The sequence below is a fragment of the Hyla sarda genome, chromosome 2 (genome assembly GCF_029499605.1).
Source record: "Hyla sarda isolate aHylSar1 chromosome 2, aHylSar1.hap1, whole genome shotgun sequence".
In the NCBI taxonomy this organism is placed as follows: domain Eukaryota; kingdom Metazoa; phylum Chordata; class Amphibia; order Anura; family Hylidae; genus Hyla; species Hyla sarda.
Genome location: NC_079190.1, coordinates 348065776 through 348316949, shown reverse-complemented (window position 1 = coordinate 348316949; position 251174 = coordinate 348065776). Strand labels below are relative to the sequence as shown.

General features: G+C 43.0%; 2 protein-coding genes and 1 pseudogene across 4 annotated transcripts; 1 reads left to right on the top strand and 2 right to left on the bottom strand.

Moving 5' to 3' along the window:
• Positions 1 to 11031: 11031 nt before the first annotated feature.
• Positions 11032 to 81606, top strand: LOC130357471 (cryptochrome-1-like; annotated as a pseudogene).
• A 5935-nt stretch (positions 81607 to 87541) lies between these two features.
• LOC130356549 (leukocyte surface antigen CD53-like) lies at positions 87542 to 148019 on the bottom strand. Its single transcript, XM_056558238.1, has 8 exons — positions 147901 to 148019; positions 123548 to 123627; positions 112973 to 113161; positions 112100 to 112174; positions 104126 to 104221; positions 98733 to 98837; positions 89471 to 89554; positions 87542 to 88700 (listed from the first exon to the last, which is right to left on the bottom strand). The coding sequence occupies exons 2-8, from the start codon at positions 123605 to 123607 to the stop codon at positions 88629 to 88631; spliced, it is 681 nt and encodes a 226-aa protein (XP_056414213.1). The 5' UTR covers positions 123608 to 123627; positions 147901 to 148019; the 3' UTR covers positions 87542 to 88628.
• A 6776-nt stretch (positions 148020 to 154795) lies between these two features.
• LOC130356545 (ras-related protein Rab-44-like) lies at positions 154796 to 242622 on the bottom strand. 3 transcript variants are annotated; one of them, XM_056558231.1, is made up of 16 exons: positions 242508 to 242622; positions 225006 to 225230; positions 212583 to 212694; positions 209662 to 209833; positions 206713 to 206859; positions 201213 to 201303; positions 199440 to 199535; positions 198884 to 199059; positions 187672 to 187717; positions 185449 to 185540; positions 178636 to 179198; positions 173887 to 173968; positions 170732 to 170846; positions 168925 to 169026; positions 158942 to 159018; positions 154796 to 157228 (listed from the first exon to the last, which is right to left on the bottom strand). In XM_056558231.1, the coding sequence occupies exons 2-16, from the start codon at positions 225207 to 225209 to the stop codon at positions 157138 to 157140; spliced, it is 2166 nt and encodes a 721-aa protein (XP_056414206.1). In that variant the 5' UTR covers positions 225210 to 225230; positions 242508 to 242622; the 3' UTR covers positions 154796 to 157137. The 3 variants fall into 3 exon arrangements, with proteins under 3 accessions (XP_056414206.1, XP_056414208.1, XP_056414207.1); XM_056558233.1 differs by having other exon boundaries at positions 185449 to 185531; XM_056558232.1 differs by lacking the exon at positions 242508 to 242622 and adding an exon at positions 240250 to 240682.
• Between the last annotated feature and the right edge of the window lie 8552 nt (positions 242623 to 251174).

Sequence of the window (251174 nt, the reverse complement as noted above, 5' to 3'; positions counted from 1 at the left end):
GAGCAGCCTGCAGTGATAGGATGAGGAAACACAGCACAGCAGACTCAGGGAGAAAGTGAATGCATGATGAGTGTGGATGGGCTCAATGCTTGCCCAAGAAATGCTCCTTCCTGAGCAGTGAATGTCAGAATGAATGAGCAGAACAGAGGGATTCGTGAGCCAAATACAGGAGAGTGACACAAAAAAGATCCCTGTTCACCAATGTACAGCCGCAGCTCACCTTATGGACTGCCAAAGAGAGGTGGGCATGCTTGGGCCCTGCCTTCTCCACTTTAGTCTCAGGCAGTTATGGAGATGTGAATTATAACATCAAAGTCTTGTATTATGTCATCACCATTTCTTTATGAATATACTCCACATGGTAGTCATCACTTTGGTACCTCTACCTTGCTCTTCTAACTTCCATGCATCATGTAGCCCAGACAAGAAAGTGCTAAGACAATTCCTTTTAAATCCATACCTTGTTACTAGAGGTTCTGTAAATAATGCCTGATCTGCATTGCAGATAATAAATATTATAATGTAAATGATTACTAGTTTTGTCCAAGTGCAACACAATTCATATGAATATCTATGCACTCAGGGTATATATAAATATATAATGTAACAGTATTATAACTGCTTTACTATGTTGCCAATGCACATATCACTGTACAGAAAGAGACTTAGCCTATGTACATTTGTGTGTGTTTGAGATACGCAAGCATTTCCTCTGATGTGTAAAATATTATTATTATTATTTTTTTTTTTTTTTGTACACATAGATGAGAGATCCTGTCTACCAAAGTGAATCAGAATTACATAGGCCTTTTAACATTCCTTTTAAAGGGGTATTCCAGGAAAAACCTTTTTTTTTATATATATCAACTGGCTCCAGAAAGTTAAACAGATTTGTAAATTACTTCTATTAAAAAATCTTAATCCTTTCAGTACTTATGATCTTCTGAAGATAAGGTTGTTCTTTTCTGTCTAAGTGCTCTCTGATGACACGTGTCTCGGGAACCGCCCAGTTTAGAAGAGGTTTGCTATGGGGATTTTCTTCTAAACTGGGTGGTTCCTGAGACATGTGTCATCAGAGAGCACTTAGACAGAAAAGAACAACCTTAACTTCAGAAGCTCATAAGTACTTAAAGGATTAAGATTTTTTTAATAGAAGTAATTTACAAATCTGTTTAACTTTCTGGAGCCAGTTGATATATAAAAAAAAAAGGTTTTTCCTGGATAATCCCTTTATATGGAACATGTGAGTTCTAAGAGCTGCCGTCACCATTTGATAGCTCCTAGAGTTAAATAGCAAACTGTACCTTTCCTGGATCTGATGATGGTTACCCAAAATTGTCCAAGTGTCAAGAAGGTGGACTGAGCTGCTCAAGTGTCACAACCTGGCAGGCCTCCTTGCTCGCCTTCTCCTATCAATTCCTCCTTGACGTATGTAAAGTGCTCTACGTGAGTCAAGGAGGTGTGTTCACCTTTCACTACAAAGCCAGGAACATATCACAAATGGAGGACATGTATAAAAGGAAAGACTTAGGGGGGGATTTATCAAAACCTGTGTAGAGTAAGAGTGGTACAGTTGCCTAAAGCAACCAATCAGATGGCTTCTTTAATTTTTTACAGGCCTCTTTAAAAATGAAAGAAGCGAGCTGATTGGTTGCTATGGCCAACTGCACCACTCTTCCTCTATATAGGTTTTAATAAATCTTCCCCTTAGACTTTTCCTCTTTTTCATCCATTCATGACTTTGCTTTCCATAGTTGCAATTAAAAGCCTGAACATGTGACAGAATTTGTGTTCTGTCTTCATTTGAAGAAATTCTTCCTTAAATTATATTCCATATTATTTTTGGAAGTATGGGGCCACGTGCACGCAATGTATATTGTATGGACATAAAATTTATTGAAATGGGGGGGGGGGGAGATTTATCAAAACCTGTCCACAGGAAAAGTTGCTAAGGTGCCCATAGCAACCAATCAGATTGCTTCTTTCATTTTTCAGAGGCATTTTCAAAAATGAAAGATGCAATATGATTGGTTGCTATGGGCAACTCAGCAACTTTTCGTCTGAACAGGTTTTGATAAATCTCCCTCATGTTTTCTTTTTTGCTTGGTCTGCACTCTGCCCCTCCCCCTCAGCCCAGGACTATATAATTGGCAGGAAGATGCATTAGGGCCCTATTCCTCCTGGCAGCCACCCAGTCTCATACTGGAAGCACATGATGAGTGAGCTTTTTACATCTGTTCCCCCTGGTGCGGTGCTGTTTGACATCCATTGCTGCCACGGCGCTGTGTCTGTGGGGTGGCGTGTCCCAAGGACTGGTTTGAGTGGCATTGGGGCTGCTCTGCCAGTTGGGTCGTTCCCCCTGTGGACACTGTTGTGGTGGTGGTGGTCGCCACTCAGTGCTGCACCATTTTATGCTAGGGACCCACTACTTACAGGTGGCCGTGACGTGGCTAGTGGGCTTGCACTTCATGATCATAAAGTACACTAACGACCTGTTAGTTTAATAAATGTTGCTGAGAAGCATTAGATCAAAGTTCATGTTGTGGATGTGCGACCACGTCTGTTTTTTCTCAAGTTTAATTCTCTTTTTTTTAAACGATTGCAGCCAAAAAAAAACAGCTGCTTTTTTACTTGGTATTTTCAGTCTTTAAAATAAACTGCTATTTTTAATGCAAAAACTGAAAGCACAGTTGAAAGACTGATATGTTTTTCTTCAACCTCAAACATTGGACATTCTGCAGACAGCGGGTGCTGGCAGAACATGTCGGTGCTAGGACTGGTCAGAAGTGCACCATCTGCATAGGTGCCAATGCATTTCTGAGAAAGAATTGACATGTTAATTCTTGCTATGGAGGCTGGAATCAAGATTACCACAGTAGATGTTTTTACCTCTGTGCGAAGAGCAGCTGAATCCCATTGAAAACAATGGGACTCTGCTGTAATGGAATTTTTCTTCCAGATTCCGTTCAGAAATTCTGCCGTGTGAACACAAGTGTGAATATTGTTGCTATAGTGCAATTCTGTTTTATTTATTATTTTCTTTTTCGGTCTAGATAGGTTCAAAACTTAGTTTTTCTGAGATAGAGTTCCAAATCTGTACAGGATTATTATAATTTTTTTACATATAACATATCGTTTATTTGCGGCCAGCTCTAGAGGGCGCTAACTGCATGCTGTTATACATTGAGCTCACAAGACAGTATGCAATAAGCTACCATGGGCCCTTTAGTGACGGCTAGCATGCTATCTATTTGCTTAGGACTACATTGCGACTTTGGCCACAACATGTTATGGTGTGTTGTTTTCTTCACAGCTATAGAGAAGGAATCTAGTCACGTTGCGACACAAGTTCCTCTGACCAGAAATCCATCATGGACGTATTTGTTGTGACTATCAGATTGTGGCAGCTTACATTCCGCAAAGTGACCACATTTACTTTCACTGGTTATGATGCTGCATTATGCAGATAACACAACCATTTGCCATATAGTCCTAGCCTAAAACCTCTCTGTGCAGGGACCTAGAAATGACGAGAATTGGCGGAGGTTCACTTTAAGGTTAACACCTTTTTAAATGAGGCAAATTAATAGTGTCTGGGCTCTGGAGCTATTTTGAGTATAAAAGCTATATTATAAATGTTTATTGATTTATCTGACAACTGGTTCTGTAATTTAAACTCAATCTATGTTTTCTATATAGTGCTATACTAAATAAAATGGCATTTTTTGATGCTTTAAAATGTGGTATTTATGGATTCTGGGAACCTATGGTCCATTGTAGGAATACAGCGTCTGCAAAATCTTCTGCGCAGCGGGAAATACAGTACCTATTTTCCTATTAGCAGACACACAGGGCTACTCTGTAGCAGCTCTATGTTTGCAGCTAGGAGGGCCGGTTCTGCCTAAAGGCAAAATAGGTAGCCTCCTAGAGAGCCCTCTTGATGGGGGCGCTGCTCTGCACGCTGCAAGAAAGTTAGTGGCCAGTTAGTATTCGAAGCCCCCGCTCATCTGAAGCACCCGCCCAGCCAGTAAGGTGATTACATGAGGAGGAAGATTGTTAGAGTGTCACCCCAGTAATAAGGTGATTACATGAGGAGGTGATTTGTTACAGTGTGTCATCCCAGTAGTAAGGTGATTACATGAGGAGGAGGAGGATTGTTACAATGTGTCATCCCAGTAATGAGGTGATTACATGAGGAGGTGATTTGTTACAGTGTGTCATCCCAGTAGTAAGGTGATTACATGAGGAGGAGGATTGTTACAATGTGTCATCCCAGTAATGAGGTGATTACATGAGGAGGTGATTTGTTACAGTGTGTCATCCCAGTAGTAAGGAGATTACATGAGGAGGAGGTTTGTTACAGTGTGTCATCCCAGTAGTAAGGTGATTACATGAGGAGGAGGATTGTTACAATGTGTCATCCCAGTAATGAGGTGATTACATGAGGAGGTGATTTGTTACAATGTGTCATCCCAGTAGTAAGGTGATCACATGAGGAGGTTTGTTAGTGTGTCATCCCAGTAGTAAGGAGATTATATGAGGAGGAGGTTTGTTACAGTGTGTCACCCCAGTAGTAAGGTGGGGCATGTCAAAGGGCGGAGCCAAGGGACAGCAAAATTAGTTTTTGCCTAGGGTGGCAAAAATCCTTGCACCAACCCTGGCAGCGAGGTTTGGAGGCAGGGCCAGCGCATCAACATGACTGTGACATGCGGCCCCTGCCTCCAAGCCTTACCGCACACATAGGCCTGTCTACTCATAGGAAAATATGCAGCATGTATTAGGTGTATGCTGCTGCTGTACTATGGGATCAGGATATAAGGTAGATATACTCCTCCACTGAGGCAGTGTTCACACATTGCGTTTCTTGCATGTTTTTGAGGCAAAAAGTTGCTTTTACCGCAGTTGTGCAAATCACTGTAAAAATTTAATTTGGAAAAGTACAGCAGAAACTGCAAAATACAGTAAAAAAAAATAAATACAATTTTAAAAAACTGCACTTCAAATCATCACAAAAAAAACAAAAAAAAACCATTACAATTGTGATTATAGGTCAAAGTAGTTTTGCCTAATGACAATATTTCTAAAAAAAAAAGTCCTTTGAATAAATGTATCAAAACTGCACATGAACAGAACTGACCACCAACCCACTTGAGCCTAATGAGTTCACCAGGGGGAACTCAAGCAATGGCAACCTAATATGGTGACCAGTTGCAGTGATCAAACGCCACACCCAATCTGATTCATGGGAAATGTTGACAGCATAATCAGGTCCTTTTCAGTGATGGTTTTGCTTCCACTATGGAACCTAACCCATTCCTGTCATATCAGCAAAAAATGGTAAGCACAAGGCAGACACAACCTCAAAATGTTTCTCTAAAAATAGCCTATCCTGCACTACTAAGCCAGCATTTCCCAACCAGGGTACCTCTAGCTATTGCAAAACTACAACTCTCAGCATGCATGGACAGCCTTAGGCTGTCCATGCATGATGGGAGTTGTTGTTTTGCCACAGCTGGAGATACCCTGCCTGGGAACAACTGTTATAAGCAAATGTTTATCTAACGTTTGTGCTGTAGTAACATGTAACCAGCAGATGGGTCTGGAACTGACTTCAGTGATGTCTACTTTATTGCAGGATAATTTTATGGGCCAGTTTGTGGAGGACCCAACAAGAAGTGATGCCTTGTTGGATCTGATCATTTCCAACAACGCAGAGCTGGTTGGTAATGTAACTGTGAGGGAAAACCTTGGTAATAGCGACCACAATATAGTTACTTTTGACTTAAAATGTAGAAAACAAAGACAGACGGGGAAAGCAAAAACATATAACTTTAAAAAGGCAAACTTCCCTGGGTTGAGGGCTGCACTACAGGACATAGACTGGGGGTAGGTGTTCTCAAATGCTGATGCAGAAGGTAAATGGGACATCTTTAAATCAACTCTAAATAACTATACAGCTAAATATATACCAAAGGGGAACAAATATAAACGATTAAAACTAAATCCTACATGGCTGACACATGATGTTAAAAGAGCAATAAACAACAAAAAAATAGCCTTCAAAAAATTCAAATCTGATGGGTCAGCTATAACATTTAAACAGTACAAGGAGCTTAATAAAATCTGTAAAAATGTAATAAAAACAGCAAAAATTCAAAATGAGAGACAGGTGGCCGAAGAAAGCAAAACTAATCCTAAATATTTTTTTAGATATATAAATACAAAAAAACCAAGGACAGAGCATGTAGGACCCCTTAATAATGATAATGGGGAGGTTGTCACGGGCGATCAAGAGAAGGCGGAGCTACTGAATGGGTTCTTTAGTTCTGTATATACTATGGAAGAAGGAGCTGACATTGGACAGGTCAGTGCTGGTAACACATCATGTAATGTACTGAACTGGCTTAATGTAGAGATGGTACAAGGTAAGTTAAGTAAAGTAAATGTAAGCAAATCTCCAGGGCCGGATGGACTACACCCAAGAGTTCTTAGAGAGGTAAGTTCAGTAATATCTGTACCCTTGTTCATGATATTTAGAGATTCTCTGGTGTCTGGTATTGTGCCAAGGGACTGGCGCAAGGCTAATGTGGTACCAATCTTCAAGAAGGGCTCTAGGTCTTCGCCAGGCAATTATAGACCGGTAAGTCTAACGTGCATTGTGGGTAAATTGTTTGAAGGACTTATAAGGGATTACATACAGGAATACATAGGGGATAATAGTATTATAAGTGATAGCCAGCATGGGTTTACTAAGGATAGAAGTTGTCAAACCAATCTAATTTGCTTTTATGAAGAGGTGAGTAGAAGCCTTGACAGAGGAATGGCTGTGGATATAGTGTTTCTGGATTTTGCTAAAGCGTTTGATACTGTCCCTCACAGACATCTGACAGGTAAGTTAAGGTCCTTGGGCTTGGAAACTTTAGTTTGTAACTGGATTGAACACTGGCTCATGGATCGTACCCAGAGAGTGGTGGTCAATGATTCGTACTCTGATTGGTCCCCGGTAATTAGTGGTGTACCCCAAGGTTCTGTACTGGGCCCGCTGCTGTTTAATTTATTTATCAATGATATAGAGGATGGTATTAACAGCTCTATTTCTATCTTTGCAGATGACACCAAGCTTTGTAGCACGGTACAGTCTATAGAGGATGTGCATAAGTTACAAGATGACTTGGATAGACTAAGTGTCTGGGCATCCACTTGGCAAATGAGGTTCAATGTGGATAAATGTAAAGTTATGCATCTGGGTACTAATAACCTGCATGCATCGTATGTCTTAGGGGGGATTAGACTGTCAGAGTCACTGGTAGAGAAGGATCTGGGTGTACTTGTAGATCACAGACTACAGAATAGCATGCAATGTCAGGCTGCTGCTTCCAAAGCCGGCAGGATATTGTCATGTATAAAAAGAGGCATGGACTCGAGGGGCAGGGACATAATACTCCCCCTTTATAAAGCATTGGTACGGCCTCACCTGGAATATGCTGTTCAGTTTTGGTCGCCTGTTCATAAAAGGGACACTGCGGAGTTGGAAAGGGTGCAGAGACGCGCGACTAAACTAATATGGGGCATGGAACATCTTAGCTATGAGGAGCGATTAAAGGAGTTACAATTGTTTAGTCTTGAGAAGAGACGTTTAAGGGGGGATATGATAAACGTATATAAGTATATAAATGGCCCATACAAAAAATATGGAGAAAAACTGTTCCAGGTTAAACCCCCCCAAAGGACGAGGGGGCACTCCCTCCGTCTGGAGAAGAAAAGGTTTAGTCTAAAGGGGCGGCACGCCTTCTTTACCGTGAGGACTGTGAATTTATGGAACGGTCTACCTCAGGAACTGGTCACAGCAGGAACAATTAACAGCTTTAAAGCAGGGTTAGATACATTCCTGGAACAAAATAACATTAATGCTTATGCAGAATTATAAAACTACATCCCTTTCCCTTATCCCCTTACATCCTTCCCTTCAATCCCCTGGTTGGACTTGATGGACGTATGTCTTTTTTCAACCATACTAACTATGTACTAACTATGTACTATGTATGTACTATGTACTACTGACCTATTTTACACAGTCACAAGTAAAAACATCCTCGCACAGCACACTCTGTTCTACCAGCAGAAAGAATCTCCTTAAAAAAAATGTGTCTTGTTTGCCAGGTCTCAGTCCCTAATGCTTTATTTATAGTATATATGTACTTATCTTAATGCTATTTTTGTTGGAATAGAGTTCATAGGTTGTTCATAGGTTCGTCGCTGCGCCCGTGCGCAGCGACACACCTGACGTCACGGCGTAGCGGCGTCTATGCAGCGTACTAGGCCGGAGCCTGCCCGGAGTGGAGAAGATGACCGCCGGAGAAGAAGGACAGCCCGGACCGGTTCACTCTTCACCCGGAACGCCCCGGACACTACAGGAAGTAAGGATGGATGGCCCGGACCACCCCCATTACGGGTAAGTTTAATTTTTTTTATTGACTCGGAGGGTGGGTGAGGGGCCCGACCGGTATAGCGGTATGGGCAAAAATCCATACCGGTATACCGCCTAGCATCACGGTGGGGGGTGTGGTGCGGCGGCGGTCGCTGTGCGGTGGGGGCGGTGCGGGGGGCGGGGCATTATCGGCTTATCGGCAAGATAATTGCCGATACCGATAATGCCCAAAATCGTGATTATCGGCCGATAATATCGGCCATACTGATAATCGGTCGATCCCAAATATGAAGTATGCATAAGTACTATCTTCCAACACGTTGCCGCAATGGGATCCTTTTGATCTCCTGCTCTGCACTGTGGGGGGGGGGGAGTCATTGGTGGGACCAGACTGTCATTGATCGCAATGCTCCAGGCTGCATTAAACGTTTTATTTGTGTTTAAAAAAGTTGCCACTAGGTGTCTCCCTACTTGTCGAGAGCACATTTCCCCCTATCTCATGCACAGACTTTGGACTCCTAATGGCAGAAGTCCAAAATCAGGAAATGCAGTCTGGAGTGCTGAGGGGGGAGTGTGCAGCCTAGCCAATCATAGCTCATCTCACTCTGAACTGCTCTGGGCTGTGTGTAGCAGAGTGAGGGAGGAAGTTCTCCCCTGTATGACTTCAGGTGATGTCACACCTGCTGGATAGTGCCCCTTCCCACTCTGTGAATCTGAGGCAGAGGGGGTTTATCATGATGGGGCAGTGAACTCGGAGGATATTCTTTAACTCCATAGATGCATCTATGGGATTGACAAGATGAGAGGGCACCATGGCAACAGGAGGCCAGCTAGTACAGCTGCCTGTGAGGTCCACCCATAAGCTGGATCTTACAAGCTGAAGTTTAAAGGGTTACTCTGCCCCTAGACATCCTATAAGATGTCTAATTGCATGGGGAAGCAACCACGGCTGTCACTCCCCCTCCTACACGCATAATGACCATGGGCGCCCAAAGCCTAGCACAGCTGGCGTTCTATACATTCATGTTCAGAACCACAGGGTGCCGGGCCAAAGGTTGTGGGGGTTCCCAATGGCCATAAACACCCCCCGCGATCAGATATCTTACTCCCTATCCTTTGGATAGGGATAAAATGATTAGGGTCAGAGGACCCCTTTAAGGCTAGGTTTTTATACAGGTTTTTTTTTTTTTTTTTTTTAACTGCCACTGCAGTTTTTGAGCCAAAGTCAATATTGAATCCAGTAGGGAGGAGAAGTGTAAGTCCTTCCTTTATATTTCCCATTCCTTTTGAATACACATCTGGCTTTGGCTCAAAATCTGCAGTGGCAGTATTTAAAAAAAAAAAAAAAACCTGTGTGGAAACCGAGCCTAATACTCACATCTTTGCTGTGCTGCAGTACAGATGTACTGCAGCACAGTAAAACAGGTAAAAGTATAAAAATAAAAGGTTTTTAAATACATATATAAAGTCTAAAAAAATAAAATAAATGCCCCTTTCCCAATAAACCCTTGTATTGTCGCAAAAAACAAAAAAAATAAACTAAAAGCTCTACATAATAAATATTACCATGTTCCTAATGAATTGTACAATAAAACAATAGTGTACGGTGAACACGATAAAAAAAAAAAAAAAGGTGCAATAATCACTAATTTTGGTCCAAAACGTGGAATGAAAAAGATCAAAAGGTAGCATGTATCGCAGAATTGGTGCCAATAAAAATAAAAGCTCATCCTGCAAAAAAAAAAGCCCTCATATAATGGCATTGGACAAAAAGATAAAAGTAAAACGGGCAACACAATAGAGAGAAAAAGAGGATTTTGTTGTGAAAAAGAACATAAAAGACTATAGAAAATGATTTACCACTAATAGAAAGTACAATAGGTCACGAAAAAACAATGTCAGAGATGTTACCACTTAGAGACACATGCCAGATTTTAAAAATTGTACATTGGATAAAAACAGGCGGCGTCCTTAAGGAGTTAAAGGGTAACTCATCAAAAAAAAATTTGCTATTGCGCTCCTTATGGTAAATAAAACACATTTCTAATATACTTTGTTTAAAAAAAAATTATGTTTTCTATGTTTTATTTGTGTTTAAAAAAGCACAAGAGCACATTTCCCCCATCTCATACACACACTTTGGACTGAAGCCCAAACACAGGAAGTGCGCCTGGAGTGCTGAGGGGGTGTGTCCAGCCTCATCCAATCATAGCTCCTCTTACACTTAACTGTGATATGCTGTTGGTTGGACACCCCCCTCAGCACTCCAGGCTGCACTTCCTGTGTTTGGACTTCGGTCCAAAGTCTGTGTATCAGATGGGGGAAAATGTGTTCTTGAGCTTTTTTAAACACAAATAAAACATAGAAAACATCATTTTTTTAAAACAAAGTATATTAGAAATATTTTTTATTTACCATAAGGAGTGCAATAGCAAAAATTAATGAGAGTGCCCATTTAACAGTAAAGGTTAAGACTAATGAGAGGAACTTCCTTACTCCCAATACTCATCATAAAAAAATTATTTCTGACTTTACAAAAGCACCAAAAGAACAAAGAGCTCCTAGGGGACTAACTTACACTATTTAATTTATCTTATTGGAACATGGAACCTCTTGACACCTCAATCTCGCCCCAAAGGAAAAGACAGGAGAGAACTTCTTGGTCCCCACATTCCTTCGACTCGGATATGGAAGAACAACCTTTGGAAAGCGACCGCGACTTGCGGAGATATCTACAACTACCTACAAAGCATGACTTCTCAGGATTCTTAAAAGAAGTCAAGGACACCCTCAAATCTGAACTCTCCACTGTCCGACAAGATATAAAAGGGGTGGCTCAGAGAGTATACTCTGTGGAGGAAGAACATGGTAATACTCGACACTATATTTTGTCTCTACAATCCACAGTGTCTGCCCAGCACCAGAGTCTGTGTGAGTACCAACGTCATCTTGAAGATTTGGACAACAGAGGCAGACGCCACAACATCAGAGTTAGGGGTCTTCCAGAGGTGACACATGATGAAGATTTGAAATTAACCCTTGAGGCGATATTCAATATAATACTTAAAGCCCCGTCCTCAAACAAAATACAATTGGACAAAGCTCATCGTGCTTTAACCCCTTAAGGACCGAGCCCTTTTTCACCTTAAGGACCGGAGCGTTTTTTGCAATTCTGACCACTGTCACTTTAAACATTTATAACTCTGGAATGCTTTTAGTTATCATTCTGATTCCGAGATTGTTTTTTCGTGACATATTCTACTTTAACTTAGTGGTAAAATTTTATGGTAACTTGCATCCTTTCTTGGTGAAAAATCCCCAAATTTGATGAAAAAAATGAAAATTTTGCATTTTTCGAACTTTGAAGCTATCTGCTTGTAAGGAAAATGGATATTCAAAATAATTTTTTTTTGGGTTCACATATACAATATGTCTACTTTATGTTTGCATCATAAAATTTATGAGTTTTTACTTTTGGAAGACACCAGAGGGCTTCAAAGTTCAGCAGCAATTTTGAAATTTTTCACAAAATTTTCAAACTCGGGTTTGAAGTGGATTTGAAGGGTCTTCATATTAGAAATACCCCATAAATGACCCCATTATAAAAACTACACCCCCCAAAGTATTCAAAATGACATTCAGTAAGTGTATTAACCCTTTAGGTGTTTCACAGGAATAGAGGCAAAGTGAAGGAGAAAATTCAAAATCTTCATTTTTTACACTCGCATGTTCTTGTAGACCCAATTTTTGAATTTTTGCAAGGGGTAAAAAGGAGAAAATTTTTACTTGTATTTGAAACCCAATTTCTCTCGAGTAAGCACATACCTCATATGTCTATGTTAATTGTTCGGCGGGCGCAGTAGAGGGCTCAGAAGGGAAGGAGCGACAAATGGTTTTTGGGGGGCATGTCACCTTTAGGAAGCCCCTATGGTGCCAGGACAGCAAAAAAACACACATGGCATACCATTTTGGAAACTAGACCCCTCAGGGAACGTAACAAGGGGTAAAGTGAACCTTAATACCCCACAGGTGTTTCACGACTTTTGCATATGTAAAAAAAATAATTTTTTTTTTACATAAAACGCTGGGTTTCCCAAAAATTTTACATTTTTAAAAAGTGTAATAGCAGAAAATACCCCCCAAAATTTGAAGCCCAATTTCTCCCGATTCAGAAAACACCCCATATGGGGGTGAAAATTGCTCTGCTGGCGCACTACAGGTCTCAGAAGAGAAGGAGTCACATTTGGCTTTTTGAAAGCAAATTTTGCTATGGGGGCATGCCGCATTTAGGAAGCCCCTATGGTGCCAGGACAGCAAAAAAAAAAACACATGGCATACCATTTTGGAAACTAGACCCCTCGGGGAACGTAACAAGGGGTTAAGTGAACCTTTATACCCCACAGGTGTTTCATGACTTTTGTATATGTAAAAAATGTAAAATGCTTGTTTTCCCAAAAATTTAACATTTTTAAAAAGGGTAAAAGCAGAAAATATCCCCCAAAATTTGAAGCCCAATTTCTCCCGAGTACGGCGATACCCCATATGTGTCCCTAAACTGTTGCCTTGAAATACGACAGGGCTCCAAAGTGAGAGCGCCATGCGCATTTGAGGCCTAAATTAGGGATTGCATAGGGGTGGACATAGGGGAATTCTACGCCAGTGATTCCCAAACAGGGTGCCTCCAGCTGTTGTAAAACTCCCAGCATGCCTGGACAGTCAGTGGCTATCTGGCAATACTGGGAGTAGTTGTTTTGCAACAGCTGGAGGCTCCGTTCTGGAAACAGTGGCGTACCAGACGTTTTTCATTTTTATTGGGGAGGGGAGGGGGGCTGTGTATACGTATGTGTATATGTAGTGTTTTTTACTTTTTATTTTATTTTGTGGTAGTGTAGTGTAATGTTTTTAGGGTACAGTCGCACGGGCGGGGGGTTCACAGTAGTTTCTCGCTGGCAGTTTGAGCAGCGGCAGAAAATTTGCTGCAGCTCAAACTTGCAGCCGGATACTTACTGTAATCCTCCGCCCATGTGAGTGTACCCTGTACGTTCACATTGGGGGGGAAACATCCAGCTGTTGCAAAACTACAACTCCCAGCATGTACGGTCTATCAGTGCATGCTGGGAGTTGTAGTTTTGCAACAGCTGGAGACACACAGGTTGTGAAACACTGAGTTTGGTAACAAACTCAGTGTTTTGCAACCAGTGTGCCTTCAGCTGTTGCAAAAGCTACAACCCCCAGCATGTACGGACAGCGGAAGGGCATGCTGGGTCTTGTAGTTATGCAACAGCCGGAGGCATACTACATTGGCTGGGGATGCTGGGGATTGTAGTTATGCAACAGCTGGAGACACACTGGTTTACTACTTAACTCAGTGTGCCTTCAGCTGTTGCAAAACTACAACTCTCAGCAGTCACCGACAGCCAACGGGCATGCTGGGAGTTGTAGTTATGCAACCACCAGATGCACCACTACAACTCCCAGCATGCACTTTAGCTGATTGTGCAAGCTGGGACTTGTAGTTATACAACAGCTGAAGGTACACTTTTCCATAGAAAGAATGTGCCTCCAGCTGTTGCAAAACTACAAGTCCCAGCATGCCCATAAGGGCATGCTGGGAGTTGTGGTGGTCTGCCTCCTGCTGTTGCATAACTACAGCTCCCAGCATGCCCTTGTTGCATGCTGGGAGCTGTTGCTAAGCAACAGCAGGAGGCTGTCACTCACCTCCAATGATCCACACTGCAGGACTGTCCCTCGCCGCCGCCGTCACTCCTGGGGCCCCGATCCCAACAGGGACGCCGGGGATCGGGGTCCCCAGCACCCAGGGTCGTCTTCCCGCACCCGCTCACGTCCTCCGGAAGAGGGGCGGAGCGGGTTGCGGGAGTGACACCCGCAGCAGGCGCCCTGATTGGTCGGCCGGTAATCCGGCCGACGAATCAGGGCGATCGTGAGGTGGCACCAGTGCCACCTCACTCCTGCAGGCTCTGGCTGTTCGGGGCCGTCTCTGACGGCCCCGATCAGCCAGTAATTCCGGGTAATCGGGTCACTGGAGACCCGATTGACCCGGAATCCGCCGCAGATCGCCGGACTGAATTGTCCAGCGATCTGCGGCAATCGCCAACATGGGGGGACATAATGACCCCCCTGGGCGATATGCCGGGATGCCTGCTGAACGATTTCAGCAGTCATCCGGCCCCGGCTCCCCTCCGGCTAGCGGTGGGGGCCGGAAATGCTCAGGGCGTATCCATACGCCCTCGGTCCTTAAGGACTTGGAAACGGGGGCGTATGGATACGCCCTATGTCCTTAAGGGGTTAAAACCAAAAGGCTCCACATCAAGAGACATCATATTTTGCATAACCAACTACATGACAAAAGAGGAGATAATTAGGAAAGCTCGAAATTTAACCCCTTTGGGACGGAGACCATTATGACCCTAAGGACGGGAGCATTTTTTGCAAATCGGACCTCTGTCACTTTATGCATTAATAACTTAGGGATGCTTTTACTTATAAATTTGATTCCGAGGCAGTGTTTTCATGACATATTCTACTTTATGTTAGTGGTAAATTTTCGTCGATATTTGCATAATTTCTTGGTGAAAAATTTTAAAATTTCAGGAAAAATTTGAAAATGTAGCATTTTTCTAACTTTGAAGCTCTCTGCTTGTAAGAAAAGGGGGCATGTCAAATAAATTATATATTGATTCACATATACAATATGTCTACTTTATGTTCATGCATCATAAAGTTGACATGGTTTTACTTTTTGAAGACATCAGAGGGCTTCAAAGTATAGCAGCAATTTTCCAATTTTTAAATTTTTTTCATCTTTACAAGGGGTAAAAGGTACAAAGGCCTCCCAAAACTTGGAATTCATTTTCTCTCAAGTAAGGAAATACCTCATATGTGGATGTAAAGTGCTTTGTGGGTGCACTAGAGGGCTCAGAAGGGAAGGAGTGACACTGGGCTTTTGGAAAATGAATTTTGCTGAAATGGCTTTTTGGGGGCATGTCACATTTAGGAAGCCCCCATGATGCCAGAACAGTAAAATTAAAAAAAACACAAGGCACACTATTTTGGAAACTACACGCCTCAAGGAACGTAATAAGGGGTAAATTGAGTCTTTATACCCCACAGGTGATTGACGAACATTCGCTAAAGTAGGACGTGAAAATAAAAAATTTGATTTTTAACACTAAAATGCTGGTGTTACCCCAAACTTTTCATTTTCACAAGGGGTTCATTTTCACAAGTTTGACCCCCAAATTCTGTAACCCCGTTTCTCTCGAGTAAGGAAATACCTCATATGTGGATGTAAAGTGCTCTGTGGATGCAATAGAGGGCTCAGAAGAGAAGGAGCAACATTGGGCTTTTGGAAAGCGAATTTTGCTGAAATGGTTGTTGGGGGGCATGTCGCATTTAGGAAGCCCTCATGATGCCAGAACAGATAAAAAAAAACACATGGCATACTATTTTGGAAACTACACCCCTCAAGGGGCCTTAACACCCCACAAGTGATTGACGAACTTTCGAAATATTTTTTTTCAATAAAATGCTGGTGTTACCCCAAATTTTTCAATTTTCACAAGCCCCCAAAAATTTGTAACCCCATCTCTTCTTAGTATGGAAATACCTCATATGTGGATATAAAGTGCTCAGCAATGCTCAGAAGAGAAGGAGCGTCATTGGTGAGAGAATTTGGTTGGAATAGAAGTCAGGGGCCATGTGCGTTTACAAAGCCACCGTGGTTCCAGAACTGTGGACCCCCCACATGTGACCCTTTTTGGAAACTACACCCCTCAAGTAATGTATTAAGGGGTGCAATGAGCATTTACACCCCACTGCCGTTTGACAGATGTTTGAAACAGTGGGCTGTGCAATTGAAAAATTAAATTTTCATTTTTTCGGACGACTGTTCAAAAAGTCTGTCAGTGGGGTGTAAATGCTCACTGCACCCCTTGTTACATTACTTGAGGGTTATAGTTTCCAAAATGGGGTCAGATGTGGGGGGGGGTCCACTGTTCTGGCACCACACACATGGCCTTCAATTCCAGCCTAATTCTCTCTCCAAAAGCCCAATGGCGCTCCTTCTCTTCTGAGAATTGTAGTGCACCCTCAGAGCACTTAACATCCACATATGGAGTATTTCCTTACTAGAAGAAATGGGGTTACAAATTTTGGGGGGCTTTTTTCCTATTACCCCTTGTGAAAATGAAAAATTTGGGGTAGCACCAACATTTTAGGAAAAACTTTTTTTTTATTTTCACGTCCAACTTTAACGAAAATTGTTCAAAGACCTGTGGGGTGTTAAGGCTCACTATACCCCTTGTTATGTTCCTTGAGGGGTGTAGTTTCCAAAATAGGGTCACATATGGGTGTTTTTTTTTTTGCGTTTGTCAGAACTGCTGTAATGATCAGCCACCCCTGTACAAATCATCAATTTAGGCCTCAAATGTACATAGTGCACTCTCACTCCTGAGCCTTGTGCGTCCGCAGAGCATTTTACGTCCACATATGGGATATTTCCATACTCGGAAGAAGTTGTGTTACAAATTTTAGGGGTCTTTTTCTCCTTTTACCTCTTGTGAAAGTAAAAAGTATGGGGCAACACCAGCATGTTGTCAAGCCGAGCGCTCCGGGTCCTGTTGCTTCCCCGGAGCGCTCGCGGCGTGCTTCTGTCTGCAGCGCTCCGGTCGGCACCGCGAGCGCTGCTTCCATGTTCCTCTCGGATCGTGCCCCGTGTCTCTCACCCACCACGTCCTCCTTCACTGCCCTCCCGGCGCGCGCAGCCCCGCCCTCTAGGGCGCACGTGCACCGGCTTTATGAAATTTAAAGAGCCAGTGCACCACTAATTGTTGCCTGGCCCAATCAGTTCTAAACATAGAAAAACCCACCACCCCTTCCTGTCCTTGCCGAATCTTTTTGCCCTAGTGCCCTGAGAAAGCGTTTTGTGTATCCCAAGCCTGTGTATCCAGACCCTTGCCGTTGCCCCTGACTACGAACCATTGCTGCCTGCCCAGATCTTCTGCTACGTCCGACCTTGCTCTTGCCTTGTCCTTGTGTACCGCGCCTGTCTCAGCTGTCAGTGAGGTTGAGTCGCTATCGGGTGGAACGACCTGGGGGATACCTGTCGCTGCAAGTCCATCACGCTTTGCGGCGGGCTCTGGTGAAAACCTGTAACCCCTTAGATTCCGTTCCCCTGGTACGGCCCACACCATCACCTCACTGACACAGAGGATCCACCACCAGTGTCCTCTCTGCATACCAGTCCGGATCCTGACACATGTTAGTGTAAAAATGTTTATTTTTTTTTACACTAACATGCTGGTGTAGCCCCTAACTTTTCTTTTTCATAAGGGGTAAAAGGAGAAAAAGCCCCCAAAATTTGTATCGCACTTTCTCCCGTGTATGGAAATACCCCATATGTTGCCCTAAACTGTTTTCTTGAAATACAACAGGGCTCCGAAGTGAGAGAGCGTCATGCGACTTGAGGACTAAATTAGAAATTTGCAATAGGGGCGGACCCGGATACAAGGATGGCGCTTGTCTCCACCAAAACCCTACGGAAGTGTTTCCCAAAAAGGGTGCCTCCAGCTGTTGCAAAACTCCCAGCCTGCCAGGACAGTCAATGGCTGTCCGGCAATACTGAGAGTTGTTGTGTTGCAATAGCTGGAGGCTACGTTTAGGAAACACTGGCGTATGAGAAGTTTTCAATTTTTATTTGGGGGGACGTGTAAGGGTATATGTATATGTAGTGTTTTACTTTTTACTTTACTTTTGTGTTGGTGTAGTGTAGTAAGTTTTCCACTGGGAGTTTGAGCTGCGGCCGAAAATTTTCCGCTGCTCAAACTTGTAGAAGGAAACTCACTGTAAACCATTGCCCGTGTGAATGTACCCTGTACCCTTCACATGGGGGGGGGGGGGGGGCTAACCTTCAACTCTTGCAAAACTACAACTCCCAGAATGCACTGACAGACTGGGAGTTGTAGATGCTGGGAGTTGCAGTTTTACAGCAGCTGTAGGCACACTGGTGGGGAACCACTGAGTAAGGAAACAGACTCTAGCTCAGTGATTCCAACCCGTGTGCCTCCAACTGTTGCAAAACTATAACTCCCAGCATGTACAGTCTGTCAGTGCATTCTGGGAGTTGTAGTTTTGCAACAGCTGGAGGCACACTGGTTAGGAAACACTGAGATAGAGTCTGTTTCCTAACTCAGTGATTCCAACCCATCACTGAGTTAGGAAACTGACTCTAGCTCAGTATTTCCCAACCAGTGTTCCTCCAGCTGTTGCAAAACTCCCAGCATGCACTGACAGCCAAAAGGCATGTTAGGAGTTGTAGTTATGCAACAACTGGGGAAGAATAGTTTGGAGACCGCTAAGTAGTGGTCTCCAAACTGTAGCCCTCCCGATGTTGCAAAACTACAACTCCAAGCATGCCCAGACTGTACTGGCCTGCTGGGAGTTGTAGTTTGGCAACATCTGAAGGGCCAGATGTTGCAGCACTACAACGCCCAGTATGCTTGACTGTCTGGGCATGCTGGGAATTGTAGTTTTGCATCATCTGGAGGTCTACAGTTTGGAAACCACTGTATAGTGGTCTCCATACTGTGCCCCTCCAGATGTTGCAAAATTACAACTCCCAGCATGCCAAGACTGTCCAGGCATGCTGGGAGTTGTAGCTCTGCAACATCTGAAGGGCCAGATGTTACAGAACTTCAACTCCTAGCATGCCTGGACTGTCTTGGCATGGTGAGAATTGTAATTTTGCAACATTGCACAGTGGTCTCCAATCTGTGGCCCTCCAGATGTTGCAAAACTACAACTCCCAGCATGCCTAGACAGTCAAAGCCTGTCTGGGCATGCTGGGAATTTTAGTTTTGTAACTTCTATCAGGCCACAGTGAAGATCACTCACCAAAGAAGATCTTCACTTTCACCCGCAGTCTCCTCCTCCCCCGCCACCGCAGCTCTTTATGTGCCTGCCGCTGCTCCTTACCTGCCTGCTGCTGCTACCCCCCACCCCCCTGCCGGGTATGACCCCCGTGCCACTTTACAGCAAACCCCGCCCCCCTCCTGCCATTGGTCAGTCAGTCCTGACTAACCAATGGCAGGGGATAGCAGGAGGTGGCATCCTGTCACCTCGCTCCTATCCTTTAGAATGATCGGGGCTGTCTCTGACAGCTCCGATCATCGCTATTTTGTGAGCTGTCGGGTCATCAGAGACCCGATCAGCCCGGAATCGCCACAAATCGCCGATCTGAATTGATTGGCGATTTGCGGCGATTTCCGACATGGGGGGGGTCTCAGGACCCCACTAGGCAATGTCACGGTATGCCTGCTGATAGATATCAGCAGTCATCCCAGTTCGATCACCACCCGGCGAGCGGTGGTGATCGGAAATGTGGAGGGCGTACAGGTACGCCCTCCGTCCTTAAGTACAGGAATGCAAGGGCGTATCCATACGTCCTCCGTCCCCAACAGGTTAATATCAATTGATTTTGATGGCGTTACCATTCAGCTACTACCAGATCTCTCATGGGTGATGCTCCAAAAGCGAAGACTTTTAAGACCATTGCTCCAAACCCTAAGAGATAGAGACATTGTTTACAGATGGGGATATCCATTCAGCTTGACGGCCATGCCTAATGGCAGATCTGCAACTATGAAGACGGCGCAAGACCTTCACCCTTTCTGTGTTACTTTGGATATACCGGTTCCAGAATTACCTAATTGGGAACTGATACTACCACCGCCATCTCCACCTCCTGTGTGGACAAAAGTCAGCGCCCAGAAGAAACATTGACCTCAAGACTGTACCCCATCTTGAGAAGACACGGTCACCTGAGCTGTTTCTTTCCTAAGTTACTTGCATCACTTCTTATCGTTGTTAACTCTAAGTTAAAGGGGTTCTCCACAATAAGGTGATTTTAGTATGTACCTGGCAGACAGTAATGGACATGCTTAGGAAGGATCTGCGCTTGTCTTGGGGCTGAATGGCTGTGTTGTGAGATTACCATAACACTGTGGCTAGCTTTTTGTGAACTGGTATTTCCTGTTTCAGTTTTCTTTTTTTGACTACAAATCCCAGAATTCCATTTTCCTCCCTCTCAGACATTAGCCACCCCACTCATTGAAACATAAATGAGCTGCATCCATTCAAAAGACCTGTGGTTCTCAATCAGGGTGCCTACAGCTGTTGCATTAGTTGCAGATTGATCTCTCTCCCACCAAGTGATCCCTCCACCCATTGAAGCAGACAGGGTCCCTGTCATCAGCTGACTAGTGAGTCAGGTCTCGGCCGCATTGCAACCTGGGAAAAATCTGAGACAACAGTAATTTTGTATGCTGTTAAAAATAAATATTGGGGTGAAAATCACATAAGAATTGTGAGAAAACTGTCACACACAGGTACAGACACTGTGTCATGGAGGTTTGTAGAGAGTTAACCATGTTTCCCAAGATGAGGAATATTCTTCCCCTTTGCCTCTCTGACCCGCTAAATCCAGTTCATGAGTGTAGTGAATTAATAAAATATTTATTAGTTCTCTAACGTGAGGAGAATCTTTGGACTTCCATTTGGATGCTAATATGACACAGTGAAATGCTGTTCAACAGATAGCTACAATTTAACTACAAACAGCATAGATGATGAAAGCCCCACATCCCTATAGGGAGAAGATGAAGTCCGACTACTCGGACGCACCCACAAGAATGAGATCTACAGAGTGATTAAACCTAAAGAACAGTGCTAGTTCCACACAAGTCCTTTATTTTATGTTTACTTGTTTTGATTACTATGTCTCCATCGTTACTCTAGTCCTACCTTGGACTAAATAGTTCCTTGTTGTTCTACATAACTTACTATTGAAGGGTTGATCGTCGCATACGCTTAATCTTGCAATAATATCCTTGTAATATGCATGTATATTATATTATGTGATGGATCCCCCATGTAAGAGATGTCATGACTGTTTAACGCTATGTTATAAATGTCTTTTATGTTTATGTTTTGAAAACCCAATAAAAAGATTGTAAAACACAGGTACAGACACTATATTATGAACTACACTAACTTTACAGCCCCTGTAGCATAGTCAAATAAAAAAATTATTGGAATACCCCTTTAAATACCAGATGAGTCTTTACCTTAGGACAGGATAATTTACTTTAATTCCACACAATTATCTAACTTTAAAGTTGTAGGGCTGACAATAATCATAAGCTTTATAATAGAACAGCATACTAGTGTTCATACCTAGACCTACCTAGCTGCTCTATACTCAGTCATGATGTATGTTCGTTTTTTTCTTTTTTCTTTCTATTATGAGTCTAGGTTATTTCAGAAATTTTTGAGAGCGAAGAGAGTTGGCTCCGCATACCTAGTTCATCTTTAGGGCCTTAGTCTTTTCTCCGGGCCTTCCGCCTTCTGTTCCCCATAGTTTAGGAATTATCTTCTTCCCTCAAGCTTTAAAAGCTTCAGGTGTTAGTAGTAGCCTGAGATTCCTCACATACAAGGGTTGTATCCCTTTTGTTATTAGGTTATAATATCTTTGTTATTAATATTGCTTTTTTGCATATGGTCTTTTTATTTAATTTTTTTCTTTATCTAACTCTTTATGTTTTTTTTTTTCCTTCTCCTGCACGGTCCGGTCTCCTCATCCTGTCAACTCATGTTACTGATGTACTGACGATAAGAAACTGATGCTCCACTACCTCATCTCATCTTCCCTTTAGGTTCCCTCTGTGATCAATTCATATCTAAATAACTGGTTCGGTAGGATCTCACACATTATCTTTTCTGCCCCTTCTCAGGTTTTGTCATGGCACGTTTAATGTCACTTAATGTTAAGGGGCTAAATACAGATGTGAAGAGACGCCTCCTCTTAAAAGAGTTGAGGACAAAAAAATTTGCATAGTACTTGTACAGGAAACTCATCATGATGAGTCCTGCTCATTTAAATTTGGCCTCAGACACTACCCTGAAATTTTTACGGCCACCCTGAATAAGAAGAGAGGAGGAGTGGCCATACTGATATCACATACATGCCCTTTACAAGTATTCTCCACTTATTCAGACCATAATGGCAGATTTGTCTTAATTTCAGGCAAGTTATCCAATATTCCCATTACAATTTGTAACTTATATGCCCCAAACACTTCACAGATTTACTTTTTAAATAGGGTTTTTATGAAACTTAACTCTATGCTTCCTACCATGTTAATTATAGGCAGTGACTTCAATGTCCCCTTTTCAATTCTGTTGAATAGACATTCTGTTTTGCACCCTACCCCTTTTCTTTCAGCCATAAGACTCTCTACAGCCTTACGCAAACTAATAAGGAAGTTCCACTTCTTTGACTTTTGGAGAATTTGTAAGCCGAAAAATAGAGAATTTACATTCCTCTCCCATCCTCACTCTACTCAAACGAGAATTGATACGTTCATTGATAACATTCCCGCACTTAGGATGTCTGACAAGACGACGATCCCCCCCAGTAACATGGCCAGATCACGCTCCTGTCAGTCTGGAATTGAGAACAACATCCACTCAGCAGAAACTAGGTCACTGGAGGCTCAATGAGTCTTTAATTAAAAAGGAAATACACAGGGAAGTCCTAGCGAACCAAACTGTAAGACACATCCAGTTAAGGGAATATCTAGGTTCATGTGGTGTTCCCCAGATAGCGCATTCGGATTTAAAGGAGATGTCCGGTGCGGACTATTCCTATTCCATTCTGCCCGGGCTGCAAAAAAAGAGAAAACAAACTTTCACTTACCTTCCTATGTTCCTCCGGAGCTCCAAAACAGCTGATCAGTCGGCGGGGCTGTCTGCTTCCTACTTCCTTTAGCCCGGGACATCACACGGCGCTTCAGCCTATGTCCCGCTTTGGCCGGTGACAGGCTGAAGTGCCGTGTGACATCCCGGGCTAAGGGAAGTAGGAATAGACAGCCCAGCTGACCGATCAGCTGTTGCAGAGCTCCGGGGTATGTAGGAAGGTAAGTGAAAGTTTGTTTTCTCTTTTTATGCAGCCCGGGCAGGATGGAATAGGAATAGTCTGCACCGGACATCTCCTTTAAGAATGCTGAATCAGAGAATCACCAGAGAGGAATTACCCAATGGTAAATAACCTGGCCCTGATGGCCTCCCGTATTCATATTATAAAGTATACTTTGAGATTTTAGCTCCCCATCTTCTGACTCTCTTTAATTCCTTTCTTGACAATTCCCCTATCCCCCCTACCATGTTAGACTCTTATATTATTGTTATACCCAAGCAGAGGAAAGACCCCTCAGATTGTGCAAATTACCGCCCTATCTCACTCCTCAATTCGGATCTGAAGATATTTACCAAACTTTTAGCCAATAGATTAAGTAACGTTATACCCTCGTTAGTAAACAAAGACCAAGTAGGCTTTACTATTCATAGACAAGCCGGGGACCAGGCCCTCCATAGACCTTATAGATATCCTGAACAAATCCAAATGCAAAGGACTTCTGCTGAGTCTAGATGCTGAAAAAGCATTTGATTGCCTAAGCTGGCCATTCATGATGTCTACTCTTGGTGCGTATGGTATATCCAGCTCCTTTCTATCAGCTATACAACAATTATACACCTTGCCCTCTGCTCAAATTAAACTTCCCCATGCTGTCCCCCCAAAACTTCACATTCGCAATGGAACCTGCTAGGGATGTCCCTTGTCCCCCTTATTGTTCGTATTAAGCATAGAACCACTCACAGCTCTCATTCATAACTGCCCAGATATAACGGGGGATCACTGTAAAAAATAAAGAATACAAAATATCGCTCTTTGCTGACAACATACCCATAACATTCTCTAAACCTTTAACTTCCCTCCCTCCCTTTCATTCAATTTTAAAAACTTATATCCACATGTCAGGATATAAAATAAATAACAGCAAGACTGAAGCTTTACCTATCAACATGTCTGATTCAAAAAATTCTCATCTTGAAGCAAATTACTCATATAGGTGGCAGTAGTCCTTGCTTACATACCTAAGAATCCGTCTTACCCCGAAATTTTCCTCACTTTATAAAAGAAATTACCGCAGTTTTTTGTAGAAATTAGAGATGAGCGAAGTTGCAGTAATTCGATTCGGCACGAATCTCGCGGCTCAGCAGTTGCTGACTTTAACCTGCATAAATTAGTTCAGCTTACTGGTGCTCCGGTGGTCTCCTAGGACTGTATCCACCTTTTCCAGCCCACCGGAGCACCTGAAAGCTGAACTAATTTATGCAGGATAAGTCATCAACTGCCGAGACGTGAAGTTTGTGACAAATCGAATTGCTGTAACTTTGCTCATCTCTAGTAGAAATAAATTCTTTGTTGGGAAAATGGTCGACTCTCCCTCTATCTCTAATAGGAAGGATTACAGCGATCAAGATGTCGATCCTCCCCAAATTTCTATATTTACTGGAAACTTGGGGGGGGGGGGGGGGCACTTAGATGATTTCAATCCTCTTTACTTAGATTTGTGTGGAAGGGGGGGGGGGGGGGGGAGAGACATAGATTAGCGCTTTCCACCCTTACAGCAAAGTAGGAGCACGGGGGATTGGCTATGCCAAACATATTCAAATATTCCAAGTGGTCTATCTGAGGAGAATTCCTTCGTGGACACCTTTCCTGGCATATGACAAATCAACAGAAATTTTAAGGATATGGTTGGCTCCCATGCATCTATGCTCTCTTCTGTGGTCCTTGTCCTCTTCCTCTATGTCAAGGAACCTACTTGGCTCCATGAGATTGACCCTTCACATTTGGGCAAAGGCAACTGCAAACTACCCCTTAAAATCTTTTTCTCAGCTTACTCCCCTCCTATTTATTCCTTCTATACCTGATAGTGATGACCCAGAGGTGATTTCTCCTTGGATCGTTGCCAACATTTTCCACCTAGCTGATTATAATAGATCCTTTTAAGGGCCTAATCCTGCCCTCCCAAACCTTAAAAGAGAGATTCCAGCTTCCTAGACAAACTAGTCATTTCTATCACTCCATTATTGACAATTTAGCAATCCCGACCCCAGTCACCCCCTTTTAGCCAACCCACCTCATTTGAACATCTCTGTAAAAATGAAGTGTCTACAAAAGGTCTGATCTCTAACATTTATAATATCTTAATTTCTCCACCTGACCTCTCCAGCCTTAGGCACCCTTACATGTCCAAATGGGAATCATATTTGGGCAGCCCTATGTCTGCGGCTCCTTATGTGTCTCTCATAAGGAGAGCCAATATAAGATATTCCACTGGTATCACACTCCTGAGGTTCTTAGTCGCTTTTACCCACAGTTGTCCTCCAAGTGCTGGAAATGTAATCTTGATTTAGGCTCCCTACCACACATTTTTTGGGACTGTTCCTTGTTCCATCATTTTTGGTTAGAGGTACAGTCTATGATATGTGAGATCCTTAGTATACCGGTTATGCTGCACCCATTGACATACCTCCTTAAAGGAGTAGTCCGGCGCGCACTTTTTTCATTTTATCCCGTCCGGGCTGCAAAATAAAAGAAAACACACTTTTTCTTACCTGCCAAGGAGCCCCCGGAGCTCCAGTACAGGTGTTCCGTCCCGGGGCTGTATTCTTCTTACTTCCTGTTAGCCCGGCACGTCACATGGAGCTTCAGCCTATCACCGGCCGCAGTGATGTCCCGCCTCGGCCAGTGATAGGCTGAAGCTCCGTGTGACGTGCCGGGCTAACAGGAAGTAAGAAGAATACAGCCCAGGGACCAAACACCTGTACCGGAGTGTACCGGAGCTCTGGGGGCTCGTTGGCAGGTAAGAGAAAGTGTGTTTTCTTTTATTTTGCAGCCCGGACAGGATAAAATGAAAAAAGTGCGCGCCGGACTACTCCTTTAATCTCCCTCCTCCCGGTCTCCATAAACAAAGACTAAACTTTTCCAAAATATTTTAACAGCGACTAAATGTCTAATTTCTCAAAATTGGAAGAAAAAGAGAGCCCAACAGTTCAGAACTTGATAAATAGAATCATGGATGTTCGGAGGATGAAGCATTTCTCGGCTATGGCTGATAACCTCCTACCCCAATTCCAGAATATTTGGAAGGACTGGGACGATTATGTGGAGAAACGATTACATTCCTAGGGAACGTAATAACACCTGAGGGACTGCGCAGGACCATCTTTTTTCCTGACTCTTATTTTATTTTATCTTTTTTCTTCTCTTTTCTAACTCTGTGGTTTCTAATCTATTTTTTTTCTCTTTTGTTTGCACCATTTGGTGTAAGTATTAATGGAGAAATTGTTGGACCAAAAACATTGTTCTTATCCTCCTTTATACTGAAATGTGAGAGGGATCTCCTCCAAGCTGGTAATTATCTCTTATCACGCTGGATAACTTTGTTTATTTCTTAGATAAAGTCATCAGAAGGTAATCTGAACTATATTGTTTATTTTGAGACAGATCTCTTGTCATTTCATCCATATTCTGTTTATAATACTGACCTCTTACTTAGATATTATGACATTGATGTAAATGTAATGATGATGTTTTTTGGCAACTCCAATTGAGATCTTTTCTTTTACTTATTTTTTTCTTTCTATATGTTATTTGTATGTTACTGGAAAACTGGAAAATGTTACAAATACAGTGACCCCCCGACCTATGATGGCCCCGGCATACGATAATTTCAACATTTGATGGCCTCTCAGAGGCCATCGCATGTTCAAGGCAGCATCCACATACGATGCTTTTGTATGTCGGGGCCATCGCATAAACGGCTATCCGGCAGTGCAGACTGCTTCAGCTGCCGCTGGATAGCCGTTAACGGTGCCCCGTGTGCTCTGGTGATGGTCTCCTACCTGTCCTCGGGGCTCCGGAGCTTCCTCTTCGGGATCCCCTCCATCACCGGCACTCTCTATCGTCCCATAGGAGCGGCGTGTGTAGTGACGTGATGACGGCGATGTGAGAGCGACGATCCCGGGTAGCAGAGATGTTCCGGAGTGGCGGGGACACCACAGGGAAGTGGCGACAGTGATGGAGTGCAACATCCAGGGCAGCGGTGACCAGAGGTCATGGGTACAGAGCGGCGGGGACAGGTGAGTACAACTTTCTATTCTTAACATTGCACGGATCCCTCAACATAAGATGGTTTCAACAAACGATGGTTCATTTGGAATGGATTACCATTGTATGTTGAGGGACCACTGTAAGCAGTTATAAAAAAAAAGACCAATGAGAGGACTTGCATAGTATGAACCTAGCCTTGGGCTATGTTTCCTTACTGGGGGGAATGTATCATTAGTGGTAGTGCAGTTTTCTTGTCTATGTTAGGTATAAAGTGGTTTAATCGCACCAACATTTTACGTCGTTTACATGGTAAAGCTGTGAGTACGTTAGTAAAAAAGTGTTGTAGTAAGTGTTGTTGTAGAACAAATTTCCAGCTGTGACTTGCAGTGGTAGCATATTTAAGAACTGCACCATTTATTTATTGATAAATTTCCCCCAAGGGCAGAATTTCCTTAGTGTGAACCAGGCCTTAGTCTGCATCTACTAGCTTTCCTTTTTACTTAAAAATTATCTAACTTAGTTTCTCAAAAATAATGTAATAGTATTCATGAGAAATTAAGCAATGCCAGTTATACTGTATTATTGAATTTACCGCCACATCTTGCACTCATGGGGTGTGATGCAAAGGGCAGATGGAATTACACTAAGGGCAGATGGTATTAACCCCTTGTATTCGTGATGCCAGGGTGTGGTTTATCCTCAATACCACCCAAAGGTATACCCCTGGATCCTGGGCTAGGCACGGGGGCAATAATGACTCCAAGTTACGGACAACGGTAGCTTTACTGCATTTAGTTTACATTGAAATCTGCAGCATAAAATCTTGCACATCAAATATGCACAGGATACGGTAGGTATGTTCACACATGCATATGTGACCTATTGACTTCAATGGGTAGCAAAATCTGCCGCAAAATATGCTTATGTGTGAACATACCCTAAAGGGGTTTGCTGATTTTAATTGTTAGGCTAGGTTCAGTCTACGGAAATTCCGCTTGCTAAAATGTATTGAGGTGTCCCGGTACCGTATCCTATCCGGTACCTTTTATTGTGGGTCCCCATAGCCAGAGTCCCTACGACGTTGGGGTCCCAATTGTCTAGTTCACCCCTAGTCACCTCTCATCCAGTTGGTAATTGTCCAGTAACCACTTACGATTTGAATGTATAAGATTGTATAAATGTAAATAAATAGTTAACTACCTGCCCATAGCGTAGCAGGACCTACGGGTCACGTGGTCAGGTGAACTCTATGGTATTTCTGCTTGACGACCTTTGGAGGTTCCTGTGACGTAGTCTGCTGCTGAGATCAGTGAGTATAGGCCTGAACCTTGCAGCGATGGCCGATAACTTCTAATTTCTGAGTGTATCAATCCCCACGCACTCTGCAGGATCACCAGACCTTATCTATCCCCTAAATCCGGACGGATCTGCAATAACTACCCTAAATTCAGAGACTTTTAATATCATTCAAGGTCCGCAACAATTGTCAGTCATTGAGATATATGGAGACTGTTTGCCTGAGACTGTCATTGTTCATTGGATGTACTGCAAGCACTTAAGTAAAGTTTGTTCAAGTTCAAGTACTTTGTGGACCTTCAGTCATTTTATTACATGCACCTATCGTTTCTGGGAAGGGCGGCGATAGGCCGAAGATTTACCTCAGCATAGTAGCCCTCAGCCTGGAGTCACGAACTATAGGGTTAACATTAACCCCTTATCTACTACAACATCCCAACTACCCTACACCCCCCGAGGCTTACCACAAAGCCTTTTTGGTGTTGCACGAACAGGATACGGGTGTGCGCCTACTGCAGTCGCCATTAGTGAAAGTGTACTCCCCCCCAGAAAAAGAACTTTATTCATGTGCTGTAAACTGTGTTGCTGTGTACGAGAGCGGTGCTTGTGGTGCACCAAACAAAGGGGCGAAGAGAAAAGAAAGGAGGGAGGCGAAAATTCTGTTACAACTAAAATGTGTAAACTGCGCAATGAGTTCATGCTGCGATCCTCTGGTCCGGTCGGCATAGGCGGAGCCGAACTGCTGCCGGAAAAGTGCGCAAAGAAAGCTCGCGCTGTGCCATGCCCCGCCCCTGGGTGTGGCCACCAAGTTGCCGTGTCGCAGCCAAAAGGGAACTCAGAGATATAGGAGTCATTTCTGGAGGGACCGGAAGTCGGGGCTGCACCGACAGTGTCCTTCCTGCCCAGCGCCGTTTTGAAGAAGCCCACTATAAAAGACACCACACAGAGCATCCTCTTCAGTCTGCACGGAGAGCCGGAGAGTACAGACATGGCGGAGAGCAGCGTTCCACGTGGTGAAGTTGGCAAAATGGCGCCGGAAACACGGAAAGTTGTGGCAGTCGCAGCCCAACTTTTTCAAGAGCTTGCTGACCGTCTGCAATGGTTGTCATTAGACGAAGAGGGGGCCTGCAATCTTCCCCCACTGCCTGATGATGACGACGATTGGCCAGAAACACCTCCAGCGGAAAGCGCAGGGACACCTGGAGGTGCATCACTGGTGAGATTGTCCCCTCACCACAGAACCTGGGGCTCGTGGGCCGAGATCCCGTCGGAGGAGTCTGCTGTGAGTACCCCGCCAGAGGCGGCCTATTCTTCCTCCTCCAGCCCTGAGGTCATTCCTCGATCAAGCTTGGCAAGTGCACGACCGTACTCACCAAAATTACCGCAATGGGTGTTCGGAGATGAGCCGGAGCTGATCGAGTACATGCACAGAGTACTTCAACCTTTACCTGGGAAGCCACTCCCACCAATCCCAACTGCAGAAAGGGAAAGGGCCCGTCAAGGAGCCGAGCTGGCCGAATTAATGGAAAAGCTAAATGCCCCATACAAAGAACTCTATGTTCCCAAGCACGTGCATTTGCCTTATGAAGAAAGAGTGCGGTATCAGGAAAATACCAAAGAAATGGAGGTATTGTACATCCGTAAGTGGGATCACCCCCGAGAAGGGGAGGAGCCATTAGAAAGAAGAAGAGCAACTGTGGCCAAGTTCGACAAGGTCAGAGGTTATGGGACACTCCTTGACTGCCACACTGGGCAGACCATCCTCGTAAACCGGCGAGCAGTGCAAAGGCCATATCTCCATAAGAAGTTCTACAGTTTGGAGGTGGGTGAAATTGTTTAAGTACACCCCCGTCCAGAGCCTTCGTGGAGAATGGGCTGCCGCGGTCACCAGACCAACAGCCCCAACACAGCTTCCTTTCAAATATTTCCCGTCAAGGGATTGGGAGTCCGATCCCTTCAACTTGAGGCTGACAAGGTCTGCTCCTAAAGCCTCCACCAGCGCACCCAAGGAGGAGGAGCTTCAACAGTCAAGTTCATCATCTTCTATGTACAGCAAAGAGTCAAGTTTATCATTTTCTATGTACAGCAAAGAGTCAAGTTCATCATCTTGTATGTACAGCAAAGAGTTAAGTTCTTCATCTTCTTCATACCGTCGAGAGTCAAGTTCTGCACAGGGTGAAGAAAGTAGGCCAAAGTTGCGGCCACCCAAGTCAGTACCTAGACCCTCTCGGAGCAAGGAGAGTTTTTCTAACCCTGGGGTACCAACATATGTACCTAGGCCCTCTCGGAGCCATGAGAGTTTGCCTGTTCCTGAGGTACCAACGAAAGGGTCATGGGCCGCTCATAATTTGGAGATGGTACTCAAGCCCTCTTGCCCCACTTTGATCCCGGCTAGTAAGCCTATAAACCCTTCTCAGGCTGCCATCCACAACTCCATCCTCACCAATGTGGTGTGGCAAAGCTATGTCAATTCTGCACCTGCCCCTGATGTTGGCAGATATAGAGGAACCAACAGAGGCACTACAAGAGTAAAGAAGAACATCTTCTAAAGAGACTCTAAAGTAATGTCATATTGTTTTCTTGTCTCACCATTTTTTGTTTTACAGCAACCAAGTTCAAGAATAGTGCCTAGCAGGACTGTGCTAAGTTGTTCCAGTTCAAAGTTCAGCAATGTAACCACTAAGCTTGTGCCTGACTATTAAGTCAAGAGACTCCTAGCCTGTAGGAGATTCATTAACCTCTTCAGGACATAGGGCGTATGGATACGCCCTGCATCCCGAGTCCTTAAGGACCGAGGGCGTATCCATACGCCCATGGGAATTCCGGCTCCCACCGCTAGCCGGTTGGGGACCGGAGCCGGATGCCATATCGCCCAGGGGGGTCATTATGCCCCCCCATGTCGGCGATCGCCGCAGATCGCTGGACAATTCAGTCCAGCGATCTGCGGCGATTCCGGGTCAATCGGGTCTCCAGTGACCTGATGACCCGGAATTACTGGCTGTTCGGGGCCGTCTCTTATGGCCCCGAACAGCCAGAGCCTGCAGGGGTGAGGTGGCACTGGTGCCACCTCACGATCGCCCTGATTCGTCGGCCGGATTACCGGCCGACCAATCAGGGCACCTGCTGCGGGTGTCACTCCCGCTCCGCCCCTCTTCTGGAGGACGTGAGCGGGTGCGAGACGTGCACCCCGGGTGCTGGGGACCCCGATCCCCGGCGTTAATGTTGGGATCGGGGCCCCAGGAGCAGCGGTGGCGGGACTGACCTGCAGCGTCTGGATCGTTGGAGGTGAGTGACAGCCTCCTGCTGTTGCTTAGCAACAGCTCCCAGAATGCAAAAAGGGCATGCTGGGAGTTGTAGTTATGCAACAGCAGGAGGCAGACCACCACAACTCCCAGCATTCCCTTATGGGCATGCTGGGACTTATGGTTTTGCAACAGCTGGAGGCACATTCTTTCTATGGAAAAGTGTACCTTCAGCTGTTGTATAACTACAACTCCCAGCTTGCACAAACAGCTAAAGTGCATGCTGGGAGTTGTAGTGGTGCATCTGCTGGTTGCATAACTACAACTCCCAGCATGCCCGTTGGCTGTCGGTGACTGCTGAGAGTTGTAGTTTTGCAACAGCTGAAGGCACACTGGTTGTGAAACTCAGAGTTTTTTTTTACCTAACTCAGTGTTTCACGACCGGTGTGCCTCCAGCTGTTGCAAACTACAACTCTCAGCAGTCACCGTACACCATGCACCGTACATGCTGGGAGTTGTAGTTTTGCAACAGCTGGAGGCACACTGGTTGTGAAACACTGAGTTAGGTCACAAACTCAGTGATACATAACCAGTGTGCCTACAGTTGTTGCAAAACTGCAACTCTCAGCAGTCACCGACAGCCAACGGGCATGCTGGGAGTTGTAGTTATGCAACAGCTGGATGTCCCCCCCAATGTGAACGTACAGGGTACACTCACATGGGCGGAGGATTACAGTAAGTATCTGGCTGCAAATTTGAGCTGCCGCAAACTTTCTGCTGCAGCTCAAATTGCCAGCGAGAAACTACTGTGAACCCTTGCCCGTGCGACTGTACCCTAAAAACACTACACTAACACAAAAAATAAAATAAAAAGTAAAAAACACTACGTATACACATACCCCTATACAACCCCCCTCCCCTCCCCAATAAAAATGAAAAACGTCTGGTACGCCACTGTTTCCAGAACGGAGCCTCCCGCTGTTGCAAAACAACTCCCAGTATTGTCGGACAGCCGTTGACTGTCCAGGCATGCTGGGAGTTTTGCAACAGCTGGAGGCACCCTGTTTGGGAATCACTGGCGTAGAATACCCCTATGTCCACCCCTATGCAAGTCCCTAATTTAGGCCTCAAATGCGCATGGCGCTCTCACTTTGGAGCCCTGTCGTATTTCAAGGCAACAGTTAAGGGTCACATATGGGGTATCGCCGTACTCGGGAGAAATTGTGTTATAAATTTTGGGGGGTATTTTCTGCTTTTACCCTTTTTAAAAATGTAACATTTTTGGGAAACCAAGCATTTTAGGTAAAAAAAAAAAAATTTTTTTACATATGCAAAAGTCGTGAAACACCTGTGGGGTATAAAGGTTCACTTAACCCCTTGTTATGTTCCCCGAGGGGTCTAGTTTCCAAAATGGTATGCCATGTGGGTTTTTTTTTGCTGTCCTGGCACCATAGGGGCTTCCTAAATGCGGCATGCCCCCAGAGCAAAATTTGCTTTCAAAAAGCCAAATGTGACTCCTTCTCTTCTGAGACCTGTAGTGCGCCAGCAGAGCACTTTTCACCCTCATATGGGGTGTTTTCTGAATCAGGAGAAATTGGGCTTAAAATTTTTAGGGGTATTTTCTGCTATTACCCTTTTTAAAAATAAAAATTATTTGGGAAAACAAGCATTTTAGGTAAAAATTTTTTTTTTTTTTTACATTTGCAAAAGTCGTGAAACACCTGTGGGGTATTAAGGTTCACTTTATCCCATGTTACATTCCCCGAGGGGTCTAGTTTCCAAAATGGTATGCCATGTGTTTTTTTTTTGCTGTTCTGGCACCATAGGGGCTTCCTAAAGGTAACATGCCCCCCAAAAACCATTTCAGAAAAACGTACTCTCCAAAATCCCCTTGTCGCTCCTTCACTTCTGAGCCCTCTACTGCGCCCGCCGAACACTTTACATAGACATATGAGGTATGTGCTTACTCGAGAGAAATTGGGCTACAAATACAAGTAAAAATGTTGTCCTTTTACCCCTTGTAAAAATTCAAAAATTGGGTCTACAAGAACATGTAAGTGTAAAAAATGAAGATTGTGAATTTTCTCCTTCACTTTGCTGCTATTCGTGTGAAACACCTAAAGGGTTAAAACGCTGACTGAATGTCATTTTGAATACTTTGGGGGGTGTAGTTTTTATAATGGGGTCATTTATGGGGTATTTCTAATATGAAGACCCTTCAAATCCACTTTAAACCTGAACTGGTCCCTGAAAAATACTGAGTTTGAAAATTTTGTGAAAAATCGGAAAATTGCTGCTGACCGTTGAAGCCCTCTGGTGTCTTCCAAAAGTAAAAACACGTCAATTTTATGATGCAAACATAAAGTAGACATATTGTATATGTGAACAAAAAAAATGTATTCGTAATATCCATTTTCCTTACAAGCAGAGAGCTTCAAAGTTAGAAAAATGCAAAATTTTCTAATTTTTCATCAAATTTACGGATTTTTCACCAAGAAAGGATGCAAGTATCGACAAAAATTTACCACTATCTTAAAGTAGAATATGTCACGAAAAAACTATCTCGGAATCAGAATGATAACTAAAAGCATTCCAGAGTTATTAATGTTTAAAGTGACAGTGGTCAGATGTGCAAAAAACGCTCCGGTCCTTAAGGCCAAAATGGGCTCCGTCCTGAAGGGGTTAAGGACTGTACCAGGCTGATTTGTGGTAAGGCCGAGTTTACCTTTCCCTTCCTATGAACTCTTAGTGTAGGTGGACTGCTGATCCTTACACGTCAATTTGTATATTTGCCTTGGACTCTTAGTGTAGGTGGACTGCTGATCCTTACACGTCTGCTTTATGTATATACCAGCAGCTTCATAAGAACTCTTATGCTAAATGTTACACTTATCGGGTGAATGCACCTGAAACATGTTGGAGTATTGATAAATGTATAGTAAATAAGTATATGGTTCTGTACACAGGAAGGTATTCTCGTGTCTGTGTACATAAGTAGTAAGTAAAGGTTGTACATAGGAAAATAGTCTAATGTCTATGTACATAAAAAGTAAGTTAGAGCTGTACACAGAAAATATCGACGTCCTGCACGTGTACACTCAACACTAAAAATATATATAATTCTTGTACATACAAATGAATAAAATGCTAAAGGTGTTTAGTAGGTAGCTCAACAGGGGACACCTCGGCTCCTCCAAGGGTAGTATTATTGCTGTCGCCCATCGCTAGCACCTGTCTCAACAAAAATAATAGGGAGGATTCCCCTTAAAATAGTACTTGCCCACATAGTACTCTAGATTACTAACTTAAATGTACTACCTCAAGTTTCTCTAGTACATACACCAAAATAAATATCTCACTTAAGAAAACACTTAGGAATTGTAGCATATTGATACCCAATTCCTGCCACTGTTAGGTACACTTCTTCTTCTCCTTCATTGCATGTGTGAGATGCTCTGCCTGGCCAGTAGGTGCTCTTGCTAATACAGAATTAAACACGTAATTCTAAGAATAACCTAGTTAGGTTGTTTTTGAAAGTGCTCTAGGGATAAGTAGCATGTAGCCGATAGACCCTAGCAGCCACCCTTACTGTGACCTAGCTTCCGGCTAGCCAGTATAACCTTATGTTATATATAGGAGAAGCCAGAAGAAGCTCAGTGAACGAGCGATACAATTTTTGCACACCCGCATACCCTGCATCCCTCCGATAACCCCCTGTACTGCTCTGCCGTGGATACATGAGCACTTCATGAAAATAAAGAAGAATTTTTTACTGCACCTGGGTGAGTCGTCCGTCTATTCTCTTTCTCTTTGATGAATAACCTTATGTGTACTTACAGGTAACTTATTGTTGGCAAAGAAATAAAATGTGTGAGATAATAAGTGTCTAAGTCAGCTTGAAACTAAAGGTAAATAGAGCTGTACTAATGTCTAGATAGTCTCATGTATAGAAAGTTATACTAATGTTCAGTTTAGCCTCATGGAATGTGTATAGAGCTAATAGGATGTCTTAGGAGCTAGCAACTACATGTCAGATAGCTGCCTAATTGTCTAGTAAGCTTTGAAATGTATAGTAAGTTTGATAAAGTTGTCTAGGAAGCTAGAAACTAAGGGATATATAGCTTCTTCAAATGTCTAGATAGCATTCTTGTCTAGATAGCACCAATGCCTAGATAGATTCTAATTGTCTAGTCCAGATACTAGTAAGAGTATCAAAAGAATGTAAATGTGTTCAATGTTTTCTTAGGATGTATAGTGAATTTATAGACCATCCTGTCCTTGTCCTAGTCCCTCTGTCTTAGGGGACAAACGTTGAGGTCGACTTATCTTAAGTAAGGGGGTTTGTGGTGTCCCGGTACCGTATCCTATCCGGTACCTTTTATTGTGGGTCCCCATAGTCAGAGTCCCTAGGATGTCGGGGTCCCAATTGTCTAGTTCACCCCTAGTCACCTCTCATCCAGTTGGTAATTGTCCAGTAACCACTTAGGATTTGGATGTATAAGATTGTATAAATATAAATAAATAGTTAATTACCTGCCCATAGCGTAGCAGGACCTACGGGTCACTTGGTCAGGTGAACTCTATGGTATTTCTGCTTGAGGACCTTTGGAGGTCCGTGTGACGTAGTCAATCCGATCACACTGTGTAACTGTGAATGACAGATGTTCGGACCAATCAGATTAGCCCCGCCCCCTGCCCATATAAGGGAGCGGCGGCCATGATCTCTCTCTTGTTCCTGTGCAAGCAAGCAAGAAGCATCTGCGCTGCTGAGATCAGTGAGTCTAGGCCTGAACCTTGCGGCGACGGCCGATAACTTCTAATTTCTGAGTGTATCAATCCCCACGCACTCTGCAGGATCACCGGACCTTATCTATCCCCTAAATCCGGACGGATCTGCAATAACTACCCTAAATTCAGAGACTTTTAATATCATTCAAGGTCCGCAACAATTGTCAGTCATTGAGAAATAGAGAGACTGTTTGCCTGAGACTGTCATTGTTCATAGGATGTACTGCAAGCACTTGAGTAAAGTTTGTTCAAGTTCAAGTACCTTGTGGATCTTCAGTCATTTTATTACATGCACCTATCGTTTCTGGGAAGGGCGGCAATAGGCCGGAGAATTACCTCAGCATACAAGCCCTCAGCCTGGCGTCACGAACTATAGGGTTAACATTAACCCCTTATCTACTACAACATTCCAACTACCCTAAACCCCCCAAGGCTTACCACAGTATAGTGTAGTGAATGGGTTTCTGTTCACCAATTCACACTTTGGAATTTTTGAAGCGGAATTTTGGAACAGAAAATCTGCTTGGAAATTTCTGCCTGAAGAATGGCGTTGCTCTTTCTTCAGGCAGAAATACTCGCGGAACACATTGCAGTCTATTGGAGACTGCAGTGTCCATGCAGTCCTAGCACCTACTGATTCAGTCAGCGCTGGCCGCACTCGGAATCTCTTGGCGGAAATTTTCTGCCCGGAGGTTCAGTAGTCTGAACCTAGCCTTACTGTTTAAAAAAAAGAAGAAAAATGAGGCATCACCCATACTTTCATTGACAAGCTCCATAGACTTAAAATATAGCCTGTATCCTGCAATAAGATGCAATAAGCATTGAGTTAGGGAGTAAAGTGTGCCGTTGCATGTTTCTCATAGCTTTATCTAGCCATAGTACCCCCAACTGAGCAACACGTTGCCCTTATTGAAAAAAGAGACCCTACAGCAAAAAACATAGTAATAGGCCCAGAAAGAATACAATACAATGTAGTACAGCATCACCAATCGAAAGTAAGACTTTGACTTTCTATTAACAGAACAGAAAATGTCAGGGCATCTTCCTAATAAACTCTCACCCAGATCATGTCTGCAAGGTTTTTTTCCCCCTTTAATTGCCACAAAACTTTAAATTAGAAAAAAATAGTAGGGATGGAAAATAATAAAATAGTGTATAGGTAGATAGGCAGGGATGTAGGTAATGATCCAGGTAGGTAGCTGCTAGCTATGTAGGTAGACATGTAGCCAGGAAGCTGGGTAGCTATGTTGCCAGGAAGGTAGGTAGGTAGATAAATAGGTAGCCAGGTAAGCATGAAGCTCTGGGCCCTCCAGCAGTGTGGACTTTACTTTGGTGGCCTGCAACATCAATTCCCCTCCAGGGGGTGTGCCCCCGGGTTCACTATTGTGCCACTGGGCCTGCTGTATTTTATTTTCTTACACCACTAGCCCAACTTTAATGTGTTTTTATATCTGTCCACATCATTCTCTACATTCATTTAGCTCAGATTAATCAATCTGCCTGACACCCAAACACAGCTTTAGTATCCTAACAAGCTCTGATAAAGTGAAAGCTGAGCTGTTATTGGTTGTTATGGGCAAAACCAGATAGTTTTTGTGTCAGGCTGATTGATAACTCTTAACCATTGTGTTCCTTAAAGAGTAGCTTCCAAGATCTATATATATTTTTTGTGTCCCTACCTATTGCCCATCTTTCCCTGACCCCCTCCCTGCCTTTAAAAAATGTTTTAATAGCTTTAAAATGCCTTTTTCTCATCTGGTTGCCTGCTCACATTACCCCGAGCTGACTTCCCCAGCAGGCGCAACATCACTGAAGCCTGCTGGGGGCCAACATCCGCCCTCTCCTCATCTATGCACTACACTGTACAGCCGCCTGTACATGCCAGGGGGCGGGGCCAGCGAGCAAGGCCAGGGAGCCAATGCGTGCAACCATGGCGTTCACACCGCTTGCTCCCGCCTGTCTGATTGACAGACAGGGAGCGAGCGCTGGCTGACTGAATTTGAACTGATGCCCAGCCTGGATCAGTCCGAATTCAGTGGTGACATCATCCGCAATGCAGCCGACACTAGGAGGGAGACCCCTAGTGGCCAGATTTAAAAAAAAAAAAAAAAAAACACTTATAAACACATTTTTCACTAATAAAATATATTGGTAATATGTTTAAAATCATGTATAGAAGAACATATAAAATAATAGTTTGGTGACAGTGCCCATTTAAAGGAGTAATGTGGCCACTATTAAGAATGAGTAGCAGATTGCAGGGGGGCCCAACCGCCGGGGCCCCTGCGACCTCCTGAACTGGGCCGGGCCCTGCTCAGTCAGTAGTGCATGTTGTCTACCTCTAGACGGCAAGCGCCCCATTCATTTCAATGGAGTGCTTGCTGTCTAGAGGTAGAAAAACACACGCTCCAGCGGTTGCCGCCCCCCCCCCCCCCCCCCCCCCCGCGATCAGCTACTTATCCCCTATACTGTAGATAGAGGGTAAGTTAATTTTGGCCACAGTACTCCTTTTAGGGTCTATTCACACGTACAGTATCCTTCGCAGATTTGTAACTGCAGATTAGATTAGTCATTTAGTTTACATTGAAATCTGCAGCAGGAAATCCTGCACATCACAGGATACTGTACGTTTGAATAAACCATTATTGTGCCAGGTGATGTCACCTATACATTTCCTTTCTGGGAACATCAGTCTGACTAGTTCTCGTCTTTCTAGTCTACATAACTCCAGGCTTCAATGATATCTGTAAGAGCATGCCTACAGAAAAGCTGCTGGGATTTAAAGAAGTAATGAGTAAGTTCAAGAGCAGACATGCTATAGTGAAAAGTATTTTGAAGTACTACTGATAAGACTACTTATTTAAATGTACATTTTATTAAAAAAAAAAAAAAACTACATTTTACAAAAAAAAAAATAAATTAAAATAGCCATCACTAGGGGTCATCTGTCTTTATGCAGACTACTCTGTATTTTGCAGCATACTGGATACCGGCCATAAAGTGTTTTGGTATCCAGTATAGGAGATCACCATTGTACCACTACAGCCTTCAATTGTTCCTAAACTACAACTCCCATTATGGGAGCTGTAGTTTTGCAACAGCTGGGGGTACATTCTTCATAAAACTCTGTTTTAGAGCTGTGTATTCTCCAGCTGTGTGCTATTCTCCAGTGTATTCTCCACTAACACAGTGCTTTACAAACACTGCAGCTCCAGCTTTTGCAAAACTACAACTCCCAGCAAGCTTGAACAGCCAAAGTTTTCTCTGATTCCTGAATAACAAAGAAGCTGATCAGACATTCAGGAGTCTGTGAAAGCTGAATGACACACAAAGTGACAGCTATGTTGATTAGCATCCAGCTTTACTAGGAGCAGATAGAAAATATATGTGTGGTATGGGGTGTGAGATGCAAGGCAGATGGAATTACCCTAGGGGCAGATGGCATTAACCCCTTGTATTCGTGACCCAGGGCGTAGTTTATCCTCAATACCACCCGAAGGTGTACCGCTGTATACCGTTCCCCCCTCAAGGCAAGAAGACAAAGCAAGTGAGCAAGATATAAATGTTATTTGTTAGGGATATATAGGTACAAGACACAATAAAATGATCAGGATTAGGTACTGAGTAATATGTCACTTTTTTTTCTGCTTGCCAATATGACAGGTACGCTTTAAAGAAAAACTATAGTGGTATATAACTAAACCGCTGGGGCCCCCCGTGATCTCCTGTATGGGGCACCAGCAGTGTGCACGAAGGGGGCATGTCCATCCCTAGCATGACGGCCCACGCGCCCCCCCTCCCATATACCATAGAGATAGATGGAGGGGACGTGTCAGCCGTCACATCATGCGGAGGTGAAACGCTCCGCTCATGCAGACTGCCGGGGCCCGTACCGGTGACCGTGGGGAGTCCCAGCAGTGAACCCCCCCCCCCCCACGATCTATAACATATCCCCTATCCTTCAGATAGGGGATACGTTATATGCCACTACAGTTTTCCTTTAAACTCGAGGCCTCCATTAGCCCTGTGTAATACCTTTTTATTGACGTACTGTTGAGGCATCCTTTTTGCACAGCAGTTTCCAACCAGGGAGCCTCTAGCTGATGCAAAACTACAACGAAGGCTGTCTGGGCATGCTGTGAGTTGTAGTCTTGCAACAGCTAAAGGCACCCTGGTTGGGAAAAAACATCCAAACCAGTAGCCTGGGAGCCACATTTGGCTCTCAGGGATACAGATGTGGAGGAAGGGAATCCTGGCAGGGAGTGTGTATATAGTACCCACACTGCATTAAGCATAATAAAGTTACATTGGATCATGTGCACTCACCCATGATGGTAAAACGACTTGTATGTCACCGGACCCCTACAGTACTGTTTCACTCCTTCCTCAGGGGACTTCAGGAAGGAGCGAAACAGTACTGTAGGGGTCCGGTGACATACAGGCGTTTTACCACCATGGGTGAGTGCAGATGATCCAATGTAACTTTAGTGTGGGTACTATACACACACACACTGCAATCTGGCTTAAGGTCAGTGTTTTGGTAAATGGACACCTTTCCTTTACAATACAAAGTATAAGCCAACAACCAGTGTAGTTTATTAACAATTATTAACAACAGAATCCGTGAGTATGCCCCAGGGATAATATTTAGTATTCACAGACAATACACATAAGTCATAATAGACATGCATAAGAGGAATTGTAAATGTATGCATGAATAGGTACAATATATGTCCAAAGATATATATTGTTACCTATTTATGCATTACATTTACAATTTCTCTTATGCATGTCTTGGCAACTAAAAAGTCATAACGGTTTCTGCTTTTATGCCAAACTGTCAATGTTCAAACCTATATGTTTATATCGTTATCCATGTGTATATAAATGTAACTATTTAACCCATAGAGTACCTGCAATGTTAACATACAGCACTGCTGTCTGGTCCTTGATACATTCACATCACAATGTGTTTACTGTCTATAAAGCGAGTGAGAGTGGACAAGCAGGGTTTAGTGCAGAAAAAGCAGGACGTGCACTGAGGCTCTATAACATGTTCCTGTCTCATACATCAGGATGATTGACAAGCCAGGAGTCTGCACAGATCCCTGCTTGTCCTACCCTCACTTCCTGTTTTTGGACTTCTCATAGAGACACACAAACAATAGCTGCAGGGACAGCATTTTTTTTTACCCAAAAATCTACACAGTTTGTAACCAATGTAAATTACAAATATACATATAATGATATTATCTACATTATATAAAAAGTTTTTGTTGATGACAGGTACACTTTAAAGGGGGTATTCCGGCCTTAGACATCTATCCCCTATCCAAAGGATAGGGGATAAGATGTCTGATCGCGGGGGGTGCCGCCGATGGGACCCCCCTCGATCTCTGTGCAGCTCCCAGCATTCTGAGAATGAGATGTGATGCCACACCCCCTTGTGACGTCACGCAATGACCACTTCATTCATGTCTATGGGAGAGGGCGTGACGGCCGTCATGCCCCCTCTCATAGACATGAATGGAGGGGGTGTAGCATGACGTCACGAGGGGGCAAGGAGTGGTGTGTCGAGGGGACATGGTGTCTCCATCTCAGGAGCAGCGCCCGCCACAGAATGCTGATGATGGCATCTATATGGAAATGACAGTTGCCTGTGGATCCAGTTTACTTATCGGACCCCCGCAGCACGATGTGGGGGTCTGATGGGTTAAAATGGCATCCAGAGGTCTCATTCTTTCTTATCCATTTCACAGGCTCACTGTATTTTTTTTATACAGTCCGCTAAGGCGGACATGCGCTGATAGTGCTGAACAATACTATGTTATTACATTGCGTCTAAAACCATGCACATGTCCGCTAAAGCAAGTGATTGGCTACAGCATCCTGTGCCTACTGAATATAGAAGTCCTCACAACACTTCATTCTATGCTGGTCTAATTTTATACCAAGGCTTGAAAATTCTTTGTAGAATTTGTAAATTTTCATCTGTATAGGTGCATTTGATATGATTTGTCCTTTTTGTATATGTTTAGACTTTTTTTCAGCCTTACTGCAGCCACAAACATTGGCTTAAATGTCATATTTTATTTTAGAATTATAGCGCTAAATGGTGCTAAATAGCGCTAAATTTCTTCATATCTTGGCAAACCTTGGTGGGAATGTGTCAATGTGTCAATTATTTCATTTATATATTTAAAAAAAAAAAATAATGTATTACACACATTATTATTATATTACATATTTTACATTATACATAGGCACGCACGCAAGCACGATGGTAAGATCTTGCCACACGGTTGCCTCTTCTTTCCATGTAGCTAGTTTGTGCTATCACATTGCCATTTTGTATCCACATGAATCATCTATTTGTCCTTTTCCTAGGAAATGCGTAACTCCAGCTGACTCTTATTACTGCAGAACACAGAGCACATTTTCCAGAAGCCCTTGGCATACCTAGGAGTACAGTGAGTACTTGGGTAAGTGGCGAGTCACATGGTCTAAGAAGGCTCGAGCAACATCTAAAAAAACAGGTCATTTTTTTATTGTCTAGAAACAGTTCAGCAATATATTGTACAAACTACTTCCAAAATAGATTACATTTAATATAGCTCCTAATTAAAAGAAGATTAGGGGTTGCTTAAAGGGTGCCATTTTGAGAGGACCGTTACAGCCTCTTAGCTTTTGCAGGCCCTGGAAAGTCCTTGTTGGTGCGCCCAAAGATTTTGTGTTACAGCTTAAGTTCTTATGTTATTTTTAGTCCTATTATTCGATTCAGTTTTTAACTGATATTTAATGAAGGAACTTGGATCTCAAAGGCTTCTCCTGTCTAGACTTTTACCACAGTATGGTCCTGATTTGCTATTGTGAACCCTGCATTGTGCAACACAAATTCTGTCTGCATCAAAATAGACAGACAACCCCAAAAAGGGAGTGTGGATACCTGTAAAAAGCGCATGGTCACTCAGGAAAAGGGTTCCCACAATGCGACCTATTTACTATTGATTTCTGTGAAAAATTCTGTCACTGTTTCATTGGAATTTCCCACCAAGAAAAAGATGACCTGTGTGTCCTCATACTGAATACACGTCTGAAACAACATTGCACACTAATAAAAACCTAACACTCATAGAAAACAAGAGTTAATGCGTATAGTAGCGGATTACTTACATCACTTCTTATATCCTGTTTGCAGAGAATAGCTGCTCAAATGTGGTTTAAAGGGTGCATTCACATACACAGGATCTGCTGTGGATTTCAAGTTGTAAAATCAGCAATTGTGAATTTACCGTTGCAGATCTGCGGTTGTGGCCCCGTGTGTGTGTGTGTGTGTGTGTGCATTCACCATAAATAGGGAATTATCACCAGAAGGCCAATGACAGTTTTCCTAGTTCATTCATAATACTCTGATCACTTTGTAGCTAGTAGCCATCAGTCTGTCACTATTTTCCAACACTTTCGATCATTTAAGGGTGATTATCAGCTAAATGGGCCCACCTCGTGTAATAGAAGCCCTAACTGCCCTCTATCTTCCCTGCTCATGTTAAATAAGATTCAGGTGCAGCTGGGGAAAATGTCTGTCCAGCGAATGATGGTTGAGTTGACAGGTGTCTTAAAGGTATGGCCAGTAAAAGGCAAATATCCACAATTTCACACCTAGGGGTTTTCTTGTATTGCTTATAGTCATTTAGTGTTGCCCGCGAATATTCGCAATGCTAATTTTATTCGCGAATATCGCATATTTGCGAATTTGTGAATATTCGCGAATATAGCACTATATATTCGCAATTACGAATATTCGTTTTTTTTTTCACAGTACACATCACAGTGATCATCCCTCTCTGCTTCCAGCTTGTGTGGTGTAAAGAAGGCTCTAATACTACTGTGTGAGACTGGCGTGCAAATTTTCACATATGTAAATTTTTGAATATTACAAATTGCGAATTTAGCGAATATATGACGAATATTCATCCATATATTCGGAAAATATCGCGAATTTGAATATGGCCTATGCCCTCAACACTTTATGACTGATAGATAGCTCAAAATCCCCTGCACAGAACTAAAGGGAAACTGTCACTACAAAAATGCTATAGAAGAGCAGGAGTGGAGTAGATTTATACAAGTTTTTTTTAATACTTTTTATTCATTAACATACGGTACTTGCTCATTCTGGGTATAAATGGGTACTTCAGTTATGAAAAAAATATCCCCTTCCACAGGATAGTCTGATCGCGAGGGGTCAGACTGCTGGGACCCCTTTGATCTCCAGAACAGGGCCCATCTCTTATCGCTGAGCACTTAAGTCTCCAACTTCCGAGACAAACTGGACATGGCAGTGACGGGCCACTCATCCAACCACTTGCTGTGCCAAAACATGTCCTATCTGTACCCATTCGGTGACCAGATGTGAATAAACAACTCTTTCTTACATATTTCTTTTTTGTGAGTGCTGGGATCTTCTGTATACTGCATTTTTGGCTTTTACGCTACCACGTACACCACCATTGTGCTGATGCTTCTTCCATAACAACTCAACCAATCACTGGCTGAGGTGGGGCTCTGCTGTAATCAGTGATTGAATGAGTGTCCCATCATTGCCTAGACCCGTTTGTCTCAGAAGGTGACTCCTTTAAAGGGATACTCCACCCCTAGAAATCTTATCCACTATGCAAAGAATAGGGGATAAGGTGTCTGATTGCTGGGTTCCCACCGCTGGGAACCCCTGCGATCTCGGCTGTGGTACCCCAGACATCCGGTGCACAGAGCGAACTTTGCTCCGTACCGGATGACTGGTGATGTGGGGTGGAGGCTCATGAAGTCACGGTCAAGCCCCCGCTTTTAATGTCATGGCCATGCCCCCTCCTATAGACTTGCATTAAGGGGGCATGGCCGTGATATCACGAGCCTCCGGCGCTAAAACGAATGCCAGGTGCAGCAGGGAGATCGCAGGGGTCCCCAGTGGAAGGACCCCCGCGATCAGACATCTTATCCCCTATCTTTTGGATGTCTAGGGGCGGAGTAGGGGGACAGTTTCTCTTGATGACTTACAGCTTTCCTTTATTTGTATACATAACAGAGGTAACTGTTAATCACCTACTGGACTCCTAAACCCAGAAAATGCAGGGTTTTAAATGAATAAATATGAGTTATACAGAAAAATTTCTCACAATACTGTAATGATATAGAAGAGGAATGGTTGGTACTCCACACACTCTCTGATGCTGGCAGATCAGAACCTGATTGTGTGGTAACGGGGTGTGATGAGGGCAGATGTTGTTACATTAGTGGCAGATGGCATTAACCCCTTGTATTTGTGACACCAGGGTGTGGTTTATCCTCAATACCACCCTAAGGTATACCGCTAGATCCTGGGCTAGGCACGGGGGGCAATAAAGACTCAGACGCCAAGTTACGGATAACAGTAGCTTTACTGAGGGTAGACAGATGGTAAAGTCTATACAGTTCAGCCAGGGCCCACGGAGGTGACCAGTGACTCAGAGACCTTAAGGGCTTGCTAGGACTTGTAGTAGGACAATGTAATGCAGGCCACGCTGACTTGACAGACGACAGGGACTGACTTGACTTGACTGAACACTGACAAAGCTATGACTGTAGCTTACTTGCGTTTGATGGTGCCGGCAAGACTTGACTTTGAGGCCTCCAACACTCTGGACACACACACACTAGGCACTACTGACATGGACTTATCTCCAAATAGAGCGCATGCTCCATCCAGGGCTTATATGGGGGAGACTAGCACGGAACCCATCGGTCACTCTTGGGGTCACCTGGTCACTGATACCTCCTGGGTAACAATCACAAGGCATATCACATGGTATAACTCTTAATTAGACCAGCAAGACATTTTATAATACATTACAATGCAGAAGATATGTACAGGGGGGAAACACGTACAAGGGAGCCCAGGGGACACTGAAGGAAGGCTGCCGGACAGGGCAGCAAGGGTACGGGGTAACACCTCCTGTACTGGGCCACCACAATTGTTTAACCTTGACAAGAGCAACCACCACTAGAAGATATTTGCGATATACTGTGTACACATTATACAGTACATAACTTTATTGGAAACCAGCAAGCTTCTGGGCTCCCCCTAGGGTGGCTGCAGGTAGTCAGGTGCTTATCATCTAAGTCATCTGTGTTAGAATAACAAAGCACAATCTGCTATAACATCCGGTTATATGTATCTTGTGCAGACAACCATTATATGCGACAAGAACGCCACCACAAGGTATTTAGCAGTGCATTTGCCCAATCAAATTGTAATATTAGTACGGCGGCTGTATAGATTCATATAAATATAATATACCTATGCCTAATAAAAAGGAAATAACTGAATGCCGAGCTTCATACAGTATACAGCAACTGATACTGAACAGAATGTTGTTATATGAAGCACATTACAGATTCTTCTTATACTGCAGGCAAAAATCATTCTCCTCCACCTGTATCTCTACAAGGACAACGGCTTTGGAGGGACTTCTTCTATTCTGTTGCCTCTTCCACTCCAAATTTCACAAAAATGGTGGGAAATCCCATATGTCTTCAGATGGACTGGCACAAAGGTGACGAAAAGTTCCACAGGTGAAGAACAGTAGGTTAGGTTGCTTTGTACATACTGTGCTACAAGCCTGAACATCAGGAAGGGAATTACATTTTTTTTTTACTTTTAAATGTATTTCTAGAACTAGTATTATCATGTATCATTTAAATGCATTTACTTATGGCCTTAAAACACAAAACCTTTTATAAAGGGGTCATAATGGAGTATTTTTGTATAAGGGAAAAATGCAGAATATAGTCTGTTACACAGGGGGCAGTATTTTTTTCTCCATTCATTTTGATTATTGATTATTTTTGAGCATGAATTCCTATGTAAACATTTGCTATCCATGGCTTAGAAATGTTTTGAATTCAACAATATCTCAGATCTGCCCAGTGTTTGAGGTGGGTGATGGTTCTATAAAGTACAGGCTATTTATTGAATAATAAGAATAACAACAGAAAGACAAACAAACATTAAATTGTAATATTTTGGATAAAATTTGCTTTGCATTTAGGCTCAAACTGGGTTTCCATGGATTGATGCAATAATGACGCAAATGCGGGAAGAAGGTTGGGTCCATCACTTGGCCAGACATGCTGTAGCATGCTTTCTAACCCATGGAGACCTCTGGATCAGCTGGGAAGAAGGAATGAAGGTATGATGAGAAATAGAAGTTATAATGTAAAGTATGACATGGGTTCATGTGTACTATTAAAGTCTATGAGAAGACCTTCAAAAAATATTTGTTTACATTGCTTTATTTTCAATACATCCATCAAAGTTTTCTTTATTAGGCTTGGTTCACTCACACATCATTTTAGTTAATTTTTTTACACCGTAAAACAGCGCAATAGTGGCCATTTTTCAGCTCCAAAAATGTTTTATTTTTTTTTATATATATATTGAATTAAAAAACAGCTGGTAATTTCAATTTGGTAAAATTGTACAGTCATAAAATGAAGGTACTTTCTATACAAGGGTAAGGATTTACTGTAAAGAGTGCACACCACAGGATCAATATTCATATAAGTAACATATTTATTTTATTAAATATCATATAAAGATGCGAAAAAGACAGAAAGGGCTAAAATCAGTTAAAAGGCTCTTAATCGAGCAACCTCTACAACATGGGAGAGGGGCCATGAACCCCCTTCTCACCAAAGTCCCGTCCCTCTGTAATGCAGTACAATGGCTCAAGCAGTGGTGCTAACTAATAAGATAATACACATGCAGCATCAAACTATGTCACCGAATAAATAATCCTAACATCAAATGAAAAAGGAATACACGATGTACAAAGAGAAGATATATAAATGCATATCACCAGTGCACAGCAACCACAGAGCAAAGGAGCCGAAATGATAGAAAGCGGGACGGGACCCCTAAAGCCCCACGCGTTCCGTCACCGTTTGTGACTTCCTCAGGGGTGTTGTAGTCCACCTGCCCTTGGGGTCTTTTATATCAGCATAATATGTTGGATAATACCTGTCAGGTGAGGCCATCGAGGGTCAGTCACGCTGTGTGTAGTGGAGCCGGCGTGAACTTCCGCCTCCGCCACCCACTTCCGCTATGCGTGCGTCACGAGAAGTGCGGATCATGTGACCACCAAGTGGTCACATGATCTCTTCTCCTTGATATTTGCTGTCATGCGCAGTAGTGCCGTATCCGGGAATAAGTGCGTCCCACGTGACCGGAAGGTCACGTGAAGCGTCATGTGATCACATGTTGTTAAAAACTTTGTTGTGCCTGAGTGCATGCGCACCCCTTATGTCAGGACACCAGGTGAGTACATAGCAATGTATTTGACACATATTGAACTCAATAATAGAACGGTAATGTACATGCAAATTGATGGTAGATGAATAAGACCGTCACATGATAGACATTATATATAGAAAAATATATATATAAATAATTGGGAATAAACAATATACATATATATATGGATAATATGTGAAGAATAATACGTATGTAATGAATAAAAAATGGTAAATAATAAATAATTAGTACACAATAAATGTATATGTATACATGAAATTATATGAAGAAGAAGGGCAGAATTTTTTTTATATATATTAGAAGATAGGAAACAAATAATGTATATATAGTTTATTATGAATAATGAATGTATGAATAAAAAAGTGAATAGGCATATAACCCATGTGTGATCATTAGTTTGAATAAGTGCAAAGGTATCAAAATAATTCATACCAAAGACTATACACATGTGTGTGTGTGTGTAAAGAAACCCCACACACACACATGTGTATTAGTATATGTGCAAGGTGAAAAAGTAAATAGAAAATATAAAATATAATAAAATTAATAATAAAATGAGTGCAAATAAATTATCAATGTGATTACTGTCTAATCCCAATCATGATAAAGATCAATAACAAACATGAGAAGGTCTTCGTCCAATATCATATCCCACCATGCATGCAGTATCAAAATTTGGATATATATATCTCTCTTTACGATAAAGTGAAGTCACCATTGATGTATCATACCTGGTGTCTTGTGCGGGTAAAGGATGGCCCATTATCCCCTTAATTTCAACAGCCTGTGTAACCCTCAAGGGCCTCCTGACCAGGTCACTGTCAAATCAACCAATATTAAGATACTACATAAAGCATTACTGTTCAAAATTTAATGGTTATCCAGACTGGGCAAGTGGCATCCTCTTCTTATTGAATAGATACAGTCCAAGGTCTCCATAATGGAGTCCACATCCATAGATGTTCTTATGGTGTGTGTAGGGGGATGGCTACAAAAAAGTCCATCAATCCCAAGATTGTCCAAATTAAATAGGTTAGTGTCTTCCACATACCAAAGAGGTTGTAAAAGACTCCATCCAGTGTCATGGCCAGAGAGTTTTTCATCCTAGGGGGGACTAACAGCAGTCAGTGGGGCCCAAATCCAGGCTGAAGGATCCATTATCCATAAGCGTCAAGCTATTACAAGTATATCCAAATATTCTCATATGTTCTCCTTTTTATCATCTTCCTAGACTCCACATCACACCCGACATTTGAGACTCAGCAAATCTTCGCGCAACACGAGGTAAGTACAATAACTCAGGATCAGCATAATCTGGAGAGGTATTGCAAAAACATTAGTATGATACACCTAATCTGTCCGACAAGATGCCCCCATATCTAAACAAGCCCACCCAGTGTGAGTGAATGTGTGTGTATATGTGTGTGACTGTGCCCCCTGTGCGTGAAGTGCCTGTGCCCCCTATGTGTGATGAAATAACTATTGTGTTGATTGAGGTGTGCTGGCTGAACAAAAAGATGGAATCAATATGTGATAGTGAAATAGATATGAGTGTGTGTGTGAGGTGGAGCCCAAGCATGGCCCAGGGACCACTGTCCTCCCTAACCTCCATGAATGGTGTAGTCCCAGTGAATTGATATCATCCCCCCCCCCCACCCCCCCCAACACCCCCCCCCCACAAAAGTCAACACAAACCCCCCCTCCCCACATGACAAACCTCCCCAAACCTACCCGCTGCACTGCAAACCCATACTTGCCTGTTTAGAATGAGTGACATATAAACTGGATATTGCTTCAAGTCATCCCTACTGTAAAGTGCCTGAATGATCGTCGGCCTGTAACATAAAAATGAACAATCTCTCCGTTGGATTTGTGCGTGAGTGTGCGTGAAAACGCACACCCACACCCATACCGCATAATTGGATGTGTGAACACACACATACAACAGATTAGCCACAGTAATTACAACTCCTCACTCACCCAAGAAGCCAGTAAACAGTAGGTCCTCATTCATGCCCCAGGGAGACACTGTTCCCAATTCGAAAATCCATTTGGATTCTACTTGTAGCAGTCTTTGGGTAATGGGTCCTCCTCTCATATTTGTCGTAACTCTTTCCAGGCCGATAACCTGTAAGCCATATGGACGTCCTCCATGATGTTCTAAAAAATGGCTTGCCACGGTTGTCAGGGTTTTAAATCTGTCTTTATCTCGACGAGCCAATGCTATGGTGGATAGATGCTTCTGTATTCTTTTTCTAAGCTGTTGTCCTGTTTGCCCCACATATAGTTTACCACAAGGGCAAATGATGGTATATATAACCTGTGATGTTTTACAGTTGATGTAATTTTTAAGATGGTAACTTTTTCCATTTCGTGGATTGGTGAATTCCTGCTTGGGTGTCATAAACTGACAGGCAGTACAGTCTCCACACGGATATGATCCATGATGTTTGAAGCCCCGGCCTAAAGTTCTTGTGGGTCTCTGAAAGTGGCTCCTTGTTAATAAGTCCCTCAAGTTTGGCGCTCTTCTTGAGACCAACATTGGTCTCTCAGGTACCACATTTTTTAGAACATCATGGAGGACGTCCATATGGCTTACAGGTTATCGGCCTGGAAAGAGTTACGACAAATATGAGAGGAGGACCCATTACCCAAAGACTGCTACAAGTAGAATCCAAATGGATTTTCGAATTGGGAACAGTGTCTCCCTGGGGCATGAATGAGGACCTACTGTTTACTGGCTTCTTGGGTGAGTGAGGAGTTGTAATTACTGTGGCTAATCTGTTGTATGTGTGTGTTCACACATCCAATTATGCGGTATGGGTGTGGGTGTGCGTTTTCACGCACACTCACGCACAAATCCAACGGAGAGATTGTTCATTTTTATGTTACAGGCCGACGATCATTCAGGCACTTTACAGTAGGGATGACTTGAAGCAATATCCAGTTTATATGTCACTCATTCTAAACAGGCAAGTATGGGTTTGCAGTGCAGCGGGTAGGTTTGGGGAGGTTTGTCATGTGGGGAGGGGGGGTTTGTGTTGACTTTTGTGGGGGGGGTGTTGGGGGGGGTGGGGGGGGGGGATGATATCAATTCACTGGGACTACACCATTCATGGAGGTTAGGGAGGACAGTGGTCCCTGGGCCATGCTTGGGCTCCACCTCACACACACACTCATATCTATTTCACTATCACATATTGATTCCATCTTTTTGTTCAGCCAGCACACCTCAATCAACACAATAGTTATTTCATCACACATAGGGGGCACAGGCACTTCACGCACAGGGGGCACAGTCACACACATATACACACACATTCACTCACACTGGGTGGGCTTGTTTAGATATGGGGGCATCTTGTCGGACAGATTAGGTGTATCATACTAATGTTTTTGCAATACCTCTCCAGATTATGCTGATCCTGAGTTATTGTACTTACCTCGTGTTGCTCGAAGATTTGCTGAGTCTCAAATGTCGGGTGTGATGTGGAGTCTAGGAAGATGATAAAAAGGAGAACATATGAGAATATTTGGATATACTTGTAATAGCTTGACGCTTATGGATAATGGATCCTTCAGCCTGGATTTGGGCCCCACTGACTGCTGTTAGTCCCCCCAGGATGAAAAACTCTCTGGCCATGACACTGGATGGAGTCTTTTACAACCTCTTTGGTATGTGGAAGACACTAACCTATTTAATTTGGACAATCTTGGGATTGATGGACTTTTTTGTAGCCATCCCCCTACACACACCATAAGAACATCTATGGATGTGGACTCCATTATGGAGACCTTGGACTGTATCTATTCAATAAGAAGAGGATGCCACTTGCCCAGTCTGGATAACCATTAAATTTTGAACAGTAATGCTTTATGTAGTATCTTAATATTGGTTGATTTGACAGTGACCTGGTCAGGAGGCCCTTGAGGGTTACACAGGCTGTTGAAATTAAGGGGATAATGGGCCATCCTTTACCCGCACAAGACACCAGGTATGATACATCAATGGTGACTTCACTTTATCGTAAAGAGAGATATATATATCCAAATTTTGATACTGCATGCATGGTGGGATATGATATTGGACGAAGACCTTCTCATGTTTGTTATTGATCTTTATCATGATTGGGATTAGACAGTAATCACATTGATAATTTATTTGCACTCATTTTATTATTAATTTTATTATATTTTATATTTTCTATTTACTTTTTCACCTTGCACATATACTAATACACATGTGTGTGTGTGGGGTTTCTTTACACACACACACACATGTGTATAGTCTTTGGTATGAATTATTTTGATACCTTTGCACTTATTCAAACTAATGATCACACATGGGTTATATGCCTATTCACTTTTTTATTCATACATTCATTATTCATAATAAACTATATATACATTATTTGTTTCCTATCTTCTAATATATATAAAAAAAATTCTGCCCTTCTTCTTCATATAATTTCATGTATACATATACATTTATTGTGTACTAATTATTTATTATTTACCATTTTTTATTCATTACATACGTATTATTCTTCACATATTATCCATATATATATGTATATTGTTTATTCCCAATTATTTATATATATATTTTTCTATATATAATGTCTATCATGTGACGGTCTTATTCATCTACCATCAATTTGCATGTACATTACCGTTCTATTATTGAGTTCAATATGTGTCAAATACATTGCTATGTACTCACCTGGTGTCCTGACATAAGGGGTGCGCATGCGCTCAGGCACAACAAAGTTTTTAACAACATGTGATCACATGACGCTTCACGTGACCTTCCGGTCACGTGGGACGCACTTATTCCCGGATACGGCACTACTGCGCATGACAGCAAATATCAAGGAGAAGAGATCATGTGACCACTTGGTGGTCACATGATCCGCACTTCTCGTGACGCACGCATAGTGGAAGTGGGTGGCGGAGGCGGAAGTTCACGCCGGCTCCACTACACACAGCGTGACTGACCCTCGATGGCCTCACCTGACAGGTATTATCCAACATATTATGCTGGTATAAAAGACCCCAAGGGCAGGTGGACTACAACACCCCTGAGGAAGTCACAAACGGTGACGGAACGCGTGGGGCTTTAGGGGTCCCGTCCCGCTTTCTATCATTTCGGCTCCTTTGCTCTGTGGTTGCTGTGCACTGGTGATATGCATTTATATATCTTCTCTTTGTACATCGTGTATTCCTTTTTCATTTGATGTTAGGATTATTTATTCGGTGACATAGTTTGATGCTGCATGTGTATTATCTTATTAGTTAGCACCACTGCTTGAGCCATTGTACTGCATTACAGAGGGACGGGACTTTGGTGAGAAGGGGGTTCATGGCCCCTCTCCCATGTTGTAGAGGTTGCTCGATTAAGAGCCTTTTAACTGATTTTAGCCCTTTCTGTCTTTTTCGCATCTTTATATGATATTTAATAAAATAAATATGTTACTTATATGAATATTGATCCTGTGGTGTGCACTCTTTACAGTAAATCCTTACCCTTGTATAGAAAGTTCCTTGCTTACTGAGTAGTAGCACCCACTGTATGATTTGGTGAGCCCCCCTATTTTTGCACTAATAAAATGAAGGTAAACTTGTTAAAAACAAACAAAAAACTTCGGAAATTTTTATCGGTCGGGTCTGAGTGTTCAGACCCCTACTAATCATCATAATAAGACGGGAGAAGTGCATACTTAAAGGGGTTATCCAGGAATAGAAAAATAGAGCAAATTTCTTTTCTTTTTTTTTTTTTAAGCGCTCCCCGTCGGTCACCAGGTTGGGTGTGAGTTTGCAGCTCAGTTCCATTAAACTGTATGGAGCCAAGTTGTAATACCACAGACAACCTGGGAACAGATGTGAAGCTGTTTTTGAAAGCAATTAGCTCTGTTTTTCTATTCCTGGATAACCTCTTTAACGTATTTTCTCCCTACTCTGTGTCTATGAGACCTGGATGTCCCCATGCTTGGCAAGCCCATCCAGGTCACGTGACGCAGAGTCAGGAATGAGTGCGCTAAGTACAGACTTCTCCTTACTTGTTTTCCTAATCTGTTAGGGTCTGAACACTCCCATTGTTTTTTTTTTTTAAGGGTCTCCATGGAATGTCAATAGTATTTCTAAATGACCGATACTTTTTCAACCTAAAATAACTTGTTTGCAATATAGCACTTCCTGTACAGTTCTAAAATGAACCAAATGCAGAAACAAGCTGACCTCTTTTGCACTTTTTTTGTTAAGCCTGGAACAATGGGCCAATAAACAGCATCTGCACACAGCCTTATGCAATTATGTGTGGCAAAATTTGGAAAAGAAAGTAGCAAGGGGAGTTCAAATACTGATTTATCTATCGGGGCAATGTCCCATTTGGTTTCAACTGTTAGATGCAGATTACAGCATTAATGCAGGGAATTTGACTTGGCTTTCAGCAAACGCCTTTTTTCATCATTATACACGTATATTTTGTCTAGTCCGCTTTGGAAAACGAACTGACCCAGATGGTAATTTTATAAGGTAAGTGTGATCTGTAGCTAAATGGCACTGTACATCTATTACTAAATCTACAAATATCTTGAAAATAAAACTCCTCAACCACCCCTACTTTTAATATGGTTCCTTAAAGGTGTACTCCACTGCCCCAACGTTTGGAACATTTTGTTTTGAACGCTGGGTGCGGGCTGTGGAGGTCGTGACTTCACAGCCATGCCAATTGTGATGTTACATCACGCTCCCCTCAATACAAATCTATGGGAGGGGGCATGGTGACTGCCACCCTCCCTCCCATTAACTTGCATTGAGGGGACGGGGCATTACATCACAAGGAGAGTGTCCGTGATGTCACTACCCCCGCACCCAGCGATCAGAACAGAATTTACCAAACATTGAGGCAATGGAGTACCCCTTTTAAAGCAATAATTTAGCATTGGCAAGTTTATCACCTTTTCCAGATTATTGCATTTAGAAAAATTCCTCCCCAATACCTTCAATCCAGAGATTTAGGAAAGTTCAATCTACATAATGCATTGCTAGGATTGTGGTGCAGGGGGCAGCCTACTTAGCAATGACAGTGTATAATCAACATATATGTATGCTAAACATTTATTCTTACTTTCATGGTTATAAAATACAAATACCCTCACTGAACTTGAAACATTGTTCCAAACGTGTATTTCAGTGCTATGTATCAACTTCTGTAGGTGATGGACATCCTGTTAAGAAAAATTTGTCCCCGCCGGCGGTCAAATAGCTTGGACCGTCCCACCGCGATAAGGTGGCCTCATTGGGACGGACCCTACACTGTGAATATGCCTCTGTGTGAACAGTTCAGTAAGCATGGCAGGGTCTGGAACATCCAAGGCACCTTATATACACACCTGATAGAGGTGGGTGGGGTGCAAGGCCAACATGGAGGTAGCCACTCCCCCGTATGTGCAATACAGACAAAGAATAAGTCAGCCAGCACTTTAGTTGATACCAAACTATTATATGGACCTGGCCTACATGTGCACGCTACTAGGCTAGATATACAGCAACAGAAGAATGCAGCAGCACACTGCCAGCACAAAGATATAGATGAAACATGAATATGCAGTTAAAACATGGAGAGCTATACAGCTATGGTGTAATAGATGCAAATGTGAAACTATGAAATAGTGAGGCACTTAGCTCGCAAATTTGTCCCCACCGGCGGTCAAATAGCTTGGACCATCCCACCGCGATAAGGTGACCTCATTGGGACGGACCCTACACTGTGAATATGCCTCTGTGTGAACAGTTCAGTAAGCATGGCAGGGTCTGGAACATCCAAGACACCTTATATACACACCTGATAGAGGTGGGTGGGGTGCAAGGCCAACATGGAGGAAGCCACTCCCCCGTATGTGCAATACAGACAAAGAATAAGTCAGCCAGCACTTTAGTTGATACCAAACTATTATATGGACCTGGCCTACAGGTGCACGCTACTAGGCTAGATATACAGCAACAGAAGAATGCAGCAGCACACTGCCAGCACAAAGATATAGATGAAACATGAATATGCAGTTAAAACATGGAGAGCTAAGTGCCTCACTATTTCATAGTTTCACATTTGCATCTATTACACCATAGCTGTATAGCTCTCCATGTTTTAACTGCATATTCATGTTTCATCTATATCTTTGTGCTGGCAGTGTGCTGCTGCATTCTTCTGTTGCTGTATATCTAGCCTAGTAGCGTGCACCTGTAGGCCAGGTCCATATAATAGTTTGGAATCAACTAAAGTGCTGGCTGACTTATTCTTTGTCTATATATATATCAGGAGAATACAGCAGCACACTGCTGGCACAAAGATGCAGATAAAACATGAAATGCTATACAGCTATAGTGCAAAAAATGAAAAAGTGAGGTACTTGGCTCACAATTTGGCCAAATAGTTTGTAACATCCCACCACGGTAAGGTGACCTCATTGGGACGGACCCTACACTGTGAATATGCCTCTGTGTAATCAGTTTAACAGGCATTGCAAGGTCTGAGACATCGAGCACCTTATACACACCTAATAGAGGTGGGTGGGGTGCAGGAGCCAACATGGAGGTAGCCACTCCCCCATATGTATAACACAAACAAGGACTACTGATACCAAAACTACTGCATGGACCTGGCATACAGGTGTGCGCTGCTAGGCTGAATATACATAAACAGGAGAATACAGCAGCACACTGCTAGCACAAAGATACAGATAAAACATGAAATGCTAGGTGACAATGAGCACCCTGGGATGCCTGTTGTGGTTGGTGTTCCTCCTCCTCTTCAAAACCACGTTCCTCCTCTGACTCCTCTTCCTCGCAATCCTCTTCCAGCGTTGCCGCAGGTCCAGCAAGCGATGCTGGGAAGGCTGTTTCTGGTGGTGATGGTGACCCCAACTCTTCCTCTTCACGCTCATCTACTGCCTGATCCAGCACTCTTCGCAGGGAACACTCCAGGAGGAAAACAAATGGTATGATTTCGCTGATGGTGCCTTTGGTGCGACTGACTAGGTTTGTCACCTCCTCAAAAGGACGCATGAGCCTACAGGCATTGCGCATGAGCATCCAGCAACGTAGCAAAAAAAATTCCCAGCTCCGCAGATGATGTCCTAGCACCCCGGTCATACAAATATTCGTTAACGGCTTTTTCTTGTTGGAGCAGGCGGTTGAACATTAGGAGTGTTGAATTCCAACGTGTTGGGCTGTCGCAAATCAAGCGCCTCACTGGCATGATGGACAGAGGTGTCAGCAGAGAGTACCAGAAAAATTAGGCATGTACACATGGCTGAAAAATTTGGTATTGTTGCAGCACCAGCCAGAAAAATTTCTGTTTGTTTCCCAGCCAGAAAGTGCCCTAAAACATTGCGGCTTGAACCATAGTTGGTGGCGGATAAGTCATGCAAGTCATCCTTGGTCGCCACCTTACCCAGACGGAATGTGATTGGTCAGATTCGTCAAAAAAGAGTTGTCGCCGATGCCTCTTGGAATTCTCCAAAGAGGAAATGCACGTTTCATCCCTGATTGGTCACCGCCCGGACCTGCCCAGCAGCGATTGGCCGAATTCTTCAAAAAAGATTTGCCGCTGATACCTCTAGGAATCCCCCAAAGAGGAATTATACGTCTTTAACCTGATTGGTCGCCACCCGGACCTGCCCAGCAGCGATTGGCTGAAAGATTTGAAAGACTTGCAACCTGAACTCATATGTCCCCTCTCTGATTGGCTCACTCGACATCCCGAACAGCCAATCAGAGTTAAGCCTACCATTCCCATGCCCATGTTTGGATGACACCGACTCACCGACTTTTTCCTATGACAGCGTAACTGTACACAGCCATGTACGGCACGTTCCTGATTGGTCTCCCCCATACCATCCAGCAGTGAGCGACCAATCAGCTTCAAGAGGCCCGTCTTCATTCAAAATCCAACCCTGCACAGCGTCACCAGGTTTACCCAATGTGCAGTGTAGGTCATATACCTGCCCTGACCATGCTTTGCAGACCAGGTATCAGTGGTCAGATGGACCCTTGCCCCAACACTGTGTGCCAGACATGCGATTACTACCGTTTGGGGATTGCCTTTTGTAAATAAAAAATAAAATAAATAAAATAAAAACTGATTTTATTTCACAGCCAAAAAAAGGATTTTTTTTTTCAAATTTACACTACGGTCACACCACATATGATTTGCACTAGTGTGACAATGAGCCCTAAGGGCCAAAATACTCCCAAGTGTGAAGTGAAGTGACTGATTTTATTTCACAGCCAAAAAAGGTATTTTTTTTCTAATTTACAAAACTGTCAACCCACATATGATTTGCACTAGTGTGACAATGAGCCCAGCAGGCCCAAAAACTCCCAACTGTGACATGAACTGACTGGTTTTATTTCACAGCCAAAAAAGGTATATTTTTATTTATTTGCACAAGTTTCACACCAAATGTGATTTGCAATAGGGTGACACAATTAGCCCTGCTGGCAAAAAAAACTTACATCTGTGATGTGAACTGACTGGTTTTATTTCCCAGGCAAAAAAGGTATTTTTTATTTTATTTGATCAACTGTCACATCAAATGTGATTTGCACTAGGGTTACACAATTAGCCCTGCAGGCAAAAAAAAACTCACAACTGTGACTTGAACTGACTGGTTTTATTTCACAGCCAAAAAAGTTTTTATTTTTTATTTGAACAACTGTCACACCAAATGTGACTTGCACTAGGGTGACATAATTAGCCCTGCAGGCAAAAAAACTCACAACTGTGACGTGAACTGACTGGTTTTATTTCACAGCCAAAAAAGGTATTTTTTTTTAACAACTTGACACCAAATGTGATTTGCACTAGGGTGACACAATTAGCCTTGCAGACAAAAAAACTCACAACTGTGACGTGAACTGACTGGTTTTATTTTACAGCCAAAAAAGTATTTTTTTTTGAACAACTGTAAAAAAGGTTGCAGTGGAGATCCCCTTTTAAGCATAGGTCCCCAACCAGGGTGCCTCCAGCAGTTGCAAGACACACGTACTGAACTTATAGCTCTTTTAATACTGTAGTTAGTTGCTTGAAGGAAATTAAGTTTTACACCGGAGTACCCCTTTTAACCAGCGGTTCCCTCAAAACCAGGGTTCCTCCAGCTGTTGCAAGACACACGGACTGAACTTATAGACCTTTTAATACTGTAGTTAGTTGCTTGAAGGAACTTAAGTTTTATACTGGAGTACCCCTTTTAACCAGTGGTCCCCTCCCAACCAGGGTGCCTCCAGCTGTTGCAAGACACACGGACTGAACTTATAGACCTTTTAATACTGTAGTTAGTTGCTTGAAGGAAGTTAAGTTTTACACTGGAGTGCACCTTTTAACCAGCGGTTCCCTCCCAACCAGGGTGCCTCCAGCTGTTGCAAGACACACGGACTCATATTTGAGCCCTAAAAAGGGCTTTTTTTTGGGTGCTGTCCTTAAAGCAGATGTTAGACTAGTGCTTTAGGAGTAAAGTGGACCCTGAATACACCACCTAGCAGCAACCTAGCTATCGCTTTCCCTATTACAGCAGGAGCAGCTTCTCTGTCCCTCCACTTTCTAAGCCTGCAGCATGCCGAATGAAGATAAAACGGTGTGCGTGCAGGAGGTAGGAGGGTCTAGAAGGGAGGGACTGCTGCTGATTGGCTGTAATGTGTCTGCTGACTCTGACTTACAGGGTCAAAATTTACCGCAATGTTAAAGTATAGGGGGCGGATCGAACTTCACATATGTTTGATCCGGCGAACAATTCGCGACATCTCTAGTGATATATCTTTGTTTTGTAATTTTAAACTAAATATGATCACAGTTTGAGTATGGCTACAGACTGTAGATATGTTGCAGCAGAATTCCGCAGCATCTGTATTTAAATCCGCATTTGGGGATGAATATGCTATTATTGTAAAGTAAAAAAAATGCTGCAGTATGTATTTAAAGTTTGCAGCTGCAAATTTTGCACCAGATTTGCCGCAAAATCTGCAACACCTACAGCAGATCCAACACACCTGTCACGATTCGGCTGGCAGGAGGTGGATCCTCTGTGCCAGAGAGGGATTGGCGTGGACCGTGCTAGTGGACCGGTTCTAAGTTACTACTGGTATTCACCAGAGCCCGCCGCAAAGCGGGATGGTCTTGCAGCGGCGGTAGTAACCAGGTCGTATCCACTAGCAACGGCTCAACCTCTCTGACTGCTGAAGATAGGCGCGGTACAAGGGAGTAGACAAGAGCAAGGTCGGACGTAGCAGAAGGTCGGGGCAGGCAGCAAGGATCGTAGTCAGGGGCAACGGCAGGAGGTCTGGAACACAGGCTAGGAACACACTAGGAAACGCTTTCACTGGCACAATGGCAACAAGATCCGGCGAGGGAGTGCAGGGGAAGTGAGGTATACATAGGGAGTGCACAGGTGAACACACTAATTAGACCAACTGCGCCAATCAGTGGCGCAGTGGCCCTTTAAATCGCAGAGACCCGGCGCGCGCGCGCCCTAGGGAGCGGGGCCGCGCGCGCCGGGACAGGACCGACGGAGAGCGAGTCAGGTACGGGAGCCGGGGTGCGCATCGCGAGCGGGCGCCACCCGCATCGCGAATCGCATCCCGGCTGGGGGCGGTATCGCAGCGCACCCGGTCAGTAGATCTGACCGGGGCGCTGCAGTAGCGAGGATGTTGCGAGCGCTCCGGGGAGGAGCGGGGACCCGGAGCGCTCGGCGTAACAGTACCCCCCCCTTGGGTCTCCCCCTCTTCTTGGAGCCTGAGAACCTGAGGACCAGACTTTTGTCTAGGATGTTGTCCTCAGGTTCCCAGGATCTCTCTTCAGGACCACAGCCCTCCCAATCAACCCAAAAATTTTTTTTCCCTCTGACCGTCTTGGAGGCCAGTATCTCCTTCACGGAGAAGATGTCAGAAGAACCGGAAACAGGAGTGGGAGAAACAAGTTTGGGAGAGAAACGGTTGATGATGAGTGGTTTAAGGAGAGAGACATGAAAGGCATTGGGAATACGAAGAGAAGGAGGAAGAAGAAGTTTGTAAGAGACAGGATTAATTTGGCACAAGATTTTGAAAGGACCCAGATAGCGTGGTCCCAGTTTGTAACTGGGGACACGGAAGCAGACATATTTAGCGGAGAGCCATACCTTGTCTCCGGGAGCAAAAATGGGGGAAGCTCTTCTTTTCTTATCGGCAAACTTTTTCATGCGAGATGAAGCCTGTAAAAGAGAATTTTGGGTCTCTTTCCATATGGTGGAAAGATCACGAGTCACTTCATCCACAGCGGGCAAACCAGAGGGCAAGGGAGTAGGGAGGGGGGGAAGAGGGTGACGGCCGTACACCACGAAAAATGGGGATTTAGCAGAAGATTCAGAGACTCTGAAGTTGTACGAGAATTCGGCCCATGGTAGAAGATCTGCCCAGTCATCCTGGCGGGAGGAAACAAAATGCCGTAAATAGTCACCCAGGACCTGGTTAATTCTTTCTACTTGCCCATTGGATTGAGGATGATAAGCAGAAGAGAAGTTTAATTTAATCTTGAGTTGTTTACAGAGAGCCCTCCAGAATTTTGACACGAATTGGACGCCTCTATCCGAGACGATCTGCGTGGGCAAACCGTGAAGACGAAAAATGTGTACAAAAAATTGTTTTGCCAACTGAGGCGCTGAAGGAAGACCAGGAAGAGGAATAAAATGTGCCATCTTGGAAAATCGATCAACGACCACCCAAACAACAGTGTTGCCACGGGATGGGGGTAAGTCTGTAATAAAGTCCATACCAATCAGAGACCAAGGCTGTTCGGGGACAGGCAGAGGATGAAGGAGACCAGCAGGCTTCTGGCGAGGAGTCTTATCCCGGGCACAGACAGTACAGGCCCGCACAAAATCAACAACATCCGTCTCCAGAGTCGGCCACCAATAGAAACGAGAGATGAGTTGCAAGGACTTTTTGATGCCCGCATGGCCTGCGAGGTGGGAGGAGTGACCCCATTTGAGAATCCCGAGACGTTGGCGTGGAGAAACGAAGGTCTTCCCTGGAGGAGTTTGCCTGATGGAGACTGGAGAAGTGGAGATCAGACAGTCAGGAGGAATGATGTGTTGCGGAGAGACCTCTACTTCCGAGGCATCCGAGGAACGAGAGAGGGCATCGGCCCTAATGTTCTTGTCGGCAGGGCGAAAATGAATTTCAAAGTTAAAACGGGCAAAGAACAACGACCACCTGGCCTGGCGAGGATTCAGCCATTGGGCAGACTGGAGATAGGAGAGACTCTTGTGATCGGTGTAAATGATAACTGGAAATTTTGATCCCTCCAGCAGATGCCTCCATTCCTCAAGTGCCAATTTAATGGCCAGTAGTTCTCGATCCCCGATGGAGTAGTTCCTCTCCACCGGAGAGAAGGTCCTAGAAAAAAAACCACAAGTAACAGCATGCCCGGAAGAATTTTTTTGTAGAAGGACCGCTCCAGCTCCCACTGAGGAGGCATCAACCTCCAATAGGAAGGGTTTAGATGGGTCAGGTCTGGAGAGCACGGGAGCAGAAGAAAAGGCAGACTTGAGCCGTTTAAATGCGTCTTCCGCTTGGGGAGACCAGGACTTAGGATTGGCATTCTTCTTGGTTAAAGCCACGATAGGAGCCACAATAGTGGAAAAATGTGGAATAAATTGTCTGTAATAATTGGCGAACCCCAAAAAACGTTGGATAGCACGGAGTCCGTAGGGGCGTGGCCAATCTAAGACGGCAGAGAGTTTATCTGGGTCCATTTGTAGTCCCTGGCCAGAGACCAAGTATCCTAGGAAAGGAAGAGATTGACATTCAAACAGACATTTCTCCATTTTGGCATAAAGTGTCTCGAAGTCTCTGAAGAACCATGCGGACATGCTGGCGATGTTCTTCTAAGTTGGCAGAAAAAATCAGAATATCGTCCAGATACACAACAACACAGGAATATAAGAGATCACGAAAAATTTCATTAACAAAGTCTTGGAAGACGGCAGGGGCGTTGCACAGGCCAAAGGGCATGACTAGATAATCAAAGTGTCCATCTCTGGTGTTAAATGCAGTTTTCCATTCGTCCCCCTCCCTGATGCGGATGAGATTATAAGCACCTCTTAAGTCCAGTTTGGTAAAGATGTGGGCACCTTGAAGGCGATCAAAGAGTTCTGAGATAAGAGGTAGGGGGTAGCGGTTCTTTACCGTGATTTTATTAAGTCCGCGGTAATCAATGCAAGGACGTAGGGAGCCATCTTTTTTGGACACAAAGAAAAATCCAGCTCCGGCAGGAGAGGAGGATTTGCGGATAAACCCCTTTTTTAAATTTTCCTGGATGTATTCAGACATAGCAAGAGTCTCTGGGGCGGACAGAGGATAAATTCTGCCCCGGGGTGGAGTAGTGCCCGGGAGGAGGTCAATAGGACAGTCATAAGGCCTGTGAGGAGGTAAAGTCTCAGCTTGTTTTTTGCAAAATACGTCAGCATAGTCCATATAAGCCTTAGGGAGACCGGTTACAGGGGAACCCACAGGGTCACGGCAGGGAGTACTGGGAACCTGTTTAAGACAGTCCTTGAAACAAGAAGTACCCCAGCTCTTGATCTCTCCTGTGGACCAATCAAGGGTTGGGGAATGGCGTTGAAGCCACGGTAGTCCAAGGAGAATTTCGGAAGTGCAATTGGAGAGGACCAAAAACTCAATTTTTTCGTGATGAGGTCCGATGCACATTAGGAGGGGCTCCGTGCGGTAACGCACGGTACAGTCCAATCTTTCATTGTTAACACAATTGATGTAGAGGGGTCTGGCGAGACTGGTCACCGGGATGTTGAACCTGTTGATGAGAGAGGCCAAAATAAAATTTCCTGCAGATCCGGAATCCAAGAAGGCCATAGTAGAGAAGGAGAAGGTAGAGGCAGATATCCGCACAGGCACAGTAAGGCGTGGAGAAGCAGAGTTGACATCAAGAACTGTCTCACCTTTGTGCGGAGTCAGCGTACGTCTTTCCAGGCGGGGAGGACGGATAGGACAATCCTTCAGGAAGTGTTCGGTACCGGCACAGTACAGGCAAAGATTCTCCATGCGGCGTCGTGTCCTCTCTTGAGGTGTCAAGCGAGACCGGTCAACTTGCATAGCCTCCACGGCGGGAGGCACAGGAACGGATTGCAGAGGACCAGAGGAGAGAGGAGCCGGGGAGAAAAAACGCCTCGTGCGAACAAAGTCCATATCCTGGCGGAGCTCCTGACGCCTTTCGGAAAAACGCATGTCAATGCGAGTGGCTAGATGAATGAGTTCATGCAGGTTAGCAGGAATTTCTCGTGCGGCCAGAACATCTTTAATGTTGCTGGATAGGCCTTTTTTAAAGGTCGCGCAGAGGGCCTCATTATTCCAGGATAATTCGGAAGCAAGAGTACGGAATTGGATGGCGTACTCGCCAACGGAAGAATTACCCTGGACCAGGTTCAGCAGGGCAGTCTCAGCAGAAGAGGCTCGGGCAGGTTCCTCAAAGACACTTCGAATTTCCGAGAAGAAGGAGTGTACAGAGGCAGTGACGGGGTCATTGCGGTCCCAGAGCGGTGTGGCCCATGACAGAGCTTTCCCAGACAGAAGGCTGACTACGAAAGCCACCTTAGACCTTTCAGTAGGAAACTGGTCCGACATCATCTCCAAGTGCAGGGAACATTGCGAAAGAAAGCCACGGCAAAACTTAGAGTCCCCATCAAATTTATCCGGCAAGGATAGTCGTAGGCCGGAAGCGGCCACTCGCTGCGGAGGAGGTGCAGGAGCTGGCGGAGGAGATGATTGCTGAAGCTGTGGTAGTAGCTGCTGTAGCATCACGGTCAGTTGAGACAGCTGGTGGCCTTGTTGCGCTATTTGTTGCGACTGCTGGGCGACCACCGTGGTGAGGTCGGCGACAACTGGCAGTGGAACTTCAGCGGGATCCATGGCCGGATCTACTGTCACGATTCGGCTGGCAGGAGGTGGATCCTCTGTGCCAGAGAGGGATTGGCGTGGACCGTGCTAGTGGACCAGTTCTAAGTTACTACTGGTATTCACCAGAGCCCGCCGCAAAGCGGGATGGTCTTGCAGCGGCGGTAGTAACCAGGTCGTATCCACTAGCAACGGCTCAACCTCTCTGACTGCTGAAGATAGGCGCGGTACAAGGGAGTAGACAAGAGCAAGGTTGGACGTAGCAGAAGGTCGGGGCAGGCAGCAAGGATCGTAGTCAGGGGCAACGGCAGGAGGTCTGGAACACAGGCTAGGAACACACTAGGAAACGCTTTCACTGGCACAATGGCAACAAGATCCGGCGAGGGAGTGCAGGGGAAGTGAGGTATACATAGGGAGTGCACAGGTGAACACACTAATTAGACCAACTGCGCCAATCAGTGGCGCAGTGGCCCTTTAAATCGCAGAGACCCGGCGCGCGCGCGCCCTAGGGAGCGGGGCCGCGCGCGCCGGGACAGGACCGACGGAGAGCGAGTCAGGTACGGGAGCCGGGGTGCGCATCGCGAGCGGGCGCCACCCGCATCGCGAATCGCATCCCGGCTGGGGGCGGTATCGCAGCGCACCCGGTCAGTAGATCTGACCGGGGCGCTGCAGTAGCGAGGATGTTGCGAGCGCTCCGGGGAGGAGCGGGGACCCGGAGCGCTCGGCGTAACAACACCAATTGACAGTGTGGATTTGAAATCTACACTTAACCCCTTAAGGACGCAGCCATTTTTTGCAAATCTGACCACTAGAGATGAGCGAATTGAAGCTGACGTACCCAAATTCTTTACGAATTTCAGGAAATATTCGATTCGCAACGAATGCGAATATTGCCACGATTCTATCATGCGAATTGCTTCATTAAACTCCATTTTACAGCGTTCAAGGCTCCAGGGCATATAAAATGGAGGTTCCACATGTCAGTACATGGAGCAAGGAACGCTGGGAAGGCAGGAAGGCAAGGCGGGAAGGGAAGTAGGCGGAAGTAGGCGGGATGACCCTGAATCACATACAGGATGCAGCCTATCAGCAGCCAGTCACTCCTGTGATGTCACAGCCCTATATAATTGGCAGCCATATTGCGGCCAGCCACTTCATTCATTACACTGCAGAGAGATAGGATGGACAGCCTGTGTGTGTGTGTTACAGCAGAGAAAACCGCATTCCAGAAGCGTTTAACATCCTCCTAGTCACATCAGCGTCGCAGTCGCGGCAAGAGGCCTGAGCTCCCGTTATCAGCTAGGGGTTGTGTCTCGACCAGCAACCCATCTGCCGTCGTCGATTGGTTAACACGGTCATCCACTTCATCATAAGTGACATCTGACACCCCCAGTCAACAGTTGGTGGGTTCCTCAGACACAACCCTCAGTTGGCATGGCCCGGGAGCAGTCCCTGTCCTCCCATTTCCTCTGTCCTATACCTCTCTCCTTCAGAAGTATCTTATGCTGTGGGTTCAGCTCTACTATTCACTGAGGACGATCTAATAGAGGAAAGTCAGCAGCTTCTTCCCAGCCAAGAAGTGGAGGAGACATCCGCTGCTTCCTCCGCTAGGCGGGCAAGTAGTGATGAGGAGAGTGACGTGGGAGGCGGTGTTGCCAGGGTTCAGGGTCCTGAAGCAGACTCTGTTGAGGAACCTGAGGAGGACATCTGTGACGTGCAGACACTTGTTGATGAAGATGAAGCCGATCGCAATTGGGAGCCGGGTGCAGAAGGGGCTTCATCATCATCAGGAGAAGAGAGTTGCAGGTTGCCCGTGAGGCAGCAGCTGAGCCATCAAGGCGGTACCATAATTGGCAGTCAGTGTAGTGGCAGAAGTGGAAATTCTGGAGACAAACGTGCCCGGGGGAGAACACCTGCATTGCGGCAGCCTACCTTCCCGGAAAGGGTTCCTGGACACGGCGGCAGTAGCAGTCAATTAGCACGGACTGTTGGTGGGAAACTACTCGGCGGCATGGCAGTTTTTCATCAAGCATCCGGAGGAGATTCACATAGCCATATGCAAGATATGTCGGCAGAAGGGGAAGCGTGGCCAGGATCCCAATGTTGGCAACACGGCCCTGCGTCAACATATGCTTCGCCACCATAAAGCGGCCTGGGAGAACCGTGGTTCAGATGTAGTGGTCCAGCCTGCTGCATCACCCAGTGGCACGCCGCTCCCTCTTTCAGCCAGCCAAGGCTCCACCACCTCAGCCGAAGGGAGCTGTGTGTCATACCCTCCTTCTATCACTCAAGATGCTCCTGCTCCTCCCACTTTTAGTCTGCCAATCCACCAACAATCCATCCACGAAGCCATGTCCAAGAGACAACAGTATGCGCCCACTCATCCAATGGAGCAGAAGCTGAATGTGCTCCCGTCTAAGTTGTTCAAGTGGTGGACTCTGCACCTTCAGAGAATTGATGGCTTGTGCCGAGCCGAGGTGGAGATTGCCAAGCCATAATTTCCAGCCCTGCACTATTTTGTGGAAGAGAAGATGGTTCAGTCCTTGAGCCTGTCGGTGTGTACCAAAGTGCACGGCAGTGCCGACGTCTGGAGCTGTAACTACGATCAGGGACAATACATGTCCTTTATGGCCCACTGGGTAAATGTGGTTGCTGCACAGCCACAACCCCAACTTGGATAGGTTACGCCGCTTCCTCCTTCACGCTCTCAGCACATTGGTCCTGTGACAGTGTGCGACTCCGCCCCCTCATCCTCCACCGTGTCCTCAGCCTCCACTGCCCAGAGAAGTCTGAGGCCCTTCAGCATACCATGTGTGCAGGGCACGGCGGTGTCACGCTGTTCTTCACATGGTTTGCCTTGGCAAAAAGAGTCACACAGGGGAGGAACTGCTAAAAATCATTCGTAAAGAAATCGGTGCATGGCCGTCAACAGGAAGAACATCTTGGACGTGCACACATGATAAATCTTGTTGTCAAGCAGTTCCTGTTAGGGTGCAAGACATCCTAACAATGGGAAGGAAACTTTGCATGCACTTCAGCCACTCGTACATTGCAAAGCACACCCTCCTTGAGCTGCAGCGTCAGAATGGTATCCCCCAACATAGTCTGTTTTGTGACATTGCCACACATTGGAATTCCACCCTCCATATGTTGGACCAACTGTACGAACAGAGAAAAGCCATCACCGATTTCTTGATGATCCAAGCGGATAGGGGTACTCTCCTGTGTAACGTCAATGTGAACCAGTGGCAGCTCATACGTGACACCTGCAGTTTGCTCAGGCTCTTTGAGGAAGACACAATGGGCGACATTTATCAAGGGGTTTAGTCATGTTTTCTTTACTATAATTGTCGCAAAATTGTCGCAACTGCGTGTGTTTTCATGCGACAATTTGCGTGAAGAAGAAGAAAAGCAAGAAAATTCAAACTTGCTTACGTATTAAATTTTTCAAAATGGATTTGGTTTAGTCAGGTATTTATTAACTGCGACAGCTGCGCAATAAAATGTCGCAACGGCCGTAAAAATTGACTATATTTACTCCAGCATGGAGCAGGAAAAGATACTGCCGCCCGTGCTCCGACATACTTTCTCCACCGCTACCCTCACTTCGCTACAGGGACACTGCAGTAATTTACATCCCACCCCTCTCACCTGCCAGCGCCACACAACTCCCATCTGTCTGCTAACTGTTGCAAGACTACAAGTCCCAGCATGCCCTTACAGTGAGGACACGCTTGGAGTTGTAGTCTTGTAGCAGCGGGAGCAGAGCGGCGCGGGCGGGAGACAAGGGGGGGGGATGTATATCAGTGTCCCCATCATTATTAAGTGAGGGTAGCGGGGAGGCAGTATCAGGAGCCCGGGCGGCTGCACTGTACTGTCAGCCCGGGCTCCTTATAACATATACTGGCGCCACAGACTTCAAAATCCCCTGCTGTCATTTCACATTTCCCGCTGGGTCCTGTGATTGGCCAGGACCAGCAGCCAATCACAGGACCCGACCGGAACATTGACATAACATTAGGGGATATAGGAGTCTGTCAGGGGGGTCCATCAGCACCCCCCCAACCCCCCCCTTCCCCCACGGCTTTCACCTCCGCTGTGCATGTCTGTAACACATACCCCCCGGCCTTCACCTGCACTGTGCCCGGTCTCTGTGCCCGGCCTCTGCCCCCACCAGCCCTCCCCCCCACCCAACGGCCTTCACCCAAATCCCCCCCCCCCCCCCCCGGTTCGCCGGCCTCCGCTCCCACGTCTTTGGACGTCCCCCCGTCCTCCGGAGAGAAGGAGCGCTGCGCTGGATGAGAGTGAGTGGGAGTGAGTGTGTGTGTCTGTCTCTCTGTCTGTCTCTATCTCTGCCTGTGTGTCTCTGTCTGTGTGTGACTGTGTGTGTGTGACTATGTATGTGTGACTGTGTGTGACTCTATGTGTGTGTGACTCTGTGTTTATGTGACTGTGTGTGACTGTTTGTGTGACTGTGTGTGACTCTGTGTGCGTGTGTCTGTGAGTGTGTTGTGTGTCTCTCTGACTGTGTGTGTGTGTGTGTCTCTGTGTGTGTCTCTCTTTGCAGGACTACAACTCCCAGCATGCCCTTACTGTAAGGACATGCTCGGAGTTGTAGTTGTGCAGTGCAGGCGAATGACAAGCTTGTCCCCTGCCCCCAGCTGCAGGACTACAACTCCCAGCATGTCCTTACTGTAAGGGAATGCTGGGAGTTGTAGTCCTGCAGCTGGGGGCAGGGGACAAGCTTGTCACTTGCCCACACATCTCCTGCACCACACAACTCTAACTCCCAGCATTTCCTTACTGTAAGGGCATGCTGGGAGTTGTAGTCGTGCGGGGCGGGAGATGTGCGAGCAGGTGATAATAAATATACTACTTTTTGTATTTTTTTTTCTCTTCTCATTTCAGATCCGTGTATCCTGTGGACTCTTTCGGATTCAGTGGACTCCTTCGATGACCAGCGTTTTTCTTTGTTTGATTTTAATAAAATGGTTAACGAGGGCTTGTGGGGGAGTGTTTTTTGTAATAAATTTTTTTTTAAACCTGTTGTGTTTTTTCCTTACTTTACTTGACAGGATTAGTAGTGGAAGCTGTCTTATAGAGGAAGTCCATTACTAAGCCAGGCTTAGCGTTAGCCACAAAAACAGCTAGCGCTAACCCCCCAATTATTACCCCGGTACCCAACGCCACAGGGGTGCCGGGAAGAGTAACAATGGTCCTCGTCCACCCTGATAACGTCAGGCTGTTGCTGTTTGGTTGGCATTTGGTTGGCATAGGGGACCCTATGCGTTTTTTTAAAATAAATAATTAAATATTAAAAAAAACGCATAAGGTCCCCCCTATTTTTATTCTCAGCCAAATACCAACCAAACAGTAACAGCCTGACGTTACCAGGGTGGGCGAGGACCATTGTTACTTACCAAATCTTCACTGCTGCCTCTGTCTCAGCCACTGCCGCCTGCATTTTGCTGCTGCCGATCCTTCTCGCCACCGGTCCCCTGCTGTCTGCCGCCGTAACCGCCGCCGCCATCTTTGCCCCACTCTGCCCAGACTTACAGAGTGGGCAGTGCGGGGATCTCAACTTTTGTTCCAAATGCTGAGCAGCGGAGTACCCCTTTAAGGTCAGTGCTCACTGCATCCCATGATAGATTTGTGGTGTCTGTATTAGGCTGGGTTCACCCCACGTTTTGTTAACTACGGTTCCCGTATACGGCTGGGAGAAGGGGAGCGGGGCTTAATTGCGGCGCCCGCACTCAGCCGTATTCGGGAACCGTATTTAATGCATGTCTATGAGCCGACCGGAGTGAACCGCAGCCTCCGGTCGGCTTCGTTTTCGGCCGTATGCGGTTTCCCGACCGCAGGCAAAAACGTGGTCGACCTGTTAGGTTGAGTCCCTCAGTGACCTGGGGGCTCCCCTGCAGGGACTCCTTGTGTTATCTTGCTAGTTTATTAAATGTGGTGTATGTTACCTTAAGACCATAGATAGGATTCTAATGTAGAGATAGTATATAGGACCTTTGTGAGGACTCCAAGGACCTTTGTGAGTAAGCTGATCACATGTTATGTTATACTGTTATATGATTTGTTGCAATATGTAATCCCAGAGACCACCAGGTTTAACCTATGACCCACAGCTTGACCAATGGGCTATAGCCCAGCCCCCTCACTATATAAGGGGAAGCCATCTTAATTCACTCTCTTCCCTCAGACTCTTCTGAGAGATAACATCTAAGGGGGAGATTTATCAAAACCTGTGCAAAGAAAAAGTTGTCTAGCTGCCCATAGCAACCAATCAGATGGTTTCTTTCATTTTGCAGAGGCCTTGTTAAAAATGAAAGAAGCAATCTGATTGGTTGCTATGGGCAACTGGCAACTTTTCTTCTGCACAGGTTTTGATAAATCTCCCCCTAAGTCTTTGCTGAAGCAGCTACCAGAGAATCTCAGGACATTGATCAGCATCTGGAGTTCCGCAAGGCTACAACTCTTCAGTAAGTCTACAAGTCTATGTCCGCTGTCACTGAAGTTAGTCAAGTCCTGCACATAATACCAGTCATGTCTAAACTACAAGTCAAAGTCAAGTTTATTACAAGTATTCGTCCATCAAGCTGCGGGGTCCTCTGGGTACTGGTCACCTCTCTGGGAATTCTGGCTTTAGCTGCTAAGATAATTACACCTGTATTCTATTCAGTAAAGCCTTTGTTTTCCCATAACTGGTTGTGGACTCTTTATTCACAGACAGTCAGGGCATGCTGGGAGTTGTAGTTCTGCAAAATCTGGTGGGCTACAGTTTGGACACCACTACTTAGCGGTCTCCCAACTGTTCTCCTCAAGTTGTTGCAAAACTACAACTCCCAGCATTGCCCTTTGGCTGTCTGGGCATGCAGGTAGTTGTAGTTTTGCAACAACTGGAGGCACACTGGTTGAGAAACATTGTCTCCTAACTCAGTGTTTCCCAACCCGTGTGCCTCCAGCTGTTGCAAAACTTCAACTCCAAGCATGCCTAGACTGCCCAGGCATGCTGGGAGTTGTAGTTTGGCAACATCTGAAGGGCCAGATGTTACAGAACTACAACTCCCAGCATTTATGGACTGTCTGGGCATGCTGAGAGTTGTAGTTTTACAACATCTGGAAGAGTACAGATTGGAGACCACTGCACAGATGTTGCAAAACTACAACTCCCAGCATGCCCAGACAGTCAAAGGCTGTCTGGACATGCTGGGAGTTGTAGTTTTGAAACTTCTAGAAGCAGCAGTGAATATCACTTTATGGCGATCTTCACTGCTGCTTCCACTTCCCTGTCGCCGCTGCCTTCTAGACTTGCCTGCCGCCGCCGCCTCCATGTGTGCCTGCCGCCGGTCTCCGGTCCTTACTGCCGCGCCGTCCCCGCCAGTCCCTCTGCAGGTATGTGCTGCGGTCCCCCTGCAGCTCCCGGGATCCTGTTCCCCTGCTCTGCCCAACTTCTAGGGCGGGAAGAGCAGGGGGATCTGAATTTTAACCCCCCCAGTCAGCGATCACTGTGATTGGTCCACAGGGACCAATCACAGTGATCGCTGACCAGGACCATTTACAGATGGTCCTGGGGGGGCTTGCAGAAGTTGTCCCCCGCTGGTAACAACAAAGTTGTCTACCGCATCGCCGTTTTAACTGCATGACATATATAAATCTCATGATGCGCAAACTACCTGCACATCATGACATTTATAAATGGGAACGGGCTAATTACACGATTTAGGTGGCCGCGAGGCCCCATTTAGCGCGAGGCCTAACTCGCCTAATTAGAGAGCCGCCTCTGCTAGAGGCCACTCTGGTACACTCTAATCTGCACTACTCCTTCCTCATCATGTGATGACCCTCCCTGTGGGAGCTCCAGGCTCGGCTCTTTACAGTGAGTAGCTATCTTGCAGGGGCTCTTTGCATCAGCGCTACTGCCTCTCTCTGCAAGCTTAGTGCTGAGCTGGGAAATCACAGAAGCAGGATATGAGGGGGATGTTCAGGGACGGTGGGACAGGCCCCCAAAAACGGGAATGTCCCGCCAGATCCGGGACGGTTGGGAGCTGTGCTCAGATTGAATAAATGTGCTTGTTTGTATTTTTACAAAACTGACAATTTGGTATCCCTTCAAAGGCACTTTATTTAAATTTTCTTCAAAATGCGAAAAATTACTGCTAAACACGTCACATGCAAAAAATTGAGCTATATTCTCATCATCAGTGTTGCCTCAGTGTGAACGTGAATCCTTATTGTTACGCCGAGCGCTCCGGGTCCCCGCTCCTCCCCGCAGCGCTCAAAACGTTCTCCTGTTCGCAGCGCCCCGGTCAGACCCGCTGACCGGGTGCGCTGCAATAATGTCCCTAGCAGAGATGCGATTCGCAATGCAGGACGCGCCCGCTCGCGGTGCGCATCCCGACCCGCTCACCAGACTCGCTCCCCGTCTGTGCTGTCCCAGCGCGCGCTGCACTTCCTCGCCGGATCTTGTTGCCATTGTGCCAGTGAAAGCGTTCCTTGTGTATCCCTAGCCAGTGTTCCAGACCTTTTGCCGTTGCCCCTGACTACGATCCTTGCTGCCTGCCCTGACCTTCTGCTATGTCCGACCTTGCTCTTGTCTAATCCCTTGTACCGCGCCTATCTCAGCAGTCAGAGAGGTTGAGCCGTTGCCGGTGAATACGACCTGGTTGCTACCGCCGCTGCAAGACCATCCCGCTTTGCGGCGGGCTCTGGTGAAAACCAGTAGCAACTTAGAACCGGTCCACCGACACGGTCCACGCCAATCCCTCTCTGACACAGAGGATCCACCTCCAGCCTGCCGAATCCTGACACTTATAATCCACAGCCTGCACTTTTCCCATAATTTATGCTTGTACCATTATTAACTGTTTTCAATAAGGCAGAACTGTGAATGCAGCTCTGGGCTAAAATATAAAGAGAAATTCAGCAATATTGGAGAGTTGGCAGAGCATGAATTTTCTAAGGAATTCATTAAAGGGATTGTTTAAACTTTATCAAGTGATGGTGTAAAACTTGAAGATGCCATTACTTCGTGATCAGTTGGGATCCAACCTCTGGATTTCTACTGATTCTTAGATGTAAGGTGCTGCATCAACAAAATATGAATATGTTACTTCCGGTTCCGGTGCCATGCTGTGAGGATGCACGGACACTCAACCTCGCCTATATATTGGCCCACATACCTACTGAACTTACCTGTTTTTTGGGCTTCTGAGCTCCTCCAGACACTGAGGTGGTGTATGGAGTTGTATCTGCTGAGAACGGGCCGCAAATCAGCGTGGAAAGGCAAAAAGAATACTACACTAGGCCGCAGCGGAAAAGCAAATATGGCGGCTTCTCCCACCTCCGACAGGGCATTTTCCCCTCCACCCTCCGAACCTGATCGTGACGGGGAGGATGGGGCTCCGGACATGTCGGGCATAGATTATACCCGTTTAGCTGACGAGGTTGCAAAGCGCATAGCCCCTAAAGTACCGGAAACGCTGGAAGCTACTGTGCATTCCCCCATGTGAGATCTGCACCAGACTGTGACGCAGCATGATGCCATACTGACTACAATGGAGGATCGTTTTGAGGAGGTGGAAGCTACATCTGATTCAGCCCTGACTCCGATTTCTGTGGTGAAAAATGAATGCAGGCGCCTAAGAGAGAAGGTGGAAGACCTCAAGAACGAAGGAACAATCTCCGGGAGGTTGGATTGCCTGAGTTGGTCCCGGGTAAGATACTTTTCTGCTTCTGTGAATCAATTTTGCCTGAACTGTTGAGACTGAGACACTTATGCAAGGTAGAACAGGCTCAACGTATTGAACCGGATTTACGGTAGGCACCTGATGCCCCTGACCCACCTGGACTTGCTCACTGGGGTAGACCCAGACAGGTCATAGTGAAATATTTGGACTTCACCAATAAGGTGGCTATCTTAAGAGCTTTCCGGAGATGCCAGGAAGATCTTATTTACGAGCGGGCGAGACTACTCTTGTTTGGGGACTTTTCAGCAGATATTGCGAAAAAACGAAAACTATTTGCCCCGATCGGCACATCCCTGCATAGACAAGGGGTCCGCTTTGCACTTATGTTTACAGCAATCTTGAAAGTCTTCTCTAATAATAGCACTGCATCTACTTACCGCACGCCTGAGCAGGCAGAGGAAGGCCTAAGTGATCTACTACATTACTGCCCTGCTTTGCATAAACCACCTGAATCCCGACCATCTAGCTACATTACCTGCACTGCATAGCGCTCCAGCAAGGGAACAGACCCCTCCGATCACGTCTGATGATCCATGGTTCATAGCCCCCGAGGGATCAACGTAGACGTCGCTCTTCATTACCGGACCAATGACCTTCCTACTAGCACTTAGAGGGACGCTTATCCTTGTGTGGACATTTTCTGCAGTGCTAGCGTTCTCCAGAAGTAGTAAAGTTTATTTTGGAGGGTGCTTTCTTCTATATGCCTTTACCCTTTATTTCTCTTCTACTAGAGACATGACAGCCAGTTACATGCTTATGACACATATGACCTCCATAAAGCAGTGCCGATTTCATATATGTTTTTGTTTTATGGGGTTATGTTTAGCGACCTCTGCTGCAATGGTATCTCCATATTTCTTATTGTTTCAATTGTACGATATCTTCATGTCTTACTGTTTTATTTGTAAGCTTACTACTGTTCATACTTATCTCTTAGTTTCTACATATCCCATGATGTGCTCGAGCTGCGGTTGTAGGTTTCTGGATGCTTTTAATAGTACTAATCAGCTTGCGGCATACCTTCTGGCTCTTTGTATATTTTCTGTATAAAGCCTTCTTTGAAACCTCCCACTTTCTCATCTCATTATGAAAAAGTTGAGGTTGCTCTTGGATGTGGCCTAATGGTTTGTTATGCATACTACCCCACAGCATTGAATAATGGAAGTTCGTAGGGCGATGAGTTGCCTCGATGGTGTTGTTTACATGAGGAACTTGCTCTGCTGTTCTTTTTTCTTGGGTGCTTTTCCATGTGGGTGGGGGAGGGGCGTTGGGTAATATTTTTTCCTATTGTATGGCTCGCATGGTACCTCCTTTCACAATCTCTAGTCAAAACTTGTATGCAGATTATTTCCTGAAATATTAAGGGATCTGTGCCCACAGAGACGCTGGCGTGCAGATCAAGCATGCCTGCCCGGACACCGGACTGGGACACTCTGCCACTGCAGAGTTATACTCATAATGTCAAGACTATTATCTCATCTCCCATGCCATAAATTCCTGTAGTGATCGTTCCACTACCTGATCACTCCAGCTTACTATAGGCATAAAGAGGAGGTGATATGTTATTTGCCTTGATCAATTTTGTGAATAACCCTTGGGTGGGAAATATGTAAGATGTCTTTTGGGACCAGACAAATATAGAAGTCCTATTTAATTGATATTTGTTCAATACACAGGCTAAGGGTGCACATTTCTATGCACCTCTGTGATTGTATAGTACCCTGATGAAGTGTGAGGGGCACATATCTTACTGCCCCACACACAGAAACGCGTTGGGACAGGGACAGCTACATCCTATGTATTGATATACCATTTTGGTCTGCTGCTGGATGCAGCAGGTTCTCTGTGATGATCAGTTGGCTTGTTTAGAAAATTTGGGTCCTATAAGTAAACTGCGAATTTTACTATTACTTTTGCATGTGTGTGTATGTGTGTGTGTGTGTGTGTATATATATATATATATATATATATATATATATATATTTAGTGATCTTTTAATTAGTATATATTAAAAGCTAAGTTTTAACTGGCACCCCAGTTCTCTTGTTTGAACAATATTTATTTGCTGATTTGATTTGCGAGGGGCTTGTTCTAGAACCTTGCTGGTATATAGCATTACAATATATATATACTCTTTGTAAGACCTCATCTTCACAATACTAATGTGATTTTATCTATCGATGCCGCAAAAACATTTTGATAATATCTCATGGGATTGGCTGTGGAGGGTTCTACATTGAATGCGCTTTGCGGGCCCTTTCTTGCAATATTTGCGTTCCCTGTACTCCACGCCCCTTGCCAGGATACATACCCCGGGGTTCCTATCAGATTACTTTTCCCCACAAAAAGGCACATGTCAAGGGTGCCCGTTGTCGCCCTTACTTTTTAACTTAGCCATTGAGCCCCTTTCTCGTTTTCCTATCTACATCCGCAGACGTTCGTGGGATCTCGGAGGGGGGTACGGTGGTGTCTCATGCATTATTTGCTGAAGACCTTCTCATCTTTTTAGGAAACCCGACTAATGACCTTTCCAAGGTCTTTGATTACTTACGGGATTTTGGGTTAGCCTCAGGTTTTTGGGTTAAGGTGGATAAAAGCATACTATTGGACCTCTCTCCTCCAGAGTGTGCCTTATTTGCTGCTGATCTTTTATGGCCTGTGGCAGTGACTAGACACTCCCTGAAATATTTGGGCATATGGATAGGTCGCACCACCCATTCCCTTTACACTCTTATTTTCCCCCTTGTTCCAGAAAATACATCAAGAACTTAAACGTTGGGTGTCTCTGCCTTTGCCTCTATTGGCTAGATGTCACCTAATAAAGATGCTTAGCTTTTTCTAAATTGTTGTATCCACTACAGACAATTCCTGTTTTACTGAAGCAGTCGCATATTGCCAGTCTCACGTCTACCTTTATTAAATTCATCTGGGCTAATAAGCGTCCATGTGTAGCCCTGAAAAAACTGATGTTGCCTAAAGAAAAGGGTGGAGTGGGATTTCCCCATATACGCCACTATAATCTAGCGTGTTTATACAGGCACAGTGTGGGTTGGCTACGCAGGGGAAACTGTTACTCTAACTATGACCTGGAAGCCAGTTGGACCTTGCCTGCTCTCCTTCATACTTTTATTTGGCGCCTTACCATGTGAACTTAAAGGCAGTCTCCTCCTTAGAGACACGGTAGCGGCGTGGAAGTCGTGCAGACTGGCAATGCAACTCCCTGTTCTTCTTAGTAAATATATGCCCTTATTGTCCCACCCAGAGTTTCCACAGGGTCGTGAGAATTTATTATATGATAGTTGGAAGCGGGCAGGTATACTCAACGTAGGTTGCTTATTCCATAATATTGCACCGAGATATCTTACCTTTGCGGACATGTGCAGGAAATTTTCTCCAGGGCCTGGTCATTTTCTCTCCTACTCGCAAGTGATGGGGGTTTCTTAAACCTCGTCTTAATGATTTGATGAGGGAGTGTGCTAGAACATCATTTAAAACTTTTGTGTTTTCTGATGTCGCTTGTCATTCCTTATCTTATCTGTATCGTCATGTTCAGAGGCGAGGAGATGACCTGGTGGCTTCTTCCTAATTTACCTACAGGATTTAGATGTAGAAAGAAAACCCGGTTCCACGGCGTGATCCACAGAGTCAATCATATGATGATGATAGGTAAATTATATATATTTATTCAGCCAGGGTGCAACGCGTTTCGGGGGAAGGGGATCCCCTTCATCAGGCAAGTGGGCAATATAATGCCCACTTACCTGATGAAGGGTATCCCATGCCCCAAAACGCGTTGCACACTGGCTTAAAAAATATATATAATTTACCTATTATCATATGATTGACTCTGTGGATCGCGCTGTGGAACCGGGTTTTCTTTCTACATCTACATCCTGCTATTAATTGGCCTGCTTGCTGCTGGATCCGATACCGGGAGGCTGCACCACTATCTGTATGCGCTTGTGTAGTTGTGTCATTTACACAACCGTGCCAGGTGAGAGGACTACTGAAATAATTGTGTATCCGGCATCCACCTACATTCACGTTGTTCAGAACATACTGTCCTATGAGGAGTTCTGCTTTTTGTTTTATAGATATATGTAATTTACATACTGGGAAGGTAAATTGGGGACTTCTGAACTCACAATGCCTATACTGACTGGTTGGGCTAAGGATAGAATAGCAGTTATCAATGAGACTTGGAGGTAAACACAATACAAGATTCTTCACCAAGCCACATTTGGTTTTACATTTCCACGCACTCCAGATCATCCTGACCGTATAGATTATTCCAATTGTGGGACTTATAAAACCGACCTGCTACATGGATTATTGACATGTCCACAAACAGAGGTTTTGGAGAGAACTTTTGACTTTGCTCCATGACAAGTTGGGTTTTTCCTTGCCTTACACATTGACCCGGATGGGATGGCTGTCACATTATTGCTACATACCTTTCTCTTGGTAGCTAAATGATGTTTATTATCCCATTGGTTAGTCCCTTCCATGCCCACATTATCTAAAGTTCTCCAACACATGAAGAAGTACCTGTTATATGATTTAACTGAACTGCGTCACTCAAAGGAGCATTCTGCGAAGGGATTTTTTAAGAAACGGAAGTCCTTTTTGGTCTCTTGCCTGAGTGATGATGAAATAGTTCAGGTGGTGACTCCATTTTGAGATTATGTTTAAAAAAAATGAATATGTTGGGTTGATTTATCATTTATGCTAGCATAGCTGTACATTTTTTTTTTCTCATAAAATGTTTTTTTTTAAGGTCAAGATTATCCTCTCCCCATGGTTGATCACAAAGTTGTCAGTGAACACAATTTGCAACTATTGAGACTTGCTCGGGAACAGCAGCATAAAACGGCACAGCTCACCCAAGGTAAAATCTCTTCTAGTGATCATACAATTATGGTTTAAAGGGAACATGTCAGCAAAAAAACTGCTTTATCTTTGCTGCTGCCAATGTAACCCTGATCTCCTGGAATTAATGGGAAAGGCTTCCTACCCATATTGTCACATTAATTGGTGTAATTTAGTAGTGGGTGTGAATGCACTTTAGTGAAGCAATTGTGATCTTAAAATGGGCCCTAAACTAAGTCTTTGTTTTTAATTGTGTGGGAAGACATGCATGCATGCCGCAGCTTCATTCAATGTCTATTGAAATGCTGGAGATAGCAGCGATGTACTCCCATAGACAAGGAATGGATTGGCAGCATGCATGCTCGACTCACCACTCCTTTCAAAACAAAGGCTTGGGACTCCTGTTCTTAAGATCACGAGGGGCCCAACAGTCAGACCTCCTGCGATCTCATACTCTTTCCGATAGGGGATAAGTGTTTTAACTCGGAATACCCTTTTTACAAAATAGGGGATAGGTCTTCCTATGCAATAAACATAGTAGGATATACAAGTGTTATATGCAGCCTTTGCGGGCTATATAAAGTTCCCATCTTCCTTCAGGTTTCCGAATAAGCAATAGGCTCATTATTTTATTTAAAAAAAAGAAATTACCCTAAAATTTTATAAATTATGTTATTGGTTTTAGATGTTGCTGATGATCCTATGGAAATGGACATCAAGAACTGTTTCAGAAAGGACAATGAGCCAAATATTTCAGAAAACACAAGTAAAAAGCACAGATGCCTTGAAGATATGACTGTAGAGCAAGTTAATTCCCTTAATCCTTGCAAACTGAAAGTCTGTTGAATGCTTGCCGAGTAGCATGAGCTGGATTTGTACAATTTACCTGGATTGTATCCCAAAAAGCAGTTTTACACAAATTTCTCTTATTATAAATTTTATTTTCTTAGATCTTGAGTTACGTGATATTCTATAGTCCATCCTTATGCATAGCTGCATTCAAATTTATGGTACTTACCGGTTAGTGCTCAAATTGCGGCATGTGCAGTAGGAGAGTAACAGAGCATGCAGGCTGAGGGAGATTTATGAATATTGATGAGCTGGGCGGAGTAAAGAAGAAACAGGCATGTCAGCATGCTCTTGGAGGCTGGAGAATGCCACCCATGCACCAAGCCTGGTCATTTACATAAATGAAATAAGAAGGATGACTGTGAATAAAGCCATGGATCAGCTTGTGGTAAGTGCACTACCAGTCTGTACTAACAGGTTAGTGCGGGTGACACTGATGACATATTTCCTTTAACTGCCCAAGGTTCTCCCTTTAAACATGCTATCCTGCAGTTTACCATGCAATGAATAGTTTGACATAACAAAAATACATCTGCTACAATGCTCAGTACTAGAGCTGGTATGTGTGTCTATGGGTGCCATATGAATGGGTTGGTTGGCAGTAGAATTTTAAATGCAGCTCTGGATGTTACTCTAGAAAATGGCGTACTGTAACTGAAGATTAGCAAAACATAAGTCAGAGTTACTCAACATTATGTTTAGACCTTTCATCTTGTTAGTTTGTACACTTGCGAATTCGAACCTCTATAGTCTACTATTGTGAATAAGAAAAATCAATACTTTAATATACGGCAATAAACTATCTATGCCTGCATGGATACATCGGGCACAATAGAAAAGACAATTACCGTATTTTTCGCCATATAAGACGCACTTTTTCTTCCCCAAAACTGGAGGGGAAAAGTTGGTGCGTCTTATACGGCGAATATACACCAATCGCGGTGATGCCCTGTATTAACCCTTCAGACGCGGCGATCAAAGCTGACCGCCGTGTCTGAAGCGAAAGTGACACTAACCCGGCTGCTCAGTCGGGCTGTTCGGGACCGATGTTTCACCGCGGCATCCCGAACAGCTTACAGGACACCGGGAGGGACCTTACCTGCCTCCTCGGTGTCTGCTCCGTTCCTGAATCCCCTGCATGGCGGCGCTCTCCTACGACGTCATCGCGCACGCCGTCCGGTCATCCAATAGGAGCGACGTGATGTCGGCGACGTAATGATGGTGACGGAGAGCGTGGATCCCGGGGAAGAAGATGTCCGGAGCGTCGGGGACACCCCGGGGACGTGGCAACAGTGATGGAGCGACATCCAGAGCAGCGGTGGTGGGTCCGGAGCGGCGGGGACACGTGAGTACTACCTCCTATCCAGTGGTCTTCAACCTGCGGATCTCCAGATGTTGCAAAACTACAACTCCCAGCATGCCCGGACAGCCAACGGCTGTCCGGGCATGCTGGGAGTTGTAGTTTTGCAACATCTGGAGGTCCGCAGGTTGAAGATCACTGTTGGGTTCAGAATCTTTTTTTCTAGATTTTGCACCTTTAAAATTGGGTGTGTCTTATATGCCAGTGCGTCCTATAGGGCGAAAAATACGGTATATTTTCTCTGTTATAAGAACTATATTACACATTTGGTGCATGTGATTGCTCCATTTTTCCTCACCTACCTCCATTCTTATGAAGTGCCTACTGTAGTCTGCTCTGTACGCCATGTATTGACCCCTTGAAATTCTTTGGGATCATTACATTTATTTAAAATTACTTAGGGGTTGATTGATGAAAACATGCGCAGAGGAAGAGTAATGCAGTGGCCCATAGAAACCTATCAGATTGCTTCTTAAATTTATCAGAGGCCATTTTAAAATTGAAAGTAGTAATCTCTTTGCTATAGGCAATTGCTCTACTTTTCCTATACACAGGCTTTACCACCCCTAAAGTATATATTACAAGGGTACTATGCATTCTCAATTGATGCATTGGACTCTCACGATCAGTTCTTCAGGCATATGACACATTTAGCAGATCTGGACTGTCCATAGCATTGTATGTTAAATATGGTTATAAGTTACAATGATCTTGAAAAGACCATTGTATGTTGAAAACATTGTAACCTGATTCCATTTTAAATTGAGGGACCATTGTACAGTCATATAATAGATTTTATAAATGAATAATAATAATACCCAATACCTACTTTAGCTAAATTGTCCTGTATCTAATGGTCCTTGTAAGCTGACAACCTGAATGTAGTTTGCTTGATTTGTTAGTGAAAATGTTATGGATATCAAGGTTCATACAAAACTATTGTAGAGGCAAACTACCTAATTTTTATGCCCCATGCTCTAAATATAAACAAATTTGCGTCATTCTTCTTCAAAGAGGACCAGAGGCAGCCATAGGACATTCATATGTTTTACAGCATTTTCCTTTCTCATTTTGTTTGAATGTTATGTACATTAAAAATAGATGGAACCAGATAAGAGTACTGCTTTGATGTTGTATATCTTAATGTAAAATGTCAACTGTTTTTGTAAGATGTTGCTTAAGTAGTAAAATAAATAAAAAAAATCTATAATAGCCGATGTCTATACCATATATACTCGAGTATAAGCCGACCCAAATGTAAGCCGAGGCCCCTAATTTCACCCCAAAAACCCAGGAAAAGTTATTGACTCGACTATAAGTCTAGGGTGGGAAATACATCCTCCCCCTGTCATCATCCAGACCCCTGTCATTAACACCCCCGTCATCATCCCCCTGTCATCATCCCCCCTTCATCATCACCGCCTGTCATCATTACACTGCCATCATCACCCTGTCGTCATCCCCCATTCATCATCACCCCCTTCATCATCACCGCCTGTCATCATCACCACCTGTCATCATCACCCCCCGCCCCTTTCATCATCACTGCCTGTCACTCCCTTCATCAGTGGTCTTTAACCTGCGGACCTCCAGATGTTGCAAAACTACAACTCCCAGCATGCCCAGACAGCCATCGGCTGTCCCGGCATGTTGGGAGTTGTAGTTTTGAAACATCTGGAGATCCGCAGGTTGAAGACCACTGCGGCCTTCATCATCATCCAGACCCCCCCTTTAGTTTTCTACTCACCTCCCCTTGGTGGGAAGGAAGGGTAAGCTGGTCCGGGCCATCTATGCTGCAGGGACCGTCCGGTGGGGAGGGTTAGTGGTTCCAGGCTGTCCATCTTCACCGGGAGGCCCTCTTCTCCGCTCCGGGCCCGGCCCCGGACTAGTGATGTTGCCTTGACGACGACAAACAAGGACGTCCGTCCTTGCGCATGAATGTCCCTGTGCGTCGTCGTCAAGGCAACGTCACTAGTCCGGGGCTGGGCCCGGAGCAGAGAAGAGGGCTTCCCAGTGAAGATGGACAGCCCGGAACAACTAGCCCTCCCCACCGGACAGTCCCTGCAGCATAGATCGCCCGGACCAGCTCACCCTTCCTTCCCACCGAGGGGAGGTGAGTAGAAAACTAAAACAGGGGTCTGGATGACGACAAATTGACAGGCGGAGAGTTCACTCGAGTATAAGCCGAGGGTGGCCTCTTCAGCATGAAAAATCGTGCTGAAAAACTCGGCTTATACTCGAGTATATACGGTATTTATCATTATTACACCGAACAGAGTTATAAGAAATTATAAGAGATTACCAACTTTATACTTTACAGTTTGTTGGTCACAAAAGGTATTTGCCTGGAGTACAGCTTTTAAGAAATTTTCCAAATAATCTTCATTATGAGCCTGTTAATAGTTTTATGTCTAAAACTCTAACACTGACCTGTTGAGTCTACATGGAAACTAACTACAGACCCCTAAGATTTTACGACTATTTGCGATCTCACTTTACTTTTTAAGGGAACATTGAACAATAACAAAACATTGGTTCCATTGGTTTACTTAGCCATTAAAGTTATGTTCTATACTGTACATACACAAATATATTTCACGCATTACATTAAGTTATACACAGATTCTTAATTTTACTGTGAGTAAATAGACTTGCCTTGATTGAATTAACACTTTCTTATTACAGTATTGATCTCCAAGAATTAAACTGTTAAATATATTTGATGCAATTTTGGAAAAAAAATACACAAGTATGCAAAGTTCAATAAATATTTAGCCAGTAAAACATAGGATATAATATAAAAAAGGCAATACAATATAAAATAAAGCAGTACACAATAACTACAAACAATGTACACTGCAATATTACCTGCAGACACACAGGTTCTGTTTTCACTACTACTACTATTAGCGATGGCTCGTTTTTATCTTTTTACACTTTTTTTTTAAACACAATAATGGTGTAATTTTAACCTGTCAAGGACACAGGGCATACAGGTATGCCCTTGCGTCCCGATCCTTAAGGACGCAGGACATACCTGTACGCCCTGGTCCCGTGTTACCAGTGTTTAAAGCTGAGTTCAAAAGCTGAGGTCCTGACTGCTATCAGCAGCCAGGACCCAGGGTTAATGCCAGGCATCACCGATCGGGATGATGCCCGGCATTAACCCTTTAGACGCCACAATCAAAGTTGATCACGGCATCTAAAATGAAAGTGAAACCATCCCGGCAGCTCAGCTGAGCTGATTGGGACCATTGCTATGAAATTGCGATGTCCCGATCAGCTGAGAGGATGGCAAGAGGGCCCTTACCTGCCTTCTTGCCCTCCGATGCTCTGCTGCTCCCAGCCAGCCATGAAGAGTACCAATAACAGTGATTGATGCTATGCTATGGCATAGCATTGATCAGTATATGCAATCAAAAGACTGCTTGGTATAGCTCCCTATGGGGGCTAAAATAAAAAGTTAAAAGTGTAAAAAAAAGAAAAAAAAGTATATAAATTCAAATAAGCCCCTCCCCTAATAAAAGTTTGAATTACCCCATTTGCCTTTTTAAAAAAAAAATTTAATGTAATAAAAAATAAAAATAATCACATGTGGTACGTCCGCGTGCGTAAATGTCTGCATTATTAAAATATATGGTTAGCTAAACCGCACGGTTGATGGGTACACGTAAAAAAAATAACAAAATCCAAAATTGTGCATTTTTGCAAATGCGGAAAAATAAAAATGTTATAGTGGTCAGAAGATGACAATTTTAAACATACTAATTTTGGAGCATGTAGTTATAATTTTAGTAAAATACAATCTACATAAATTGGGTATCCTTGTAACTGTATGGACCTAAAGAATAAAGATAAGGTGTCATTTTTACTGAAAAGTGCACTAGATTAAAAAAATTAACAAAATGGCTGTTTTTTTAATTGCACCCCCACAAATCATTTTTCTTTTTTTTGAAAATAAGTGATGATCTATCAGTACAATTAGTGTACAATTGTACAATTGGTCTGTATTTGTCTGTAGGTGCAAAATTGAAGGGGAAGAGGAAAAAACGAAAGTGCAAAAACGCAAATTGGCTGAGTACTTAAAGGGGTACTCCGCCCCTAGACATCTTATCCCCTATCCAAAAGATAGGGGATAAGATGTCAGATTGCCGGGGGCCGCTGCTGGGGACCCCGGGGATCGCTGCTGCAGTACCCCGCTATCATTACTGCGCAGAGCGAGATCGCTCTGCACGTAAAGACGGGCAATACAGGGTCCGGAGTATCGTTACATCACGGCTCCGCCCCTCGTGATGTCACGGCCCGCCCCCGTCAATACAAGTCTATGGGAGGGGGCGTGGTGGTCATCACGCCCCCTGCCATAGACTTGCATTAAGGGGCTGGGCCGTGATGTCATGAGGGGCGGAGCCATGACGTCACGCTGCTCTGGCCCCTGTATAGCCCGTCATTACGCACAGAGCAAACTCGCTCTGTGCAGTAATGATAGCGGGGTGCCGCAGCGGGGATAAGATGCCAGGGTCGGAGTACCCCTTTAAGGTGAAAATGGTCTGAGTCCTTATGGGGTTTAACATCAAAATAAAAAAAAGGGAAATTGATAAAAAGCTGATAGACTTAAAGGAGTAATCCAGTATAACAAAGCGTATCCCCTATCTGCAGGATTGCGAGGGGTCTGACTGCTTAGACACCCCCCCCCCCCCCCCCCCCGTGATCTCCCGACTTACTGACAACACATCCCCTCCATTTGTTTCTTTGGGAGAGCTGGAGATACCCGAACGATGTATCTTTGGCTTTCCGTTAGAGATACATGGAGGGGGTGTGGCAGCCACAACTTCCAGCTGTCGGACCCCCATGGAACTGACACTTATCCCCTACCCTGTGGATAGTTTAGTTATACTAAATAACCTCTTTAAAGGGGTACTCTGGTTTAAATTAACTGGTGCCAGAAAGTTAAACAGACTTGTAAATTACTTCTATTAAAAAATCTTAATACTTCCAGTACTTATCAGCTGCTGTATGCTCCAGAGGAAGTTAAGTAGTTCTTTTCAGTCTGACCTCAGTGCTCTCTGCTGACACCTCTGTCCATGTCAGGAACATTTTTAAAATGGATCCATCAAAACTTGTTCACAACTGAAACCATGACACTAGTTTGAACAGATCCTGATTGATGCATGACTTACCAGGCACAACACAGAGATAATAGAGGATTACTAAAGCAGTACAACCCTGCACATTATGTACAGCAATTACTTTCATCTATCCATGTCATTGTCCTAACGGAAACCTGTCACAGGCTTTTGCTACCTAAGCTGCCACCATGTTGTTTACTGGATGGCAATAGTGTTCTAAAGATGTCCTTGGACAATCTGACTGGTGGTGCATAATGTAGAAGGTTGATTTACAGTACACACAGCGTATAAGGGACTGGACTGTGTATACCTCCAGAATTCGTTCTAAGCAGCATTGGGCCGATTATTTTAAGAATACTAGTACTGTCCAGTTCACTGACATGATTTAGAGGCCTAAAAACTTGTGACAAGGTTACCTTTTAACCAATTTGTTAAGAAATACTACAACATACGCTGCAGTTAAAGTGGGCTTGGTGTTGACTGAAAATGTCTATATGGAAAGCTGTGATCACAAATGTGTAAAAAGTGTAGGTTTACAGAGTAAGACAGTGATCTGATGATCATCTAGAGCTTGTTCTTTCCTTTTCTATTTATTAAATGAACCACTGCTTCTGGAAATGTGACAGTATAATGTAAATGCGAAAGACAATCCTAGGACCTGCAAAGCAAAAGAGACATGTTTAAATGATCTTCCATGCAATCTGCATCTGTAATATATTTGTAAATCACTTTACTATGAATGACCTCTTACCCCAGAAAAAAGCCATAAAGTCTTTAAAACTAGGGGTGTCTCTCTTCCCTTCAAACTACTGTCCACTGCCAGTTAGTAAAATATTGTCTCTAGTAGAGATTAGAAGGGAACACAGGAAGTAAGGGTGGCATCCCCTCTACTATGTCCATACAAGCTGATCCTGTTTGCTTCCTCCAAAGAATTTACACTCTGTCTAAAAGTTAAAATCCAAATTTCATTTTTTCTCTTGCCCCCTATAAAGTTATGGGAAGCCATTCATTATGTTTCTACAGTCTACAAAGGGTCGCCTCCTGAATGTAATCTCCATCTCTCTTTAAAAGACCGGCAAGTGGAGAGCAGCAGACACCAGTTGACCTTGGAACAGCAGGTTGCGTAAAGATATTTTTTTCTTTTTTTTACTTTCACAGCCCATCCTGGCCACTATTAAAATGTAATAAAATTACCAGACAACCCCCTTCAAGAAGAGGAATTTATCAAACTGGTGCAAAAAGTCACAATGCTTTGGCCAATTTTTACCAAATCCTACACTAAATCCATTGATAAATTCCCCATAGAGTTTTGTGTTAGCTGCACATGGTTTTTTATTTGTTTAAACTGATTTGGTTACAAAGAAGAGAAGAAAAGTTACTTTCACTATGTGACTCTTGCACATGCTGCTGATATTAAACATGACTTACCTCTATTATAGAAACGCAGATGGTAGCTATTCCAACATAAAGGAAATTGTTTTCAAACCAGGACCTGAAAACTGCAGCACATCCCTATAGAAGAAATGTAGAATATTTATCAGTTTACAAGATGAATGCAAGTACAGAAAACATTTTATTATTTAGAGCTTTTTATTTACTGTAGACCCTGTTGTTCCACCATTATCTCACCAAAACTATGTTCTCTTGTTCAATAAATTAACATTTTAACATTTTGGTAAATAAAGTTATAAGAATAACTGGAAATTCAGCCAATGCAATCTCCCCCCCCCCCCCCCACCACCACTATATTAAACAGGTTGTAGTCAAGAAGGTATAGTGGGTGTGAGAAAGGGTGGCTAAATTCCCATCTACAGTTTTCACAGGATGTAATAATATTTCCTTTATGTATATAGCACCAACATATTTTGAAATGCTCGTAATCATTCTGATCAGCCATTATTGCGGATCAAGATCTAAATTCATCTAGCAGTAGGTTTTTGGTTGTTTTATTTATTTTAAGAATGTGAGAGAAAACTTATATGAGAAGGACATTCAAACTCCTTGCAGATATTGTGAGATTTAAACCCAGGAGCTTTGTGCTGCAAAGTTGGGCTAATGAAGACAACATAGCAGACATTTTCACATCAGAAGCAAAGGGAAAGCATAGAAGACCACAGAAATTTAGTAACATGACTATTTATAAATGTTTATATATTAAAAAAGTCAATTTTGCTAAAAAAAATAATAGCCACCACTAGGGGTCATCTATCTTTATGCAGACAGACTACTCTGTATTTTGCAGCATACTGAATTCCAGCCGTAAAGTGTGTTGGTATCCAGTATAGGAGATCACCATTGCACCACTACAGCGTTCAGCTGTTCCTAAACTACAACTCCCATGATGAGAGTTGTAGTTTTGCAACAGCTGGGGGTACACTCTTTGTAAAACTCTGTTTTAGAGCTGTGTATTCTCCAGCTGTGTGCCTCCAGCTCTTGCAAAACTACAGACAAAGAATGTGTGGGCATGCTGGGAATTGTAGTTTTGCAACAGCTAAAGGCAACACTGCTCTAACACAGTGCTTTACAAACATTACAGTTCCAGCTGTTGCAAAACTACAACTCCCAGCATGCTTGAACAGCCAAATATTTCTCTGACTCCTGAATGACAAAGAAGCTGATCAGACATTCAGGAGTCTGTGAAAGCTGAATGACACACATAGTGACAGCTATCTTGATTAGCCTCCAGCTTTACTAGGAACAGATAGATAGATGGAAATTGTATGCATAAAAACTACTGTGCAGTGATTTGCAGACTGCCAGGCTGCTCCTAGACTCAGAGCATATAATTCCTCCACAGTGAGGCAGAGAGATGGACACACCCCCTCCACAAGGCAAGAACACAAAGCATGTGAGCAAGATATAAATGCTATTTGTTAGGGATATATAGGTTCTAGACACATAAAAATTATATGTACATGACCAGGATTAGGTACGAAGTATCAATTTTTTTGGCACTATGACAGGTACTCTTTAATGGTGGAAGCCAAACCCTGTACAACATCATGCAGAGAAGGGAGGAGGCATGCATGCTGTACTTAGTACTGCCTCTTTGGCACTTGAGTTTTGAGCATGATGTAGAGCAGACAGGGCTCCTTTTTAGAATAACAAATGTGTGAAAAGCCAGAGATGGCAACCCACCTAGTGTTTTATCAAAACATGTATTGAGGATAGCGCATGTGAAAAAAAACAGTTTGGGGTGCTCGACCAGTGAAGCAAATATAAGCTCCACAAAAGTTGCAATAATGAAGGAAAAAAATTGATGGCACCCACCAGGTCCCGTATAAAAACTTTATGTGGCTTTATTAAATTTCCATGCTAAAACTGCATCAGGCACAGGATAAGAATAACAGAATAAGCTCTGGAGAGTTATGCTACTATTCACTTGTATGGGTCCGCGGGCAGTCAGTATTAGTAGCAGATTAGCAGATTTAAGTCAACGGTAGCGGAAAGGGATGAGCGAATCGAATCTGACGCATGCAAATGCCACGATTCTATTGCGCGAATCTCTTCATTAAACTCCATTTAATGTGTTACAGTCTCCAGGGCATCTAAAATGGCAGATCCACATGCGAGGACATGGGGCAAGGATTCCTGGGAAAGCGGGAACAAGGGTCGGCGGGATGACCCTGAATCACATGCAGCATGCAGCCTATCAGCAGCCATTCAACCCTATATAATCGGCAGCCATATTGCGGCCAGTCACTTCAGACTTGCACTGCAGAGAGATAGATAGGGACAGACAGCGCTGTGTGTTGCACAGAAAAGCTTTTCTCCAGCAGCGATTCACCACCTAGTCAAGTCAGTGTTCTGTTGCACAGAGAGAGGGACAGAGAGCTGTGTGTGTTTCACAGAAAAGCATTCTTACTGCAGTGATTCACCTCCCAGTCACTGTCTAAAGCATTCTATTACGGAAGGGGACAGAGAGCAGTGTGTTGCACAGTGTGTAGCATGGAACATTCAGCTCAAGCACAAATCCTGCCTAGAAGCACTGATAGGGAAGGGAGTGAGATTGAGAATGCGATTTTGGGTGTAGTACTCAGCGACTGTGTACTGCAGCACTGGTGTGTACTGCTGGTGTTGTGCACAAATACTTTTTTAAGGATACTGTAGCGCATTTTTCTCCCTCCATAAGGGCATACCACATACTTATATCTAAGTGGTGTACAACGTTGTTCTTGTTAAAGTCTCAAGGGCCTTCATAATGTAAAAGCCCAGGTAAAAGTACTCACCAGCTGGTGTTGTACACAAATACGTTTTTTTAAGCATACTGTAGTGAATTGTACTCCCCTCATAAGTGCATACCACATACTTATTTCTAAATTGTGTACTATTTTGTTCCTGTTAAAGTCTCAAGGGCCTAGATAATGTGAAAGGCCAGGCAAAAGTACTCACTGGCTGGTGTGGTACACAAATACTTTTTTGAGCGTACTGTAGTGCATTTTTCTCCCCTCATAAGTGCATACCATATACATACATCTAAGTGGTGTACTATTTTGTACCTGTTAAAGTCTCAAGGGCCTTGATACTGTGAAAGGCAAGGTAAAAGTACTCACCGGCTGGTGTTGTACACAAATACTTTTTTAAGCGTACTGTAGCGCATTTTTCTCCCCTCATAAGTGAATACCACATACGTACATCTAAGTGGTGTACTATTTTGTTACTGTTAGTCTCAAGGGCCTAGATAATGTGAAAGGCCAGGCAAAAGTACTTACCGGCTGGTTTGGTACACAAATACTTTTCAAGTGTAGTGGAGTTTATTGTACTCCCCTCATAGAAGCACTAAGTATGTTAGGCAGAAAAGTGCCAGGACGTACATAGAGTAGTGGCAGAGGACTAAATTCATCAGGCAGAGGTTGCAGCAGACTAGGGGCGAGTGGCAGCAGGAGTTGCAGTGAGAGGCCTGAGCTCCCGGTATCAGCTACCAGTTGTGTCTCAACCAGCAACCCATCTGCCGCCATCGATTGGTTAACACTGTCCTCCACTTCATCACAAGGTACGTCTGACACCCCCAGTCAACAGTCGGTGGGTTCCCGAGACAAAACCCTCAGTTGGCATGGCCTGGGAGCAGTCCCTGTCCTCCCATTGCCTCTGTCCTATACTGTTCCCTCCCACACAGAATTATGCTGTAGGTTCAGCTCCACTATTTAGTGAGGACGATCTAGAGGACAGTCAGCAGCTACTGCCCATCCAAGAATTGGAGGAGACATCCGCCGATTCCTACGCTAGGCAGGCAGTGTAGTAGTGATGAGGAGAGTGGCGTGGGAGGTGGTGTTGTGAGTATTCAGGCTCCTGAAGCAGACACTGTTGAGGAACCTGAGGCAGGGCCAGACTGGGTGTGAAACCAGCCCAGGAAAAAATTACATACCAGCCCCATAGTGTTGCGTCATTATACCAACACGTCATCATTTTCTTGTTCATAAAAGGTAAAATCATGCTTTTTAAAGCATATTTAAAACGTGCCTTATTTATAGATAAGACATATATAAAGAGCAAAAATAGTAGTTTCCCCACATTAGGTGCAGTATAGTTCCCCACATTAGGTGCAGTACAGTTCCCCCACATTAGGTGCAGTATAGTCCCCCACATTAGGTGCAGTATAGTTCCCCCACATTAGGTGCAGTATAGTTCCCCAACATTAGGTTGGCAGTATAGTTCCCCCACATTAGGTACAGAATAGTCCCTCACATTAGGTGCAGTATAGTCCCCCACATTAGGTGCAGTATGTTTCCCTACATTAGGTGCAGTATAGTTGATCACATTAGGTGCAGTATAGTTCCCCCACATTAGGTGCAGTAGAGTTCCCCCACATTAGGTGCAGTAGAGTTCCCCCAAATTAGGTGAAGTAGAGTTCTCCACATTAGGTGCAGTATAGTCCCCCACATTAGGTGCAGTATAGTCCTCCACATTAGGTGCAGTATAGTTCCCCACATTAGGTGCAGAATAGTTCCCCACATTAGGTGCACTATAGTTCCCCCAAATTAGGTGCAGTATAGTTCCCCACATTAGGTGCAGTATAGTCCCCCACATTAGGTGCAGTATAGCTCCTCCACATTAGGTGCAGTATAGCTCCTCCACATTAGGTGCAGTATAGCTCCCCCACATTAGGTGCAGTATAGCTCACCCACATTAGGTGCAGTAGAGTTCTCCACATTAGGTGCAGTATATAGTCCCCTCCATTAGGTGCAGTATATAGTCCCCTCCATTAGGTGCAGTATAGTTCCCCCCATTAGGTGCAGTATATACTCCCCCACATTATGTGCAGCATAGCTCCCCCACATTAGGTGCAGTATAGCTCTCCCACATTAGGTGCAGTACAGTTCCCCCACAGACATACAGCCTTCAGCCATATACAGTGTATGGCTGGAGGCTGTATGCCTGTGTACTGCCCCACTTCAGTGTTCCGACCACCGATCCAGGGTCACAATCTACTGCTATGACCCATAGGCCATAGCAGTAGATCGTGACCCCGAAGTGGTGGTCGGAATACTGAAGATGACGTGCCGCTGATCACTTACCTACCATGCGCGCGCGTCCTCCTCACCGCTCCGCTCTGTTACTATGGGTGCACGCACAGGACGTCAGTGACGTCCCTGCGTGTGTCACCTCCCAGCAGCCCCTGCGTTTTTAAAGTTAACGCGGGACTGGCGGCCGCAGAGAGGTAACCGGGGCATCCTTGTGTCCCGATTTTTCGGGACACAGGGATGTCCCTAATGTGACGTGGGCCCCCTGCGGGCATGGGGCCCGTCTCAGGCAGCCCCAGGGCTGCAGCCCACCAGGAAATATCCCAGGATCCCGGTAGGTCAGTCCGTGCCTGACACAACTCGATGGTAATGATGAAGCCGATCGCACTTGGAGCCGGGTCCAGAAGGGACTTCATCATCGTCAGGAGAAGAGGGTTGCAGGTTGCCCATGAGGCAGCAGCTGAGCCAGCAAGGTGATAGCATGGTTGGCAGTCAGCATGGTGGCAGAAGTGGAAGGCCTAGAGCCAAATGTGCCCGGGATAGACCACCTGCTTCGCAGCAGCCTACCTTCCCGGGAGGTAGTGAATCAGGGGTTCCTGGAGTCGGCGGCACTAGCAGTCAATCAGTGCGGACTGTTGGTGGGAAAATCAGCTACTCGGTGGGGTGTCAGTTTTTCATCAAGCATCCGGAGGAGGTTAACCTGGCAACATGCAAGATGTGTCGGCAGAAGGTGAAGCGTGGCCAGGGTCCTAATGTTGGCACCACGGCCCTGAGTCTACATATGCAGCATCACCATAAAGTGGCCTGGGAGAACCATGGCTCCGATGTGGTGGTCAAGCCTGCTGCATCACCCAGTGGCATGCCGCTCCCTGTTTCAGCCAGCAGAGGCTCCACCATCAGCCAAAGGGAGTTGTGTGTCATACCTATCTTATGTCGCTCCACATGCTCCTGCTCCTCCTACTTCAAGTCAATCATTCCACCAGCAATCCATCAGCGAAGCCATGTCCAAGAAACAACAGTATGCACCCACTCATCCAACGGTGAAGAACCTCCTGTTCAAGTTGCTGGTGCTGCAGTCCCTCCCTTTCCAAGTGGTGGACTCTGCACCTTTCAGAGAACTGGTAGCTTGTGCCGAGCCGAGGTGGAGAGTCCCAAGTCGTCATTTCTATGCGAAGAAGCCAGTACCAGCTCTGCACAATTTTGTGGAACAGAAGGTGGGCCAGTCCTTGAGCCTGTCGGTGTGTACCAAAGTGCACGTCAGCGCCGATGTGTAGAGCTGTAACTATGGTCAGGGACAATACATGTCCTTTACAGCCCACTGGGTGAATGTGGTTCCTGCACAGCCACAACAACAGCAACTTGGACAGGTCACACCACTTCTGCCTATACGCTCTCAGGCCGTTGGTCTTGTGACAGTGTGCGACTCCGCCTCCTCATCCTCCACTGTGTCCTCATCCTCTACTGCGCAAACAAGTATCCGTGCCCCTCCAGCATACCATGTGTGCAGGGCACGGTGGTGTCACACTGTTCTTCACATCGTTTGCCTTGGCGAATGGAGTCACACAGGGGAGGAACTGCTAAAAGTCATTCATCAAGAAATCGAATCATGGCTTACTCCACAAAACTAGAAATGGGAATTATGGTGACCGGCAACGGGAAGAACATCTTGTCTGCGCTGCGACAATGAAGCCTGAGGCACACATGTTCAATCTCCCATGTTCCTCTCCCAGGTCTGACTCGGGGGCCCTCTGCACTCTCCTTCCACTGTCATGGCTGCTGGGGAGGGGTGGGGTGGCAGGAGCAGTACCAGCTCCATCAGCAGCAGCCTGAGTCTACAGTCACTACTGAGTAGCTTTCTTCACCCGCATAGTGAAGCAACTCATCAGCAGCAGGTAGACCTGGAGCAGGACCTGAACCAGCAAGTGGCGGTATACCTTGACATGACCATGCCAACACACTTGAAGATCCGCTGGACTTCTGGGCAGCCAAACTTGATTTGTGGCTGCAACTAGCAGAGTTTGCCCTGGAAAAGCTGTCCTGCCCGGCCAGTAGTGTGCCATCAGAGTGGGTATTTAGTGCGGCGGGGGCCATAATCACCCCAAGGAGAACTCGTCTGTCCACGAAAAATGTGGAGACACTGACTTTTGTGAAGATGAATCAGGCATGGATCAGCCAGGATTTCAACCCACCAATGCCTGATGCATCAGAGTAGAATGACCATGGTGCCACACCAACACTTCACAAATATGGATAGTGCAAAACATGTTTAAGGTGCTGCTCCCCAGTTACAGACATTCCTTGCCATCAGACCACAAGTAAGTATTGAGGATGTGCATTAGCTAAAACTTAACTTCTCTTAAGATAAAAAATACGCACTCAAATTTTTTTCAAATCAAACAAAAGGAAAGGTGTGCAAAAAACACCAAGAGCCACCTACACCAACAAGTATTGATGTAATGCAGACACTTTTGAAAGGTGGAAGGGAACAACGTATGGTCCATTGTAACCGGAGGGGGTAATAACTTCCCCTGTAAGGCCCTACTCCCGCATTATTAATTCCTTTCTTTGCAAGTGTTATTCGCCCTAAAAAGGGCAGCCCCACACAGGAAACTCTCCCTCCCCCCCCCCCCCCCCCCCTACAAACACTGCCATTTCCCAGGGTTTTTAGGTGGAAATAGGGAGAGGTTCCTGTGTGGGGACACCCTTTTTAGTGTGAGTAACACTTGCCAAAAAGGGAATTAATAGGGCAACAATGGACAATTTGTTGTTCCCTTCCACCTTTTCGAGGAAAGTGTTACTCATCTTGACAAGGGCGGCCCCACACACGAACCAATCCCTATTTCCTCCTAAAAACCCTGGGAAATGGCAGTGTTTGTAGGTGGAAATAGGGAGAGGTTCCTGTGTGGGGACACCCTTTTTAGTGTGAGTAACACTTGCCGAGAAGGGAATTAATAATGCGAGAGTAGGGCCTTACAGGGGAAGTGTTTATCCCCACCGGTTGCAATGGACTATACATTGTTCCCTTCCACCTTTTAGAGATCTTTGCATCACATCAATACTTAGTGGAGTAGGTGGAACATGGTGATTTTTGCACACCTTTCCTTTTGGTTTGATTTAAAAAAATATTTGGGGGCCAGATATTTTATCCTAAGCATATTATTAAAAGTTAAGTTTTACGTAATACATATCCTAGATACTTACTTGTGCACACTAACACTTTTACAAAAGAGACCGTTTTCTTCTGCCTACCTGCCTCATCTACTATTCTGAACCTGCCACCCTCCTGCTGCCACACATCTGATGCCAATTTCTCCTTTTTTCACCCACATTCGTCACCGGGTGCTGGTATTGCCACCCACCGCACCACTCTGTCACTGGGTCACATTCAAGACTCCTGATGCTGCTGCTGCCACCTCCAGGCTGTCTTATTTTGCCACCATATGTTCTCCTCATGCTTATGCCAGCTCCAAGCTGTCTCATACTGCCACCATGTTCTCCTCATGCTGCCACCACCTCCAAGCTGTGTCATTCAGCCACTATATGCTGCCGCTAACTCCAGGCTGTGTCATTCAGCCACTATATGTTCTCCTCATGCTGCCACCACCTTTACGCTGTGTCATTCAGCCACTATATGTTCTCTTCATGCTGCCGCCACCTCCAGGCTGTGTCATTCAGCCACTATATGTTCTCCTCATGCTGCTGCCACCTCCACGCTGTGTCATTCAGCCACTATATGTTCTCTTCATGCTGCTACCACCTCCAGGTGGTGTATTATTTCACTAACCCACCACACACCTTATGCATGTTACAGCAAGGCAAAGTGTTCTACACCCCCATTGAGGCTCTCTGTAGGCCAGAAATAGCCATTTTTCTACGTAAATACATTCGTACCAAATTCTTTCAGAAAATTCAGGGAATCGGCCAAATCATATTTTTTTTTTTAATTCGCTCATCTTTAATAGCGGAACTCGCAGCGGATTTCCTGCAGTGAGAAACCTGCTGTTAGTTACCAACATGTGAACATACCCTAAAGGAGCAAATAGGGACTGAGGATTTGGGTTAAAAGTGAACTTACAACAGAGGGACACTAGGGATATATGCACAGACATTTATTGTTAGTCTTAGATGTTTTTTTTACCATATCTAATTTTTTTGATCTTTTTAGCTAATCTTTTTTCTTAAGAATGTGCACCAAATATCTGTGCCTTGTATTAATGTATATTTCTTACCTTACTGAATGCATTTTGTTTTGTGCAATTCTTGTGTTCACTGCAACATGAATCAGGAATTGTATTGTTCCAATCTGATGAACCATTGATTCCACAGCATTTGAACTAGGAAATAGAATGGAGATGTAAAAGTTATTTTAGACTTCATCTACATTAATATTTCAACACAACTATAAACCGTATTGGTGTTATACTATAATGGTATATATGATATAAGACTATGATACAGATCGGTATATGACATTATTGTTAAAATGTTTATCTTGTTAGTTAGCCAACATTATATCTCTCCGTTTTGCATTGCCTTTTGGAGAAAATCCATTAACATGGTGTAGACACAAACAGATTTTGTCATGCTATTTGGTACCAATATAATCAGATGTTAAGATTTGAAAGATATATGAAAGATAAAACATGGCAAAGCGTCCATATTGAATCAAAATGATACATTTTCCCCAAGTCTGGAAGTTTGAGAAAACACATAAGACAGAGTGGAATGTGTGAAGTAATCAAAGTGGATTAGACAAGACAATACCCATGATGTTTGACAAGTCTCCAATGAAAGTCCTGGAGAGTGAAACTCATTGGGGGAGATTTATCAATTAGCCTGGAACCCTAGTTGTCTGTTTTTTTTTCCGTGGCAACTAATCACAGCTTAACTTTTACTTTACAAGAGCTTGTTAAGATATAGGAGGGTGAACTGTGATTGGTTGTTGTGGGAGAAACCAGTCAATTGGGGTTCCGGGCTGATTGATAAATCCCCCCCCCCCATTGTCTGTCATTTTTTTACTCCAATGGGGGGTCTGCTCTGTACACCTGGATGCAGGTGTGTGTGTATGTGTGTGTGTGTTTAACAATGTGTTGTATTTTCATTCTATTTGTCTGTATCTCTGGCCATCTATTTGAGATGCCTGAGAAGTATCAATGGCATTGTCTTGTCCTGGATTATGTGTATACAGGGGATAAGGTGGCCACAATAATCCTTTGCACCTATAACACAATTATAGTCAATTAATGTTTAGCTGTGATGTCATGTAACTAGAACATGATTTCCATACACACACACCCCAGTCATCATTGGATGACATGATATTTGTTTGGGTGGACCCTTAAGAGATGAAACAGGTTAAAACATGGATGAGTGAGACATAGGGCATGCTCATCACAGGAAAAAACACAGATCCTCATCACAGAAGTTCTTAGAGGCTACCTGAAGGGGCGGAGCCATGAAGAGCAAGGGAGAGAGCTTTTATCCCATAATAATTTCTATCTGATGACAGGTTATGACTACAGGTGTTTCCATGGACCCCAGGCAGCCATCTTTCTTTTATCCAGAAGTACTATGCATACACTCGGTAAGATACACAGGTTTCTTATATAATTAAATTACTTCATTTGTAATGTGGATGGAGTTATATTATGTAGAGGGGCAGACCTGGCTTATATATAATCTCAATTATGAGATGGTAATAGTAGTTTATAAGCCAAACCCCCTTCTACTGCAGATGAATGGGGCATGTCTTATGGGGATCAATACAATCATATTGCATATTAGCATAGTCTAATGGGATCTTCCTCTGCTCCACCACATGATATAATAATTCCTACGAGGAAACTTAATTTAAGTCTTCCTAATTAGTAGTGTCCTATAAATTAAAACATTTAGTACCGTATTTTACCAGAGATAGTTGTGGTTAGAACTGGACAGGGTTTACTCCCATTTTATATATGTAAAATGCCCATTTGATATCATTTGTGTTACGCCTAGCGCTCCGGGTCCCCGCTCCTCCCCGGAGCGCTCACGGCGTCTTTCTCCCTGCAGCTCCCCGGTCAGTCCCGCTGACCGAGAGCGCTGCTCTGTCATGGCCGTTGGGGATGCGATTCGCACAGCGGGACGCGCCCGCTCGCGAATCGCATCCCAGGTCACTTACCCGTTCCCGTCCCCTGCTGTCATGTGCTGGCGCGCGCGGCTCCGCTCTCTAGGGCGCGCGCGCGCCAGCTCCCTGAGACTTAAAGGGCCAGTGCACCAATGATTGGTGCCTGGTCCAATTAGCTTAATTGGCTCCCACCTGGTCCTTGACTATCTAACCTCCTCCCATGCACTTCCTTGCCGGATCTTGTTGCCCTTGTGCCTAGTGAAAGCGTTTTGTGTGTTTAAAACCCTGTGTACCAGAACTTCTGCTATCTCCCCTGACTACGAACCTTGCCGCCTGCCCCCGACCTTCTGCTACGTCCGACTTTGCTTCTGCCTACTCCCTTGTACCTCGCCTATCTTCAGCAGCCAGAGAGGTGAGCCGTTGCTAGTGGATACGACCTGGTCACTACCGCCGCAGCAAGACCATCCCGCTTTGCGGCGGGCTCTGGTGAAAACCAGTAGTGTCTTAGAACCGGTCCACTAGCACGGTCCTCGCCATCCCTCTCTGGCACAGAGGATCCACCTCCTGCCAGCCGGCATCGTGACAGTCCTCCTGCCAGCCGGCATCGTGACAGTAGATCCGGCCATGGATCCCGCTGAAGTTCCTCTGCCAGTTGTCGCTGACCTCCCTACGCTGGTCGCCCAGCAAGCTCGTCAGATCGCCCAGCAGTCGCAACAGATAGCGCAACAAGATCACCAGCTGTCGTACTTGACCACCATGACACAGCAACTCCAGTCACAACTACAGCAAGTACAGTCGCAGCTACAGCAGCAACAACCATCTCCTCCGCCAGCTCCAGCACCCCTTCCGCGGCGAGTGGCCGCTCCTAGCCTCCGCCTGTCCTTGCCGGACAAATTTAATGGGGACTCTAAGTTTTGCCGTGGCTTTCTTTCGCAATGTTCCTTGCACTTGGAGATGATGTCGGATCAGTTTCCTACTGAAAGGTCTAAGGTGGCTTTCGTAGTCAGCCTTCTGTCTGGAAAAGCCCTGTCATGGGCCACACCGCTCTGGGACCGCGATGACCCCGTCACTGCCTCTGTACACTCCTTCTTCTCGGAAATTCGAAGTGTCTTTGAGGAACCTGCCCGAGCCTCTTCTGCTGAGACTGCCCTGCTGAACCTGGTCCAGGGTAATTCCTCCGTTGGCGAGTACGCCATACAATTCCGTACTCTTGCTTCTGAACTATCCTGGAATAATGAGGCTCTCTGCGCGACCTTTAAAAAAGGCCTATCCAGCAACATTAAAGATGTTCTGGCCGCACGAGAGACTCCTGCTAACCTGCATGAACTCATTCATCTAGCCACTCGCATTGACATGCGTTTTTCTGAGAGGCATCAAGAGCTCCGCCAGGAAAAAGACTTAGATCTCTGGACACCTCTCCCACAGTCTCCACTGCAATCTGCGCCTAGGCCTCCCGCCGAGGAGGCCATGCAAGTGGATCGGTCTCGCCTGACCCTGGAAGAGAGGAATCGCCGTAAGGAAGAGAATCTTTGTCTGTACTGTGCCAGTACTGAACATTTTTTGGTGGATTGCCCAATCCGTCCTCCACGTCTGGGAAACGCACGCTCGCACCCAGCTCTCGTGGGTGTGGCGTCTCTTGATGCCAAGTCGGCTTCTCCACGTCTCACGGTACCTGTTCGGATTTCCACTTCAGCCAGCTCTCCCCTCTCAGCCGTGGCCTGCCTGGACTCTGGAGCTTCTGGGAATTTTATTCGGGAGTCCTTTGTGAATAAATTCCGCATTCCGGTGACCCGTCTTGTCAAGCCACTCCTCATTTCCGCGGTCAACGGAGCCAGGTTGGATTGCACCGTGCGTTACCGCACGGAGCCCCTCCTAATGTGCATCGGACCTCATCACGAGGAGATTGTATTTTTTGTCCTTCCTAATTGCACTTCTGAAGTTCTCCTTGGACTACCCTGGCTTCAACACCATTCCCCAACCCTGGATTGGTCCACTGGGGAGATCAAGAGTTGGGGTCCCTCTTGTTCCAAGGACTGCCTTCAACCGGTTCCCAGTACTCCCTGCCGTGACCCTGTGGTTCCTCCTGTATCCGGTCCCCCTAAGGTCATTAAGGACTCTGCCTGCCACAGGAAATGCCCCTCCCCCCCTCCCAGTTCCATCAGGCAAGCTTCTGTGTCCCCTCATGGCCCTCGTCCTGGTGTCACACTGCCCCGTGCCAGGTCTCGCCCTCTGCCCTCTCTCCCCATTCCTACTCCTGCGGTTCTGCCTGCCGTTGAGGAATCCCTCCATCCTTTCCCGGTGTCCTCATCCCAGGGGAGGCAGTTACCCGATAAAGAGAAGGGGAGACCTAAGGGGGGGGGGTACTGTTACGCCTAGCGCTCCGGGTCCCCGCTCCTCCCCGGAGCGCTCACGGCGTCTTTCTCCCTGCAGCTCCCCGGTCAGTCCCGCTGACCGGGAGCGCTGCTCTGTCATGGCCGTTGGGGATGCGATTCGCACAGCGGGACGCGCCCGCTCGCGAATCGCATCCCAGGTCACTTACCCGTTCCCGTCCCCTGCTGTCATGTGCTGGCGCGCGCGGCTCCGCTCTCTAGGGCGCGTGCGCGCCAGCTCCCTGAGACTTAAAGGGCCAGTGCACCAATGATTGGTGCCTGGTCCAATTAGCTTAATTGGCTCCCACCTGGTCCCTGACTATATCTAACCTCCTCCCATGCACTTCCTTGCCGGATCTTGTTGCCCTTGTGCCTAGTGAAAGCGTTTTGTGTGTTTAAAACCCTGTGTACCAGAACTTCTGCTATCTCCCCTGACTACGAACCTTGCCGCCTGCCCCCGACCTTCTGCTACGTCCGACTTTGCTTCTGCCTACTCCCTTGTACCTCGCCTATCTTCAGCAGCCAGAGAGGTGAGCCGTTGCTAGTGGATACGACCTGGTCACTACCGCCGCAGCAAGACCATCCCGCTTTGCGGGCTCTGGTGAAAACCAGTAGTGTCTTAGAACCGGTCCACTAGCACGGTCCTCGCCATCCCTCTCTGGCACAGAGGATCCACCTCCTGCCAGCCGGCATCGTGACAATTTGATATAATGATTTCTATAGAAAGTAATAAAAATTATGTCTGAACTAACCTACTTCTGTGACTAAGCTTAATATTATTAAATAACATACTAATATATCAGTGGTTTATATCTGACATTACGTCATTGATATTCTTTATATCATTTCATTTATATTATGGTCTGTTTTATTACTCTTTAATGTTAATCAATTGTAACCAATAAATGTACATATCATTTTTATAATAACTGCGTTATTATTTTATTATATGGCAAAAGTTACTTCTACCACTACTTCAAAGAACTCATATCGGGCCCAGATATGGTGAATTGCATTGTTTGTATATTTTTGCCAATTCATAACGGTCATAATATTTCTCATATTTTTGTTGACCAAAATTAATCATTCATAATTCATAAATCAGTTACTACCCCGACAATTTTACCTATGAATAATGCATACTCACAGTCTCTTGTATATTATACCACACAGATGCATTTTCTCTTCTTTGTTTTTGATTTTCAAAACTTTTTCTTAGCTGTTCTGTTACATACGGATCTATCTGGAATAGATAACATGGAAAATGGAAACATTCAGAGTATCAAGTGGAAATGAAAATTCTAGAAAATTGTTATTTACATATACCCTAATCTTTTTCTGTTAAAGTAAAAAGTTAAACACACTATCAGTTGTTTTTCTTTGGGGGTTGTCTGTTAACCCTCGTGGCCATGTTGCTTTTTAATAAATTTTAGCATTAATGAACTGGCAGAAACTAGCAAATAAAAAATAAATAAAAAAATATGCCAAAATATGAATTTGCAAATGAATATGAAAGTACATTAAGCACATTATACTGAACAGAGATGAGAATCGGGTCACACGAGGGATGAGGCGTTTTGGCACTTAAAGGGGTTGTTACGCCGAGCGCTCCGGGTCCCCGTTCCTCCCCGGAGCGCTCGCCTCATCCTCGCTGCTACAGCGCCCCGGTCAGATCCACTGACCGGGTGCGCTGCGGTACCGCCTCCAGCCGGGATGCGATTCGCGATGCGGGTGGCGCCCGCTCGCGATGCGCACCCCGGCTCCCGTACCTGACTCGCTCTCCGTCGGTCCTGTCCCGGCGCGCGCGGCCCCGCTCCCTAGGGCGCGCGCGCGCCGGGTCTCTGCGATTTAAAGGGCCACTGCGCCACTGATTGGCGCAGTGGTTCTAATTAGTGTGTTCACCTGTGCACTCCTTATATATACCTCACTTCCCCTGCACTCCCTCGCCGGATCTTGTTGCCCTTGTGCCTTGTGAAAGCGTTCCCTTGTATGTTCCTAGCCTGTGTTCCAGACCTCCTGCCGTTGCCCCTGACTACGATCCTTGCTGCCTGCCCCGACCTTCTGCTACGTCCGACCTTGCTTCTGTCTTCTCCCTTGTACCGCGCCTATCTTCAGCAGTCAGAGAGGTTGAGCCGTTGCTAGTGGATACGACCTGGTCACTACCGCCGCAGCAAGACCATCCCGCTTTGCGGCGGGCTCTGGTGAAAACCAGTAGTGACTTAGAACCGGTCCACTAGCACGGTCCACGCCAATCCCTCTCTGGCACAGAGGATCCACCTCCTGCCAGCCGGCATCGTGACAGTAGATCCGGCCATGGATTCCGCTGAGGTGCCGCTGTCAAGTCTTGCCGAGATTTCCACGATGATCACCCAACGAAATCACCAGCTGGCATACTTGACCACCGTGACACAGCAACTGAAGTCACAGTTACAGCAGCTGCTGTCACTGACACAGCAGCTGCAACTGCAACAACCATCTCCTCCGCCGGCTCCTGCAACTCCTCCGCAGCGTCCGGCCGCTCCTAACCCCTGCTTGTCCCTGCCGGACAAATTTGATGGGGACTCTAGACTCTGCCGTGGTCTCCTTTCTGGAAAGGCCTTGTCTTGGGCCACACCGCTCTGGGACCGCAATGATCCTGCCACAGCCACAGTCCAGTCCTTCTTCGCTGAGGTCCGTGGTGTCTTCGAGGAGCCTGCCCGAGCTTCTTCTGCCGAGACTGCCCTGCTGAACCTGGCCCAGGGTGTTTCTTCCGTTGGCGAGTACGCCATTCAGTTCCGTGCTCTTGCTTCCGAGTTGTCCTGGAATAGTGAGGCCCTCTGCGCGACCTTTAAAAAAGGCCTATCCAGCAACATTAAAGATGTTCTGGCCGCACGAGAAACTCCTGCTAACCTACATGAACTCATTCATCTTGCCACTCGCATTGACATGCGTTCTTCCGGATGGCGTCTGGAGCTCCGCCTGGATATGGACTTTGTTCGCACGAGGCGTTTTTTCCCCCCGGCTCCTCTCTCCTCTGGTCCTCTGCAATCCGTTCCTGTGCCTCCCGCCGTGGAGGCTATGCAGGTTGACCGGTCTCGCTTGACACCTCAAGAGAGGACACAACGCCGCATGGAGAATCTTTGCCTGTACTATGCCGGTACCGAACACTTCCTGAAGGATTGTCCTATCCGTCCTCCCCACCTGGAAAGACGTACGCTGACTCCGCACAAAGGTGACACAGTTCTTGATGTCAACTCTGCTTCTCCACGCCTTACTGTGCCTGTGCGGATATCTGCCTCTACCTTCTCCTTCTCTACTATGGCCTTCTTGGATTCCGGATCTGCAGGAAATTTTTTTTTGGCCTCTCTTATCAACAGGTTCAACGTCCCTGTGACCAGTCTCGCCAGACCCCTCTACATCAATTGTGTTAACAATGAAAGATTGGACTGTGCCGTGCGTTACCGCACGGAACCCCTCCTAATGTGCATCGGACCTCTTCACGAAAAAATTGAGTTTTTGGTCCTCAGGTTCTTTGGCCCCAAGAAGAGGGGGAGACCCAAGGGGGGGGGTACTGTTACGCCGAGCGCTCCGGGTCCCCGTTCCTCCCCGGAGCGCTCGCCTCATCCTCGCTGCTACAGCGCCCCGGTCAGATCCACTGACCGGGTGCGCTGCGGTACCGCCTCCAGCCGGGATGCGATTCGCGATGCGGGTGGCGCCCGCTCGCGATGCGCACCCCGGCTCCCGTACCTGACTCGCTCTCCGTCGGTCCTGTCCCGGCGCGCGCGGCCCCGCTCCCTAGGGCGCGTGCGCGCCGGGTCTCTGCGATTTAAAGGGCCACTGCGCCGCTGATTGGCGCAGTGGTTCTAATTAGTGTGTTCACGTGTGCACTCCTTATATATACATCACTTCCCCTGCACTCCCTCGCCGGATCTTGTTGCCCTTGTGCCTTGTGAAAGCGTTCCCTTGTATGTTCCTAGCCTGTGTTCCAGACCTCCTGCCGTTGCCCCTGACTACGATCCTTGCTGCCTGCCCCGACCTTCTGCTACGTCCGACCTTGCTTCTGTCTTCTCCCTTGTACCGCGCCTATCTTCAGCAGTCAGAGAGGTTGAGCCGTTGCTAGTGGATACGACCTGGTCACTACCGCCGCAGCAAGACCATCCCGCTTTGCGGCGGGCTCTGGTGAAAACCAGTAGTGACTTAGAACCGGTCCACTAGCACGGTCCACGCCAATCCCTCTCTGGCACAGAGGATCCACCTCCTGCCAGCCGGCATCGTGACAGGGGTATTCCAGGAATTTTTTTTATTTGACTATGCTACAGAGGCTGTAAAGATAGTGTAATTCATAATATAGTGTCTGTACCTGTGTGTGACAGTTTTCTCACAATTCTTCTGTGATTTTCACCCCAATATTTATTTTTAACAGCATACAAATTACTTTTGTCTCAGATTTTTCCCAGGTTGCAATGCGGCCGAGATCTGACTGATGACAGGGAGCCTGTCTGCTTCAATGGGTGGAGCGATCGCTTGGTGGGAGAGAGATCAATCTGCAACTAATGCAACAGCTGTAGGCACCCTGATTGAAAACCACAGGTCTTTTGAATGGATGCAGCTCATTTATGTTTCAATGGGTGGGGTGGCTGATGTGTGGGAGGGAGAAAAATGGAACTACGGGATTTGTAGGCAAAAAAGAAAATTCAAACAGAAAATAGCAGTTCAGAAAAAGCTAGCCACAGTGTTATGGTAATCTCACAACATAGTTATTTATCCCCAAGACAAGCACAGATCCTTCCTAGTCATGTGCATTACTGTCTGGCAGGTATGTTCTAAAATCACCTTATGGTGGATAACCCCTTTAAATGAATAGAGGAAGTACTAGGAACACTGAGATGATGTCAGGGGAGCCCAGCATACCTTGCAGCTATCAGCAAGATCACATGATCCATGGCTGTCCAACCATTGCTTGCATTATGTGACATACAGCTGCCAGGCCAATCAGGAAAAAGCATAAGGGTAGGCCAAGGAGGCTAAGCTATATGCACTGTATTGTGGCCATTTTGAAGAGAGAAAGTCGAGAGAGAAAAGACAGCACACAGGAACTATTTATCCCAGAAAGCCTTTTTTCCAATAAAAATTGAGTAGTGGGCTGACCTCAGACAGTGAAGTCCTGTCACCTCCCTGCATTACTGTGTCCAGTATGTGCACTTCAGATCCCAATAGTGTCACTGCAGAACAAGCCCATAAAAGCTAACACATTCCAATGCAAGGCAAGCTGAGAAAAGTAGTGGGCTAACCTGTATTTTAACATAAATATGCATTAAAAGCGATTTATGGTGAATGTAGAATACTCATTGTAGGCCAAGTTATATGTATTTTCTGGGTTTAATTAAACATACCGTATTTCTACCTGGGTTTTACATTAAGACACATTGAAAGAATGTATAGTTAATATGGAATATTAAGCCAAGTTGCCTCTATTTTCTAAGTTTAAGAGTGAAGTGTAGATTTCTTTGTGGGTTTTAATTCCCTTGAAGTACACTACTCAAAAAAATAAAAATAAAATAAAGGGAACACTAAGATAACACATCCTAGATCTGTATGAATGAACTAATCGTATGAAATACTTTCATCTTTACATAGTTGAATGTGCTGACAACAAAATCACACAAAAATTATCAATGGAAATCAAATTTATCAATCCATGGAGGTCTGGATATGGAGTCACACTCAAAATCAAAGTGGAAAACCACACTACAGGCTGATCCAATTTTGATGTAATGTCCTTAAAATCCAAAGAAATCTTATTAAACTGTGCATTTCACTTTGTTTTGGAATGCTTTGCCTTGCAATACTAATTAGCGTTAACAGTGAGATAGAGAAAGGGGGGTTGTTTAAACAAGCCTGCAAAATTGTGACAGGCAAATTCTCCCTGCGCTCTGCCTTCTAATCTTAGATTTAACACTACCACTAGAGTGAAAGCATTCAAAAGTAACCAAACCATCAGCCAAGAAGCATAGGAACTGAGAAGTGGTCTGTGGTCATCACCTGCATAACCACTCCTTTATTGGGGTGTTGTTACGCCTAGCGCTCCGGGTCCCTGCTCCTCCCCGGAGCGCTCACGGCGTCTCTCTCCCTGCAGCGCCCCGGTCGGTCCCGCTGATCGGGAGCGCTGCACTGACATGGCCGTCGGGGATGCGATTCGCACAGCGGGACTCGCCCGCTCGCGAATTGCATCCCAGGTCACTTACCCGTCCCGGGCCCCTCCTGTCATGTGCTGGCACGCGCGGCTCCGCTCTCTAGGGCGCGCGCGCGCCAGCTCTCTGAGACTTAAAGGGCCAGTGCACCAATGATTGGTGCCTGGCCCAATTAGCTTAATTGGCTTCCACCTGCTCCCTGGCTATATCTGATCACTTCCCCTGCACTCCCTTGCCGGATCTTGTTGCCTTGTGCCAGTGAAAGCGTTTAGTGTTGTCCAAAGCCTGTGTTACCTGAACTCCTGCTATCCATCTTGACTACGAACCTTGCCGCCTGCCTAGTCCTTCTGTCCCACGCCTTCTCAGCAGTCAGCGAGGTTGAGCCGTTGCTAGTGGATACGACCTGGTTGCTACTGCCGCAGCAAGACCATCCCGCTTTGCGGCGGGCTCTGGTGAACACCAGTAGCCTCTTAGAACCGGTCCACCAGCACGGTCCACGCCAATCCCTCGCTGACACAGAGGATTCACTACCTGTAAGCCGAATCGTGACAGGTGTCTTGCTAATTGCCTATAATTTCCACCTGTTGTCTGTTACATTTGCAACACAGCATGTGAAATAGATTGTCAATCAGTGTTGCTTCCTGAGTGGACAGTGTGATTTCACAGAAGTGTGATTGACTTGGAGTTACATTGTGTTGTTTAAGTGTTCCCTTAATTTTTTTGAGCAGTGTATTTTTCCACAGTATTTACTAAGGTTTCCCTACATTTTACACTTTTCTCTACCTTTTTCTTTTTTTTTTTTTACAACTGCTCTGAGATTTGGAGTTTTCCAGAGCTCAAATCCACTACATTTTCTGTGGAAACCTTAGTAAATATGTTGGGATTTTTTGAAAATGTCAGGGACACGCCCCCTTTTCCCAGCGGCCATGCCCCTTTTTCGGGTTTTCTGAATAAAATGAAGAGTTGGTCGGGTTTTGACATTTTTTGGCGCAATTTCTGGCACAAATTCTGGTACAGACACAATTTTTGGCTCAAAGCACCAAATTCTGGCACACAACCCAACAAAACATGTCGGGTTTACATTAGTAAATCAAAGCCATAGTGTTTCTATCTGTGTTTACCATAAATATGTACTGACAGTGAATGCGGAAAGCTGTACACTTACTACTACAATTTCAACTAGTCCACCACACCTGCTGAACACTTACGAATAAAAATTCCATCAGTCCATCACTGCCTGCTGTCCGCTAGCTACTACAACTTAAACCAGTCCACTGCTGTCCTGTCCTCTGGCTACTACAACTCTCAGCAGTCCACTGGCTACTACAAGTCCCGCCAGTCCACCATTGCCTGCAGTCCAATAGTTACTACAACTCCCATCAGTCCACCACTGCCTGTTGTTCAGTGGCTACTACAGCTCCCATTAGTCCACCACTGGCTGCTGTCCTGTCTGCTGGCTACTACAACTCCCACCAGTCCATCATTACCTACTGTTTGCTGGCTACTACAACTCCCACCAGCCCACGACTACCTGCTGCCTTGCACTCTGACTTCTACAAGTTCAACCAGTCCACCACTGCCTGCTGTCCTCTGGCTGAAACTACCACCAGTCCACCATCACCCTTACTGCTGCTACTACCAGCCAGGTCTACACATATACAACCCATGATCCACAAAAAAGGGATCATACAAAAGCTATTTCTTCTTCCCAGAAGAATTTTTTAAACACTTGGAAAAATCCATTGCCTTTTCACTTGCCAGATCCAAAACCTGTTGCTACTCCCAGAAAGGGAGAATTTTTTAAACGCTTAGAAAAATCCATTGTGTCTTCCAATACCTCCATTTACATTTTAACAGTGGTAGGCAACTGCCAACAAAAAGGGATACATTGTGTACCTTTATTGTAGTGTTAAATAGCAAATAAAATACATTAGTGCAGTTCACTTTTAAACAAGCTGTTAGTTACCATATGTCGCCACAACCTTGACTTCATTAACTTAAAATCACTTTATAACTACTTGAATACATTTCTAGCAGTATCATACAGAACTTTTTAGAGCTCTTAACCAGTGTTACACATGTGTCTTGAGACTTATTTCATTCCTGATTTAAACTTTTTCAAAAAATTTGGCAAGCCCGCTGAGCAGAACTTTTACAAATTTTGCTTAACTCTATTGTACATATAACTCCCATTAGTACAGCTGACATGGGATCCACATGGGACCTAACTCATGTTGTCCTGCTCATCAGCTCTATGGGCATTGTAAACTTGCTTAAGGCACTGCCCCAAATAGATATGGGAATGGGCCTACCTTCCTAGAAAAAAAATGCAAAGGAAGAGGTGAACAAGCATGGTCTTTCAATTTGGAATTCCATTCATTTTACAATGTTCTATTGTATCTAAAATGGTCCAAAAAATGTATTTGCTATTTAGTGTGGTTATCTAAGTGTTATTGGTCACAAGGTTAAAAATCGTGCAGAGATTAGTAAATAGACCCTCAGTAAACTAACAATTTTCAGATAAACAGTAGGTTTACAATTCAATAATTACACTAAACATCATATCCAAATGGCGGACACAGTGGTGGCTAAGTGAAATTATACCCTTAAGGTTATGTTCACACGGTGGAATATTTGTGGAATGTCGGGCCACAAAACAGGGATGGACATTTCGCCAATAGCATGTTCTGTCCGTGCTAGAACCGATTGGAAATGCGCCATCTCCATAAATGGCAACGCATTTCTGAGCAGATTCCTGCTAAAGAATTGACATGTTTATGTTGTGGAAATTACGCTGTGTGCACAGTGCAGCAGAATCCCATTGGAACCTGAATTTTTTACCCTGGATTCCACTTAAAAAGTCTGCCATATGAATAAAGCCTTGGAAGACACGATAATCACACAATAGTACAGATTGGCAGTTGTATATCCCATGGGATTATAAAACTTACCTCTTTTTCATAGACAAAGAGGACAATTGCCAGCACAACTTCTATTAACAGAATCAGCAGAAGCAAAATGAAGAACTAAGATACAGAAACAAAAACATATTCTTCATGAATAAACTGAAAAGCAGAAAGGAAACCTCCAGTAGAAATATTTGATGATATTTGTTGATGCAAGAAATCGGCGGAGCAGGGGGAAATGCGCTGTGTATTAACTAGGAGCAGACAAAGAGCTCTCCCCACTACCGCCCTGTGTCTGCAATAAAGTTCGAGAGCCGGCCGCGTGCGCTGGCATAACTGTGACGCATGGCCGGCTCCCGAACCTTATTGCCGACACAGGGCTGTAGCCGGGAAACCACTGTGTCTGCTCCTATCGCATACACAGAGTATTTCCTACTGCTCTGCTGATGTTCTTGTAGCCTCAAATCCTCTGCGTATCCGTCCAGTCTGACCCTACTGTTACCAAGATTCTTAACTTCTTCTGTATATCTGAATCTCCATCTCCAACAGCAGTGAAAACACAGCAGGGATGTTATTATGAGACTGCGTTACCCAGCAGTGAAGCTTCACACCTTCGTGACAAATAGTGGTCAATGGTTATACCTCTAGCCATGAAGCCAAGCATTTAACTTGCTTTACCTACTGTGCCTGGCTGTACTAGCGACAAACTAAGTGGATTTGTGCTATTTTAGTCTTAAAGAACACTATGGCAGACACCTACCATACTCCGCAGTGTAAATTGTCTGTTTTTAAATATAGAGTTCAGAAGTTATAAAAAAAACAAAAAAAACATTAGGCATTGTTATAAATATTTATGTAATTCCATGACCAAATCATAATAATAACAATAATAATAATAATAATAATACCAGTACTTACACTAAGAAGTAAGCATTTGTTTTCTTTAATTGCTCCCATACATCCCAGAAAGCCAAACACCATTATAATGCAGCCAAACAAAATGAAGACATTTCCAATTGTTACAGAGGGACTGTCAGGAAACAGAGAGCCATAAACTTTATGAACAACAAAGTAGATTCCGATGGCTATTATGGCACATCCTGCAGTCTACAAAAATAATTGAACAGTATTAGAAAATATTCTGACAAGTTATATTACATACCAACATTCCTGAAAAATAAAATTATAAACTATACAACAATACTATTGTTATTGAAAGATACAAGACCATCATTATAAGAAATGTAAAAGTCCATAGCATAAAATCCCCCAATTGATATTATAAACATAGTCACCAGTTGTAGCTCCTATTCAAAGTACCGTATATTTATAGTATCACAAAGGGATCTACAAATGGCTTATAGCACTTTTACACCTAAATACCTACACTGAGAATTATGCAGGCAAATATTTTCTACAAACTCTATGTCTGTTGAAAGAGATACTACTATATGTTGTCCATGTGTTGAATGTCTAGTTACTTAGACTGGGGTTATAATTCATTTATGCTCTAAAGAGATTTTCTGATCTGTCTTTTCCAGCTCAAAGCAGAGCAGAGCCCCCACTCTCTTGGTGCTTCCAGCAGGAAGGGCTCTTACTAAGTGATTGACACTTCAGACATACTGGTTGTGTGCAAACTACTAGCACTTTGCATGACTCACTGACAGTACAGTATAACTTGCACACAAGCATAAGAGCTGGTGTCTGAAGTGTCAATGATGATGTTTACATAAAGATAAGGATCCTGTAAACAAGAGGCAGAGAAAAGCAACTATGTGATAAAATGGTTGCAAGTAAAAAAAAAAACTCTAAAATAAACATGTAATGTTTATTAATAATAGGAACAAATGTACAAAATATACTGTACATATATGCCAAACATGAATGGGTAAAAACTCCTCAAACTCCTCTGCACAGTGCCAATTTAGTCCAGTGATTTGGTATCAGGCTTATCAGTGCTGTGCAGGGCGATAAAAAAAAGATGGTCATAACCGTGAGAACAGAACACAAATTTATTAAGATGAAAATACACACTATCTATGCAAGTTTTATCTATACACTAGCTGAGTGCCCAGCATTGCCCTGTTTTTCCTTCCTAATTCTTGTTGGGGAGGAAAATTAACAAAGGAGGAAGCTTTTGACTTCATATCCCATCCTCCTATATTGTTGTCATATCCCAACCCCATATCACGTCCCCATATCCCGTCCTCATATCTAAACCTCATATCCTGTCCTCATATCCGGACCTCTTATCCCAACCTCTTATCCCAACCTCCTATCCCGACCTCATATCCCGTCCTCATATCCCGTCCTCCTATCCTGTCCTCCAATCCCGTCCTCCTATCTCGACCTCATATCCCATCCTCATAGCCCGACCTCATCGCCCGACCCCATATCCCATCCCCATATCTTGACCTCCTATCCCATCCTCCAATCCTATCCTCCTATCCTGTCCTCCTATACTGTCCTCCTATCTCAACCTCCTATCCTTACCTCATATCCCGTCCCCATATCCCGTCCCAATATCCAGTCCCCATATCTCGACCTCATATCCCGTACTCATATCCCGTCCTCAATTCCCATCCTCATATCCCGTCATCATATCCTGTTCCTTATGTCCCATACTGATATCCTGTCCTCAGGTGGGGCTGATTTGTGATAAAGATATTGTAAGCTGAAAATAGAAGGGGATGTGGCTTTGTGGGAGAGGGCATGATTTGCAAGCCAGATCAATGCACAAAATGGATAGAGAATAAAAGGGGTTGGGCTTAAACAGTGGACGTGGCTTTGTGAGATGGGGTGTGGCTTGCAATCCGGATTTACACATTCACCAGGAGATGCAGAGCGGAGCTTGTGGAGTAAGGTACTGGGAGTCCCATATACTTGCAAGGGACTTGAAATAAAAACCCATCTTTTATAAAAGGGTATAGGTAAGGGTTAATTTAACTATCATATATTTTTATTTGACATATAAGTAATATGTGTACCAGGTATTATTGAAATATTTCCAGCCGTACGGAAGTTATGTGGGAACCTACATTTCCCATAGATTTGCATGGAACTTTAAACGAAAACCCTGACCTTCACAAATGGGAGTAGTTAAGGGTTAAATTAACTATCCTATATTTTAAGTGGACATATAAGTAACATGTGACCAAGTATTATCGAAATATCTAAAGCCATTGCAGTAACATATATTTCCCATAGACTTGTATGGGATTTTAAACAAAAACCTGATGCTGGAACATACACATACACACATATACACACATACTCACACACACATATTGGGGGAGATTTATTATTAGGTGTCTATTGTAGACACAAGTCTACCCCTTAACACTGCTTGTCTAATTTACACTCTTGCTCAAGATTTATTAAAGTTGTGCACTCCTTTGATTCATTTTGTGCAAATATAGAAACGCCCCTCCACCTCGCTATACTGTGCACTCCTTCTCTACATCACACTTCACAGAGCTGCACTTCACAGAGCTGTGGCATGTTCCCGCGGTAGGGTATGCTCACAAGCGCGGATTTAAAGCATATTTTATGCTGCAAATCCGCTGGTGAAGGCCTGCTCTATGCTGGCTTTACAAGTGCCTGCTCGTACTAGCAGACACACTGCGATGTGCGAGTCGCAGTATACCCACATATCGCGGGAGCTCTCTGCCTAGCTCAGAGCAGGGAGAGTGGCTGCGATGTGCGAGTAAGCCGCGCACATCACTGCACTGTGTCTGCTCGTAGTGGCGTATTGCTGCTAGCAGCAGGCACATATAAAGCCAGCATACAGCGGGGCCTTCACCAGCGGATCCGCAGCTAAATAGGCTGCGAAAATCTGTGCGTGTGAACGTACCCGTACACTGCTCACATAGCTAGAAGTGCCAGAGCAGCAGTGTGCACAATAGTAAAATCATACATCTTTATAAAGTACACAGAGGGGGAGATTCTCAAAGAATTTTGCACCCCATAGCAGTAGGTCGTGACCCCTGACTGGAGGAACAGTGGACGGAGCACTGTGAGGCAGTACACAGACACACAGCCTCCAGTCATACACTGTATATGGCTGAAGGCTGCATGTCTGTGGGGGAACTATACTGCACCTAATGGGGGGTAACATACTGCCAACCTAATGTGGGGGAACTACAACCTAATGTGGGGGAACTATACTGCCTACCTAATGTGGGGGAACTACAACCTAATGTGGGAGAACTATACTGCCAACCTAATGTAGGGGAACTATACTGCCAACCTAATGAGGTGGAACTACAACCTAATGTGGGGAAACTATATTGCCTACCTACTGTGGGGGAACATACTGCCTACCTAATGTGGGGGAACATACTGCCTACCTAATGTGGGGGAACTACATCCTAATGTGGGGGAACTGTACTGCCAACCAAATGTGGGGGAACTACAACCTCATGTGGGGGAACATACTGCCTACCTATGTTGTTTTTTCCAAACTTATACCTCAGTATTCTGATTTAATTGCTGTGCTGGCACTTTGAGGGAAAAAAAGTTTAGCCAGAATTACGGTTTGGGCACTCGGGCTCAAAAAGGTTCGCCATCACTGGCGTAGGGAATCTGTGCTGTATATTGTGCTGATATGCTATGTAAGGTGAATGTATTATTTAGTTTATAAGTGATTGACGTTTGATTGCTTATAAAGGTATTTTCAATCAAAAATTGGAAGAAGGCAAAAAATGAAATGCTCTGGCCAATGGCTTACTGGGAAAATAATAGAAGCTGCTTGTGCCTTATCTTATGTCAAGTTATTACTCTGTCTCTTGAAACATCACGATTTCATCATACTCAGGATGCTAGCTGTTTGGGTGCGGCTATTTGTAGATTCATTAGTGATGTTGTAATTGTGTCACTTCAATTTAGTACTGTGTTTATATTCCTATTGCATTTTGTGTTTATGATACCATATGATATTCCTTGTTTTTAAAGGGTAGGGTAATTTCTTATTAATTGTGGAAATGTGCTTATTTTAATATTTTTCAATAATTGATTGTTTTGTTGAATTGTTTATTTTCTGAGTTAGCATTTTTTTTAATGAACTGGTGCCAGAAAGTTAAACAGATTTGTAAATTACGTAATTAAAAAGAGGCACCCGGCACTGCCCGGCTCAAGCAACAGTTCAATGCACGCTGACACCTTCCCACAGGTCCCGTGATAACTATTCAGCATACAGGTGGTGCTCACCGCACAGGCAAAAGACAGTTCACTTATAACTTCAGGATGAGAAAGAATGTCACAGGGCACCCACCAATGCTGCAAAATGTGTCCTTTCTTTTACGGTTCCATACATCAGTGCGGAGACGCTCATACAGGTGTGCTTCTACAAACTACGGTCCGTTTTTCAACAGGTTTGTACGTCACTGATCTTAGAGCTGCGTCTTAAATAGTACCTGCCTCCGTTGTCATGGAAACTCCACAACAACAACCAGACAGGTAAGTGATTTAAAACCATTCTAAAAACAAATATAGAACTATGGGAGTTACAAAAGTGCATTTAACTCTGTCTTATCATTAAGACCTATACAGCCCATTGCGTCTAGGCGCAAAAACCACCTAATTTCTTTCTTTAGCAGAATATCATCTTTGTTATACCCGTCGCGAGCACATTCCACCCTTTCAATGCCCGTAAATTTAAAAGGTTCAGATTCGCCTTTATGCGCTTCCATTATATGTTCAATGAAACGCAGGTCTCCTCGTCCGGTTTTCAAGGATCGAGTGTGTTCGCGTATTCGGTGAAACAAAGGTCTCTTTGTTTTACCAATGTAAAACCTTTTACATTTACAAACATGAGATGACCTGCACGTAATCAGTTGTTTAATCTGAATATCATAATAACGTTAATATTTTAGCCTTGGAATTAAGCTGGCAGAAGGAACAGGATCCACAAGGATAATTGCCTGTGGGTCTCTGTTCAGACAGCCAGTCTTTATTTTTATTTTTCTTGTTGATTTCTTTTCGTCTTTTTAAAATATCTCCAATTGTTTTATTCTTTTTGTATGTTACTAATGGTCTTTCTGATGTAAACTTAGCTAAATCCTCATCACTCTGCAATACATTCCAATTATTATATCATTCTTAATTGTGTCATTTAAGGGTGAATTTTCAAAGGCAAAAACAAATCTATTATGACCTTTCCTCTTGCTTTCTGATTTCTTTCCTTTTAATAACCTTTCCCTTGGAATTTTTGTCGCTTTTTCTCTGGCTTTTTTTTAAATTAATTCTCTGGGATATCCCCTGTCTGTAAATCGTTTTTCTAATTCATTTGCTTGAGCATTGACTATTTCTTGATTATTATTTCCTCTTCTTAATCTTAAAAATTGGCTGTATGGTATACTGCGTTTTACGTGAGCTGGGTGGGAGGAGCCAAAGTGCAATAATGCATTTCTTGCAATCGTCTTTCTGAACCCAGATTTGACAATCATGTCATTAGTAACGTCTATCTGTACTTCTAGAAATTCAAGATGTTTGTCGCCATATTGGGACGTAAAACACATGTTCATATCGTTTGTTTCATTTAAGAAACTCACAAAACTGTTAAATTCACTTTGCTTTCCGTCCCATATGACGAACAAATCGTCAACAAATCGTAAATACAATTTAATTTTGTTGACAAAGGGATTTTGAGTTGAAAAAATGCATTTCCTTTCCAGTATGGCGAGGAATATATTGGCATAGACACATGAGGTCGGAGACCCTATAGCTGTTCCAAGTGTCTGCCTATACCATTCCTCGCCATACTGGAAGGCATTGTTAGTCAAAATAAACAGAATTGCATCAGAAACAAAATTTACAAACTCTTTTGATTTATTGGTGTAAGACAGGAATAGACGGCCTCATGGGGGATGCGGGTATAGAGGCTCTCCACGTCTATGGCTGCAAGACTGTAAGTGGATTGCCACTCAAAATCGTTGAGAATTTTAATTAAGTCTCCAGTATCTTTAAGATAAGATGGTATACTAGTTAATAATGGGGATATCAGCATTAAGGTTGCACCTGTGAGGCCATGCACCTATATCAGCCAACTTAGGTGGGGCTTGTAGCCTCTCTCCCTCCTCCCATTGTATGTGTGCTCAGTCACGCTGGAGATAACTGGGAGCAGGCTGCATGTCGGCCTAGTGCTGCTGTAATTGCCCACTGGCCCCTGGTTTTTGCTTTTCACGCACAGGTAGGTTAGCGTTAGGTCCCATGCCATTTGAGAAACCTTGGCGTTGGTGTGCGGGCTCTGGTGTGTCCTTCATATAAGGATACACTGGCGAATGTCTCAATTTTAACATCAGTGTTGAGGGATAGCCAATGTCATTGTATACATCTACCACAGTAGTGCACCTACATTTCTGTATTGTATTATTCTAATTGTTACACATCCACACCGTTTATCTGGTGTAGGATTCTATTGTGGCACTTGTAGTCCACTGCAGGCATCCTCCATTGTATGCATTTTTATGCTGGGGATCGCCCCTAGCAACGGACTACAAGGGCAAGATCTGCTCCCCCAGTATAAATGCCCAACTGCATTTGGGGTTGAGCACCTCCAGCCATTTGAGACCACGTTTTTTGTTGTTTAATCAATGTAACTGGACGAAAATTGTGTCGGAGAGCCAACCCCCGAGACGATAAATCGTCAAGGGGGCTGGCACTCCGACTTGTGGATCTTAGGCAGTATATATCAGGAGGGTTTTCTAGGTTTCTTTGGGAGCAGATGTTCCGCGGTGTTATCTGATATTACTCCTCTAGCAACATATTTACACAAAAAGGATCTTAACTTTTCTATTATTTTATTAGTGGGGTCTGCTTGTAACTTTTCATAGACCATTATGTTGCCTAGTTGGTTCAAGGCTTCATTATCGTGGTCCTTCTTTGGCCAGAGCACAATTGCGCCCCCTTTATCGGCCTTAGTGATGATGATGTCTTGTCTCTCTTTCAATTTATCCAGTGCCTTTCTCTCTGCCACTGAGAGGTTATCCATGGGTGCTGGATAAATAAATGCTTTTACTTCTTTTAATACAGCCTTGCTAAATAGGTCCAAGACACTACCCGGAGCTATTGGGGGGTTAAATGTAGAAGGATTTCCACCCATAAATACATCCCTACCCTCTCCTGCATCTGGATTTACACATATTTCTGCAAGATCACATAATTCAAGAAGACTTCTCACTTCATCATCATCAAATTCCTCAGGGACACTGAAGCCTATTGGGCTAAAACACAAGCTGTCTCACCATCCCTCCTGTTTTCACTGCTTACACCATCATTTTTATTTGTATTTTTAGCAAAATATTTCTTCAAATTTAATTTACGTAACCCCTTCCACCAATCTTCCTGGAACTTAGTAAAGTCAAACTTCTCAGCTACACCGAAATTTAACCCCTTATTCTGAAGTGAGATCATGTCTCTGTCCAGTACCAAGTCTGTCAGATTGACCACAATGTTGTTTTCTATCGTTTCCAAGTTACGCTCTTCCTCTTTGGTCTTCTCTTTCCTATTGCTCCTTTTTCTCCCTCTTCCCCTTCTGATTCTTTTCCTAAAGGGATACTTGATGTTCCAGCTTTATTATCCTCATCGATCTCCGATTCGTTTGATCCACTTGTGTCTGACTCTGTGCTCCGTACTCTTTGATTTTTTATTATAATATTTTTTGGTTTGTTACGATTAGTGGATTTATTAGCTTGCTTCCTGTTGTATATTCTCTCCTCCTTCTTTCCCCAAGAAAATACTTGACACAATTCAAAATCTTTTCGATCTCTTACAAACTTGTCTCTTTTTACAGCTTTTATAGATTCTTGCAAGGTGACTATTTTCTTTTCCACTTTCTGAAGAAATTTATTACATTGCATTTCACTTGCTCTGGTCTTCAATTCATGTTTTGCTTTACACAATTCACTTGTCACCATTTCATACTCTTTAATGTTTCTTTCCAAAACCAATTTCCGTATATTTAATGCATGTTGAATGTGTAATTCATCCCAATCACAAACAAACTGTACATCTTCTATGAACTGAGAAGGTGCCTTGTATATACGTATGCCTCGAGGCACACGATTTACATCCATATATGTTTTGAGCGAATTCACCGTCCAGAAGAGACGCGTCTCCTTATCTGCCAAGGTGTTGATTTTGAATTCAAGGGCTTTATTGTTTATGAGTTGTAGCTCATCCCTTTGTTCTATAGACGATAGAAACACTCCTGCGTCTACACGTCCCTCACTGATGGCTTTGTCAGGTGTGTATGACTGCGTGTCCATTTCCATATTCAATGCCGACTCCTTAGGCGTGCTCAGTGTTAAGTATAAAGTTCACACAACGTAATCAAAAAGAGGCACCTGGCACTGCCCGGCTCAAGCAACAGTTCAATGCACGCTGACACCTTCTCACAGGTCCCGTGATAACTATTCAGCATACAGGTGGTGCTCACCGCACAGGTAAAAGACAGTTCACTTATAACTTCAGGATGAGAAAGAATGTCACAGGGCACTCACCAATGCTGCAAAATGTGTCCTTTATTTCACGGTTCCATACATCAGTGCGCTTCTACAAACTACGGTCCGTTTCTCGCGATAGTTCGCGCTTCAACAGGTTTGTACGTCACTGATCTTAGAGCCGCGTCTTAAATAGTACCTGCCTCCGCTGTCATGGAAACTCCACAACAACAACTAGACAGGTAAGTGATTTAAAACCATTCTAAAAACGATTTACAGACAGGGGATATCCCAGAGAATTAATAAAAAAAAGCCAGAGAAAAAGCGACTAAAATTCCAAGGGAAAAGTTATTAAAAGGAAAGAAATCAGAAAGCAAGAGGAAAGGTCATAATAGATTTGTTTTTGCCTTTGAAAATTCACCCTTAAATGACACAATTAAGAATGCCATCTATAATAATTGGAATGTATTGCAGAGTGATGAGGATTTAGTTAAGTTTACATCAGAAAGACCATTAGTAACATACAAAAGAATAAAACAATTGGAGATATTTTAAAAAGACGAAAATAAATCAACAAGAAAAATAAAAATAAAGACTGGCTGTCTGAACAGAGACCCACAGGCAATTATCCTTGTGGATCCTGTTTCTTCTGCCAGCTTAATTCCAAGGCTAAAATATTAACGTTAAATGGTTATGATATTCAGATTAAACAACTGATTACGTGCAGGTCATCTCATATCGTATATGCGCTTACTTGTATATGTAAAAAGTTTTACATTGGTAAAACAAAGAGACCTTTGTTTCACCGAATACGCGAACACACTCGATCCTTGAAAACCGGACGAGGAGACCTGCGTTTCACTGAACAAATAATGGAAGCGCATAAAGGCGAATCTGAACCTTTTAAATTTACTTGCATTGAAAGGGTGGAATGTGCTCGCGACGGGTATAACAAAGATGATATTCTGCTAAAGAAAGAAACTAGGTGGTTTTTGCGCCTAGACGCAATGGGCTGTATAGGTCTTAATGATAAGACAGAGTTAAATGCACTTTTGTAACTCCCATAGTTCTATATTTGTTTTTAGAATGGTTTTAAATCACTTACCTGTCTGGTTGTTGTTGTGGAGTTTCCATGACAGCGGAGGCAGGTACTATTTAAGACGCGGCTCTAAGATCAGTGATGTACAAACCTGTTGAAGCGCAAACTATCGCGAGAAACGGACCGTAGTTTGTAGAAACACACCTGTATGAGCATCTCCGCACTAATGTATGGAACCGTGAAATAAAGGACACATTTGGCAGCTTTGGTGAGTGTCCTGTGACATTCTTTCTCATCCTGAAGTTATAAGATTTGTAAATTACTTCTATATAAAAATCTTTATCCTTCCAGTACTTATCAGCTGCTGTATGCTCCAGATGAAGTGGAGTTGCTCTTTTCAGTCTGACTGCAGTGCTCTCGGCTGACACCTCTGTCCATGTCCGGAGCAGGATAGGTTTGCTATGGGGATTTGCTACTGCTCTGGACAGTTCCTGACACAGACAGAGTTGTCAGCAGAGAGCACTGTGGTCATACAGAAAAGAACAATTCAATTTTCTCTGTAGTATACAGCAGCTGATAAATACTGGAATAAATAAGATTTTTTAATAGAATTAATTTAAAATCTGTTTAACTTTCTGCAGCCAGTTGATATGAAAAACGATAATGTACCCTAATAGTAGCAAAATATATTTTAATGTTATCTCTTAATAGGTATATACTAAAAATATAATAGGAAGTATGTTTTTGCAGGCTCTTCAGACTCAGTATTTGCCATATAATTTTGTCTTCAGTTTGTATCCTAAATCCCTTACCTCTATGTAAAAAAAAACAGCTGAGCTCTTTACAATAAAATATTAGATTAACCAGTGTATTCCAAAGCCTTCATTGCCATACCTGGAATAATAGTGACCCATTAAAAGCAAATATCCTTCAATTGTAACAAATTTATTCCTGGCATAATTCATATGTAAACCATATGTAAATGTATTGTAGTATTTAGTGTTTTAAACTTACCCAGAACAATAAATTGAAGGCAAACAGCATATACTTCAGAATTTGAATATATTTACTCATGTTGTCTGATGTTTACAATTCTGGAAAACAAAAATTACATGGCAGATTGAATTTAAAAATAATACTGTAAACCTGGTGTGGTTAAAATACATTATGAACTGCAGTGTTCAGTTGGTACATTAGCATATCACCTATAGATATGGAATTACCAGATGTTAAATATCCTGTATGGCATAACTATAAATTGGCAAACAGTGATCATCAATCTTTTTATTCACTATAGGGATCATCTATACCAGGGGTACTCAACTTGTGGACCGTGGTCCCGATCTGGATCGCGGCCGCCAGTCATCCGGACCACCCGCTGGATCTCCCCTTTTTCATTTGTAGCGTTGTCTTTAGGACACCAATACAAATAAATAGCCAGGGCCCAGAGCAAGGGAACGCTGTGCCTCTGCCCGGCCCCACTTCTCCTGTGATGCAGGCAGCGTGTTTAGTGCTGCCTGCATCATCTGCTCTGGCCAGGCCTGACAAGAAGAGGCCAGAGCAGCGGAGCAGTGCGGGACCTGGGATGGGGAGCCTAAGTTCTCAGGTAATAATTTGTGTTCCCCCATCTGTGACTCTCCAGTTGTTGTAGAACTGTAGCTCCAATCATGACCTTCTGTCTGTGCAGGATGGGAGTTGTAGTTTGCAACAGCTGGAGAGTAACATGGGGGCACAGTGGCATCTTTAATTCTGTGGGCACAGTGGCATTCATAATTCTGTGGGCACAGTGGCATCCTAAATTATGTTGGCACAGTGGCATCCTAAATTCTGTGGGCTCAGAGGCATCATTCATTCTGTGGGCACAGTGTCATCATTATTTCTGTGGAGCACAGTGGCATCATTAAATCTGTGGGCACAGTGGCATCATTAAATCTGTGGGCACAGTGGCATCATTAAATCTGTGGGCACAGTGGCATCATTAATTTTGTGGGGCACAGTGGCATCATTAATTCTGTTGCACAGTCATATCATTCATTGTGCGGGCACAGTGGCATCATTCCTTGCGCGGGCACAGTGGCATCATTCCTTGTGCGGGCACAGTGGAATCATTCATTGTGCGGGCACAGTGGTGTCATTCATTCTGTGGGCACAGTGGCGTCATTTATTGTTTTAAAGGGGTACTCCTATGCAAAACTTTTTTTTTTTTAAATCAACTGGTGCCAGAAAGTTAAACAGATTTGTAAATTACTTCTATTAAAAATTTTAATCCTTCCAGTACTTATCAGCTGATGTATGATCCACAGTAAGTTATTTTGTTTTTTAATTTCCTTTCTGTCTGACCACAGTGATCTCTGCTGACACCTCAGTCCATATCAGGAACTGTCCAGAGCAGGAGAGGTTTACTATGGAGATTTGCTCCTACTCTGGACATTTCCTAAAATGGACAGAGGTGTCAGCACTGTGGTCAGACAGAAAGAAAATTCAAAAAAGAGAATGACTTCCTGTGGAGCATATAACAGCTGATAAGTACTAGAAGCATTCAGATTTTTAAATTGAAATACTTTGCAAATCTGTTTAACTTTCTTGCATCAGTTGATTTAGAATTTTTTTTTCCAGTGGAGTACCCCTTTAACCCCTTATGGACTCAGGGTTTTTCCGTTTTTGCACTTTCGTTTTTTCTTCCTTACCTTTAAAAAATCATAACCCTTTCAATTTTCCACCTAAAAATCCATATTATGGCTTATTTTTTGCGTCGCCAATTCTACTTTGCAGTGACATTAGTCATTTTACCCAAAAATGCACGGCGAAACGGAAAAAAAAATCATTGTGCGACAAAATCGAAAAAAAAACGCCATTTTGTAACTTTTGGGGGCTTCCGTTTCTACGCAGTGCATATTTCGGTAAAAATTACACCTTATCATTATTCTGTAGGTCCATACGGTTAAAATGATACCCTACTTATATAGGTTTGATTTTGTCGCACTTCTGGAAAAAATCATAACTACATGCAGGAAAATTTATACGTTTAAAAATGTCATCTTCTGACCCCTATAACTTTTTTATTTTTCCACGTACGGGGCAGTATGAGGACTAATTTTTTGCGCCGTGATCTGAAGTTTTTATTGGTATGATTTTTGTTTTGATCTGACTTTTTGATCACTTTTTATTCATTTTTTAATGTTATAAAAAGTTACCAAAATACGCTTTTTTGGACTTTGGAATTGACCGTACGGCTTAATTAATGATATATTTTTATAGTTCGGACATTTACGCACGCGGCGATACCACATATGTTTATTTTTATTTTTTTTTACACTGTTTTATTTTTCTTATGGGAAAAGGGGGGTGATTCAAACTTTTATTAGGGAAGGGGTTAAATGACCTTTATTAACACTTTTTTTTTACTTTTTTTTTGCAGTGTTATAGGTCCCATAGGGACCTATAACACTGCACACACTGATCTCTCATCCTGATCACAGGCGTGTATTAACACGCCTGTGATCAGCATTATCGACGCTTGACTGCTCCTGCCTGGATCTCAGGCACGGAGCAGTCATTCGTCGATCGGACACCGAGGAGGCAGGTAAGAGCCCTCCCGGTGTCCGATCAGCTGTTCGGGACGCCGCGATTTCACCGCGGCGGTCCCGAACAGCCCGACTGAGCAGCCGGGATACTTTCAGTTTCACTTTAGAAGCGGCGGTCAGCTTTGACCGCCGCTTCTAAAGGGTTAATACCGCACATCGCCGCGATCGGCGATGTGTGGTATTAGCCGCGAGTCCCGGCCGTTGATTAGCGCCGGGACCCACGCGATATGATGCGGGATCGCGGCGCGATCCCGCTTCATATCGCGGGAGCCGGCGCAGGACGTAAATATACGTCCTGCGTCGTTAAGGGATTAAGGGACAGAGAGGTACAATTAGTCATTACAGGGCACAGTGTTTAGCCAAAACGTATTTGGGGGCATAGCGTGTGGCAGTAATATTGCAGGTGAATAGTGTGTGGCAGTAATTTACCAGGGGCATAGTATGTGGCAGTAATATACCAGGGGCCAGTGTGTGGCAGTATTATATTCAGGGGGTGCAGTGTGTGGCAGAATTATTTTCAGGGGCACAGTGGGTGGCAGTATTATATTCAGGGGTAAAGTGTGTTGCAGTAATATACCAGGAGCTCAGTGTGTGGCAGTATTATATTCAGGGGGTGCAGTGTGTGGCAAAATAATATTCAGGGGGCACAGTGTGGCAGCATTATATTCAGGGGTTACAGAGTGTGGCAGTAATATACCAGGGGCCCAGTGTGTGGCATTATTATATTCAGAGGGCACAGTGTGCAGCAGTATTATATTCAGGGGTACAGTGTGTAGCAGTATTATATTCAGGGGGTACAGTGAGTGACAGTAATATACCAGGGGCCCAGTGTGTGGCATTATTATATTCAGAGGGTACAGTGTGCAACAGTATTATTTTCAGAGGGTACAGTGTGCGGCAGTATTATATTCAGAGGTACAGTGTGCGGCAGTATTCAGGTCATACATCCTCCACGCTTCAGTCGCTTGTTTGCTATTTCCTTTATGTCACTGAGGCCGCTAGGTGTGAACCAGGCCTTAGCGTTCAGCTCGGACCTTTACTGGATGGCAGACCTTAATAAGTGGAGCCTCACTAAAATTAGTTGAGTACCCCTGATCTATACAATTGTGTTTTAGATTTGCTTTCTAATTGGTAATTGATAAAGAATGAATTCAAAGCCTGATAATGCTCCCGAGCTATCCCTGCCCAAATAGCTGAATTTTATCAAAATATATTAGTCTAAGGTATAGTCATCTGTACAGTAATCTAGCCATAAGTTCCATTCCATCAAAGGGCCAAATACATCATAGTTACACCGTTTGTACAGCAGAAAAAAGTGAGGGGAGGAGATGGATGAAGGGAAGGGATATAGATGGGTGAAGGAATGGGGTATTAGCGGATGAATGGGAGGTGATGTGATTCTTTATTTTTGCATATGCATTCATTTTATTTTGCTCTAGGAATGTATCTATCTGTTTCGAAGCCCTCAATTGTTTGTGCTGTGACCGGTTTCTGAGGTAGACTTCCATAAATTCACAGTTCTTATGGTAAAGAAGGCTTTTCGCCCTGGAGACTAAACATTTTTTTTTCTCCAAACTGAGGGAGTTCCCCTTTGAGGGGGTTTTACCTGAAATTTTTTTTACCTTATATATTTTGTATGGGCAATTCATATGCTTAAAGGGGTGCTTAAAGGGGTACTCCCACCCTAGACATCTTATCCCCTATCCAAAGGATAGGGGATAAGATGTCTGATCGCGGGAGTCCCGCCGCTGGGGACCCCCGCATTATTGCATGCGGCACCCACCTCTTTTTACACCGGAACCGCTGGAGGCTCTGAGTCGCGACTCCGGACGGAAGTCCGTGACGTCAGGACTCCATCCCCGTGCAATAATGCGGGGGTCCCCAGCGGCGGGACCCCCGCGATCAGACATCTTATCCCCTATTCTTTGGATAGGGGATAAGATGTCTAGGGTGGGTGTACCCCTTTAAGTAAGTTGATCATATTCCCCCTTAAACGTTTCTTCTAAAGACTAATCACATTTATTTCTAAGTTTATTTGAAATCAATGAGACTCTGCTCTGCGGAATTCTGCATGGAAATTCCATTGTGTGAACAAAGCCTAAAAGGTCTTTAGGCTGTTTAGAAATCTTAAAATATGAAAACAATATTCAACCATGAAAATAGATTTCTCAAGATCTCCACATCACATGCTGGCTCATCTTGGGAGTAGCTAAGCAAATTAGAAGTCTTGGGATTGAACAAAAGAGAGCCTTCTGTGAAATCTTTCTTGGAGAGCAGTGTTTCTTAACCAGGGTGTCTCCAGCTGTTGCAAAATTACCAGCATGCTGCGAATTGCAACACTGGGTCAGACTAACAAAGCTGCTCTCTTACGGAAATAGCACCACTCTTTTGCTCAGTTTGTGTGTAGTATTGGAGCTTTGTTCTCTTGAAGCATAATTTTTATTATTATTAGAAAAATCCCTATTTTCATTAGCTCACAGTGTCTCTCTTGTGGTGGTGGGAGGTGATTGGTGTGTCTGCTCATACAGCCTGGTCCATGAGTCATCTCTTATTCATGACTCATGGACAAGCCTGATGCTGCTGTAGGACTGGTTAGTTTCCCAGTAGGTATAGAGACCCCTAGTGGTGGGATTTTCAGGAGCCATTTTCTTTATTTAATAATAAATAAATAAAATTTACCCCATAGGGACCACAGGTTTTTTCATTTGTGCACTTTCGTATTTTCCACCTCTCCTTCTAAAAATCATAATACTTTCAATTTTCCACCCACAGACAGGGGCATAGCTATAGAGATAGCAGAGATAGCAGTCGCACTGGGCCCTGGTGCCTAAGGGGGCCCCAAAGCACATCTTCCCAATATGACACCAGCATTATAATTTGCATATGAGGCGCTGTTGCAGATTTTGCATCGTGGCCCAGAAGCTACAAGCTACGCCTCTGCCTACAGACCCATATGAGGGCTGTTGTTTTGTGCCACCAATTTTACTTTGTAATTACATCAATCATTTCACCACAAAATCTATGGTGAAACAGAAAAAAACTGCTATTTTGTTACTTTTGGAGGCTTCTGTGTCATTGGTAAAAATGACACATTATCTTTAATTCTGTAGGTCCATACGATTAAAATGAGACCAAGCTTTGATGGGTTTAATTTTGTTTTACTTTTAAAAATGTATTATTTTTGCAAAAATGTGCATGTTTAAAAATGTCCTCTTCTGACCCTATAACTTTTTTCCATATACGGAAAGTTTTTATCAGTACCTATCAGACGTATATGAGGGACAGTGTCAAACGCTTTAGCAAAAGCCCAAAACACTATATCCACAGCCATTCCTCTGTCAAGGCTTCTACTCACTTCTTCATAAAAGCAAATTAGATTGGTTTGACAACTTCTATCCTTAGTAAACCCATGCTGGCTATCACTTTTAATACTATTATCCCCTAAGTATTCCTGTATGTAGTCCCTTATCAGTCCTTCAAACTATTCTCCCACAATGCATGTTAAGCTTACTGGTCTATAATTACCTGGTGAAGACCTAGACCCCTTTTTTGAAGATTGGCACCACATTGGCCTTGCACCAGTCCCACGGCACAAAACCAGACACAAGAGAATCTTTAAATATCATGAACAAGGGTATATATATTACTGAACTTAGTTCTCTAAGAACTCTTGGGTGTAATCTATCTGATCCTGAAGATTTGCTTACATTTGCTTACTTTACTTAACCTCTTCAGGACATAGGGCGTATGGATACGCCCTGCATCCCGAGTCCTTAAGGACCGAGGGCGTATCCATACGCCCGTGGGAATTCCGGCCCCCACCGCTAGCCGGTTGGGGACCGGAGCCGGATGCCTGCTGAAATCGTTCAGCAGGCATCCCGGCATATCACCCAGGGGGGTCATTATGCCCCCCCATGTCGGCGATCGCCGCAGATCGCTAGACAATTCAGTCCAGCGATCTGCGGCGATTCCGGGTCAATCGGGTCTCCAGTGACCCGATGACCCGGAATTACTGGCTGTTCGGGGCCATCTCTGACGGCCCCGAACAGCCAGAGCCTGCAGGGGTGAGGTGGCACTGGTGCCACCTCACGATCACCCTGATTCGTCGGCCGGATTACCGGCCGACCAATCAGGGCGCCTGCTGCGGGTGTCACTCCCGCACCCGCTCCGCCCCTCTTCTGGAGGACGTGAGCGGGTGCGGGACGTGCACCCCGGGTGCTGGGGACCCCGATCCCCGGCGCCCCTGTTGGGATCGGGGCCCCAGGAGCAGCTGCGGCGGCGAGGGACAGTCCTGCAGCGTCTGGATCGTTGGAGGTGAGTGACAGCCTCCTGCTGTTGCTTAGCAACAGCTCCCAGCATGCAAAAAGGGCATGCTGGGAGCTGTAGTTATGCAACAGCAGGAGGCAGACCACCACAACTCCCAGCATTCCCTTATGGGCATGCTGGGACTTATGGTTTTGCAACAGCTGGAGGCACATTCTTTCTATGGAAAAGTGTACCTTCAGCTGTTGTATAACTACAACTCCCAGCTTGCACAAACAGCTAAAGTGCATGCTGGGAGTTGTAGTGGTGCATCTGCTGGTTGCATAACTACAACTCCCAGCATGCCCATTGGCTGTCGGTGACTGCTGAGAGTTGTAGTTTTGCAACAGCTGAAGGCACACTGGTTGTGAAACTCTTTTTTTTTTTTACCTAACTCAGTGTTTCACGACCGGTGTGCCTCCAGCTGTTGCAAACTACAACTCTCAGCAGTCACCGTACACCATGCACCGTACATGCTGGGAGTTGTAGTTTTGCAACAGCTGGAGGCACACTGGTTGTGAAACACTGAGTTAGGTCACAAACTCAGTGATACATAACCAGTGTGCCTACAGTTGTTGCAAAACTGCAACTCTCAGCAGTCACCGACAGCCAACGGGCATGCTGGGAGTTGTAGTTATGCAACAGCTGGATGTCCCCCCCCCCCAATGTGAACGTACAGGGTACACTCACATGGGCGGAGGATTACAGTAAGTATCTGGCTGCAAATTTGAGCTGCCGCAAACTTTCTGCTGCAGCTCAAATTGCCAGCGAGAAACTACTGTGAACCCCCGCCCGTGCGACTGTACCCTAAAAACACTACACTACACTAACAAAAAATAAAATAAAAAGTAAAAAACACTGCATATACACATACCCCTATACAACCCCCCTCCCCTCCCCAATAAAAATGAAAAACGTCTGGTACGCCACTGTTTCCAGAACGGAGCCTCCAGCTGTTGCAAAACAACTCCCAGTATTGTCGGACAGCCGTTGACTGTCCAGGCATGCTGGGAGTTTTGCAACAGCTGGAGGCACCCTGTTTGGGAATCACTGGCGTAGAATACCCCTATGTCCACCCCTATGCAAGTCCCTAATTTAGGCCTCAAATGCGCATGGCGCTCTCACTTTGGAGCCCTGTCGTATTTCAAGGCAACAGTTTAGGGACACATATGGGGTATCGCCGTACTCGGGAGAAATTGTGTTACAAATTTTGGGGGGTATTTCCTGCTTTTACCCTTTTTAAAAATGTAAAATTTTTGGGAAAACAAGCATTTTAGGTAAAAAAAAAATTTTTTTTTTACATATGCAAAAGTCGGGAAACACCTGTGGGGTATAAAGGTTCACTTAACCCCTTGTTACGTTCCTCGAGGGGTCTAGTTTCCAAAATGGTATGCCATGTGGGTTTTTTTTTTGCTGTCCTGGCACCATAGGGGCTTCCTAAATGCGGCATACCCCCAGAGAAAAATTTGCGTTCAAAAAGCCAAATGTGACTCCTTCTCTTCCGAGACCTGTAGTGTTTTCTGAATCGGGAGTAATTGGGCTTCAAATTTTTAGGGGTATCTTCTGCTATTACCCTTTTTAAAAATATAATTTTTTTGGGAAAACAAGCATTTTAGGTAAATTTTTTTTTTTTTTTTTTACATTTGCAAAAGTCGTGAAACACCTGTGGGGTATTAAGGTTCACTTTATCCCATGTTACATTCCCCGAGGGGTCTAGTTTCCAAAATGGTATGCCATGTGTTTTTTTTTTGCTGTTCTGGCACCATAAGGGCTTCCTAAAGGTAACATGCCCCCCAAAAACCATTTCAGAAAAACGTACTCTCCAAAATCCCCTTGTCGCTCCTTCCCTTCTGAGCCCTCTACTGCGCCCGCCGAACACTTTACATAGACATATGAGGTATGTCCTTACTCGAGAGAAATTGGGCTACAAATACAAGTAAAAATTTTGTCCTTTTACCCCTTGTAAAAATTCAAAAATTGGGTCTACAAGATCATGTGAGTGTAAAAAATGAAGATTGTGAATTTTCTCCTTCACTTTGCTGCTATTCGTGTGAAACACCTAAAGGGTTAAAACGCTGACTGAATGTCATTTTGAATACTTTGGGGGTGTAGTTTTTATAATGGGGTCATTTATGGGGTATTTCTAATATGAAGACCCTTCAAATCCACTTCAAACCTGAACTGGTCCCTGAAAAATACTGAGTTTGAAAATTTTGTGAAAAATCTGAAAATTGCTGCTGACCGTTGAAGCCCTCTGGTGTCTTCCAAAAGTAAAAACACGTCAATTTTATGATGCAAACATAAAGTAGACATATTGTATATGTGAACCAAAAAAAAATGTATTCGTAATATCCATTTTCCTTACAAGCAGAGAGCTTCAAAGTTAGAAAAATGCTAAATTTTTAAATTTTTCATCAAATTTACGGATTTTTCACCAAGAAAGGATGCAAGTATCGACAAAAATTTACCACTATGTTAAAGTAGAATATGTCATGAAAAAACAATCTCGGAATCAGAATGATAACTAAAAGCATTCCAGAGTTATTAATGTTTAAAGTGACAGTGGTCAGATGTGCAAAAAACGCTCCGGTCCTTAAGGCCAAAATGGGCTCCGTCCTGAAGGGGTTAATTAACCTTGGACCATATCTACATTAAGCCAGTTCAGTACATTACATGATGTGTTAGCAGCACTGGCCCGGCCTGCATCAGCTCCTCCCTCTTCCTTCATATATATAGAACTAAAGAACCCATTCAGTAGCTCTGCCTTCTCATGATCACCAGTGACCACCTCCCCGTTATCATTATTAAGGGGTCCTACATGCTCTGTCATTATAATTTTTTTTTGCACTTATATATCTAAAAAAATATTTGGGATTTGTTTTGCTTTCTTTGGCCACCTGTATCTCATTGTGAATTTTTCCTGTATTTATTACACTTTTACAGATTTTAGTAAGTTCTTTGTAATGCTTAAATGTTATAGCTGACCCATCAGATTTGTATTTTTTAAATGCTATTTTGTATTGTTTATTGCTCTTTTAACATCAGTTGTCAGCCTTGTAGGATTACGTTTTAATCGTTCATACTTGTTCCCCATAGGGATAAATTTAGCTGTATAGTTTTTCAGAGTTGAAAATTTCCCATTTATTATTTGTATCAGTATTTGAGAACACCTCCTCCCAGTCTATGTCCTGAAGTGCAGCTCGTAACCCAAGGAAATTTGCCTTTTTAAAGCTATTAAAGCTATATGTTTTTGCCCTCCCAGTCAAGAGTAACTATATTGTGGTCGCCATTACCAAGGTTTTCACGCACAGTTACATTACCAACCAGCTCTGCGTTGTTGGAAATGATCAGATCCAACAAGGCATCACTTCTTGTTGGGTCCTCCACAAACTGTCCCATAAAATTATCCTGCAATAAATTTAGGAATTGTCCAACTTCGTTGTTTTAGCCAAACCCCGACCCCAATCTATATCTGGATAGTTAAAATCTCCCATTATTACCACTGTACCTGCCCGGGCGGCCCTCTCTATTTCTATCTCCTCGGTGGTGTTGGGGGGTTTATAGATTACACTAAAAATTATCTCCAGTATCAAGGCCTCAAGATAGAGAATGCATTTTTCTCTAGTGTCTGAAGTTAGGCTGCGCTGACTCCACCTCCCCCGTAAGTGTACGTCAGTGAGGCAGCACCAGCATTGCGTTTCCCTTCTGGCCGTCAAATAGCTCATTGCTATCACTGTAAGATCGCAGAATGTACAGGCTGCCTAAGAGTGACAGGAGTGTGGATAGAAGAACCACAGTACTATTACCCCCAGCAGACTGTATAGGAGAAGAAACAAATGACATTGTATGTTGGCGGGTGTCTATAAAGGGTCGGCACACTTATTCTTCCACATTTATTAGAATGAATCCAATAGGAAGCTGATATGTTCTAGTCCTTTTTTAATTGTTTCCCAGGCTATACTTCTATATTATTATTTATTTACGCTATCAAAATGTTTATGAAGATCTGAACATGAAACTGAAAGGAATATACATCCAAAACCACTAGTGCTAAAAATACGTGTGTAGAAACACGTTCTATCAGGAAATACATAAACAAGTGCATTGCTACTTTTTACAGATATTTTGTCTTCCCACCGTAGGCAGTAATGTTATGTATTTTATATGATTTGTATGAAAATGATCAAAATGAAATATATCATCACAATCACAGCGAAATACTTCAGTCTATAGGTGACAAGTTAGTTCACAAGTAGCAGTTTTATTGCAGAAGTTTCTTAAAACTGTTCCATACATGTTTTCTAAAAATTCATGCAAATACTACCGAAACAACCCCATTCAGCTGTATGGCACAGCTTTTCAGTTGCAGAAATCTTCAATGCGTAAACATACCCTTACAGGTGGCTACAAGTACAACATGAGGCAGCGGTCTCCAAACTGTTGACCTTCAGATGTTGTAAAACAGTAACTTCCAGTCCCCCCCCCCTCCCCCCTCAATCCCATTTAGTTCTTGAAAGAATGTTTGCTTAAACCCTTGTGTTTTTAATTATGTAAATAATATAAAACTTAAACGTTTCTAAATTGCTACCCCTAACTGATCATAGTCTATACTGTCGAGCCTTCACCGCAGCCCTTCCCAAACCTCCAAGTAGTTAATACAAAGCATACTTCCATTCCTGATCCTCAAACACATAATAGTACACCTCCCAACCATCTGAGAGCCTGCAAGACAGCCCTGAATTTGGGTCACTGTCCAAGAATGCCAACTACATGTCCTGATATTATACAGTAATAGGCGTCTGCAGTTCCACAATTTGTCCAGCAATGGGTATAAACTGTATATAATGCAATACATACTGACCCAGTCTCCTGCTGGGCTTTAAGCTGTACTACAGTGACCTGTTGTGCACACACTCTTGCCGAATGTGGGGAGAACATGTCAAAAGTTTTTATCGGTTGATAATTTTGATCTGTATATACTATGCTCACTCTGCTTGCAGACCTCATAAAGGCTGGGGTGTTTTTTCCAGAAACATGACAAACTTGCTCATTTCCTCCCTTGTATCCCTTCCTTGTATTGTTTGTCAGTGTGGATGGTAATACTCATCTTCTGAAAAGATAGCAAACTGTCTGCATCTTAAGGTGTAAAAGTTTGAGGCACAGCAGAGAGATAACCACACACCCTCTCCTCAGAAAAATGGTCCAAAATATCTAGTTGCCAGGACCAAAAAGACTTGGTTACCATAGATAATTTGCAAAATTACAGAAAAAGAGACTCTTAGTGGCCTTTTTTTAAATTTATTTTTTAACCATTTTTTCAACGCTTTAGCAATCAAAATTTAATAAACTATATTAGAAAAATGCTTTCTATTTAAGGAAGTATTTAATGAAGATAAAGAAGTTGTTTCTAACTACAGTAACACTTTAACCCCTTAACGACGCAGGACGTAAATGTACGTCCTGGTGCGGTGGTACTTAATGCACAAGGACGTACATTTACGTCCTAAGCATAACCGCGGGCATCGGAGCGATGCCCGTGTCATGCGCGGCTGATCCCGGCTGCTGATCGCAGCCAGGGACCCGCCGGCAATGGCCGATGCCCGCGATCTCGCGGGCGTCCGCCATTAACCCCTCAGGTGCCGGGATCAATACAGATCCCGGCATCTGCGGCAGTGCGCGATTTGAATGAATGATCGGATCGCCCGCAGCGCTGCTGCGGGGATCCGATCATTCATAACGCCGCACGGAGGTCCCCTCTCCTTCCTCCGTGCGGCTCCCGGCGTCTCCTGCTCTGGTCTGTGATCGAGCAGACCAGAGCAGAAGATGACCGAAAACACTGATCTGTTCTATGTCCTATACATAGAACAGATCAGTATTAGCAATCATGGTATTGCTATGAATAGTCCCCTATGGGGACTATTCAAGTGTAAAAAAAAATGTTAAAAAATGTAAAAGTAAAAGTAAAAAAAAAATGAAAAATCCCCTCCCCCAATAAAAAAGTAAAACGTCCGTTTTTTCCTATTTTACCCCCAAAAAGCGTAAATTTTTTTTTATAGACATATTTGGTATCGCCGCGTGCGTAAATGTCCGAACTATTAAAATAAAATGTTAATGATCCTGTACGGTTAATGGCGTGAACGAAAAAAAAAAAAAAGTCAAAAATTCCTACTTTTTTAATACATTTTATTTAAAAAAAATTATAAAAAATGAATTAAAAGTTTTTTATATGCAAATGTGGTATCAAAAAAAATTACAGATCATGGCGCAAAAAATGAGCCCCCATACCGCTACTTATACGGAAAAATAAAAAAGTTATAGGTCATCAAAATAAAGGGATTATAAACGTACTAATTTGGTTAAAAAGTTTGTGATTTTTTTTAAGCGCAACAATAATATAAAAGTATGTAATAATGGGTATCATTTTAATCGTATTGACCCTCAGAATAAAGAACACGCATCATTTTTACCATAAATTGTACGACGTGAAAACGAAACCTTCCAAAATTAGCAAAATTGCGTTTTTCGTTTTAATTTCCCCACAAAAATAGTGTTTTTTGGTTGTGCCATACATTTTATGATATAATGAGTGATGTCATTACAAAGGACAACTGGTCGCGCAAAAAACAAGCCCTCATACTAGTCTGTGGATGAAAATATAAAAGAGTTATGATTTTTAGAAGGCGAGGAGGAAAAAATGAAAACGTAAAAATTAAATTGTCTGAGTCCTTAAGGCCAAAATGGGCTGAGTCCTTAAGGGGTTAAATATGACAGTCAATACTTACTAAATATCTTTATCAATTTTATCTTTAACAATTTTTTTATCTTTACGAATTTAACAAATAATATTCCCATACAGTGCCATAAAGTAGTCTCATACCAGCACTACACAGGCATTCTGCAGGGTATAATTAAACTGTGAACCATATATAGTATCATTATTATAAATTCAGAAACTCAAAGGTGATGTCTTCTCCGATTGTATGTCTTTCTTTTCCCTTTTCTTCTATATCTAGAACTGACCACCATGACAATTTTCCTCACCACCATTTAACTCCACAGTGCTTGCTTCCCCTACAGTATTTGTGCCTCCCTTTGTGTCCCACACACAATAATAGTGTCTCTAGGTAATACATATGGTGCATTTCTGCTAGGGGTAACAAATTTATGTAGCTTAGTTCCAGCTGTGTGTCTGTGTATGTGGGTATGCATGGGGGGGGGGGGGGGGGGGGGGCTACAAAAAATCCTTACCGTGAGTCAAGAAATACCTAGCTCTGTGCAATCTTTTCACTGCCCTAGGAAGTTGTGTAACTATAGAAAAAAAAACTTTGCTAAGAGTTTATACACAGGAGAAACAGACTGTTAAAGGGGTATTCCAGGCCAAAACTTTTTTTCATATATCAACTGGCTCCGGAAAGTTAAACAGATTTGTAAATTACTTCTATTAAAAAATCTTAATCCTTCCAATAGTTATTAGCTTCTGAAGTTTTCTGTCTAACTGCTCAATGATGATGTCACGTCCCGGGAGAATATCCCCATAGGAACTGCACAGCTCCCGGGACGTGAGTCATCAGAGAGCAGTTAGACAGAAAAAAACAACTCAACTTCAGAAGCTAAGAACTATTGGAAGGATTAAGATTTTTTATTAGAAGTAATTTACAAATCTGTTTAACTTTCCGGAGCCAGTTGATATATAAAAAAAAAAGTTTGGGCCTGGAATACCCCTTTAAGCTTTGTGTGGAACAGAAATAGAAATTAGACTGTAAGTGTATTACATTGGTTGTATATTGGACTATTTTTTCTAGATTCTTAATTGCTTTTATTAAAGGAATTCGCTGGTATTAAAGGGGTATTCCAGCGATAAAAAAAAAAACAGGCCTTTTTTCTTTCAAAGAAAGCGCTCTCCTTGTCTCCACTTTGGGTGTGGTATTTCAACTGAGCTGCAGAACCACACCCAAACTGGAGACAAACAGGGAGAGGTCTTTGAAAGAAAAAAGGCCTGTTTTTTTATTCCTGGAATAGCCCTTTAAGATTTTTTATGTGGCCAGGCTAGGATATAAACATATAAAAATAAACAAATAAATACATAAAGCTGTATTTACCCTCCACACCCCCACCCACTGCCATTCTAAGGGTGCACCGTTCTTGCTGCTCACCACTTCCTGCTCCTCTCGACACACAGGAAATGTCTTCTCTGCTAGGTACTGACTGCAGCATTGACTTACTAGGCATTTGCTTGTTTAAAGGCAGGGAATAGGAATATGTGGGCAGTTGAAATGTGTGTGTGACTGGCTTTGTAGGTGTACTAGCTGGCAATAGCACTGCACAAGCTTTATGGGTTTAAAACCCCAAGTTTGGCTTATTTAATCCAAAATATACAATGGCAGACATGTTGTGATGGCATTTCTCAGCATATAAGACATGCAAGAAAGCAAAACACAAATATCTTTCCATCTGAGTTCTAACTAAACACCTATGCATAAGAGCAACTTATACGGAATCCAGATGGTCGCATTTCCTCATTTACAATCTGTTATTGAAAGTGATACATTGACAAGCAGAAGCAATCCAATAATAGAGTTGGGTAATTATATCTCCAGATAAAAATAGTGATTGGGGACTCCAGCACCTTGTATTCAATAGGTTTCTTTTAAACAGGGCCCCTACAAGGTATTTAGGTGTCCTATGCAGATAGAAAAACTGATGCCCCTCCAACCGATGTGCTGATACTGTCATTGTCTGAAGATTCTACCAGTGAAAACCTGCTGGCAAAATCTGCTGTACTGTAAATCAGTCCCATTTAAATTTACCCTAAACCTGTGTGAAAAAGAGCAGATGTTTTGGAACTCTAAATGCAGAGGTGACAATCTCTGCAATGACAATATATTGAAATATTTGGCTGATTTGCATGGCTCTTCAACAGACACATTGAGGGGGGGGGATTAATCATACATTTACACCTGCTTTTAAGCATAAAAAAGTAGGAAATTTTCATGCAATCCCAAATTTGGCCAAAAACGTGCAATGTTTGGGGGGTCTCTATGCTGCCCATGTCAACTTTGTGAGTGGGTGGGGGCTAATAAAAATGAGACAGGGCACTGATAGGATTTACAAAAAATTACATCAGTACACAGGCATGGGTTTTTGCTGAAATGTATGTTAGCTCTAAGCTGGTGCACAGGGTAACCAAAGATGATCCCAGATTTATTCAGAGGTGGGAGTTTACTTAAAATCCGTGTGTAAAACACGATTGTGGAGGGTGTGTAGCATGGGACAGAGACGAAATAACATATCTTTTTTTTTTACTAAAAAAGTGGGTTTTTGTAAAAATTACTTGCTCTTGTAGGAGGGGCCATTAAACATTGAGGGGCAAGATACTCCATGCCCCCTCTTGTAGTCTTAAAGAATCACTCCAGATATTTTTTTTTCCTCTATAAAGCACACTCACCATCATTAGTCCTACCATGCCATCTGTTTTATTCCAGCACCGCTACATTCATGTTTTTTATTACTGTAATTGAGTCATGTGATTACCAGAATGGCCCACAGAAAATCACAGGGAGATAAATAAAAAATTTGTAAACAAAAACATTTTTTTTTTCCAGCAGCCCAATCACAGCTAAGATTTCATATCTTAACAAGTGCTGGTAAAAAGAAAGCTAAGCTGTGAATGGTTGTTATGGAAAAGACCAGACAGTTTTCTTCATTATTTCCCCACAGTGTTCAATGTGTCATAGAAAGTAGTTTGTCCTGGGTCAGCTGACTTCATGTGAACTACAGGATGGCATCATCACCGTTCATATCTCTTCTAGCAGCTAACAGAACCCCCTCCCTACCCCTCCCCACCAAACCTCTAGCTGTAAACTGTTGCTGCTATTGCTATCTCTATAGGATCAGGATATATAGTATTTATACACCACCCCTCCTTAGGGTGTGTGCATTGTTACAGCATTTCTGCTTACTATTTTACCACAATTGTGCAAATTACGATAAAACATAATTTTTACAGTGATTTAGAAAAATTGCTTAAAAAACTGTAAAAATTTGCAAAAAATTCAGCAAAAGCAAATCTTCATCAAACACCTCAGTTGTCATTATAGGTCGAATCACTTTCGCCTCATTGCAATATTTTCCTGAAAACATACCTTTTTCAATAAATAAATAAATAACTAAATGAAGAAAAAAATGCATGGAAACTGAACATCATGTGAACTGGCCCCAACTCACGTGGTGAACTCCAGCATCAGCAGCTTAATTACCGTATTTATCAGCGTATATCATGCATTTTTTAGGCTAAAATTTTTAGCCTAAAGTCTATCTTCGTGTTATACGCCGATAAGCCACTGCAGTTCAATTATTTAAAGCGGCCGTCGCTGTCCAATTCTCTGCCCCTGCCTATCCTGGGTTCCAGAGACTGCCGCCGCCACTGCCCCATTGCCTCCCCCATCCCTGGTTTTATAATTACCTGTTCCCGGGGTCTGGTCCGCGCTGCTTCTGGCTCCGGCGTCTCCTGCGTCGTTGCTATGCGCTGCGCAATGACGAGTGACGTCTTCAACGTGACGTCACCGTCAGTGGCCCGGCGCACAGTGACAGCTAAGGACGCCTCCGGAGCCAGAATAAACGTGGACCCGACCCAGGGAAAAGGTAATTATAAAACCAGGGATGGGGAAGGCAATGGGGCAGCGGTGGCGGCAGTCTCTGGATAGCCAGGGGGAGAGAAGCGGCGGCAGCAGGACTCTAGACCCCAGGAAGGGCAGATGGAGAGAAGCGGGCAGCAATGGCCTCTCTCCCCCTGCCTTTCCTGGGGGCTTCTCCGGGGTCAGAAACAGTCTATCAGGGTATACACATGCACACACACGCACCCTCATTTTACCAAGGATATTTGGGTAAAAAACTTTTTTTACCCAAATATCCTTGGAAAAATTAGGGTGCGTGTTATAGGCCAGTGCGTGGTATACCCCGATAAGTACGGTAGATAAACTGCAAGAATAAGATTCTACCTCCTCTGCAAAGCCAGGGGCTTCATGGAAATCATTTTTGGAATGAAATAGGGATCAATATTGCTTAAATGCATATCTTCCACATCAGCTAAAACAGGTAAGCACAAGGCAAACACAAGAAGTTCTATGGCCCACATTTATCATTGTAGGTGTAAGTGAAGCATTTTTTTACACCCTTTTTTTGTGTGCTGATAATGTGTAGGAGCATTAAATGTATTAAATAGTCGCAGAGCATTTGATACATTTTGTGCAGGTCACATTTTCTGAAATTTCTCTCTTCACATACACCAAAAAGCTATGCCAGGTCTGGGATGGTGTAGTTTTAGACACTTTTCAGTGGCTTTGCACCTTTTTTGCGCCTTTTTACAAAAAGGCGCAGTTCATAAATTTCAGTCCACGGCATACGCTGAATTGAAAAGCGTGTACTGCTAGTCCAAAACATCTGGAATGACTAAAATATTCTACCAACAAAAGGCGCAAAATAACACACAGTGCGCCAAAAAAGCGCCTTTGCATGGAGAAAAAAAGGTGTAAACTCATTGATAAATGTCGGCCAATATGTTTTCAAAATAGCCTATGCTGCACTATATAAGCAAAAATAAAAAATCCCAGAGTGCCTATTTAAAATAACAACAAAGCATTATTTTACTGTAAGGGCACACCTCTTGTATAAGACATTGCAAAGCTATTGCAAACAAAAGAATTACAGCAGCACACTGCCAGCGCTAAGATATATGTGTAATATAACACCTTTTTCATTGCAATGCAGCTATAGAGAAAAATAGAGGTTCTTAGCTTACCATTTGGCCAAATAGTGTGTACCATCCCACCACGATAAGGTGACCTCAGTTGGGACGGATCCTACACTATAGATAAGCCTCTCCTAGGCTAGCACTAAGCCTACAATTTCTGGGCATGTAAAATCCAGCTACTTAAAAACACCGAGTGGAATGGGTGGAGGTCATGAACCAAGATGAAGTCAGCCACTCCCTCCACATATATATAACATAAAAAGCAAAAATGGACAGCACATCCTACATAACTGTGCAGGTTTTGATTTTTATATTGCAAAGCTATTGAACATTTCTCTAACAAAGTATTTCTCTTTATCAAATATAAGTATATTTAAAATATTTTTACTGTAAATCCCAAAATTGCAACATTTATGAAAAATGCTTTTAGTTATTTGCCTAGAAAAATCCCTACTCGTGTTCTCTATCTTGTTTGAAAGAAACTACTGTTATACAGTTCCTTTTTTATTATTAACATTTGCTTTGGTAAGATGTATAAGGAATTAAGATAAAGGAAGTCAGACAATTCCCATTTAAGACTGCATGCCTAGTGTATTGCAATGCAAAATGCATTTTTCAGTGTCTTTTTAGTTTGTCTGCATGCACTGACCCCAATATATAGTGTAAGGAATTAACATTTTCATTCCAGAAGTCTATTCTTTTGTGTAAGAGCTTGGTAATGTGCTACATGTCTAAATACTTCCTCCTCTTAGGGCTAAGGTCTATTCAGCTGAGCTCCACCCCAATCCCCAGGGACAGAGCACATGTTAGAGTCAGTTTGGAGCTCTCTCACCTTCATAACTTGGACATTTATCAGTTTGCCCAGCTTGCCCGTGAGTCAACACGTCCCATGAGAGAAAGAGAACCAGTCTAAATCTCAGAAGAACTACAAGTCTCATAATATCTAAATCTATATGTTCCAATTACTTCTGGACTTTGACATTGACAAATGTAAAGAGGTAAACATATGTTGTTTTTCATAAAACCTGGCTTTTGAGGTATTGTTCCTAGGGCCTTGAGTTTGAATTACAGTGTATTTGAAATAGTGGTTTTGTGGGATTCTACAACATAGCAGAGGGTTGCATCACTCCTGCCATGTGATACTACAACCCTTATAACTCACTTTCATCTACATTTACAACCCTACTTCTGGTGTCACAAACTTGACATTTGCACAACATAACCGTAAAAGCCAGCTATCCATCCTGCCAAACCACAAATTATAAAAGGTCACACTAATATTTGAATATTATACACAATATGTATTTGAAAAGAAAGTAGCAGGCATGGCCACCCTAACATAAGACAATATGGTACCTTCTGTTAGTGTCCCCCCCCCCCCCTTATATACATACAGTGTTGTACATTAGCCAAATGACACTTCCATTCACATGTTTAAATGGCCATGCCTAACAATGCCACCACCACCATACTGTGCAAAACTAATAGCCTGTACGCTGCCTTAGTAGCAAAACTACCATAAACTATGTAAATAGTACCAAACAGTCCCTTAGTGTTTCACTTGGCCTCATGGAAGCCAGTCTCTCACCATCCGATAGTATCCTTTATCTTTTGGGCTGGCACATTTACAGCCCACAATGACCTAAGGTTTAGGACTCTCTCTCCCTTTGTTCAACCATTTCTCTTCTTGCAGCAAGCAAGAAGCCTCAGGTGCATTGGGGGGGGGGGGGGGGGGGGGGTTGAAAAAAAATAAGGTGGTGGTTGGAGCATAAAGAAAAAAAATAATTAATAGCCATTTGTGCACATTTCATTTGTTGTTTACCAAAGTATAATGATATCTGTATTTTTCTGACACACTTTTTAAAAGGAAACATCTTGCTAAAAAAGACCCTGTGTCTTATAGTCTGCACTGAAGGTGCTCCAGAAATGCAGGCACATTGATTACTTCCCTAACAAATGGGAAAAGCACTAACACAGCCCTTTACCTGATTACTGAGAGAACTGTGCAGCCATTTACGGCTGTCCAGTTTTCTCCCTCCTACTGCCCAGAACCGATCTATGTGATGTCCAGTAAACTATTCATCCCTCTGAAGTGAAAGGACCTACATAGCTGCAGGATCTTTCATGATGTCAGAAGCGGGTGCTGCAGAGCTATGTATGTGTTTAGGTGATCTGTGTGCATGTGTATCTGAGCTGTGTATGTGTAACCAAGCTTTGTGTGTGTATATATATATATATATATATATATATATATATATATATATACCGTATTTTTCGCTGTATAAGGAACTGGGGGGGAAAAAGTCGGTGCGTCTTATACGGCGAATACACCCCTATCGGGTCGGTTCCTGCGGCCATCAACGTCCGGGACCCGCAGCTAATACAGGACATCAGTGATCGCGGTGATGCCCTGTATTAACCCTTCAGACGCGGCGATCAAAGCTGACCGCCGCGTCTGAAGGGAAAGTGACACTAACCTGGCTGTTCAGTCGAGCTGTTCGGGACCGCCGCGATTTCACCGTGGCGGTCCCGAACAGCCCGACTAAATAGCCGGGTTAGTGCTTACAGGACACCGGGACGGACCTTACCTGCCTCCTCGGTGTCTTCTCCGTTCAGGGATCCCCTGTATGGCTGGCGCTCTTCTTCCTCGTCATCACGTCGTCGCGTACGTGCGTCGGCGTGCGTAAAGATGTGATGGCGGCGACGGAGAGCGAGGATACCCGGCCGGCAGCAGAGACATTCCGGAGCGACGGGGACACGGTGACAGCGATGGAGCGACATCCAGGGAAGCGGTGATGGGTCCGGAGCGGCGGGGACACGTGAGTATTACCTCCTATGCAGTGGTCTTCAATCTGCGGACCTCCAGATGTTGCAAAACTACAGCTCCCAGCATGCCCGGACAGCCAACGGCTGTCCGGGCATGCTGGGAGCTGTAGTTTTGCAACATCTGGAGGTCCGCAGGTTGAAGACCACTATTGGGTTCAAAATCTTAATTTTTTTAAATTTTGCACCTAAAAATTGGGTGCGTCTTATACACAGGTGCGTCCTATAGGGCGAAAAATACGGTATATATGTATATATATATATATATATATATATATATATAATGTGTGAGTAGCAGTGCTGTATATGTATAATGTGTGTGCTGCAGAGCTGTGTATGGAAAGGGCATATAATAGCTAATCACAGTGATTAAAGGAGTAGTCCAGTGGTGATTCAGTGGTTTACAACTTATCCCCTATCTTAAGGATAGGGGATAAGTTACAGATCGCGGGGGGTCCTCAATACAACTCTATGGCAGAGCAGAAGCGCTGCCTTCGGCAATCTCCGGCTCTGCCATTGAGATGTATTGAGGGGGCGTGTCGGCCGCCGCCTCGTGCGGGGGTCGACACCCGCTATCTCGGCGGAGAGCCGGGGCCCCCTACAGAGAGATCGCAGGGGGCCCCAGAGGTCGGACCCCCGCGATCTCAAACTTATCCCCTATCCTTAGGATAGGGGATAAGTTTTTCACCACTGGACTACCCCTTTAAAGAATGCTGTCAACAAAAATAGAGACAAACATAAATAATATTATACCAACAAAAGCCAGCAATAATGGTACTCAGCCCGAGGTAGGAGCTGGCAGGTGTATGTCTGCATGGCAGGTGGACTTCTATGTGGATTCCTCCTTTTTATACCATCTTCTTTATGATTTCAGTATGTATCATTGTGCATGTTGGTCTACTGGATATACCTCATGAGGTCTCTACATTATTTTCTTTGTACTTTTGTTCATTATTGCTATACTGTCTTCATTTCCCCTGCATTCCATGTCTTGATATCCATCTTGTCTCCTCCATATCTTCTATGGTTGTGACTCTAGTGCTGTATATTTGATATGTTTCCGTTTTTATATGTATGTCTTTTTGCATATTTGTTAATAAACTGATCAATTTTACACAGTCTGGTTCTATTTTGTTGGAGTTTACAAACATAAATAAACTGATAGCCGTTCACCAGGTTTATTCTTTATAATCATTAAGATCATTTTTAATATTATTCATGATGATTATTTGAATATTGTACTTCATTATCCCAATTCCCTGTGCGTAATGCAAATGGTATTATGCTTGATTAAAACAAATAATAATCATTTTAAAATTTCAAGGTTCAAGCTGTCTAACGACAATTTCTTTCTTCATTATGTTGTAGGATGTAGGTAGAAATATAGATACAAAACACTAATATTTTACTGCATCTTTCTGTTTAAATCTTTGAAAAGGTAGATTTCCAGGGGGCATGCTAAGTAGGTAAAATAAGTTAGGAAACCTCTCTAACCCACCCATTGTCGATTCACACCTACAATGATAAATGCCGGCCATATGCTTTATTTTCCTGGAGCACGTCTCTGATATAAGTGCAGAAGACAATGTTCCTTTTAATAAGTTTGTGTTTTCTCATATTAACACCTTATCTAATATTATAATTTTTTAAATAATAAATTAAACCCATTTAAAAACATCTTTTTTGTGTTACTTTAAAATTTTAATTTATCCAATGTAAGTTTCGCACGTACTGTTTTTACACCATAGAAGGTTTCCTTCAATAGTTTTTTATTGAATTTTACCATAATAGAAAAACATAAACATGTATAAAGGACAGAACCAGCTGTCAACTTATTATTTTACGAACAAACACAGCGAACAGTCGTTTACTGATTACAGGTAGACTTGATTGTCGATTCAATCGTACATATAAGATAGGCAGTTTTTAACCTAAACCTTCTATGGTGTATTTTCTTTTTCTTTTATAAGGATAAAAGAAAAAGAAAATACACTATAGACGGTTTAATCTGAATTTGGACAGCTCTGCATAGGTGTGTAGGTCTTGGCTTGTAAACATGTTTATTACTGTGTGGGGCCCACCACTGAAGGGTGCATCTATTGCACACAATATTACCATCCAGAAACACCTAGAAGCCACAATTCCTTTATTCCTACAAAATCTCTGTGAAAAAAAATATGTATGCCTGAGATACAGTGTGACATGGTAAAGAATTAATACGAAAAAACAAGCAGCTTTATTATGCTTGTGATACAGTATGAAGACATACCAGGCTACGGGAGCAATATAACCGCACACAGTTACTATACAGAGAGTTTCACAAGCAGTTAGGTTTTCATCTCATGATGTTCAGGTTTTTTTATATGAAACCATTATATTTTGTGTTCTCTGTTTAACGTTCACCATTACAATTAATATACACACTTGTGAAAGTGTTCTTGAAACCATTCGACAGCTCAGTGCTGCACTACGGCTGCCTTTTACTAGATGTCTTTTACAGTAGTGTTTCTGATAGTTCATAAGACAAGTGCCCCCTACACAAACACATTTCATCCATTATTTCCACAGACTGTGCTGTATATGAAAATCCAAGCATGAGCGCCGATCAATTTTCCCCTAGAGGCATAACAAGTACCCTGCAGGGGGTATATACTACAGGGTAAGAACCTAGGTTCTACATCATATGTAAATCAGTCTTTTTTTTATCTTTTAATGGACCCTGCATACACACATATCTGTAGTACAGACAGCATGTGCTACACCACATGAAGTGTCACATGTATATCTCTTCTAAAGCAAGGCAACTGTTAACATATTTTAATTACATTTTCTGGGATAGAAGCAGATACTTTTGTCCTTACCCCAACCTAAACTGCAATAAATCGGGTACATTCTGATGGTCAACTTACCTTTTATGCTTCAGGAAAGAGTTAAGTTCAGAGCGTAGTTGCTTCCTTTACTGCTACAAGATTTTGTCTTTGCAATAACCGAAAAAAAAATTTGCTGAAAGCTTTAAGGGTAACTTAGGAGGAAGTGGAACAGAGTAACTGCAATAGTCACATACACCACTGTATAAGCTGAAGGAAACATATGTAACACTTTGTGAAGCCCTAAACATTCAGAAACCACCCAAAAAGTATATTCAGTAAGAAACATAACTCTTTTTTTTTTTTTTTTTTGATCCACAGAGTCATCTGAGAGCTTGTTTTTTTGTGTGCAACCAATGTTAATTTGCAATGACACCTTGGCTAAAATTTTGGGGGTAGATTGGAAAAACTGCAATTTTGCAACATTTGGAGGTTTTTTTTTTTACACAGTGCACTTCATAGTAAAACGGAAGAGTTATCTTTATTCTGTGGGTCAATACAATTAAAACAATATCCGTATTTACATAGCTTTTCTATTATTGTACTGTTTCTTCTGACTTTTTTTTTTAACAAACTATGTTCAAATTGCTGTATTCTGACCCCCCTTTAACTTATACAGGGCTGTATGACGGTCAATAGTTATTATCGGTACCATTTTTGTTTTTATGGGACTTTTTTTAATCACTTTTTATTATCACTTTAAAGGGTTAATGGCAGACATCAGAGAGCTATGGGAAGGTGATGTAGTAATTGTAGGAGATTGTAGAGGATCCATAGTTAAGTAGGGTTTTCCATAAGAGAGATGCATCATGTTGCCTACAGAAGTACTGTATACCCTTGAAAATATTAGGTTGGGTAAAATCAGGGTTAAAAGACCACATCATACCAGCATATTAGGACTTTATATTCTGGTTCCACACTAGTGCTGTTTGGCCATAATTCACAATCCAAGTTGCTTCACAAGTCGCCCAGTCCCACTTTCTGGGCAAGTTTGTCTCCCACTTATTAATATTGCCGTTACTAAGACCAGAATAGAGGATGTTGGTCCATTTGACAGATGCATTCAAAAGGGGTAGATGGCTTTGATGGAACACAATTCAGAAAGAAGTTGGACATCCAGTTTTTCAGTTGTAGATAGTGAAACTATTTAGACTGGGGGGCTTTATATTCATCTTATATACCAGGTGCTGAAAAAAGTTGATGGATTTTAATGGTCATTCAATTGCCACCAAGGAAAGAAAGGTTATCCTGTCCTAAAGACTATTACTACCAAAAGATTTTAGTGAGAACTGAAAGTTTTTCCTTGTGTAGTCTAGCATGACAGTAATGTGTTAAATTTCTGACTGCAAAATGTTACAATAATACAACAATACTACCATTATTATATCACAAGTTAATGGGGAAGTGGAATGCTAGAACTGGAGTCTGTTGAAAGCTTTAGGAATTGCATTGGATATTTACATTGAGTCTCACAGTGTCCATCCGAGCTATAAGTCAAAGGAGGTTTTCAAAATATACATTCAATGTATACTAATAATAGATGCCACATAGGGGCATCTGTGATACATAGGTTCACACGTTAAGCCTTATAGTCTGGACATTTTTACGAGTGGCGATCCAATTATATGTATTACATGTACGACGCATAGTACAGTCAGGCTATGAAGCAAGCATATGAGCTATACCCAAGTATGTGACAATACCTTACCCCCCTTCCCATACAGTTAAATTGAGTGACTCACAAATGATGTTTGATTGACTATAAAACCAGCCCTGCCAATGAAGTGTTGCAATCTGGCAGAGACATCCCTGTGAAACCCTTGCTGTGTGTGGGTGAGCATTATCCTGCTGAAAAATTCCAGTTAAATGCCCTGCCATGGGAGGCAACAAATGTGTGCACATATCGCTAGTATTCCTCATATCACCACTTGGGGGAGCTGACTGTCATCTGGCTCCGTAGATCATCAAACCTGCAGTTGGGGCAATGTGAAACTTCACAGCAAGGGCAGGATTAAAGCGCTTACCACAAACTCTCCATACTTGAACCCAACCATTATTGGATCCTAAACAGAACCTTGATTTGTCACTAAAGACAATATGGTTCCAGTCCATAGCAGTCCTTGTTTCTTGTTCATGACACCACTGCGAACAAAACAATGGGGGAGATTTATCAAACTTTGTGAAGAAGAACAGTAGGACAGTTGCCCACAGGAGCCAGTCAGATTGCTTCTTTCATTTTTAAAAAGGCCCCTGAAAAATGACAGCCTGATCTGAATGGTTGCTATGGCAAACTCCTCCACAATTCATTTGTACAATGCTTGATAAATCTCCTCCAAGCTTGTCTTTGAGGTATTCCAGAGAGGCATATCTAGTAGTGTTGAGCGGCATAGGCCATATTCGAATTCGCGAATATTCGCGAATATATGGACGAATATTCGTCATATATTCGCGAATATTCGCATATTCGTTATATTCTCGTTTTATTTTCGCATATGCGAAAATACGCGTATGCGAAAATTAACATATGAAAAAATTCGCATGTGCGAAAATTAGCATATGTTAATTTTCGTATATGCGAATTTTCGCACGCCAGTCTCACACAGTAGTATTACAGCCTTCTTAACACCACACAAGCTGGAAGCAGAGGGGGATGATCACTGTGATGTGTACTGTGAAGAAAAAAAAACAAAAAAAAAAACGAATATTCGTAATTACGAATATATAGCGCTATATTCGCGAAATTCGCGAATTCGCGAATATGCGATATTCGCGAATAATATTCGAATTGCGAATATTCGCGAGCAACACTAATATCTAGCAGTCAACAATCTCTCACCAAGAGGTGCTCTACCAAAAAGTAACCTGTGGGAACCTTGTTAGGGCACTTTTACAGCCTCGTGTGTATAATCCGTAATCATTTTACATATCTGCCTACTGAGTTTTGCCGCAATCTCAAATTTCTGTCACAGTGCATATTTTTTGCCAGTGAGAGAATTTTATATTCTCAGTCTCAGGGTTCTAGAACTGCCTCTCAGCTCTATAGGCCAATGTGTTGTCTGACAGAACAGTAAGGAGAAGGTTTGAAGTACCAGAAATGATAAATGATTCATGGTCTGTTCGTTTTCCTCACTACAATACCATATATAGAATCCACATCTGTCTTTAGACATTTAGCAAATGTCACACAGCAGTGACTAACACGCCCCACCCAAACTATGCCCCTGCAATGCTTATAATAAAACATGAAGGTGTTAAAGTTGTTATCCCAAGAATCTTCAATACCAAAAGTTCTTAAAGACTATAAATAGCTGTTGTTTTTTACTCTTTCTTTTTGGCTTTATAAAATAGCAAAGGTAGTCAAATTTAAACACGTCAGGTTCATTTATATACCCTTGTTCAGAATTGTTTATATACCATTGTACAGAATACTTAATATACCATTGTACAGAATTGTTTATATACCATTGTGCAGAATTGTTCATATACCATTGCACAGAATTGTTCATATACAATACAATACTCATTGTACAGAATTGAGTGACAGTACAAGTAACTGCCCAGAGGCGGCTCTACCATTAGGTGAGTTAGGCAGCTTCCTAAGGCCTCGCATTAGCACGGGCCTCACGGCCACCTAACTCACCCCCTTAAGAATGTAAAATGAGTGGCAATTCGTACAATATACACATCGCATAGCTCCGCAGCTCTTACCGTGCAAGCTGGTCTTGATGATGTCATCTCATCGTGCACAGCCTGCACCAGAAGTCCTGCACCGGAAAAGACTCGGAAGAAGAATGGGAGGCAGCTGAGCTTGAGACTGGGTGCTGCTGAGCAGAGGGACAATAAGAGTCTATTCACACGGCAGAATTTCCACTTTTCCACCCCAATTCCACTTCCGCTTGTGAGGATTTTGTGCTGAATTGGTGCTGAATTGGTGCAGAATCCAAGAAGAAATTCTGCAGAAGTGTGAATGGGAGTGTGGACTTCCATAGAAGTGTATTGGGCTTTCATTTGAGGAGGAATTCCGCACGGACTACATTGCCGTCCCCATAGATGGCAATGGATTTCTGAGCAGATCTTCCAAAAGATCCACCCAGAAATGCATTGCAGTCTATGGGGGCAACAATGCAGTCTGCTTGGTCCTAGCGCTGCCGGCTCGATCTCCAGCAGAAATTCTGCCCAGAAATTCTGCAGTGTGAACCAGGCCTAACAGCCGGAGAATACAAATATAGGAAATTAGAAGACAGGGGGAATATTAAGGCTGGGTTCACACTGCAGAATTTCTGGGCAGAATTTCTGCTGGAGATCGAGCCGACCGGCGCTAGGACCGAGCAGACTACATTGCTGCCCCCATAGACTGCAATGCATTTCTGGGTGGATCTTTTGGGAGATCTGCTCAGAAATGCATTGCCATCTATGGGGATGGCAATGTAGTCCACGCGGTCCTAGTGTCCCAACTCGATCTCCGGCAGAAATTCTGCCCAGAAATTCCACAGTGTGAACCTAGCCTAAAGGGAGCAGGACCTCTATTTAAGGGGAAAGGAGAAGTCTGTAAGGGGGAAAAGGAGGGGTCTGTAAGTGCGTAGAGGAAGATAAGTATTTTAGGAGGGGGGTAGGAGGAGAAGATTGCTCTATATAAGGGGTTACAGGAGGACAGGAAAAGGGCTTTATATAAGGGGGGACAGGAGGAGAGGAAGAGTGCTGTATATAAGAGGTTACAGAAGGAGAAGAGGGTTTTATATAAGGGGGTACAGGAGGAGAGGAAGAGGACTCTATAAAAGGGTGTACAGGAGGAGTGGAAGATGGCTCTATAAAAGGGGGTACAGGAGGAGAAGAAGTCTCTATATTAGGGGATGCAGGAGGAGAGGAAGATGGCTCTAAATAAGGGGGTACAGGAGAAGAGGGCTGTATATAAGGGAGTACAGGAGGAGAGGAAGAGGACCTTATATAAGGGGTACAGGAGGAGAAGAGGGCTCTATATAAGGTGGTAGAAGAGGAGAGGAAGAGGGCTGTATATAGGGGGCACAGGAGGAGGAGAGGAGGGCTTTATATAAGGGGTACAGGAGGAGAAGAGGGCTCTATATAAGAAGTTACAGGAGGAGAGAAAGAGGGCTCCATATAAGGGGGTACAGGAGAGGAGGGGTATGTAGGAGGGGACAGGAGGAGAAGTTGGGTCTTTAGGGGGGAACAGGAGGAGTGGAGGGGTCTATAAGTGTGTACAGAAGGGGAGGAGGGTGTCTATAAGGGAGGGCAGCATAGCCTTATGGAACACCCCTGTTTGTCCCTTTGAGGTCCCTTTAGGTCCTGTTTCTGCTGCTTCCATTCTGCACCTCGCAGCATCCAGCAGGCCAGACACAGTGGTGAGTACTCATGTAACACATCCACACTTCCTCTCAGTTGTCTGTAATTAGTAAGGGAGATTTATGTAGATTTTATAGATTGAGGTTTTTCCTTTTTTTGCTGAAGGTGCAAAAGTCCACTAAAGAGGTTTTTTTTTTTTTGTGCAAAAAGGGTTTAAAAACAATGCAGAACTGTAAATCTGGTGCCGCTGTAGTGACCCTCTCGGTTACTTGGCACCAATGATACCTGTACCCAGGCAGCTGCCCAGTATTGTACACCATACTGTCCCTAATACAATACTGTGCTGCAAACCAACACTGCGTAATGACATCTCATCAGTGAAGGCCTCATGTTTAAGTTTTGCCTAAGGCCTCAAAAAGTCTAGAGCCGCCTATGTAACTGCCTATAACAGGCTGGGTTCACACAAAGTATATTTTGGTCAGTATTTTAGCTAAAACAAGGAGTGGATCAAAAAGAAAAGAGTAAAATGTGCAAATCTTTCCAATATCTTCATAAGTCCCATAGTCCCAAATTTGCTTCTGCTGTATTTCTTTGGGGAAAAGGATAACTACCTTTAAGGTGCAAACTAGGCTGAATTCACATGGAATGATTTGGCTTAGTATTTTGTATCAGTATTTGTAAGCCAAAACCAGTTGTGAGTTTAAAACACAGGAAAGGTACAAATCTTTCCATTAAGTTTTTTTCTGAAAGTTCCACTTCTGATTTTGACTTACAAAATATTAAGCCAAATACTGTCGAGTGAAACCAACCTAAGGGGTTAAAGGTGTTTACATAATAGAGTATTCACATTATGGTTTCATTTTCCATTCTTGTCATTTTCTTGAAAATTGAAGTCACCTTTCCTAAAAATTATATATTTTTGACAGCATTTTTCAAAAATGTTCACAGATAAAAGCTCTTTTTGCTGCAGAGCTACAGACACTATTGGATAGCCGTTAGGGTAGAAAAACATACTGTACATTTTCTGGAGCTGATGGTGGTTGCCAAACTTATCAAATAAAATCATCTTTTTATTTCTTAGCGAAATGTAATAAGAGAAATACCAAGCAGCTTAATTGCCACAGTCTGTCATGCCTCCTTACTTGATTGATGTAGAGAGCCCTGTACATAAGTCAAGGAAAGGCCTGGAGGTGAGGGTGAGCGAGGAGGTGTGCCAAGCTGTGGCACTTGAGCAGATTGACTCCGCCTCCCTGACACTTGGCTAAGAAATAAAGGAGATTTTGAAAACCACCATCAGCTCCAGGAAAGGTATAGTTTGCTTTTTATGCCCTAACAGCTATTAGATAGTATCGGAAGCTTTTGGCAGGACATACAGCTAACAGATTCCCTTTAAAGTGGCTCTTGCAGAAATCCAACATGCCCGATCCTTCCATTGTCCGACATCGGCCATCAGCAGATAGTTGCAAGGTCACCACTTATCTAATAATACGGCCAGCTTTAGGTGGCAGCCTTCCTTCTCTACTGGGGGCATCTTTTTGGCAGATACAAAGTACAAAATATAAAAATATCAAAACTATAACAAGAATGAAAAATTCGCACATAGTTATTAATTAATTATTACAATGTATTTATCACTTATTCCACAAAAAACTTTCAATTTTTATACAGAACAATGCAAATATCAAAACAATGCGCTTTAGCTAAATACTGATCCTCAGCAGTAGCTTTGTCTTACAGAACAGCTAAAAGTAGCAGTTATCTTGGTATTTATTTTCACAAAATTTTGCCCATATGACATAACATTGCTGCATTACCATCTTGTTGTTTTCAATGTTTACAATCTGGCTAATAAATTAAGGACCAGGCCATTTTGCCTTCCCACAGTCAGACACCTAGAATCTTTTATTGTTTTGTTGATGTAGCTTTGTGAGATATTGGGGCATATTTATCAAAGGATTTAGACAGTTTTTTTCATGTCTAATTTTGTCGCACAGAAAGTCGCAGTCTAAATATGTGCGACTTTTTTTGCGACTTTTGCTTTAGAGGATTTCTAGAACATGATGCATTCCAGTCTATTTTAGACAGAAAAATGCATTGGTGCTGAATTTATCAAAAGCGACTTTTCAGCGACAAGTTGCATCGGCTGAAAGTACGCCGAAATGTCAGACCATACTGGAGCAGGATTAAATACAGTCTAAAGCAAAGATCCTGAAGTCTGTGCACAGAATTTATCAAGAGCCGTACGCCTTTTGATAAATTAGGCGCACAATAGACCGGCCTAACGCTCTGTAATTTGGTCCATATTGATGCAGGACATAGACAGCTTTGATAAATCTCCCCCATTGTTTTTGTTAGATTCATTATTCATATTGTAAGGATTATATTGGAGTACAGAAAGTTTGTTCAGTTATTTTATTTTTAATAGTATCCAGGCTGGGCTGCAAAAGTAAAAAAAAAAAAAAGCCACAGTATTTATCTGCTGTGATCCCTCCACTACTGCTTTTCCAATAGTGCCTGGTCGCTGCTTACTACTTATCAGTGATGTCATGAAACAAGAAAATGCTTTATCAGTGATTGGCTAAGCATGTACTTCCTAGTCTCGAAAGGAGACCAGAAAGTAGTGAGCAGAATGATAGGGATGGGGTATTTCAGCACATGAGTACTGCATTGTTTTTGTCCTATTTTTTATTTTATTTTTTTGCCCTGCCTGAACATTTTTAAAAACAAAAACCCCCATAATATTTCAATTATATACATTTTTTTTATAATGAAAGAATGCAGACAAAATACTGTTCTGTTTTTTCTTTTCATATTGCTCATCATTTACTTATGTAGGGAAGGTTGTTATTGTTCCCAGGAGCAATAAGAACCTAGGTATTTGATTTATTACTTTTGCCAGTATAAATGTTTTATATCTTTTTTTTACGTAATGTTGACTGTAGCTTTTCTTTTTCAAAATCTGTTTATTTTATTTATATTTTAACACATTACTGACATCTTTGAGGGCATGCCTTAGGTTCTTCCCTTTACATGTAAAGCTAAACAGCCAAAGAGGCATTACATCAGGAAGGGGGAAAGGGAGCTCCTTTCCTTTATTGATGTTTTTTAGTTGTGCATCACAACTACCCTCCTGCTATCAGGGTGGTTGTGATCTCATGGGCATAACTGCTGTGCCTAGGAAACGGTCCTGATGTAACTGTACATCATGGAGCCTCTCAATAAGGCAAACCGTGATGTCAGCTGACCTCAAGGACCATCGCTAAAGAGTTAATACTGTATAGATTTGAAAAATGTTTGTCAACTTTTACATTTTGATACTAAAATTATAAACTCAGTATACTTCCTTAGGCCAAATTCACACATGATAGATTTGTTACAGATTTTTTTCCCCTGCACATTCTGCATTGCAGTCTGCAGCAAGGTACAGTACAATGGTTATAAAAACTTGATTTATATCAAGTGTTTTGTAGTCTGTATCTTTTATTGCTTTAAGTTTTTTTTTTTACATTCAATTGATTATAACTGTAATCTGTAATTGAAAACCAGTTTAGGAACACAGCTCTACATAAAAATGTAGCATTTTTGCATAATAAAATATAAACAGAGGAAAAACAGTAGCTGAGCCCTGTTTCCAAATCTCATACCTGAGCATAATATGTATTCACAGCTCTTAAATGAAATTTGAAGACAGGGCTTGGCATTAAAAGCTGAGCCCTAACTGTCAATCAAACAGGGACAAGAATGGGAGGAAGAGTGAGGAGTTGTCCCAGCTCCGGCACCCTAGCGGTGTCATATAAGCACATATAAATACATGAAAGGTGCCATGTGTCTTGCCCTTATGGCTATGTAACAGTATCAATAGTTTGGAATGTAATTTGCAGCTGACCGGTTCATTTACTCTTCATTGTATAAAACAACAGCTGATACTTATTTCTTTTAAAAAAAAAACTGCAATCCTTAATACAGGCAAGGCGTGGAAATCTATGTGCAGCAACTTGTTTTCTTCTGACTTGTAGATCTGTTTAACGTTACCACATTATTTTTCATATTGTCCTCATGCTCCTTTAGAGACCTGGAGAAAAAATGACATTTGAATTAACAATTTCAGAAATCTAAAACTCTTGTCCTGCCTGAAATGGCTTTTGTGTCCAGGTAGGTAGATACAGAGGTGAGGGGTTTCATTTCAGAAACAACTGAACATACTTACTCGGCTGTTTGTATAACTCCCTTAGAACAGAATAGTAAGAGCTGTACACATGTGCTGCCGACTCTCCCTTTATCCTCTAAATGCAGTAGCTGGTAACCAAATCACAGGGTGGTGCAGAGCTTGGGGGCAGGGCTTGGTCCCAACTCTAGTGTGTATCCTAGAAGTGGGACCAGCCATAGCAGTCTTAAAGGGGTCCAATCTTTTATGGTGTCCCTATCTGGTTCCACTATCTTACAGTTACAGCAGCACAGTCCTCTTTATCCCCTCCCTGCAGCTCTATAATCTGTGAATGTTAAAAAAGGAAGTTAGAGCCATGACATCCATGGACCATGTATATGCAGCATTAACCCTTCCACTGTCCTTCACAAAAGAATACACTATTTTATCACCATAGTCAACAATAGATACTGAAATGAAACCCCTCACTGCCCCACACCACAAGGTATACTGGCATTAACCATTTCACTGCCCTAGACCTCAGGGATCCTTACATTTAAATCCTTCAACTCCCTTTACCATAAAATACACACAATTAACCCTTTCACTGCTGTAGACCACCAGAAAAAAACAAAGAACTGTGCTCATGCCCTTCCACCCATTCAAGTAAATGCTAAGGGGTCCCATCTTTTCTAGATATGCTTTGAGTATGACCCATACCCATCAGACATTTGGCCATATCCTGTAGATATGCCATGAATGTCTGAGAAGGGAATACTGCTGTTATGAAAATGGATGTAACTATTAACTATATCATGTTACATATTAGGATTGCTGAATCGTTTATCAGATGGCATATCACCAACCTGTATTTATCTAGAAACATTGCAAAGGTTAAATAACTCCATAAAAACTACAGCATTCTGAACTGTTCTATCATCAACACTCCTAACCAATTCATCACTGTGGGACCCAAGTATTATATGATAGTTTTGGATTATTATGATGAACTCTGCCCCACAGAAACACATCTAGAGAAAGGAGAGAAGGCGGGATCAGCAGATCTTGTATGTGGGGGAAGGGGAGGATGTTCCCAAGCCGCTTACCAAAGATGGTTGTGCGCCCACACACAACACGGTCTAGAGTGATATGAATGGTAAGATTCACTGCAGCCCTCCTCAGTAGAGAATGGAACGGGAGTAGGATGACCGTAGAGTGAGGAGTTAGTCCGGCGCAGAGAGGAACCATCAGGCCAGATTAAAATCAGAGGATTTATTGGATGCAACGCGTTTCGCTGCGCATGCGCAGCTTCATCTGGTATCACCTGCCTGATGAAGCTGACGGTTCCTCTCTGCGCCGGACTAACTCCTCACTCTACGGTCATCCTACTCCCGTTACACAGAAACACATTGGAACAAGTAAGTATTGGTTTGTTAATCCACTGGTCGGTGTATTGTTGTTGTGTTCTATGCATGTTGCCTACTCATTGATGATAACAAACTGATCCACTATGACTGTTTCTATTAAATACTTCTCAAAGTTGAGGGTTTGCTACAAGGGCATAATGTCTAGGCAATCTACCTGGCTATGCCCACCTACATTCTCCAGAAGTATAACAATTACTGCAAAAAATGTAATTACCTGACTATCAGTATCAGTGATTCGGTGATGTTTAGTCCTGATGCTGCACTGCATTCTGTAAATAGTAGTTTATACTCCTAGAAGAAAGGGACATTTTTTAAAGAACATTGAAACATTCAGTGAGTATACACATTAGAAGTAACAATTAGTTCTCTTTAACATAGAGCTGTAAGGAAAAAATACAAAAAGTTAGGCAAAAACATTTCCATACCCATATTTTCGTAATCACAAAGCTTTTCTAGCTTTCTAGCTCTTGGGCAGCTTTCCACAGCATTTAGTGCCTGCTGTTTAATCTGCCACTGCTTTCTTTAACCCCTTTATGCTAAATCACATACATGTACATGATCTGCAGGGGTAATTTTTTTGCACAATCACATGCATATACATGTAAACAATTCAGCTCATGCAAGAGAAGTGCCTGCATAATTTGGCTGGGTTTTCACTTGGCACTTTTTTTTTTTAAACTGCCACTGCAATGTCACAACCTCTGTCCCTGCCTTATGGGGTACCCAGCTCCTTAATAGGGTGGCCCTAACTACAGTGTCGGTCCCTACACTACTAAAGTACTGAGTGTAACAAAGCATAAGTAATAAACAACCACAGTACAGAAGTCAGGAAAATGTCAGAGAACAAAAGGGCTAACTAGCAACAGCACAGCAAAAAGACAGACAATGAATGCACATACAAATGTAAAATGGGCGTCAAAATAGACCAAGTCGGCACTGGTAAGAGCGTCACACAGTACAGATAAGGTAAGCAGAAGAGTAGTCGCAGAACAAGCCAAAGTCAGAATACACACGATTAAAGCAGAGCACAAGTCAGGGGCTGGTGTATACATTGAACTTTAGAATCGGAGCTTGGAGCCACTGTAATTTTTGAACCAAAGCCAGAAGTGGATCCCACAGAAATGAGAAGTATAAGTGCTTCTTTTATATTTTGAATTCCTTTTAAATACACTTCTGACTCCGGCCTAAAAACTGCAGTGGCAGTTTTCCAAAAAACTCCCAAGTGGAAAGCTAGCCTTACTACTGCTCCTTTGGTCCTGAATCTGAAAAACTCTGTGGTGGTGCGGGGGGGGGGGGGGGGGGGAGGCCTGAGGGGAAGACAGGACACAGAATTTTCAGATTTTAACATCTAAAAAACTGACTCCTGACATGATAAAGGGGGGGGGGGGGGAGAGACCTGAGGGGAAGACAGAACACATTGAATTTTTAGATTTTAACAGTTTTTTGTTTTTTTTAGAAAATAGAGAGGGATAAATGACACAGTGTTGTTTATCATGCTTTAAAGGAACAGGATTTTTCTTAAAGCAACAACCAGCCAGACAGACTTGAGACTATTTGCGCACTTTATGTGTACTGTATACGGTATTAATACAGTACGGTATTTTGATCCCCAGACAAGATGAGTGCAAAGAGACAGAGCTATTCTGTTGAGTACAAGAAAGGAATCGTGGAGGACTCCCACGGCAAGAATCTGACCACTTTCTGCAAAGAAATGGTCTGAAAATGGCGAGCAGAGTACGGTAACCTCAGTTTAAAGGTGGACCAGGGAAATGCCAAGAAGCACAAGTGTGGATCAGGTCACCAGCCATTATATCTTGAGCTGGAAGATGTCATCTGTGAATGGATTGCTGACAAGAGAGCAAAGGCTTTGGTTGTGCACAGGGCTGATATTCAAGCATTTGCCCTTGAAATGGCACCACAATTCGACATATCCCCAGAAGATTTCAAAGCATCACACCACTGGCTGGATGGCTTCCTTAAGCGATATGAACTGTCTCTAAGAAGATCGACAACACTGTTCAAGCTGGAAGAAAATTAAGTTGTTAAATGTGCACTTGCATTCAAGTTCTTTATTGATGGCATAGACTTTTCTAAATACCAACTCTCCAACATGATTGCGATGGATGAAACTGCAGTGTATATGGGCCAAGGATCTCAAACGACAGTTGATCAGAGGGGAGCCTCCTCAATCTACGTTCCCTCCACTGGTTATGAAAGCGCACGTGTTACTTGTGTTTTGGCACTTCGTCTGGATGGAACAAAAGCCACACCTCTAATTATAGCAAAGGGCAAGAAAGATAAGATTGAACGCGTTTCCGGCATTTATGTTCTTGAAACAGAAAAAGCCTGGTGCACACATTCAGTTATAAGAAAGTGGATTGATTTAATGCTGCCACTTGTTCTGAGAGGTGGCCAAAGAGGTCTGCTAGTCAGGGATTCAGCCAGCACTCACCGTGCAAAAGACATGAAGAACTTCCTTGCAGAGAGAAGAATAGATCAAGTAATGATTCCCGCAGGAATTACTGCTTATCTCCAAACTCTTGATATTGCAATAAACAAACATTTCAAGGACCATTTGCGCATGGAAATCAATGAATACACTGAAAATAGATTGGTCAGAAATCAATGTAGAAACTTTGTGAAGCCTAAACTGCTAGAGGTCGTGATATGGGTGAAGAATTCATGGGATAAAATCACTGACAGCTGTGTTGCCAAAGCACTACGAGCAGGCTACATGGACAAGAAGTACTCGTTTAAGGAGAGCTTTATTGCTTTACATGAGAGATTAGGCCCAATGGTTCAAAAGGAAATGGAGATGCAAGAAATTCAGGCTGGCAATCAGGGTTTGGAGAGTTATGATGATATTCCAGAAGAAGATGACATGATTGTAATTGAATAAATGTTGTTTACGGTAGGGAGAGCTACTGTACCATATATTGCTGTAAATGAGAGATTAGGACCAATGGTTCAAAGGAAAAGGAAGATGACTCTACCGGTATTTGAAGAAATGTTGTTTAAATGTTGTTTAAGTGTTGTTCAATGTACATACCGTAATAAATAAGCCCTACCCTGAAAATAAGCCCTAGTGTGTTTTTTGTGACTAAAATTAATATAAAACCCGGTCTTATTTTCGGAGAAACACGGTAGTATCTTTGCAATCACAAATACCCAAGATAGCTTGTTACTGAAAACGCTGATTCTGTGCATACAGCTCTACAGCATGCACAAGCCTTTTTATGAACTTAACATGTTAAGGACCCAGGGCGTACCTGTAGGTCCTGGGTCCGCTCCCATTCTACAACGCGGGGCCACGGCGTGTCCCCGCTTCATAGTGGGTGGGGCCCGGCCGGGACCCATGGCTAATAGCGTGCGGCATTGATCGTTGTGCCGCACGCTATTAACCCTTTAGACGCGGCGTTCAAAGTTGAACGCCACGACTAAAGTGAAAGTGAAACCATGATGGTTAGCTCAGGGAGCTGTTCGGTATCGCCGCGGCGAAATTGCAGCATCCCGAACAGCTTACAAGACAGCTGGAGGATCCCTACCTGCCTCCTCGCTGTCCGATCGTCGAATGACTGCTCAGTGCCTGAGAACCAGGCATGAGCAGTCAAGCGGCAGAATCATCGATCAGTGGTTTCTTCTGAGAAACCACTGATCAATGTAAAAGATCAGTGTGTGCAGTGTTATAGGTCCCTATGGGAGCTATAACACTGCAAAAAAAAAGTGAATAAAGATCATTTAACCTCTCACCTAATAAAAGTTTGAATCACTGCCCTTTGCCCATTTAAATAAAAAAACTGTGTAAATAAAAATAAAAATAAACATATGTGGCATTGCCACGTGCGGAAATGTCCGAATTATAAAAATATATTGTTAATTAAACCGCACGGTCAATGGCGTACGCGCAAAAAAATTCCAAAGTCCAAAATAGTGTATTTTTGGTCACTTTTTATATCATGAAAAAATTTATAAAAAAGCGATCAATAAGTCCTATCAATACAAAAATGGCACCGCTATAAACTTCAGATCTCGGCGCAAAAAATGAGCCCTCATACCATACACAATAAAATCAGAAGATGACAATTTTAAACATATACATTTTCCTGCATGTAGTTATGATTTTTTCCACAAGTACGACAAAATCAAACCTACATAAGTAGGGTATCATTTTAATCGTATGGACCTACAGAATAAAGAGAAGGTGAAAAATGTACTGTGTAGAAACGGAAGCCCCCAAAATTTACAAAATGGCTTTTTTTTTCCAAATTTGTCTCACATTGAATTTTATTCCTTTTCGCCATAGATTTTTGGGTAAAATGACTGACGTCATTACAAAGTAGAATTGGTGGCACAAAAAATAAGCCATCATATGGATATTTAGCTGCAAAATTGAAAGAGTTATTATTTTTTAAAGGTAAGGAGGGAAAAATGAAAATGCAAAAACGGAAAAACCCCGGGTCCTTAAGGGGTTAAAGGGGTACTTCGGTGGAAAACAACTGGTGCCAGAAAGTTAAACAGTTTTGTAAATGACTTCTGTTAACAAATCTTAACCCTTCCAGTATTTATCAGTTACTTAATGCTCCAGAAGTGGTATTGTTATTTTCTGCCTTACCACAGTGCTCTCTGCTGACACTTCTGTCCATGTAAGGAACTGTGCAGAGCAAGATAGGTTTACTATAGGGATTTCTCCTACTCTGGACAGTTCCTGACATGGACAGAGGTGTCAGCGGGGAGCACTGTGGTCAGACGAGAAATAACAACTCAACTTCCTGTGGAGCACACAGTGGCTGATAAGTACGGGAAGTATTAATATTTTTTAATTGAAGTAAGTTACAAATTTGTTTAACTTTCTGGAATCAATTGATTTGAATAAAATGTTTTCCACCAGAGAAACCCCTTAAGCTCTGGACATTAAAGCCCAAAGCACCCTGATTGTGACAAGGTAAATACAAAATTATTACAAAATATGGCATTATTCTCTGCACATTTGTGCTGCAATATTTTTTTACAAGAATACCTAATGCAAAATTACACCATGGTTTGGCTGATGCAAGAAATATGCACTCTATATATATATATAAAACTCAACGTGTGTGTATGTGTGTTTGTATGTATGTATGTGTGTAGGTATGGTCCGCAAAAACGTCAAAACGGCTAAAGATATTAACATGAAACTTGGCACACACGTTACTTATATGTCAACAACAAACATAGGATAGGTGATTTAACCCTTACTCACCCCCATTTTCCAGGGGCAGGGCTTATGTTTAAAGTCCCATACAACTCTATAGGAAATATATGTTACTGCATAACTTCCAAACGGCTGGAGATATATTTTGATAATACTTGGTCACATGTTACTTGTATGTCCACTTAAAATATAGGATAGTTAATTTAACCCTTAACCACCCCCATTTGTGAGTGTCGGGGTTTTTGTTTAAAGTCCCATGAAAATCAATGGGAAATGTATGTTCTCACATAACTTCTGTAAGGCTGGAATTATTTCAATACCTGGTGCACATATTACGGGTCGGGATAGGAGGTCGAGTTAGGAGTTCAGGATTTGAGGACGGGATTTGAGAATGGGATGGGAGGTCGGGATATGAGAACGGGATAGGAGGATGGGATAGGAGGTCGGGAGAGGAGGTCGAGATAGGAGGACGGGATAGGAGGATGGGAATGGAGGTTGGGGTAGGAGGTCGGGATAGGAGGTCGAGATAGGAGGACAGGATAGGAGGTCGGGATAGGAGGTCGGGATAGGAGGTCGGGATATAAGGTCGAGATAGGAGGTCGAGATAGGAGGTCGAGATAGGAGGTCGGGATATGAGGTCGGGATATGAGGACAGGATAGGAGGTTGAGATAGGAGGACGGGATAAGAGGTCGGGATAGGAAGTCGGGATAGGAGGAGGGGATAGGAGGATGGGATAGGAGGTCGAGTTAGGAGGTCAGGATATGAGGACAGGATAGGAGGACAGGATAGAAGGACAGGATAGGAGGACGGGATAGGAGGTCGGGATAGGAGGGTGGGATAGGAGGTCGAGTTAGGAGGTCAGGATATGAGGGGGAGATAGGAGGACGGGATAGGAGGTCGGGATAGGAGGTAGAGATAGGAGGAGGGGATAGGAGGATGGGATAGGAGGTCGAGTTAGGAGGTCAGGATATGAGGACAGGATAGGAGGACGGGATAGGAGGTCGGGATAGGAGGTAGAGATAGGAGGTCAGGATAGGAGGACAGGATAGGAGGTTGAGATAGGAGGTCGGGGTAGGAGGACAGGATATGGGGTTGGGATATGACAACAATATATGGGGATTGGATATGAAGTCAAAAGCTTCCTCCTCTGTTGATTTTCCTCCCCAACAAGGATGAAGAAGGAAAAACCGGGCAACACCGGGTACTCAGCTAGTATATTATGCAATGAGAAGGAAATGCAACCTAAGGAAGAGGAGGTACAAGCAAGATTTATTATCAAAATACTTTAGTACAGAGGTTGTTTATAAATGTGTGGTAGACCACCGGTGTATGGCGGGACCACGGGGTGTAGCGGTGAAGGTGGTGGGGCCAGATGGTATTAACCCCTGGAGCAAGATGTTGTTAACCCCTAGTGTTTGTGACACCAGGATGTGGTTGTATGGTCTAGGGCACCACCGACAACCGACCCAAAATGGCATATATTAAATGAGAGTCTAAATCAGGGTTTTGAAGCAACTGGAACTTTACTGAATAAGGCAGTATAACAGTTCTTACAGAAGACAGTATAACAGTTCTACCCAGAAGTGACCGGGACTGTTACGCCGAGCGCTCCGGGTCCCCGCTCCTCCCCGGAGCGCTCGCTACACTCTCGCTATTGCAGCGCACCGGTCAGATCCACTGACCCGGTGCGCTGCGATCCTGCCTCCAGCCGGGATGCGATTCGCGATGCGGGTGGCGCCCGCTCGCGATGCGCACCCCGGCTCCCGTACCTGACTCGCTCTCCGTCGGTCCTGTCCTGGCGCGCGCGGCCCCGCTCCCTAGGGCGCGCGCGCGCCGGGTCTCTGCGATTTAAAGGGCCACTGCGCCGCTGATTGGCGCAGTGGTTCTAATTAGTGTGTTCACCTGTGCACTCCCTATGTATACCTCACTTCCCCTGCACTCCCTCGCCGGATCTTGTTGCCATTGTGCCAGTGAAAGCGTTTCCTTGTGTGTTCCTAGCCTGTGTTCCAGACCTCCTGCCGTTGCCCCTGACTACGATCCTTGCTGCCTGCCCCGACCTTCTGCTACGTCCGACCTTGCTTCTGTCTACTCCCTTGTACCGCGCCTATCTTCAGCAGTCAGAGAGGTTGAGCCGTTGCTAGTGGATACGACCTGGTCACTACCGCCGCAGCAAGACCATCCCGCTTTGCGGCGGGCTCTGGTGAACTAGTGAACCAGTAGTGACTTAGAACCGGTCCACTAGCACGGTCCACGCCAATCCCTCTCTGGCACAGAGGATCCACCTTCTGCCAGCCGGCATCGTGACAGGGACACAGGGAACCTCTCAGGCTTGGCTGGGCTTGTAGTAGTAATAATGATGATGCAGGCCACTGTGCTACTGTTATGACTTTGGTAGGGACAGTAGAGACTTGACTTGTAGACATAGAAGACTTACAGATTAGATGTGGCTGCAGACTTGTAGGCTTTGGCCTAGCTGGACTGGACTGAACTTGTACAGGATTTATGCTTGCTTCACTATCCAGGAACTAAGAGAGCTAGTGTGGAGACTACAGCCCCTTATATATCAGGGGCTGGACTAAAGCCCATTGGTAGCTGGTTGCCTGCGGTAACCTGTTCCACTGGAACTCTGGGTATCAGGTGATCACATATCACATGATTATATCACATGACCTTAGGAAGGTCCTATACAGTGTAAACATCCTAATAACCTTTGTACATCGTTTATATTCACTGTACAATACTTATAATAGATGTACATGAGTAATATACAATAATAATGACCTGGGGGGATCATGCAGGATAGCCCTGTGGACTTGAGGGACTTTACCTGAGGGGACTTTAGGAACTGTACAGAACCATGTTCTGTACCGGGACACAACAAATGTAATACATTATTTTAAGCTTTATTAAAATAATATAAAAAAAATAGTTAAAGATTTTTGTAAAACAAATTTACATATAAACACTGAGTATATTCTTTAGTAGAATACTAAATGGAGAATAGTAATTTATAATATATACAGTGGGGCAAAAAAGTATTTAGTCAGCCACCAATTGTGCAAGTTCTCCCACTTTAAAAGATGAGACAGGCCTGTCATTTTCATCATGGGTATACCTCAACTTTGACAGACATAATGAGAAAAAAAATCCATAAAATCACATTGTCTGATTTTTTAAGAATTTATTTGCAAATTATGGTGGAAAATAAGTATTTGGTCACCTACAAACAAGCAAGATTTCTGGCTCTCACAGATCTGTAACTTCTTCTTTAAAGGGGTTCTCCGGTGCTTAGACATCTTATCCCCTATCCAAAGGACCACAGGGCCGATGGCGTGTGAGGTCACGCCTCTGCCCCCGTGTGACGTCACGCTCCGCCCCTCAATGCAAGCCTATGGGAGGGGGCGTGACATCTATCACGCCCCCTCCCATAGACTTGCATTGAGGGGCGGAGCGTGATGTCACACAGGGGCGGAGGCGTGACGTCACATGCCGCCGGCCCTGTGGTCGTCGGTAATCAGACCCGGAGCGAACACGCTCCGGGGACTGATTACAAACGGGGTGCCGCGTGCAAGATCCCGGGGGTCCCCAGCGTCGGGACTCCTGTGATCAGGCATCTTATCCCCTATCCTTTGGATAGGTGATAAGATGTCTAAGCACCGGAGAACCCCTTTAAGAGTTTCCTCTGTCCTCCACTTGTTACCTGTATTAATGGCACCTGTTTGAACTTGTTATCAGTATAAAAGACACCTGTCCACAACCTCAAACAGTTACACTCCAAACTCCACTATGGCCAAGAACAAAGAGCTGTCGAAGGACACCAGAAACAAAATTGTAGACTGTACCAGGCTGGGAACAATGAATTTGCAATAGGCAAGCAGTTTGGTGTGAAGAAATCAACTGTGGGAGCAATTATTAGAAAATGGAAGACATACAAGACCACTGATAATCTCCCTTGATCTGGGGCTCCACGCAAGATCTCACTCCATGGTGTCACAATGATCACAAGAACGGTGAGCAAAAATCCCAGAACCCCCCGGGGGACCTAGTGAATGACTTGCAGAGAGCTGGGACCAAAGTAACAAAAGCTGCCATCAGTAACACACTAAGCCGCCAGGGACTCAAATCATGCAGTGCCAGACGTATCCCCCTGCTTTAGCCAGTACATGTCCGGGCCCATCTGAAGTTTGCCAGGGAGCATTTGGATGATCCAGAAGAGGATTGGGAGAATGTAAGATGGTCAGATGAAACCAAAGTAGAACTTTTTGGTAAAAACTCAACTCGTCATGTTTGGAGGAGAAAGAATGCTGAGTTGCATCCAAGGAACACCATACCTTCTGTGAAGCATGGGGTGGAAACATCATGCTTTGGGGATGTTTTTCTGCAAAGGGACCAGGACGAATGATCCGTGTAAAGAAAAGAATGAATGGGGCCATGTATCGTGAGATTTTGAGTGAAAACCTCCTTCCATCAGCTAGGTCACTGAAGATGAATCGTGGCTGGGTCTTTCAGCATGACAATGTTCTCAAACACACTGCCCTGGCAACGAAGGAGTGGCTTCATAAGAAGCATTTCAAGGTCCTGAAGTGGCCTGGCTAGTCTCCAGATCTCAACCCCATAGAAAACCTTTGGAGGGAGTTGAAAGTCCGTGTTGCCCACCGACAGCCCCAAAACATCACTGCTCTAGAGGAGATCTGCATGGAGGAAGGGGCCAAAATACCAGCAACAGTGTGTGAAAACCTTGTGAAGACTTACAGAAAATGTTTGACCTCAACAAAGGGTATATAACAAAGTATTGAGATGAACTTTTATTATTTCCACCATAATTTGCAAATACATTCTTTAAAAATCAGACAATTAGATTTTATAGATTTTTTTTTCTCATTATGTTTCTCATAGTTGAGGTATACCTATGATGAAAATTACAGGCCTCTCGCATCTTTTTAAGTGGGAGAACTTGCACAATTGGTGGCTGACTAAATACTTTTTTGTCCTAATATATCCATACCTGAGCCAACTTCTGTCCTTCATGGAATGTCACCTGTCTTTTAGCATCGCAGTCTATTTTATTGCCGAGAAGAAGAAGAATGACTTCATCCATTACTTTTTCCTATGAATGAAGAATGTAGGACAATGTCACTAGCCATAATGGTTTTAGTCACACGATTGATCAAATAGCCTTACTTGCTATGTTCCACAAGCGCCCTCCCAAGTTAACATATTCACAGCAAGTTATTTACTGCTCTGCTAGCCATGAGCTTTGGATAGTTGTCAGACAAATGTTCATTCAACTAACAGATTTTCCTCCAAACTCCACTACAAACATACACATTTGCTCAGGCAAGCGGGTATATTTTTTTTGTTGATAAACTGGTTAGCAGCTGATCTTTTTTAAGGCCGTATTTACATGATTTGTGCCTTTGAAACACATACATAGGTAAAATGTCAAAATTACTAGGCTGACATGTCCGTGCTTGGACATGCACAGGTCCCATCCATTTCAGTGTAGTCAGCTAGTGACTATGTTCAGGTCCTTTCCTGAGTGTATAAAAGCTTTGGCGTGGACTGAGAAATGTGGCCTGCAGCAATTTTCAGTCCAAGACAAAACTTGGATACGCTGGGAAAATTACCCGAATGTAGTCACTAGTTGACTACACTCGGGCCATTAAAATGAATAGGGCCCGTGCCTGTCCGAGCACAAACACACATTAGCATGTCACTTTGACATTTTCCCAACATATTCGTGTCTTGGAGGCACAAATTGTGTCCTTATTCTGGGGGGGGGGGGGGGTAGTTTGAAGCCCCAATGTATATTAAATAATTTGCCAGTCCTGCCAAAATTAGCACAAGGTTTCTAAATTATGAAATGATTGGCAAACAGATTGCTTTTTTATTTAAAAAAAAAAAGGCCTCTGAAATATGAAAGTAGCACGCTCATTGGTTGCTATGGGCATCTTCTCCACCTTTCTTTTGCACAGATTTTGATAAATCTCCCCCATTGTTCTTGGTTTTGATCAGAGTTATGTTTAACATACAACATTTGGTTCTTTTACCAGATAAAACAACCAGATAAACCAGGCAGGATATAAATATACAAACAGGGCAGGATATAGCTTACTAACATACAGTTCAGAAACTGGAATTAAGAAAAACAGCAATAAGTATACAGCAAAAATCAGGAGATGTGGGAGAGGAACAGATGAACTGAAAGTCAAACACTAAACAGATCAGGAAACATAGAACACTGTTCACACAGAACACAGAACAAAGAACACACTAAACTCCCCACTCCAAACATGGAGGGACATAAATACCAAAGCCAAATAGACTCCTAATCAGCGTGCCTAGAAGGAAACAGATATATAATACACGGAACACTAGACTGAGAAACCGATGATTCTGAACAGACTTCAGAGACTAAATACTGAGCACGGGTACAAGCACAAGACTCAAAGTGTGAACACCGACTAAGATATAATAATAATAGTAATACCAAAAGCCGACAGATGTACTAAGATCAAGCAGACTAAAATCTATATCATAAACAGGAATCAAACATGGTTAAAACAAAGATAATAAACAAATGGACATAGCAAAGGTGAATTATAAAAGTCATAGTCAGAGTAGAACTAATCAACAGACCCCAAAAACCAGCAGAGCTCAGTTTAAAACCACACCCAAGCTGTCATAGACTGAGAGCATTAACTCTTCCAACCCAAGGAAGAATAGCACAGAAAACTGTCCAGACACAAACCCAGTGTCTGAACAGACACCAAAACAGAAAAATACAAAAACGGACATTACAATAACCTTACCCGAATGCAGTTTAGCCAGTGGTGCACAGCAGTAAAAGTTTCCCTAGAAGTTACATCATACATGATCACCATACCATCTGCCTTTCTGAAAAACTGCTCTGTGATGCTGTAAAACCTGTCAGAAATGTAAATAATAGTTTTAAATATATCAAGTCTGATCATTTCCTATATAAATTTGAGAATTTATAACATAAAAAGTCATATAAAATATATTCAGTTTTAAGCAGTAGAAAAGAAGAAGCAATGAGGGACACTTCTGATTGGCTGAGTAGTTGATGAGCACTAGAGAACAGATAAGTGTCGGAGTGGTAAAAGGTAACATTTTCTTTTTTTTTTTTTTAAATACATACATCTAATAATATTTAAGCTGCAAAAAAAAAACTCAAAATGGCTGTAATCTGGCATAGCAGAAGAGTCAATAAGGCCATGTTCACATGTCGGAATCTCCGTGCCGGATTCTGCATTGGAATTCAGCACAGAGATTCTGCTGCAGCAGACTCCCGTTGAATTTACTGGGATTCTGCTGAACTGTGCACGTGGTAGAATTTCTGTGGCAGATGTTTCCTGCACAGAAATCCAAATTTCTGTGTCCACAGAAAAAATAAACACATTCATTCTTTCTGCGGACTCCGCACAAAATGCTTAACCATCTACATTCCGACGGTTTGCGGAATGTGCGGACATTCCGTAGTGTGAACATAGCCTAAAAGTACATTCCTCGAGTAAAATTTTACCAGATGTGCCATCACAGTGAATGGTATTTTATAAAATATTGTTCTTTAAATGCATTTTTTTAATCCACCTTGACAGTCGTAGTTTAGACAAAACATGTGCATGTATAAAATGCAAATTTTTTCCCACCAAAAGCTAAAAAAAAGTAATAAATGTGTTAATTTGTTTTACTCTGCTTAACAACATAGTTCACATTTATAACTTTGTCTAAACTAATTTGTACCAAAAGAGACCAGAAAACAGGTACAACCGTAAAGATAAATTTGTCAATACTTGTAAATACTTTGTAAATACTGTGATTATGGTTTTTTACAATATACAATACAGTATTAAGATTTCAACACTAGAGGGCAACAAACAAGATAAGGAAGCCATCTGGAGGGTGAACTGGATATTGTAGCTGCAATACTGAAGAATACAGGTGTATGTCAAAACAAATTCCCTACAGAGTACAAAGATACAGGAAAGGTGTAAATATAATGAAAAACACCAACATTAATAAAGAAACAAAAAAGTATTGAATACTACAGAAACATTGGAAATGTGTATAGAAAGATCACAAACTATATACTGTGAATAGTATGACATAGCTGAGCTGTAGGAAAGTGTAGTAAAAAAATACATGTCATAGAGATACAGGGTACAAGAAAAATACAAGAGAAACAATTACAGTGCATATAACAAAGCGGGAAATAATAAAATAACAAAATGATAAAAATAGGCATATATAGCAAAGGATTATAGTTATCATAAAATGTTTTAGTGAAGTGTAAAAAAAGAAGTATATTGTAAAATACATTTAAAAAATAGTAATGAAATAAAAAAATTACTACAAATACTACATAGAAACCTGTGTAGATTATAAGCATTATAAGATAACATCACTAGGTGGCTCAACAGCAGGTAGACTGGACATTCTAGCCGCAGGAAATGGCAAAAAAAATCATAATAAATTAAACTATTTTGGGTATGAAAGAAAAAACATACCATAAAAATCATAGAGATGTCGGCTTTATATATATATATATATATATATATATATATATATATATATATATAAGAAAAAAGAAAGATAGCCGGCACAACAGCCTAATACACGGGTGCACACTGCCATGGCATCAGAGTATACAAAAAAAGAGGATTGCAGCAGCACACATTGGTCAAAACGTGGTGGATGGGGGACACTTTTTGATCAAAAAGTGCGCTAAGAGCCTCAATTTTTTTGACCAATGTGTGCTGCTGCAATCCTCTTTTTTTGTATACTATATATATATATATATATATATATATATATATATATATGTAAACATCAGCACAAACAAGGAAAATGCTGAGAAATAGTAAATGAGTGTAGTTAGGGGTGAATATTTTATATAATATAAACCACCAGAAAGAATAAAACAAACATAATAAGACCTCATGATACAGATAGATAATATGGTGCCCATTATTTTATACCCCTGTATCGCCCGTCATTATGCACAGAGCGAACTCGCTCTGTGCAGTAATGACAGCGGGGTGCTGCAGCGGCAATCCCGGGGCTCCCCAGCAGCGGGACCATGGCGATCTGACATCTTATCCCCTATCCTTTGGATAGGGGATAAGATGTCTAGGGGCGGAGTACCCCTTTAAGAATAGCTGTATGCTTAGGTACTGTCTCAAGGCCATTTTTTTTCTCAGCTGGGATTACTTTGGGGTTTCAGTCAGTGGGAGAAAATATGCAAAATAGAGCCATGACTGTGTACTGCAATCTGTGAGCCTGTCTCCATCCAACAGAGGATACTCACTGTCCCTGAAAGGTAAATCAAGGCTTATCCCTCATGGCAACAGTTCAGTGCTGCATGCAATGTCTTCCCTGTTGTGCTGCTGCTGTTTCTTTCCATTTTGCTCACATAGTACCTTGCAAAACCAGTGCATCAGTATGCACTTCTCCTTTTGCTGTCTATTGTACTTCCAGCCTGTTCAGTCCAGTGCACTTTCACCAGTCATCGCATAGGAGAATGTGCTGTGCTATGATTGGCCAGACAAATAAAAAGGAAGTAACTAAGTGTGTGTATAATTGTCATGTAGTCCAGCTCTGGTATGTCCTCCTCAAATGTAGAGAATAAGATATAGCAATACACCATGGAAAGGACTCTTGTGGTCTCAATAACAGCAGTAAGAGCACCTAAATCACCTTGTCACTCAGGTTTTAATATATATATATATATATATATATATATATATATATATATATATGAAAGGTATTCATTAAGTAATTGTAGTCCATCAGCACCATTTCTATCTGTTGTAAAATTTAATCAGCGTGACATGAGACAGAAAATGCCTTACTTATCAAAAGTGGCTACAACAGCCAATGAGAGCTTGGCATTCATTTCTTAATAAATTCTGATGAAACAATCCTCTGGAAAATGTTTCCTTACCTCTCCTGTCCTGCAGTGTCCCACAGCTGTAAAGCATAATGTCTGTTGTCCACAATAAAGCTTTTTATACGATAATCTATTCCTACAATATAAGAACATTATATGAGAAATATTATAATACCTCAGTTCCATACATCTGAATGTGTTTATTTCTGCACATCCACTTTCATTACTGCACATATAGTACATAGTTTTCTGCCAACCCCTTTCAGATGTAGTCATAGAAATATCTACAAATCTTTATTATTAGGCTGGAACCTTTTGCTGTACACTTTCGATACAACTTGTTAACCAAAACACATTAATAACAAGTAAAAAAATTTTTATTTGAGCAAGACTACTCATACAAATAATATGATTACACAGCCATTGACAGTGTATATCTTATAAGAGCAAACTTCCACTATAGTGTGTGTGGTCATTCATACATACTCTGTATGTAGATTCTATCATCACTCTATGGCCATTATCGCAGGTTTACGAATGTGATGTAAGTTGATCTAAAAATATACAGTCGTTTTTATGAACTGTAGTATGAACTACACTTGTGAGTGCTGCATCACAGCTTCCTTACATATCGGAAAATCCCAGAACACAAAGCGTCATTTCCTTTTCGTCAAAGAGGAAGTAGGGGTTTTGTTTTTACGCGGTACACAGTGTTCTCTACGCTGTCTTTTTAACTGGAACCCAAGTTGGTGACTGACATCTGCTGTGGGTGTGTGAATGTGGGATCTTAGATTAGGACAGTAGACTGTCCCGTTACTGAGTTGCATTAAAGTACAATATACAACCAGTAGTTACTCACAAATACTCCTTTAAATGTGGTTTCTACCCTAATATTGCAGATATTTTTTTTTGATAAGTTTCATTTTAACACCATGTTGTTTTAAAGTCCAAAATTTATCGAATGTCTTTATAGAGGTCAGAAATTAGCTTTGGATTTTGATATTTATGTTGAATAATAGGAATGGAAGCTCTCAGAAAATTGAAGCTCTGTGCACTGTTAGGAAAATGTACAATGTAAACTTAATTTTGGACCTATTAAAAAACAAGAAAAATAAAATAATATTTAAAAGGGCATTGTCACTTTAACCTCTTAAATTTTTCAAATCTGCACTTTATGCATTAAAAGAAAACTGTCAGCTTTCTCCCCCCACATTAACCAGCCATACTGACTGGTGGTGCAGGGGACGCTGATCAGTTTGATGCTTACCGTGCCCGGATCTGCCGCACCGTTCGGCCGTAACCTTCTATTTTCGGTATATGCTAATGAGGTGCTAACTGGAACCTGCCAGGCTAACTGGCACTCTGATGTCAGTGCCGCCTGCCGCAGTGCCACCCAGCTCATCCATATTCCTCCCCTCTCTCTTCTTACAGAGCGGGGGGAGAGGGGAGGAATATGGATGAGCCGGGTGGTGCTGCGGCAGGCGGCACTGACGTCAGAGTGCCAGATAGCCCGGCAGGTGCCAGTTAGCACCTCATTAGCATATACCGAAAATAGAATATTATGGCCAAATGGCGCGGCGGATCCAGGCACGGTAAGCATCAAACTGATCAGCGTCCCCTGCACCACCAGTCAGTACCGCTGGTTAGTGCGGTGGGAAGAAAGCTGACAGTTTTCCTTTAATAACTCTGGGATGCTTTTACTTATCATTATGATTCTGAGATAGTTTTTTTCATGACATATTCCACTTTAAATGGGCATTGTAAGATATAAAAACTTTTTATATGTTGTAATACACTTCTTTAAAAAATGTTCACATTTTATTAAAGAAAACTGCCTCTGAAAAGCCCACCATTTGGGGTCCCCATACCTCCTAGGACACTGATGAGTCCTACAGTGTTTTTTTTTTGTGGGATCTGACAGGTACACTTTAACCTGTTAAGGACCCTTGACATAACGTTACATCACGTCACCCTGGGTCTTAAGGACCCATGACGTACAGTTACGTCATGGGCAGTTCCGGTCCCCGCCGTGCACCGGGCGGGGATCGGACCGGGATGCCTGCTGGAATCATTCAGCAGGCATCCCGGCACATCGCCGAGGGAGGTCATGAGCCCCCCCCCCCCCCCATGTGGGCGATCGCAGAAAATCGCATGTCAATTCAGACATGCGATTTTCTGCTATTCCGGGCTGATCGGGTCTCTGGTGACCCGATCACCAGGAAAATAGGGATGACCTGAGCTGTCAGTTACAGCCCTGATCATCCTGAGGGATAGGAGCGAGGTCACAGTGCTGTAATCTCCTCCTATCCCTGCCATTAGTCAGAAATGAATTCTGACCAATGGCAGGGCAGGATAGTGGGTTGCCATGGAAACCCCCGTTCTGCCCACCCATGGATGTCGGGCAGAATGGGGGGAGAAGATGGAGGCCGGTGCCTGGAAAGAAGATGCGTGGGGACCGAAGATCATTGGAGACATCAGCGGAGATCAGCGGCGCAGGTAGGGAAGCGACGGTGGGGGAGGGGAAGGAAAGTTGCAGTAAAGCGATCTTTACTGTGGCAACCACTAGGAAGGCCGAACTGCAACTCCCAGCATGCCCAGACAGCCAAAGGCGGTCTGGGCATGCTGGGAGTTTTAGTTTTGCAACATCTGGAGGGTCACAGTTTGGGGACCACTGTTACAGTGGTGCCCAAACTGTAGCCCTCCAGATGTTGCCAAACTACAACTCTCAGCATGCCTAGACTGCCCAGGCATGCTGGGAGTTGTAGTTCTGTAACATCTGTCCCTTCAGATTTAGCAATTTTCATGAAATTTTTGAAAATTGCGGCTCTACTTTGAAGCCCTCAAATTTTTTCAAAAAGTAAAGATGTGTCCATTTTATGATGCCAACATAAAGTAGACATATTGTATTTGTGAATAAAAATAAAAATTTATTTGGAATATCCATTTTCTTTACAAGCAGAGAGCTTCAAAGTTAAAAAAAATGCTAAATTTTCAACATTTTCATGAAATTTGGGGATTTTTCAACAAAAAAGAATGCAAGTAACGACGAAAATTTACCACCAAAATAAAGTAGAATATGTCACAAAAAAACGATCTCAGAATCAGAATATTCGGTAAAAGCATTTTAGAGATATTAATTCTTAAAGTGACAGTGGTCAGATGTGCAAAAAATGGCCGGGTCCTACAGTAAAAATTGGCTGGGTCCTTAAGGGGTTAAGATAGCGGTAGATTTTTCTCGATATTTGCATAATTTCTTTGTGAAAATTCCAAAATTTCATGACAAAAGGACAAATTTTTCTAAATTTGAAATGCTCTGCTTGTAGGGATACGGTCATGCCAAATAGATTTTGAATTTTTCATAAGAATTTGAAAATCTGAATTTTTCAGGGACCAGTTCAGTTTGACGTAGATTTCAGGGGCTTTCATGTTAGAAATCCCTCATGAATTACCCCATTATAAAAAACTTCACCCCTCAAACTATTCAGCAGGGTATTCAGAAAATGTGTTAACCCTTTAGGTGTTTCACAGGAATAGCAGCAAAGCGGAGATGAAAAATGTTTTACACTGACATGTTGTTGTAGCCCCTAATTTTTAAGGGGTAAAATTAGAAAAAAAAAACTTAAAATTTTTAACCCTATTTCTCCACAATACAGAAAAAACCCATATGTGGACATAAAGTGCCATGCAGTCACATAAAAGAGCTAAGAAGGGAAGGAGCAACATTTGGCTTTGGAGGGAATTGGTCTGGAAACGTTTTTGGGGGCTATGTCACATTTATAATGCCCCTATGGTGCCAGGACAGTGGAAACCCCCCTGATATGACACCATTTTCACAGACCACTGTTCCAAAAATCTGTCAGACACCTGTGGGGTGTAAATGCTTACTGCATCCCTTGTTAGATTTCTTGAGGGGTGTAGTTTCCAAAATAGTGTCACATGTTTATTTTTTTGTGTTTATGTCATAACCGCTGCAACTATAAGCCATTCTAATGCAAATCGCCAATTTAGGCCTGAAATGTACATAGTGCTTTCTCACTCCTGAGCCATGTTATGTACCTGCCAGAGCACTTTATGCTACATATAGGGTATTTCTGTACTCGGTGGAAATTGTGTTACAAATTTTGGGGGTCTTTTTCTCCTTTTACCTCTTGTGAAAATGAAAAGTATGGGGCAACACCAGCATGTTAGTGAGAGAGCGTCATGTGCATTTGAGGCCTAAATTATGAAAGTGCATAGGAGCGGACTCTGATACAAGCATGGTGTTTGCCCCCTCCACAAGAAATTCCCTATGGCAGTGTTTCCCAAACAGGATGCCTTCAGCTGTTGCAAAATTATAACTCCCAGCATGCCTAGACAGTCAATGGGTGTCCGGGCATGCTGGGAGTTTTTATTTTGCAACAGCTAGAGGCTTCGTTAAGGAAACACTGCCATACAAGCCGTTTAAAAATTTGTTATGGGGAGCTCCAGATCTGCAGTCACTATTCTGCAGAGCTGCAGTCACTATTCTGCTCTTATATCATGTCTTATACTTTAGTTACCTCTAGATCTGCTCTTACATCGTTTCTTATACTCTAGTCACCTTTAGAGCTGCAGTCAATACTTTGCAATTCTGGGACCCCATAGGCATCCATAGGGTGTGTTCACACGTGTGTATTTTTTTTGTAGATCTGCTAAAGCAAATCTGCAGCACTCTGCGCTGCCCGCTCTTGGAACCTCTGCCAGGAATATTTCCGAACAGAGATTCTATAGTTTAAATGCACCCTTATTGTACCCTGTAGGGAAACAACAACCTTTCCTTCTTACCTACTGTAGCAGAGGTCTCCCTGTTGTAGGAACCTTCATGTACTTGACGTAGAAAAGAAGTTTTTCCAACATGTGAGTTTCCGACAAACATTATTTTATAAACATGTTCTGGGTCTGCTTGGAATCCATCAAGATGATTTGGTAGGTTTGACTTTTGTTCTGCAGAGAAATTTTCCCTTTTGATTATTTCCTGAAGATCAGAATATTGGTCAATGTTTTTACTTTCAAAATCAATGTTTTTTTGGATCATTCTTGTCTCTGAAGCTATATCTATCTTCTTTATGTCTTGGTAGGTTGTTTTGTTTATTTGCAAAGAAATCTCTGGATGTTCTTTTTTAGTGTAATCATCAAAAGCAAGTGGATCTGGTCTAGAGAGATAAATATGAACAGAGTCTTCGGCTTCTCTACCGACGTCTGTGGTTGGCTTTTCTTCCATTATACCTTCTTGAAGTAGTTTGGAGTGTTTAAGCAAACACTCTTGTATTGGGTCTTCTTCTATTGAAATGACTCTTGATCTTGAACTTTTAAAGTCATTATCAGACGTTACTGTATTTAGTTTCTCACTAAAATGGAATAGTCAGTAAACAGTATGAGGTCACAACACTATTAGCAATAATATATTCATTCTATGTAATGTCTACTATTAATTTGATTACATTAGACAAATAATGACATTTCTGTTATGTCCCTGTGAGCCCTGGGAATCAATAGGGTAGTCCTTGGCACACAAGGCTAAATGTTATTTATTTATCTCTTTAAATAGTTGTAAATTATAAATTGATATTTTAGCTAAAATGATATATATTTTTTAAATGAATTTAAATATTCTTCTACTTGAATCAAGGTTTATAACATAACATTATTGAAATTCGGAGCCTGGTACTTTCTCAGGAACTTCTGATATCTTAAAAATGCCACGAAGCGAACACAGCAAGGCCTGTATGGACAGACACTCAATGAAGCCATGGTAACTCCATGTACTGCTGTATAGTGTCTCCACAAGGCACATCATTAAGGAGTTTCAATGGGAAAATATATCCCTAATCCAGTGTACCATGACACAATCTGTTTCTGTCTGAATCACACAGGATCTGACTAAATTCCTTTTCCATTCCTTTTTTTTAATGAGAGAGGGAAAGAGAGTAAAATCAAGGCTTCACTCTCATCACTCTTAAAGATCAGGTCAGCTGTCCCTTGTGTGGATAGCAGTGGATGTATTCATGCAGCAGGGATCCAAGGAGCACTCTGAACCCACTGGCAACTGCCACTTAAAGGCGTACTCCACCCCTAGACACCTTATCGGCTATTCAAAATAAAGGGGATAAGATATCTGATCTAGCGGCGGGATCCCTGCAATCTCTGCTGCGGCACCCCAGTCATCCGGTGCACAGAGTGATCTTCACTTCATGCTGGATGACTAGCGATGTGGCACCGGAGGCTCGTGACGTCTCGGCCATGCCCCCCTTGGGACGTCATGTCCTCGCTCTCAATGCAAGTCCACGGGAGGGGGGCATGACGGCTGCCACGCCCCCTACCATAGACTTGCATTGAGGGGTCGTGACGTGACGTCACAAGGGGGCGTGGCAGTGACGTCATGAGCCTCCAGAGCTGCAGGGAGATCGCGGAGAGTCCCAGCGGCAAGCCATCAGACATCTTATCTCCTATTCTTTGAATAGGGGATAAGATGTCTAGGGGCAGAGTGCTCCTTTAAGATGCTGTAATGGCATGATTGCCAATGTTCGTCATTGACTGTGAATGTTGGCTGTTAATAGCAGCCGTCACTCATGTTCTGTGTTCGCATTAAGGTGTAAATCATTATGATGCACATTAACATTATAGAGCAGTAAGGGGTAAATCTAACAAAATCATACAGGTTTATAAAAAAAATATATGAAAAAAAAAACAACAGGTATGTTTTAAATGAATATGCTTGTGTTCATAAGCCCTTGAAGTTTGTGTTCTGTAAAGAATAAACATTGATGGAGGTCCAGTAAAAAGCTTAAAAAAGGGCCCGTGGCAATCCAGCAGAAGCCATGATACCTCAATTCTACAGTATCTTCAAAGGAAGTACAGCTCTCAATTTTTGTAAATATTTAATTACATTTGTTCATATAACAACAATAAAGAAATTACCCTCTGCTACAATGTAAAGTAGTGAGTGCACTGCCTGTATAACAATGTTTAATGTTGTGTGCCCTCAAAATAACTCACCACACAACCATTAATGCCTAAACCTTGGCATTAGCCATATTTCTTTCCCTGTGCCATGGTACTCATTAGTGTTACAACATATCAGGTGTGAAACGGGAGCAGGTCTCTTAAATCTGGTTTTATTGCTCTCAGGCTTTTTTAATACTGATCACTGGAAGTTCAACATGGTACCTCATGGCTAAGAACTCTCTGAGGATCTATATAAAAATGGCCTAGGCTATAAGAAGATTGCCAAGACCCTTATACTGAGCTGCAGTACGGTGGCCAAAATCATTAATCGGTTTCACAGGACTGGTTCCACTCAGAACAGGCCTTGCCATGGGCGACTAAAGAAGTTAACTGCACATGCTCAGCGTCATATCCAGAGGTTGTCTTTGGGAAATAGACGTATGAGTGCTTTCAGCATGGCTGTCCTCTCAGAAAAGCCTCTTCTAAAAATGATGCACAAGAAATCCTGCAATCAGATTGCTGAAGACAAGCAGACTATTACTGAAACCATGCCCTGTGGTTTGATGAGACTAAGATTAACTTTTTTGCTTAGATGGTGCCAAGCGTGTGTGGTAGCAACCAGGTGAGTGGTACAAAAATAAGTGTGGTGGTGGGAGTATCATGGTCTGGGGCTGCATAAGTGCGGTTGGCACTGGGGAGCTACAGTTCATTGAGGGAAGACTGAATGCCAACATGTACCGTGACTTACGGAAGCAGGGCATCATCCCCTCACTTCAGAGAATGGGATGCAGGGCAGTATTCCAACATGATAACAACCCCAAACACACCTCTAAGAGGACAGATCCAAGTCACAAGAAAGAGCCTGGCACTGCTGCTAACATAGGCATTTACTAGCTCTCATGTACCGGTTCCACCTCGTGGCATACGTTACAGTGGTGCAATCCTCACAAAGCATGTGGCAAATACGTAGCAGGAAGGTAGAAATGGATGCACTCACCCGTCTTGGCTTGCTTGACAAAGTTTATTCACAAAACAGCATGTAAAGTACAGCGGGTAGAAGCAGTGGATCGGCCTCGCAGTGACAGACTATTTCCTGCACCCAAGTGCACTTCCTCGGGCAGCCCAAGTGCGCTTGGGCACAGGAAACAGTCTGTCGCTGCGAGGCCGCTCCTCTGCTTCTCTCTGCTGTACTGTTTTGTGAATAAACTTTGTCAAGCAAGCCCAGATGGGTGCTTCCTGCTACGTATACACCTCCAAGAAGACCACTGCCTTGCAAAAGAAGCTGAGGGTAAAGGTGATGGTCTGGCCAAGCATGTGTTAAGACCTATACCCTATTGAGCATCTTTGGTGCATCCTTAAACGGGAGGTGGAGGAGTGTAAGGTCTCTAACATCCACCAGCTCCGTTATGTCATCATGGAGGAGTGGAAGAGGACTCCAGTGGCAATCTGTGAAGTCCAAAAGGCATAAGGCAGTGCTGGGAAATAATAAAGGCCACACAAAAAATGGCACTTTGGGCCCAATTAGGACATTTCCACTTAGGGGTGTATTCACTTTTGTTACCAAGTTTTTGATATTAATGGTTGTGTGTTGAGTTATTTTGAGGGGCCACAACATTAAACACTGTTATACAGACTGTGCACTCACTACTATACATGGTAGCAAAGTTACTTTTCTTCAGTGTTGTCACATGAAAAGATTTAATAAAAATATTTACAAAAATGTGAGGGCTTCTGTGAGATACTGTATATACAGGAATAGATGTTTGTCCATATTACAGTATGGCCCATTCAAATGTAAACAGTTGATTTCATCATTGTATTTATTGGTGAGGATAGACTATCTATGTTTAAGTCTAGAAAACCCCTTTAGGAACAGATATACATTTTCTTAAGCAATGCTTCCTTTTCCAATAGGATCCAAAGTGAATTTTATGAGAATCCAAGCACAACATAGTTTTGATCCATTTATTTTCTCTAATATTGACTAGAAAAATCCTACAATAATCAGTAGTCAGTATTTTATTCAATATTCTTCAGAGCATTAACCTGTACCTTCCACTGCTCTTTTTTGGGTAGAAAATAAATACAGATCTATTGTCTAGAGAAGTAAAACAATCCCTGACAATTATGTTAGTCCTGCCGCACCCTTTAAAACTCTTCTTCAAAGCCTTCAATTAATTACAATTGCTTTAAAGTCGTATTTACTTTGAAGAAGCTGTGGTACAAGAGGGTGGGGCATATACACTATAATGCTTGGGTTCATGGATATGTTTTTATTTTTTTTTCACACAATTGTGAAACCAAAAAATCAAAGCAATCCCAAAACATATAATGCGTCAGGATATAAAATGGCTTACTCAGCCATTTTTGGCTGAAATGCTTTATTGATGTCCTGGTATCGACTTCAGCTACTTGAATAGCAGGGTTTATGTATAGATAGACTGTTTGGCTAGAGGGACAATTTCTTTGAAGAATGTAGCTAACCTGAAGTAAAAATATAATCATTGGTATCTTCATGCTGTAATTTTAAGGCTGGTGCAATACAGTCAAATCCAAAGCAGTTAATAATTTACTATGAAGGTTTTTTTTAACCTTTTGTAAAATTCTGTTGCATTGTCAATATATTTGAGAGCAGTCATATGACTTGCCTAACACAAGTAAACTATGGATGGTGAAACACTTTATTTTGGCCGGCTGATACAATGGTTTGTGGGCATAAAAGGTTTAATCTAGATGGCATAACATGCTTGTTTTTCCAATTCTTGAACCAACCAAGAGGGCTACAAGAAGGGGCAACCAGTTTAAAGTGCAGTAACTATAGAGGGGAAGGGGTGGGTATCATGGGGTTGCATTGAATTAGAGTCAAGTGGCCACACCTAAACATGCCGGCATAGAAGGGATGGGGGTGAAGAACACTAGAAGTAAGTGGAAAGGAGGAAAGGTAACAAGAAGCATTTTAAATAATGATTTCATATCCAGCTATCTGGCTGAACTTGAGGAACCAAGGTTGGTTTGGGGGAACATTCTAAAATCCTTACCATGGGCATGGGCAGAAAGTTGGCTCAGTACAGGTAGTATGGTCGTTCAGTGGTTAGTACTGTTACCTTACAGCTTATCTAGCCACTGCCAACCAACTTACAGTAGTTATACTGTACACGATCAGCATGAGCCAGCCCAATGTTTGTGAAACTTATTGATAGAATATATTTTTTAACTAATGCTTGATCTGTATGGCTGTAGTCTGATCTGAGGTGGAATCAAAACCCATAAAAAAAAACTCCAAAAAATACTTTGGGAGATTTTCCAGCATTCTCCTGAAAGGTTCCATTGTTTGCTGGCATCGGCCACATGAGATCATGCTGGCTATTGTATGTTTCCCATATAATGACACCTGCCTCTGTTTTGACCGCTCTGCTACCTCACAAACACTGCCTGCTACCTAAAGTATTGAAGTAAACCATGCCTACTAAAGAGTTCATGAATCTTGGGTGTCTTCACTACTGTGTCACTCTTATTAAAGGAAAACTGTCATAAGTGTAACCGCACTAACTTGTTGGTACAGGCTGCTAGTGCGGGTGACACTGATGATAACGATAATTATCTGTCCCAGATTGGTGGTCTCGTTCTCCTGTTATCTTCCTCGTTTGAGTGGCAGGCCGGGGGCACGCATAGAGCTTTCTGATGTCCCCGCTGCTGCTTCTCTGCTGGTCCTCGCTGCAAGGAGGCTTGGGGAAAAAGCTGTGACATCATGAAGCTTAGCTTGTGCCAAATGCTGAAGATAACAGCAGAACAGGAACACCAATCGGGGACAGGTAAACATCCTTACCATCTGTGTCACCCACACTACCTGTCTGTACCAACAGGTAAGTGCCGCTGACACTGAGGACAGTTTTCCTTTAAAAGCATACTGATATTAAAATCCTACAAAAAACAGGATTACAGGGGTTCTTAGGAGTTCTCCCGGATTAGGAAAATATATATATGTTTTCAGAAACAGAGCCATGTCTGTCCATAGACTGTGCTGTGTTGCTATTGCAGTTCAGCACATTTCACAAAAATATGTAAGGGGTTCGAGCTGCAATACCAGCCATGGGCACACGTTTCTTATAAAAAAAAAAAAATCTCAATTTAAACAGTTTTCCATTCTGACATTTCCATTAGCTGAAAGCATGACATTGATGGATTACATTTTTTTAAAATATCCGTAAGGATTTGGGATTACCTAAAAAAAAAAAATTGTCTGCAATATTTTATTTTCCTATATAGTAAATTACATTATATTAATATTACTCTACTTATTAATATCTACCGTAAATTGCTCATATTCTCACATACAATGTAAAACCACCAAATGGTTCAACATATGGATATTTATTGTTCTTACTTCCTATTGCCATATTCTTGTCAAGCTGGTTACACAACCTTGAACCTATAATGGTATATCTGAAGATTTAATTCTACAGAAAAGGAATTGAAAGCTGAACTTGACTGTTTTGTTTCCTGTAAAAGTGTTTCTATGAAAACTTCAAAGGCTCCGTAGAGGGACAAAAGTCTGAGAGGGAACCTCTTTGATGAGACCTTTTGAGAGCTTCAGACATGAAAGTTGCAGTATAGCACTTGTATGGATGTAAGTTAGAGATCATTCATACTTACAGATCTGTAGGCTCTTTTAGGTCACTTTGGTCAGGTTCCTGCTCATTATTTTTTTCTTTCTGGTTGGTGTCCTGGAAGAAAATCTGGTAAAACTGTTTAATGCATTGTGTTTTATTTCGGAAATGCATTTCGGAGTGAAACGTGTATAAAAACAAATGTATACATTGATATTGTTTTTTAGAATTGTTTCATTTTAACCCTATCGCTTTCTGCAGGCAATGTTTAGGGACATAAAATGTACCAAAAACTTCCCAATAATCATTTTTATAATTTTTTTTATACCATTACGTTCCATAGAACTTAAAGGGGTACTTCGGTGGAAAACATTTTTTTTTAGATCAACTGGTGCCAGAAAGTTAAACAGATTTGTAAATTACATCTATTAAAAAATATTTACCCTTCCAGAACTTTTTAGCAGCTGTATACTGCAGAGGAAATTCTTTTCTTTTTGATTTTCTTTTTTGTCTTTTCCACAGTGCTCTCTGCTGACACCTGATGCCCGTATCAGGAACTGTCCAGAGCAGGAGAAAATCCCCATTGTAAACCTATGCTGCTCTGGACAGTTCCTGACATGGACAGAGGTGTCAGCAGAGAGCACTGTGGTCAGCCAGAAAAGGAATTCAAAAAGAAAAGAATTTCCTCTGTATTATACAGCTGCTAAAAAGTACTGGAAGGGTAAAACATTTTTATAGAAGCAATTTACAAAATCTATTTAACTTTCTGGCATCAGTTCATTTAAAAAAAAAAAGTTTTCCACCGGAGTACCCCTTTAATGGTAAAATAACCTTTAGTTCCCACACAGATTGGGGGGGATTTATCATTGTTGTCTTTAGAAAGTGTGTTTTGAATTCATTTATTTTTGCTTGGGTTTTGATTACCGTATGTGCCAAACATAAGTCCAAGAAAACTGCGATATTTTACAGCTGAAAAAAGTCACAAAAGGAAAAAGAGATTTTTTTTTCAGCCATGCTATAGAGGCCAAAAACGCAATGTGCACATATTTGAAAAGCAAACAATTTTTTATTCTTGCTTTGTATTTATTATGTTGCACAAAATAAAATGTTGTGTTTTTAATTCAAAACGTTGCTTTATTTTCTTTTTACGCTTGTGAACAGCCTATAGGATTCTCTATAGCAGACTGCCTTGTATCTGCATTCCCTTTCTTTCTATCCCTTTACTATCTGAGCTGATGTGTAACCACCAGTCTGCTGGTATGTCTAACACAGAGAGAGCAGAGTCCATCAGTCTTCTAATGAAGACTCCACTGCCCCGGTGTTCGGAACATTTTGTTCTGAACGCTGGGTGCAGGCTGCGGGGGTTGTGACGTCACAGCCATGCCCCCCCCCATGATGTCACGCCACGCCCCTCAATGCAAGTCAAAATGTTCCGAATGCTGGGGCAGTGGAGTACCCCTTTAAGAATGCATTTAGAAAACAAATCAACATTGAAAGAAAATAATGCAAAGGTGTCCATAGCCTTTAAAAGACTAAAATGATTATAAAAACTGACCATAGACATGCAATATAAGTCAACCTAAACATGCCCATTTGTATATACAATGGATATAAGCAGCTACCATTTAAACTGGTGCTTTTTAGAAATTGATCAGAAATAAATCTGTATTTTAGATAGCTGTAGGCCAACCACTTTCTTGGACAAAAGCTTTCTCTCCTGATCCTCTCATATACATGCATTCATACACATGTTCAAAATAAGAAGAGGTGGGTAAGTCGGGGTAGGGAGCTGTCAATGTCCTGATGTTGCTATGGTTGCCATAGCACCATCTGGAACATTCACACTAAGGCCAAGGGAGCGCAGCATCAAAGTAAAATAGCCAGGTGGGAAAACCCTTTTAAACAAAGTGAAACCCATGTGAGAAGGTTACCTAAAATCATCACAAAAATGTCTCAACTTTGGAGAGTTTTCATTATGTATATTTGAATTAGTTAAAATTATAATTTTTTGCTATTGAGCAATTTATTTTGTAACATTATAGGGGTTGCACAGCAAAAGCATCAACCATCACATCAAGCTCTCTGAATGCACTGCTCCCATCCCTCTCTTACTGCTCATTAGATTTAGGACTCAGTAGATAAGACAGGCTCACTGCTGTATTATCTAATGAGCCCTAAATCTAATGAGCAGTAATATGAGCTCTCCTTTACATCACTGGTCTTGTCCTGAGCTTTGTTATGGTCACCTGATCAATTAAAAGTTTCTTACCTGTGCACTTGAAATATTTCTTGATTCTTCATCATCCTTAATCTCCCTAAATAAAACAAATGTTACAGTATTTTTAAATATTGTGAACAAATGAATGACATTCAGAGAAATTGTCTTATACAGTGGGTTAAGCAGAAACCACTAGACGGGACCCCGTCCGCTGGGACCCCCCGCGTTCTTCTGAACGGGGCCTGGCAGTCTGCTGGAAGCACCTATTCCGACCCCCACAGGAAGCTGCGGCCAACGTGCCCTCTCCATGTATCTCTATGGGATACATGGAGGGGGCTTATCGGACGCCGCTTCATGCAGGGGTCGGCACGCCCCCTTTTAGTAGACTGCCAGGGCCATGTTCAGGAGATCACGGGGGGGGGGGGTCCCAGCGGTCGGAGCCCCACGATCTATAACTTATATCCTTATATCCTATCATTTGAATAGGGAATATATCTCCCTGCCACATATCATATGTAGCAATTTTTATTAGGGTACTGTGTAAATTACCCCCCAGCCAACTGTCAGCGTGTTCAGCCTAATGTGGTAACGGGGTGTGATGAGGACAGATGCTGTTACCCTAGGGGCAGATGGCATTAACCCCTTGTATTTCTGACACCAGAGCGTGGTTTATCCTCCATACCCGAAGGTATACCACTAGATCCTGGGCTAGGCATGGAGGCAATAATGACTCCAATGCCAAGTTACAGATAACAGTAGCTTTACTGAGGGTAGACAGATGGTAAAGCCTATACAGTTCAGCCTGGGCCCACAGAGGTGACCAGTGACTCAGAGACCTTAAGGGCTTGCTGGGACTTGTAGTAGGACTGGACAATGTAATGCAGACCAAGTTGACTTGACAGATGACAGGGACTGACTTGACTGAAGACTGACAAAGCTACGACTGTAGCTTACTTGCGTTTGATGGTGGCTGCAGGACTTGACTTTGAGGCCTCCAACACTCTGGACACACACACACTAGGCACGACTGACCTCAGCAAAGACTTATCTCCAAAGAGCAAAAGAGAGAAATATGTGGTATCCCGGTACCGAATCCTATCTGGTACCTTTTATTGTGGGTCCCCATAGCCAGAGTCCCTAGGACGTTGGGGTCCCAATTGTCTAGTTCACCCCTAGTCACCTCTCATCCAGTTGGTAATTGTCCAGTAACCACTTAGGATTTGGATGTATAAGATTGTATAAATGTAAATAAATAGTTAATTACCTGCCCATAGCGTAGCAGGACCTGCAGGTCACGTGGTCAGGTGAACTCTATGGTATTTCTGCTTGAGAACCTTTGGAGGTCCCTGTGACGTAGTCAATCCCATCACACTGTGTAACAGTGATTGACAGATGTTGGGACCAATCAGATTAACCCCGCCCATTGCCCATATAAGGGAGCGGCGGCCATGTTCTCTCTCTCTTGTTCCTGTGCAAGCAAGCAAGAAGCATCTGCGCTGGTGAGATCAGTGAGTCTAGGCCTGAACCTTGCGGCGACGGCCAATAACTTCTAATTTCTGAGTGTATCAATCCCCACGCCCTCTGCAGGATCACCGGACCTTATCTATCCCCTAAATCCGGACGGATCTGCAATAACTACCCTAAATTCAGAGACTTTGAATATCATTCAAGGTCCGCAACAATTGTCAGTCATTGAGATATATAGAGACTGTTTGCCTGAGACTGTCATTGTTCATTTGATGTACTGCAAGCACTTTAGTAAAGTTTGTTCAAGTTCAAGTACCTTGTGGACCTTCAGTCATTTTATTACATGCACCTATCGTTTCTGGGAAGGGCGGCGATAGGCCGGAGAATTACCTGAGCATACTAGCCCTCAGCCTGGCGTCACGAACTATAGGGTTAACATAAACCCCTTATCTACTACAACATCCCAACTACCCTACACCCCCTAAGGCATACCACAAAGCCTTTTTGGTGTTGCACGAACAGGATACGGGTGTGCGCCTACTACAGTCGCCATTTTGTTGGAGTCTAGTGCCAGAACCAACAAAGAGAGACAGTTCAGCGCGGGAAAAGGCGCAGAGTGCGACAGCAGGTTGGAAGCTGTGAGGAGCCGGAACAGTACGGGACTCTGAGACGTCAGATTGCCGAATTTAAGTCTTACATAGAGTCACTTCAGCTACCGATCAATGCACTCAAATTTCAATTAAAGGCTGTTGAGTTTCAGGTCACCGCTCTCAAATTTGAAATTTACGCTCTCAAGTTCCAGATTAGAGAACAACTGAGTATTTCTTTGGGACCTAGGAATTCGAGATCTATTTAAAGGGCCAGCATACCAAATACAGAAATGTCGGAACCAGCAGCTCCACAGTCCCCATCTGAACAGCAAGGGGGCGATGCTCCAGTGACCCCACCAATGGGGCCTCCACCCCAAGTCAGAAGGGCGTTGCCGCCTTCACCAACACCTTCTACTTCACAGAGACGTGCTCTACCTTTGATTCCAGCAAGACCTCTGTCACCGGTGGAGCAGGACCCAGCAAGTCCACCTTCAGTCTCTCCCTATGTGTTGGGAGCCCCTGTTGCTGAACTTGTCTTTTTGGGGAATCCTGTGCTTCCCACCTACAATGGTGACCCTTTTACATTGAGAGATTTTAAAAAAAAATTCTACAGCCCCTTTGGATTTTATGCACTTCCCCCTCATCAACAGATACAGCTGCTTCTGGGACAGCTCCAAGGACTCGCCTTGGAAAAGCTTCGCACCTGGCCAGCGGGTGATAAAGCTACAGTGGGACAGATTTTTGAAGGACTTTATCAAGTGTTTGAATCTCATTCTCCCTCGGAGGTACGCCTCCGACTCTATGAACGGCGCCAGAAGCCAGGTGAGACTCTCCGAGCATATGCAGTAGCTTTGCAGAGCGCATTAGAGGCAGTACAGAAGTTGGACAGCATCACGCCCGATCAGGGGAATCGAGTACTGATGGACCGTTTTATAGAAGAGGCACTGAAAAAATGGGGCAAGGCCCAACTTAGGATGCTGGCCGTGCGAAATCCCGACATGGCTTTCCCAGCTTTTAAGAGACTCGCGGTTAAAGTAATAGGGTCGGGACCTCAGACAGAGGAGACTAGTGCTCCCGCTACCGAATCTCCGGGGCCCGCGCCCCAACCGCCTGTTCCTTCTCAATCTGCCCCGCCAACACCTTCTTCTAGCCCTTGGACAGCTGACTTACAAGACATTAAACAGGACATTGAACAGTTAGCCAAGGCCTTTAAAGAAATAACTGTACGGACAGATTCTTCTAGATCTGCAACACCACCACCTAAGAAGGCTGACCCTCGCCCTGTTGGTCAACCTGGTACCCCTCCTGTGAGACCACCTGGAAGTCAGAAACCCGTCTGTAGCTATTGTAACAAGAATGGACACTGGAAGAGCCAATGCTGGGCTTTAAATGGGCGTCCCCTGGGGTCGAGGACCGCACCCAAGGAGTAGAGGCTGAAGGTCCAGAATCAACCAGCGACAAGAAGGGACTGTCTATGTATGTAGCTTCTTGTCCTTATGTACAGGTGATGATTGAAGGTATCCGGTTACAAGCTCTGATAGATACGGGGTCTCAGGTATTCACTATTCTGCAGGGGGTTTTCTATAAGTACTGGGGCCCAGAAAGGTTGTGTGACCCTCAGGAAGCGGAGTTTAGAGTAATTGCAGGGAACGGGAAACCAGTACCCAGGCATGGTTATTGGGAGCCCACGGTGCAAGTGCGAAAACATGTGTTAGGAAGGCAGGGTGTGATTGTCACCAATGTTAGGGACGAGGGGGCAGCTGATTTCATTTTAGGCATGAATATTATGAGGCACTGTTTTGATGATATTGCCTGTGCACTACATGCGTCTCTCCCTTATCTGTCACCCCCAGGCCGGCGAGCTGCCCAACACCACCTCAAAATTCTCCAAGCAGAACAGAAGTTTGTGAATCATCAAGGAGAAATCTGTCAAGTAAGGATTCAAGATATCCGAGCCGTTAGTCTACAGCCACAGACGGAGACAGTTATTTGATGCCGTGCCCGACCCGGGTGAAAAATCAAGATTACCAAGCACTATTGGAACCCCTCCTGCTGGAAGACTGTCCCTTGGTGCGAGCCGCTAGAAGCCTGGTAACCGTACGTAATGGGAAGGTTCCAGTGAGACTTATCAACCTCTCTCAAGTTGCGGTCCAACTACCCAAGTATACCCCAGTGGCTACCCTACACCATTTAAACATCAGAGATGTGGTCTCGAAGTCACAAGTGGTTCAACGAGGACCTGACCAGACTCCTGCAGAGCCTTGGTGGAGCCAACTACAGATAGGAAACGAAAATACCACCAAGGAACAGGTGGAAGGAGTCATCCAGGTGGCTAAGAAATATCAAGAAGCTTTCAGCAAGTTCCCCACAGACTTTGGCAGGACCACCATGATCAAACATAGGATTCTCACTGGGGACAATCCCCCCATTAAAGAGAGACATCGCCCTGTGGCTCCTGGGATGTATGAAAACATAAAGAAAATGCTTGTGGAGATGAAAGAGGCCGATGTCATCCAGAAGAGCCAGAGTCCTTGGGCTGCACCTTTGGTCCTGGTGAAGAATAAAGATGGAACTATCCGCTTTTGCGTGGATTACCGGAAGCTGAACAACATAACCCATAAGGATGACTATCCTCTCCCTCGCATCGAAGAATTCTTGACTGCGTGGGGGTCTGCCGCCTACTTTTCCACATTGGATCTGACGAGCGGCTACTGGCAGATGCCAATGGTAGAAGAGGATAGAGAGAAGACCGCATTTGTGACCCCTATGGGTCTCTTCGAGTTCAAAAGTATGCCCTTTGGACTGTGCAATGCACCAGCTACTTTCCATCGCCTAATGGAGCGATGCTTGGGGCATCTTAACTTCCAGAGTGTTCTGTTGTATTTAGATGACGTCATCGTCTATTCTCGAACATATCAGGAACACCTGGATCACCTGAAAGAAGTTTTCCAAGTCCTTATCCGACATGGACTCAAGGTTAAACCTTCCAAATGTCACTTGCTAAAGCCACAAGTGCACTACCTAGGACATGTCGTCAGTGCTCAAGGAGTCCAGCCTGATCCAGACAAAGTGAGTGCTGTGAAAGAGTGGCCTACACCAAGGACGGTGCGAGACGTCTGAAGTTTCCTGGGGTTTGCTGGATATTACCGGCGCTTCATCCCCCATTTTGCTAAAATTGCTGGACCCTTGACCAAATTACTGAGAGGGACTGCCCGGGATAATTATAATGGGAGGCTTCCCATACAGTGGGCTGGAGAACAAGAAGATGCCTTTCGAGCCCTGAAGTTCCTCCTCACGGAACCCCCCATTTTGGCGTATCCTGACTACAGCCTGCTGTTCCGTTTATACACAGACGCTAGCTTTGAAGGTCTGGGGGCAGTCTTATCTCAAGTGCAAGATAGCAAGGAGAGGGTGATTGCATATGCCAGCCGGCATCTTCGAGGTGCTGAGAAGAATGATGCTAACTATAGATCCTTCAAGCTGGAGCTCCTGGCCCTTGTTTGGCCCATTACTGAGAAGTTTAAGGACTATCTGGCTACTACCCCCTTCACGGTCTACACTGATAACAACCCCTTGGCCCATTTGAACACTGCTAAGTTGGGAGCTCTTGAACAGCGTTGTGCCTCTCGGTTGGCCAACTATGATTTCAACATTAAGTACCACAGCGGAAAAACCAATGTTAATGCGGATGTACTTTCTCGCATGGCCCCGGGAGAAGCACCTCCTACTGAAGATGTGTGGGAAGATGTGGAAATGCCTCCCTTCTACCGAAGGTTCGTGAGCCAGAATGCTCTAACTGCCCAGGCGGGTGACGGACCTGAATCTCCCAAAGTCTCTTAAGATCTGTCCACCTGGTAGACACTTCAGGATGAAAGCAGGGTTATCGGGGACCTCCTCAACTATTGCCTCCACAAGAAAGTGCCTACCCGGGTGCGCAAGGCCCACGGAGACTTCAAATTGAAGCGGCTGTGGCGGCAGAGGAATCGCCTATTCCTGCACAAGGGGTTGGTCTACCGAAATTCCCTGGACCCAGTCTCCGGAGACTGCATACACCAGATTGTGGTTCCCAGAAGAGATGCAGCCATGGTTCTGAATGCCTATCTTGATCAATACGGACACTTCGGGGTCGAGAGCCCCTTTGCATCCCATCTGTAAAGAAAGGCCTAATCAAATTGTTGCCTTGGATCATGTGAAGCTAGCCCCCACTCGATCTGGCTATTGTCATGCCCTAAATATGGTGGATAATTATTCCAAGGGGGTAGTCGTGGTCCCTGTCAAGGATCTTACAGCCAAGACTGCTGCTCAGCTCTTCTATCGACATTGGATCCAACCTCTGGGGTGTCCCAAATCGGTCCTTACGGATCGGGGAACCGCCTTTGAAGCCCAGTTGTTCCAAGAACGTTGCCGGTTGCATGATTGCAAGAAGCTCCGGACAACGGCCTACCATCCCCAAGGGAATGGGCTCTGCGAGAGGGTCAATCAAGTGTTCATCCAAATGCTCAGAGCTGCCTCTGTCTCAAAGCATGAAGAGTGGCCTCAGCTGTTGCCTGAACTCCTAGAAATTTACAACAACACTGCCCACTGCCCTACGGGGTATACGCCCTTTTTCTTGATGACGGGCCGACACGGCCAATTGCCAAAGGATCGAGCCTTCGAGCTACAGGCACCTTTCAACAATTCTCCTCAGGCTTCCCAAGGTTGGGTGTCAGAGCATTAACGAAGAAATGAGGAAGCCAAAGACATTGTTGAGAAGAAAATGGGTGAAGTTCATGAATGCCAGCATAAAGATTATAATCGACATGTTTCGGCTCAGCCCTTGCAGCTAGGAGATAAAGTGTGGCTCAGAAAATTTCCTAGAACCCATAAATTGGACTCCTTGTGGGAAATGGAGCCATACACCATTACTGCGGTTCCTTATCCTGAAACGGACGTGTACGACATACAAAAGGACGGGTTCGAGCCACAGGTGGTTCACCGGAATAGGATAAAAGTGTGCCTGAAAGAAGATATGCTTGGCCCATCTCCTTCTACTCCTCCTGCTACTCCACCTCCACCAAGGCCAATGAGAGAATATGTGCCGGGAGAAGGAATTCATCCCACTATGGACATTCCTTTGTTCCCATCTCAGCAGCCTACCATGTATTGGGGAATACCGTTCCCAGCTCCAGCCAGCCAGCCGCCACTGGTTGCACCACCCAGTCAGTTGCCAGTAGCTGTTGCTCCCTGTCAACCACCATTGGTTGCTACCCCCAACATCAGTCCTGCTCCAGTGACTGCTCCAGATATTGATGCCACTACTCCACGTGTCTTAAGAGAACCCCTCAGTTCAACCGAAGATGTTGCTTCTGTTTCCAGCCCTCCAGCTGGTCCCTCGGGGACTGAAGTTCTTGAAGAATCTTTAAGCGAAGGAACTCCCGATGACTCGGAGGGGGTGTAGCGGCGGTCTCAAAGGACTAGACAGGGAAAACTACCCATAAAGTACCAGGACATTTAGTACCTGCACACATAGTACCCTAGATTACTAACTTAAATGTACTACCTCAAGTTTCTCTAGTACATACACCAAAATAAATATCTCACTTAAGAAAACACATAGGAATTGTAGCATATTGATACCCAATTCCTGCCACTGTTAGGTACACTTCTTCTTCTCCTTCATTGCGTGTGTGAGATGCTCTGCCTGGCCAGTAGGTGCTCTTGCTAATACAGAATTAAACACGTAATTCTAAGAATAACCTAGTTAAGTTGTTTTTGAAAGTGCTCTAGTGATAAGTAACTTGTAGTAGTGTTGAGCAGCATAGGCCATATTCGAATTCGCGAATATTCGCGAATATATGTACGAATATTCGTCATATTCGCGAATATTCGCATAGTCATAATATTCTCGTTTTATTTTCGCATATGCGAATATTCGTGCATGCGAAAATTAACATATGCGAAAATTCGCATATACAAAATTAGCATAAGCGAAAATTTGCATATGCGAAAATTAGCATATGCAAAAATTAGAAAATGTAAATTTTCGCATATGCGAAAATTTGCACACCGGTCTCACACAGTAGTATTAGAGCCTTCTTACACCACATAAGCTGGAAGCAGAGAGGGATGATCACTGTGATGTGTACTGTGAAAAAAATAAAAATAAAAAAAAATAAAAAAAATAATATTCGTAATTACGAATATATAGCGCTATATTCGCGAATATTCGCGAATATGCGATATTCGCGAATAAAATTCGAATTGCGAATATTCGCGAGCAACACTAGCTTGTAGCCCATAGACCCAAGCAGCCACCCTTACTGTGACCTAGCTTCCGGCTAGCCAGTATAGCCTTATGTGTACTTACAGGTAACTTATTGTTGGCAAAGAAATAAAATGTGTGAGATAATAAAAGTGTCTAAGTCAGCTTGAAACTAAAGGTAAATAGAGCTGTACTAATGTCTAGATAGTCTCATGTATAGAGAGTTAGACTAATGTTCAGTTTACTAATGTTTCATAGAATGTGTAGAGAGCTAATAGGATGTCTTAGGAGCTAGCAACTACATGTCAGATAGCTGCCTAATTGTCTAGTAAGCTTTGGAATGTATAATAAGTTTAATAAAGTTGTCTAGGAAGCTAGAAACTAAAGGATAGATAGCTTCTTTAAATGTCTAGATAGCATTCTTGTCTAGATAGCACCAATGCCTAGATAGATTCTAATTGTCTAGTCCAGATACTAGTAAGAGTATCAAAAGAATGTAAATGTGTTCAATGTTTACTCAGGATGTATAGTGAATTCATAGATCATCCTGTCCTTGTCCTAGTCCCTCTGTCTTAGGGGACAGACGTCGAGCTCTACTTATCTTAACCCCTTAAGGACCAAGGACGTACAGGTACGTCCTTGGTCCTGCTCCCGTGATATAACGCAGGGTAACACGGTAACCCCGCATCATATCACGGCGGACCCAGCGTCATAGTGAAGCCGGGACCCGCCGCTAATAGCGCGCAGTGCCAATCGCGGCGCCGCACGCTATTAACCCTTTAGCCACGCGCTCAGAGCTGAGCCACGCGGCTAAAAGTGAAAGTAAAAGCTGCCAGTTAACTCAGTGGGCTGTTCGGGATAGCCGTGGCGAAATCGCGTGCGGAAATGTCCGAATTATAAAAAGATATCATTAATTAAACCGCTCGGTCAATGGCGTATGCGCAAAAAAATTCCAAAGTCCAAAATAGTGCATTTTTGGTCACTTTTTATATAATTTAAAAATGAATAAAAAGCGATTAATAAGTCCTATCAATGCAAAAATGGTACTGTTAAAAACTTCAGATCACAGCGCAAAAAATGAGCCCTCATACCGCCCCATACAAAAAAATTCAAATGTTATAGGGGTCAGAAGATGACAATTTTAAACGTATTAATTTTCCTGCATGTAGTTATGAATTTTTCCAGAAGTACGACAAAATCAAACCTATATAAGTAGGGTATCATTTTAATTGTATGGACCTACAGAATAAAGATAAGGTATCATTTTTACCGAAAAATGTACCACTTAGAAACGGAAGCCCCCAAAAGTTACAAAACAGCATTTTTTTTTCAATTTTGTCGCACAATGATTTTTTTTTCCGTTTTACCGTAGATTTTTGGGCAAAATGACTGACGTCATTACAAAGTAGAATTGGTGGTGCAAAAAATAAGCAATCATATGGATTTTTAGGTGCAAAATTGAAAGAGTAATGATTTTTTAAAGGCAAGAAGCAAAAAACGAAAATGCAAAAACAGAAAAGCCCCGGTCCTTAAGGGGTTAAGTAAGGGGGTTTGTGGTGTCCTGGTACCGTATCCTATCCGGTACCTTTTATTGTGGGTCCCCATAGCCAGAGTCCCTAGGACGTCGGGGTCCCAATTGTCTAGTTCACCCCAGTCACCTCTCATCCAGTTGGTAATTGTCCAGTAACCACTTAGGATTTGGATGTATAAGATTGTATAAATGTAAATAAATAGTTAATTACCTGCCCATAGCGTAGCAGGACCTGCGGGTCACCTCAGGTGAACTCTATGGTATTTCTGCTTGAGGACCTTTGGAGGTCCCTGCGACGTAGTCAATCCCATCACACTGTGTAACAGTGAGTGACAGATGTTCGGACCAATCAGATTAACCCCGCCCATTGCCCATATAAGGGAGTGGCGGCCATGTTCTCTCTCTCTTGTTCCTGTGCAAGCAAGCAAGAAGCATCTGCGCTGCGGAGATCAGTGAGTCTAGGCCTGAACCTTGCAGCGACGGCCGATAACTTCTCATTTCTGAGTGTATCAATCCCCACGCCCTATGCAGGATCACCGGACCTTATATATCCCCTAAATCCAGACGAATCTGCAATAACTACCCTAAATTCAGAGATTTTGAATATCATTCACGGTCCGCAACAATTGTCAGTCATTTAGATACATAGAGACTGTTTGCCTGAGACTGTCATTGTTCATTGGATGTACTGCAAGCACTTAAGTAAAGTTTGTTCAAGTTCAAGTACCTTGTGGACCTTCAGTCATTTTATTACATGCACCTATCGTTTCTGGGAAGGGCGGCGATAGGCCGGAGAATTACCTGAGCATACTAGCCCTCAGCCTGGCGTCACGAACTATAGGGTTAACATTAACCCCTTATCTACTACAACATCCCAACTACCCTACACCCCCAAGGCATACCACAAATAGCTAGCTTCATCCAGGGCTTATATGGGGGAAGATTGCAGGGAGCCCATAGGTCACTCTTGGGGTCACCTGGTCAGTGATACCTCCTGGGTAACAATCACATGACATATCACATGGTACAACTCTGAAAGCAGCAAACATTTTATAATAAATTATAATGCAGAACATATGTACATGGGGGGGGGGGGGGGGGGCAAGTACAAGGGAGCCCAGGGGACACTGAAGGGAGGCTTTCGGACAGGGCAGCACGGGTAGGGGGTAACACCTCCCGTACTGGGCGACCACACTAAGTAGTGCTCTTTCTTCAGCACTAGCTATGCCTTGGCATACCAAAGAGGAGGGTTTGTACGGAAGTGCTGTCTTATCATTGGCCAAAGAAGAAAGGAAAAGAAAGTCCATGTGTGAATGCATCTGTAGACACTTTTGTAACTTTACACCAACTATTGGTTAGGACATTTTGTGGTAGACTTTGGTACCAGAACAAGTCTAAATATAGCAAAATGTCCTAAGATTATTTATTACTCACTTTTCATGTTGAATCATTTTCTGTTTCACATCACTCAGGCAAACTTCAGCTTCAGATAACTGATCACGAATTTTCTCCAAGTTCTGTTCTAAATCTTGGTTTGTCCTTTTTAACATCTCATTCTCTGATTTTGTACGATGTTCCATGCCTTGTAGGTTGGAGAGTTCTTTTTCTAACTTTAACAACCAGCAATTAGACCTCAGAATATTATACAAAACACCAAATATTGCCTGTGCTTTTTAACAATAAAGGCCACTTTTAGAAATACAGCAGAAGGTATGGCCTTAATCAGAACATATGTGGACAGGACTTAGTGCAATGAGGTCCCAATGTAAAATCTCTGACTGGGCCTTTTACCTGAACACCAGCGCCATTATTGGCTGCCTTTATATAGGACCTGTAAGAGTAAAGTATCAATTTGCTTAACTCGCTATAACTCACTCAATTGTGAAAATATTATTTCTACCTTATAGTTTGATATATCATAATATCATATACTGTATGACTCTTCTAGAGTATTTTCAAATAACATTGTATTTCTTCTTAAATGCCTCACCTCATTTTGTACAGAAAGCAGCTGCTGTACTTCTTTATTTTTCAATTCAATGGCAGTCCTCATTTCTCGATCATGGATACTGCTACGAGTATTACTCTAGAAAAGTAGTGATAAGTATTATAATCTTCATCAATTTATCTACCCTCCACAGTCCCAGACCCAATTGTTTCAAGACTTTTTTTCTCTTGCTTTATCTTTTATTTTCCTTGTAATTTTTATACTAATAACTGTCATTAAAGTGTTCATTTTCAATAAATATCATGTTGATTAAGACATCTAATAGAAAATTCTCCTTCTAAAAAGGTTCAGTTTGACGCACTAACCTACCGTAAACTAAATACCCTGGCAGCGTTAGTTTGCACTACCCGACACCTTGAACCCAAGGCACATACCCCATGAGCCCTCCTCTAGTACACCATTGGAGTTAAGGGATCACTATTCATCTGATAGGTAGAGATCCCAGCAGTAGGACCTTCAACTATTAGAAAAGGTCTGAAGCTTACAAGTTTAAAGCTTTATTTATTATGTGCAGACTAGTTGTATAGATAACCAAAAAATGTTTATTGATTAATTAGTTACATAAATGCTCTCAGCAGGGCCCTTGCTAGAGACCAGTATTAAAAAACAAAATAGTATTAAAACAATGATGTAAGATAAAATAAAATAATAGTTCCAGCCACCTCTGTATAACTTGGATTATATTTGGTCAAATCCAGACGTTTCTGTTATCTGATTTGTATTATCGGCAGTCTTAGAATAACAGTAGCAATTAGAATAACAGTAGCAATAGGTATTGTAATCCAGGAAATATTGTAACAAGTATGGATCCAGAGATACTGTAGCAAGTAATGATTGTTGGTGCTACTGAACAGTGGTCCCGGCAATGGGGGGGTTCCAGCTGTTGCCAATGTTGGTAGTGGGTAATAGTTCCAGAGGTGGTCTGTGTGAAGTAGGTACAGGGCTCGACGCATTTCAGGGAGGCCCCTTTTTTTAATAGCTAGGGCCCTGCTGAGACCATTTTTGTAACTAATTAATCAATAAACATTTTTTGGTTATCTATACAACTAGTCTGCACATTCTATTCCATTACACATATATCCCATTTTAACCACTATATACTTTTATTAAAAACCCATTGATCCATTGACCTTGAGGTCTGCAACATTTTTCTCTTTTATTGTATTCACTTTTTACACGTGGGTTTACGTGTAAAGCAGAAACCTCGGCATACACTTCATTCAAAATATTAGTGTGAGCCCCCAACTCCTCTTTTTATTATTTATTTATTGTGTAGTGTTTTTTTTTTCCTCCAATGTTTTCTTTTGGAGAAGTACTGATTTTGATCTTCTCTTAGTTTTAAACCATAATAAAAGTTACTTACAGGAGATATACTATGGGGAAAAACTTACCCCCTATCCAAAGGCTAGAGAATAAGTTTTAGATTGCAGGGGTCCACCCGCTGGAACCCACGATCTTCTGTACGGGGCCCCCGGTTCTCCCCCAGAGCTGCGCGTCACGATCCCAGCACGAAGTGGCGGCTGACACGTCCCCTCCATATTTCTCTATGGCAGAGCCATTTGGGTATTTTCTTCTCTCCCATAGAGATATGTGGAGGGGGTGTGTCAGCTGCCACTTTGTGTGGGGGGTCGTGATTCGCCGCTCCTGGGGAAAGCTGGGATAGGGGCTACATTTTTCCCCATGATGCTTCTCCTTTAATGCAGATATATACAGTATATTTTCTTGAATTTAATGTAAATGCAAAACATAACCTACTTCTTTAGTTAATCTATTCATCTCCTCACGCATTTGTTGGTCCATTTCTTCATATATACGCTGCACCTCTACATTGTGTTCTGTAATCCTCCTGAACAAGGAATATTCATTTTAGTTTTTAAAGTAACAATTTTAGACAGCTACAAAGTATTAAATTATGGAGCCAGTTAGTATAGAACAGTAACCCAGGACTGAAGATCAAAAGAACCCAAGGTAGTGGACTGGACTTGTCACAATTAAAAAAAAATCACAGAGACAAAGCCTACCTTTAAAGGGGTACTCTGCTGGGTACTCTGCTGCTGTATGTTCCACAGAAAGTTGTTTTCTTTTTTAATTTCTTTTCTTTCTGACCACAGTGCTCTCTGCTGACACCTCTGTCCATGTCAGGAACTGTCCAGAGTAGAAGAAAATCCCCATAGCAAACCTCTCCTGCTCTGGACAGTTCCTGAGATGGACAGAGGTGTCTGCAGAGAGCACTGTGGACAGACAGAAAAGAAATTCAAAAAGAAAAGAACTTCCTCTGTAGTATTCAGCAGCTTATAACTACTGGAAGGATTAAGATTTTTAAATAGAAGCAATCTACAAATCTATTCAACTGATTTAACCCCTTAACGACGCAGGACGTATATTTACGTCCTGCGCCGGCTCCCGCGATATGAAGCGGGATCGCGCCGCGATCCCGCATCATATCGCGTGGGTCCCGGCGCTAATCAAGGGCCGGGACCCGCGGCTAATACCACACATCGCCGATCGCGGCGATGTGCGGTATTAACCCTTTAGAAACGGCGGTCAAAGCTGACCGCCGCTTCTAAAGTGAAAGTGAAAGTGACCCGGCTGCTCAGTCGGGCTGTTCGGGACCGCCGCGGTGAAATCGCGGCGTCCCGAACAGCTGATCGGACACCGGGAGGGCTCTTACCTGCCTCCCCGGTGTCCGATCGACGAATGACTGCTCCGTGCCTGAGATCCAGGCAGGAGCAGTCAAGCGCCGATAATGCTGATCACAGGCGTGTTAATGCACGCCAGTGATCAGCATTAGAGATCAGTGTGTGCAGTGTTATAGGTCCCTATGGGACCTATAACACTGCAAAAAAAATGTAAAAAAAAAGTGTTAATAAAGGTCATTTAACCCCTTCCCTAATAAAAGTTTGAATCACCCCCCTTTTCCCATAAAAAAAATAAAACAGTGTAAAAAAAATAAAAAATAAACATATGTGGTATCGCCGCGTGCGTAAATGTCCGAACTATAAAAATATATCATTAATTAAGCCGTACAGTCAATGGCGTACGCGCAAAAAAATTCCAAAGTCCAAAAAAGCGTATTTTGGTCACTTTTTATATCATTAAAAAATGAATAAAAAGTGATCAAAAAGTCCGATCAAAACAAAAATCATACCGATAAAAACTTCAGATCACGGCGCAAAAAATGAGTCCTCATACCACCCCATACATGGAAAAATAAAAAAGTTATAGGGGTCAGAAGATGACATTTTTAAACGTATAAATTTTCCTGCATGTAGTTATGATTTTTTTCCAGAAGTGCGACAAAATCAAACCTATATAAGTAGGGTATCATTTTAACCGTATGGACCTACAGAATAATTATAAGGTGTAATTTTTACCGAAATATGCACTGCGTAGAAACGAAAACCCCCAAAAATTACAAAATGGCGTTTTTTTTTTTATTTTGTCGCACAATGATTTTTTTTTCCGTTTCGCCGTGCATTTTTGGGTAAAATGACTAATGTCACTGCAAAGTAGAATTGACGACGCAAAAAATAAGCCATAATATGGATTTTTAGGTGGAAAATTGAAAGGGTTATGATTTTTAAAAGGTAAGGAGGAAAAAACGAAAGTGCAAAAACGGAAAAACCCTGAGTCCTTAAGGGGTTAAAAAAAAAAATGTTTTCCACTGGAGTACCCCTTTAAAGGGGTAATCCGGGCAAAATCATCTCTTTTGGATAGGGGATAAGATGTCTGATCGCAGAGGGCCCACCGCTGGGACACTCCCGTGGTTCTGCGTCTCCAGTTTCGGGAACCTCTGGGTTTCCGAGACTGGAGACGAGACGTAACACCATGCGCCCTTGTGACATCATACCACCCCCCTTCCATTCATGTCTATGGGAGGGGAGTAACGGCCACCACACCCCCTCCCATAGATATGAATAGAGGGGGTGTGACATGACGACAAGAGGGGCCGTGGCGTCACGTCAGGTCTCCAGTCCAGGAACCCCCGAGGTTTCCAAAACTGGAGACACAGCCCCGCATAGAATGCGGGTCCTGTAGGGAGATCACGGGCGGTCCCAGCAGCGCCCCCGCCCCCCACGATCAGACATCTTATCCCCTACCCCTTTAAGGATGGATAATACACAACTTTATTTTAAAAAAATAAAATAAAAAGGTACCAAGATAGACAGCAATTAATGGTCACCTTGGCGAAATACTACAAAGTACCAGAAAGACAAAAATCATTTAAAAAAATGATCTAAAATCGTGATAGTCTAGTGCACTAACGTGTTGTGTAGGGATGCAAGGAATGGGGATAATCAACCTCAATGGAGAGGGGAAGGAGAGGAAGTGCCCACTCTATGATCTAACCCCCAACATCTCTGTCCCTGCCTTTTGAGGGACCCATCTAAATACATACCCAACCAACCCTCTCAGCTATACTTCTGTCCCAACCTCTCACCATCCCGGACAGGACTATGGGATACTATTGACTTTAACAGGAGACAGAGGCAGAAGTAGAATTCCAATTTTAAAAAAATAGGCTTAATTTCATCATATTAATGCAACACATATTATGCTAAGATCTTGTATTAATATAACAAAACAACAGTGAAAAGCAACAACCCATGTACACAAAAGGATACTCATAAAGTGTTACAATGAAATATGCCAGAGCCCATGATGTCTATTTATGGTTGTGTAATGCTCATTTTTTTAAACTCATACTCATCTTCATTTATATTGCTCTATATTCTTCCAGTAAACTTCTTAGATTACATTACACAATGTGCCAGTCTAGTCTGAAAATATGTATTGTACAATTCTTGCTTGTGGCAATGCTTAACCCCTTCCCTCTTTGGCAATTTTTCATTTTTGCTTTTGTTTTTTCCTCCTCACTTTCTAAAAATCATAACACTTTAAATTTTCCACCCAAAAATCCATGTGAGGGCTTGTTCTTTGCATCAACAATTTAACTTTTATACATAAGTAATAAACTTTATTGAGAACATCATTTAATAAAAACAGTTAAAAAGGACAGTATAGCCAGACAAAAAGGAGTTGGTAAGGCAGGTAGTAAGTATATCATTGGTTAGTATAAATGCAAAAATGCAAAACATGACATAGTTATTCCTAACTACAGAGTAGGGCCACCAGTATATCAAAAATTATAAGTTACACATGACAGTCATGTAAAAATTGCACCGAAAAACAAAGCTAACCTAAATAAGGAGGTCACTGAATAAGTAGCCTCCAGCGAGTGGTCAGGAGAAAGGGGAAAAGCAAGTAATGGTGTGCAATTGGAGCACAGAATATCAGCATTACTATGAGGCTTCCCCACTCACAGAGCACAGGCTGGGAGACATAGACAGTGTACCTACCTACACAACACCAGTACCCCAACGTCGTTTCGCCGTTTGGCTTCCTCAGGGAGTATATGGTATGAAGAACTGTTTTTATTAAATGATGTTCTCAATAAAGTCTATTACTTATGTATAAAATTGGTGTTCTAGTGTGTATATAGGATTTTTTGTCAGTTATCAACACACTCGACTTTAAATATATTGGTATTATTTTGCCCTTTCTTTGGATTTATTAACAATTTTACTTTGTAATACCATTAATAATTTAACTACACTTTGTAATACCATTAATAATTTAACCAGAAAAAAATTATTTGTGGGGCAAAAAAAAAAAAAAAAGTCATTTTGTAATTTTTTGCGGCTTCCGTTTCTACACAGTGCAGTTTTCGGAAAAAATTGCACCTTATATTTATTCTGTAGGTCCATATGCTCACAAGGATATCCAATTGATATAGGTTTGATTTTATTTTACTACTTTAAAAAAGTTATAACTACATGTACCCAAATTAATACATTCTAACCCCTATAACTTTTTTTTCTGTATAAGGGATGATATGAGGGCTCATTTTTTGTGCTGTGATCTGAAGTTTTAATCAGTGCCCATTTTTGTTTTAATCTGACTTTTTGATCACTTTTTATAAATTTTTTTATGGAATAAAAAATACCAAAAATACGCTATTTTGTACTTTTGAATTTTTTTACGTGTATGCCATTGACCGTGCGGTGTAATTAACAATATATTTTTCTAGCTCAGACATTTACGCACGCGGTGATACCACACATGTTTATTTTTATTTACACAGTTTTTTTTTTTATGGGAAAAGGGGGGGATTCAAACTTTTATTAGGGAAGGGGTTAAATCACATTTATTAACACTTTATTTTCCCTTTTCTTTGCAATGTTATAGCCCCCATAGGGGACTATAACATGCAGTTTATTGATTTCCAACACTGATCACTGCCATGCAATAGCATGGCATTGATTAGTGTTATCGCCGCTCGACTGCTCCTGCCTGGATCTCAGGCACGAAGCAGTCATTCGGCGATCAGACAGCGAGGGAGCAGGACAACGTGGCGTCCTGCAAGCTGTTCGGGCTGTTGCAATTTCCCCATGGCGGTCCCGAACAGCACCATGGAGCTAGCCGCCAATGCTTACTTTCATTTTAGAGGCGGCGATCAAGTGTGATCACCGCATCTAAAGGGTTAATGCCGGACATCAGCCTGATCGGCGATTTCTAGCATTAGCCATGCGTCCTGGTTGCCTATAGCTCACTGAGTGCACATCATACCTCGGGAGACGCAGATGAATGTCTATTTGCGGCAAGGGGTTAAAGGGGTTATCCACCATAAGGTGATTTTAGTACTTACCTGCCAGAACTGGGTATTTACTGTTGGATTTTGTTCTCTAAACTACACATCCCACAGTTCCATGCTTGAAAGTTTGAGATTGCTTTCCTTCCTCCAACACATCAGCCACCCCACCCATTGAAACACAGTATTTTCTAACCAGGTGGCCTACAGCTGTTGCAAAATTAAAGTCAGAAAGGCTCCCTCTGATCACCTGACTAGTGATGTAAGGTCTCGACGCACTGCAACCAGGGAAATCCTGAGAAATGAGTAATTTTGTATGCTGTTAAAAATAAATATTGGGGCGATAATCACATAAGAATTGTGAGAAAACCGTCACACACAGATACAGACACTATATTATGAACTACACTAACTTTACAGCCCCTGTAGCATAGTCAAATAAAAAAAATCCTGGAATACCCCTTTAAGGTATCAATTCTTAATTAAAACAGTTGTTACAAGGAACATATATATATATATATATATATATATATATATATATATACTTTATTTTCAATTTGCACATGTTACAAATCGATTTCATCTTTACATGAAAGAACTCACTTTTTTAACATAATCTCCAGTGTTTCCGTTTCTTTTTTGGCTTCTTTTATTTGATTTGTTACTTTTGCCAAGAATTCCTCCAGGTTCTCCAACAAATGAGGTTCCTCCTGGCCAAGCCTGGTCCACAGTTTCCAGATCTCAGATTCACTTGAATGAAATGAACAGTTTTAGTGTTTTGTTTTTTTTCCTCAAAAGCTGGATTTAAAAAAAATAGGAAATAAAAATTGAAGAAAAAAAAGAAGTTATACTTCTCCTTCCTGCTTGATCTACTTATGTCTATGGCTCAAAAACTGCAGTAGCAGTTTTCAAAAAAAAAACAAAAAAAAAAAAAAAACTGCCAAGTGGAAATGTAGCCCAAATCAAGTTATGACCAGGCACATATTTGCACCAAAATTTGCAATATTTATAAATTGCGGCACATAATCCTGTGTTCACACAGCTAGGCTATAAATGGTATTCTTTTTTTTAGGTCATCATTTTGTGCTGATTAATTTCTTCATATATCTTTTTTTCATTAGCATGTTCTAATACAAAGACCTCCAAAAAGGTCAATAAAGTATACCTCTTTACAGGAAAATGATTACAGTGTAGAAGTGTTCACAATAATCATTTTGCCCTTACATAGAAGCTGGACTGGCTCATAACTGTACGTTAGGAAACATAGCCCTGTGTAGTCTCCCAAACTCTCATATCCAGTACATGTGCTAGGACTGTGGAATCACATTACATCCTACATTGCTGGTTCCCCTACTAGAGATGGGTATCAAGGTGACAGAGCAAGAACATCTTTCATCTAATGCACAGATATAAGACAGCAAAATAGCCTTCAGTTGGTCTTTTGCTTTCATTTTAGGTGCCCACACACTTTAGACAAAAGTAGGCTGAACCTACCGTATATACTCGAGTATAAGCCGAGTTTTTCAGCACGATTTTTCGTGCTGAAAACACCCCCCTTGGCTTATACTCGAGTGAACACCCCACCCGCAGTGGTCTTCAACCTGCGATCCTCCAGAGGTTTCAAAACTACAACTCCCAGCAAGCCTGGGCAGCCATCGGCTGTCCGGGCTTGCTGGGAGTTGTAGTTTTGAAACCTCCGGAGGTCCCCAGGTTGAAGACCACTGCGGCCTTCGACATCATCCAGCCCCCTCTCACCCCCTTTAGTTCTGTACAGTACTCACCTCCGCTCGGCGCTGGTCCGGTGCTGCAGGACTGTCCGGTGAGGAGGTGGTCCGGTGGGATAGTGGTTCCGGGCTGCTATCTTCACCGGGGAGGCCTCTTCTAAGCGCTTCGGGCCCGGCCTCAGAATAGTCACGTTGCCTTGACAACGACGCAGAGGTGCGTTCATTGCCAACGTACTTCTGCGTCATTGTCAAGGCAACGCCTCTATTCCGGGCCGGAAGCGCGGAGAAGAGGCCTCCCCGGTGAAGATAGCAGCCCGGAACCACTATCCCACCGGACCACCTCCTCTCCGGACAGCCCTGCAGGACCGGACCAGCGCCGAGCGGAGGTGAGTACTCAGAACTAAAGGGGGTGAGAGGGGGCTGGATGATGTTGAAGGCCGCAGTGGTCTTCAACCTGCGGACCTCCGGAGGTTTCAAAACTACAACTCCCAGCAAGCCCGGACAGCCGATGGCTGCCCGGGCTTGCTGGGAGTTGTAGTTTTGAAACCTCTGGAGGTCCGCAGGTTGAAGACCACTGAGGGCGAATGATGAGAAGAGGATGATAAAGGGGGGGGGGGTGGGATGATGACAAGAGGATGATGAAGGGGGGGTGTGGGATGATGAAGGGGGGGGGTGTGGGATGATGACAAGAGGATGATGAAGGGGGGGGGTGGGATGATGAAGGGGGGGGTGTGGGATGATGACAAGAGGATGATAAAGGGGGGGTGGGATGATGAAGGAGGGATGTGTGGGATGATGACAAGGGGATGATGAAGGGGGGATGTGTGGGATGATGACAAGGGGATGATGAAGGGGGGATGTGTGGGATGATGACAAGGGGATGATGAAGGGGGGATGTGTGGGATGATGACAAGGGGATGATGAAGGGGGGATGTGCGGGATGATAAGGGGATGATGAAGGGGGGATGTGTGGGATGATAAGGGGATGATGAAGGGGGGATGTATGGGATGATGACAAGGGGATGATGATGAGGATGTTAATGACGGGTCTGGATGATGACAGGGGGGGATGATGTATTTCCCACCCTAGGCTTATACTCGAGTCAATAACTTTTCCTGGGATTTTGGGTTGAAATTAGGGGTCTCGGCTTATACTCGGGTCGGCTTATACTCGAGTATATACGGTAACTTTGACAGGTTCAGCTGACTTTCTAAAGGGACTGATAGATTCCAGACTCTCCCCAACAGATGAAGTCTGGGGATCAAAGGGTTGGGTATGTTTAATATCAACTTCCCAATTTTATTGTCCTGAGATAAGCTGCCCGTAAAGCTGTTTGGCTGCAGCTTACCCCTCCTCTCTCCGCAGAGGACATATGACTATTTGGCTGTGCCAATTATTTAATGTACATGGGGAGGTCAGGTGAGATAACCGTTAGCCAAAGAGAAATGTATAGCCACCTTTAGAAGCAAAATCTACTATACAGTTATTTAGAAAAACATTTATTGTGCATATTCTGGCATATTTTTTTTTCGTTCTGGTGTTTGGAGCTCTGTTTCAGAAAAATAAGATATTTCTTTCATCCATTAGGATAAAAAAAAGAAAATGGTGTTTAAGGCTAAACATTTACTTTAAGATTATTTTTCATACTGTGTATTGCAACCTATTTTAGTAAGTTTTTTACACTCTATACAATTGTAGAAGCTTATTATTCAATATTTAATGACAATTAAAAGCAAAATCATAAGATAGAATAAGTTATTTCATAAATTAAAAAAAAAACATATCTAGAGATCTGTCCAGTATCAAAAGAAAAACCAAAATCCTCACTCTTCAAACACATTGTGTGCTCCAAGCTGTTCCATAAAGGACTTAAATTGTTTCCTTTCCTCTGTGTCCGCTTCCTCTAATGACAGAGAACGAGGAAACTCTGTCATTCTTTTTGTCGATTTTCTTTTCCGTGTTTGATTCCATTGACTGCCACTTGAATTGATGAGACTTTCTAAAATACATAGAGTGGGTTAATTCCTTAGCCAAGACAAGTATAAGTGATGTCCTGTCTGTATGTGATGTTATCACATGGAGGATACACTGGGACCTATTAAGTCTAAAAATCAGAAGCTAAGGTGATTACTCAGAAGAAGTCACACCACTAGTCTTTCCTGAGCTATCTGGGAATGGATCCAAAACAGAGGTAAAGCTATCATTAATGTTTCCTTTAGGATTCACTCTAGCATTAGGCAAAAATAGACATGGAAAATTGCAATATGTAAACTGATATAACTATAGAGAATGGAGTTGTGGTTCTTTCCAGTCCTGAAGTCTAAAGAGGCTTTAAAGTTACCTCTGTCCTGTCGGAAGAGTCCCATTCTATAAATGACCTATGATAGTTATGGTCGCTGTTACACATTTTGCATTTGCACCATTGAGCTCCAAGTTTAACCTTTCATTACCGATTAGTTACCCTCATGTCTGTGACACAGTATCAGTTTATGCACGGCATTGAGGCAGCCATCTTAAAGAGAGAAAACTGAGAGAAAGCAAGAACTACTTATCCTAAAAAAGCCTTCATAAATCCAATAGAGTTTATAAGCAAAGCAGTGAGCAGTGGGCTGACCTCAGACAATGATCTCCTGTCATCTCCATTACTGTGTCCAAATGCTGCACTAAAATCCCAGCCAGCATTGTCACTGCAGAACAAGCCCATAAAGCTATCACATAACAATATCTAGCAAGCTTAGCAAAGCAGTGGACTGACCTGTATTTTACCACAAATACACATTAAAAGTGTGTTGAACATGGAGTACCCATTTTAGGCTAAATTACATGTATTTTCTGGGTTTATCAAATATATAGTATTCCTACCTGCGTTTAACATAAATACACATTTAAAAGCGTTGAGAGTGAACATGGAATAGCCATCTAAGGCCAAGTTACATGTATCCTCTAGGTTTGATCAAACACATAGGCCCTCATTCACTAAGCTAAAACAGACTAGTTTTTTCAGATTATTTTGGCGTATCGAGTTTGCGACATGCCTGCACCAGGAAAATCCGGCAAACCCAACATTGCATTGTGAAAAGCCGAAAGGGGGCGTGGTCTGTTGCAAAGGGGTCAAGGTCTGACGCAAAGAGGCGTGACCAGTTCAAATACCCGACCTATTTACTATAAAATTTACAGAAAATCCATTGAATAAATGGTTGGAAATTTTCACCTAAAAAAAACTGGTCAGAAAATGTTGTTGACTTGTAAATCTGTGAATCCCCATATCAAATAGAGAAGAATCCTGCAAATCTGAAACAACATTTGACACTAATAAAAACCCAACACTCTTATTAAATGAGGGTTATAGTGTTTTTCTACCTGGATTTAACATACATACGCATTTAAAAGTGGCAGTTTTACTTCGTGAGTGCAAAATGTTGGCTAAACATGTCAATTTTAGTTGGGCTTGCAGACCATCTAATGTGTGGGGGCTTCCCAAAAGTAGGCATCAGGGAAGATAAGGTAGCTGGATTTCAACTGTCCAATTTTGTTCTTGAGGATTTATACAGCCATCAGAGGTGTCTGGCAATGGCTTACCCACCGCTCACTACTGAGAACACAAGCAAGCATGCATATGTATGGAAGAATCAGGGGAAAATTGGATGTATCGCCAGCTTTACAGGAAATTACGCAGCAGAAAAATGTATATAAAATATAAATCTATATCTATCTTATATACCTTAATAATCATTATATAGTGTACTGCAAAGTCAATGCACATGGTATTAGGGTATTCATGGTATTCACTTTGAGTTTGCATCAGATGTAGACAATATGCCAGGGAGATTTCCCAACATGTACTATGGACAGATGCCTCTGACATATGCCACTGTATAGTACACCATAGTCCACATTAACCCATAAATAGGTCAGTGATAACATTACTTTGAACCCCTTTGACCACTTCCTTTTTACAATAGATCACTTAACATCTAAATTGATACAGGACAAAAAAGAGAGTAGGGACTAGCTTGTGATCTCGGAGATGAAAGTGCCTTTTGTGCTTCAGCGTTAGAGAATGAAACGTCCATCTAAAAATAAACACTTCATTCCAATCTGATCTCTATGCCACAAATACATTCATGTCCTGGCTGTTTAAAGGTTTCATCAAGAAAAAGCTGGGTTTATAGCCAATTTCAGTTCGGGTTTTGCCACTACATCATTTAACCATTTTAGCACTATCCATAAAGTATACCTATAAGTCTGACATGTCATATTGACATCTCACAAGTTTTGATAGGTGGTTGTCTGGTTGCTGAGACTCTCAAGATCGCTATAACAATTGGAAAAAAATGATCAGCAAAGCACAACGCCTCTGTGTTTTTGCACAGCTCACCAGGGAAAGCTAAGCTTATGTTGACCAGATTCATAGAAAGTTTTACAGCAGCATTAGAGTCCCTTACATATAGGTGGCACTAAAGAGACTGTTTTTTTTTTATTTTCCAGCAGAGAAGTACTGTAAATGGAGGAACATGCATGTCAACATTTTTAATATAAGGTCAATTCACACAATGGAATTTTATAACAGATTTGACTGTAAAATGTGTGTGTATTCCACTCCAAACCTGCATCCAAATATCTTTAAAGAGGATGTTTTTACAGCTTGATTTATTCAGACACAGATAAGATGTGTTGTCTTTGCAGGGGCCTAAAAGTTAGAGTTTAGCTGTATATGGAATAATTTGTTAGCTAAAGTTAACACGTACTCAGTCCTGAAGTGAACTCTTCATAAGTAAGATATCCTTTCCCTTCTTTATTGAGTTCATCAAAGAGATCTTCTAGGTCTTCGACAGAGAAGAAAATGATGCCACTGATTTTCTGAAGAGGAAGAAATAAAGATTTTCGCATCAGGAATATCCCTAGAGTCATCCACCAGAATTTCATGTTTCATAACAACATTGCAAGCATGAACTGGATGACAACAGTAGATCTACATCTCCCTGATCTGCACTTGTCGTTGACTTACAGCCTTATAAGTACCCCCTAGATGGTACTATCTCACTGCTCTCTTCCATGGTAACCCCAGGGTCATTGGTGCCCCTTCTTGAGAAGCTCTAAGAAGTATATGATGCCAACTTTTCCTGTTGAATATTTAGTGTGTAATATTGTAATGTCTGATATTTATCTTTATTTGTACCCTCAAAATTGTAAAATGCTGCTGAATTTGTTATATAAATAAAGATTATAATTATTATGTCCCTATCCAGCTACACAGTATTCTCTCGCCTCACCCTCCTTATATGCCACCTATCCATCCATGCCATGCCCCCTTCCCCTCCTCATTACCATGTCTCCCCCCATTTAAAAAAAAAAAATCATGGTTGGTGGCCAATGGTGGCTCCAAATACAGCATAACCATACATTAGAGGATGGGCAGGGAGCGCTTCCTCTTCCTGAGCCTTGTGTGCTCCGCCCCTTCGGTTCTCTATCGACATGTTATAAGATGACTGTAAGCTCCTCAAATATATGCTAGCTCACTAGTATATATTGTTGTAAATTAGGTGTTAGATTAGGCCACAACTCCTTCTATGCCAGGTTCCGCCCACTAGAAACAGGTGTGACTAGTGTAAAAGGGAAAAAAAAGTCACATATTTTTGCACAAACCGAGGTCTTGTGCAAAACTCCCCAATGCCCCCCCCCCCCCCCCAATGCCACTAATTCATGGAGCAGAAACCTATACAGTGTAAGGCTTTGTTACTTCAAACAAGCACCCCAAACCATGTATACAATAAGAAGTGAAAGCTTCATCTGCAGATTTGATGTATTGAATGGAAGAATCCTTTATTATCTAAACAACATATTTCAATTTACCGTATATACTCGAGTATAAGCCGACCCGAGTATAAGCCGCGGCCCCTAATTTCACCCCAAAATCCCAGGAAAAGTTATTGACTCGAGTATAAGCCTAGGGTGGGAAATACATCATCCCCGCCTGTCATCATCCAGACCCCCGTCATTAACATCCTCATCATCATCACCCTGTCATCATCCAGAACCTCATCATCATCACCTGTCATCATCCCCTTGTCATCATCCCACACCCCCCCTTCATCATCTCCTTGTCATCATCCCCACCCCCCTTCATCATCCCCTTATCATCATCCCACACCCCCCCTTCATAATCCCCTTGTCATCATCCCCACCCCCCCTTCATCATCCCCTTGTCATCATCCCACACCCCCCCTTCATCATCCCCTTGTCATCATCCCACCCCCCCCTTCATCATCCCCTTGTCATCATCCCACCCCCCCCTTCATCATCCCCTTGTCATCATCCCCACCCCCCTTCATCATCCCCTTGTCATCATCCCACACCCCCCTTCATCATCCCCTTATCATCATCCCACACCCCCCCTTCATCATCCCCTTGTCATCATCCCCACCCCCCCTTCATCATCCCCTTGTCATCATCCCCACCCCCCTTAATCATCCCCCTGTCATCATCCCACACCCCCCTTCATCATCCCCTTATCATCATCCCACACCCCCCCTTCATCATCCCCTTGTCATCATCCCACCCCCCCCCTTCATCATCCCCTTGTCATCATCCCCACCCCCCTTCATCATCCCCCTGTCATCATCCCCTTGTCATAACCCCCACCCCCCTTCATCATCCCCTTGTCATCATCCCACACCCCCCCTTCATCATCTTCTTGTCATCATCCGCCCTCAGTGGTCTTCAACCTGCGGACCTCCAGAGGTTTCAAAACTACAACTCCCAGCAAGCCCGGGCAGCCATCGGCTGTCCGGGCTTGCTGGGAGTTGTAGTTTTGAAACCTCTGGAGGTCCGCAGGTTGAAGACCACTGCGGCCTTCGACATCATCCAGCCCCCTCTCACCCCCTTTAGTTCTGTACAGTACTCGCCTCCGCTCGGCGCTGGTCCGGTGCTGCAGGACTGTCCAGTGGGGAGGTCGTCCGGTGGGATAGTGGTTCCGGGCTGCTATCTTCACCGGGGGCGCCTCTTCTCTGCGCTTCGGGCCCAGAATAGAGGCGTTGCCTTGACGATGACGCAGAAGTACGTTGGTAATGAAAGTACCTCTGCGTCGTCGTCAAGGCAACGTGACTATTCTGGGGCCGGGCCCGAAGCGCGGAGAAGAGGCCTCCCGGGGAAGATAGCAGCCCGGAACCAGTTTCCCACCGGACGACCTCCTCACCGGACAGACCTGCAGCACCGGACCAGTGCCGAGCGGAGGCGAGTACAGAACTAAAGGGGGTGAGAGGGGGCTGGATGATGTTGAAGGCCGCAGTGGTCTTCAACCTGTGGACCTCCAGAGGTTTCAAAATTACAAATCCCAGCAAGCCCGGACAGCCGATGGCTGCCCGGGCTTGCTGGGAGTTGTAGTTTTGAAACCTCTGGAGGTCCGCAGGTTGAAGACCACTGCGGGTGGAGAGTTCACTCGAGTATAAGCCGAGGGGGGTGTTTTCAGCACAAAAAATCGTGCTGAAAAACTCGGCTTATACTCGAGTATATACGGTACTTCTTCAAATTACAGAACAAGTATACATATTACAAACAGTATACATGTAACAGTGAAAAGTCGTTTTCAGTCAAAACTGGTTTTCCCTAGTGAAAACCAATTCTTACTAAATGCCTTTATTAAAACTAGAATTTATTGTTTTACCCTAGTTAAAACCAGTTTTTACTGCAAAGGCATTCAGTAAAAAATGGTTTTAACTAAGACAATTCTAGTTTTAACAAAGGTGTTCAGTAAAAACTGGTTTTCACTAGGAAAAACCATTTTTAACTAAAAACAGGTTTTCGCTGTAACACTCACATTTAAAATCACTTATAAATGGAATGAATGGCCATGATGAGTTAGAAAAGCAGAACAAAAAACAAACATTGGATACATAAAAATCACATGTAAAATACTTTCTTTCATAACAGACAAAAGACAGAGTGTTGCTTTGGAAGAGAGGTATCTGAAAGAGAGTTGTAAAACAGGAGATGTCTGCTGTGTGTAGTGAATCTATGGAGTTGGAGTGACTATTGTGAATATTTACATTTGCACATAGAGGGATCACTGATAGAATTTTAAACATCCTTTTCACTTTTTTTTCTCTACTCTGCCTCTAGGGGGAGAGGTAGATTGGTCTCAGATGCTTAAATCTTAGTCTTGGACTCAGTTCTGAGCGTGCTCTGTCTGAGTGTTGCTTTGGAAGAGAGACAGCTGAAAGAGAGTTGTAAAACAGGAGTTTGAAAGCATGAGTTTGAGATCGCTGTGAGTGTTACTTTCCTTACACTGTGGGAACTTTAAACTGACATGGCCTACTGAGAATTTAATTGTAATATTTGCTGTCAGTTTTTTGCTGTTAATCTGTGAAATCCTAATAACTAGACGGCCCCCATGTTGGAAAATGCAGTCCGGTGTACATCTTGTGCCATGTATGCAATCCTTAAACAGCAGTTTGAGGGTGCATATTGTTGTGCGAGATGTGTGCGAGTTGTTCATTTGGAAGCCCAGATCCTGGATCTAGAGGAGCAACTGGCAACACTGAGAAGCACTCAAAACTTGGAGAGGAGTCTCCTGCTCACTGAGCAATCACTCTCTGGGATAGAGGTGGGGAAGGATAGTGGGATGGAGGTGCAGGACAGTCAGGCAGCTAGCTGGATTAGAGTTAGAAAATGGGGTGGAGGGAAAAGTGTCAGGGTGGCAAGTCCTCAACTGGCACACCCCAACAAGTTTGCTGGGTTGGCAGATGAGGGGTATGCCATTTCAGAGCTAGTATTACTGCAGTAAAATACTGCCTCGTACCACCAGGGGGGTGTCTGATTCAGTAAGGAGGGAAGGAGGAGTGCAGGGAAGGACAGACAGGTACTGGTAGTGGGGGACTCTATTATTAGGGGGACAAACAGGGCGATCTGTCACAAAGACCGGGATCACCGAACAGTGTGTTGTCTTCCCGGCGCTCAAGTTCGGCACATCGCGGATCGGGTTGACAGGTTGCTGGGTGGGGCTGGAGAAGACCCAGCGGTCATGGTACATATCGGCACCAATGACAAAGTAAGAGGTAGGTGGAGTGTCCTTAAAAATGATTTCAGGGACTTAGGCCGCAAGCTTAAGGCAAGGACCTCCAAGGTAATATTTTCTGAAATATTACCTGTACCACGAGCCACAGCAGAGAAGCAGCAGGAGATCAGGGAGGTAAACAGGTGGCTCAGAAGCTGGTGTAGGAAGGAGGGGTTTGGGTTCATGTTGACTTCTCTGTCGGATACCAGCTCTACCGTAGGGATGGGCACTGCACCCCAATGGGGAGGGTGCAGCTGTGCTTGGGGAGAAGATGGATCGAAGGGTAGAGGAGTGTTTAAACTAGGGACAGGGGGGGGAGGGAACCTACAACGTAGAGGGGGAAGATAGTGTAGATATAGAGGGGGGACTTATTAACCCCTTAACAACACCGGACGTAAATGTACATCCTGGTGAGCTGGTACTTAACGCACCAGGATGTACATTTACGTCCTATACATAACCGCGAGCATTGGAGCAATGCTTGGGTCATGCACGGCAGCTCCCGACTGCTGATAGCAGCCAGGGACCTGCCAGTAATGGCGGACATCCGCGATCACGCGGATGTCCACAATTAACCCTTCAGATGCCATGATCAATATAGATCACGGCATCTGCAGCATTGCGGTGACTAAAATGGATGATCGGATGGATGAATGGCAGAATGGCAGACGGAGGTCCCCTCACCTGCCTCCGCTGCCTTCCACGGGTCTTCTGCTCTGGTCTGCAATTGAGCAGACCAGAGCAGAAGATGACTGATACCACTGATCAGTGCTATGTCTATGCATAGCACTGAACTGTATTAGCAATCAAATGATTGCTATAAATAGTCCCCTATGGGAACTATTAAAGTGTAAAAAAAAAAAAAAAGTTAAGAAAAAAAGTTAAATTTTTTTGGGAAAAACCCCCTCCCCCAATAAAAACGTAAATTGTCTCATTTTCCCTATTTAACCTCCCTGGCGATATGATTCTGTCTGGAAATGTGTACCAAAAGCGGTACAATTTTTTTTAACTCAATTTCACATCTCCCTCCACCCATTTCACATCTCCCCCGTCACATTCCCCTCTCCCTTGTCACATCCCCCGTCACATTCTCCCCCCCTCCTTGTCATATTCTCCCCCCTCCTTGTCACATTCTTCCCCCCCCCCTTGTCACATTCTCCCCCCTCCTTGTCACATTCTCCCCCCTCCTTGTCACATTCTCCCCCCTCCTTGTCACATTCTCCCCCCTCCTTGTCACATTCTCCCCCCTCCTTGTCACATTCTCCCCCCCCCCCCTTGTCACATTCCCCCCCTTGTCACATTCTCCCCCTTCATGTTACATTCCCCTCCCCCTGTCACATCCCCCCCCTTGTCACATCCCCCCTTCATGTCACATTCCCCTCCCCCCCTGTCACATCCCCCCTTCATGTCACATTCCCCTCCCCCCTGTCACATCCCCCCTTCATGTCACATTCCCCTCCCCCCTGTCACATCCCCCCTTCATGTCACATTCCCCTCCCCCCTGTCACATCCCCCCTTCATGTCACATTCTCCTCCCCCCCTGTCACATCCCCCCTTCATGTCACATCCCCCCCCCAGTCACATTCCCCCCCTTGTCACATTCCCCCCCAGTCACATTCCCCCCCAGTCACATTCCCCCCAGTCACATTCCCCCCCAGTCACATTCCCCCCCAGTCACATTCCCCCCCAGTCACATTCCCCCCTGTCACATTCCCCCCTTGTCACATTCCCCCCCTGTCACATTCCCCCCTTGTCACATCCCCCCCTCTGTCACATTCATCCCCCCCCCTTGTCACCTTGTCCTGCAGCAAATACACTAGGTTTGCCGGGCAGATTTCAAACCTAGTGTATTTGCTGCAGAACAAGCCCTTTCCCCTTCAGCCAATCACAGGCTTTACACCACTGCGGCCTGTGATTGGCTGAAAAGTGAAAGGTCCTAGAAGATGAATAGTGAAGAGAGGACACCCCGGACCGCACGGAGGGGAACGGCATCATCAGGGACCGGGACTAGGTGAGCAAAAGTTTTTTTTATTTTACTACTTCTTCCCTTTACACTTAGCTCAGTGTTTTTCTACCAGGGGGCCTCCAGCTGTTGTGAAACTACTACTCCCAGCATGCCCGGACAGCCTTTGGCTGTTCGGGCATGCTGAGAGTTGTAGTTTTGCAACAGCTGGAGGCCCCCTGGTAGGGAAACACTGACTTTTAGTATTTTTCTTTACCTGCTCTGGCCGGCCCCCGCAACGGGAGCCGACCAGAGCAGATAATCGCATGTTTTCCCGGGGGGCCGCATCGCTATATCGCATTGCTTTTGCGATATATCGTGCAGCCCGGCCGGGAACTCTGCAATTCTACCCCGAGCGTGACTCGGGGTTACCGATCCTGGCAGGGAAAATTAACCCCGAGTCACGCTCGGGAATACCGCTCTGGAGGTTAACTCCCAAAAGTGTAAAAAAAATATATTTTATATACATATTTGGTATTGCCACGTGCGTAAATATCAGAACTATTAAAATAAAATGTTAATGATACCGTACGGTGAACGGTGTGAACATAAAAAAAAAGTCCAAAATAACTGCTTTTTTATAACATTTTATTCCAAAAAATTTTTATAAAAAATGTATAAAAGTTTTATATAAGCAAATATGGTACCAATAAAAAGTACAGATCACGGTGCAAAAAATGAGCCCCATACTGCCGATTATACAGAAAAATGAAAAAGTTATAGGTCTTCAAATTAGGGGGATTTTATACTTACTAATTTGGTTAACCCCTTAAGGACCGGGGGGTTTTCCGTTTTTGCATTTTCGTTTTTTACTCCTTGCCTTTAAAAAATCATAACTCTTTAAATTTTGCACCTAAAAATCCATATGATGGCTTATTTTTTGCGCCACCAATTCTACTTTGTAATGCGTCAGTCATTTTGCCAAAAAATCTACAGTGAAACAGGAAAAAAAAATCATTGTGCGACAAAATTGAAAAAAAACCGCTGTTTTGTAAATTTTGGGGGCTTCCGTTTCTACGTAGTACATTTTTCGGTAAAAATGACACCTGATATTTATTCTGTAGGTCCATACGATTAAAATGATACCCTACTTATATAGGTTTGATTTTGTCGGACTTCTGGAAAAAATCATAACTACATGCAGGAAAATTAATACGTTTAAAATTGTCATCTTCTGACCCCTATAACTTTTTTATTTTTCCGTGTATGGGGCGGTATGAGGGCTCATTTTTTGCGTCGTGATCTGAAGTTTTTAACGGTACCATTTTTGCATTGATAAGACTTATTGATCGCTTTTTATTAATTTTTAAATGACATAAAAAGTGACCAAAAATGCACTATTTTGGACTTTGGAATTTTTTTGCGCGCACGCCATTGACCAAGCGGTTTAATTAATGATATATTTTTATAATTCGGACATTTCCACACGCGGTGATACCATATATGTTTATTTTTATTTTTATTTACACTGTGTTTTTTTTATTGGAAAAGGGGGGTGATTCAAACTTTTAATAGGGGAGGAGTTAAATGATCTTTATTCACTTTTTTTTTTCACTTTTTTTTTGCAGTGTTATAGGTCCCATAGGGACCTATAACACTGCACACACTGATCTTCATCATTGATCACTGGTTTCTCATAAGAAACCAGTGATCAACGATTCTGCCGCATGACTGCTCATGCCTGGATCTCAGGCACTGAGCAGTCATTCGGCGATCAGACAGCCATTCGGCTATCCCGAACAGCCCGACTGAGCTAGCCGGGAACTTTCACTTTCACTTTTAGCCGCGCGGCTCAGCTCTGAGCGCGCGGCTAAAGGGTTAATAGCGCGCGGCGCCGCGATCGGCGCTGCGCGCTATTAGAGGCGGGTCCCGGCTTCACTATGACGCTGGGCCTGCCGTGAAATTACTGTGTAACCCCGCGTTATATCAGAAGAGCAGGACCAAGGACGTACCGGTACGTCCTTGGTCCTTAAGGGGTTAAACAGTTTGTGATTTTTTTTAAGTGCAAGAGTAATAGAAAAGTACATTATCATGGTTATTTTTTCAATCATATTGACCCAAAGAATAAACAACACATGTTATTTTTACCGTAAATTGTACGGCGTGAAAACTAAACCTTCCAAAATTAGCTAAATTGCGGCTTTTCTTTTTAATTTCCCCACAAAAATTGTATTTTTTTGTTGCGCCATACATTTTATGGTAAAGTGAGTGATGGCACTACAACGGACAACTGGTCGCGCAAAAAACAAGCCCTCATACTAGTCTGTGGATGAAAATGTAAAAGAGTTATGATTTTTTGAAGGCGAGGAGGAAAAAAACGAAAAAAGGAAAAAATAAAATTGTCTGAGTCCTTAAGGCCCAAATGGGCTGAGTTCTTAAGGGGTTAATGTACCTGGGGGTGGAGCGGAGGGAGGGGTTAGAATAGTTAATAGGGATAGGCTTTATAGGAAAAATAAACATACACCATTGAATTGCATGTTGACTAATGCCAGAAGTCTGACCAATAAAACTGACGAACTTGAGTTGATAATGTTGAGAATTATGACATAGTGGGTATAACAGAGACTTGGTTGGACGATAGCAGTGACTGTGCGGTCAACATACAGGGTTATAGTCTATTCAGGAAGGATCGGACAATACAGAAAGGGGGAGGAGTTTATCTTTATGTAAAGTCCAGTCTGAAGGCCGCACTGCAGGAGGATATCCGGGAGGGAAACGATAATGTGCAGTCATTATGGGTAGAAATATATGGAGATAAAAATATAAAAATTCTGATAGGGGTTTGCTATAAGCCACCAAACATAATGGAAGAGGCAGAAGATCAATTACTGAGGCAAATAAACAAGGCAGCAAATCAGAATGAGGTGATAATAATGGGGGACTTAAACTATTCTGATATAAACTGTGAGACAAGTGAATCTCATAAAGGAAACAGGTTTCTGACTGTAGCTAAAGACAATTATCTGTCCCAAATGGTGCAGGGCCCGACCAGAGGGGGTGCCCTACTAGACTTAATATTAACCAACAGACCTGACAGAGTAACATATGTGCAGGTAGAAGGATACCTAGGGAATAGTGATCATAATATAATACATTATAACTTGTTCTGCAATAAGGCAACCTCGCAAGCAGCACAGTTACAAGCAGGACTCCAACAGCCAGCACCCCAGCATCGAGCAGGATCTGAACCTGGGAATTGTAAAGTGGACCTGAGGAAGGCATTAGTGTATGCCGAAATGCGTTGTCCCCACATGCCCCAATAAATGTATTGTCCTGTGCTGCTTTCAAACAGCTAAAGATATTTCCATGAAACTTGGTACACATGTTACTAATATGTCAACAACAAACATAGGATAGATAAATTAACCCTTACCCACCCACATTTGCGACGGTCAGGTTTTTGTTTAAAGTCCCATGCAAGTCTATGGAAAATGTATGTTTCAGCATAACTTTCAAATGGCTGGAGATATTTTGATGAAATTTAGTACACATGTTACTTTTATGTCAAATGAAAATAAATTATAGTTAAATTAACCCTAACCTACCCCCTTAGGATGGGGTTTTTGTCTTAAGTCCCATGCAAGTATATAGGACTTCCAGTATCTTTCTCCAAGCTCTGCTCTGCATCTCCTGGTGAGTGCGTCAGTCCAGCCACACCCCATTTCACAAAGCCACACCCCCATTTAAGCCACGTCCCTTTTATTTTCTACCCTTTTTGTGTATTGGTCCGGCTTGCAAGTCATGCCCACTTCCACAAAACCACGCCTCCTTCTATTTTCACCCTACAATCTTTTCATCAAAGCTCAGTCCCACCTGAAGACAGGATATGAGGGCAGGATATTGGGACAAGATATGAGGTTGGGATATGAGGACAGGATTTGAGGTCAGGATATAAGGTCGGGATGTGAGGATTGGATATTAGATCAGGATATGAAGATGTGATAGGAGGACAGGATATGAAGACGAAATATGAGTTCCGGATATGAGGTCGGGATAAGAGGTCGGGATATGAGGACTGGATATGAGGATGGCATATGAGGACGGGATATGAGCACGGGATATGAGGTCGAGATATGAGGACAAGTACTTCCTCCTATGTTGCTTTCCTCCCGCACAAGGATTAAGTAGGAAAATCCGGGCAACGCCGGGTACTCAGCTAGTCTCTCTCTCTCTCTCTCTCTCTCTCTCTCTCTATCTCTCTCTCTCTCTCTCTCTCTCTCTCTCTATATATATATATATATATATATATATAACTCAATGTATGTGCGGATGTATGTGTATATGTTCCAGCCTCACTTCCAAAACGGCTAAAGAAATTTTCATGAAACTTGTTACACATGTAACTAATATGTCAACAGCAAACATAGGCTAGATAAATTAACCCTTACCAACACCCATTTGCGACGGTCAGGGTTTTTGTTTAAAGTCCCATGCAAGTCTATGGGAAACGTATGTTCCAGCATAACCTCCAAATGGCTGGAGATATTTTGATGAAACTTAGTACACATGCTACTTTTATGTAAAATAAAAATATATGATAGTTAAATTAACCCTAACCTACCCCTTACGTGAAGGATGGGTTTTTTGTCTTAAGTCTTACAAAATGCAAGTATATAGGACTTCCAGTACCTTACTCCAAGCTCTGCTCTGCATCTCCTAGTGAGTGCATCAGTCTGGTCACATACCGCCCACATGCTACAACCCATTTCAAAGGTCACACCCACCATTTAAGCCACACTCCTTTTTATTTTCTACCCTTTTTGTGCATTGGTCCGGCTTGCAAGTTATGCCTACTTCCACAAAACCTCGCCTCCTTCTAATTTCACCCTACAATCTCTTCATCACAGCTCAGCCCCACCTGAAGATGGGATATGAGGATGAGGGCAGGAGATGAGGACAGGATATGAGGTCAGGATGTGAGGACAGGATATGAGGACGGGATATGAGGTCGGGATATGAGGACGGGATATGAGGATGTGATGTGAGGTAGAGATATGAAGTCGGGATATGAGGTCAGGATATGAGTATTGGATATAAGGTCGGGATATGAGGACGGGATATGAGGACCGGGTATGAGAGCGGGAGATAAGGATGAGATATGAGGTTGGCATATAATGACAGGATATGAGGATGGGATATGAGGTCAGGATATGAGTACTGGAAATGAGGACAGAATATGAGTGTAACACTCATGTTTCAGAAGACAGGAACTCCGGTGGATGTAGAACCACTGGACCTGTGTGGCAGATAACTCGGACTGTACCAGGGAGCAGAGTCTAAGGTGCCGCTGGTTTTCACCAGAGCCCGACGCAAAGTGGGATGGACTTACTGCAGCAGGTGGCACCCAGGCCGCTACCCCTGGCACGGCTTAACCACACAGGCGGCTTAGAAGATGCAAGGCACAGGAAGGATAAGGCAGCTCGTAGTCAGGATAGCAGAAGGTCAAGGCAGGCGGCAAAGTAGCATAGTCAGGACGTAGCAGGAGGTCAGTAGGCAGGTGGCAGAGGAGCAAGGTCAAGTCACAGAGCAAAGGATCAGATACACGGTAAGGCAACTCTCAGGAATGCTTTCTCTCAGGCACAAGACAACAAAGATCCAGCAGGGAAGTGAGGCGAGTGAAGGAATTTATCAATGAGCCACAGGTGAATTACACTTATGAGCGCACTGGACGTTTAAATATTGAAGCTCGGGTGCATGCGCCGGAGCAGAGAGGCTGGGGCAGGAGAAGCATCAGGTTAGTGAAGGACTGGGGCTCGCATGCGGGCGCGTCCCGCAATGCGAGTGCCAGCCCCGCCGGCAGCAGCAAGTAATGGGGCCATGCACTCACGGCCAGCTTGTGCAGCCGGAGCGCATAACGTAACAACGAGGATTGGATATGAGGACGGCATATATAGTCGGGATATGAGGTCAGGATATGAAGACGGGTTATGAGGATGGGATATGAGAACTGGATATGAGGATGTTTAAACAAAATGCAACAAACTGAATGTACAGGCCCTATTGTGGTGCAACCTCTGGTTTCTTCTCTTTTTGTTACATGCTTTAAGTGCTTTACCATTTTTATACATATGTAATACAAATGTCTGTAATATAGTCATAGGTGGAAATAGTACTTACCTCCATGTCCTGTCTTGTAATAAATAAATTGGTATCTGTGCCATCAGTTGACAAAAGTTGTTGGATTTTTTCTGTCATTTCATTAAAAATAAAATCTTCACTTTTTGGACTGGTCTGAGCCTCCACCTCAGCAGCACCCTCTTGTTTCATCAAGATCCTTCTTGATGAGCCCATCTTTCTTCCCTTTTGCTTTTTTCGATCCATGTTTGTAAGATGTTCATACACCTATTTGTTAAACAAAAAATAGTAAGAAAGCTGGATTAATAACTTTGCAGAGCCCATTGAAGACATTGAAAAAAAAAAATTCTCACATCCCATCTTTTAGCTGACTGAAGAGGAAACAGTCCTTAATCAGTTTCTGCTCCCCTTTTCATTGTTTAACCCCTTAAGGACACAGACCATTTTTAGGACCACAGGTTATTTCATTTTTGCACTTTCATATTTTCCACCTCACCTTCTAAAAATCTGAACGCTTTCAATTTTGCACCTACAGACCCATATGAGGGGTTATTTTTTGCACTACCAATTTTATTTTGTAATAAAATCAATAATTTCCCCACCAAATTTATGGCAAAGCCAGGAAAAAAATATTTGTGGGGCAAAATTGGAAAATAAACAACCCATTTTGTACATATTGGGGGTTTCTGATTCTACGTAGTGCACTTTTCGGTAAAAATGACACCGTATCTTTATTCTGTAGGTCCATACGATTACAAGGATACCTAATTTATATTGGTTTTATTTTACTACTTAAAAAAATTATAACTACATGCACCAAAATTAGTATGTGTAAAATAGTATGTGTATAACTTTTATATCTTTCCATATACAGGGATGTATGAGGGCTAATTTTTTGCACCATGATCTGAAGTTTTTATCGGTACCATTTTTTTTTTTATGGAACTTTTTTATCGATTGTTATACATTTTTTTAGGGTATACAAAGTGACCAAAAAGACGCAATTTTGGAATTTGGATTTTTTTTTACGTGTACGCTATTGACGGTTTGTGCGGTTTAATTGGCATTATATTTTTATAGTTCAGACATTAATGCACACGCCGATACCACATATGTTTATTTTTCTTTTTGTTTACTTTTTTTTTTTTTTATTGGAAAAGGGGGGGGGGGGTGATTCAAACTTTTATTACTGAAGGGGTTAAAGGGTTAAATGCCATTATCAGTATTGGTCACAGCATCTGAGGGGGTTAAATCCGGACATCAGCACGATCGTTGATGTCTGCCATGACCGGACTCCTGCGCTCCTGGGCTTGCTTCATAGTCACGGTGGGACTCAGGACATACAGGTACATCCTGGTGCGGTAAGTACCAGGCACCCAGGGCGTGCCTGTACACCCTGCATCCTTTACAGGTAATAAAATCTATTTTAGTGTGCCTGAAAAAAAAAATTTCAAGGAGATGGAATTGCTCACTAATCAGCGGATGTGCTTAGTGTCAGCCCCCAAAGAATCAGACATTGATAGCCAAGTCAAGTTATGTGCCCTTCATTATGCAATGTGTTCCCCCTGTGCCCCTTCATCGTGATATGAGATACCTTGTCCCCTTGCTGTCTTGCCCTTTCAGCACAGTAAACAGCGAGATGGCAGAGAATAATACCATGCACCTCTCTCAGCATCTTCTGATCAAATACTGTAGTGTTTAATGGGTAAATAAACTTTACACCTTTTTCACTGAATAGATTGCCAAATTTTTATTTGACACTGAAGTTTATAATATAATATTGGGATGAATCATGGCAGTATCCAGCTTCTAACATTTACAATATAATAAAGTGTATAGACTAATTAGTTGCAGACAGAGCAGGGATGATGGGTAATGTCTGTCCTATGTCTTCTCTTGGCCCAGCCAATCCTGCTATGTGCTAGGATGGGTTGCATCTGTGGTAACGTGACAGCAGCCATGTTGAATAAAGTATTCATTGAGTTTGGGGCTTCACACTTGTGCTCGTGATTACGACAATACATACATACCTGTATGGAAGATATTACACTAAACAAAGCGGTCAGATTTGTGCCCAGGAGGGTACGCCTTTAGTGGGCATACCTTGTAATGGATGAATTGAAAAAAGGGGAGGGTTGGGAGGGTCCGCAAAACATCATGTACGCCCACCAGTAGGTGCATGGGCATTATATACCCCCACCCCCTTCCTTAACCCCCCGCCTAGACATGAAGGGGCGGAAAATACTCATGCCCCTCACACAAATACAGCCTGATAGGCTTACACTTGTGTTCACGGCTTCACACTTGTGCTCGTGATTACAACAATACATACATACCTGTATGGAAGATGTTACACTAAACAAAGTGATCAGATTTGTGACCACAACCGCGATGGAGGGCACGCTTTTAGTGGGCAAAAAGTGAACCTAGTAGGAAATAACAGAATTCATAATTATGCAACCAATACCACAACCCTCACACAAAACCCAATTTTAGCCTCAAGTTTGAGACAGAAAATAGAGGATCTGCGAACTAGCTGGCCTAGTAATCGATGCCTGGTACTGAAGAGCTGTGGTAGTCATTCCCACTCTGTGATAAATGAGCCGGCACTGAAACAAGATCAAACTGACATACAAGCAAATAAATATTTCTTTGCAACCACCTGTGTGTCATGAAATTATTACTCTGAAACGTGTCTGTAACAATAACTACGCAGTGTATCCTCCTGCAGAAGTGGCAGTTATGAAGTTATGTTATTGCTCTGAATACGTGACAGTAACAATAACTGCGCAGTGTATCCCCCTGCAGACATGGTAGGTATAACGGGTATACAACCACCTATGTGTTGTGATGTTTTTGCTTTGAAAACGTGTCAGTAACAACTGTGCATTGCATCCCCCTGCAGACGTGGCAGGTATGAAAGGTATACAACCGCCTATGTGTTGTGACATTGTTGCGCTGAAGACATGTCAGATGCAACAACTGCGCAGTGCATCCCCCTGCAGAGGTGGCAGGTATGAAGGGTATACAACCGCCTATGTGTCGTGATGTTGTTGCTCTGAAGACATGTCAGTAATAACAACTGTACAGTGCATCCCCCTGCAGATGTGGCTGGTATGAAGGGTATAAAACAGCCTATAAGTCGTGATGTTGTTGCTCTGAAGACGTGTCAGTAACAACAACTGTGCAGTGCATCCCCCTGCAGACGTGGCAGGTATGAAGGGGATAGAACCGCCTATGTGCCGTGATGTTGTTACTCTGAAGACGTCTCAGTGACAACAATTGTGCAGTGTATCCCTCTGCAGACATGGCAGGTATAACAGGTAAACAACCACCTATGTGTCATGAAACTGCTTAAATGTCATGTTGATATTCTAAAGATGAGCAAATAACAGTAAGCACAAAGATCGTGCTCCTACAGCCATGACGAGTACCATGATATTCACAACTACTAATGTAGTGTAGATCATTGGAAAAAGTTGTAAGGTAGATGCTGAGTGTAACTGCGAAGTTGATCCAAATGCTGACAAATATTTCAAAATGTTTATCACATACGTGGGATGACAGCCGTAGTGTAATCTAACCTATGATGTTATGAACCGAACAATAATATGCATGTAAATTTAACATCAGTGAATGGTCATGTATGCCCGACTGATATAGCTAAAGTGTTACGTGTGCCACACAGTGTAAATGAACACAAAATTATGTAAATGCTCCCAATATGGCAGCATAAATCCTATAAATGTATTCCTGGAATAAATGCTATGTGATTTATGTACCGTAAACACTATGAGCCTATGATTAGCATGGATGCTATGAGCATATGTACCTTGTAACGCAATGAGCACATGTACTGATAAACGTGAAAGTGCCGTGAACTATATCTAGCAAGTATGCCGTATAAAGAATATGAGCAAATATCATATAAGCTATGATTGCATGTACAGAATACTACAGTACTATAAGTGCATGCACAGTACAAAACTATAAGCCTGTGCTCCGTAAATGCTATGAGTATGTGTACCATATGAATGATATGAATGTATGCACAGCACAGATGCCGAACACTGTATGCTGAATACTATGGCGTATACACTGCACAAATGCCACGGGCGCACATACAGCACAAACACTCTGGGTGTATAAAACTCAAATGCCACGAGTGCCCATGCAGCCAATGGATGCACAGCGAGAGCATATGACAAGTGTAAATACCATAAGTGTATAAACAGTATGAAGGCTCATGGGCATAAGAACCACAATCAATGCCATGAGCGTATGAGCAGTATAAATGTGATGAGCGAATGAAATAATGTAAGCACCATTAGCGCGTTAACAATATGAATGTCAAAAGCGTCAGAACAGTATCAATGCCAGGAGCGCAAGAAACAGCAACAATGCCATGAGCGTATGAAACAGCATCAATGCCATGAGCATATGAAACAGCGTCAACCCCATAAGCGTATGAAACCGAATCCATGCCATGAGCGTATGAAACAGCATCACTGCCAAGAGCATAAGAAATAGCATCAATGCAATGCCTGGAAGAAACAGTATCAATGTCATGAGCATATGAAACATTATAAAAGCCATGAGCATATGGACAGTATAAATGTCAGTATAAATGTCATGAGCGTATAAACAATACGAACGCCATGAGCATATGGGCAGGATGAATGCCTTGAGCGTATGAACAGTATAAACTTAATGAGCGCATGACAGTATAGAAGCCGTGAGCCTATAAAACAGCATCAAGCCATGAATGTGTGAAAAGTATAAATACAATGGCCCTTATTTACTAAGAGTGGAGTGTAGGTTTCTTTGTTGGTTTTAATTCCCTACAATTTATTTTCCACGGTATTTACTAAGATTTCCCTACATTTTGCACTTTTCCCTACACTTTGCTTTTTTTTACAAGTCCTCTATAGGGCTTTTCCTCAGCTCAAATCCACCACATTTCATGTGGAAATCTTAGTAAATATGTTGGATTTTTGTGAAAATTTCGGGAACACGCCCCTTTAAGGAGACCACGTCCCCTTTCCCACCGGCACGACCCTTTTTCTGGTTTTCTTATCAAAATGGAGAGTTAGTCAGGGTTTTTTCAATTCCGGCGCAAATTCTGGCCCATGATCTGGCGCAGACATCATTTCTGGCGCAATGCAACAGAATCTGGCATGCAACCCGACAAAACATGTCAGGTTTGAAATAGTAAATGAGGACCAATGAGCGTATACCAGTGTGAATAATCATGAGTGAACAGTATGAATGCCATGAGCGTATGAACAGTATGAAACTTATGAGCGTATAACAGCATAAATACTATGCGCGGATGAAACAGCATGGATGCAATGAACATGTGAACAGTATAAATACTATGAGTGATTGAACAGTATGAAATGCCATGAGCGTATGAAAAGTATGAATACTATGAGGGTATTAACAGTGTGAATGCCATGCGCATAACACAGTATACTATGGCAGTATGAATAGTATAAATGCCATGTGCGTATGAACAGCATGAATGCCATGAGTGTATGGACAGTATAAATACTATGAGAAAATAACAGTATAAAAACAATGTACAGTAAATTGCTACATACCGGAAATTCTATGTAATAACCAAATACTACACGTGTATGTACCGTAAGATGCTAAAGCATAAGACATGTATGCACAGTATAATGGTACAAGCGTATGTACAGTGTAATCATTAGGGAAAATACAGTATGAGGCTATGAACATCTGTACAGTATGAAAGCTACGAGCTTATGTATAGTATACACAGTATAAAGCTATGAGCGTGTGTACAGTAAACACAGTATAAAGCTAGACACAGTAGTAGCTACGAGCCTATGTTCCGTATAACGACACAAGCGTATGTACAATATAAATGGTACAAGCATATGTACCGTGTAACAACTACTGCAGTAAACTGACCACTAGGATATGTACAGTATAAATGGTACAAGCGTATGCACAGTAACAACTACTAACTTATGTACAGTATAACTGGTACAGGGTATGAGCAGTAAACAACTACTAGCGTATGTACAGTATAACTGGTACAAGCGTAAGTACAGTATGACAACTAACGTGTGTAAAGTGATAAGGCTATAATTGAATGATGCTACGAGCGTATGTATAGTAGAACCACGAGCGTGTGTAAGTACAAATGCAACTTGCGTATGTGCCGTGTAAATTCTTATTAATTTATTTATATTTATTTTATTTTTTTATATGCACAGTATGAATGTACAGAATAAACATAATGAATGAAGCACAGTACAAATGCACAGTAAAATGCTATAAAATGAGACAGAATAAATGTACAGTATAGACACCATGAACGCTCCCTATAAACGCTATGATACTATAAGTAAAGCACGGTACAAACACCATGAGAGAAAACACACAACATCCATGAGCGGCAGAATTGCTTTGCATGAAGTCACTGCACCAGTGCCATGAATGGAAACACAGCATAAACGTAAATGCTAAAATACATGGAAGGTATAACGTTATGAATGAACGCACTGTTATAAATGCACATTATACATATTGTGAGTGAAAGCAGGTGCAACATATGAGAACATGAAACGGTATGAATGCATGTGTTCAACACTGTAAATGAAACACTGAACACATGGTGTCACTGCACTAACTATGTATTGTAGAACTCTTATTGACCCATACATATGTTATGCACGTATTCTGAATGTTTACCAGGCAGAAACCAAATGGCCCCTCAGCAGGCTGCAAACACATAAATGCAAAACATCTATAAACCATTGGGTCAACCTAACTGCAGTAGGAGGAGCAAGCCCAGAATGAATACCTTAACCTCTTTCCCTTGGTGTTATATGGTGTGAACAGAATGTGACCCCAATCCAACCCCCCCCCCCCCCGTTTGTACAGACCTCAACCCTTCCTAGTGGGGGGGAACTAGCAGTGAGAGGGATTGTCTGCCAGCCAGGGTCCCACGGGAGGGAAGGATGCCAGGAATACCACCCACTAAGAGGCTGAGCATAACAACCAAACCTTAAAACAGTGTTCTGGGGGTCTGGAAGACTGTACTGCTAGGACCGCGTAAGTGATTCAAACCCAGCAGTTGCTTCCTGCTTAGCAAACGTGACCCAGCAGAGATGAAAGGCCGCCCTGAGAAGCCTTCCTTGCCCTGCACCGAGCAAACGCCAGACACAGAACGCCACTTGTTGTGGCTGACAGGCGGTTTGCCTCACCATCATCCCCCCTTGTACCTTAAACCCGCTGGAGACTTAAACACATCGGACGGCGTGCAACCAGACATCCCGTCAAAGCAGCCAGCGGGCTGCGCGAGAGATCAGACCGCCCTACCCACAGCATGCTCTGGACAGTGCGGCTCCAGGTGAGTGTGTACCCGCCGGAAACTGAAACTGCAGTCAGTCCATCCACAAAACGTCACGTACGCCCCACCAGTAGGTGCAGGGGAGTTATATACCCCCACCCTCTTCCTTAACACCCCACCTAGAAGTGCAGGGGCAGAAAATACTCAAATGTATTTTTATAACAAAGTTTTTTTTGGGCATTTCCTGATAATGAGAATTTAAAAAGTACCATTGTCCAACTCTAGAACAAATACCAAGCATCTGATTTTTAGCATTTGAGGAGAATATTTAATGCTATAATAATTGATAATGTTATATTTTCTGTCAAGTTAGCACTTGTTTCTGTTTAAAATCCCAGATTAGTAATAGTTTTCTTGAAACCAATATCTTTGGCTCAGAACTACACAGCACACACTAAAACATTGCAATAAATTATTGTAAAATATGAAATGAAGCCAGAACATAATATAAAACATAAAATGACTTGCCCAAGGCCCCAATTAAAATAGGTTGTTCTGCCATAAAATAACAGGGAGACAATAGCACCATTTACAAGTCTCTTGGATGAGGCATAATGTGAAGTGAAATTAGATATAGTGAGTTGATTTTAATTAAGTGTAAACGCATGTTGTTGTGTGAGAAGATTTTAAAATTAGTCGTTTTTATTAACTGAACCCATCATCTTTACCTAGAGATCTCTATTTTATTATACTCTTTATATCTTGGCTATAGTAAGATTCTTACACTGAGTCATTCTGTATTGGAACATGAATCCCCTCTGAAGATGAATTTTACAAAATTTTAATCAGTCATGAAGTTTCCAGCATAGACTCAGCAAAGCAGCATTGACATATACAGTATATGTGTCACGATTTTGTTTTGAATGATATGTTTCTACTCGGAATCTCAATGCATCATCTTTGTTTGTGTTCCTTCTTCCTTCCTGGTATACAGCCTATTTGTTCATATTGATTATCACTTTCCATCCCCTTTCCTTTTTGCTTTCAAGTACCTTCACCTATTTTAACACCTGGTAGTACTGTTACTGTATGGAATTTTACTATTCATGCATTTCCATTTCCCTGTGTGGTATTACCACAACTCCTCTGCGGCATGTCTGCTGTCTTCCGGTCTTGCTAAATATCTGTCTTATTTTCCAATTCTGTGATCTCACTGACTTGTAAAGGACACAGTTTTGGTGGGATCTATCCATAAAAAATTGTGGGTGCTGCCAGTGTCTATAATGACCTAACACAAAACTACACGAAAACCCTAGCATAGACACATAAGGCGCACACCAAATTTCATAAGAGTTTGTTTTTATTGGTACAAAAAATATATATACAAAACATATCTGATATAACAACACACTATAAAAGCAATGAAAATACAGGGTGGAACTTTACCAGAACTTATACAAGTGACTTTCAATGACGGATTGCATTTGTTTATTCTTTGTTCAGGATGTTCTACCTGATTGTTTGTTCACCGCTATTAAATGTTTCAACTGGGAATTTCTGGCTTCTGTGTAATGTGAAATTTTATAAAAATGTATTCTTGAAAAAAAATAAAAATAAATACAGGGTGGGCGAGACCAACTCTGTAAACCTACCCCAACCATGGAGGGGATCCAAACTAGTGGGAGTACCTCTCAGGGACACTGAATATCTCCTGCAATATAATGGTATCACAATGCCCCTATATACACAAGGTATGTGCGTGTCCCCCCAGATAGTCCCCACGCATTCTGTCACACTTATATGACTTCCTCAGGGGCACATTGACTTGTACATTCATGTCAACTGCACCTCAAAATAAACTCCAGTGACGGTATTGGGCAGGTGATGAGCAGTGCTTAGTTTCCTACAGACATGACAGCTTAGAGATGAGGCCAGAAACTTCAATCTCTTGATGGGTTTAATGTGACTTTCACTGAGGAGAAGTTTATTTCTGGCCCCTTTGCCATAAAGATCAGATTGGTAGAGTGCTGCAGTGAGGGCTGACTGTCTGAAAGTTTCTCCTATTTGCATATAGGATTTCTGGAACTCAGCCAGATTGACCATTAGGTTAGTGGTTCTCTTTCTTACCAAGGGCCTTTTTCCCAGGTTACTTAATTTGGTGGGGCGGCCAGCTCTAGGAAGAGTCCTGGTTATTCCAGACTTCTTTCATTCAGGAATTATGGAAGCCATTGTATGTTTGGGCACTTTCAGTGCAGCAGAAATGTGCAGATATGTACCTTCACACAATCCTGTCAATGATCTTTACAGGAAATTATTTCCTTCTCATGGCTTAGTCTTTGCTCTCATATGCATTCACAGCTGTAAGACCTTATATAGACAGATCTGTGTCTTCATAAATCATGTCCAATCAACTGAATTTACCACAGGTGACTTCAATCAACTGAATTTACCACAGGTGACTCCAATCAACTGAATTTACCACAGGTGACTCCAATCAACTGAATTTACCACAGGTGACTCCAATCAAAATAAATAAACATCTCAGAGATAATCAAGAGACATAGGAGGACACCAGAGCTAAATTTTGAGTGTACAAGGAAGGGCCACATGTAATGGACCTGGCAGCATGTTTTACGCTGTGTATCCGCCGATCACAGCTGAGCATGCGACGAGTCACATGTCCCTGTGTGACTACTCCTTGCAGCAGATTGCTGCTGCGAGCAGGACACGGGTGGGCACAACTGGAGGCACACTATGGGGTCAGGTCATCAGTGGATCTGTAGCATAAAGCATGATGCAAATCCATTTCATGTAACCCTACCCTTAACCCCTTAAGGACCATGGACGTACGCGTATGTCTAAGTTCCCTGGTAGTTAAGGACGTACACATACATCCATGGGAATTTCGGTCCCTGCCACACGCCGGGCGGGGACCGGACCGGGGTGACTGCTGATATCGATCAGCAGGCACCCTTCGCAAATGCCCAGGGGGGTCATCAGACCCCCCCATGTCAGCAATCACCACAAATCGACGGTGAATTCACACTGGCGATTTGCGCAATTCCAGGTCATACGGGTCTATGGTGACCCGGAAAATAAGGGGGATCGAGGTTGTCCAAGACACCCACGATCCCCCTGAAGGGATAGGAGTGAGGTGGCAGGGGTGTCACCACTCCTATCCCTGCTATTGGTTGTCTATAAGCGATGACCAATAGTAGATCAGGGGTGGGGGGGTAAACTTTTGGTTTCCCCGCTCTGCCCACCCACAATAGGCAGGGCAGAATGGGGAAACAGAAGGGGACTGGCACAGAAGTCCACTTACCGAGGCCGAGGCAACGATCAGCGACGGGGATGGTAGCAGAGGACGGCGATGCGGCTCGCTGGATCCTACGGAAGCCGGTGAGTTGCCTAACATGTGAAGGGCTACAGTTTGAGATCACTATACAGTGGTCTCTAAACTGTAGCCCTCCAGATGTTGCAAAACTACAACTCCTAGCATGCCCAAATAGCAGTTTGCTGTCTGGGTGGGCATGCTGGGATTTGTAGTTTTGCAACCTCTGGAGGGCCACAGTTTGGAGATCACTGTGCAGTGGTCTCTAAACTGTAGCCCTCCAGATGTTGCAAAACTGCAAATCCCAGCATGCCCAAACAGCAAACAGCTGTCTCGGCATGCTAACTACATCTCCCAGCATGCCCTTCGGCGTTCAGTACATGCTGGGAGTTGTAGTTTTGCAACAGCTGGAGGCACACTGGTTGGAAAATACTGAGTTCGGTAACATAACCTAACTGAAGGTTTTCCAACCAGTGCGCCTCCAGCTGTTGCAAAACTACAACTGCCAGCATGCACGGTCTGTCAGTACATGTTGGGAGTTGAAGTTTTGAAACAGCTGGAGGTTTGCCCCCCCCCCATGTGAATGTACAGGGCACAGTTTACAGTGAGTTTTCTGCTTCAAATTTGAGCTGCAGCAAATTTTTTGCCGCAGCGCAAACTCCTAGCGGGAAACTCACCGTAAACCCACCAGTGTGAATGTACCCTAAAAACACTACACTACACTAACACATAATAAAGGGTAAAACACTATATATACACCCCCTTACACTGTCCCCCCCCCCCCCCCGCAATAAAAATGAAAAACGTATTGTACGGCAGTGTTTCCAAAACGGAGCCTCCAGCTGTTGCAAAACAACAACTCACAGAATTTCCGGACAGCCACTGACTGTCCAGGCATGCTAGGAGCTTAGCAACAGCTGGAGGCACGTTGTTTGGGAATCACTGGCGTAGAATACCCTATGTCCACCCCTATGCAATCCCTAATTTAATCCTTAAATGTGCATGGCGCTCTCTCACTGTCGTATTTCAAGGAAACAGTTTAGGGCCACATATGGGGTATTTCCGTACTCGGGAGCAATTGCACTACAAATTTTGTGGGGCTGTTTCTCCTTTTACCCCTTATGAAAAGGAAAAGTTGGGGGCTACACCAGCCTGTTAGTGTAAAAAACATAAAAAATAAAAATGTTACACTAACATGCTGGTGTTGCCCCATACTTTTTATTTTCACAAGCGGTAAAAGGAGAAAAAGAGTACGGAAATACCCCATATGTGGGTGTAAAATGCTCTGTGGGAGCACAACAAGGCTCAGGAGTGAGAGCGCACTATGTACATTTGAGGCCTAAATTGGTGATTTGCACAGGGATGGCTGATTTTACAGTGGATCTGACATAAACGCAAAAGAATAAATACCCACATGTGACCCCATTTTGGAAACTACACCCCTCATGGAACGTAACAAGGGGTATAGTGAGCCTTAACACCCCACAGGTGTTTGACAAATTTTTGTTAAAGTTGGATGGGAAAATGAAAAAAAATATTTTTCACTAAAATGCTGATGTTACTCTTAAATTTTCCTTTTCACAAGGGAAAATAGGAAAAAAGCCCCCCAAAATTTGTAACCTCATTTCTTCTGAGTAAGAACATACCCCATATGTGGATGTAAAGTGTTCTGCTGGCGAACTACAATGCTCGGAAGAGAAGGAGTGCCATTGGGCTTTTAAAGAAAAAATTTGTCCGGAATGGAAGGCCACATGTGTTTACAAAGCCCCCATAGCCCCCCCCCCCCCCCACACACACACACATGTGACCCCATTTTGGAAACTAGACCCCTCATGTAATGTAATAAGGGGTACAGTGAGCATTTACATCCCACAGGTGTCTGACAGATTTTTGGAACAGTGGTCCGTGAAAATGAAAAATTTTATTTTTCATTTGCTCAGCCCACTGTTCCAAAGATCTGTCAAACGGCAGTTGGCTGTAAATACTTACTGCACCCCTTATTAAATTCTGTGAGGGGTGTAGTTTCCAAAATAAGGTCACATGTGGGGGGGGTCCACTGTGCTGGCACCACGGGGGGCTTTGTAAACGCACATGGCCCCTGACTTCTATTCCAAACAAATGCTCTTTCCAAGAGCTCAATGGCACTCCTCCTCTTCTGAGCATTGTAGTGCGCCAGCAGAGCACTTGACGTCTACACATGGGGTATTTCCATACTCAGAAAAAATGGGGTTAAACATTTTGGAGGTAATTTTCTCCTATTACCCCTTGTAAAAATGTAAAATTTGGGGAAAAACCAGCATTTTGGTGAAATTTTTTTTTCATTTACACATCCAACTTTAACAAAAAACTCGTCCCTTTACCCCTTGTTATGTTCCTTGAGGGGTGTAGTTTCTAAAATAGTATAACATGTGTTTTTTTTTGTTTTTTTTGCTGTTCTGGCACCATTGGGGCTTCCTAAATGTGACATGCCCCTCAAAAACCATTTCAGAAAAACTTACTTTCCAAAATCCCATTGTCGCTCCTTTCCTTCTGAGCCCTCTACTGCGCCCGCTGAACACTTTACATACACATATGAGGTATCTCCTTATTCAAGAGAAATTGGGTTACACATTTTGAGAGGATTTTTCTCCTTTTACCCCTTGCAAAAATTCAAAAACTGGGTCTACAAGAACATGCGAGTGTAAAAAATGAAGATTTTGAATTTTCTCCTTCACTTTGCTGCTATTCCTGTGAAACACCTAAAGGGTTAACACACTTACTGAATGTCATTTTGAATATTTTGAGGGGTGCAGTTTTTATAATGGGGTCATTTGTGGGGTATTTCTAATATGAAGGCCTTCAAATCCACTTCAAACCTGAACTGGTCCATGAAAAATTCTGATTTTGAAAATTTTGGGAAAAATTTGAAAATTGCTGCTGAACTTTGAAGCCCTCTAATGTCTTCCAAAAGTAAAAATATGTCAACTTTATGATGCAAACATAAAGAAGACATATTGTATTTGTGAATCAATATATAATTTATTTGGAATGTCTATTTTCCTTATAAGCAGAGAGCTTCAAAGTTAGAAAAATGCTAAATTTTCAATTTGTTCATAAAATTTTGGAATTTTTCACCAAGAAATGATGCAAGTATCAACAAAATTTTACCACTAACATAAAGTACAACATATCACGAAAAAAATAACTCGGTATCAGAATGAAAGGTAAAAGCATCTCAGAGTTATTAATGCTTAAAGTGACAGTGGTCAGATGTACAAAAAACACTCTGGTCCTTAAGGACCATTCAAAAATTGTTTTATTTATTTATTTTTTATAATTTTGAGTGCAGTTTTGAGGGGTTTTGATTGCACAATGATGGGGAAAACTGGTTTTTATTTTAATTTTAGCAAAAGGCCACAACATAACAAAATGTGCAAAGAGTGAAAGGGTCTGAAATCTTTCAGAATGCACTGTATATGAAAGTGTGAGTAATACAAATTTGACAATATTGCTTCAATTGTAGCAGTGCTAGGTTTGTCATTATTCAACATTAAGTATGTATTGCAACACAACTCTATGCACCTTTTATATGAAACCCTTGTCTTCTCTCTACATAGATGGAGGGGGAGTGTAAATGGTACATTCTCTTATCCAATATATTCTAATTAAAAGCATCCATATATTAGACAGATATCATGTTAGTTTTGTAAACATTGAGAAGTTGAACAAAATTATCCCCATTTTTAGGATCATGACAGGTTGTGTATGTGAAGGCCTGGCTGGTAGTAGCAGTACATCCCTTTGGTGCCTCTTGCAGGGGTAGTGCTAGCAGAAGGAGTGGAGTGTCAACTCAGCAGGGAGCAGAGAGTGGACCCCCCCCCCCTGTTCGGACCCCCCCCCCCCCCCAGCAGTTGCTTGTTGTTGGAAAGCCATGGCAAGCTGGCTGCATAGTTTGTCCCTATAACAGTTGTTGACTAGTAGTAGCTGTGGCCAGTGGACAGAATGTATTGGTGGACTAGTGGTAGCTGTAGGCCGTGAACAGCAGGTTTATGTGGACTAGTGTTAACTGTAGCCAGTCATCAGTCAGTAGTGGTCTAGTGATAGTTGTAGCCAGCATTTTTGATGTTGCTCCATGTGGTTACATAGAGTCCAAGATGGTGGCTGCAATGCAGTGCATAGGGTTTCATCAGTATCTTAAACCATCCCCTATGCTGCCTCCTGAGCGGCCTGGGATCTGTATACATGCAATAATTGGCAAACCTGCAGTCATGTAATCTTGCTGCTAGCTGGGCCAACCTGATGTCATTTTAGTATTACTACTTCCTTATCCTAAGCTGATATGGTGCCAAAACGCCATGTATTCCTTATTCATTCTCCTATTATAGCACCAATCTATAGATAGGTAAGCCTTATTTTTATTTTACTTTGTTAGCCAGGCTCAGCTCGCTCATCTCTACTCCCAACCAATGGTTGAAAGAGAAGTCTCTTGGTTAACTTCCCTCTCCCAGATGAAGGGGTCTGACCCAAACCTGTTAGAACCAGTCTAGACCTTGCTTTTACCACAGCAACATCTTATAGCTCTGCGCTTTCCAAATATTCCAGTAAGTCAGTAAATATTTACTAGCCCTGCTATAGCTAGGCATACTTACACCTAGGCCAGGTCACATGTATTCTACCAGTAGAAATCTTGTCTACAATCAAATCACTGTTCTGATTCCTGCCCCGCTGTGAGGATATCATGCACAAGTTCTTTATCTCCAAAAGGGAGTTTATCGTAAATGCTAGAAAGAAGAAGGCTGAAGAAGGATCTCTTTGCAATAGGCTAATCTCTTTGTTGGATGCCTGACTGTCATGTCAGGTGGATTTCCCTGCATATGTCCTGCCAGGTATTGTGTCGGAGTTGTTGTGTCTACTTTTGCAACACAATAAACCCATCTTGGAAGATCAGTAGTTTCAGTAACTTTGGACTGAGAACAAAATAAACTGTGAACATCCACCTCTGGTATTAGTCATTACATGGACATGTGCTAAAAAGCACCACAAAGATAGCTAAATCCAGTAAAGCTGCTAAAAAGCAACATTTAAATGGACAGTGACCAAATATCCAATTTTTGCGCTAAAAAGCTGTAACATTTCAAATGATATTAAATAAACTATTATCCTGTTGGATTTGCACAAGTGGTTTACATAAAGTTGTTTCACAGAGTTTGTTGAGTTGCCCCTAGCAACCAATCCGATTGCTTCTTTCATTTTTAGCAGGCTTTTTCAAAAATGAAAGTAGTAATCTGACTGGTTGCTATGGGCAACTCAGCAACTTTTCCTCTGCACAGGTTTTGATAAATCTTCCCCACCGTGTCCAGAGATCTCATTCCTGCTCTTTGCCTATATGAACAGTTTTCTTAACAAAAGGTCGGTTAGAGTCACAGGGGGCATCTACACCACCCAACCATGTGACATGTACTAAGGACTACTACTCCCAGCATAACCCTCCTGAATTTTACCATCTTTCTCTTTTTTCAACAGCATCCCTATACTCCATGCACTCATGTACATTTCATATCTGCACCTTAACAGATACCGGCTAGTGACTGGCAGTAGTATATATATATATATTCATTTTTATTTTTTTTTACAAATTAAGCACACAAGCACATTTTTTTTGTATCATCTGTATTTCCTTTATATGCACTTGTGAGCAGCGCCCCCACTCCTGCTGTTTATTAGTTGTTACTATGTAATACCAGACTCTGCCTGCATATGTACCCTCTGAGTTGTAAAGTACTGCGGAATATGTTTTTGATACATAAATGTTATTATTTTAGATATATAGAAACAGCAGACACAGAACCCTAACATATATAAACATTAATGAATATACTTCCTATTTCATTTTACACATTAGAGTGCTGCCTTTACTGTTTTGTATCCTTGGATTGAGTGGTTCCTTTCGAGATAGATGATAGATAGATAGATAGATAGATAGATAGATAGATAGGAAATAGATAGATATGAGACAGATAGATAGATAGATAGACAGATAGATGATAGATAGATGATAGATAGATAGATAGATAGATGATAGATAGATGATAAATAGATAGATAGATAGATATGAGACAGATGGATAGATAGATATGAGATAGATAGATTATAGATAGATAGATGATAGATAGATAGATAGATAGATGATAGATAGATAGATAGATAGATAGATAGATAGGAAATAGATAGATAGATATGAGACAGATAGATAGATAGATAGATAGACAGATAGATGATAGATAGATGATAGATAGATAGATGATAGATAGATGATAAATAGATAGATAGATATGAGACAGATGGATAGATAGATATGAGATAGATAGATGATAGATAGATAGATAGATAGATAGATAGATGATAGATAGATTGATAGATAGATAGATGATAGATAGATAGATAGATAGATAGATAGATATGAGATAGATAGATAGATAGATAGATAGATAGCAGATAGATAGATAGATATGAGACAGATGGATAGATAGATATGAGATAGATAGATGATAGATAGATAGATAGATAGATGATAGATAGATAGATAGATAGATGATAGATAGATAAAACACACAAAAACAAGCCATGAGCTGCATGCTTACTATGTTGTGCTATGGTCAGCTGACCAAAAAGGAAACAATAAAAAAGAAAAAAAAAGTAGCAGTTGAGCCCTGGATTGTTGACATATTTTGCATCTTTAATTTCGTTGTTCAGGCACACTTTATTATTCCTGCAAAAACTTTCCCACAGAAGTCACACAAATACACTTTCTCAAGCACTGTGTGAATGGGCTACTATAAAGCACTCCTGTATCTACTTGAATCAGAGTTAATAGAACAGTAAAATATGAATTTTATGGGTAACATACCTTGAACAGATGATGGGTGTGATACTTGATGGTTTTGTCTACAGCTTTTTAATGATGTGAAACAAGCAGCTTTTGCTCTACTTGTCAGCTGCGCATGTAACATTGCATTGTGTCATTTACTTACTCAACTTAGTCTTTCCGTTCTCGAGTTGGAAAAGTGCAGTGACTTATTAAGCGCTTCCTTTGTAAAAGGAAGTTGGTCATAACTGATAAACAGTGAGTAGTAGTGTAAGCAGATACATACAGTATTATAAGCAGGTTAAAATTAAGCTGAAAACATGTATTTTTGCCCATGTGCACAACAGATACAGGAAACTTATCACACCATAATGCTAAGCTACATGATGACTAGACTAGATAGGACATTGATCATTGTCTTTATAGCCTTTTTTTTTTTTTGCTTATATTTGGCAAATGAATTGCACCAAAGCACTTTTTTTTTTCCGACTTTTTGCTGTAAGCGATCTGAAAAAAATTAAATTTCTGTTTTCACTTTGCAGTGGGAACAGATTGATCAAGTGCGAATGTCGCACAAAAAGTCGCAAACTCCTCCAAAACACTGCAGATCTACACCAGTCCCGAGCTGGCTTACTAAACTGCCTTGGGAGAGCACAATTAAAAAAAAACAAGGAAAAGTCGCAGAGGAAGAATCGAACAAAATGGTGTTCTGAAGTGATTCCTTGTTTTTTGCTTACATGCACCAAATTATCAACCCCCTTGCAATAGTATGATACATTCTGTATGTCATGCATAAGCAAAACCAAAGCAAAAATAAATTACTTTAAAACACACTTTCTAAAAACATCAATGATAAATCCCTCTCCCCCCCCCAATATGTATACATTAATTTCCCCTTCATTGCTAGTATTATTAGTAATAGAGGTGACAGTATGACACATCTTAGTTATGTAATGCTACACAGTACTGTTGAATAATAATATAAACGTCATAGTTGCCCTTTATATGGCATTGTTGTATAATATTAGAAATATTAGAAACACATAGGGTTCTTATCTGCTATTTCAAAGACCCATACAGTCAAATTGATACCTTCCATATAGATATGTCTCCGTCTCTTACACTATTATGCTGCCATCTTTCTACCTTTTTCTTTATTGATGGCATATCTATCCAGTACTTAACCCCTTCCCTGGCATGCCTTTTGGGCCTTTATGCCCAAGTTATTTTTTAGTTTTTTCATTACTGGATTTCTAAGTGCCATAACTTACTTTTCCTGTTGGCAAAGCCATATTGTTAGGATTCGGCAGGCTGGAGGTGGATCCTCTGTGTCAGCGAGGGATTGGCGTGGACCGTACCGGTGGACCGGTTCTAAGTTGCTACTGGTATTCACCAGAGCCCGCCGCAAAGCGGGATGGTCTTGCTGAGGCGCTAGCAACCAGGTCGTATCCACCGGTAACGGCTCAACCTCGCTGACTGCTGAGAGTGGCGTGGGACAGAAGGACTAGACAGAGGCGAGGTCAGACGTAGTAGAAGGTCAAGGCAGGCGGCAAGGTTCGTAGTCAAAGGTAACAGCAGAAGGTCTGGTAACACTGGTAAGGCAATCACAGGAACGCTTTCACTAGGCACAAGGCAACAAGATCCGGCAATGCAGGGAAGGGGAAGTGAGGTAATATAGGCCTGGAGCAGGTGAGCTAATTACACTGATTGGGCCAGGCACCAATTAGCGGTGCACTGGCCCTTTAAATCTTAGAGAGCTTGCGCGCGTGCGCCCTAGAGAGCGGAGCCGCACGCGAAAGGACGTGACAGCCGGGGACCGGGACAGGTAAGTAGATTGGGATGCGATCCGCGACCGGGCGCATCTCGCTATGCGGATCGCATCCCCGCCGGCAGTGTCAGTGCAACGCTCCCGGTCAGCGGGTCTGACCGGGGCGCTGCAGAGAGGAGAACGTCGCGAGCGCCAGGGGAGGAGCAGGGACTCGGAGCGCTCGGCGTAACACCTATGAAGGCTTGTTTTTTTTGCAGGACAAGCTGTACTTTTTAATGCTTCCATTTTGGAATTTATTTATTGGTCATTTTTAAACAGTTTTTTGCTGGTCAAATGGAAAAAAAATAGATTTTGCATTTTAAATTAGCATTTTAACTTTATAGCTTTATTCCGTGGATCTATACAATTACAGTGATACCAAATTTATATAGTATTTTTTTATTTTTTATTTTTTTACAAAATTTCATAATTGAAACATAATAATGAAATAAAAACATAATTGAAATAAAATAATAATAACTAATGTTCAAAGGCGTACCTAGTGCCCTTTGCACCCCTGGCGGAGTACTGTATCAGCAACCCCATGAAATCTCCCCCACTTTATGTCCATCCCTTCATCTTATGTCCAATTCATCCATTTTATATAGCCTTTTCCCCTCACAGGCTATGGAAAATGGCTATATGAGGGGACAAGTTATTGTCCATGATACTTCTCCTTTAAGGACACAGGGCATACATGTATGCCCTGCGCCCGCTCCCCTTCTATGATGCATGCTCAGGAGCTGAGAGCGGGTCATAGCCGGATGGTCCCGGCAGCTGATCCGTGGCTAATGCCGGACATCACTGATCACAGTGATGCCCGGCATTAAGCCTTTAGATGCTGTGATTAAAATCAACAGAGCTGATTGGGAAACCATTGATCAGCTGAGAGGATGACAGGAGGGCGTTTATTGTAAATAAAAAAGAAAAGTTAATAAATGTGAATTAACCCCTTCCCTAATAAAAGTTTGAATCACCCCCTTCCTATTTAACCTTTTAGGGACTCAGCCCATTTTCACCTTAAGGACTCCATTGTGCAATTCTGACCACTCTCACTTTATGCATTAATAACTCTGAGATGCTTTTACCTTTTATTCTGATTCCAAGAATGTTTTTTTGTTACATGTTCTTCTTTAACATACTGGTAAATTTTTTCGTTACTTGCATCCTTTCTTGGTGAAAAATCCCAAAATGTCATGAAAATGTAGAAAATTTGCATTTTTCTAACTTTGAAACTTTCTGCTTGTAAGGAAAATGGACATTCCAAATACATTATATATTGATTGCCAAATACAATATGTTTACTTAATGTTGGCATCATAAAGTTGACATGTTTTTACTTTTTGAAGACATTAGAGGGCTTCAAAATATAGCAGCAATTTTCAAAATTTTCACAAAAAATTCTAAATCTGATTTGTCAGGGACAAGTTAAGTAAGAAGTGGATTTGAGGGGCCGTTCTGTGAGAAATACCCAGGAAATTACCCCATTATAGAAACTGCACCCCTCAAAGTATTCAAAATGACATCCAGAAAGTTTGTTAACCCTTTAGGTGTTTCACAGGAATAGCAGCAAATTGAAGGAAAAAATTCAAAATCTTCATTTTTTACACTCGCATGTTCTTGTAGACACAGTTTTTGAATTTTTACAAGGGGTAAAAGGAGAAAAATCCTCTCAAAATTTGTAACCCGATCTCTCTCAAGTAAGGAAATATCTCATATGTGTATGTAGAGAATTTTTTTTTATTTTGACAAGGGCTAAAAGGAGATAAATCCCCCACAAAATGCATAACCCAATTTCTCTTGAATAAGGAAATACCTCATATGTAGAAGTTAGGTGTTCTGTGGGTGCACTAGAGGGCTCAGAAGGGAAGGAGCGACAATGTGATTTTGGAGAGTGAAATTTGCTGAAATGGATTTTGGGGGGCATGTCGCATTTAGGAAGCCCCTATGGTGCCAGAATAACAAAGAAAAAACCCACATGGCATACTATTTTGGAAACTAAACCCCTCAAGGAACGTAACAACGGGTCCAGTGAGCCTTAACACCCCACAGGTGTTTGATGACTTTTTGTTTAAGTCGAATGTGTAAATGAAAAAAAGAATTTTCACTAAAATGCTGGTTTTCCCCAAATTTTACGTTGTGGACAACAAGTGCTCTGCTGGTGCACTACTATGCTCAGAAGAGTCACATTTGGCTTTTGGAAAGCAAATTTTGCTGAAATGGTTTTTGGGGGGGCATGTCGCATTTAGGAAGCCCCTATGGTGCCAGGAAGCAAATTTTGCTGAAATTGTTTTTTTTTTTTGGGGGGGGGGGGGGGCATGTCGCATTTAGGAAGCCCCTGTGGTGCCAGGACAGCAAAAAAAAAAAAACACATGGCATACTATTTTGGAAACTACACCCCTCAAGGAACGTAACAAGGGGTACAGTGAGCCTTAACACCCCACAGGTGTTTGACGACTTTTCATTAAAGTCAGATGTGTAAATTAAAAAAAAAATGTTTTCACAAAAATGCTGTTTTTCCCAAAATGTTAACTTTTTACAAGGGGTAATAGGAGAAAATGCCCCCTAAAATGTATAACCCCATTTCTTCTGAGTATGTAAATACCCCATGTGTGGACGTCAAGTGCTCTGCTGGCGCGCTACAGTGCTCAGAAGAGTAAGAGTCACATTTGACTTTTGGAAAGCAAATTTTGTGGAAATGGTTTTGGGGGGCATATCGCATTGGGAAGCCCCTATGGTGCAAGAACAGCAAAAAAAAACAAAAACACATGGCATACTATTTTGCAAACTACACATCTCAAGGAACGTAACAAGGGGTACAGTGAGCCTTAACAGGTGTTTGACAACTTTTCGTTAAAGTCGTTAGTGTAGATGGAAACATTTTTTTCACAAAAATGCATTTTTCCCCCCAAATTTTACCTTTTTTCAAGGGATAATAGGAGAAAATGCCCCCCAAAATTTGTAACACCATTTCTTCTGAGTGTACTCAGTATACTTTTCTGGGCTTTGTAAACACACGTGGCCTTCGATTCCGGCAAAATTTTCTCTTCAAAAGCTCAATGACGCTGCTTCTCTTCTGAGCATTGTAGTTCGCCCGCAGAGCACTTTGCATCCACATATGGGGTATGTTCTCACTCAGATGAAATGGGGTTACACATTTTGGAGGGCCTTTTTCCTATTTTCCTTTTTTCCAGAGCAGTGCAGCACTTTGAATGGATGATCGGATCAACCACAGCGCTGCCGCGGGGATCCGATCATCCACAAGGGCAGCTGGAGGTCGCTTCACCTGGCTCCGGCCTTCTCCTGGGGTCTTCTGCTCTGTTCTGAGATCGAGCAGACCAGAGAAGAAGATGACCGATAATACTGAGCAGTGCTATGTCCCATACATAGCACTGAACAGTATTAGCAATCAACTGATTGCTATGAATAGTTCTCTATGGGGAGATAAAAAGTGTAAAAAAATAAAAGTTAAAAAATGTACAAATAAAAAAGTCAAAAAATGTGAAAAATCCCCTCCCCCAAATAAAAAAGTAAAACGTCCGTTTTTCCCATTTTACCCGCCAAAAAGCGTAAACAAAATAATTAATACACATATTTGGTATCGCCGCATGTGTAAAAGTCTGAACTATTAAAATATATTGTTAATTATCCCATACGGTGAATGTCGTAAACGTAAAAAAATAAAATAAATAAATAAATAAAAAAGTTCAAAATTGCTGCTTTTTTGTCACATTTTAATCCAAAAAATTTTTAGAAAAAATTAATGAAAAGAAAAATCTAAGCAAAAGTGGTACTGATAAAAACTACAGATTGTGGCGCAAAAAATGAGTCCTCATATCGCCCCATATACGGAAAAATTTGAAAGTTATAGGTGGTCAAAATAGGGCAATTTCAAACATACTAATTTTGTTAAAATGGTTTGAGAGTTTTTTTTCAGCGGTACACTTATAGAAAAGCATATAACATGGGTATCATTTTAATCGCATTGACCCACAGAATAAAGAAAACATGTCATTTTTACCGGACAGTGTACAGCATGAAAACAAAACCTTCTTTTCAATTTTCCCACATAAATAATATGTTTGGTTGCGCCGCACATTTTATGGTAAAATAAGTGATGTAATTACAAAGTATAATTGGTGACGCAAAAACAAGCCCTCATATGGGTCTGTGGATGGAAATATAAGAGAGTTATGATTTTTAGAAGGCGAGGAGGAAAAAACGAAAATGCAAAAATAAAATTGGTCTGGTCCTTAAGGCCAAAATGGGCCTGGTCCTTAAAGGGTTAAAGTGTTTTTCATTATATGTAATCACAAAAGTATAGTATAGATCACATGCAAACATACAGAGGAACTATCTTCATTCAGTTCATGTTGTTGATCACAAGCTTTAAAATGGGGAAGTGAAATTCAAATGAACACTGTTGAAATTCATAACAAGTTGAGAAATTCTTTTGAGCCAGCTCTCTATGCAGTGACCACCGAGCCATAGCAAGAAGGCATGTCAATGGTCATTTAGAGGTTAATGTCCTCAGGGATTTTGATATAAGGCATTTTAATGTTTCAGAGCATAAAGCCTATTATTTACCTTAAAGTGTACCTATCAGAACCAACAAAAAAGCATTTTTTTAATATATCACTCAGTGCCTAATCTTAACCATGTTCATCTCATTTTTATGTGTCTAGCACCTTTATTTATTTTTTATTAGACTTTTAATTTAGCTCACTAGTCTGAATTCCTCTCAAAGGGAGGGGGCATGGTTTGACTATACAGGTCTCCGCCCCCTCCCTCAGTATGCTGTCTGCTCACATAACCCCTAGCATTAGCAAAACTACAACTCCCAGCAAGTCCTCACTGACAGTAGTAAGACACAAGCTGACAGTGGGAGGATTTTTCCTCTAGCTGTGAGCCCTGCACTCACAGCTGTCACTCAAGGAAGTGTGTCCATGACATAGGTGATGATGCATGGACACAGCAGGTCAGTTGTTTGACTGGCTTTTTCAGTAAGAAAAACTGAAAATTTTCTGATGAAAGCAATTGCAAAACCTATTGGTCTTGCATGCTTTACAACATATCAAAAGTTTTTGTATCTGACAGTGCCCATTTAAGTATTTTACAGTCTGATACATTATGCATAATTTATTTGACCAATTCCCCAGTTACATCACTTTTCACAAACAGTGTAGACATGGGAGCTACGCTGTTTATGTAACTCCAGGCATTACCATGTACTATAGGAAGTCATTCATAAGAGGATCACATGGGGGGGGGGGGGTGTTCCTCACTGCCTTGCAAATATATATTTAATCCGCCTTATGATAAAAAAGAATATGAGAGAGAGACTCTACTTAATGTAATGTAAAACGGGCCTGTAGCTTGTATGCTATTAATCCAGGGATTTGATGCTGCAGATTTCAGCCATTTATTTCTATCAAATAAATCTGTATTGAAGCCTGTGCTGAATACATTGGCGGGAATTCATCAAGCTGTGCTTATGTACATGACTTACGTACACTGTGTAACCATGGAGTAAGTGTTTCTTACGTGTGACACAATCATCATACTATCACAGGGGGGTTGAGCTTGTGGGGGAGTGTTTTTTGGAATAAAATTTTTTTAAACATTGTGGTGTTTTTTTTTTTTTTTTTTAGTTTTCTTAACAGGATTAGTAGTGGAAGCTGTCTAATAGACTGAATCCATTACTAAGCTGGGCTTAGCATTAGCCACAAGAACAGCTAGCGCTAACCCGCAATTATTACCCCGGTACCCACCGCCACAGAGGTGCTGGGAAGAGCTGGTACCAACAGGCTCTCCTGGGCCTAGACGGTAGCAGGCTGGCATTATTTAGGCTGGGGAGGGCCAGTAACAATGGTCCTCGCCCACCCTGGTAATGTCAGGCTGATGCTGCTTGGTTGGTATCTGGCTGAGAATGAATATACGGGGAAACACACACATTGTTTAAATAATTTAATAATTTTTAAAAAATGCATAGGTTTCCCCGTATTTTCATTCTCAGCACAATACCAACCAAGCAGCAACAGCCTGACGTTACCAGGGTGGGCGAGGACCATTGTGACCTGTCCTCCCCAGCCTAAAAAACACCAGCCTGTTACCGCCTAGGCCCAGGAGCACTATTTTTGACACTCCAGGCCTGTTGGTACCGGCTCTTCTCAGCACTCCTGTGGCGGTGGGTACAGGGGTGATAATTGGGGGTTAGCACTAGCTGTTTTTTTTGCTAACACTAAGCCCCGGCTTAGTAATGGATTCCATCTTTTAGACAGCTTCCACTACTAATCCTCTTAAGAAAACTAAAAAAAAACAACAACACAGGTTTAAAAAATGTTATTCCAAAAAACATTCCCTCACAAGCCCTCATTAACCATTTTATTAATATTAAATAAATAAAAAACGCTGGTCATCAACGTAATCCACTGAGTCCGAAGAAGTCCTTCGCATACACGGATCTGAAATATGCAGAAAAGAACGCAAAAAAATATGTTAATACATTTATGGTGCCTCCAGCAGTTGCTAAACTACAACCCCCATCCCATGACGGGAATTGTAATTTAGCAACAGCGAGCCTCCAGTTTAGCAACAGCTGGAGGCATCCTGTTACTAAACTACAACTTCCATCATGGGAGTTGTAGTTTAGCAACAATCAGAGAAGCCCGTTTCTCTCCCACCCACCTGCGCCACATGACTACAGCTCCCAGCATGTCCTCACTGTAAAGGCATGCTGGAAGTTGTAGTTGTGAGGAGCGGGATGGTGGGAAGTGTGCGGGCATGTGACAGGGAAGCTTGTCACAACTTGCACATCTACCACCCGCCTGCGCCACATGACTACAACTCCCAGCATACCCTTACAGCAAGCACATGCTGGGAGTTGCAGTTCCGCGGGTGGA

Bases quoted from the DNA above. Each gene is read 5' to 3' on its own strand.
- LOC130356549 (XM_056558238.1), bottom strand. From the start codon at position 123,607: ATGAGTAAATATATTCAAATTCTGAAGTATATGCTGTTTGCCTTCAAT. The intron at 98,838-104,125 runs GTGAGTATGCAT...TCTATTTCCTAG, and splicing joins GGTATAATATACAAGAGACT to TTCAAATGCTGTGGAATCAA. The intron at 89,555-98,732 runs GTAAGAAATATA...TTTCTTCTATAG, and splicing joins AACAAAATGCATTCAGTAAG to GGATGTGCTGCAGTTTTCAG.
- LOC130356545 (XM_056558231.1), bottom strand. From the start codon at position 225,209: ATGGATCGAAAAAAGCAAAAGGGAAGAAAGATGGGCTCATCAAGAAGG. The intron at 206,860-209,661 runs GTGAGGATTTTG...ATTTCATTCAAG, and splicing joins GCACACAATGTGTTTGAAGA to TGAATCTGAGATCTGGAAAC. The intron at 199,536-201,212 runs GTAGGTTATGTT...CTACTTTTCTAG, and splicing joins TGAATAGATTAACTAAAGAA to AGTAATACTCGTAGCAGTAT.